Consider the following 218,644-nt stretch of genomic DNA (forward strand, 5'->3'; position numbering starts at 1 on the left):
CGCATTTAAAAGCGTATTTCTGATTTCCTAGAAATCTTCATGAGCTCATTTACAAAATCACTACACACAGCAATCACAAGAACAGGAGTAGGCCTTTCAGCCCCTGGAACCTGATCCACCCTTCAATTAGATAATAGCTAATCTGCACCTCAAATCCCGCCCCCCCCCACCGTCCCTCACTCTGTGTAGATGAGCTTTGCCCTGTCCCTGGCTCCTGCTTTGTCTAATCCTGGAGAGCTTGGCAGGGGCAGAGCGGACAACTCAGTATCTAACCCGTACTGCACCTGATCAGGGAGGTGGACGAGCTTGGTGCTGACTGTGCAAATGTGAAGAAGGGTTTTATTTCCGTGATGACATATTTCATGAATATGCACAACAATTTACATTAAAAACAAATTAATGATGCCCCTCCCCCCCAATGGTCCTGTTCATAAAGGCAACTGAGCAATACAGACTGGGAGGTCCTGGTGTCCATCCCCAGTTGGCACTCAGTTGGCGGATCTCAGCTGAAGCAGCTCCGATTGGCCTCCGCACCCCTCTGATAGGGAGGGGGGAGATCATTATCCATTGGCCTCTGCTGCAAAGTGCTTGCGTGGGGATGTGGGGTGAGGACAACATTGGGTTCAGCCATACTGCTATTGTATGATTGGATAACCCACCCACATTCCCCGCCTAAACCCGCGAGTGAAGAATGGCCACACGGGCGAGGTGTCGGAGGGCATTCGCTGCCCATGGAAACCGTGCCCCAGCAAGAGTCAGCACCTTCAGGAGAAGAGAAAAAATGGCAGAAAGATAAAGAGAATATTGATCAGCTCATATTTCCTAAGGCTTTATGACAGTGGTGGAGCAAATAAAGGGAGTCAATGGTGCTGGTCTATTGCTGAAATGTAGTCATGTTCTGACCTAACTATTCTAATGTGCATTCATTACTTTGATATAAGTGCAGTACTTCTCATGTAAATAAAAGATATATAAATACAAAGATAATGAATTGTACTAGTCTCATTAGACTCGATTTTAACTTGGGTGTGGGGGTGGGTCCAGTGACAAGCTCACATGGCGCACCGTCATAAGGCCCAGGCTATTGTAACTCTCGGGCCTCATCTGCATCCTGGAGCCGAGCCTCCCACTCAAACCCAGCCAGAATCACTACCGGGCTGGCGAGCAGGAGGCCGCCATTGGGGACCTAAGGCAACGGTCACCGACAGTCAGGTAAGTGGGTCGTGGGGGAGATGGTGGAGGGAAGTCGGGAGGCCAGGGGCAGGGGAGGGCCAGGGTTAAAATCGCGTCAGGGTCTGAATGACCTCACTAATCCCTGCCTTTTGAATGTTTACGAGGGCCTTGCCTGCCTGTGACGAGCGGTGTGCAGAAACAATCAGTGTGGAAGTGAGGCTGGTTGGTGAGGCCACTGCTGCCTGGTCAGTTTTAATGTTTCTGCCATTCTGATTTTCAATTTTTTTTTCCAGTTTTTTATCAAAAAAAATGGTAGAGACTTATGAGCGTACAAAACATGGCAACTTGTTGACACTGACCCATCACCTGTGATCCACCACCTCTGGCCAGTCACCTCCAACCCATCACCTCATTGACTGTGACTACAACGTTAAGACCCAACGCCATATGAATGTGGGCCTTGTTGCTGGAGCATGATGAGCGCTTGGGTCCTCGTTCAGCCCAATCTCCATCCATGACCTGTACTCCAACCATGTCTGTAGCTGCCTGAGAGAATGGAACTGACAGGAGACTCAGAATGAAGAAGTCTAAGGACATTTGGGACGAAGACAATCTGATGAAGTTAGTGCATTATTATTGGCAATTTTTCTGACTTTTATTCTGAATGTGAAGCAGGCGAGTGTGCAGCGTACCACAGCCCAGTGCATGGACAGTGTGCCTACCCACCAATGTTGCAACTAAGTCAGCACTAATGAGGAGAAGATTTCTCTTTCCTTTCCTCAGATACCATCCCCCTCCCTTTCCAAACTGCCATCATCACACCTCCATTCAAAAAAAACCCTCAACACCTCTGTCCATTTAAAATACTGCCTCATCTTCAACTTCCCTGTCCTTGAACGTGTTATCGCCCCTCAAATCCATGCCCATCTTTCCTGCAACTCTATGCTCGAATCTCTTCAGTTAGGTTTTCGCCCCTGCCACAGCGCTGAAACAGCCCGAATCAAAGTCACAAATGACATCCTCTGTGACAGTGGCCGTGGTGCACTATGTCTACTCGTTCTTTCTGCAACCTTTGACATGGCTATCCTCCTCCAATGCCTCTCCTCTGTTAACCAGCTTGGTGGGACTGCCCTCCCTTGGTTCCACTCTTACCTATCCAATCGTAGCCAGAGCATCTCCAACAATGGCTTGTCTTCCTGCCCCCACACTGTGATCTATGGAGTCCCTGCAAGGATGTATCCTTGGCCCCTGCCTCTTCCTCATCTACATATTGCTATCTTGGCAACACCCAGCTCTAACTCTTCACCACCTCTCTCGACCCTTCCACTGCCTCTGTGTTGTCAGACTGGTTGTCCAGACATCCAGTCTTGGATGAGCCCCAATTTCCTCAACATTGGGAAAACCGAAGCCACCATTTGCAGCCCTCACTAGACCCCAGTACTCTCACTACCAATTGTACCCCACTCCCCAGCCAATCTTGGGTTGAACCAAACTGCTCACAACCTCGACATCCTATTCGACCCCAAACTGTGCTTCCGACCCCATAACCTCTCCAGCACAAAGATTGCCTACTTCCATCTCTGTCACATCTCCCGCCTCCAACGCGCCTCAGCCCATCTGCTGATGAAAGCATCATCCATGCCTTTGTCACCCCCAGACTTGACTGTTGTACTTCTCTCCTGGCCAGCCTCTCACCCTCCATGTTCTGTAAACTTCAGCCCATCCGACAATCTGTTGTCTGTCTATCCTGCACCAAGTACCGTTCACCCAACACCCCTGACTTTGCTGACCTATATTGGCTCCTGGTCTCCCAATGCCTCAAATTTAAAATCCTCGTGTTTACATCCTTTCATGATCTCATCCCTCCCTCTTGTCCTCCACCAGCCCTACAATCCCCCGAACTCTCCGTTCCTTTGACTCCGGCCGCTTGTGGATCTCGCACTCCCTTCGCCCCGCCATCGGCAGCCGTGTCTTCAGCCATCTAGACCCCGTGCTCTGGAATTCCCTTCCTAAACCCCATCGCCTCTCCCCTTCCCTCGCCTCCTTTAAGGCCCTCCTTCAAAACCAAATCTTTGACCAAGCTTTTGTTCACCCCTCCTAAAATCTCTTTCTTTGGCTTGGTGTCCATTGTTGCCTGATTTGGAACATTTTTCTACATTGAAGGCGCTCTATAAATGCAAGTGGATATTGTTTTTAATTTTTTAAGTGGTGTTGCTGATGATCGCTGCAGCTCAGAATTACTGAACATTTCGGCCAATTGCTCTTGCGACGGACAGTTTGCATCTAAAAGTAATTACTTTTGCTGTGGAGTAGGGATGAAAATAATTATTAAACAGTAACCTATCAGGAGCTCTGTTTAACAATGGGCGATGTTGTCAAAGGCTTGGAAGTAGCCACTTTCAACAGACTGTGTGGTGCAAGCAAATATATACTCAACGAGTCAGCAGGGGAGGGGAGTGGAGAGATGTGCTACGGGATGGCCCCAGCTTAACTGTTCTAAGGGACATGTATCCCTGGCTCTCAGTCACCTCTTGTTGCCATGTTTTATATTTAATAATGTGCCTGACCTTCGCTGATGGCCAAGTGGATAAATGCAGTGCCTGGTGTGGTACTGAGCCTTACAGCCCAGGAAGATCTCAAGTTTGACCCCCAGTCTCAGTAGGGATGCTACTATCGGTTTCAATACCACCCTCCTCCACCCCCCTGGAAAACTGGATGTCAGGTAAGGATAGGATCAGGTTGCATAGAATTTGCAGAGAAGTTACAACATGAAACGAGCCGTTCGGCCCAACCAGTCCGTGTTTTTGTTTATTCTGCACGGGAGCAGTAGTCCTAATACCATATTCCTGCCCTGTATCCATGTCCCTGTATTCCCCCTTTCCTTGAACCACCTAGCTAACCTATTCTTAAATGTCGACATGGCCTGCTTCAGTCACTAACTCTGGTTGTGAATTCCACCGCCTCACAACCTCCGTCTAAAAACAGTTTCTCCTGCGTAAACTTGAGGTCATTCCAAAACTCTGCTGCCCGTGTCCTAACTCGCACCAAGTCCCGCTCACCCATCACCCCTGTGCTCGCGGACCTACATTGGCTCCCGGTTAAGCAACGTCTCGATTTTTGAAACAAAAACAGAAAATGTTGGAAATACTCAGCAGGTCAGGCAGCATCTGTAGAGAGAGAAACAGAGTTAACGTTTCCGGTCGATGACCCTTCTCTCTACAGATGCTGCCTGACCTGCTGAGTGCTTCCAGCATTTTCTGTTTTTATTTCAGATTTCCAGCATTCGCAGTATTTTGCTTTTGTCTCGATTTTTGAATTCTGGCCAAGAGTTACACCCAAATGTTAACCTCCTCCTTTCACTTTAAAGATTCTGACAAGTCTGCTGGGTATTTCCAGCATTTTCTCTTTTCGTTTCAAGGTTTCCAGTTTTATTCTACATCTTACGATCTGCTATATTTCCGTATCCAGCCACCAGGAGGATTTAAGACATGGGATGGAATAACTTCTGCAGTCGGGGTTGGGCGTGGACAGAATAGCGCCGGGCTTTAGGACCCTGCGGGAACGTCGAGCCCTCGACTACCGATCAATAGCAGATCGCGGAGAACCGACGTGGTGCCGCTGGCGGGAGGGGAGAGAGACACGCAGACAGAGGGTGAATATAGAACTCGGGAGAAATGGAAATGACTTCAACATGGGAGTAAGGTGAGTGAGAAATGGAGCTGAAGATGTATTGTGTACCAGTGGCGGAGGCGAGCAAAGTTTTCTCGAACTTAAAAAAAGTTCCCCCAACTTTTCAAACTCCTTCCAACTTGGATCAAGTCCAGCGCTGTTTGTCCGGCGCTGTGCCCGAGATTTCCGGGCGGGCTGGTTAATATTAACGGTGATTTCGAAGCGATTCTCGATTCCCCAGCAGCCCCCCACCCAAATAGTTTGTGTGTTTCAAGTCGGGTCAGTTTCACTTTGTCTAAGTTTGATTCTTTCCCATTTTCCTTTTTATTTATTTTCTTTTCAGCTTCAAAACAAAGTCTAGTAAGATAGGAAAGGGTTGCATCAGGTTTTACAATATCTGATCGGGATGTCTTAACTTTTTTCGCGGTTACTTTGCTGTTGCAACAGGGGATAGGCGGGTGGTGTCTGGACTAGCTGCTTCTGGGAGTGGTTCCGCCTCACCTGAGCCCACTGAGCTGTATCACTGGAAACCGCCTGCTCAACATCCACCCTGACCTTTTCACTGGTTCCCCCCAATGTGGAGATCAACATTGGAACTGCGACCCCTCCTTTTCCCTTTTCCCATCCTCTTCCCTCCATTGCCTGTATTGAAGGGAAGACTGGCTGCATCCTCTCCTACCCTTTACTCGCTCTCTTTTTTGCTGAGCTACCTGTGGAACTCTTTCCTTCCCTTCCTCCTACAACTCTCCAGGCATTTTAAAACCCAGCCTGGGTCTTTCGTTTACCTTTTTTTAATCTCTTTATTTGTCACCCTTCGGTGGCTTTGGCCTGAGCACTTCAATTAGCTTTTTTAAAGAGCCGGCACAGGAACAGTGGGCCGAATGGCCTCCTGTGCTGTAAGGTTCTATGAATAGAGGGAGAGGGGGGAGGAGGGGAATTAAGGCCCTGCTGCAATTGGTTCTGAGTGTGTCAAGTGTCTGTTTTATATCTGTTTAATAATTAGTGCTCCTGATGTTTTTGTTTTGGGAGTGTTGCTTATTTTTACACACACACACACACACACACACACACACACACACACACACACACACACACACACACACACACACACACTCTTGTTTGGACTGTACAGATAATTCTCATGGAAAGTACCAGTACTTTTGGAAGTAGGTATTTTCAGTGAGATTTCCCTTTCCAGTCTGAACAGTTGAACAATAGCTGTGACAGGAACTCACTCCCCACCCCACTCCTCTTAGTTCAGGTTACAGTCCTGCCATTGAAGGAGCTCCATTTAGCTGCGCTGCAAGCCTTCGAACAGTACAAGGGGGAGAAACCGACACCTTGTTAAAGTTTGGCTTGCTGGGCTGTGACCCTGCTGCTGAAATAAACACCGACTCCAAGCTTTTGTGTCTGCTGCGGTTTTAACTGATTATATCGGAGAACCCTACTTATCTCGCGTATAAGTTGTTATAAGTCTTGACAGTCCTAGTCCATCAATTCCTGAAGTCACTGCCTTATGTAGGCAGATATGGAGGAGGAAATGGCTGCACAATTACTCCTGCTGGCTCCCACTGTGAATCTCCACTTTTAAAAATTAATTCACAGGATGCGGGCGTCGCTGGCAAGGCCAGCATTTATTGCCCATCCCTAGTTGCCCTTGAGAAGGTGGTGGTGAGCCGCCGCCTTGAACCGCTGCAGTCTGTGTGGTGAAGGTACTCCCACAGTAGTGTTAGGGAGGGAGTTCTGGGATCTTCACCCAGCGATGATGAAGGAGCAGCCACTTCATGGATGCCCAGTTTTGAGCTGCCAGATCTGTTCTGAATCCATTCCATTTAGCACGGTGGTAGTGCCACCCAACACAATGGAGCGTGTCCTGGGTGTGTACGCCGGGACTTTGTCTCCACAAGGACTGTGCGGTGGACATTCCCACCAATACAGTTGTGGACAGATGCATTTGTTCCTGTTCTCCCAGAACAAGCTATTTCACCCGCACGTGTGGAGCATAAACACTGGCATGGATCATTTGTGCCAAATGGCCTGTGTCTGCGCTGTACATGCGATGTAACCTACTTTAGCAGCGGTGCGGCAACTGGCTGAAGGAATAAGGAACTTCAGTGTATTTAAGTTCTGGATTTGTGGGTTTAGACCCCATTCTTGAGACTGCACATAATCTAGGCTGAGACACCAGTGCAGTATTGAGGGGGGTGTTACAATGTGCTCTTCAGATGAGACATTAAACTGAGGCCCCAGCTGCCTGTTCCAGTGGATTTGAAAGATCCCTTGTTGCCTGAAGAGCAGGGAGTTCTCCGGGTGTCCTGGCCAAATGTTCCTCCCTCACCTGAAACCAACAAAATATAAATTCCAGTCCCCGCCGCTTGTATTGGGCACATTTGATGTTGATGCGTTTTTCCTGCTATATTGACGGTAAACCAGGTACTGTGGCAGGCAGCCGACCCAACAGCACGTGTACTTTTACCACCGCGTTTTTGCTCTTTGAACATATCAAACGCAAAACTGAATTTTAAAAACGGCTCTGTCAATCCGTGCAACTGCGCGGGACTGTAGTCAACCAAACGGGAAAACACCGCGGGAAAGGAAAGCGGGAGAAGAAGGAAAGCGAGCACTGAAGCAGCTGCCCGAAGACGAAGTGGATAAGGGATGAAAGTCCGAGGTTATTGAAGTAGGAAAATCTGTTAAAAGAAGGATTCTAGGACAGTGTCTGTCCGAAATAGGTAGTGTGTTTAATACATTATAAGTAACGCAAAGTGGCAAATGGTTACAACAATATGCATTTGTATAGCGCCTTTAATGCAGTGAAACGTCTCGAGGGGCTTCACAGGAGCGTCATCAAATAAAATTTGACACCGAGCCACATGAGATATTTGGGCAGGTGACCAAAAGCTTGGTCAAAGAGGTAGGTTTTAAAGAGCATCTTAAAGGAGGAGAGAGAGGTAGGGAGGGAATTCCAGAGCTTGGGGCCGAGGCAGTTGAAGGCACGGCCACCAATGGTGGAGCGATGAAAATCAGGGATGCACAAGAGGCCAGAATTAGAGGAATGCAGCGATCTCGGAGGGTTGTGGGGCTGGAGGAGGTTAGAGATAGGGAGGGGCGAGGCCATGGAGGGATTTGAAAACGAGGATGAGAATTTTAAAATTGAAGTTTTGCTGGACCGAGAGCCAATTGTCGGTCAGCGAGCACAGGGGTGATGGGTGAACGGGACTTGGTGCGAGTTAGAACACGGGCAGCAGAGTTTTGGACGAGCGCAAGTTTACTGCAGGTGCAAGGCGGGAGGCTGGCCAGGAGTGCGTTGGAATAGTCGAGTCTAGAGGTAACAAAGGCATGGATGAGGGTTTCGGCAGCCGATGAGCTGAGGCGGGGGCGGAGACGGGCGATGTTACGGAGGTGGAATTTGGCGGTCTTGGTGATGGAGAGGATATGAGGCCGGCAACTCGGGGTCAGCTAGGACACCAAGGTTGCGAGTGGTCTGGTTCAGCTTCAGACAGTGGCCAGGGAGAGGGATGGAGTCAGTGGCTGGGGAACGGAGTTTATGGCTGGGACCGAAGACGATGGCTTCGATCTTTCTAATATTTAGTTGGAGGAAATTTCCGCTCATACACTGCTTGTCCAACATCCAGTATATTGTAATAAGTCAGAGACAGTAGAGGGGTCAAGAAAATGGTGGTGTGGTGGAGCTCGGTTACATCGGTGTACAATGTGGGAACTGACGCGGTGTTTTCGGATGATGTCGCCGAGGGGCAACATGTAGATGAGAACTGGGAGCAGGCCAAGGATAGATCCTTGGGGGAACTCGAGGTAACAGAGTGGGATGAGAAGCCATTGCAGGTGATTCTCTGGCTACGACTGGATAGATAGGAATGGGACCAGGCGAGGGCCGTCCCGCCCAGCTGGACAACGGAGGAGAGGTGTTGGAGGAGGGCGGTGTGGTCAACCGTGTCAAAGGCCGCAGGCAAGTCAAGAAGGATGAGGAGGGATCGTCTACCACTGTCACGGTGACACAGAATGTAATTTGTGACTTTTTAATAAGGGCCAGTTCAGTGCTGTGGTAGAGGCAGAAACCTGATTGGAGGAGCTCAAACATGGAGTTGGGGAAAAGATTGCACAGAAACAGGCCATTTGGCCCAACTGGTATGCCGGCGTTTATGCTCCACTCGAGCCTCCTCCCGTCTCTGCTCGTCTAACTCTATCAGCATAACCCTCTATTCCCTTCTCCCTCATATACTTATCTAGCCTCCCCTTAAATGCATCTATTCTGTTTGCTTCAACCACTCCCTGTGGTAGCAAGTTTCACACTCTCGCCACTCTCCTAAGTAAGTACCTCTTTGGTTGTAAAACGCTTTGGGACGTCCAATGATCGTGAAAGGCGCTATATAAATGCAAATCTTTTAAAGAAGTTACATCTGAATTCCTTATTTGATTTCTTGGTGGCTATCTTCTGTTGATGGCCTCGAGTTTTGCTCTTCCCCACAAGTGGAAACACTGTCAGATGAGCACAGATTTGGGAGGCAACAACATTCAGCCATTTACCCGATTTATAGGTGACTGCCCGTGATAAGCATGGATGGTGTAAGTGGAGGCTGTAATTGGCATTCACTTCATTACTGTTTAGGAGATTCTGCTGTGCGCAGAATGACTGCAGCATTCACCTACTTAATCACTGCATTTCAAAGTGATTCACTGTCTGTGAAGCACTTGCAGTGTTTGAGATATGATGAGGCTCTATTTAAATGCTAATTTTTTTCTGAGTTCACCTAGATGTAAGGAAAGCCAGAGAGGGCTGTGCAGGAGTGATTGGGCACCTACTGTGTCTTTTATTTCCTTTGTTCAAAACTGAGGAGTTGACAGGACTTTGAGCCGATCTGAGACTTCGAGCAAAGTTTAAGATAGCTCGGAGCCAATTTTGAGTCAGCTGCTTGTTGATTACTTTTTATTGTCATTTCCCCCTTTCCCTCCCCCCCCCCCCCCCCCTCCTCTCCAGAAGGAATTGTTTCCATCGCTGGATAGGGATCCATCGGTCTCTCCATTACCTTACCCAGAGGACCGTTGCTCATTTGTGATCCTAGAGAGTGAGGCCGTCCAACTGTGGAGTGCATCGTGCCCTTGTCTGCAGCTGGCGTCCAAACCCATCCCCTTTCCAGCACAGGTCGCTGGGTTGCGATTAGGAGTGGGGCGCACTAGTTATTTCCCTGGCCCAGGGACCCGATCATTGCCCTGGCTGAGATCAGCACAGACTGTGAATTGCACCTGCTGCCTTCCTGTTCTGTAGAAGGGTTTCGACCCGAAACGTTGACTCTGTTTCTCTCTCCACGGATGTTGCCTGGCCTGCTGAGTTTTTCCAGCGTTTTCTGTTGTTATTTTGCCTTCCTGCACTGTCTGGCTCGGAGACTGAGATGTCACCTCTGAGCGAATTGGCAGGTTTTGTTTGGGGCGTGATGTGATGTCTTTTAAAATAGACATTGGGATTCTGCAGAATAAGGGCGTTAATCCAATGGTATATACGAGGTAGCACTGTCTTGGTCATGGGTGCCTCCTGCCCCATTATCTGTCTCTGCTCTTGTGTCCCTGTGAGCTGCCCTCGCCCTGGACACATAGCTATAACAACCACAACTTGCATCTATATAGTGCCTTTAACGTAGTAAAATGTCCCAAGGCGCTTCACAGGAATGTAATCAGCCAGAAAATTGATATCGAGCCAGAGAAGGAGCCATTGGGACAGGAAACCAAAAGCTTAGTCGATGAGGTAGGCTTGATGGAACGCACCTACAGCCCCTCTGCTGCCTCGTGTGGTGTGGAGTACCACTACAAGAGGCACTCTTCCCTATGGTGTCTGAGCTGCACACTAATGGTGCTGGCTGCGTGCAGGCTTTTCAGATCACCCATACCCAGGCCACTCGTGCAGATCGTGCATTACCGAACTCTCCTCTTTTTACCCCCTCCCCACTGGAACATTTAAGGCACGGTTGCCATTTTTCGACTTCCAAGTTCACCCCGTGGCAAAAATGAAGCAAATTCCAAGCGTGAGAATAAAGCTCCCCTTTATTTTACTTTTTAATCCTTGGGCAAGTTGTCTGCCTTAGCACGTCTGCTGAGAGTGAGGCACTTTCTTTTTCCCTCCCCTGGGTAGCCTATGTTCTAAAGTCAGTGAACATAGGAATTGGTGCTCTGCTCTCCGAGCACTGATATTTGATGCTTCTATAGTTCAGGTTGATATTTGATGCTTCTATAGTTGAGGTTAACATTGCTCAAACCAGCCATTTATCATTAACTTAATCTCCCCTGGTGGTGCAATATTTGACGTGTTTGCATAAAATGGCTGTGTATATTTTAAAGTAGGTTAACAACTGCGTTAATATAATGCACAAAGGAATTTTACACACAAACATGTTAACAAGTGTGCTGCCAGAGGCAACACATCCCCCTTCAGTGGGACTCCAGTGTTCCAGCTTAGCTTCCAGGCCAACCTCATCTATTCACACTCGGTATCTAGTCTCCTTATCTCCCTGTGCCCTGAGTGTACAGCACTGTGGAAACTCCTGTCCCTGGTAACCAGCCTGTGTCTCTGAGGTTTTGGTCAACATGGTGTGTCATTGTGCAAAATGATGCTCTTTGTGCCTAACTTCTCCGAGGGAACTCGTCCGATGTAAGGATACCTTGAATAAGTGTTTATCTACTCGCTTGCCTGTAAAATTATTCCTGTCTAGGGGAGAGTGACCCCCATGCTCTGGTTCACCCCCTCCTCCATTATATATTTTCAGTCATGTTCTGTGTAAGCAAGTGTTCACTTGGCTCAGTAGTAGTACTTTAGTTTGTGTCTCGAGGTTATAGGTCCAAGTCCCACTCCAGGGAGCTCATAAGTCAAGGCTGACAATTGGGAAGCGGTGCTGTCTTCCGGATGATGGGTTAAACCGAGGCCCTATCTGCCTATTCGGGTGGATGTAAAAAGTTCCCATGATGGTCTTCGAAGGAGAGCAGAGTTGTCCTGATGTCTACTCGTACCCATCTGATCGTAGCCAGATGGGTACAAGTACCCTCGTTATTACCTCTGTAGTCCTTCAAGGAGAGAGCCTTGGTCCCCTTGTCTTCCTCATCTACCTGCTTCCACATGTACACTGACAACACCCAGCTCTACATTTCTACCACCTCTTGCCTCCTCCCCCACTGCCTGTGTGTTGTCAGACTACATCCAGGCTTGGATCAGCCGTAGATTCCTCCAGCTAAACATCGAGAAGACAAAGTCATCATCATTGGCCCTTCCCACAACTCCATATCCATGCCACCAATTCCATCCTCCCCGGTCACTGTCCCAAGTTGAATCAAATTATTTTCGGCGTCCGACTCGACCCCGAGCTGAACTGCCGACTCCGTATTCTGTTCATCACAAAGACCGCCTACTTGTACCTCCATAACATCCTCTGCCTCTGCCTCAGCCCATCTGCTGCTGAAACCCTCCTCCATGCCTTTGTCACCTCCAGACTCGACTATTCCAACACTCTCCTTGTCGGCCTCCTGTCCGCCACCCTTCATAAAGATAAGCTCATCTAAAATTCTGCTGGCCGTATCCAAGCCTGCAAGTCCTACTCGCCCAACATCCTTGTTCTCATTGACCTACATTGTATCCCGGTTCCCCAATGCATCAAATTTAGAATCCTTATCCTTGTGTTTAAAACCCTTCAGGAACTTGCCACACTTTATCTCGGTAACCTCCTCCAGGCCTAATACTCTCCTGCTGTGCCCGAACTCTCCATTGCTCTGGCCTTTTGCACATTTCACCCTCCCTTTATCCCACCATTGGCAGCCGTGCCTTCAGCCGCCTAGGCACTGCTCCGGAATTCCCTCCCTAAGCCACTCTATCACCCCCTCCTTTAAGACCATCCTTAAATCCCACCTCTTTGACCAAGCTTTTGGTCACCCCATCTAACATCACTTCTTTGGCTTGGTGTCCATTTTTTGATTAAGTCTGCGATGTGTGTTGGGATGTTTTTCTGTCTGAAAGGCACTATATAAATGCAAGTTATTGTCCTGGGTAGCATTTAATCCCTCAACCATCGCCACTATAAGTAGATTAGCTGGTCCATTATCTTATTGCTGTTTGTGGGACCTTGCTGTGTGCAAATTAGCTGTTCTGTTTGCTTACAGAACAACAGTGCCTACACTTCATAAGAACATAAGAAGTAGGAGCAGGAGTAGGCCATACGGCCCCTCGGGCCTGCTCCGCCATTCAATAGGATCATGGCTGATCCGAATCTAGACTCGCGTCCACTTCCCTGCCCTCTCCCCGTAACCCCTAATTCCCTTGTCTGCTAGGAAACTGTCGATCTCTGTTTTAAATTTATTTAATGTTGCAGCTTCCACAGCTCTCTGGGGTAGCAAATTCCATAGATTTACTACCCTCTGAGTGAAGAAGTTTCTCCTCATCTCAGTTTTGAAAGGGCAGCCCCTTATTCTAAGATTATGCCCCCTAGTTCTAGTCTCACCCATCAGTGGAAACACCCTCCACCGGATCCACCTGATCAAGACCCCTCACAATCTTATATGTTTCGATAAGATCGCCTCTCATTCTTTTGAACTCCAATGAATAGAGGCTCAACCTTTCCTCATACATCAACCCCCTCATCTCTGGAATCAACCGAGTGAACCTTCTCTGAACCACCTCGAGAGCAAGTATATCTTTTCTTAAATATGGAAACCAAAACTGCATGCAGTATTCCAGGTGTGGCCTCCCCAATACCCTGTATAACTGAAGCAAGACTTCCCTGTTTTTATACTCCATCCCCCTTGCAATAAAAGCCAAGATTCCACTGGCCTTCCTGATCACCTGCTGCACCTGCATACTAACTTTTTGTGTTTCATGCACCAGGACCCCCAGATCCCTTTGTAATGTAGCACTTTGCAGTTTCTCTCCATTTAGATAATAACTTACTCTTTGATTTTTTCTGCCAAAGTGCATAACCTCACACTTTCCAATATTATAGTCCATCTGCCAAATCTCTGCCCACTCACTTAGCCTGTATGTCCTTTTGCTGTTTTTTTATGTCCTCCTCACTCACTGCTTTCCCTCCCATCTTTGTATCGTCGGCAAACTTGGATACGTTGCACTCGGTCCCTTCCTCCAAATCGTTAATATAGATTGTAAAGAGTTGGGGTCCTAGCACTGACCCCTGCGGAACACCACTAGTTACTGATTGCCATCCTGAGAATGAACCATTTATCCCAACTCTTTGTTTTCTGTTAGATAGCCAATCTTCCACCCATGCCAGTATATGACCCCCAATCCTGTGAGTTTTTATCTTGATCAGTAATCTTTTGTGTGGAACCTTGTCAAATGCCTTTTGGAAGTCCAGATACACTACATCCACTGGTTCCCCTTTATCCACCCTGTATGTTATGTCCTCAAAGAATTCGAGCAAATTTGTCAAACATGACTTCCCCTTCATAAAACCATGCTGCCTCTGTCCTAATTAAATTATGTTTATCCAAATGCTCTGTTACTGTTTCCTTAATAATGGGACTCCAACATTTTGCCAACCACAGATGTTAGGCTAACTGGTCTATAGTTTTCAGCTTTTTGTCTACTTCCCTTCTTAAATAAGGGTGTTACATTAGCAGTTTTCCATTCTGCCGGGACCTTTCCTGAGTCCAGGGAGTTTTGGAAAATAATCACCAATGCATCCACAATCCCTACCGCCACTTCTCTCAAGACCCTAGGATGTAGGCCATCAGGTCCGGGGGATTTATCCACCTTAAGTCCCATTATTTTACCGAGTACCATCTCCTTAGTGTTTTTAATCGTGTTTAGCTCCCTCCCCCCCCCCCCCCCCCCCCCATTGCCCCCTGTTTGTCCAGTGTTGGGGTATTTTTAGTGTCCTCTACTGTAAAGACTGATACAAAATATTTGTTCAGCGTCTTTGCCATCTCCATGTTCCCCACCACTAGTTTCCCGGTCTCATCACTTTAGCCACCCTTTTTCTTTTTATATAGCTGTAGAAACTCTTGCTATCTGTTTTTATATTTTTTGCTAGTTTACTTTCATAATCTATCTTCCCTTTCTTAATCAATCTTTTAGTTATTGTTTGCTGGCTTTTAAATGCTTCCCAATCTTCTATCCTCCCACTAGATTTGGCTACTTTATATGCCCTTGTTTTCAGTCGGATACTATCCTTTATTACTTTACTAAGCCACAGATGGCTCTCTTTTACATAAGAACATAAGTAGGAGCAGGAGTAGGCCATACGGCCCCTCGGGCCTGCTCCGTCGTTCAATAGGATCATGGCTGATCCGAATCTAGACTCACGTCCACTTCCCTGCCCTCTCCCCGTAACCCCTAATTCCCTTATCTGCTAGGAAACTGTCTATCTCCATTTAAAATTTATTTAATGTTGCAGCTTCCACAGCTCTCTGGGGTAGCAAATTCCATAGATTTACTACCCTCTGAGTGAAGAAGTTTCTCCTCATCTCAGTTTTGAAAGGGCAGCCCCTTATTCTTAGATTATGCCCCCTAGTTCTAGTCTCACCCATCAGTGGAAACATCTTTTACTCCCCTTTTCCTCAGTGGAATATATTTATCCTGAAAGATGTGAAATATCTCCTTGAATGTAGACCACTGCTCTTGTACCGTCTTACACTTTAATCTGTTTTCCCAGTCCACTTTAGTCAATTCTACTCTCATACCTTCATAGTCTCCTTTATTTAAGCTCAGTACGCTGGTTTGAGATCCAACTCTCTCACCCTCAAACTGAATTTGGAATTCAACCATATTATGGTCACTCATTCCAAGGGGATCCTTTACTAGGACATTTTTTATTAATCCTGTCTCATTACACAGGACCAGATCTAAGATTGCCTGCCCCCTGGTTGGTTCAGTTACATACTGCTCAAGGAACCCATCCCTAATACACTCTATGAACTCTTCCTCAAGGTTGCCATGCCCAATTTGATTAGTCCAGTCAATATGAAAGTTAAAATCCCCCATGATTATAGCTGTTCCCTTATTACAAGCCCCAACTATTTCCTGATTTATACTCTGACCAACAGAGTTGCAACTGTTCGGAGGCCTATAGACTACGCCCACTAGTGACTTTTTCCCTTTATTATTCCTTATCTCCACCCAAACTGTTTCACTATCCTGATCTTTTGATCACATATCATTTCTGACTATTGCAGTGATTCCATCCTTGACTAACATAGCAACCCCACCTCCCTTTCCTTCCTGTCTGTCCTTCCTAATTGTCAAATACCCTTGTATGTTTAGTTCCCAGTCATGATCATCTTGCAGCCATGTTTCCGTAATGGCCACCAGATCATACCCATGTGTAGTTATTTGTACCATCAACTCGTCTATTTTGTTACGAATGCTGCGTGCATTCAGATAAAGAACTTTCAAATATGTTTTCTGACAATTTATTCCTGCTTTTACCCCTTTTACTACTTTACCTTTTATCATTATACATTCTGTATAGTAATTCTTTGGCTGTGACATGCTTTGGAACATCCGGAGGTGGTGAAAGGTGCTAAACAAATGCATGTTCTTTCTTCAAAGTGGAGACCCAGTTATCATTAAGTGTAAATGTAAGGTCTGTGTGTCTGTCTTTACTGCAGCTGGCAGCCTTAATCTAATAGCAGGTTTGTGGATCCGCATTTTCATAAGCCTTATAATAGCATCTGTTCCTGAATGCGGGCCTGTTTATACTAAAGTGGAGCTACTGGAGTGGGAGTGAGACTTGTTGAGCACCAGTAAGGATGAAAGACGGTACACTTTTGAAGCCTGAGTTTTTGTTCTGGGGGCCAAGAAATGAGCTAAAGGTTAAGGTGCAATTCTTAATACTGTTTACACTAATAATTGAAGACTTTCGGTTTGGGAACAGAGCTAATTATTTATTACAGTAAGTAGATACACATCGAATGTAAATAACCAGGTGCTGCAATGATTCAGCTGGTTACAGCAGTGAGTAACTTTCTATCCAAGCCAGGACGGACCCAAGTTTAATTCCTGGTCTGTTCGAAGATAGCTGGTCTTCACTAGGGCAGGCGAAGGGGTGCTGCAGTCAGCCCCAGTGGTCCCAAAGCTGGAAAGTGAGTGTGTGCGCATGCGTGCGTTAGTTGTGGACCGGATGAAACCTGGCTTTGTGGTTCAACATTTCAGCTCGGACATGAAGAATGGCTGCTTGGCTGAGGGATTGCAGGGCTGCTGGAGTCCAAGGAGCTGTGCAGCAGATTGAATCATCACGAAAAGCAGCAAATGTCAATACTGAATTTAACCACATTCCGCCTGTCTCGGTTGCTTCACTTCCCTTGACTCAACAGATTGTTTATCGTGATACGATCTGCTGTACGTTTCCTTTTGGGTCAGTTTCCTCTCAATCCATCTCGCTTTAATCTATAACAACAGAAAATGCTGGAAAATTCTGGTATTTTGGATTTCCAGCACCTGCAGTATTTTGCTATCACTTTAATCTATGATTCTTCCCAATATTTTATTTCCTCCTTGAAGTTTACTTTACACTGTCTCCATGTTGTGCTGTTCAAAATCTTGCTCCCTTTCCCCCCCAGTGTTGCTGTTTTTGGTTCTTTTCCCTCGTGTTCTGGATCCTGCACTTCGGCTTTGACTCTCCATTTTCAGGAACTGTATTACTGTAGTATCCATCTCTCACGCTCTGTCGCTTGTCTGCTGCGTGTTTCTCTTTCTCTGTCTTAGCTAAAGCCTAACAGCTCAGACTCTGTCCCTTTTCCTGCCAACTTTATACTTTCAGTTTTCCTGAATATTGAATTCCTCTAGCTTGCTTCTGAGTATGGCGCGGTTCAAAACTCCTTGCAACATGGCTTCTCTCTGACTTTTCCCCAATGATCCCCCTACTCTTTAAAACATAAATGTCCTACTTCTTCCTTTGGTACTTTAGGAACCATGCTCGCACAGGATCCCAGCTCCTGCCTAAATTCGCCTTGAACCGCTGCAGTCCATGTGGTGAAGGTACTTTCACGATGCTGAAAGCTGTGGGAGGAGGGGGAAGAATTTGAATATTCAAAACCTACTGCAGACTTTGCAGAATCGCAATAGACAATTGCAGCATTGTATTCTCTAGTGACCGCACAGACTGGAATGTTTTACAACATAATTACCCAGTAAGCATTCCTGGCAGCAGCAGACAAAACTCCAGGGGTATCTCTGTGTAATTGTTACTTCCTCAAAGGTGCTTTAAGGTCTGCAGAGTGCAGAAGCAGAGGTGGGTTTCACTCCCATGGCACCCGATGACTTGAAGGAGGCAAATTCCACACCATTGGCAGTCAGGACGTGACTGTGGGTCCCAGGAACAGCCGTCAGAAAATGTGGGCTACCATCTTTGTTAAATGTCCCAGTGGCCGCAAAAGGGGCTGGCAGCTGTTGTGTCGGTACCTTTCTACCTAGACACAATTTAGGACTCGGAACTCAGAGATTCAAACATGAAGTGCTTTATTGGAAGGAAAGGAAGTTCTGGCAAGTTCCGAACAAAGAGAGCTAAACTTAACAGAGAACACCCAACCATTTATCTCCTGTGACAGCGCCACCACAGGTGGGAGGAGAACACACAATAGAACACAATACATAGCAGCAGGGGAGAGGGGTCTGGCGGTCACATTGACTCTGTTTTTCTCTCCACGGATGTTGCCTGGCCTGCTGAGTTTTTCCAGCGTTTTCTGTTGTTGTTTCGGATTTCCAGTATCCGCAGTATTTTGCTATCGTCGAGAGTGGTCTGGAGGTCACCGAATTTCCTCTGGAGTGCTGCTCTCCTGGTACCTCCTCGTTCAGTAGAAAAGCATCTTTAATCTCCCTGCAATCTGGTACTGTGTAACTTATGCAAGGGGAGTGGAGTTCGATTCTGGTCAGTTTTGGTTCTGCGCGATGATTAATAATGGGCCTGAATTTCTGGTCGGAGGCTTCCTGTGGGGACATGCCTCCGATTCGCAGATAAAATCTGCGCCTACCTTCTGCCTCTGGATCCACGGAGACTCACGCTCCCGGGCCTCTATGCGTAAACATGTGTAGAGGCCCACGTACCCCAGGGGCGCAGGCGGTTCGCAAGCGCTCCTGGGGTCACGTGGGCCGGCCCAACCAATGAAAGAAGGGGGGATCCCATTCAGACTCATGGAGATTTTGTACGGAATCCCCATTAGCATGAATGGGGATCACATAAACACATTTTACATGCCTAATACATTATTAAAAATTAAATATTTAAAATACAATTTAATTAAACATTTAAAACAAAAATTAAATTTTTTAAAACATGTTTTAAAGGGGCTAAAAATAATCATAACTAACTTAACAGGTGTTTTAATGTTTAAATAATTAAAAAATATATATTTTTATATTCATTTAAATTCTTGTGCTGGTAAAAGCAGGCCTTACACCTTATACCAGGTGTAAGAATTTCACGGGCATTTGCTGGGCAGTACTCGCCACCCGCAGATGCCCCTCTCCCGGGGATGGCTACGATCTGTCAAGAACAACTTGCGGGGCACTTACAGGCGCATACGCACCCGTAGACCCCGGAAAATACAGGCCATTGTATTCCTGTTGTTGAATTTCTTGCCTTAATGAGAACTGACACTTTTGTACTGCACTGCAGAGGAAGCACATGGTGTGAGTACAGGAAGCTTTCTGGTATCCGGCACTGACGGGACCGAGTTGTTGCCGTCCCATCAAAACTGCCGTAGAAACCAGCGCTAATGTTCAAACATATGGAGCTCTCTGAGCTCCGTGTGACGCAACAAACCCTGTGTAGCAACAGCTTCAAAACAGGCAGCTGCAAGCGTCTCTGTAGCTAAGCAACAGCTTCAGCTAGACCTTGCAGAGCCAAGACAGAAAAAAAAAGCAACGAAAAGAAAAAAAACTTATCTGAACCGACTCCTGAATTTTGCCGGTGGATAGAGCTTTCCGGACATTTGACCTCCAGATAAACTAAAGTTTCCTGTATATGGGAGATACTGTGCAATGACTGAGGCGGTGACCTGATGTGCCCTTCTAAAAGGCACACAGAAAGCCTGAGCAGTTTGTACTAGTCATAAAAACACTGCGCATTGTGTTCACTCCAGGTATAATCGTACATTGAGGTTGAGCCGCTGTGTTCTGTTCAGTTTTGGCTCAATTTATTCCATGTCTGTCGAGGCAGTTGGCCAGTGAGATCCCTGGCTGACATCCATGATGAGGGATTCAATGTTTATCTGTGATCACTGAACATTTCCTGGAATATAGATTGTGATTCCCCTATTTCTCTATCTCCCTCCCCCCCCCCCCCCCCCCAACCCTTCAATCTCTCAGTCTTGTCACTTGAAGCTGAGCTAGACCTGACTAGATCTCTGGTGCCTCGCTGTCTGGCCGTCTTTCAGATGTGACTCCAGGTAGTGTTGTAGGTTAGTTGACTGGAGGTCATTGTAACGGAGTCTGATTCTATCCTTGTCCTACTGTCTTCATACTTGCACTTCAGTACAGTTTAGTGGATCAGGACTGAGAACCATGGCTGACTTCTATCCACTGCCACCCCCCCCCCCCCCCCCCCCACAAAGCTCGAGAGCACTGAGCACCACCCTAACTGCTACCTCTTTAAGCACCCAATTATTCAGCACAGGCTGGAAACAACCTGGGTTTTCAGCCTGTACGGTATTGGATTAGTTGTTGTACTCACTTGGCCATAGGAGAGCTCATACTTTCCAACAGAGGATATTGTTCGGAAGCAGGAACCTTGGCTGATTCCCTTTTTTTTTAATGTTTTAAAACCGTGCTTTCCTCTTTTAAATGTTTGCCTATTTCATCCTGAAAAGTAAACCCACAAAAGCAGGAAAGGGATGCTGTGACGTACAGGATTTAGCAATTGAGAAGAGGCGGGGGCTTGGGTTTGCTGCAGGCCCCATCAACCATGTCACGGAAGATAAACACTGCTCCTAAAGTCTCTGGCCTTTAATCACACCATGTGATAGCTTGATGATAGTATGATGGCTTCATGCGTTTGAATGAAATCCCTCCATCCGATGATTAATGGAGAAGATGTTAATCCATTTATTTTAAATTGGTCAACACCATACTTAAATGCAGACCGAGGAATTGCTTTGTGTACTGATATCCCATTGTGTCATTTTAATGCCCAAGAGATTTTAAAATGCTTTTCAATTATTTCTACAAGATGAGCCACAGGTTTCGAGACCGCTTTTGCCCCCAGGCCATAAGACTCATGAACGAATAATTTATTATTATTTATTACTGTTTTATTTACTGTATTTCTATTAGTATTTTATCATTGCTATGCCATATTTATTCCAGTGTTGGGAGGGCTCATAAAAATCAACATTTCATTGTGCAGTACACACGTCTGCTGCATATATGACAAATTGAATTGAATAGTGAAAATATTGAATGTGGGAGGGCGAGGAAGAACGAGTTCATCTTTATCCTTCCGAGGTGGTAACTTGCAGCTTTGCTCCATGGTGGCAACACCCTCTCTATTTGGGGGGGGGGGGGGGGGGTCAGCCTCATTCCAGGTCTTGAACACATCACCTTCCGTACTGAAGGAGCGCTGTGTTGAGAGTCGCTGACCGTTAGTTAAGCTTGAAGCCCTTTCTGCCATTTCCAGTGGTTCCAGGTTGATGTTAAAAGATAGCGAGACACTATTCAAAGAAGTGTGGTCAGTTCTGTGTTCTGACCACCATTTCCCCCCTCGACCAAAATACAGGCCAACTGGTCATTGATCTCGGTTACTGCTTGTAGAGTCTTGGTGTACAAAATGGCTGCTTTATTTGCTCACACAACAGTGCGCAATGTCATTCTTCCCATACAAAAGCAAAATACTGCGGATGCTGGAAATCTGAAATAAAAACAGAAAATGCTGGAAATACTCAGCAGGTCAGGCATCACCTGTGGAGAGAGAAACAAACGTTTCAGGTTGATGACCCTTCGCCAGTTCTGACGAAAGGTCATCGACCTGAAACGTTAACTCTGTTTCTCTCTCCACAGATGCTGCCTGACCTGCTGAGTATTTCCAGCATTTTCTGTAATTCTTTCCATGTTCTGAGAGATGTAACACGGCGCTATGTAAATGCAAGTTTTCTCCTGATTTGAAAAAGAAAACTCCTGGTCCTCGTAGCACTTGTTCTGAGGTGCCAGGAAAGTATTTCGGGGAAGAGCTGCCCTCTGAGGCTACGCGTCTCCACCTCAGTGCCACTCTCCTGGCATTCCAGCGTCAATCGAAAGATTAACTATTGAGCAAAAATACGCGAGTAAAAGCAGAAGCAAAATACTGCGGGTGCTGGAAATCTGCAATAAAAACAGAAAATGCTGGAAATACTCAGCAGGTCAGGCAGCATCTGTGGAGAGAGAAAAACAGAGTTAGCGTTTCAGGTCGATGACCCTTCGTCAGTTCTGCCGCTCAGCAGTGAATGACTGGTCGCAACATCAGGATTTGTCGCAATCTCTGGCGAGAGGTCCACCTTTTCCGGCGTGCAAGTGATTTCCGTGTAATATAATGGGGGAATCCCATCTGCTGTGACCTGAAGTTCTGAAGCAGCCAATCACATTGCAGCATTCTCAGACAGGGAAGCAGGAAATGAGAACCTGCTTTTATCCTGACTTTTTAAAAATGTTAGAAAGCAAGTCAAAGATCTAAGGTGAACCAGAAATAAATATGAACACATTTTAAAAAAATTAATTTTTTTAAATGTCTTGAATTGTAAATTTTATCATTATGCAGAAATTTGATAAATTAAAAAAATTTCAGGCCCATAATGTTTGTTGAGCAGTCAATACGCTGTTAAAACCCCATTTACACCTAATCCAACAAGCCTAACTTTTTTTAATAGGGTATTTAACAGCGATTATTACCGCAGAAAAGCCCAAGTTTTCATCCGTTTCGCTGATTGGCAGCTATGGTGGGGGGCACAGCACGGCCAGTGTCGGAGCAGTGAATGGCTAATCGCAACATCAGGATTTCTGCATTTAGATGCGCATGCACTACATCCCAAAGTTCACAGAATCACAGAAACCCCACAGTGCAGATAGAGGCCATTTCGGCCCATCGAGCCTGTACCGACACATATCCCACCCGATCCCTGTAACCCCTACACCAACACATATCCCACCCTATCCCCGTAACCCCACGTATTTAATCCCCCTAACACTAAGGGTCAATTTATCATAGCCAATCAACCTAACCCGCACATCTTTGGACTGTGGGAGGAAACCGGAGCACCCGGAGGAAACCCATGCAAACACGGGGAGAATGTCTGTGTGGAGTTTGCACAGTCACCCGAGGCCGGATTTGAACCCGGGTCCCTGGCGCTGTGAGGCAACAGTGCTAACCACTATGCCACCGTGCTGCCCTAGTTGCAGTCAGTTTCAATGGGAGTAAAATGGCGAACGCTATCAGTTCATCGTTATTACCCACGGCACATTTCGGCCCTTTAACTTGTCTGTTCGCTCCACAGATCTAATAATTAGATCAGCCATCATCGAATTGAATAGTGGGACAGACTCGAGGGGCTGAATGGCCTCCTCCTGTTCATGCAAAGCAGCGAGGTGCCGGGCTCCATTCCTGGTGCGTGTTGTTAGCTGGTCTCGACCAAGGGGGCAATAGAGGTGCTGCAATAGGCCGTGGTGCCCCTGAGTTAGTGGAGAAGGGTGGGTGGGGGGCTCAGCCACTGTTCTCATTCTTGATTGCTATCCAGTGACCCCAGTGGGCGGGGTGTGTGTGTGTGTAGTTCTCTTTATTTCACCCCCCCCCACCCCCAATGCACCAATCCCACCTTCCCGTAAAGCTGCTCCCCTGTTTTTGGTGTCTACGATCGCACATAAAGAATTGCCACATGGACAAGGTATTGAGAGCTGCTGGGGGCCCATGGAACTGTATCCCAACAGGAGCCACCAGAGAGGAGAAAATTGAAAGGAACCAGCACACTGCAATCTATAATTCAGAACACACTGCCAAGGCATTTCAGCTACCTTCTGACACTCCTGAGTGTCCACTTGCTTCCCAATTGTGAGATACTTTTAAACTGGACACTAAATTTTTTGAATAGGGCACGCTGTGTATAAGCTTTCTTCCCTCATGCAAATACTTCATTGTGTACCAATCCTTTGCTATCGGGTTTCTACTTTGCATGTTTCGCAAATCTTCTAACATTTAAAAGAAAATAAACTACTTTCACGGAATACTGGCCACTGGCTCTCGATGGAAATAATTTGAGCCAACCACAAAAATCCAAACCATCTTTCTCATAGCCACCCAGTGATTTTTCTTTATTTTTAGCTGCAAACTTCCTGAATGCTGACCTTGGTTAAAACCATTGTCTTTGTCTTATTAACATCTGGACATGGCTCTCGTCATTATTTTTTTTTTAATGAGCTAATTAGGTTCTTGAAGTATTCTCAAATTGCGAAGGACTCGATGGTCTTTTAATGGAGGATGCACTCTGGCTGGTCTTGTAATGGAGGATGCACTCTGGCTGGTCTTGTAATGGAGGATGCACTCTGGTTGGTCTTGTAATGGAGGATGCACTCTGGTTGGTCTTGTAACAGAGGATGCACTCTGGCACATCCCTTTGTGTTTTTGCTCCACATCCCTTGCGTTTTTGCTCCTAGCTCTAGTGTACCTTTTTGGGAAATAATTGTGAGGGAGGCAGACATTTGGGGACCTTGTTTGATTCATTGACAGTGTGTGCAAGTCCTGTTGGAGGATGGAGATATTGTCCATTTTTATTTGGTATTGTAGCTAGCCTACAAGGTGCATTGCAGGTTACCGAGTCAATGAGCTAGCAAGAGAACGTGCAGTGCCTCATTGAAATGCGTGATGTGTGTACACGTGAGTGGCTAAGTGAGGTGGAAACTTTCCCCCTGTTTTGAGTTCGTTTTGACTCCCGTTCAGTCTCTAAATTAAGATTCATTGGTCCATCTTCCACTCAACGCATTCATTCATTCTCCCGACGTCCTGGACAAAATTTCTTCCTCAACCAATACCACCAAAAACGGGTTAACCGATCATTTATTTCAGTGCTGTTTTGTGGGAGTTTTCAGTGTACAAAATGTTTGTCTACTTAAGTCTCTGCACTTCAACATAATTCAGTGTACGTGAGGTGGTAGGAGATGCTATTGAAATGCAGCATATTTTTTATTTTATTTTCTCAGGAACTCAAAAACTATAAAATTCCTCACCTTTTTTTCCCCTGCTACAATATTCAAGCTTGTGAAGAATCTTGGCATCACCTAGTCACGCCTGCTGCTTAACTCAATTTATTTTTCTTTCTTTTTGAACCTTGGAGGTGTGCTGCACTTTGGCCCTGAATTCCTCGATTTGGGAAATAAAAAATGTCTCCGAGGCAAAGCTGTGCATTTTCACCCATCAATCTCAAACTGGCTTCTCCACTGGAGAGACCATCAGCCGCTGCAATCTAAGTAGAGGGCAGTGCAACTATAGGAGGAAAAGTGGAGGAGCTGCGCAGTTTTGAGGCCCCGAGGGGGAATGATTTATAGCAGGAGACAGTGTGACAAATCTGAGAATTTAAGACATTCTCAAAGGGAGGTTTTGCATAAGAACATAAGACGTAGGTGCAGGAGTAGATCATTTGGCCCCTCGAGCCTGCTCCGCCATTCAATGAGGTCGTGGCTGATCTGATCTTGGCCTCCACTCCACTTCCCTGCCCGCTCCCCATAACCCTGGACTCCTTTATCGTTCAAAAATCTGTCTATCGCTACCTTAAATATATTCAATGACCCAGCCTCCACAGCTCTCTGGGGAAGAGAATGCCAAAGATTCACGACCCTCGGAGAGAAGAAATTCCTCCTCCTTTCCGAATTAAAAGGGTGCCCCCTTATTCTGAAATTATGGCCCCTAGTTCTAGATTCCCCCACGAGGGGAAACATCCTCTCTGCATCTATCCTGTCAAGCCCCTTCAGAATCTTATATGTTTCAATAAGATCCCCTCTCATTCTTCTAAACTCCAATGAGTATAGGCCCAACCTGCTCAACCTTTCTTCACAAGACAACCCCTTCATCTCCGGAATCAACCTCGTGAACCTTCTCTGAACTTACCAAGAATATATTTGATAAGACCATTGTGAAGATTTCCTCAGGAGATTTGGATTTAAGACACTTTTGTGCAGATTAGACTCAAGTGAGTGGACATTGCCAAGGATGGCTGTATATATATTTCGAGTCAAGGCACACTGTGCAGGGCTCCACTAAGGTTAAAAAGATTAGAAGAGAAGGTAAATGAGGAAATAGTGGGCAGTAGTGAAAACCTGTAGGTCATGCAAGGAGAGAAGATTGAGGGCGCTGAGGAGTTCCACAGGTTTTGAGATCCTGGGAAAGAATGAGTTGATTGAGGAAACAGTGCAATGAGTCTAGACTTCAGCACCGCGAGGGATGATGGCTCCACGCTTGCACTTTTACTATATAATTGAACAAAATGTCCTTAAAGTTTGTGTGAGGAGCAGATAATCTGTACATCACGTGACTGGTGAAGGCCAACATTGTAAAATAATTAATCATAGAATCATAGAAATTTACAGCACAGAAGGTGGCCATTCGGCCCATCTTGTCTGTGCCGGCTGACAAAGAGCTATCCACCCTAATCCCACTTTCCAGCACTTGGTCCGTGGCCCTGTAGGTTACGGCACTTCAAGTGCAAAGCCAAGTACTTTTTAAATGTGATGAGGGTCTCTGCCTCTACCACCCTTTCAGGCAGTGAGTTCCAGACCCCCACCACCCTCTGGGTGAAAACATTTCTCCTCAAATCCCCTCTAAACCTTCGACCAATTACTTTAAATCTATGCCCCCTGGTTATTGACTCTTCTGCTAAGGGAAATAGGTCCTTCCTATCCACTCTATCTAGGCCCCTCATAATTTTATACACCTCAATTAGGTCTCCCCTCAGCCTCCTCTATTCCAAAGAAAACAACCCCAGCCTATCCAATCTTTCCTCATAGCTAAAATTCCCCAGCCCAGGCAACATCCTCGTAAATCTCCACTGCACCCTCTCTAGTGCAATCACATCCTTCCTGTAAGGTGGTGACCAGAACTGCACGCAGTACTCTAGCTGCGGCCTAACTAGTGTTTTATACAGTTCAAGCATAACCTCCCTGCTCTTATATTCTATGCCTCGGCTAATAAAGGCAAGTATCCCGTATGCCTTCTTAACCACCTTATCTACCTGTCCTGCTACCTTCAGGGATCTGTGGACATGCACTCCAAGATCCCTCTGATCTTCTGCACTTCTCGGTGTCCTACCATTTATAGTGTATTCCCTTGCCTTGTTAGCCCTCCCCAAATGTATTACCTCACACTTCTCCAGATTGAATTCCATTTGCTACTGTTCTGCCCACCTGACCAGTCCATTGATATCTTCCTGGAAGCTTTAATATCTCTTCAGCCCAACATTGGACCTCAACTCTCGCTGACTTGTTTTGGCTTCTCTCTCAAAGCTACTAACCATGTTTTACAATGGTCATGTCTGCAAATGCTTACTTTTTTGGCAAGAACACTTAGGCTGTTACTTGGCACAGATATTGCATAATGTTATGTAAATGTCAGGCGCACAATTTCAGAATAAAAGCGGAGATTATTTTAACGCTTAATCGACCACAAAGATGTTTCATCTGGTTCTTGGGCCAACAAAAGTTGGAATATACTCCAAAGAGGGAATCGGTAGGATCCTGCTTTGGCTATTGTTTGCCGAATCTTAGCCTTGGCACACTAGCAAGGACATTTTCACCTGGATCCCTGCTGTCTTGTGTAGAGTGTAGCTTCACCTGCAGATATTCAGAAGGGAGCTGGACAAGTTCCTGGCTGTGGCAGATTATGTACAAAAGGTAGGCGAGGTATTGAGTGATGTCTCATTGTCACTGTGATCCCTTGGAAACACGTTTTGATTATCTCCTGAGGGGTGGCCAGATGGCCAGATATTTCCAAGACACTTTTTTTTCTCTTCCCTGAATTGACCTAGGGGTTTTATTTTCCCTGTCCTATGTCTTGAGATGACGTGGCTGATGGTGTGGGGTGGGGCGCTGGCGGTCTTGATGCTCAGTTGCACCACGACAGTCTGGAACAGGCTCGATTGGCCAGCTGGCCTCTTCCTGTTCAGCTCCTGATGCTGTGGATGATTCCAAAATAAGAGTGCGACCAAATTTGAAAGGTTTTGGATCTTTTGGGTAACTGGGCGGTTGGAATTTATTGATGTAAAACAAGGACCGAGGGAGGGAATGCCTGTTAAGTGGGATAGTTGTTGAGAAAGTTGATAGACTTAGGTAGCAGTGGGGAAATTAAAAACCAGAGCATGTCTGGAAGGGGCAGAAGGTATGGAGTAAAAGGTAAAGTAATAAAAAGGGCAAAAGCAGGAACTAAGTGTCACAAAACATCTTTGAAAGTTCTCTATCTGAATGCACGTAGCATTCGTAACAAAATAGACGAGTTAATGGCACAAATAACTACATATGGGTATGATCTTGTGGCCATTACAGAAACATGGCTGCAGGGTGACAATGCCTGGGAATTAAACATACCAGGTTATTTAACGATCAGGAAGGACAGGCAGGAAGGAAGGGGAGGTGGGGTGGCTATGTTAATAAAGGAAGGAATCACTGTAATACAGAGAAATGATATTGGGTCAAAAGATCAGGATAATGAAACAGTTTGGGTGGAGGTAAGGAATAATAAGGGGAAAAAAACACTAGTGGGCGTAGTCTATAGGCCTCCGAACAGTTTCAACTCTGTTGGACGGAGTATCAATCAGGAAATAGTTGAGACTTATAATAAGGGAACATCTATAATTATGGGGGATTTTAACTACCATATTAATTGGACAAATCAAATTGGGCAGGGCTGCCTTGAGGATGAGTTCATTGAGTGTATTAGGGATGGGTTTCTTGAGCAGTATGTAACTGAACTGACCAGGGGGCAAGCAACCTTAGATCTGGTCCTGTGTAACGAGACAGGATTAATTAAAAATGTCCTAGTAAAGGATCCCCTTGGAATGAGTGACCATAACATGGTTGAATTCCATATTCAATTAGAGGGTGAGAAGGTTGGATCTCAAACAAGCATGCTAAGCTTGAACAAAGGAGACTATGAAGGTATGAGAGCGGAATTGAGTAGAGTGGATTGGGAAAATAGATTAAAGGGTAAGACGATACATGATCAGTGGTGTACATTTAAGGAGTTATTTTACAACTTCCAAAAAATATATATTCCACTGAGAAGAAAAGGGTGTCAAAGAAAAGACAGCCATCTGTGGCTAAGTAAAGAAATTAAGGATAGTATTCGACTAAAAACAAGGGCATATAAGGTAGCCAAATCTAGTGGGAGGATAGAGGATTGGGAAAACTTTAAAAGACAGCAAAAAATAACAAAAAGATTGATTAAGAAAGGGAAGATAGATTATGAAAGTAAATTAGCAAAAAATATAAAAACAGATAGTAAGAGTTTTTATAGTTATGTAAAAAGAAAAAGGGTGGCTAAAGTAAATGTTGGTCCCTTAGAGGATGAGACCGGGAAATTAATGGTGGGAAATATGGAGATGGCAAAAACACTGAATGAATATTTTATATCAGTCTTTACAGTAGAAGACACTAGCCCAGAAATTCCAGAACGGGGCTTGCAGCGCGTGCAAGCCCCGTATTTACACTTACCCCGCGCTACTGACGATCAGCTCCAGGGACGCCTGGACTTGGTGAATGAAAAAGAAGAATCCCGGGCAGCGTATGATGTCACGCCGCCCAGGAGTGCAGCCAGCGCGAAGCCAGGAGTGTGCAGTGTAAGTGAGACACGCCCCTTGAGGTCTCAGTTTCACTGGACACGCCCCCAATGTTTCTGTCAAGCTGCTAAGCATTTCTACATGCAAAGCAGCAGTTTAAATAGGTTTTTGGAAGTTTTTTGAAGATTTTGGTAACTTTTATAAACTTTTAAAAACGTTTACATTATTTTGAAGAATCTGAAGTAGTTTTAAAGAGAATTAAAGCAATTTAAAGACTTTTAAAAGCCCTAAAATAATTTTTTTAATTCCATTTATTTATTTAGCAATGTCGTCGTCATACGTGTCTTCACACTGTTCCCTTTGGGGAACTGTATGAAGTGGTGGAATGATTTATGGCCGTGATTAACGCTCATTCCGTGACCGTAACCATCTTTGAACCAGCCATTAGGGCGGTTAGTCCTATGGCGGGAGGGTTTTACGGGCTCCCACAAGCTATAGAAGGAGGGGGGGCCACCCACACCCACGGACGCAAATATCCCACTGGATGTCAACCCAGAATTTAGAGCCGGAGCTCCGACTCCACTTGCCGGGACTGTCTGGAGCGGGGTTCGAAACCCTACCCTGATCTGGCCCAGCGGCGGGGATCCTACCGCTATGACAAAGGCCCAATCCGATTAGCAACGTGAAATGGCAGCATAGGGCTCCAGTCACGGGGAGGGAAAAGGCGCAGGAAACGTATGGGTGTCACCTTTTGTGCGGAGTGGGCCTTTTGCGTAGCAGTAAGCATCCCCGCCGCTGGGCCAGAAGGAGTAGGGTTTTGAACCCCACTCCAGACAGTCCCGGCAAGTGGAGTCGGAGCTCCAACTTTAAATTCTGGGTGGACATCCAGCGGGATACTTGCGTCCGTGGGTGTTGGTGGCCCCCCCCCCCCCCCCCTCAGATGGGTTGTGGGAGCCTGTAAAACCCTCCCGCCATAGGACTAACCACCCTAATGGCTGGTTCAAAGATGGTTACGGTCACGGAATGAGCGTTAATCACGGCCATAAATCCTTCCACCACTTCATACAGTTCCCCAAAGGGAACAGTGTGAGGATACGTACGATGATGACCTCTTGCGCAATGCACCTCCTTGGACCCTCAGTCGCAGATGCGAGAGGGCAAGTCGTGCAATTGTTAAATTTTTCATTTTATTGACATGTAAAATGTTGGCCCAGTAATTCCCTTCCAACTGCGCGAGTACGGTCGGGGTACTTACGCATCTGGCCGGATGAAATGCCGGTTTTCAGCATGCACAGTGCTTTTGTGGAAAACCGGCATTTCCTGTCCTCTGAACGAAGGGGTTCAGAGGCAGAACGCGTGCGACTGCACAGGCAGCGCGTGCGCAGTATAATTCGCCGCTTTCATTACTGCTTTCAGTGAGGTCAAGTCCTTACAACTTACACATGAAAAAAGCATGGGTGCAGTTGCTCCAGAGGCTGCGGAGGAAGATATTTCTTATCGTGGAGCTTCTGAAAGTATGTATGTCTGTATATATTCCTTTGCGTGTTATGTATATATTCCTTTACTTATGTGTATGAATGTATTATTTAATTATGACTTTGAGAAAGTAACTTATTGGAAAATCATAATTAAAAACATACATTCATACACATTAGTAAAGGAATATAAAACATACATACATATACGTAAAGGAATATATGTGGACATACATACATAACTCATTCTCACATTCCATTCACACAGCCACAATTGCTCCTTCTACCTACCGTTCTGAAAACCCTTTTTTAAAAAAAAAAAAAAATTTAACTTTAAAACTTACTTAAAATTTCTTAAAATAACTTCCCTCCCTTTCCCAAACAAAAATATTGCATTTCAGAAGCTCCACGATAAAATGTTTCTTCCTCCGCAGCCAATGAACCACTTTACACTTGCTTTTTTCAAGTGTAACTTCTGAGGACTTACCCTCACGGATTTCATGAATGAAATCCACGAAGTTCACTGCGCAAGCGCTGCCTGTGCAGTCGCACGCGCTCGAGGTCTGGAAATGCCGGCGTTCCCCGCATGCGCTGTTCATGCTGAACGCCGGCATTTCCAACGGCCAGATGCGCGAGTACCCCGAGCGCACTCACGCCTTTGGCCGCGAATTTCTGGCCCACTAAGAATATCCCAACACTGGACAAACGGGGCTAAAGGGGGGGAGGAGCTAAACACGATCAAAATCACTCGGTAAAATAATGGGACTCAAGGCGGATAAATCACCTGGACCTGATGGCTTACATCCTAGGGTCTTGAGGGAAGTGGCGGTAGGGATTGTGGATGCATTGGTAGTAATTTTCCAAAACTCCCTGGACTCGGCAAAGGTCCCGGCAGACTGGAAAACTGCTAATGTAACACCCTTATTTAAAAAGGGCAGTAGACAGAAGGCTGGAAACTATAGACCAGTTAGCCTAACATCTGTGGTAAGTAAAATTTTGGAGTCCATTATTAAGGAGACAGTAACAGGACATTTGGATAATCACAATTTAATAGGACAAAGTCAGCATGGTTTTATGAAGGGGAAGTCATGTTTGACAAATTTGCTGGAGTTCTTTGAGGAAGTAACATATAGGGTGGATAAAGGGGAACCAGTGGACGTAGTGTATTTAGACTTCCAAAAGGCATTTGACAAGGTGCCACACAGAAGATTATTGCTTAAGATAAAAAATCACGGGATTGGGGGTAATATTCTGGCATGGATAGAGGATTGGCTACCTAACAGAAGGCAGAGAGTTGGAATAAATGGTTCATTCTCAGACTGGCAATCAGTAACTAGTGGTGTTCCGCAGGGGTCAGTGCTGGGTCCCCGACTCTTTACAATCTATATTAACGATTTGGAGGAGGGGACCGAGTGTAACATATCAAAGTTTGCAGATGATACTAAGATGGGAGGGAAAGTAGTGAGTGAGGAGGACATAAAAAACCTGCAAGGAGACATAGACAGGCTAAGTAAGTGGGCAGAGATTTGGCAGATGGAATACAATACTGGAAAGTGTGAGGTTATGCACTTTGGCAGGAAAAATCGTAGAGCAAGTTATTACCTTAATGGCAAGAAACTTGAAAGTACTGAAGTACAAAGGGATCTGGGGGTCCTGGTGCACGAAACTCAAAAGGTTAGTATGCAGGTGCAGCAAGTGATTAAGAAGGCCAATGGAATGTTGGCTTTCATTGCTAGGGGGATAGAATATAAAAATAGGGAGGTACTGCTTCAGTTGTACAAGGTATTGGTGAGACCGCACCTGGAATACTGCGTACAGTTTTGGTGTCCATACTTAAGAAAGGACATACTTGCTCTCGAGTCAGTACAAAGAAGGTTCACTCGGTTAATCCCAGGGATGAGGGGATGGATATATGAGGAGAGGTTGAGTAGATTGGGACTCTACTCATTGGAGTTCAGAAGAATGAGAGGCGATCTTATTGAAACATATAAGATTGTGAAGGGGTTGGATCGGGTGGATGCGGGGAAGATGTTCCCGATGGGTGAAACTAGAACTAGGGGGCATAGTCTTAGAATAAGGGGCTGCTCTTTCAAAACTGAGATGAGGAGGAACTACTTCACTCAGAGGGTGGTAGGTTTGTGGAATATGCTGCCCCAAAAAGCTGTAGAAGCTACATCATTACATAAATTTAAAACAGAAATCGACAGTTTCCTAGAAGTAAAGGGAATTAAGGGTTACGGGGAGCGGGCAGGAATTTGGACATGAGTCTAGGTTCGGATCGGTCATGGCCCTGTGGGTAGCGGAGCGGGCCCAGGGGCCGTGTAGCCTGATCCTGCTCCTATTTCGTGTGTCTAATTCTGTTAGATTCAGGAGATGGTTCTGTGATAGTGGATTGGCGGTTAGGATCAGATCAGCCATGATCTTATTGAATGGCGGAGCAGGCTCGAGGGGCCGATTGGCCTACTCCTGCTCCTATTTCTTATGTTCTTATCTACAGAGGCTGAGGATATTGTGGAATACATCGGTGAAACCCCAGCACGGCTTTTATTCAAAAAAAAGTATATTAAAAGGTAGAGAGATAGAGGTTGCATTATTGCTTGTGAGGCCCTGTTCATAGAGCCATCTACAGTTCTGATCATCTAATCATAGGAAGGATATTATTGGCTGAGAGAGGGAACAAAGATCAGCAATAACCATGATTTTGGGTTTCAGGAATTTTAAGTTACAAGAAAAAGTTAAGGAAGTTAGGCTTGTTTAGCTTGGGAGAAGAAGAAATCTTGAGGTGACCCAAGTGAAGTTTTCCAGATTATGAAAAGAATTGAAATATTAATTGAGGTTTAAGGACCTAAATGAGGGAGTGCACCAACGTTCCTGAACTGCCCTCCACCCCTCGGGCTCCTGCTGAAGGTAAATATGGTGACTGCAATTATTGGAATGCAATCTCGCCATTTAGCAATAGCAACAACTAAGTATCACGCCTATAATGTACACACAGGCGTGGGCAAAACTGAGGCTGAGCCTGAGCGAGTGGTGACCAAAGGAGCTGGGTGGTCAGGTTTCAAGGAAGGGACGGAAGTGGCGAAGCGGAAGGGTTTAGGGAAGGAATTCTAGAGAGGGGGGTTCAAGTGACTGAAGGCGTGGCCGTCAGCGATGGAGTGAAGGGAAGGGGAATGTTCAAGAAGCTGGAGTCAAAGGGAGAGAGTGGGGCAGTGTATTGTAGGGCCAGAGGTGGTTCGAGATTGGGGGTCATGGTGAGATTTGAAGACGAGGACAAGTATTTTAAATTTGAGGTATTGGGAGACTGAGGACAATGCAGATCAGTGAGGATGAGTGTGATAGGTGGGTCTTCTTGCTCAGGCCAGCATCGAAGCTTTGACCACGCTCGATCAGCTCCGATGGACGGGTCACATTGTCCACATGCCCGATACGAGGCTCCCAAAGCAAGCGCTCTACTTGGAGCTCCGGCACGGCAAGAGAGCCCCAGGTGGGCAGAGGAAACGCTTCAAGGACACCCTCAACGCCCCCTTGAAAAAGTGTAACATCCCCACTGACACCTAGGAATCCCTGGCCCAAGACCGCACAAAATGAAGGAGAAGCATCCGGGAAAGCGCCGAACACCTCGAGTCTCTTCGCCGGGAGCAAGCGGAAGCCGAGCACGCGTCAACCCAAGCACCCCACCCACCCGCCCCTTCAACCACCATCTGCCCCGCCTGTGACAGAGACTGTAGGTCCCGCATTGGACTCATCAGTCACCTGAGAACTCATTTTTAATGTGGAAGCAAGTCATCCTCGGTTCCAAGGGACTGCCTAAGAGAAGAAGATAGGTGGGTGTGACCTGGTGCAGGGTAGGATATGAGCAGCAGAATTTTTTTGGATGAACTGCAGTGTATGGAAGACTGGCAAGGAGCGTATTGGAACAATCGAGTCTCCAGGTGACCCAAGGCATAAATGATGGTTTCAGCAGTGACTGGGCTATGGTAGGAGCGAAGCTGGGTGATGTTATGAAGGTGGAAGTGGGCGGTCTGATAGGGGTTTGGAAACTCAGCATGGGGTTGAACAAGATGCTCAGTTTATGAATAGTCTGGTTCAGCCAGAGACAATGGCCTTCTAAATCCTTCATCTACATTCTTGTTTCCCAACCTGGAAGTGATTTGATCAGTGGTGAAACATGGACATTTATAAAAATAATTACTTTGGTTTTTTTTTCCAAGGCATGGTGCACCGAGCCGCAAAAGGCTTATGTCTAATAACCAGTTTGAGTTACGTATTAGTCTGACTTTGTGAAAAAGATTTGTGGGAGACTAAAAGCAGCTTTAGTGGGACTTTTATATCTGATTTTAGTGGGGTGTCAGTTTTAATGAGGTGTCGGTGCTGCGGGCTCCAGATGCACGGGGCTTGCCAGCCGCAGCAACCACTGAGTAAATTTACTGGATTCACTAAGGCAAGTTGCTGAAGAGGCCCAGTTAAAAATAGGCCTTCCAGGTTACTGGCCGCAGCAAATCCGGCAAGTGTACACAGTCGCTGCTGCTGGTTGAGTGAGACCCGTTCATCTTGATTCACTGGCCCTGACACCCGACTGAAGCCAATATAAAAGCTTCGTTCCTTTCCCCCCCCCCCCCCCCCCCCCACCTGCCCAAACCTCCCAATAGATGAATTGATGCCTGTGTGAGATGGCTGATGCCTGTCTGCCGTTTCTCTCTTGCCTTCTATGGACTGCTTTCATCATTCCTACAACTATATTCCTTCAGGCAGAGAGAGAGAGAGAGAGAGATCGTAATCAGTGGTTCTGGCTGTCTTGAAAGTCTTGAGGTACAAATGCTGCCAAACCAACGTTCTGAAATGCAGCAAGGGCGTTCCTGCGGAGCAGGACATGTTCCTCGGGTGCATGTCGTGATTGGCCTTCAGCTCTCTTGTTTTCGGCCGTCCTGCATTATTTGCCGGAGGTGCAGGCTGCTCACCCAGCTTGTCTCAGGCAAGCTCTTCAGCTGTTCTTTTCTTTTCAAGCATAGTTTGCTTAAGATTAAACGCAAGGGTTGTACTGCGCAATCTCGCTTTAGTGCCACGAAAGCCGTACAGGGAGGAGGAAGAGAAACCAAATTAGGCGAAGGATCTCTTGAAAACTTTTTGGAGGAGACCGAGAGCTACTGAGCGCAGTTTGCGATGGTTGAGATTCTAAACCAATTTTTTCTTCTCTTTTGGAACGTGTGTAAGCATGTGTAGATCATGATATTTCCTTTATAAGTGGTCCAGGAAGCCTGGTGTCTTTTATGATGTGTTTGCTGTTTAATCCCTGCCTGTCTGCTGACGGATGGGGAGAATTGTGTAAATGTTAATTAGGATTGCTGCTGATTTAATAACTACCTGGAACAGGAGTGCGTGTTTCGCCCCAAGCATCGTCACTACATCTGTGTTTCTAACTTGGGAGGTGCCTTCCTCCATTAAATGTTGGCGCCTGACCGGGTAGATGCAGGGAGGATGTTTCCTGTGGCTGGGGAGTCTAGAACCAGGGGTCACAGTCTCAGAATAAGGGGTCGGCCATTTAGGTCTGAGATGAGAAGAATTTCTTCTCGTGAGATGAGAAGAAATACGGGCAGCACGGTGGCATAGTGGTTAGCACTGTTGCCTCACAGCGCCAGGGACCCGGGTTCGAATCTGGCCTCGGGTGACTGTCTGTGTGGAGTTTGCACATTCTCCCCGTGTTTGCGTGGGTTTCCTCCGGGTGCTCCGGTTTCCTCCCACAGTCCAAAGATGTGCGGGTTAGGATGAATGGCTATGATAAATTGACCCTTAGTGTTAGGGGGATTAAATACGTGGGGTTACGGGGATAGGGTGGGATATGTGTTGGTGTAGGGGTTACGGGGATCGGGTGGGATATGTGTCGGTGCAGGCTCGATGGGCCGAAATGGCCTCTATCTGCACTGTGGGGTTTCTGTGTTTCTTCACTCAGAGGGTGGTGAATTTTTGGAATTCTCTACCCCAGAGGGCTGTGGAGGCTCAGTCGTTGAGTATATTCAAGACCGAGATCGATAGATTTTTTTTGAATATTAAGGGAATCAAGGGATATGGGGATAGTGCAGGAAAGTGGAGTTGAGGTAGAAGATCAGCCATGATTTTATTGAATGGTGGAGCAGGCTCGAGGGGCCGAATGGCCGACTCCTGCTACTATTTCTTATGTTCTCTCCAGCCCTTGGCCAGGTGGGCTTACTATGTCATCAAGTTGAATGGTCTCATGCTGAAGGACGCAGCTGAATATGAAAATTTAGAGCCCGAGGAAAGGCAGTTTGGCCCAACAAGTAGGCCTGTTTTTGATCATCCCTCACAAAACAGTCTTCTCACCATAATCCTCTCCTCTTTCCCTCCCTCCCTCTCTGGTGCCCTTGCTTCTCTTATCCCACTGACTGTTGGGCTGGTGATCCGTGAGTGTAGCAGCAGGAAACCATGAAACCGGTAAATGAGCTTGCATCCATCTTGGAAAGCAGTTTGAATTATTGAAAGCTTGTACTGGAAAGCAAGACACTTAAGACGGAAGCTGTGTCACAAACCAGCCCCGAAACAGATTAAGGGAATGCAATCTGTACTCTGTTTTGGTGGGGTGAGAGAGGGACACCATGAGCTTTTATTTCCTTCTGAAACAATATGGTGGGCGGGTGTAGAGCTCTGTGTACTGAGGACACAACTAGGCCTCGTAGCTTATGAGCCAAGGAAAATTGGAAGTAAATGTAACTTGGAGTAACCACTTTACACACTATAGGATAGCTGGTCACCTTCTCGGATGGATGTGGACCTGGCTGAACAGAAAAGAAATGGGCAGATATCCGATTGGAAGGTTGAGTTCTCACTAAGGCAGGAGGTAGAGGTGGGGAAAAGGATCCAGGTAGGTCCAAATATAAAATCTTTACACGGGTATTGCATAATGCAAAGTAAAACGCCTCAAGTCTTCCCCATCAAGCACTCCTGGTCATGTCTTCTCTTAGGCAGTCCCTCGGAACCGAGGATGACTCGGGTGACTGATGAGTCCAATGCGGGACCTACAGTCTCTGTCACAGGTGGTTGCAGTACGCTGTTCCGGTCTGTCGCTGTTGGGGTTGTCCATGAGGGTCCTGACGTTCCAGGTCCCGAACTTCATTTTAAAGGGTGGAAGATGCCTGGGCGTGAATTCTTTTAACGTGGGGTGGCCGTTGCACACCAGCTACCACACGGGCTTGACAGAGCAAGGTCTTGGTCCAATGGCAAGGGGATCCAAGACGATTGGAGACCAGGCTCTGCTACATCAGCCTAGCGCACACGCACACACGCATTTTGTAGGACATCTACAGCCATCAGAAAGAGTTTCATCCATCAGTCGCAGGTTATAGTGGTGAAAGGCTAATGTTCTCATCCAGTTCCCTCCACTAACACTCAAGTCATCAATGTGCAGCCTTGTGTTTACAATGAAGAAACTAATTGCAAACTGCAAAGTTGCTCGTCATAATCGCCTTGTGAAATGAATGAGGATGTTGAGAGGCTGATGCACCCGCGGGATAACGAGGACTTAAACTGGTGAGACCATCCTTTTTGAGGCTTCCTGAGTTGGGCATTCTGACTGAAGTGTCCATGCAATATCTGTCCCCATTCCTGCTTTATTTTCTATCCCTTGTACCGTTGTGGCTATTCGTGTGCTGAAGGCATCGTTATTTCTTTCAGCGCACCTCTGTTGTGAGAGGAAGCGGAGTGTTTTACTTGGGAATAATGCAGTGACAATTGTGAGGAAAGGAGGTGTGTGTGTAGGAGCGATACTAACTGCGCCAGCTAACAGAAACCAGTGTGCTGTGGAAAGCAATTATACACAACAGGGAAGGAGTAGAAAAGTGATCTTGTTCCTCTGGATCCCTTTGAATATTTCAAATGGGATCCTGAGGAATTTTCTTGTCCTCTTTGTGGATGACCTACTGGGCTAGGAAATGTTATTAAGCTAACAGTGTGAAGGAGCTCAAATCAGGTCAGTGGTCAGTACATCTGCCTTTTTGATATTGCAACACTTTCAGTAACTGCTCTTTTGGTGCTGGATCGCTCCTGTTTTGTACTGCAGCCTGGATCCGGCACAATGGGGAAAATGAGGTTTTCACAATTGATTGGAAATTGCAAATGTAACTTTGAAACAACTGAGCTGTTCCTGTCCAACGAGCACCTTTTTTGATTGGGATTGGATTGGGGGGGGGTTGGGGAAGGAGTTGTCCGTTGTACAGGCTAGGGGGAGGAGGAAGATGGTCCAGGTGTGGGGGGGTGGGGTTAGGAGTCCATATCGGCAATCAGTGCAAAAATCAGAGAGAGCTCATCCATCCTGCAGTCAGACAGTGGCGGACCCAAGACACCCAACATAAATTACTACCTACAAGACCAATTTAACATTGCTAGTGGCACTGTAGTTTGGAGATGGGGAACAACGGCAACTATCTCACCGTGCCCCCCCTCTCAGATCCTGGGGGGAGGGGAGGAAACCTAGAGGGGATGGTGTAGGGGCAATCTGAGAGGTTATGGTAGGAAATGCACTGGCTGCATTCAGACAGGAGTGGAACCATTCTGGGACCGACCCGTGGAGGAGAGGCGATGGAGGATGGCGTGATCAACTGTACCAAATGCTGCGGAGAATTTGAAGGTGACGAGGAGTGATAATGCACCGCGCTCTCAATCATAGAAGACGTCATTAAACATAGAAACATGGAAAGTTAAACCTGTGTGCTGGAATCAGCTGGACTATTAGCAGCAGGTGATCCTGTGGATCAAGTTTAAGTTTCCATGTTAACTGTGCTTTGAGGATCAGTTGTTCAACCGTTTATAACAGACAAGAACGCTTGTGCCCATTATGATTACCTCACCCTCTATATGAAATGAGACTAATCCACGTCTCTTGGTGATTGGTTCATCAGTGACCTCGACAAAGCTCTCCAAGCACGTGGGATTACAGATATCAAGCGATACTTGAGAAGTTCTTGCTGTTTTCAATAGAACTGAGAAGGTGAAGGGGTGACCTGATGGAGGCCTTCAGGTGTACTAAAGTAATGTAGAAAGTGATGGATTGTCTCCACTGGTTAGTGAGACAGTAACAAGTGGGCACAAAGGAAAGTTTGACAGTAATTCTTTAGTGGCTGGTTGGAATGTAGAAATCTCTGCCACAAACCATTGTTGAAGCAGAGTCTGCAAAGTCTTTTAAAAGGGAATTCCTGTAAAAGGGAGTGAGTGGGGGAATGGGATTTGACAAGGTCGCTCATTTGGAGAAATAATGAATAGACCGACTGGCCTGTTTCCAATGATTCTAACCGTTCATCAGCTCTGAATTCCCTCGTTAAACCTCTCCGCCTCTACCTCTCTCCTCCTCTTAACAGCCTCCTACCTCTTTGACCAAGCTTTTGTGGTCACCTGCCCTAATAGCATTCTCTCTGGCTTGGTGTCAATTTTGTCTGATTTACGCTCCTGTGAAGCGCCGGGGGACATTTGATTATGTTGCAGGCGCTATATAAATGCAAGTTGTTGTTTGCTCAGCTGGGGGAACGGTACCGAAGGAGTTGAAGAGAGATCTGAAGAGCATGAACCATGATTGGACGGGGGACACAAAGATCATAAAACTTTATTTTATGAACACTCTCTCTCCAAACTGCACTGAATAGTAGTAGAAAGGATATAAAAGACTTGACATCTATAAGTGCCCTACTGTGCATCATTTGTATCTTCATGTTTATCACATTAAGCTACATCGTCTCAATTTAACTCCCTGTCAATGCCGTGGTATAAAAGTACTCCTGGATCAAATGAAAAATAAATTAAAAGATTGTTGGGCTGATTAAAATACCTCTTGGATTTGCACTGCTCAATTAAGATAACAATTCCCAGGATTAGATAAGGCCAGTCCTTCTCTCCCCCCCCCCCCCCCCCCCCCCCCCTCCAAATAAGGTGTCAACCCAGGTGTATTGCAGCAAAGTCTTCAGTATTTGTGTTTGTCGGCTTTGCTCAGTTGGTCTGAGCCAGAGGTTTGTAGGTTCAAGCCCCTTTCCATCAACATGAGCACATAATCTAGGCTGCCACTCCCAACGCAGTGTAGAGGGAGTGCTGCACTGTCAGAGGTGCTGTCCTTCGCATGAGACATTAACCTGAAACCCCCCGGCTGTCTGTTCAAAGATCCCATGATGCTATTTGAAGAAAAGCGAGGAGTCCTGTGTCCTGGCCAGCATTCCTCCCTGCACAACACCACCAAAAGCCAATTAACTGGTCCTTCATTTATTGTTTGCGGGACCTTGCTGTGTGAAAATTGGATGCCGCGTTTGCCGACATAATGAGAGACTAAGCTTTGGAAAGTAATCCATTGGCTGTGAAGCTCTTTGGGACGTCCTGTGGAGGTGAAGGGCGCAATATAATTGCAACTTCTTTCTTTTCTAATGCAAATGTCTTTTCTTTCGCAGGTTCAAATTGTGAGGATTGAAGTAAATCTGTCGACGTATCTCGTTTCCAGTGAAGTGATTTTCCTTTCAGTTTGTTTGCGGCTTGAAATGGAGGAAGTGTGACCCTGGAAGGTCGCACCCTCACGTTGGATCCCGAGGTCTTCCTGTACATGAGTGTCCATGGCCTCTGAAAATTCCAGTGGCTCTCAGTATGCTCTCACTGCCTTGGGAGTTGGCATGCTCGCCCTGGGAATCATCATGATGGTCTGGAGCGTCGTGCCGGGATTTGGCAAGGGCAACATGACTCATGGTGGGAACAGTAGCTCGCCGGCTGTTGAAGAATCGAAGAACAAAGTGTCCCAGGTGTCCTACATACTGTGTGCTGGAGGAGTCGCCCTGCTGCTGCTGTCGATCTGTCTGAGCGTCCGTGAGAAGAAGAGACGCAGAACGCGGGCGGAGGCGGTGAATGTCCAGTGCGAGTCGACCATGTTACCAGCGGGGTCAGTTGTGCACTTTTTTTTACCTACCTAAAATGCCCTGTCCATCTTCCCCTGTTCTTCCGCCCCCTCCCTCCTCTTCTGAAGGTCCGAACGCTTGCTGGAGTCCTAATCTACATACACCCCTGGTACCATACCCAACAGGCTATTAATTATGTGAAACAAGACTGTGGCCTGGTTATTTTCCAACTGGGGGCCATAATTGCCTCACCCAGTTCTCCTCTGGTCCAACGTCCACGTACTCGCGGTGGCTGCTCAGTAGCAATCAGGAGCCAAGTGCCCTTTTCTCTACTATTTTTTCCACCCCTCCCCTCCTGTCTCAGTCCAGGGACATTCGGGCGGGTTGTAGTGCTCCAAGTAGAATCCGCTAACTCCGTACGCACCATTGGCAGAAACCTGGCATCTTCCGATCCGCGTGACTCGGGCATCTTTCGATCCGCGTGACTCGGTTATGCACTCTTTTTGCCGCCTGAGCTTTTCTAGGGGGGGGGGGGGGGCGGGGGGGTGGTGGTTTGGAGAAGTAGATCCTGAGACAGAAGGCCCGAGATGGAGTCCCAGAAATTGCCAAGAGAGAAGAAACCAGGAAAGCAAATGAGACCGGTTAAAAGTGTACCACGGTTGCAGCTAGTGCTGAGGGGGTGTGATGAAAAATGTCTAGTGAATCGTAGAAATTTACGGCATAGAAGGAGGCCATTCGGCCCATCATGTCTGTCCCGGCCGACAAAGCAATCCAGCCTACTCCCACTTTCCAGCTCTTGGTCCGTAGCTTTGTAGGTTATGGCACTTCAAGTACATTTTAAAAGTGAGGGTTTCTGCCTCTACCACCCTTTCAGGCAGTGAGTTCCAGACCCCCACCACCCTTTGGGTGGTAAAAAAATTCTCCTCGATGCCCCTCTAATCCTAGTGATGCCGACAACCATTTTGTTCCCCAAAGCCTGATGCCACTGCTGGCTTGTGAACCAGTGTTTTAGGAAATGTGTCAATTTTCATCTTTTCCTGCCTGATGTGCAGTTTAGTCACACACAACAGGAAGGTCCGAACTTTGATTCTTAGTCTGTGTAGAGGTTCGGTTCCCCTGGGCTGGGGAAGGCAGAAAGTCGAGCAGGGTTCTTGCTCCTGGTCACTACAACAACAACCACCACCACCTGTATTTATATAACGCCTTTTAATGTAGACAAACGTCCCAAGGCACTTCACGGGTGAGTAATCAATATCCAGTGACTTGCTGGAAACTACACATGTGGAATCTAGATGGATAAGATCAGGCTTGGCTATGCTATTTCTACCGTCTTTTTACTTCCTTCGCCGCACCTGAGCAAGGAGGGGCGAAAATTGGTACAAAGGTGGTAACTCTGTAGGCAAGAGCCTGTGTACGCTTGGCACGTTTGCACATGATGTGCCACTGACTCACTTCCTGTGAGAAGTTTCAGTTGAGATACTTTGAATCCATGTTCACTGGCTGTGTGGTCGGACTGCATGTTAAAGTACCCACAGAGCAACCGCTCCCAGGCTCAATCCCTAATCTGTACTCTGGTGACCGGACCTCAGCCAGGGTGGGTGCTCCCAGAGACCTCCACACTCTGGGTCTGGGAGGGTTCCTGCTCTTGATTGCCATCCAGTGACTCCTGCTGGAAGGTGTGTGGGTGTGTATCAGGATCCGGTTTGACCTTGATGTTCCCTGTGGTAGAATGGGCACCCGACGATCATTATCTAAGCTCACGTGAAGAACGGACCTTTTGGGCTACCGTTGTCTGTAGAATTGAGTCAGCACCTACTGAAGAAGGAATGGGGAAACCATTCAGGATAAAGATGCCCGTAATATGTGGGAAGGTTGATTTTTAGCCACCGTAAATAACAACATACTCGCACATCATTTTCTCCCCACCTCATTGTGTTGCTGGCTGGTGGCCCTGTTGTCCGTACCCACCCACTGCCCTCGCTATGCTGCCTCAGGTACTCGGTGGGTCGATGATGTGCAGGCACGCAGCAAATGGGAGTGCCTGTGTGAGTGAGACCTGGTGCAATAAACTCGTGCGTCAGTTGTGGCTGCACTTTGACCAGTAACTGGGGAAAGGGTTTACATCTGATCGACAACTTGAGCCCATATTCTGTAATGCACCAGGTTAGCTCTGATTACTGACTGCAATCTTCAGTTATCTCCGTTCGACTAGATTAGACTAGATTTAACTGGGCCCAGACGAGGGATTGAATCTGGGATTTCCTTGGTCTGTGACTCAGTTCCACACCAGCTGGTGTAATCGCCCACTGAGCCATTGATGGGGGCTGTTACAGTCCTCTTACACTGATTGATTTTTATCACCTCTTAATTAAATGTTTCACCAGATTTGACTCTCTTAATGTGCCGCCTCTCCAACAAACACTGGCTTCTTTTTGAAATTGATCTCAGACTCAGGAGAACCTGCTCGGGGGTCATTGGGAATCGTTGCTTCTGAGGTTCAATTCTCCATATTTGTAACCTGATTCTCTGCTTGTTGACTGGAACCCTCAACTTTATCTTTTTTAAAAACTTTTTCACATCCAGACCCCAGAGTATAATTAGTTACTCAAACAGCATGACATATTTCATGAAGCCTCTGTTTTTTTATTTTTTTTTCCCCTTTCTCCGTGCTCTCTTTTTCTTTGCTCTCTCTCTCTCGCTCTCTTTCTTTGCTCTCATTCATTCATGCTGTCAATCCTAGTGTGACGCTGACATTGAGATACCCAACTTGATGACTGGTAGGTTTTTTTTCCAACTGTGCTCAGCTTGGCGCTAGTGAATAACCTGGCACTGTTTGCAGATTATCTGTTGCACGGTTTCAGTCGAGTGACACTTGATGGGAATGACTGATGTCTGCTGGTGAAGTCTGTGCGTTACTGATTTTGCCTGTGCATTTTTTAATCTTTCTTGACATTTCTAAAATTTAAATTGGAAACTAAAATTCTATTTCTAAAACCATTTCACTCCTGATGGAATTCATTATTTATGTTTTGATTAACAATAAAACACGCTCGCGATCGGTTTTGCAAATGCTGTCAGCTGTATCAGTGAAAGAAAGACAGACTTGCATTTATATCGCGCCTTTCACGATCTCTGGACGTCTCAAAGTGCTTTACAGCCAATGAAGTACTTTTTGAAGTGCAGTCACTGTTGTAATGTGGGAAATGCGGCAGCCAATTTGCGCACAGCAAGCTCCCACAAACAGCAATGTGCTAATGATCGGATAATCTGTTTGTGATGTTGATTGAGGGATAAATATTGGCCAGGACACCGGGGAGAACTCCCCTGCTCTTCTTCCAGTAGTGCCATGGGACCTTTTACATCCACCTAAGAGAGCAGACGGGGCCTCGGTTTAACGTCTCATCTGAAAGACGGCGCCTCCGACAGTGGAGCACTCCCTCAGCACTGCACTGGAGGGTCAGCCTGGATTTATGTGCTCAAGTTTCTGGAACGGGACTCGCAACCTTCTGACTCACTGAGGCGAGGGTGCCACTCACTGAGCCACAGCTGGCAGCTCTTTTATATTCTGCTTAAAAGTTGGCTTGGCTCATTGGTAGCTCTCTTGCCTCTAAGCCTCCCACAGAGCACTTTTAATCTGGGCTGACACTGCAGTGCAGTACTGATGGATTGTTGCATTGTGGAAGGTGCTGACTTTGAGACATTAAGCCAAAGCCCCCTCTGTTCAGGTAGCTGTAAAAGATCCCGTGGGGGTACTGTTTGAAGAGCGGGAAGCTCTCCCGGTGTTCTGGTCTGCATTCCTTCCACAACCACTGAAAACAGATCAACTGTCAGTCATCTTATTACTGTTTGTGGGATCTTGCTGTGCACATCACCTACTGCATTTGCCCACATAAGTGATTGTCCTTCAAAAATAATTCCTGACTATGAAGCACTTTGATGTACCAAGGATGTGGAATGCACTCTCTAAATGCAACTTCTTTATCCGTTCATCTCTTTCCTATTTCCCCCTCACTTTCTCCCTCGATTCTGATTGGTGGTCTAGTGGCATCAGCTCCCAGACCAAGTCCTGTGCTGCTGGCAGCCAGATTAAATTTACCACATTAACTAAGGTCGGTGGCAAGGAAGACCTGGCTCTAACTCTCTCTCTCTGCCATTACGTGAGACCACACACTGTGGGAGCTGACTGGCACAGAAAACCGCTTTTATGCTGAGCCAATCTTTAGCCGGTATGGGTGCTGCAATTGGTCTCTGCCTCTCTGGGCTGTGGAAGGCATTAATCAACCAAAGTTCCCACTCTAGGGACCCCTGCTAGAATGTGCGGTGGCGATGGGCCCCCCCCCCCCCCCCCCCCCCAGTGGAATAGCCAGTCAATACGTGCAAGAGTAGGCACTGGAGGGGCAGTACCTTCGGGAGAGGAGAAAACTTAGAAGGGCTGAAATAACATTGTATTGGAGCGAGAGCTGCAGCTGTGTGGGTCCATTTAGAAGCTGGTGCCCATATACGGAAATGAGTTGTGTATCCACTGCACCAGGTGTGTCCAACCTTCTTGTCTTATGGGTTGCGCGGATGAAGCCTCGGGCGGGGGGAGGGGGGGCACGATGGGATGTATGAAGTTTAAAACCAATGTTCCCATTAATTTGCATATATCGCAAATTGCGGATACCAACAGATCTTGGGATCGTGGTTTCGGATTTACCCAACAGAATGTGACAGCAGCCCTTTCCAAATGCTCAGGACAAGCCAGCGAATAAGAAATATAAGCAAAGTAGGCCTGAGTTACCTGGGCTCATGTGCCTTGTGGCCTCCTGCTGTAGCTTGGACACACCTGTTCCAGATAACCACTTCACATTGAGAATATAGAATGCAAAAATAAGGTAACAACTCGCTCCGCATGGCCAAGGACCCTGCCAACCTAAAATGGAGGACCCTGTTAGCCTAAAATGGTGGTGCAATGTCGACATCGCTGAGTCACTTGCATATTGTGAGAGATGATCATGTTAATTCAAGAAACTGAAGGCAGCAGGAAGTAAAATGCTAATATGGCTGGCACCCACGATGTCACACCTTGCTGGTGGAACAATGTAGGGTGGAGTGCAAAGGGTATACTGACAAAAGGCGATCCGAAAACACATTACCATGCATTACCATAATGATTAGGTGATCGTGAAACCATTACCTGCATATTTTCTATATTATAAACCATTCAGTGAACTGTGACTTCTTTATTTCAAACTGCCAGGCCAGGACATCACTTTAAACTGTGTACATGCCTCGCTCGGGATTGGTGTAGAATGTACGATGTGTTAATGTCTTTTCAAAAGTAAAGTATAATAATGTGACCCACTGTATGAAAGATTGCTTGCTCTGGTGGAACCTGTCGAGACTCTGCTGGAGTCAGAACGGTGCTGTATCAGAGTAAGTCTCCCGGGACAACAGAATAAAACAACTGTTGAACTAAACCAGTATTCGACTCAGTGTTTGTACTGAACCAGATTGAGGACCAAAAAAATCCGTTTCAACATTTGGTGTCAGAAGTGGGATCTCAACGGACGATCACCGAGAATTCGCGAAATTAAGAGCCGAACTAGTTTTGGACGTGAGAGGAGGAAATGGGCCCCCGGAGTGAGTATGTTTAAATTTACCACTTCGGTTTTCCTCTGATCCGTAAGTCCGATAAAAGTTTTGCCACTCGCTAATTCTTGTGTGGTGTCCCGACGAGATCTGGGTCAATCTGGCGAATACTGTGTAAACTTAGGAAATAAGTATCCAAGTCGGGTAAAGCGCCGGCCTCGTATTTCACTTGGCCCGCTCAGGCTGCGATTGGACTAAAAAGTAGATAAGTGATTTTAAAGAAAGAGAAAAGGAATACTTGAAAGAAAGTAAAAAGAGAGAGTCGGGGACTCTAGAGCTATAGCAACTTGTACTCGGGGAGTGCAAGATAAGGGTCGTATAAGTAGAATAATTAGGCTAAGAATACCTGTACCAGGTGGTGACAGAGGCTAAGAATACCTGTACCAGGCGGTGACAGAGGCTAAATTTACGATTTGAATAATTAGGCTAAGAATACCTGTACCAGGCGGTGACAGAGGCTAAAATTACTATTTGACTATAGACGACTCACTGTGTTTTTGTTAAGTCTAAGTGTTGTACTGTGTTTTTGTTAAGTCTAAGTATTGTAAGTATTGTAGTGTTGCGTTTCATTTTGTGTGCCGGTATCCGTGAAATATATAAGACACGTGCAAAAAGTAACTCGAATCCTGAAAAAGAACCCTTAGTGTAAGAGAACCATGGGTAATTACCTAGATACCACAAGTGATGAGGGCAGTGCCTTACAAACCTTATGTGACAAATACCCGGACAAAGCCCAACAATTGAGACAACTCTCAGGGGGTTTAAATAAAAAGTTAGGCAGCGAACAATGGCCACTAGGGGGTCCCAAAAGCTTAGAAACGGTTAAACAAGCTCAAGAAGTGATTTGGAAAAAGAATATGGGAAGTAAGACTAAGAAACTAATTGGACTCTGGCGACAGTATTGCCAAGAAATTAAAGACAGTTCCCTATTAGCCAGCTGGCAAGAGAATGCTGTTAAGTTAGGAATAAAGTTAACCGAAGGAGGAAATCCTAAACCCATTGAAATACTTAAGAAAGAATGTGCACATGAGAAAAGGTCAAAATCTGAAATGGCGCCAGATAAAAAGGATAAAAATGAACTACGTAGTTCAATGGTTGGCCTTAGGTTGAAAGAGGGAGACGGAACAGATGAGGACTTAAACAATTGGACAATTAGAACTCCTACCACGCCACCTCCTCAGCCACCCCAATATAATAACATTTATCCCGACCAACCTCTTACAAATCAGACTGGCTTGATCCCTATTACATCCGTTACCAGTCCACCGACACCCTCCCTTACTGTCCCAAGTCACTCCCCAATCACGCCGATTTCTGATGTTTATATAGACCCTGTTGCTTGTCGAACCCGATCGAAAGATCCAACAAATCCCAAGAAAGACGTGAAACCGGGGAATACCCCTAGTCTGAATTGGCAGAAGAAGAAACGTAGACCCAGACAATTAGTACAACATAAACCAGCAAAAGCAGATGACACTGACTCATGTAGTGACCTTACTGATTCTGAAGACAACCTTTCACCCTTAAACAGTTCCGACTCAGAACCCGAAATTAGCCTTACTAAACCAAAATGAACGCCCAGAAATCTGCCGGTAAGAACAATGCCAAACCCGAATGCAGCGGCTGCCGCAGCCAACCCCACCATAGATGTATTTTTCCCTTGGAAACCTAATGAGATAATGGCTATCCTAACCGGTATGCCAGACAGGAAAAAGGCGCCGGCTAGGTTTGTGGACTTTCTTCGAACCACGATACAGGTGTACAATGCAGACTCCCGAGATCTATGGGCTTTGATTCAACAAGTTCTAACTCCTTCCGAACACACTAGATTTTTGGAACGCCTGACTCACCCTAATCATGCCGCTTTAGAGGCCGTCCACGCCCTCACAGCTGATAGGGAGCGACGCATGTTTGCAGCACTCAATGCTACACTCCAAAAACCTATCAATATATCTAATGTCCTAGATACTAAGCCAAAGAAAGATGAGGGACCTGAGGAATTTTTGGAAAGATTCTGTGAGGTTTATCAGGGACAGTCAGGGGACACCAATTACCAAGCAGGAGCCAATTCACCCCAATTCTGCGACATTCTGATGAACTGTCTCCCGGCTGCTGTGGCGACAGCCGTTAAAACCAATAATATGAACTGGGCAGAAAATACTCCAACTCAAATGGCTAGAGCCGTAAAGTATCATTGGAAAGAGAGTAAAGGTTAGGGGAACCAACCCCAGAAGACAGTAAAAACAGAATATGTCGTGAAGGAAGTCCCAATTCAACCACACACGATAGACAAGACAGGGTATCAGATGGAACCTCAATACTGTAACCCTGGAGGGGTAGACTCTCAGAATTATGGATATTACCCTCATCCAAACGGCTTCAATGCTACTGCATACGGCCAACCCTACGCCACTCCACAACAGAATTACGGAGGTGGAGGAAGGGGTAGAGGACAAGGACGGGGATACCAAGGTCAAAGACAAGGGCAGTGTTATAACTGTGGAAAGGATGGACATTGGGTCAGAGACTGCCCATCCTTAGCCTCTGGAGACCCACCTAGGAGAGGCAGGGGAGGATGGAGAAGAAACGGAGGAGGACCTAGAGGCAGGGGAGGATATACCAATTTCTCCCAGAATAATCCATTCCCACAGAATTGACTAGCTAATCTAGTGACCAGCAGTTCACAGTCGGCCCAAGAACCCTTATTAATGTTGCAAATCCAGGATCAATGGTACCCCTTTTTAGTAGACACTGGAGCCGCCATGTCCTCTGTCCAATCGGACCTTAAACTTCCCCGATCCAACAAGACCCAGGAATTATCAGGCTTCCAAGGTCAAAGGACCAAGTATGCTATGTCAGAACCAGTTCAGGTGACCTACAAAAATCAATCTGCAACCCACCAATTTGTAATCACTACCGGCTTGGACTGCAATTTAATGGCCAGAGACTTACTATGTGCATTCCAACTCAAACTTGATTGTGGTGATGAAGGAATAGCAATCGGACATTGGGCAAATAAAAGGCAATGTTATGTTTCGACTACACCTCAATGGTGGTCACTCGACCTCAATGCATCCTCCTATCATGTGACACTGGCATATGATCGAAGTGGAAAGGATAGGACCCTTGAGGAGTATTTTAAAAATCAGGAAGGTACGGAATGGACAATCTACCTCAAGGCTGTAGTAACTGGACCTGAGGGAAAAGCAGAGTTTGTGCAGGTCCCCTTACACTTGTGGAAGCAGCCTTCGACAGTGGCCCCTCATATCACGCGGGAAGTTAACCAGTCTTTCCACGCCAAAGATTTGGGGCCCATGGTAAAACGAGCGATCGATCAGGCAAACCCTGAATGCCACCAGCCGCAACAGTTACCCGGAGATCTGATGGTCCAATTTTACCAAAACCCTGAGCCTAGCCTGACAGTGGTGCACCGTCATGTAGGGAAAGATATACTGGAGTATGTGAATCCCCAGGTATGGGCCGAAGACCCAACGCATGTAGGTCTAACCGGCATACAACCCATTGAGATCCCAGTGAAGGAAAATGTGACCTTGCCAACGGTACGACAATACCCTTTGAAGCAGCAAGCTATTCCGAGTATAGATAGACTCATTAAGGGATTGTTGGAGCAGGGGATTTTGGTAACATGCCAATCCAGTTGTAATACACCCATCCTAGCTGTTCCGAAAACTGGTAAGCCTGACCAGTATCGCCTAGTGCAGGATTTACGAACAATAAATGCAATTGTTCAGCCACTTCATGCACTGGTACCTAATCCAGCACACATCTTGGCCTCGATACCTGCTGATGCTAAAGTTTTTGCGGTAGTCGACCTCCAGCATGCCTTTTTCTCCCTGCCACTGGCCGCTACTAGCCAATACCTTTTTGCCTTCACGTACAATGGCCAGCAGTATACGTGGACTCGATTACCCCAGGGCTTTGTGAATTCACCCACCCTGTTTTCGCGGTGCCTTCAACAGCAATTACAGACACTGACATTAAATCGTGGCTCTAATCTGATCCAGTATGTGGATGACCTTCTCATTGCCAGCCCTGATGAGCTAAGTAACAGAGAGGACACTATTCAGTTGTTGAACTATCTCTCAGAATTGGGATATGTGGTATCTCCAGCTAAAGTAGTAGTGGCTAAGAAGACAGTTAAATTTCTTGGAGTTATGTTATCAGCAGAGAACCGCAGTCTGGAAACCAGTAGAATACAGCCAATATGCGAGACACCAGCCCCTAAAACGGCCAAACAAGTCAGACAGTGGCTGGGAATGGTTAATTATTGTCGACAGTGGATACCTAATATTGCAGTATTAACCAAACATCTGACTCCCTACACGGCTAAAGAGGGAGAGTTTGAGCTGGAACTAGAGGCACAGCAGGCATTTGAGGAATTAAAACAGGATCTGGTCCAAGCACCAGCCCTGGGACGACCCCTGTATGATAGACCATTCCAGTTATACTGCACAGTAATAAACGATTGCTCAACAGCAGTCCTGACCCAGAAGCATGGAGATAAGCATCGACCGGTAGCTTATTATTCATCAAAAATGGATCCGGTAGCTTTAGGACATCCCTATTGCACCCAGATCCTTACAGCCGTCTACAACAGTCTACAGTCAGCCGCTAACATGACACTTCAGCAGGATATTACTGTGTATAGCTGTCACTCAGTCACTGCGTTACTGGGGCAATTGCAGACCCAACACCTGACTACCGCCAGGCAAAATAAGTATGAAATATACTTACTGAACAATCCTAGGCTTACATTTAAACACTGTAGCATTATCAACCCTGCCAGTTTCATTGCAAACCCGCCTTCCGAGAGTGATGAACCAAGCCATGATTGCTTACACCTCATTAAGGATGATACCTCAGTCCGACCTGATTTGTTTGACACTCCTATTACGGATCCCGGTATTACCATGTATACGGATGGCAGTTCTTCAATTGATGACATGGGAAAACGAATTTCTGGTTATGCAATTGTAAATCAGGAAGGTGTCACCTTAGAATCAGCAGCCTTTGAATCCCCTTTTTCTGCCCAGCAAGCCGAACTGTTTGCTCTCATACGAGCTTGTACTTTGGGAGAAGGATTACGAATCAATGTATATACAAACTCTAGATATGCCTTTAGAGTAGTTCACGACTTTGGAAAATTGTGGAAAAATAGAGGATTTCTAACCTCCTCGGGCAGTCCGATCTCACACCGTCAGTTAGTTTCAGACCTCCTGCAAGCCCTTTTACTCCCCAAACAGATAGCTGTGATTAAATGCTCTGCCCATACCACTGGCCAAAACCCAGTAGATATAGAGGCGGCCAAAATTGCTTCTAGGAGTCACCAAATGATTGTGCCCCGAATTATGAGGCAGACTAAAAATTCCAACAAGAATCAGTCTACCTCGGAAAAACTAATGCCAACCATCCAAGAGGTGATTAAGTTGCAGGAGGACGCTCCTAATAGTGATAAGCATTTGTGGGGAGAATTGGGATGTGTATATAACCCTTTATCAAAACTCTGGACTACTCCCGCGGAACAGACTTGCATGTCTGATGAGCTAGCTGTTTGGGTTATTGAATGTGTACACTTTGCAACTCATTGTGGTGCCAGGGCAGTGAGTGATGTGCTTCTAAGTACTTGGTGGCATCCAAGGCTTCAAGCAATAGCACAGAACATTAGCGATCGATGCCTGACTTGTCAACAACACAACCCTGGAAAGGGAGTGTCTTGCGAATGGGGAAAAACCCCTTTACCGGAGGGTCCCTTTGAGACCCTGCAAATGGACTACATTGAGTTGGAAAGATGTCAGTGTTACAAATACGTACTTGTCATTGTAGATGTATTTAGTAAATGGATCGAGGCATAACCAACCACAGACAATAAAGCCTCTACTGTTGTTAAGGTATTGCTGAGAGAGATCATACCTCGGTATGGTATTCCAACTCGGTTAAGTTCTGACAACGGTCCTCACTTCACTGCCAAAGTGAACAAGGAACTTTGTAGCCAGTTGAACATTCATCAGCAATTGCATTGTGCTTATCGACCACAGGCTGCAGGACTTGTCGAAAGAACCAATCAGACTCTGAAGAACAAACTTGCTAAACTGGTAGCCGAAACCGGCTTAACCTGGTTGAAATTGCTTCCTGTGGCTCTCTTTCAGATCCGCACCACACCCGCGGGTAAAGCACGACTTACCCCTGCTGAGATTATCTATGGTAAACCACTCAAGACTCCCTGGAACCAAAATGCTGCTACAACGGTGCATTTTCACCATATGACTGAAGAAATGACGACCTATGTCTTGGCTCTTACTAAGGTTTTACGTGGGCTGCATTCACAAGTCCGTGCTGCATATGGTGAACTTCCTGACTTATCTGGTTCTCTAAAAATTGAACCAGGTTCGTATGTGATGGTTAAGAACTGGACTCGTAAAAGTCTAGATCCAAGGTGGGAAGGTCCATATCAGGTCTTACTAACAACCCCGACTGCAGCTAAGGTCGAGGGAAGAAGCGCATGGGTGCACTTCCACCATTGTAAATTGATTGGAGAAACCAATCAAAAGGGGGGGAGATAATCAGTAGATTTCAGTACAGTATAGAGTAGATTTTACGAACAATCATTAATTTTATTTTAATTGATAAGAGACTACAGAACTCACGCTCGGCCTTGATAAAGGTGACTGCAGTTTTACGAGGTCTGGTGTTGTGTTTGGATTGTTTTGGCCTGCCAAAATCCTACTTTTATTATACTTATTATACGATTTCTAATTTTTAATTTTTAAAATTTTAGCTTTAAGTTTTTAACTTTGGATCTTGTGTAAGCAGTTTGTTTTCCAGATTAATAACTAATAAGTTGCATTGATTGATCATGGAGGATCAAGATGAGGACCTTATTACTGCTTCTGAGCGTTATCCTGCTCGTGGGCGGGGCGTTCAATCAACTGAAGAAATGCAAGAAAATCACACCTGGAAAAACCGTCCACCTGTGCCGAAGAGATATTCTCCAGTACAAAGACAAGAATCTTAAAGCTTTCGGATCCTGGAACGTGACTAAATGGGACTTCTGTAATGGACTATTAAAAAAGGAAATCAGCATCAGAGGAAATTGAACTACCAAGTATAGAGGGTGAAGCGAGTGAGATGTTAAAGGAGCAAGTCGAGAAAGAATTAATGGAGGAGGAGTATAATAGACTCAATAAAGTAGAGATGAACCAGTAGGATGAAGCCCAGAATCACAGGGTACCTTAGATGGTTATCATGGAATGATAAAAGGGGGGAATGAGAATATAGAATGCAAAAATAAGGTAACAACTCGCTCCGCATGGCCAAGGACCCTGCCAACCTAAAATGGAGGACCCTGTTAGCCTAAAATGGTGGTGCAATGTCGACATCGCTGAGTCACTTGCATATTGTGAGAGATGATCATGTTAATTCAAGAAACTGAAGGCAGCAGGAAGTAAAATGCTAATATGGCTGGCACCCACGATGTCACACCTTGCTGGTGGAACAATGTAGGGTGGAGTGCAAAGGGTATACTGACAAAAGGCGATCCGAAAACACATTACCATGCATTACCATAATGATTAGGTGATCGTGAAACCATTACCTGCATATTTTCTATATTATAAACCATTCAGTGAACTGTGACTTCTTTATTTCAAACTGCCAGGCCAGGACATCACTTTAAACTGTGTACATGCCTCGCTCGGGATTGGTGTAGAATGTACGATGTGTTAATGTCTTTTCAAAAGTAAAGTATAATAATGTGACCCACTGTATGAAAGATTGCTTGCTCTGGTGGAACCTGTCGAGACTCTGCTGGAGTCAGAACGGTGCTGTATCAGAGTAAGTCTCCCGGGACAACAGAATAAAACAACTGTTGAACTAAACCAGTATTCGACTCAGTGTTTGTACTGAACCAGATTGAGGACCAAAAAAATCCGTTTCAACAACATGATTATTTTCTCCTTTTTACAGAGACTTAGACAACAACACCACGCTGGCTGTGCCCAGCTACGACGAGGTCATGCAAGGACACGCCATCCAGCAGGTGGAAGAACCTGGTGTGGGTCAGGGGGAGCAAAACATGGTCTCCCTTCCATCCTACGAGTCGCTCGTCGAGGTTGACATGGCGCCGCCCTCGACCGTGGCCGCGAGCGCGGGAGTCGGCGGGCAGCCGAGGAACGAGGCGCCCTCTTCTCGCCCTGGCCGACGATTCAGCTCGAAAAAGATTCGCCGGATTCTATCGGACAAATCCCACCTCAAGAACTTCAGAATCCATCTAAACACCGCGAACAGTACCGTTGTTAACCTGGAGCCGCTCACCCCTCCCCCACAGTACGAGGACGGCGTGGAGAAAAGCTTCGCAAACCTAAAGCCATCCTGAGTTGGCACCAATGTCCAGGCAGCTGATCGAGTAACTCTCTAAATATCGACCGTGTCTCTTGAGAATCTGATGGACCTGATCTGTGCGCATGTTTTGCAAATGCGAACACTTTCTCTGTATGTCCCGGGTGCTGCAGCTTCAGGAATTACTTCTGCAGTTTAAGGTTCCTACAAGTTTGTCGTCCCATTTCTCTCCATGAAAGTACGTTACTTACACACTCCGCCAGTTTGATGCAGATCCCAAGAGTCTGGAATTAATGGGCCTACCGGATGGATGGATGAATTACTCCATTTTCCTTCTATCCCAACCCCCCCAGTTCAGTTCTTCCCTGTCCACTGCCTTCACAGACAGCAGCCCCCACCATTAGTGGAGCTTGGTGCAAGGCAAGTGGGGAGTTGCCCAGCCACATTTACTGGGAGGTGGTTTGTCACCAGTCGTCTCCGAGGGCAACCGTCTGCCAGCGGTGCAGCTTTGCCGAGCGTTGGCCTGCACAGACCCACCCCCTGCTTTTGCGTTTACAATAACCTGCCGACTTGAAGAGCGGCCGCTTGGCTGCAGCACTGGAGAGCCTCTGGCTCCTATAGAACTAGTACCCCAGGAAGAGTTGGTGCCTTCAGGAGAATGGGGGGAGAGGGCTGGAGGAGAGGGATCGTGCTAACTGCGCGCACTGGCTGTGCTGATTTCCAAGGCACTCCACTTGAATCAAGTGGTTTAAGGGTAAATCGCCTCCCGTACTGGTTTCAGATCCAATCAGAATCCAGTGAGAAGGGCGATTTCTATTTGAAAAATTCTACCTCTTTGTGAAATGAGTTGATCGATTTACATGTAAAGGAATGAGTTTGGTCCAAAGCTGGTTAGGCGGGTAACTTGTTAAAACAGTTTCAAAAAGGGATGGCTGCTCGGAATAAATAATCCACAAATAAAATCTTAAATGATGGCGGCAACAATCTCTGTCCCGTAAGCCTGGATTTAATGGGAGAGCATTCCAAACATGCAGCATTTTAACGGTAGCACGTTCCTAGCCTCTAGGAGCATCTATGCTTGGCGCTTGGGCGGTGGGAGTGCAATGACCAGGCACCAGCTGCCCTCACTCACTGTGCGGCATCAGTGCTTCAGGATTCTGCCAGCTGACCCACAGAGAAATGGCCGTATAATTCCACTGCCAGTGGGGAGATGGCACACAGATGTCGCACTTGCTTGGTCTGAAATTATTGAAGCACCAATTCTAAATGGGTCCCGTGAGCAATGAACTCTGGCCCCTTAACAATTCAGAGAAAACTGGACCAAAATTTACACTGAACGAGAACATTGGGAATAGTGACTGCCCCGTGGGGTGGATGGGAGTCTATTGGTGAGAAACTGAAGAATGTCTTGTCTCCTTCATTCTCCAATCAGCAACCTTCGACCAAAGCCAGATTGTCATAGAGACCTCGCTTTTTCCAACGCCTGCGATTTGTTGAGCAGTCACTAATTATGGAGAAAAATGGATGTTTTCTGAAGAGGACATTGCCCCTCTCCACCATAATTAAACCATGCTTGCAGTGTCGTGTGATATCCGAGCATTTAATAAAAATTCACGAGACTAACCGAGAATTGACATTCGGCGCTGGTGGAAAACTGGCGATAGCAGATTCCACCCGTCCCATTTTCCCAACCATTGCCAGTGGAGAGAGAAATGGGGCGGGGTGCAGTGTTCCCTACAGGCTGCACTGTGTTGTGCGCCGCCTGTTTATTTCAGTGCGCAGTCCCTTTAAGTTTCTGTGCTTGGGCGGTATTTCCAATGTAAAAGCTTGTGAGCGGCCTGCGCAGGACTTTGCAGATTACCGCACGGGCAGCTTAGAAGGGAGCATTGGCAGGGTGTATAACTGGCGGCCTGTGTGATACTGCCCATTTTCCACCACTGCTGAATGTAGAGTCTGCTGGGTCTCTCTCATATATATAAAAATGAAAATCTGTTGGTCTCGTGCACTGTGCTAACAGAAGAACGTCGCATGTTGACTGCGCCCCTCTTTTTAATGGCAGCTTTCTTCCCCTCTCCCAGCACTAATTTTTGGTGATCAGTCGGTAGCTCGCTTACCATGGCAAATGTGTCCAGTTTCATTGATTATTTTTTTTTTCTGACTATTTCTGGTCTCTGACTCCGCATTTTGCGGAGGCTTAAGATTGAACGGCAGTAACTACACTGCCGTTTTAGGATAATTCACGAGCAGTATTTGCATGAGTTGTCTTCTCTCCCTAGTCATTCCCATTCTGTTGAATTCCAAAGCACCCAACCACATCACTGCAGCACAGGACCAACATCGTTCATCACCTCTCGGGCACGTTGAGCTTGGGCTACATGTAATTATAGGGCTGGCTCAGAGTGGCTACCAAGCTTAACATATTAATATTGATGCACTTCAGGAAAATCCCATCTATGTCGACACTTGTGTGGTACTTTAATTCATCATCCTGGACTGCACCCGTCCTAATGTACTTCACCCTATAATGTTGGACTGCTCAGACTGGTCTCCGGGATACGGTTCAAGTTTGGAAGGACGGAATTCGGAATTGTATTCGATTTATTTTTCCATAATTGAAGTGTGAAATTTCACACCCCATTTTACTCGAACCTCGTCTATTCCAGTGGACCAGATTTCAACCTGTTCACTCCTATCGCAACACGTCAAGACCCACGGATGATCTAAAACTCTGATCCAATTGTCGGGAGTCCCTTGACTTTTGATTCTCTCAATTAAGTTGACTGGCAACCTTCGAGAATCCTTATTTGTAAATGTTATTTTAATTCACTTATTTGTACTGAATCATTGATTTAACTGGACTGCGGTGGAAATTTTTCAAATTTATTTATTTGTGTTTTTAATATCCTGTCTAATATGTCTCTCTGGGAACTGGTGGCCTATTTCAGGAATTGGCTGAGTTGGAAGTGGGATGGGAATCTTCTGGAGCGTTGGGCGATCGGTTTTGGGCTGAAGTATTCTGAGAGGAAGTGTGACTTGACCTTTGGGGCAGACTGGCTCTGACCTCTTGGTGTTCCGGACTCGAAAGGGGGCAGGTTCCTGCTCCAGGTGTAATCCACTGGTAAATGTCACTAGTGCAGCGCTTATCTGGCTGGGACTCTGCCGCTGCAGGTCTCTGCGGGATCACTGCAGGATTCCTGCTGCTACGAGGTGGGGGAAAGAAACTCGGTTTTACCTGGGTGGGCGAAGAAATGTTGTAAACTTAAGTGTTGATAAAGTTCGAGGCTGAAAATATTTCTCCTTTTTTCCCCCACCCCCTCCCCAGAATATTCTCCTCCACTCTGAATAAACTCTAAATGGGAGCAGTTTTTAACGTGCACTTTTCAATTGAGCGAAAGCTCACCAGTGTCTGCCTTGGCGAATGGAACACTGCCCCTCCTTGTCCCGTTCCCTTCCCCCAGCCAAACTCCACCCTGGACTCCCAAGTCAGGAGGAGTTACACGTGTTGTCTGCAACATAAATCTCCCTCACCTCTTTTCCAGAAGAGTGCTCCATCCTGCACCAGTGTGGTAATTTTTCCCCAACGGGAAACCTCTTTCCCCACTAGCAATCCGTGTGAAATTCCAACTTTGCCATCTGATGCGATGCGATGCGACCCGACCCATTGCAGGCGGTATGCATGGACTTTGTAAAGCCAGCCTCTGCTCGTTTGTTGCTGGTTTAATTTGAACTGGTTTGTGTTTTTTGTACCAAGCTCTGAACCGAGCGAGGGTGAGTTGAATGTGTGATTTTTTTTAAATGACTGGAGATGGAAGAAATGTTCAGTTTCTTTTAGTTCTCATTATTTATTCATTAATAAAAATGTATGGAAAATTCTGATGTGTAAGAGTTCTGTGATTGCGAACCTTGGCGTGGACTTGCCCATTGTACAGTGCCTTGCTGCGCTCTCTATCGGTTCTATGGGACTGTCTGTGTTTTTTGGTTGAGGAGGGGCTTGGCATTTATTGCTGAAGTTTAAATATTTTGAGAAGACTGGAAACTGAGACTGTACAACCAGGAGTCTGTCTCTGGGAGAACTGGGATTCAGGTGGCTGGGTTATTGTGTAAGGTACAATATTTCACTCTGGTGCATCATTTGAAAGTTTCTTTTTATTGTGAAAAGGGCTGCAGTTTTTGCTATTTACAATTCCAATTTGCTCAACTATTTCCAATCTACATTAATGACTTGGATGAAGGGACCGAGTGTAATGTAGCCAAGTTTGTGGACGATACAACAATGGGTGGGAAAGCAAGTTGTGCAGAGGACTCAAAGAAAGGGATATAGACAGGCTAAGTGATTGGGCAAACAATTGGTAGATGGAGTATAATGTGGGAAAGTGCAAGGTTATCCACTTTGGCAGGAAAAATAAAAAAGCAAATTATTATTTAAATGGAGAGAGATTACAAAATGCTACAGTTCAGAGGGACCTGGGGGTCCTTGTGCATGAAACACAAAAAGTTAGCATGCAGGTACAGCAAGTAATCCAAAAAGGCAAATGGAATGTTGGCCTTTATTTCAAGGGGGTTGGAGTATAAAAGCAGGGAAGTCCTGCTACAACTGTACAGGGTATTGGTGAGACCACACCTGGAGTACTGCGTACAGTTTTGGTCTCCTTATTTAAGGAAGGATATACTTGCATTGGAGGCAGTTCAGAGACGATTCACATGGTTGATTCCTGAGATGAGGGGGTTGACTTCTGAAGAACGGCTGAGCAAGTTGGGCCTATACTCACTGGAATTTAGAAGAATGAGAGGTGATCTTATTGAAACATATAAGATACTGAGGGGGCTCGACAAGGTAAATGCAGAGAGGATGTTTTCCCCTCGTGGGGAAATCTAGAACTCGGGGGCATAGTTTCAGAATAAAGGGTCGCCCTTTTAGAACTGAGGTAAAGAGGAATTTCTTCTCTCAGAGGGTCGTAAATCTGTGGAATTCTCTGCCCCAGAGAGCTGTGGAGGCTGGGTCATTAAATACATTTAAGGTGGAGATGGATTTTTACAAGCTAAGGGAGTGAAGGGATATGGGGAGCGGGCTTTGAGCCCAAGATCAGCCATGATCTTATTGAATGGCGGAGCAGGCTCGAGGGGCCAAGTGGCCTATTTTGTTCCTATTTCTTATGTTTTGTGCTGTGTGCATGCTCGCACTGAGAGCTCCTCAAACCTTCATTTAGGATCATTACAGCTAGCAGACAACAATGGCTTTCATCCTAGCTGTCTGGCCTGGATTTGAAGCGAGGTTCCAGAGGCAAAGGTGAGTGGCCTCCAGGGGAGGTGTCATTTCCTTACTTTATTGCTCTGAAATATTATCATGGCCCAGAAATTCGGGCCGGGGGCTTCCCGCGGGTGCAAGCCCCCGATCTGCACTTACCTTGCGCGCTGGCCGTTGAGCTGTAGGGCCCCGTGGAATTCCGATCCGGGGCCTGGTCCAGCTGCCGGCGCGCAGTGCTTGCGTATCCCAGGGGCGCAGTTAGTTCGATGCGTCCCCTGGGATCACGTGGGCCATGGGCAGCCAATCGGAGCAGGGAATGCTCCATTCATAAGTCTTGACAGGAAGTGCTGTCAAGACTTATAAATACTACGGCCCCAAAACAGCACTAAACCTTCAAATAAATTTTTTTTAAAAATAAAAAAATCACATTTTTTAAATAAACTATAAATTACATTAACTATTTTAAACAATAATTAAAATGTTTGAAAAAATAATTTTATATTCTAACGGGGCTAAAAATAAACTTACCTTGCTTTAAAGTATTTAAAAATAATAAACCTGTGGGGAAAAAATGTTTTAATTTTAATTAATTCACCACTTACCTTGTAAAAAGCAGGCCTTACGCCTGCTTTTTACATTTCTAAATTCTGCAGGCTTACCCTCCCGTGAAAACCTGTATATAAAAAAAAAACACGAAGTTTGATGCGCACGCGCAGCCTCCCCTGCGCAAGCGTTCGACCTCTGAACCTCTTCGTTCAGAGGAACGGAAGTGCCGGTTTCTCGTGCATGCAGGAAACTGGCACTTCCATCGGGCCCACGGGTGAGTACCCCGTGCGTACTCGCCCGTGGAGACCCGAATTTCTGGGCCATTATCTGAAGCAGAAACTTGGCTGCTGGGACATTGACATCTAATGGCAAACACTGGGTACTGCAAGGAATTGCCACTATTTTCCCCTTCAGGAAAGACTTGCATTTATATAGCGCCTTTCACGATCTCCGGACGTCCCAAAGCGCTTTACAGCCAATGAGTTACTTTTTGAAGTGTAGTCACTATTGTAATGTAAGAAATGCGGCAGCCAATTTGCGCACAGCAAGCTCCCACAAACAGCAATGTGATAATGACCAGAATTTTTTTTTTAGTGATTTTGGTTGAGGGAATAAATATTGGCCAGGACACCGGGGATAGCTCATCTCTTTTTTTGAAATAGTGCCATGGGATCTTTTATGTTCACCTGAGAGAGCAGACCGGGCCTCGGTTTAACGTCTCATCCGAAAGACGGCACCTCCGACAGTGCAGCACTCCCTCAGCACTGCACTGGAGTGTCAGCCTAGCTTTATGTGCTCAAGTAATTGTAAGGCTGTAAAAGCTGGAAATACACAGGAGGTCTGTCAGTGAGGAAAGAAGAGTTAAACTTTTTTAAGGCGTATCAGAGGCTAATATCCAAAATGTTAACCTGTCTTTTCTCTTTACAATTGTCAAACCTTTGTGTAGTATATTCTTGGTTAACAGAATTCCAGTGCTTACAGTTTCCTTACAGTAACCGTGTACTCGGTTGTCATATGCCACTCCCATGTCATCATTAAGGGGGTTAATCTGCCCATTGCTACTCTGCTCTGGGATCCTACGTGTGTGTGTGTGTATATATATATATAAAAAAATTGGCGGTGCATCCTGTCTATTTTTGCGAGCTTTATGATAAACTGCAAAGCAGAATTTGTACCACATTTAACGCACGATTTTTTTGAATAAATTTCTCTCCAATTTTCTCCCCTCATGAAGGTGCCGATTCCAGCTAGGGTCTGGTTCCACAGGTGGCAGCAGCTCTCTGAGGGCTTGCCCACAATTGATGTGTGAGGCCAGATGGTGAGCGTAGGCTAATCAACCATGTGGGCATCATAACCGAGCCCGATTCTGCACCCTCCAGAAGCACTCGTCTTTCAGCTGGACAAACATCAGGAGTGAGCACATTGGTTGATTTTCCTGCGTTCCTCTCGCACCCACCCCTCCCCAACCCAACTCCACCCCTCCCCTCGGTCCAGGCGCACCAGAGCCAAATTTAGATTCAATTAACTAAGCACAGATGAGGCATCAAACCAGCCAATTCCTGCTCTGTTTCACACCAAGTTCTGTGCTTCAATTGTCTGGATAGCCAACGTGCCTAAAGGTACTAGAAACATAGAAGATAGGAGCAGGAGTAGGCCATTCGGCCCCTCGAGCCTGTTCTGCCGTTTAGAGATCATGGCTGATCATCCAAATTCAGTACCCTGTCCCTGCCTTCTCCTCATATCCCTTGATCCCTTTAGCCTTCAGAAATATATCTAACTCCTTCTTTAATATATTTAATAAGTTGGCTTCAACTGCCTTTCTGTGGTAGAGAATTCCACAGGTTCACCACTCTCTCTGGGTGAAGAAATTCCTCCTCATCTCAGTCCTAAATGGCTTACCCCTTACCCCTTATCCTTAGACTGTGACCCCTGGTTCTGGACTCCCCCGCCATCGGAAACATCCTTCCTGCATCTAGTCTGTCTAGTCCTGTTAGAATTTTGTAAGTTTCAAAGAGATCCCCTCTCATCTAAACTCTAGCGAATATAAGCTTAATCGACCCAATCTCTCCTCATACGTCATTCCTGCCATCCCAGGTATCAGTCTGGTGAATCTTTGCTGCACTCCCTCCAGGGCAAGAACATCCTTCCTCAGATAAGGCGACCAAAACTGCACACAATACTCAATGTGTGGTCTCACCAAGGCCCTGTACAACTGCAGCAAGACATCTTCCTGTACTCGAATCCTCTCTATGAATACCAACATACCATTTGCCGCCTTAAGCGCCTGCTGCACCTGCATGCTTCCCTTCAGCGACTGGAGCACAAGGACACCCAGGTCTCATTGCACTTCCCCTTTTCCCAATCTATTGCCATTCTATTCACAAATTACATGAACAATAAGACCTGGTGCATTGACTCTGGTTGAGGTGGGGTTTTACGGTTGTTGAATGCCTCCTGGCCTCTCGCCCAAATGGCACTTCTTTCTTTGAGGCTGAACAGTGTGTGTTGGCAGGTAATTCTACCGTGGTGAGGGAGGGGCGGCATCATCAAGAGACCAGCCCAATTCTGCCCCCTCCCAAAGTCCGCATCCATGCCCTTTCCAGCGGGTGCTTCTGGGTGGCAATCGGGACCAGAAACCCTGGCTGACCCCCTCCTCTCTAGCCCAGGAGCACGGAGGTCAGGCCTTGGTGCACTGTCCTTGTCCATGCTGCCCTGCCCATTACAAATACAGCTCGATCACATCAACAACATTGAAACATTGGGAATGTGTTCAGCCTTACTAAATCCCTCTCATTGGATGAATAAATATACAACTTGTGTGCTTTGCTTTATTACTGGGCCCTTCAGCCTTAAGGAGATGACTGAGGGGCCCTTTTATAGAAGAGCCTATAGAGTGAATAGTGTCAGAAAAAGTAAATCTGGAAGACTACAATAGCAGTAGGATAAGGGGATTCTGATTCCAGTAGACAAAAGATAAATATAGGAGCGATGTCTGGAAGTTCTCCACACACAGAGCAATTGATGCTTGGAATGGATTCTTGGGTAAGGGACTGGAGGCGAAAAGCTCAATCATTTCAGAGTTGGGTTTTAATGGGGCCTCTGTAGGTTTTTCTGTGGATGAGCAAGGGTGGTCCGAATGTCGTCCACGTCCGTATTTATCATGACTTGACGTTTGGGAATCGTACAGCCAGCCATGACCTAACTCTTGTCAAATATGCTCTGTTAACCTGCCTAAGCACTAATCTGTGTGTGTGTGTGTGTGTGTGTGTGTGTGTGTGTGTGTGTGTGTGTGTGTAAAGGGTAGGGCTGTAACTTTCTGAATACTGATTAATCATTAATTGTCAGCAGTAACGTGACTTCTCCGCAATCCCTAAACACCGGGCAAGCAACACAAGGAAATGTGGAATGTCCATTTCATAGGGCCATCTTGCTGGAACTGAAATACCCTCAATGTATTTCTCTGGACTGGCCTGCTGGAACAGTCAAGTCCCAGCCATCCAGTTAGGCCGGAGGATTTAGTAACATTTTAAGTTTTTTTTTCCCTCAGTTCTGTTTGCTTGCTGGTAGAACATCTGAGTCAGAGAGCGGACTGAAACGCTGGGGTCTCACGAACATTAGTGAGTTGTGAGATTCAGCTGATGTACTGGTGCTCAGAGCGGCGTATAATTCAGATCCTGTCTGGACACATTTTTCCACGTAACTGCTGTTGCCTAGTCCCAACAGCCGAACTGGCAGGAGGATGGGATCGTAGCGTGAGTTCTCTTTGTTTGTTTGTTAAATGTGTTCAGAATCATCACTTTTTGTAACTAATACAACTAGGTGCGATTCTGTGAGCTGATGCCCCTGGAGAGTGGAGCTTGGGATGTTGCAGGCACGAGGCCCTGCGATTACTGGAGATACACTTACTCTCTGCAATCACTACAGGGAGGGCCGCATCATTGGAACCGCCACACAATTTCTTCCAGATAAATACTGGGAAGTCCGAAGCCATCGTCTTTGCCATTCAGGACTGAGATGAGAAGAAATTTCTTCACAGAGAGGGTGGCGAATCTTTGGAATTCTCTACCTCAAGAGGGCTGTGGAGGCTCAGTCATTGGGTATATTCAAAACAGAAGTCGATAAATTTCTGACTAGTAAGGGCATCAAGGGATAGGGCTGGTGAATGGAGTTGAGGCAGAAGATCAGCCATGATCTTATTGAATGGCGGAGCAGGCTCGAGGGGCCGAATGGCCGACTCCTGCTCCTATTTCTTATGTTCTTACCCCCCATCCCCCATCACAAACTCTACTCATGCCACCCCTTCCCCAACCACTGTCTAAGAGTGAAAAAGACTATTCGCAGCCTTGTCGTCTTCATCACAAAGACCATGTGCTTCCACCTCCATAACATCACCTGCCTTCACTCCTGCATCAGCTGCTGAAACTCTCCATACTTCTGTCACCTCCAGACGACTATTCCAACACTTTCCTGGGCGGCATTCCATCCTCCATCCTCCGTAAACCTCGGCTCGTCCAAAACTCTGCCGCCCCCATCAGCCCCGTCCTCAACTGACTCGCGTTGTCTCCCGGTTCACTCACGCCCCAAATTAAAAATTCTCATCGTCGTGTTTAAATCCCTTCCTGGCCTTGCCCCACCCTATCTCTAATCTCCAGCCCTGCAACAGTGACCGCCCCACTCCCCTGACTCTGGCCTCCTGTGCATCTCTTCCCTCCACATTGGCAGCAATGCCTTCAGCCACCTAGGCCTTTCCCTCCACCTTTTAAGACCTTCCTTAAAAACCACCTCTTCGACCAAGCTTTTAGGCACCCCTCCTCATCTCCCTTGGCTCGGTGTCCATTTTTTTCTCGATTACGCCTCTGTGAAGCGCTTACAGGAACCGTATAAGTGCAAGTTAAGGAAAAAGGGAGGAAAAATTGATTTCTATTTTCAGGAGAAAAAGTCTCATGATACCAGATAAACATTTTAGCACTTTCAGAAAGCCCATTCAAAAATTGGATGGCCGGGACCAAAACGGGACAGCAGGAGATCTGCACCAAAACTAAAACATGCTGAAGACCTTCATCCGACCCGCTGCTGCTGCTGTCGAGCTGAGCACAAGAGGGCAGCCGAGAGCAGATTGGAGGGACATTTTCTCCTTCCCTTCAGGGAGCATTCTCTGCCTCTGTAGGGTTGATTTTTTTAATGATCATCTCCCTTCTCCCGGGGGTGCTGACTCTTGATGGGGGTTGGGTGCCGCGGGTGACGGCTGACCTCTGGCACCTCACCCAACTGGCCATTCTTGTGTGAGCCGAGTGAGTTCCAGCGGGCTATTCAACTGCGGAGGGCATCGCAGCCAAGACCGCTCATGTCTTCAGGCACACTTTACAGCAGGAGCGACTGGAAGGTGATCAGGAGCTGTGACTTGGGACTATGCTGAGGTTAGCTTACTCGGCACTGACTGGAGCTCACAGCAGGGATCCTGAATCACAATTTATGTTTAAAAAAAAGTAATGGTGAAAATTGTGTTTAGAAGATGAGGGAAATCTTTGATGGTGAAAGGAGCTTTGTTTCCATTCTCAGGAGCTGGTGACTGCATCAAGCTGCCCCAGGACAGACGCAGCACTGGCAGTCGGTACGCAGTGCATCAAAGATTTCCCTCATCTTCTAAACACAATTTTCACTATTACTTTTTTTTTTACATGCTGTAACCCAGTCCTGAGTAAGTGTGGACATCTTTATTTCCCACATGACTTCTCTTTGGAGTTTGTCTGAGTGAAATTGATAACTTCATGACTAATTGAGTGGTTTTGTGCTGTGGACCTATCCGCACAGAGTGTATCAACTCTACTTCGTGTGAGGAATTACTGGGGTTTTGTGTAATTTATCTTTCGGCGGGAGGGGGTTCATCGGAACGGTAGCATAGTGGTTATGTTACTGGGCTAGTAATCCAGAGACCTGGACTAATGATCCAGAGACGTGAGTTCAAAACAGTTCTTTAAATAAATCTGGAATAAAAGCTAATATCAGTAATGGTGACAATGAAACTACCGGATTGTCATAAAAACCCATATGGTTCACTAATGTCCTTTAGGGAAGGAAATCTGCCGTCCTTACCTGGTCTGGCCTATGTGACTCCAGACCCACAGCAATGTGGTTGACTCTTAACTGCCCTCTGAAATGGCCTCGCAAGCCACTCAGTTGTACCAAACAAAGAAGTATACTAAGAATAAAACCGGATGGATCACCCGGCATCGACCTAGGCACTGGACATGCCAAAGGCACACCCAGCCCAGTCGACCCTGCAAAGTCCTCCTCCAATAACATTTGGGGACTTGTGCCAAAATTGGGAGAGCTGTCCCACAGACTAGTCAAGCAACAGCCTGACAGAATCATACCTTTCTGCCAAAGTCCCAGACTCTTCCATCACCGTCCCTGTCCCACCTGCAGCACTGACCCACCAGAGGTGGTGGCACAGTGGTATAGAGGAGGGAGGGAGTGGCCCTGGGAGTCCTCAACATTGACTCTGGACCCCATGAAGTCTCATGGTATCTGGTCAATCATGGACAAGGAAATCTCTTGCTGATTACCACCTCCCTCAGCTGATGAATCAGTACTCCTCTGTGTTGAACAGCACTTGGAAGAAGCACTGAGGGGAGCAAGGGCACAGAATGTACTCTGGGTGGGGGGCTTCAATGTCCATCACCAAGAGTGGCTCGGTAGCACCACTGACCGAGCTGGCCGAGTTCTGAAGGACATAGCTGCCAGTCTGGGCCTGCGACAGGTGGCGAGAGAACCAACACGAGGGAAAAACCTACTTGACCTCGTCCTCGCCAATCTACCTCACATGCATCTGTCCATGACAGTATTGATAGAAGTGACCACCACATAGTCCTTGTGGAGACGAAATCTCGTCTTCACAATGAGGACACCCTCCATTGTGTTGTGTGGCACCACCACTGTGCTAAATGGGATAGATTCAGAACAGATCTAGCAGCTCAAAACTGGGCATCCATGAGGCGCTGTGGGCCATCAGCAGCAGCAGAATTGTATTCCACCACAATCTGTAACCTCATGGCCTGGCATATCCCTCACTCTTCCATTACCATCAAGCCAGGGGACCAACCCTGGTTCAATGAGGAGTGTAGAAGAGCATGCCGGGAGCAGCACCAGGCGTACCTAAAACTGAGGTGCCAAATTAGTGAAGATACAACACAAGATTACATACAGTGGAAACAGTATGCTATAGACAGGGCTAAACGATCCAACAACCAACGGATCAGATCAAAGCTCTGCAGTTCTGCCACATCCAGTTGTGAATGGTGGTGGACCATTAAACAACTAACGGGAGGAGGAGCTTCCATGAATATCCCCATCCTCAATAATGGTGGAGCCCAGCACATGAGTGCAAAAGACAAGGCTGAAGAGTTTGCAAACATCTTCAGCCGCAAGGGCCGAGTGGATGATCCACCACAGCCTCCTCCTGAGGTCCCCACCATCACAGATGCCAGTCTTCAGCCAATTCGATTCACTCCACATGATATCAAGTAACAGCAGAGCTCACTGGATACAGCAAAGGCTATAGGCCCTGACAACATCCCGGCTGCAGTGCTGAAGACTTGTGCTCCAGAACTAGCTGCGCCTCTAGCCAAGCTGTTCCAGTACAGCTACAACACTGGCATCTATCCAACAATTTGGAAAACTGCCCAGGTATGTCCTGTCCACAAAAAGCAGGACACATCCAATCCGTCCAATTGCTGCCCCATCAGTCTACTCTCAATCATCAGCAAAGTAATGGAAAGTATCATCGACAGTGCTATAAAGCGGCACTTACGCACCAATAATCTGCTCAGTTTGGGTTCCACCAGGACCACTCAGCTCCAGACCTCATTACAGCCTTGGTTCAAACATGGGCAAAAGAGCTGAATTCCAGATGTGAGGTGAGAGTGACTGCCCTTGACATCAAGGCAGCATTTGACCGTGTGTGGCATCAAGGAGCCCTAGGAAAATTAAAGTCAATGGGAATCGGGGGGAAAACGCTCCACTGGCTGGAGTCATACCTAGCACAAAGGAAGATAGTTAGAGTCATAGAGTTATACAGCACAGAAAGAGGCCCTTCGGCCCATCGTGTCCGCGCTGGCCATCAAGCCCTATCTATTCTAATCCCATTTTCCAGCACTTGGTCCATAGCCTTGTATGCTATGGCGTTTCAAGTGCTCATCTAAATGCTTCTTGAAAGATTTGAGGGTTCCTGCCTCTACCACCCTTTCAGGCAGTGAGTTCCAGATTCCAACCACCCTCTGGGTGAAAAAGTTTTGCCTCAAATCCCCTCTAAACCTCCTGCCCCTTACCTTGAAACTGTGCCCCCTGGTTATTGACCCCTCTACTAAGGGGAAAAGTTCCTTTCTATCTACCCTATCTATGCCCCTCATAATTTAGTGCACCTCAATCAGGTCCCCCCTCAGCCTTCTCTGCTCTAAGGAAAACAACCCCAGCCTGTCCAGTCTCTCTTCATAGCTGAAGCACTCCAGCCCAGGTAACATCCTGGTGAATCTCCTGCTGTGGTTGTTGGAGACCAATCATCTCAGCCCCAGGACATGGCTGCAGGAGTTTCTCAGGGCAATGTCCTAGGCCCAACCATCTTCTGCTGCTTCATCAATGACCTTCCCTCCATCATAAGGTCAGAAGCGGGGATGTTCGCTGATGACTGCAGAGTGTTCAGCGCCATTCACAACTCCTCAGATAATGAAGCAGTCCATGCCCTCAAGCAGCAAGACATTCAGGCTTGGGCTGATAAGTGGCAGATAACATTCACGCCACACAAGTGCCAGGCAATGACGATCTCCAACAAGAGTGAGTCTAACCACCCCCCCTTTACATTCAAAAGCATTACCATTGCCAAATCCCCCACCATCAACATCCTGGGGGTCACCATTGACCAGAAACTTATCTGGACCAGCCACATAAATACTGTGGCAACAAGAGCAGGTCAGAGGCTGGGTATTCTTTAGCGAGTGACTCACCTCCTGACTCCCCAAAGCCCTTCAACCATCTACAAGGCACAAGTCAGGAGTGTGATGGAATATTCTCCACTTGCCTGGATGAGTGCAGCTCCAACGACACTCAAGAAGCTCGACACCATCCAGGACAAAGCAGCCCACTTGATTGGCACCCCATCCACCACCTTAAACATTCACTCCCTCCACCACTGGCGTACCATGGCTGCAGTGTGTACCATCTACAAGATGCACTGCAACAACTCGCCAAGGCTTCTTCGGCAGCACCTCCCAAACCCGCGACCTCTTCCACCTAGAAGGACAAGGGCAGCAGGCGCATGGGAACACCATCACCTCCAAGTTCCACTCCAAGTCACACACCATCCTGACTTGGAAATATATTGCCGTTCCTGGGTCAAAATCCTGGAACTCCCTCCCTAAGAGCACTGTGGGAGCACCTTCACCACACGGACTGCAGCGGTTCAAGAAGGCGGCTCACCACCACCTTCTCAAGGGCAATTAGGAATGGGCAATAAATGCTGATCTTGCCAGCGATGCCCACATCCCCTGAACGAATAAAAAAAGATATTAAATGATTAGGTAGAGTACATAGGGTGAAAGGCCTTTGTTTACTCTGGGCTTTCTTATGGCCATCTATCCCTTTCCCCCTTTTGCTCCACCTCTCTCCCTTCTATCTATCTAGTTCTCTCTCCATCTCTCTTCCTCTTCTCCCCTCTATCCAGTTCTCGCTCTAATTTTCTATCCATTTCTCTTCATCTCTTCATCATTCTTTTGCCCCTCCCCATTATCTATCTTATCTTGTACTTCCCTCCTCACCTACTCCCCAGCTAAATCCCTCCCTTTCCCCTTCCTATTCTCCCTTCCCCCTTCCTATTCTCCCTTCCACACCTCACCTCCACCACTTCCTCACTCTCTTCCTGCTCCCCTTACCCGCTCCTCCTCAGACCCACCATATTCTCCCTCCCACTCATTCTTCCCTCCTCACCTCATCCCTCCCCAGCCCACAATCCCTCTTTTTCCCCATCCTTCCCCCTCCCTCCTTCCCCCTCCCTCCCCATCCTTCCCCCTCTCCCCATCCTTCCCTCCCCTTCTCCATCCATCCCTCTCTCTCTCTTTCTCCACCCTCCCCCTCTCCACCATCCCCCCTCTTTCTCCCCCATCCTCTCTCCTCTCCCCACCCCCTCTCCTCTCCCCACCCCCTCTCTCTCCGCTCCCCACCCCCTCTCTCTCCTCTCCCCACCCCCTCTCTCTCCTCTCCCCACCCCCTCTCTCTCCGCTCCCCACCCCCTCTCTCTCCGCTCCCCACCCCCTCTCTCTCCTCTCCCCACCCCCTCTCTCTCCGCTCCCCACCCCCTCTCTCTCCTCTCCCCACCCCCTCTCTCTCCTCTCCCCACCCCCTCTCTCCACCCCTGCCCTCTATATTCCCTCCCTCTCCCTTGGATCTGTCTCTCTCCTCCTGTCACTCCTGCCTGGGGGCGGAGCTGTTGTTTCCATGGAGCCGGCTGTACGCGGCTTCAACACACGAGAGAGACGGACAGAGCCCTGGGGACGGGCCTACGGTAACTGAGACTCGGACAAAGGGTGCGATAGCCCGGGGAGCGGGTCCCGGGGCCCCTGAGTGAGGGAGGGGAGTGTGGGGTCGCGGCAGGCACGCTGATGCTATCTGAAAAGACTGAAATAATGAATCCCATTGCTGGGGGATGGAGGGCGACACACACAGCAGGAGTGTCCCAGCCTGTGCTGTGCTACACCAGGGCAGCAATAGGTGATCTCTGCCTGGTCTCGGCACCCTGGGCTGGGAAGGGGAGGGGGAGTGAATCAGCCAGGGTTCCTCTTCTGATTCTCCAGTGACTCCTGCAAGGACAGGATATAGGGCTCGTCTGTGACGCCTTCCACAGTTGGATATCCTGCTGAGCCTTGCTGACTGGGCTCTTACATGAAGAATAGGGCGAAGTACCAGGGGCTGAACCCCCCCCCCCCCAAGCACCTGGAGGGGAAAACACAAAGGAATTTGTTGCTATTTTAATTGTACAAAACAACTAGAATGTAAGCTGTACCAATCCTTTTTATTTGTTTATGGGATGTTGTTGTTTTTGGCAGAATCACATTTATTGCCCATTCCTAATTGCCCTGAGAAGATGGTGGTGGGCATTCTTGATCAATGGTTTTTAAACAATGAGGCCTATTCAATAGGGCATTAAGAGTCACGTTTATTTCTGGTGTCAGCCCACTAGTTGCCATATTTGCTATGGTGGTCCCATAACCACCACACTACCATACCCTGCCACCGGCTTTGGAATTGCAGCTCTCTTTAGCATTGTCAAAATTTCTGTCTGATTTATTCATAGATGGCAGGCAGTGGCACGAAGAGTTATTTAAAAAGCTCCAATGGGATCTACGTACTTAAAGCCAAGACAACATGCGTTGGACGACTCGAGGAGTCGGACCTGCGTTTGCAGGTGAGGTGCGTCGGGCACTGATTCACTCACTGTGTGAGGGCCCTGAGGGGGCGAGCAGCCGGGTGGAGTGACATTCAACACCTGGTGCCATTTTCAAAATCCAGAGAGTGAAGTGGAGGACGGAGCTGCCCCAGGTGACCTGTGTGATGTCTCCTGGGACAGGAGTGAAGAGGCTTCATGATGCGTGCCTTAAAATTGGCTAAACACACAGGAATTTTTAAGTTTCCCGCTATATGATCTTCCCACTATTTGGTGTAAAGCAGAACAGGGCTAGTAAAAATTGGGGGCAGTAGAGTTGTTTTTCAGAGATTTGGGGCTGAGAATAAGGCACTTGGGAGCTCATCATTCCATCTGATTCGATACATGGCTCAGTGGTAACTAATAGTGATCCATTCTGCAGCTATTTTCAGTCATCTCAATGAGCAAGGTTATGGATATGTTGTCTTTTGTACACAGAGAGTTGTGGCCACATTGACTCCGGCCCAGTCTCTTCCCCCAGCCCATTCCCACCACTTTGGCCTTGGCCCCATTAGAACTGGCTTTCTTCCCAACTCACAATCCCCCAAGGAAGAGATAAGAGAGAAAGCGGGGAGAGAAGAGGAGAAAGGCCGAGCCTGAGTGAACCAGCAAACAGAGCAGAGAGTGAAGGAAAGCCAAACAGAAAAAGAGTGAACCAGAAACAGGGAGCGTGAAGTAGAAAAGGAGAAAGCGAGAGGAAATGTGTAAACCAGAAACGGAGAGTGTGCAAACCAGGGAAGGAGAAAAAGAGCACACACAAACCAGAAAAGGACAGAGAAAGAATGAACCAGAAGAGGAGAGAGAGAGAACTGTAATGGCAGAGCCAAGTAAAAGAGAGAGAAGCAGAAGGAGATGAGAAGTGAAGGAGAAAAAGAAAACAGGTGAAAGGTGCAAATAGAAAGAGTTACAGAAGGAAAAGAGAGAAACTATTTTCAGACTTTCCATTAGCGGGTCGGAGGGGACTGAGAGTTTTTCTGGTGTAATGACTTGCAAATGTTTTGACAACTATTGCAGTAGATTGTATTTGCTTATTTTTATTACCCAAGATGACATGTTTCATGAGTGAGGTGCTCGGAAGTTTGCTTAAAAAATTATAAAAGTAAAATATATTTTTGCTCCAGAGTTTCAGCATTTTGCTCCAACAAAATGAAGTGTCTTCCCCCGCCCCCTGGTAAGGTCCCAAGTTTGATTCCCGGTCTGTACTGATTGAGCTATCACCAGCCAAGAGAGCGAGATGGGTTCTATAACTGATCTCGGTGCCCCTGGCTTGGGAAGGGGAAAGATCAGCCGGGGTTCCTTCTCCTCACCACTATCCAGTCACTCCTGCCAGAACGTGTGCGTATGTAGATACATGCTGAGGACAGGTCAGGCTGTGCTGTGAGGCTCCCCATGGTTGAATGTCCTGCTGACACTCAATAGCTAAAGTAGCACATGAAGAATGGGCACTTGGGTAATATAGCAAAGGGTCGTTGGCACCTCTAGCCGTACCCCAGGAGACGAGGGGAAGGTCTTGCTTTTAGACAAGTCTCAACTGTTTATGAATCCTCTTGCATGACCAATGTTGCAATGCTTGTCCGTTGGTGCCATCATTACTTTGTGGATTTCTTCAATCAGAAGGTTGTGTGTTCAAGCCCAACCCTGGGACTTGAGCACGTAATCTAGGCTGGCTCTCCAATGCTGCATTGTTGTAGATGTCCATCGGATGGTGCTATTTGAAGGAGCAGGGAGTTCTAGTGTCTTGGTCAATCCATACAACCCAAAACAAATTAACTGCTCATTCATTATGGGATGTTGCTGTGTGCAGAATGACTGCCCATTTTACGCTGCACTTCAGAGTAATTAATTGCATGCGAAATGCTTTGCGATATTTTGACATGACACTACATAAATGCACTTACATTTTATCATTGAATCTTTCTCTCTCAGACTGGAGGGATCGAAGATCATCACGCTCTGATCGAGTTGAGCGACTCCGAGAACTGTTTTGTTCTTCAGGACCTGAACTCCTCCAACGGAACTTTTGTTAATGACTGTCGTATCCAGAATGCAGCAGTGCGACTGGCACCAGGGGACGTGCTACGTTTTGGGTTTGGGAGTGACACTTACGAGCTGGTGGTGGAGACCGTTCCTTCGGTGAGTGCAATGCCCAGAAAGAAGCCACCGTGTTTATGGAATAGCAGCGTGAACATTCTCCCGAAGGGACTGACTCACGTTGGGGTGTCAGCCATGGCTCAGTGGGTAGCACTCTCGCCTCTCCGGTCGTGGGTTCAAGTCCCGCTTCAGAGACTTGAGCACAAGATCCAAGCCAACTCTCCCAGTGCAGTGCTGAGGGAGTGCTGCATTGTCTTTTGGCTGAGACGTCAGTCCGAGGCCCCGTCTGCTCTCTCAGGTGGACGTAAAAGATCCCATGGCACTGTTTCGAAGAACAGCAGGGGAGTTCGGCCCCGATATCCTGGCCAATATTTATCCCTCAATCAACATCACTAGAACAGATTATCTGGTCATTATCACATTGCTGTTTGTGGGAGCTTGCTGTGTGCAAAATAGCTACAGCATTTCCTACATTACAACAGTGACTGCACTTCTAAAAAAGCACTTCATTGGCTGTAAAGCGCTTTGGGACGTCCTGAGATCGTGAAAGGCGCTATATAAGTGCAAGTTTTTTCTTTCTTTTTGGTGTACTGTTCCTCTCCACTGTGGCCATTCTTCATGTGAGCCGAGACGGTAAGTGTCATCGGATACCTAACTGTGTACGGGGGGGGGGGGGCATCACAGCCACACCCGTATCTAACCACCGTTCACATGCACACTTTCCAGCCTGGGTCACCAGATAGTGATCAAGAGCGGCAACCCTGACTAATGACGCCGCCGCTCTGGTCTCGGCCAGTTGGAGCAGCTCACGGTGGCTGCCGCCTGGTTTTATACTCGGGGGTGTTTATTTCAAACTTTGGATTCTTGTTGTATGGTGAGCGAGCTGGACAGTCGCTTCTTCGTCGATAACCTGCTGACCAGTGAGGACTGGGGAGAATACACCTGAGGAGCAGAGATGCGACACGTTCTCCAAAAATAACTGAACAACATTATAAAGTAGCATATTGAAGAGCTTGTTTTATTTTCTGCTGTTCAATATTTCATATTTACATTATTAGTGAAGACGACTATCAGCCAAACATAGGAAGGCAGCCTGTCTCTGGGAGCATTTTCAGGACCCACCCAGTATAGAGTGTGGAGACCTGTACTGGACATTCTCAACCCTGGTACGGAGGGCCTTTCCTGTTTTCTTACTTAACCCATAAAACCCTCTAAGTGTGCTCATCTTAAGAATACCCGACAAGAGTACAAGAATGTAAATATTATTCATACCGACTTCAAATAAGAAAATAAATGAAATGGCAGCAAAAAAAAAATTTTCTTCATCTTCCTAACCAGGAATGTTGAGGCAACTGTAGTTCCCTAAATGCTGCCCAACTGAGAGATCAATCAGCTGACTCCGCACGGAGCCAGCTTCGAACCCTGAAACCTTCCTGGGACTCAGTACCACACAGGGTGGTGCTTTTATCCATCGAGCCATTGCGGCACCATGATTGTTGTTGGTAGTTTTCGGAGGCAAACTAATATTTACAGAAACATCTGCAGGAGCTGGGAGGGAACTAAAGGTTTGTAGCAAAAGTCTAAATGACCTTAATATTAAAAAAAAAATGTTTTAATGGCATAATCATTTATTCTCTTCTACTTTTACCCCATCTTCTTTCACCAGTCCCTCCTCTCTGGGCTACGCAGTTGCTAGGTGGGCAGCTCAGTTAGATTCCAGGCCATCACTGGTGCTGCTCTTGGGACAGTCACCAGGGGGCAGGTGAGATTAGGGATACCCAATCCAGTTTTTATACACACACCTCTCGCCCTGTGGAAGAGTCCAGGCACCGTCCAGCGGCTCCTCTCAGTCATGCCCTGGGATCGGCATGTAGCGGAATGTGTGATCCACCATTTTGTGACACCATTTCTGTCGTATATCCACACCTTACTAACAGTCGTAGTGTTCTACAGTAAAACTGCAACAATCTTTGGGAGCTTTTTTGAAGTCTGGAAAGGACGCCATCAAAATTAATAAAAGTAGAAGAGAAGGTAGATCAAGAAGTAGTCGTTAGATTGAGTAGAATGTGCCTAGACTCTCTAGAGTTTAGAAGAATGAGGGGTGGTCTCATTGAAACGTATAAGATTCTGAGAAGGCTTGACAGGGTAGATGCTGAGAGGTTGTTTCCCCTGGCTGGAGAGTTTAGAACTAGGGGTCATAATCTCAGGATAAGGGGTCACCTATTTAGGACTGAGATGAGGAGAAATTTCTTCACTCGGAGGGTTGTGAACCTTTGGAGTTCTCCACCTAGGAGGGCTGTGGCGGCTCAGTAATTGAGTATATTCAAGACAGAGATCGATAGATTTTTGGACCTCCAAGGGATATGGGGATCAAACGGGAAGGTGGAGTTAAGGTCAAAGATCAGCCATCTTATTGAATGGTGGAGCAGGCTCGAGGGGCCACATGTCCTACTCCTCCTATTTCTTATGTTTTTATCTTATGTTCTTATGATACCAACCTGAGCTTTTAAAAACAGACCAGGAAGATCTCGGTTTCAATGCCTGGCCTGTTCTGTTAGCTTCTCTCAGCCGAGGCAGTGGTAGGTTTGTTACAGTTGGCCTCAGCACCTTTTGAGCTGGGGAGCTGAAAGTTGCCCTGGGTACCTGCTCCTAGGAGCCGGTGACTGCTGTTAAAATGCTGCGATGCCCCCCGTGTTTGAATAGCCTGCCGACATTCATCGGCAAGGGTTCGCGCATGGAGAATGTTGAGTTGGGTGAGATACCAGAGGGCTGCTGGTACCTGGGAAACCGTATCCCATCAAGGGTGTGCACCTTCAGGAGGAGAGTGGAAATGACCACAAAAGCCATACAAATGAGACAGTGGACGTACAATATCATTACAGACGAGGAAAGCTATTTGACCCATCATAGAATCATGGAGGGTTACAGCACAGAAGTAAGCCATTCGGCCCATTGTGCCTGTGCCGGCCCTTTGTTAGAGCAATCCGAGATGAATCCCACTCTCCTGTATCTTCCTTTGCTTCAAATTTTTAATGCATTTTTTCAATAAAACATGCAATGCTCCCTGCCTCAACCACTGCCCGTGGCAAAGTATTCCATTCTCCCATCACCCTCTGCATAAAGAAATTTATTCAATCTATTCTCCTCTCTCTCTCTCTCTTTGAGACAGTTTTAAATTGATGACCCCCTTGTCACTGAGTCCCCAGCCAGAGGAAATAGTCTTTCCCTATTCACTCTATAGCCCTTCATATCCTTTAAAAACCTCGTTTAAATCTTCTCAGACTCCTCGGCTCCAGTAGAAAGTCCCAGTATATTAAGTCTCTCCTCATAACTGCAGTTTCCCATCCCTAACATTAGGTCCTGCTATACACAAAACTGTGGTCTAAACAATGTTTTGTACAATTTTATTACTGCTTCTTTACTCTTGCACTCGATGACCCTATTTATAAAACCCCAAATACCATAGGCCTTTGTATGTTTTTATCTACCTGCACTTGCATTTTCAGGGATTTATGTATTTTGAACCCCGAAGTGTTTCTGTTCCTCCACACCCTTCAACGATCTTGTATATCCCGGTAAGATCTCCTCTCTGACACCTCCTTCCAAAGTATGAAAGGCCCGAAGGTTAGCCAAGTCTTTCCTGATGACGTATGAGGTGCAAAGTCTTGTGGCTCTTCTCTGCCCTGCCTCCAATATATGAATGAATGTCTCCTTTGTGACTCCGTAACCACAGTGGCACACCTTGCTTCAGGTGTGCTCTGACCAGGGCACTCTACTCTGATTTATCCCCGACTGTTTTGCTTACACAGTTCAATATTTTAATGGCTTTGTTGATTGCTGCTTGACACTGGTTGGATACGTCGAGGCAAGTGTTTAAAGGCTGATGAAAAATGCCACCACTCCTTGTTATTCTGATAAAAGGTTTGCAAGTCCAAACGAATGTTTTCTTTCCCCCCCTCCCCCTTCAGGTGTTTTGTCCTCCAGTGAGTCAGCGGTCGCTGTGGCCTGGGCACCTTCAGCTCATCGAGGACCCCAAGCCATGCACGTCCCCCGCCGCAGCCTCCCAGCTTCCCTCACTCTCCGCTCAGAGCTCCGCCAGCGCAGCCAATGGATGGATTCAAGGAGGCAGCACGGCAGTCCCCCACCCGCCCCTGAGGAAGCGGGCGGCAAGCGCAGGCAGCAGGCGGGTGACAGGCAGCTACTCCGCTGACATCAGCAGCAGTCCCCCCACCGTGAGACGAGGTACAAGTACTAATTAAAAATGGGCACGGCAACCGATGCAATCACGTCATGTCGCCATCTACTGGGCTCAGAGGTTACAGGGGTGCGGCCCACTTTTGATCTTGGTATCTATAGATGCTAAAAATATTCAAAACCTGTGCAGAAACTGCATCACCAGGGCTCACGAGGCAGCAGATGCTGTAGTTGCTGCAGGGCGAGTGTTTTTTTAGGAAGGCAGTTCGTCAGCTGTGACACCGAGTCTCTGGGCTGACCCCTCGTCCCCACCTCACACACTCTCCAAAAGGCCAACAGGACACCGTTTAATCTGGAGACTGCGTTAATGGATCATCTTCTGTTCGTGTCATTGGCCTGAACGGACTGTTCTCAGAAAGTGCCATGCCAAAAATGAGAGTTTTGAACCTCGGGGGCAAAATTTGGTTACTTTGCGCCTCCTGGGGGCCGCTAATGGGACGCAAAGCAACTAGCGTCCGGGCGCGGCGACACTTGCGACGCTAACGCCTCTCGCGAAATTCAGCGTAAGGTTAGTGGCAGCGGTGGCCGGTAGCGCCCCGCGGTACCGAGCCTCCGGCGATGACGTCAGCGCCCCGCTCGCGCCCCGTCCGCAAACTTGGGTCGCGCCCCCTGATGTACCGCCGGACTCTATGTCCGTCAGGGTCGGGGGGGTGTACGTGCGGCCAAGGTGGTGATATTTAATGGGGAGGTGCCAGGCGACCATTTTTTTTGCTGGCTGCCTGCCAGCACCTGCCCCCTCTGCCCCCCTCCCGCAGGGTGCCGGCCGCGATTGGGCAGCCCGGCTCTCCTCTTGCCGGCACCTCGCTCCCTGGTGGCCCAGCAGGGACCCGGTTCACGCTGCGCAAGGCCCCTCCCCTTTAATAAGGGGAGGAAGGCCTGCAGTACCATGGCGCTGCGGCACACAGCCCGGCGATATTGGGCTGGAGCCCCCCAAGAGGGAGGGGGAGCGCTTCCAATAGCGCCCCACCTCCTGCTTGGGGTGCTACCAGCCAATTTTGGCTGCGGGGTCGCTAACTTTTAGTTACTAAAAGTAGCGCCCCAGCAAAGTTAGCGCCCCAAAGGAGGCGCGACCCAATTTCCCCCCCCCCCCCCCCAAGCAACTGCATGCGTGCGGGCTTCCGAGTGTGCGGTTATTTCTCTGTTTTTGCTGGAGCCGTGGAATCTGCCTGATAAAGGGATATGGGGATAGTGCGGAAAGGCAGAGTTGAGGTAGAAGATCAGCCTTGATCTTATTGAATGGCGGAGCAGGCTCGAAGGGCCGAACAGCCTACTCCTGCTCCTATTTCTTCTGATCGTTTGTTCTAAAAGGGGGCAGATTCAACAGCATATCGCAGAACTGCCTTTTCACACAGCAGTGTCCTCTGAGCGTGTGTCACAGTGGGTTAGCAGGGATTGGGCTCTGGGCGGTTAGCTGCAGCTGTTCTGTATAAGGAATGTTAGCTAACTTTAAGCAAAAATAAAATAGATGTGAATATAAGGCGGCATTTAATGGGCTGGGATATTCTGCCTGTGTCCCGGTCTTTGCTCCTCCCTCAGCCAGTCAAAGACAAATCAACTGCTCACTCATCTCGCTGCCGTTTGTGGGATCTTACTGTGGGCAAAACGACTGCTGGGTTTGTCTACATAACAGTCACTGCACTTAATTAAAAGAATTCTGTAAAACACTTTGAGAGGTTTCAACAAATGTGATGAGGCGCTATGAAAAGGCAAGTACAGTAAACTCTTTCTTACCTGGCACCTATGGGACCAGGATGGTGCCGGTTGATGAAACATTCTGGATAACAGAGAGGTTTACCTACCAAGGCAATTTTTAACACAAACAAAAATTTTAAAAATCAAGAAATTTACTGTGTAATTGGGTACTCACCTACAGAATGTTCCGTTAAATGTATGGTAGAAGATGCTGGTTATTAAAGTATTCCGGATGATAAAGTGCCATTTAAACAAGAGTTTACTGTATATTCTAAAATGTAGCCCTAAATATATGTAAAATATATAAGTACCCTCATCAAAACCCTCAGAAACATAGCTATTACAGCACAGAGACATTCAGCCCATCATGCTGGTGCTAGCTCTTCAACTGGAACTACCCAGTGCTTCACAGACAATGAACTACTTTGAACTGCAGTCACTGTTGTTCTGTCGTGGAACAGAACATCCATTCTGCAAACAGCAGTATCTCCCCACAAGCTGCAATGAGATGACTGACCATCTGTTTTGGTGATGGTTGATTTGAAGGAGGAATGTTGGTTAGGAAAGGGGAACTCCCTGTTCTTCTTTAACATTCACCTGAGCAAGCACAGGGCTTTAATCGAACATCTCACCCACAGGACAGCACCTCTGAACAAGCAGCACTCCCCCCAGTACTGCACTAGAGTGTCAGCCTTGATTATGTGCTCAAGTCCTGAAGCAGTGCTTGTAACCAGATAAATGTATTGCATCCTCCCCATTAAACTGAAACCCTCCACTCTGACACTGGAATTCTCCACGTCCCTTGCTCTCTGCACTCCTTAAACAGTGACCCCCCCCTCCACATTCCCTCTGATCCTGTAATACTGGATCCCCTTATCTCTCACTCCAGCGTTGACAGTCACTATGCTCCTGCCGTTACAACTCTTTCTCCTCCACCTGGCCATCTCCCTCCCTGCTTTCATAAACCTTCTCAAAGCCCTCCTCCTCGACCCTGCCCTAGGTTTCCTATCATAGCCTCTCCATTCTCCTCCCTTTCTCCCATGCTCAATGCCCACCATATCCCTTACCTCCCTTATTGCGAAGCGATGTGAGATGTCATTAGAAACATGCTGTTGTTGATGGTGGTGATGTCGATGATGTTTTTACTCTCTCGTTACCAGGGGCCTGGACTAACACCCCGGGTCGATCTGTGGGGAATGGGGTCCCTATATCCTCCTCTCAGACCCTGGAACTGCTCTTGCAGGAGAAGGTGAGTCGTGTCTGCCATTCCTGCCCAAACACTAACACTATCAGTCCAATCTGTCCATCATAATAACAAAGTTAATGAGTCATTGGTTAACGTTCTTCCTCCTTACTGGTTAAGTGTTTAAGTTTCTGTGTTTTTCTCCATTCCAATTGGTTTATTTTCTACATTTGTTACTTTGGGACGCCCTGAGGTTCTGAAAGGCTCTACATACATCAAAGACTTTCTTTTCTTCTTTCCTTCTCTTTTTCTCTCTCTTTCTCTCTCTCTCCTACCTACCTACCTACCTACCTCAAGACAGGCCAAGGTTAAACCTTTAATTTAATTGTTCGAGTTGACCCCATAGTGTCAGGGCATTCGAATGTGGTAATAGTTTGTGTATGTGCACCTTATCAATTGCAGGACCAGCGAATCCTGAAAATGGGGGATGAGATCAGCTGCCTGTGCGTCTTTGAAAGCGAGTCCAAGCGCAAAGACGCCATCATTGCCAACCTGCGCGATGAAATTGCTGCCTTGAAACACCAGTTAGCCCAGATGGATCCCACCCAGAACGACCTCGAAATCACGCAGCAATTACTGACACTAGGGTGCGACATCGATGCCAAAAAGGAGCAAATCAAGACGCTGAAAGATCAGGTACGCCATTGGCGCTGTTTACCATGAATTGCATTGCTGCGCAGTGCGTTTACAGTAAATTGAATCCGAACAGGTGAAATCCGCGCTTGCTGCAACGGGAACAAAACTGCCCGTCACTGGTGATTTTGGGCAGCAGGTGTCTGCATTACCCAGAGGTCTGTTTTGACACCATATTTAACTTGTCCAACTGCAGATTTTGAATTCCTGTAGTGACCTTCTGACATGAATCAGTCATTCATGAAAGAAAGACTTATGAAATAATACTGAGCAACCTGCGGGTGGCGCTGTCCAGGGAGCGTATAAATACTCGGGCACGGGCCCAGCTTGCACAGGACATTCTTAACAGGAACTAGTGAAGGACACAACTAGACCTCCATGTTGTAAAACAGTTGATTAAAGCTTTGTTTAACGCTTAGACCAAGTGCCTAGTAGTTTTCTTACGTCACCTTCGTTCTCTTTTTGGGGATCAGAAGCAGCACCTGGAACAAAATTCAAAGCAAGTAATAAAATTAAATGCTCATATTGAGGTTGACAAAATCTGCTCGTTCTTCACTGTCCCTGATCTAGCAGTTAGATTGTTAATTCACATCTGCAGCCTCCAAAGCTGCCGTATGTGTCCTTGGCCGAATTCTATATACACGTGCGCACACTTTTTAAACAGCGGTCATTGGCTGGCGATCAGGCACAGCTACCCTGGCTGAATTACCTCGCCCTAGCCCAGCGATGCTGAGGCCAATTGTATGAGCTGCTGCCCAGCCGGAGACCAGCACAGACCAGCGATCGCATCTGGTACCGCCCGGTCTGTAGGACTCCGTCGTGTGCTGAGTTCAAATCCTGCAGTGTGAGGGTGGGCGCCGACAAAGGAAAACTAATAATCACGTTCTCTCTTTGCCTCTTTTGTTAAAGATTACCCAGCTTCAGAAGGGCTCCAGTGAGGTCATGCGGCATTCTCTGACAGAGAGAGATCTGGAGATCACTAAACTGAAGAACGAAACTGAAAAGCTGAAGAAAGACCATAATATTATCACAGGTAGGAGAGCAACTTTGCCCACCAGCCAGGAAACGTACTGAATAAGTGACAGGCGGTAATACACCGGGTCAGTGACGGGCGGTAATACAGCGGGTCAGTGACAGGCGGTAATACACCGGGTCAGTGACGGGCGGTAATACAGCGGGTCAGTGACAGGCGGTAATACAGCGGGTCAGTGACGGGCGGTAATACAGTGGGTCAGTGACGGGCGGTAATACAGCGGGTCAGTGACGGGCGGTAATACAGCAGGTCAGTGACGGGCGGTAATACACCGGGTCAGTGACGGGCAGTAATAAAGCGGGTCAGTGACAGGTAATAAGTTGCGGCCCTGATTTTAACCCTGGGCCAGTTTGCAGCGGGGGAATTTTTGTGTCTGTTCAAAAACTCATCTGCTGCTCCAGAATTTTAACTCCCGGCCTCTTTTAAATGCTGCCGACCGATTTCCCACCCTTTTCCGGTTGCGTGTTTAGCGGGAACCGGCGGAAAAACACAGGGCCCGAAGGCCGTCCCCCGACAAAGGGTAAGTGGTGGGATTGGCTGCTGGGCCATCTGGCGGGCTTCCCCGTGATCGAGGGGGGTGGGGGGCAGGCGAGACCGTGGGGTGGGGGCAGGCGAGACCGTGGGGTGGGGGTGGGGGGGGGGGCAGGCGAGACCGTGGGGTGTGGGGAGGGGAGACCGTGGGGCAGGGGATCCACTTCACCGCTGGGTTCTCCTGGGCGAGGAAACTCGCTGCCGCTTCGCCCTCGCGTTGTGGAGTAATAATTGCAGTCGGGTCCCGATGGTGTCATCAGGACCTGATATAAACATGTTAAAAAGGCCCCCGCTGGCCTTGGGCAGGCGTCCTTGCCACCTACTGAGGAGAGCAGGTGAAAATCAGAGCCTGTCGGCTCCTGGCAGCTTGGGGCGGGTAAGCTACTTGGGCGATTTTAACTGCCCACCTGCCCGGTGTCTGCAGAGCGGGTAGGGTTAAAGCCACCCCCGGATCAAAGACAGGTAAGTAATAGACCAAGTCAGTGTGACGGACAGATCAGCGACAGGCGGCTACTTCACCAGGCCCGTGACAAACTGGCGGCGCGCTGCATTAGTCGTGGGCGCAGCAGGGCGGGTGGAAAAAGTCCCGTTCCAACTTGTCCTGACGATTTTGTGCTCTTCCTGGTCAGGGCTGGTGACCAGCTTGCAGCGGCAGGTAGCTGCCAAGGAGCACCAACTGCTGCGGGCAAACGCGGAGGGAGAGAAACTGAGGAAAGAGATCCGAGAAAAGGGCGATCAGCTGGCAGCCATGTCGGCCAAGGTAAGCACTGGGGGAGGAAGGAAAGGGGAAAAGCATGATCAAAATGGAACATAGGAACAGGAGTTGGCCATTTAGCCCCTCGAGCCTGTTCTGCCATTCAATGAGATCGTGACTGATCTGCGACCTAACTCCATATACCCGCCCTTGCCCCATATCCTTTAATACCTTTTGGTTAACAAAAATCTATCAATCTCAGATTTAAAATCAACAATTGACACAGCATCAAGGGATATGGCGATAGGGCCGGTGAATGGAGTTGAGGCAGAAGATCAGCCATGATCTCATTGAATGGCGGAGCGGGCTCGAGGGGCTGAATGGCCGACTCCTGCTCCTATTTCTTATGTTCTTATCAACCGCCATTTGCAGAAGAGAGTTCCAAACTTCTTCCACCCTTTGCGTGTAGAAGTGTTTCCTAATTTCACTCCTGAAAGGCCTGGCTCTAATTTTTAGTCTATGCCTAGAAAATGGGTAAAAAGGTAAAAGTGGGGTTGGGGTCGAAGGTCAGCCATGATCTTCTTGAATGGCGGAGCAGGCTCGAGGGGCCGCAGGGCCTACTCCCGCTCCTGTTTCGTATGTTATGTTCTTGGGTAAAGCAAACCAGGAGCACTGAGGCCAATTCTAGCTCCTCAATTGCTTTCCCCCACTGCGATCAGCTAACTGAGCACAGCCCTGAGATTGAATCCTGGCCTATCTTGTCCCGCATGGCTCAGCCACTCGCTGGATAAATGAGCTGAAGCACCGTCTGGCGCTGGCCTGAACATTTGGAGCTGTCTTCTCTGGAGAATGTGGGCCTGGCCTGTCTTGAGCGAATCCCTTTCAGCTCTTTTGTGTTGAGTTTCTAAATAAAATTCCTTTCTGGTTCAGTTTTCTAGAATGAGAGAAAGCAAGAATCACCAGGAGGAGCTGGTGACCAAAGAGAAGGAGCTGGTGACCCACAGGCATGTGAGTGAAGCTAGGAAGGTGCATCATCATCTGGGAGGGGCATCGTCACCGCATTAGAGTTTTTTGGGCTATTTGGTCCTCCCCTCCTCTGATTTTCTGCCCTCCTGTCTTGAAGATGCTGACCGTCTTTGCATGCCAAAATCTTCTCTCTGCCATTTTAACACGAGCCATCGCCCAAGAACCGTGTCAATTGTAATTTGTGGTTCTAATCTCTATTATACCAGGAGGAGGGAAGCTGAAGGAGCTGGTTGACCCGTGGTGCTCCTAACGGCCCGTTCAAATGCAAGGTTGTAGAAGAGCTGAGAACCGGTCAGCTGCCTGTATTCTGCATCAGGCATGGGTGCCCGGTACAAATCAGACTTGGGTTTCAGGGAAACCGGATTCTCTTCGCAGGGTAGTGCATATGGAACAGGCTCCCACCAGTAGCAGCTGATGTTTAGGAGGTTAGCACTTTGACAAGGAGCTGAATAAATCGCTGGTTGGGAAAGGGATCGTAGGTTGTAGGTCAGGTACGGACTGAGGGGGTAAGCCAGGGGGATTGTGGTGGGGAAAATGTTGGCGGTGGGTGGGTGAGGAGATAGCAGGCCAGGGTTGAACGGTGGAGATGTGAAAATGGATGAATGTTCTGGCGCTTTCTGGAACGTTCCCTCAGGAGGCTAAATGGGTGGGGTAGAGTCTACGATAAGGGAGATTGTACACGGTCTATGGGAGGAGTGGTTTAGCCAAAAGGCCTTTTTTCAACCTCTGCTTTCTGATATTCTATGGAATTAAAAAAGGCGGGAGAATATAACTGGTAAACAATTAAAGCCGTTTTTGTGTTTGTGTCAGAATGTGAAACAACTGGAGAGCCAAGTGAAGGAGCTGGTGTCGCAGATCAAGCAGCTCCGCTGTCAAGAGGAGGACATGAAAGCCAATGTATCTGAGGAGAGGCGGGTAGGCACCAAGGACTCAATTTATCCCATACCTTTCTCAAAGATGCTGGCTCGTGCTGGGGTACAGTTCCATCGGCGTTGGTTGCCCTCCAATACCTCCCACCCAAATGCCCATCTCTTCACGTGTGAGCTAAACAGCGAGTGTCATCGGGATATTCGACTGTGGAGGTCCTGGTTGCCAATCCTGATTCCACCCTCGCCCAAGGTCCACTCACGCTCATCTGTACTTTTCAGGGGGAGTTACTGGACAGCAGTCTGGAGCAGGAATCCTGACTGATTTCCCCCTGCCCCCCCCCCCCCCCCCCTGTTTAGGCCAGGAGTGCTGAGGCCAATTGTAAAACCCCAAATGGCTAGTTTGTCTGGTATCGGTTAACTCAGCATGGCCCAGAGGTCGAACCTGGGCAAGTTACTCATAGAACGTAAAGTGATTGGAGGAACTTGAAGCTCTGAACCGTGAAGAAATGCAGGGATGCAGCACAGTGTGACTTACCCACGAGTGAGCCATCATCATAGATGGTAAAATACGTCACAGATGCACCTGTTGCAGAAGCAGGGCTGAATATGTTGAGTTTCCAATGACCTGAACTTTAGGTTTCAAGTGGGGAATAAACTGATTTAACTCAAAGTTGAAATTGGATCAAGGGGAAGGGCTCGTGTAATGAGCTGGGAAGACCCTCGAAGGTCAGCCCCTTGTATCAATAATCTCGGCCTCCTATTATTGATTCCTGGCCATTATTACTAATAAAACACGAGTACCCTTATTCTTTTTTTAAAAATTGAAACCATTAAAACTTCCTTGAAATTGTTTGCAAAATAAATAACAAATAGCAAAAATTGGCCTAATGTCCCTGTGCACCATAAGGATATAACAGCAACAACAACAACAACTTGTAATTATATAGCACCTTTAATGTAGTAAAACGTCCCAAGGTGCTGCACAGGAGTATTTTAAGACAAAAAATTTGACACCGATCCACATAAGGATAAATTAGGGCAGGTGACCAAAAGCTTGGTCAAAGAGGTAGGTTTTAAGGAGCCTCTTAAAGGAAGAAAGAGAGGTAGTGAGGAGGACAGGTTTAGGCAGGGAATTCCAGAGCTTAGGGCCTAGTCAACAGAAGGCACGGCCACCAAAGGTTGAACGATTATAATCAGGGATGCTCAAGAGGGCAGAATTAGAGGAGTGCAGATAGCCCAGGGGGTTGTGGGGCTGGAGGAGATTACAGAGATAGAAAGGGGCGAGGCCATGGAGGGATTTGAAAACAAGGATGAGAATTTTGAAATCGAGGCGCTGCTAAACTGGGAGTCAATGTAGGTCAGTGAGCACCGGGGTGATGGGCGAACGGGACTTGGTGCGAGTTAGGACACGGGCAGCTGAATTTTGGATGACCTCAAGTTTACGTAGGGTGGAATGTGGGAGGCCAGCCAGGAGTGTGTTGGAATAGTCAAGTCTAGAGGTAACAAAGGCATGGATGAGGGTTTCAGCAGCGGATGAGCTGAGGCAAGGGTGGAGACGGGCGATGTTACGGAGGTGGAAATAGACGGACTTAGTTATGCCACTGATATGTGGTCAGAAGCTCATTTCAGGGTCAAATATGACACCAAAGTTGCGAACAGTCTGGTTCAGCCTCAGACAAATGTTCGGGAGAGGGATGGAGTCAGTGGCTAGGGAACGGAGTTTGTGGCAGGGACCGAAAACAATGGCTTCGGTCTTCCCAATATTTAACTGGAGAAAGTTTTTGCTCATCCAGAACTATATGTCAGACAAGCAGTCTGACAATTTAGAGACCGTGGAGGGATCGAGAGAAGAGGTAGTGAGGTAGAGCTGGGTGTCGTCAGCATGGCATGAAAAGTGAAGAACATTAAAAGCCTAACAAACCGTATCCCTCTAGTACCTCAACTCTCCGATTAGACCTCATCCCTCGGATATTCTAACTCTCTCGTCAAAGCTCATCTCTCTAGTACTCCAACTCTCCTATTGAAGCTTATCCCTCTGCTACTGTATCTCTCCCATTGAAGATCATTCCTCTAGCATTCCAAGTGTCCCAGCCTAGTATCCAAGTACACAAGTTCTGCTCTAAATGTCATTTTTACTAATTTAAATATAGTTGTCAGCTTGGTTCTGTTGTTTTTAAGTCAAAAGCTGATGGTTTCCAACCAGGACTTGAGCAATTAATCTAGGCCGACACTTCCAGTTCAGTACTGCGGGAGTGCTGCATTGCCGGAAGTGCCATCTTTTGGATGCGATGTTAAACTAAGATCCTAGCTACCTATTCTGGTGCTTCAGGTGGATATTAATGATCTCATGGCAGTGTTTGAAGAAGAGCAGGAAGGTCTCCCGGTGTCCTGGCCATCATTCCTCCAGAAACAGAATAACTGGGCATTCATCTCATTGCTGTTTGTGCAACCTTGTCCATGAAATGGCTGCTTATATGTGAAGTGGTTTGAGACATTTCTGATAAGGCGCTGCGTAAATGCAACTCTTTCTTTACATCTTCCGTTCCTTCTCCTGCTTTCTTGGCTTATTTTGAGCTAGTTTACTGAAATGGGGTTATTTTTGTTTCAGGCCCAGGAGCAGCTCCAGGACGAGCTGGAGAGGACCAGGCTACTGCTGCAGGAGATGGGCCGAAGGGAGCGGCTGGTGAGGGTGGACCTGGAGCAGGCCCAGGCCAAGGTAAGAGAACGAGCTGCCGTGTTTACGCTGAGGTTTACAAGCTCAGATTCACACCTGAAACCTGTGGGACTGGGGCCGACTGCTGGGGAAGGCCGGAGTGGGAGCGGCTTCAAGACCCACACTGCAGGATCGGCCAGTGTCATCCAGGGCCGACGGGAGCTGAGCGCAGCCAACATGCCAGCTTGGCTCAGTTGGTGGTTCTGGGTCAGAAGGAGCGCTGTGTCCCGAGCACGAGCTGAATGATCAGCCCAGTCGATTTACCTTACTGTCATTTTTTACTCAATACTCTTCTGGCCGGCCTTCCACCCTCCATAAACTTGAGTTCATCCAAAACTCTCCTGCCCGTGTCCTAACTCGCACCAAGTCCTGTTCACCCATCACCCCTGTGCCCGCTGATCTATTGGCTCCCGGTCCGGCAACACTTCGATTTTAAAATTCTCATCCTTGTGTTCAAATCCCTCCATGGCCTCGCTCCTCCTCATCTCTGTAACCGCCTCCAGCCCTTAAACCAACAACAACAGCTTGCATTTATATAGTGCCTTTGACGTAGTAAAACGTCCCAACAACCCCCTGAGATATCTCTGCTCCTCTAACTCTGGCCTCTTGTGCATCCCTGATTTTCATTGCTCCACCATTGGCGGCTGTGCTTTCAGCTGTCTAGACCCTAAGCCCTTGAATTCCCTCCCTAAACCTCTCCGCCCCTCTACACCTCACAACTAACCTCTTGCTCGCCCGTTCTAATAGTTCTTTATGTGGCTTGGCGTCACATTCTGTCTGATAACATCCCTGTGAAGTGCTTTGGGACTTTTTACTATGTAGGCACTATATAAATGCAAGCTGTTATCACTTTTATACACATCAGGACTTGAGCACATAGTCAAGGCTGCAGTGCAGTGCTGAGGTGGCGTTGCATTGTTGGAGGCGGCATCTTCAAATGAGACATTAACCAAGGTGTTGTCTACGTGGCCCCCATAGGTTCCATGTAAGGGCCACCTGTTTTCTTATCGGCAGATATGCATCTGCTCACAAACAAGACTCATGGCGGTCTAATTGGACCTCGGCTGATAAGACACAGTAATTGACGTGGGGCGGGGCATGTTGAGTTGCCTGTCACCCTTTGAACGAGGTTACATGTCATTGACCAGTAAACTTTGGGTCACATCTAGTCATGCCCTATCAGTCATCATTGGGAAAGAAAGAGTTTGCATTTATATAACGCCTTATTACATCTGTCAGGGTGTCCCGAAGTATTTTGCATCCAATGAATTATTTTTCTCTGTTGTTAAATGGGTCAATGTGGCAGCCAGTTTGCACATCCCACAGTGAGCACAATTCTGAATATTTAAGTGGTGATGGTTGAAGGAACAATGTTGGTCAGGACATCAGAACAACTCCCTGATCCTCTTCAAATATTGCCATGTATCTTTAATGTCCACGTGAATCAGCATTACAGGAGATGGGGGCCTCAGTTTGGTGTTTCATCTGAAGGCTGGCACCTCCAACAATGCAGCACTCCCTCAGTACTTCACTGGAGTGTCAGCTTGGATTATGTGCTCAAGTCCTGGAGTGGGGCTTGAACTCCGCCATCTTCTAACTCAAGGCCACAGTGCAACCAACTGAGCTAAACTGACAGTTGCAAGTAGAGCTTTCAGCACTGTAGCAGTCTGTAATTTAACCTGGTGAGGAATGTGCTTGTATCAGGTTGAGATCTGCTTGGCAATTCAGCTGTAATAATGAACTTAACTACATCTCCCCACGTCATCCTAAAACGTCCTGTTGTACTTACGCAGTTGGAGCGATTCCGAAGTCGAATCACGCAGACCACATACTCTGCTCCCGGAGTCCGACCTCCTAAAGAGGCAGTTTCAGATCAGCAGGTGGGTCCCTGTTATAGTAACAATGAGTTCAGTTGCTTAGTGCTGTACAAGGGCCAGAGGAAAGATCAAATCACAGTGAGCATGGCGACCCCAGTCCAATAATCTGAGTTACACGTATCTGGCCAACTCATCAGTGATCACTTAACACCCCGTTCACACTGAGAAACCACTTCCACTTCTGGTTCAGTTGATTGCGTTGAATTTCCCTGAGTGGCAGATTCAGCAACACCAGGCCAGCTACCCACGTGCAGTGACTGCAGTTATAAACACACACAGCTGCAATGTGTCCAAATCACGCTGCTGGCCTGTATTGCACTAAGCCTGCCCGAAGCCAGAGTGAAATGGTGACCCCCCCGATAGCAAGTCTCGCCACCAGCAGCCGTTAGCCTTTGCCTGCAGTGGCACTTTGTGTTTTACACCACTTCATTATTACTGCACCTCTGAGGGTTCAGCTGGTTAAGGGAGTGAGTAGCTGAACCGTACAGGCTTGGAAGCTCCCAGGTTTGATTCCTGCTTTGTGCTGGGGTGCCGGTAGGGGTGCTGTGATTGACCTCTGGTTAGGAATGGAGAAATCAGCAAGGGTTCCGGCTCCTTGGCTCAGTGGATAGCACACTCGCCTCTGAGTCAGAAGGTTGTGGGTTCGAGTCCCACTCCAGAGACTTGAGCACATAATCTAGGCTGACACTCCCAGTGCAGTGCTGAGGGAGTGCTGCACTGACGGAGGTGCTGCCTTTCAGATGAGACGTTAAACCGAGGCCCCCTCTGCTCTCTCAGGTGGATGTAAAAGATCCCATGGCACTATTGGAAGAAGAGCAGGGGAGTTCTCCCTGGAATTCTGGCCAATATTTATCCCTCAACCAACATCTCTAAAACAGATTATCTGGTCATTATCTCATTGCTCTTTGTGGGAGCTTGCTGTGCGCAAATTGGCTGCCGCGTCTCCTACATTACAACAGTGACGACACTTCAAAAAGTACTTTATTGGCTGTAAAGTGCTTTGGGATGTCCTGAAGTCGTGAAAGGTGCTATAGAAATGCAAGTCTTTCTTCGTGATCATTACCCACTGACTCCTTCTGGAAATTCTGGACATTGTCAGACTTTGCTGTGCTGCTGCCCATGGGTGAAAAGATCGTCAACACTGACTGTCCAGGTTCGTGCATGACGAGTGGCCACTTAGCTGAGGTGCTGCTCTATCCAGAGTCGATGCCTTCAGGCATGAAAATTGAAATTAAAAAAGCAAAAAAAAATGAATTCAAAACTCACAAAGAAATTGAAGTGAAAACACTTTACGGAGCAATAACTTTTCCACAAGCTGAATAATTCCCGGGGCTACTTGTCTGAAGCAGTTAAAGGAATGAGGCAGAGTAGCTCATTGACTGACCTGCTGGTGCATGTTGCCGTCACACATGTTTAATCTTTGTTTTCTTCCAGTAAATGTCTGATTAATGATTAAATTGTATTTTTGAATTAAATAACTTAAAGACTTGCACACTTTGGCAATATACTGGAGTCAAAATAGGTTCAGTGGAAACTTGATCTTGCAGTGAGCCTACATAATAGTCATTGCACTTCAACGTAACTCATTGTATGTGTAGCATTTTGAAATAAGAACATAAGAATTAGGAGCAGGAGTCGGCCATATGGCTCCTCGAGCCTGCTCCGCTATTCAGTAAGATCATGGCTGATCTTTGACCTCAACTCCACTTTCCTGCTCGATCCCCATATCCCTTGATTTTCTAGAGTCCAAAAATCTATCTATCTCGGCCTTGAATATACTCAACGACTCAGCATCCACAGCCCTTTGGGGTAGAGAATGCCAAAGATTCACAACCCTCTCAGTGAAGAAATTCCTCCTCATCTCAGTCCTAAATGGCCGACCCCTTTTCTTGAGACTATGCCCCCTAGTTCTAGACTCTCCAGCCAGGGGAAACCTACTCTCTATATTTACCCTGTCAATCCCCCTCAGAATCTTGTATGCTTCAATGAGATCACCTCTCATTCTTCTAAACTCCAGAGAGTATAGGCTCAATCTCTCCTCATAGGACAGCCCTCTCATCCCAGGAATCAATCTAGTTTCTGAGAAAAATGATGAGGCTGTCTATAAATACAAGTCTTTATTTCCTCTTGCTGTTGGTAGCAGTAATTGCGCCAGTAATTTCCTAAACGTCAGTTCCCATTTGCAGGTGTAGCAGTTTTGGCGTCATTATGAATCTTACGATCCATGAAGAAAGACTCATGAAATAACACTGGACGGCCAGCTGGTGGCGCCGTCCAAGGAGTATAAATACTCGGGCATGGGCCCAGCTTGCCCAGGGACATTTTGTAAACAGGAACTAGTGAAGTACAACTAGACCTCCATGTTCTGAAACAAGTTGATTAAAGCCTTGCTTTATACTCAAACCAAGTGTGTAGTGAGTTTTATTACATCAGGCGTGTTATGGTGTCTTTGCTTCCTTTTGTTCCCGTCTCCTCTCCATTCCTTTCTGCTGTTGCCCCCCACCGGTTCCTTGCTTTGTGCTGCTACCATTTTGGGTTATGAGATGGGATGTTTAAACCTGCCCCAAAGTTAGCATGGCACTCGTCAAAAAAACTGCAACAGAACCGGCGCAGGTGAGGCAGATAGAGAAGAGTTGGGACTGGTCACAAAATATCAGACGCAGGAAAAATAGCAAGAATGGAAATATAGGAAGAAAATATGCACCAGCTTTAGAAAATAAATGGTATCTTTTGCTGAGGAGCTTCTGCACAAGGCCTCCGTGTGCAGTATTCCATTATGTGGTGGCCGAGATGGAGGGTCTAATACTTTATTGCTGAAAGAGCTTGAATGGAGAGGACGGTCAAACCCGTTACTTACAATAAGTTTAGCAGGTGGGTCAAAGGGTCTCCTCCTGTTTGCGAGAGTTGCTGGGGTGCGTTGGCCGCGACAGAACTCCTCCAGTGCATTACCAGCCCACACAGGAGATCGAGGCTGTCGGTTCTGATGAAGGGCCCCACACCAAACGTTGACATGTCTTTTCTGGTACCTAGATGTCGATGGACCTGCTCTGCATTTCCAGCACTTTTATTTCAGATTTCCAGCATTTTGGTTTTACCTTTTGCTTTTGATGTTAATTTGAAAGTGAGAGAACTCCCTTTGATCCTACTCCAATTTAAAAAATAAAAATCTTTCACCACATGCATTCCCTGTTGAAGAATACTGGCTGGAGTCCTACTCCCTGTTCTTGCGAACGGAGCCTAGACTGGCCCTAGGAGGGAGCATTAGAGTGGCTCGGGGGGGTGGAGGAGGGGGTTAGCTCCCTCCAGTATCCCTCACTGTTTCAGTGGAAGCCTCTGCTCCGTTCCTTTATTGCTGGGCTGAGATTGGAAACTGAACAACTGATCGGGTTGTGGGCACAGACCCTTACCGATCATTTGGTGACGCTGTACATTCCCACCGCCATATCCTGTGCGCCACATATTAAATTTCACTCGAGAAAAAACTCCAGGGCGCTGTTTTCCCCTCGTTTTTCTTCTGTCCCCTCCTGAAAGTGCTGATTCCTTCCAGCGTGCAGTTCCACAGGCACCAGCCGCCCTGGCTAACTCACCAACTGTCCACGTGAGATATATAACAGCAGTATATTTAACCATGGGAGGCATCACACCCAAGCCAGATCCTGATGTGTTCACACACTCACACTCACTCACTCTCACTCTCTCTCACACTCTCTCACACTCTCTCACACTCTCTCACACACTCGCACTCTCTCGCTCACACACACACACACACACACACTCTCACACACACACACTCTCTCCGTCTCTCTCACACACACTCATACTCTCTCACTCACTCGCACTCCTCACTCGCACTCCTCATTCGCACTCCTCACTCGCACTCCTCACTCGCACTCCTCACTCGCGCACTCGCACTCGCACTCTCGCGCACACACACACACTCCATCTCTCTCTCACACACTCATACTCACACACTCTCTCTCACACTCATACACATACACTCTCTCTCGCTCTCTCACACACACTCGCACACTCTTTCACACACACACTCTCTCTCTCTCTCTCTCTCACACACACATACTGGGCTGGATTTTCTGAATAGAGATGTGCTGGAGGCGGGACTGCTGCTTGCCAGGTCTCGGTCCCACCTCCATCATTTTCTGGCCAACCAGCGGGATTTTCCTTGATTGACCCAGTGGGCTCAGCAGGCCAATTAGGGGGAAGTCACTGACAGAGCACGTCAACGTCTGACGTGCCATCTGTAAAGATTTCTTGAAAGAGTAAATGTCAGCGTTTGACAGCTCTGTGAAGCTGTCAAATACTGACATTCTGTGTAGTTTGATGAGCCCTTGTGTTCAGGATTCATCAAACCTTTCTACTTTGTAGAAATCAGATGACTGTTGGTTCAGAGGATCCAACAGCCAGTCTGTGAAATCTACAATGAAGATGTCGGGACTCCAGATCCAGAGCGCTGAAGGCTGTAGGCAGAAACAACGGTAAGTGAACATTTTCTAACACTTTACACTCACCTCACATACTTACCAGTCCACACTTGCACCCATCACTCACCGTTACATTGCACTTTCAGACCCCTCCGACCCCCGCAGACCACCTCCTCGACTCCTCCACCCCGGCGGGGTTCTCCGAGGTTGGGAAGCCTGCACTTGAAAAGGTAAAATGGGACTAATCCTTTTTAAAAGGATTTAATCCCTTTCCCGCCTCGAGGAGACTGGACCCGGGTCAGGAAGGCTTCCCGCCTCCTAGCAAAAGGGCACGGAGACGGGATGGGGACGGGTTTGCCAGCTGCCCCCACTTTCTGTAACTTTACCGGCAGTCCTGCCTCCATAGGGCTGGCAAAATCCATATCTCTCTCTCTCTCTCTCTCTCTCTCTCTCTCTCTCTCACACACACATTTCCAGCAGTGGGTCACTGGATAGTAAACCCCTGGATTTCTCCCACCTTCCCTAACCCAGGGGTGCTGAGGCCAGTTGTAGCAGCCATACACCTGTCCTGGCTGAGGCCAGTTAACTCAGTGCAGACCAGGGCTGGGACCTTCTGGTCTTTATAGCTCAGGAGCACAATCAGCAGTGCAACTACACACTGAGCCAGGGAGGCATGAGCACTTTGACTTTTGAATGAATGTATAAAGCCCAAGTCTTTCGCCACCCTGTACTATAGCTCCCTGACTGACAGTACCGATCAGCTCTCAATCAATCTCGTTCTCTGTGTTGCTTGTCGGCAGGTGATTGAGCAGATGAAGCAGATTATTGACGAGCGGGCGGAGTTCAAGGAGAAACTGCAGGAGGAGCTGGATTTTAAAGTCTTGGAGCAGGAGGAGCGGTGCACCAACGCGGAGGGACTGAGGAGAGCGCTGGAAGAGAGCGTGGTAAGGGGTCACAAAGCACCTGTGTCTGCCGCACGGTCATCCTGCAGGAAGCTGTTGACCGCCCAAAGGGGCTGCTTGATTAGGAACCTCGGGGTTGCAATTCAGGAACTCCTGACCTGAATGAGCTGGGCCTTCTCAGCTCAAGGAATCTTTGTACAGATTGCACAGCTTTAGTCCTGAGAGACCCTTGCAACATTTGAGGGTGTTGATTCCGTGCTAGGGGTCACTCTGAGGTCTCACCTTGAGTCCATTCTTCATGTGTGAGCCCATTCAAGTCAAAAGTCAAGATCCAACGTCCATACATAGGAACAGGAGGAGGCCATTCAGCCCCTCGGGCCTGTTCCGCCATTCAATTTGATCATGGCTGATCTGTATCTCAACTCCATCCACCTGCCTTGGCTCTATACCCCTTAATACCCTCACCCAACAAAAATCTATCAATCTCAGTTTTGACATTTTCAATTGACCTCCAGCCTCAACAGCTTTTTGGGGGGAGAGTGTTCCAGATTTCCACTACCCTTTGTATGAAGTGCTTCCTGTCGTCATCCCCGGGCATCCTAGCTCTAATTTTAAGGTTATGCCCCATTGTTCTGACTCACCCACGAGAGGAAATAGTTGCTCGCTATCGGCCCTATTCATACACTGGAGAGTGAGCAGGAGCGAGGACCCTGGCCTGTTTTCCATCCCCTCAACCAGTTTTAGCTCCTCTACTGCTGGCCCTACTGAGATCAGACCCGGGGTTGAACCCAAGGATATAGTTGTTCAGTATGGGAATAGCAAAATGTACAAAGAAAGTGGGAACAGGAACCCAAGGATCTGCTGGTCTGCGTGGCTCAGTGCTGCACTGAACCCACAAGACAGCAGTTAATAATGTTTCCCCTGGGCCTCCCACTTGCACCATCTCCAGCTGGTAGGCTGATTGGGCAGCCTACACCCAGACATCACTAAAGCTGATCCATAATTGACTGCTGGAAAATAGGCGTCATTTGCAACCGGGGTGTTTACTCTCGCTGTGCGTTTCTCTTCTCGCTGTGACAGCACAGTCCAGATCGTTAACAACCCAACTGGGAGTGGAAAATCATCACAGCTTTCCACTGAGGTGCTGTCAAACACTGACAATCACTTTACAAAGGTGAGCCCTTACACCCAGGCTCTCCAATGACTCTCTCCTTAGGATAAAACAGATGGCAGCTGCAGGTGAGGGTACAGAAGCGATCTTTCACTTCTCCCAATCAGGTGAGGCCACACAAACACTTCAAAGTTTGTCACCTACAGAAAAATCTAAACACATTAAAAATGACTTTCCTAACATTTCCTTGCCTCTGATACTCACCAGTGTCCCATTGCAACCTTCACACCACTCCTGCAGCTGTCATCTATACACAAACATTACAACAGACCCACAGCATGCCTCACTTACCCTGGCGGGGTTCCCCGATGTCGGGAAGCCCGCAGAAGTCTCAAAATGGGGAAAAAGCCTGTTAACTGCCTGTTAACTACCTGTTAACAGGCAGTTAAGTGGCTATAATCCTCTTCCCGCTGCTAGGAGTCGGGTCCCTGCGCAATTCGGAGACCCGACTCCCGGGAAGGTTGTTTGGAGGTGGGTTCTTTTTGATTTTCCCAGCAGTCCCGCCTCCTCAGGGCTGGTAAAATCCAGCCCAAAGTGTTTCCCTACCCCAGGGCATCTATCTAAAGACAGCAGGACATTTGAATATCAGTCCCTGTTATTCACACACTCGGATGGATTTTGGCTTTGTATGATAGTGTTGCCCTTTGTTTCCATTCAAGTTAATGGAAATAAAAATGGGGAGTGATGCACAATGGGCTGCCGACTCACTATCGCCCGTTTTACACTATCTTACAAAGTCGAATTCTACCCCATTGTTCCTGTTTTTTTTTAAAGGAAGAAAGACCTTTCACGACCACCGGACGTCCCAAAGCGCTTTACAGCCAATTAAGTATATTTTGAAGTGTAGTCACTGTTGTAATGTGGGAAACGCGGCAGCCAATTTGCGCACAGCAAGCTCCCACAAACAGCAATGTGATAATGACCAGATTATCTGTTTTTTTTTTAGTAATGTTGATTGAGGGATAAATATTGGCCAGAACACCGGGGATAACTCCCCTGCACTTCTTCGAAATAGTGCTGTGGGATCTTTTACGTCCACCTGAGAGAGCAAATGAGGCCTCGGTTTAACGTCTCATCTGAAAGATGGCACCTCCGACAGTGCAGCACTCCCTCAGTACTGCACTGGAGTGTCAGCATAGATTTTTGTGCTCAAGTCTCTGGAGTGGGACTTGAACCCACAACCTTCTGACTGAGCCACAGCTAACACTCTAAAGTAAGAACAGGAGGAGGCCATTTAGCCCCTCGAACCTGTTCCGCCATTCAGTGAGATCATGGCTGATCTGCAGCCTAACTCCATATACCCGCCTTTGCCCTATATCCCTTAATACCTTTGGTGAACAAAAAGCCATCACTCTCAGATTTAAAATTAACAATTGACCCAGCATTAATTGGCGCTGGCAGAAGAGAGTTCCAAACTTCTACCACCCTTTGTGTGTAGAAGTGTTTCCTAATTTCACTCCTGAAAGGTCTGGCTCTAATTTTTAGACTCTGCCCCCTAGTCCTAGACTCCCCAACCAGCGGAAATAGATTCTCCCAGTCTAACCTATCGGTTCCTCTTAATATGTTGAAAACACCGATCAGATCACCCCTTAACCTTCTAACTTTGAGGGGGTACAACCCTAATTTGTGTAATCTCTCCTCGTAACTTAACCCTTGAAGTCCGGGTATCATTCTGGTAAACCTGCGCTGCACTCCCTCCAAGACCAATATATCCTTCCTAAAGTGTGGTGCCCAGAACTGCTCCCAGTGCTCCAGGTGTGGCCTAACCAGGGTTTTGTATAGTACAGCATAACTTCTACCCCCTTGTATTCTAGTCCTCGAGATATAAAGGCCAGCATTCCATTAGCCTTTTTGATTATTTTCTGTACCTGTTCATGACATTTTAATGATTTATGCACCTGGACCCCCAAGTCTCTTTGGGCCTCCACTGTTTTTAGCCTTTCACCTTTTAGAAAGTACCCTGTTCTATCCTTTTTAGGTCCAAAGTGGATGACCTCACAGTTGCCTACATTGAAATCCATTTGCCACAATTTTGCCCATTCACTTAATCTTAGTATCTCTTTGTAATTTTATGCTTCCCTAAACCTCTCCACTTCTACCTCTCTTTCCCCCTTGAAGAGGCTCCTTAAAACCTACCTTTTTGCCCTAATTTCTCCTTATGTGGCTCGGTGTCAATTTTTTGTCTTAGAATACTCCTGTGAAGTGCCTTGGGATGTTTTACTACGTTAAAGGCGCTATATAAATACAAGTTGTTGTTGTTTCATCTATACTGCCTACAATGACACCTATCTTTCCTCAAGCAATAGCCTCATTTCCACGTGGGCTTGAAGACAAGGGTTAGGTTCAGCGATTGTGACAACTCAGCCCGTGAGATTGATAGGTTCAGAGACTGTGAGCGGCTGCTGCTCGACGAAGCATGCTCATTATTTTTTGACGTGCATGGTGTTTTTGTTTGTCCTGTTAACAACGTGTCAGCACTGTGCCGGTGAACAGCCTGAATCAGGCCGTCAGTCACGGACGTTCGCTTCTACTTGCCCCGCACGTTTACGCCTGAGCTGTTTCTACAGGCCACAGAGGTTGGAGTGGTGTTGGCAGGAGTGACTGCAATATCTTACACAGGCTGTGATTGTATTTATCACCAGGCTCATCTGCAGACTGGCTTCGGGAGCTGTGCGAAGAAAGAGCTGGAGACGCTCCAAGAACTCTCCGTTGACCAGACTCTTCTGTGGGTGCAGAAAGCTGCCGCTGGCATTTTAAGTAGCGCGTTGTCCTGGCAACAGCTGTCGGAGCAGAGCCTATTGGATGCTGGGATAGATGCATCGAGCTGTGAAGGAGGTGACGATGTCATTCACTAACACTGTAGGGTGGACTGGGTGGCTCAGGGCATCAGACACTGGCACTGGGACCTGAGTTCAGCCCCAGCCCCGTCGGGCACGGGTCCCTCCGCACCAAAACCGCCCCTCATTCAGAACTAAATTGGCAGCCTCACTCGGAGTAGGCTGGTGCGGGAAATGGAGAAGTGTCACGCTGGAGGAGCCCTTCTCTGAGGGTAGTGCTTAGGCATATTGATGGGGCAGTGTAGAGGGAGCTTTACTCTGCATCCAACCCGCGCCGTAGCTGTCCTGGGGCAGAGGGTGGAGATAAAAGTTAAAAATGAATCGGTGTTTCGAACGGGGACGGTGCGTTGACCATGTCAGCCTCTCTCTCTTTGTTTCTGTGCAGGAATCGGTGGATATGTTCAGCGGCTGCAGGAGAAACTTCACATGGCAGAGGAGCAGATAAAGACATTGCAGGTGCAACGCGGAGATTGTGTAAGAATAGGCAAAACCCTCGGTCAGCAACTGGCAACACACCCATATTCACAACCAGGAACCAATACACCCACCCACACATCAACCAGGAACCAATACACTCACCCACACATCAACCAGGAACCAATACACCCACCCACACATCAACCAGGAACCAATACACTCACCCACACATCAACCAGGAACCAATACACCCACCCACACATCAACCAGGACCCAATACACCCACCCACACAGCAACCAGGACCCAATACACCCACCCACGCGGCAACCAGGACCCAATACACCCACCCACGCGGCAACCAGGACCCAACACACCCACCCACACATCAACCAGGACCCAATACACCCACCCACCCACACATCAACCAGGACCCAATACACCCACCCACGCATCAACCAGGAACCAATACACCCACCCACACAGCAACCAGGACCCAATACACCCACCCACGCGGCAACCAGGACCCAATACACCCACCCACACATCAACCAGGACCCAATACACCCACCCACGCATCAACCAGGAACCAATACACCCACCCACACATCAACCAGGACCCAATACACCCACCCACACAGCAACCAGGAACCAATACACCCACCCACACATCAACCAGGACCCAATACACCCACCCACGCATCAACCAGGAACCAATACACCCACCCACGCATCAACCAGGAACCAATACACCCACCCACACATCAACCAGGAACCAATACACCCACCCACACAGCAACCAGGAACCAATACACCCACCCACACATCAACCAGGAACCAATACACCCACCCACGCATCAACCAGGAACCAATACACCCACCCACGCATCAACCAGGAACCAATACACCCACCCATGCATCAACCAGGACCCAATACACCCACCCACGCATCAACCAGGACCCAATACACCCACCCACGCATCAACCAGGACCCAATACACTCACTGATACATGTCCTCACCTGATGGCTACACTTCACATTTTCTAGCAAGAGTCACTGCACAGTGATCAGGAGCTGGAATCGTGATTTTATCTTTCTTTCTCGCCCTCGGCTGCACTAGGGCCAATGGTCATGCTCTGATTGCTGCCCCCAGCTGACTCAGCACAGACCGGGACTGGAATCTGAGACCTTTCCTGCCTCTGCTCCACACTGGATGGTGCGCTTGCTCACTGAGCCATCAGGGGAATTTAATATTTGTAACATCACTGAGTGGCCTGAGCTAGCACCTGTGCATTGTTCTTGGATCCTTGGTCCTCGGGATGAACTGCGGGCTGGAAGAAAAATCCCTGACTCGGGTTGCCAGCTCTGGTCGGGCCTATTCCTGGCAGCTTCATCACATGACCTCACGCCTCCAACCGCCCCACCCGGTCAAACAGCCTTTTCTCCCCCATCTCCAACATTTTTATAACCAATAAATGAAAGTGTTCACAGAAAATTAAAAAAAAACATAATTCTTTTTAATGTCCCAAGGATTTTTTTTCTCCCAGGTTGCTCACAGGGATGCCGTGGAGATTAATCTTTAATTCCTGGAGACTCCAGCTCAACCTGGAGAGTGGCAACCAATGTTCCCTCTGAGCCGTACTTTGTTCTGTCCCTTTAAATATCTGGGCATGCGCGGTATTTGCAGAGTAAAAACCAGTGAGCGGCCTGCGCGGGACCTTTCAGATTACGGCACGTGCGCGCACCTCAGCGGGGAGCATTGTTGCCAACCCTACCCCCGACCCGTGCTCTGCATGACCTAATGGATTAACGTATCCCCACAGGAACAAATGGATCGGACACGGAACTCCTGGGATTGCGAGAGACAGGAGCAGCTGACCGAGCTGAGGGCGGAGTGTGAGCGACAGATGGTGGAGGAGATTAGACGATCGCAGGCAGAGGCTCGGGAGCAGCACGACCTGGTAAGGAGTCACCAGCCTGAATTTTATTCCCAGTGCTGGAATAGGTCTGCATGGTTCCAAGACAATATTCTGCTTGTCCCTGTGCTGTCCCATTTTAAACTTGACATCTTCACTCAGAGGGTGGTGGATGTTCAGTCATTGAGTATATTCAAGACAGAGATCAATAGATTTTTGAGCACGAAGGGAATCAAGGGATATGGGGATAGGGTGGGAAAGTGGAGATAGAAACATATAGCAACATAGAAGATAGGAGCAGGAGTAGGCCATTCGGCCCCTCGAGCCTGTTCCGCCATTTAATGAGATCATGGCTGATCATCCAAATTCAGTACCCTGTCCCTGCTTTCTCCCCATATCCCTTGATCCCTTTAGCCTTAAGAAATACGTATTCGCTGCTCACGATGCGGTCTCCTCTACATTGGGGAGACCAAACGCAGATTGGGTGACCGCTTTGCGGAACACCACTGTTCAGTCCGTAAGGGTGACCCCGAGCTTCCGGTCGCCTGTCATTTTAATTCACCGCTCCATTCCCACTCGGACCTCACCGTCCTTGGCCTCTTGTATTGTTCCACGGAAGCTCGACGTAAACTCGAGGAACAGCACCTCCTTCCGATTAGGCACTCTGCAGCCTTCCGGACTCAATATCGAGTTCAACAATTTCAGATCATAACCTCGGCCCCTATTACATTTTTACTTGTAATTTTTCCACTCCTTCCCCCCCCCCCCTCCTTTTGTTTCGCTCTCACGCCTGGCAGCTATCCCTTGCCCTGCCAGTACACTTTACACCTAATCTCAGCCTATTACCATCTCGTCTAGCTTCTAACACCTTTCATTGTCTCTTTTTTACTTCTTTTGTTTCTTTTATTCTTTTGTCCGATTGCAGCCCTGCCTCCGATCCATCTTTTCTTTCCAGTTTTGAAGAAGGGTTCGACCCGAAACGTCAACTCAAATTTCTGTCCACGGATGTTGCCTGACCTGCTGAGTTTTTCCAGCATTTTCTGTTGTTATTTTGGATTTCCAACATCCGCAGTATTTTGCTATCGTACCTAACTCCTTCTTGAATATATTTAATGAATTCGCCTCCACCGCCTTCTGTGGTAGAGAATTCCACAGGTTCACCACTCTCTGGGTGAAGAAATTCCTCCTCATCTCTGTCCTAAATGGCTTACCCCTTATCCTTAGGCTGTGACCCCTGGTTCTGGACTCCCCGCCATCGGGAACATCCTTCCTGCATCTAGTCTGTGCAGTCCTGTCAGAATTTTATAAGTTTCAATGAGATTCCCTCTCATTCTTCTAAACTATAGCGAGTATAAGCCTAATTGACCCAATCTCTCTTCATACATCATTCCTGCCATCCCAGGTATCAGTCTGATGAATCTTCGCTGCACTCCCTCCATGGCAAGAACATCCTTCCTCAGATAAGGCAACCAAAACTGCACACAATACTCAAGGTGTGGTCTGACCAAGGCCCTGTACAACTGCAGCAAGACATCCTTGCTCCTGTACGCGAATGCTCTCACTATGAAGGCCAACATACCATTTGCCTTCTTAACCGCCTGCTGCACCTGCATGCTTACCTTCAGCGACTGGTGCACAAGGACACCCAGGTCTCGTTACACTTCCCCTTTTCCCAATCTATTGCCGTTCAGATAATAATCTGTCTTCCTGTTTTTGCCACCAAAGTGGATAACCTCGCATTTAGCCACATTATGAGGTAGAAGATCAGCCATGATCTTATTGAATGGCGGAGCAGGCTCGAGGGGCCGAATGGCCGACTCCTGCTCCTATTTCTTATGTTCTTATTAAACCAATTACTGTGGGTTTTTTCCTCCAGATTTAGGCAACATTTATTGACCTGGTTGCTTGCTAGGTCATGCCAGGACATTAAGGGTCAACCACAGTGTGGTCTGGCGTCACCTGTAGGCCACGCCGGGTAGAGGTGGCAGCTTCCCTCCCCTGAAAGGCGTCCGTGAACTGGTCGGATTTTCACGCCAATCTGGCAACTTTCATGGTTATTTTATTGACCTTGATTGCACAAGTCGCCGTGGTGGGGTTTGAACTCGGGACCTCTGGGGTGCCACACTGACACCCTAACTGACTCGAAGGCATTGATTGCTGCCGGGGTTCCCGCTGGCAATTTTTCCATGGATGAGCAACAACGGGCTATTCGACTGTGACGGCATCGCAGCAAAGCCTGATCCGGGGCCTCGGCCAACCCTCCCCCGAATCGATTTTTGGACGTATGTGCCGTAAGTGGGCTGTGCTCAGGAGCGGGTACCCCGGCTGATGACCGCTGTGGTTTACAGAACATGCAGTATTGGTAATGCCAGCCGGAGAAACTAAAGCCGAATTGAAAAACGCACAACAGATCATTCCGACACCAGCGGGATTCACAGCTGCCTCCGCGTCAAGAGCACGTGGGAAGCCGGCTGTGAGAGGGAGGGGCCCAAGCAGGCTGGGAGCCCAGGGATACCAGGCTGCTGCTGCGGGCTAGAATGGCTGTTCAGGCCAGAACGCGCCTTCGGGTGAAGCTTCTTTAAGTGAGAGGGGGTGTGAATGTGTGCAGAGGTATTAGTGTGCAAGGGTGAGACTCATGGACTGTGCTGTGTCCCACAGCAGCTGGCTGAGGCAGTGGCTTTGGAGAAGAAGGAGAGGGGAACGGAAACAGCTGAGGAGGAGAAGAGGAGGCGTGAGGAGACTGAGCTCCGTCTCAAAGAGCTGAGTGAGGTCGGTGTCCACAGCACACAGAGCCGGTGGCATTGATTGACAGCAGTACATGGGTGGGGGGGGGGGGGTCTGGGAAATGTGGCTGAGGCCGATTGATACTGCACGGGGAGCTGGGGGCCTGATTGGCAGCAGTGCATTGGGGTAGGAGCTGCAGCTGGAACCTGGCTAGCAACAATGCATGGGCGCTGAGGCTGCAGTCTGGCAGCAGTGCATGGGGTGGGGTTCTGTGATCTGTGGCAGCAGTGCATGGAGTGGGGATCTGTGGCAGCAGTGCATGGGGTGGGGTTATGTGATTTGTGGCAGCAGTGCATGGGCTGGGGATCTGTGGCAGCAGCGCATAGGGTGGAGTTCTGTGGCAGCAGTGCATGGGGTGGAGTTCTGTGGCAGCAGTGCATGGGGTGGGGATCTGTGGCAGCAGTGCATGGAGTGGGGATCTGTGGCAGCAGTGCATGGGGTGGGTTTCTGTGGCAGCAGTGCATGGGGCGGAGTTCTGTGGTAGCAGTGCATGGGGTGGGGTTCTGTGGCAGCAGTGCATGGGGTGGAGTTATGTGATCTGTGGCAGCAGTGCATGGGGTGGGGATCTGTGGCAGCAGTGCATGGGGTGGAGTTATGTGATCTGTGGCAGCAGTGCATGGGGTGGGTTTCTGTGGCAGCAGTGCATGGGGTGGAGTTATGTGATCTGTGGCAGCAGTGCATGGGGTGGGGATGTGGCAGCAGTGCATGGGGTGGGGATCTGTGGCAGCAGTGCATGGGGTGGAGTTATGTGATCTGTGGCAGCAGTGCATGGGGTGGGTTTCTGTGGCAGCAGTGCATGGGGTGGGTTTCTGTGGCAGCAGTGCATGGGGTGGAGTTCTGTGGCGGCAGTGCATGGGGTGGGGTTCTGTGGTGGCAGTGCATGGGGTGGGGTTCTGTGGTGTGTTGCAGCAGTGCATGGAGAATGGGGCTAGGGCGTGATTCTTGGAGACTTTCTGAGAGCAGCCTGTGGGATCTCACCCTCCCAAGCTCAACACTGTGAGCTGACAGAGTCTCTGATTGAGATCGGTGATGCCACTTCTCCTGTGTGTCCTTGTTCACAGAGTGCAAAGGTGAAATGTCAGGAGGCGGAGGCTTTGAAACTGCAGCTGAACAGCACGTGCCAAACGCTCGAGAACGCGAGGAAGGTCGAGGTAAGCGATCGTCTCACACACGTGGTGCTTTCAGCTGAGGTATTTAAAATAATAAACAGGATAGAAACGCTAAATCCAAAATGCTACTTGAAACATAGAAACATAGAAGATAGGAGCAGGAGTAGGCCATTCGGCCCCTCGAGCCTGTTCTGCCATTCAATGAGATCCTGGCTGATCATCCAAACTCAGTACCCTGTCCCTGCTTTCTCCCCATATCCCTTGATCCCTTTAGCCTTAAGAAATATATCTAACTCCTTCTTGAATATATTTAATGAATTGGCCTCAACTGCCTTCTGTGGTAGAGGATTCCATAGGTTCACCACTCTCTGGGTGAAGAAATTCCTCCTCATCTCTGTCCTAAATGGCTTACCCCTTATCCTTAGACTGTGACCCCTGGTTCTGGACTCCCCCACCATCGGGAACATCCTTCCTGCATCTAGTCTGTCTGGTCCTGTTAGAATTGTATAAGTTTCAATGAGATCCCCTCTCATTCTTCCAAACTCTAGCGAGTATAAGCCTAATCGACCCAATCTCTCTTCATATGTCATTCCTGCCATCCCAGGTATCAGTCTGGTGAATCTTCGCTGCACTCTCTCCATGGCAAGAACATCCTTCCTCAGATAAGGCGACCAAAACTGCACACAATACTCAAGGTGTGGTCTCACCAAGGCCCTGTACAACTGCAGCAAGACATCCTTGCTCCTGTACTCGAACCCTCTCGCTATGAAGGCCAACATACTATTTGCCTTCTTAACCGCCTGCTGCACCTGCATGCTTACCTTCAGCGACTGGTGCACAAGGACACCCAGGTCTCATTGCACTTCCCCTTCTCCCAATCTATTGCCGTTCAGATAATAATTGGCCGCCTTGCTTTTGCCACCAAAGTGGATAACCTCGCATTTATCCACATTATACTGCATCTGCCATGCATCTGCCCAATCACCCAACCTGTCCAAATCATCCTGGAGTTTCTCGGCATCCTCCTCACAGCACACACGCCCACCCAGCTTTGTGTCGTCTGCAAACTTGGAGATATTACATCTAGTTCCCTCGTCTAGATCATTAATATATATTGTGAATAGCTAGGGTCCTAGCACCGATCCCTGCGGTACCCCACTATTCACTGCCTGCCATTCAGAAAAAGACCCGTTTATTCCAACTCTTTGCTTCCTGTCTGCCAACCAGTTCTCTATCCAAGTCAGTACCTTACCCCCAATCCCATGTGCCTTAACTTTACACGCTAATCTCTTATGCGGGACCTTATCGAAAGCCTTCTGAAAGTCCAAATACACCACATCCACTGGTTCTCCCTTATCTATTCTACCAGTTACATCCTCAAAAAATTCCAGTAGATTAGTCTGCCAAGAAGCAAACCACAAGCATAAGACGGGGGTTGTGGGGGGGATCACAGGGTCAAACCAACAGAAGGGAGATTTAGGACTGGCGTCGGGAAGCCTTTCTTCAAACAAAGAGGGATCCACATGTGGATGGGCTTCCGGGGTAGGGTAGCGGAGGCTGGAGCCCTGGAACCATTGAAGAAACAGTTAGGTACTGTAATGGGGAGCACGGGCAAGTCTCCCTGGAGCCGACTGGCCTTCCTCCACCGTATCGGTTTTGTGAGGGCTGTGTCCCTTCATTTAACAAATTCCCATTTGAAGTGCTGGACGGTTTGGCATTCCCAATCCTCGGATGGACGATTTGTGAATCTTGCAGCTCCTCCCGGCCCCCATACAGCAGCTTCTGACTCTTAGGATTGATACAGAGAAAGGGGACACACGCCCAAAGCTGCTGAATACTGAGTGGAAGCCCACAAGCTGAGGGATAAACCCCCACTCATCAGGGCTGCAGGGTCCACTAGGAACAGAATTTACCTGAAAATTCTCCCAGTGCACTGACCCTTCTCTTTTATTGCAGTCTGTTGTGCGAGTATTGTCGCTCTCTCTCCTTCCTCCAGTTATTTGGAATATCTCTTTGCTGTGACTTTTCTCTCTTTTTCCCTAGGTGGGACTGCGAGAGGAGCAGGCAGCCCAGAAGAAGCGTCAGAAAGCAGAGATCGAGGGCTTCCAGGATCGAATGGAACTCGAGAGGCGCGCTCACCTGGATGAGCTGGCGGGATTCAAGGAGCAGATCCGGCAGCACTCTCGGACAATCGTGGCACTGGAGGAGAGGCTGCTCACGGTTACTAAACAGCAGCGGGTGGCAGAGGAGGAACGAGGGGTCCTATCAGGCAAACTGAGGGGTAATTATACATTAAAGACAGGATCCTGTGGGACAAACTGAGGATAATTGTACATTATAGACAGGATCCTGTGGGACAAACTGAGGATAATTGTACATTATAGACAGGATCCTGTGGGACAAACTGAGGATAATTGTACATTATAGACAGGATCTTGTGGGACAAATGAGGGGTGACGTAAGAAAACTACTAGGCACTTGGTCTAAGCGTTAAACAAAGCTTTAATCAATTGTTTTACAACATGGAGGTCTAGTTGTGTCCTTCGCTAGTTCCTGTTAATGTCCTGCGCAAGCTGGGCCCGTGCCCGAGTATTTATACTCTCCCTGGACAGCGCCACCCGTAGGCCGCTCAGTATTATTTCTTAAGTCTTTCTTTCATAAATGACTAATTCATGTCAAGGGGTAATTGTTGTACATTATAGACAGGATCCTGTGGGACAAACTGAGGGTAATTAGACACTTCCTACCCCCCACCCCGCAGCCATGTAATCTCCTGGGAGAGGCAAAAAAACCCTCACAAAAGCCCAGGGCCAATAAGGAAAAAAATACTCTGGAAAATTCCTCTCCAACCCCTCTTTCCCCCCCCCCCCCCCTCCCACCCCACCAAGGTGATCAAAGCCAGTCCAGGAGATCACATTACAGGTAGACTATCCTTTATCCGAAAACCTCGGGACCAGCCGTGTTTCGGTTTTCGGAAAATTTAGGATTTCAGAAGGTATTTTATAAGACTGGGAAATTTGTCGGGGGTGGGGGTCGGCGGGGGGTCGGCAGGGGTCGGGGTCGGTGGGGGGGTCGGGGGTGGGGGTCGGCGTCAGCCGGGGGGTCGGGGGTGGGGGTCGGCGTCGGGGTTGGCGGGGGGGGGTCGGCGGGGGGTCGGGGGCGGGGGTCGACGTCGGCCGGGGGTGGGGGTCAGCGGGGGTCGGGGGCGGGGGTCGGCGTCGGCGGGGGTGTCGGCGGGGGGCGGCGTCGTGCGCACGACTTACGCTGAATGAAAAAACTTTCGGTTTTTAGAGGTTTTCGGTTTTCGGAAGTTCGGATAAAGGATAGTCTACTTGTACCCCTGTCTATGTTAATCGTTAATCCACTTACCTTCTCTACATTGCCATCTATGACACAAACAAGAACCGGTCCGGCTCCCTCTTGAAAACCCGCAGAGAGTCAGCAGCCACCGCACAAGCCGGCAATCGCTGCTACTTTCTATTGAATAAATCTTGTGCTTCTCGACCACGCACAGACTACTGCCCCTCGGCCGGAGTGCTGTGGCGTGGAGCAGCAGCGATGTGGAGCTGGTTGGTGGGGTGGGGGGGAGATGGCACGGGAATCCTGCCACTACCAACGGATGATACTTTCTGTTTTCCTTTTTTGCAGACGCTAGGAAGGAGCTGGAAGAGTGGGAAAGGAATCTCACTGTAAGGCAGCCTGTTCAGGCTCCGCCACCAGTGATGGCGCCAATCGCACCTGACACACACGTCCATGAACAGACCTGCGCCCTACTCCAGTGAGTGCCTTACTGACTCCAATTGAATGAGATAGGCTTTTTCATGAGAGTACGGTTCATGCCCCCTCACTAAATGGTGATTACATACCTCTTTCCTACATTGTGCCGCATTTAGGGGTTTACTGTAGTTCTGCCTTTTACCCCATTGTACTGGCAACAAATTGGCAAAAATAATTTATCTTGGATGGGTCACAGATATTTTAAATAATAAAATAAAGTAGTTACAAGTTACAACAGACTCTTAATTTTTGTCCCATTGGATCTACAAATATTGATAATCAGTCACTTCTCGACAAATATTGATAATCAGTCACTTCTCGACAAATATTGATAATCAGTCACTTCTCGACAACTTTTGATAATCAGTCGTTTGTTGACAAATATTGATAATCAGTCACTTCTCGACAAATATTGGTAATCAGTCACTTCTCGACAAGCGCTAACTGGTGGCCGCTGCTGTTGGGATGAGGCGGTTCCGCTTTGCTGCGGGACAGTGCTGACACTCTGCCACTGGAGGGCACTGTTGCAGTTTGCAAATCGCTCACAGCACGAAATAAGCAGCTGCAGCAATGATGGGAGAGTCCAGGAGAAATGTGGGGAGTGGAGAGGAGAACATAACAAATATAGGAGCAGGAGTTGGCCATTTGGCCCCTCGAGCCTGCACCGCCATTCAATAAGATCATGGCTGATCTTCTACCTCAACTCCACTTTCCTGCCCGATCCCCATATCCCTTGATTCCCCGAATATTCAAAAATCTATCGATCTCTGTCTTGAATATACTCAACGACTGAGCCTCCACAGCCCTCTGGGGTAGAAAATTCCAAAGATTCACCACCCTCTGAGTGAAGAAATTTCTCCTCATCTCAGTCCTAAATGGCCGACCCCTTATTCTGAGACTGTGACCCCTGGTTCTAGACTCTCCAGCCAGGGGAAACATCCTCCCTGCATCTACCCTGTCAAGCCTCTTAAGAGTTTTATATGTTTCAATGAGTCTACTCAATCTCTCCTCATAGGACAATCCCGCCATCCCAGGACAATGCGGGGACGGAGAGAGAGAAGGAGGGATGTAGGGGTGGGAGGGAAGAGCCATAAAAAGTGGCAAAAATCTTCCCAATCTTTCTGTAAACTGAGGATATAATCTACTCATAAAATGGAAATGGAACAGAAGGCACTGGAAACCGTTAGCAGGTCAGTCAGTGTCTGAACGAGAAAAGACAGGTTATCACTGCAGGTGAGGCTCTTCATCAAACTGGCAGGGTTAGGCTGAACAAATCTTTTTATAGGACAAACCAGGACATGCCCAAGGGAAGAAAAATACATGAGGACAGTGTCAGATAGAAACATGTTGACTGGGCAGTGTAGAGAGAGCTTTATTCTGTATCTGTGCATGACCTGACAGTGATTGATGGATCAGTCTTTCAGATGAGATGTTAAACCGAGGCCCCGTCTGCTCTCTCAGGTGGATATAATGGATCCCATGGCACTATTTTGAAGAAGAGCAGGGGAGCTATCCCCGGTGTCCTGGCCAATATTTATCCCTCAATCAACATCACCAGAATAGATGATCTGGTCATTATCACATTGCTGATTGTGGGAGCTTGCTGTGCGCAAATTGGCTGCCGCGTTTCCCACATTACAACAGTGACAACACTTCAAAAGTACTTCATTGGCTGTAAAGTGATTTGGGACGTCCTGAGGTCGTGAAAGGTGCTATAAAAATGCAAGTCTTTCTTTCTTGACGGGATAGTGTAAAGGGAGCGTTGCTTTGCATCTAAGCTGTGCTATGCCTGACCGGGATGGCCTGTTGCTAACACCGGGTCCCTGATATGGAAAGCGTTCCGTTTCCGAGATTAACGTCCCGCGCCCTGGTGAGAACATAAAAACTGCTGTTGTTGTATTGCTGTTACGGCAGACCTCGTTGTAGCCGATGGCTGCAGGAAGCTGAGTCATGTTGTTAATCGCGGGTCGTGAGCGGTATATTTGAAGCCCTCCTGAGCAGCGAAGGGTAAACAATTTGCTAATTGGCCGCTATTTGCTTGACGGTGCTGAGAATGTGTCATTGTAAGTGTGTAAAGTGTTTGTTTTTAACAATAGCACTGTATAATTCAGCACAGAAACCGCGGTGAACTGGTTTGATTAATTCCTGCGGATATACATGAGCCCAGAACAAAGGGAGGAAGCACAGATGACAACTTGTTCCTTCAGGCATCTCCCAGAGTTTATTTGTGGGGGAGAGGGGAGGGCACTGTAAGGCCCTGCGTGGACTCCACTTCTCTGTCCAGTGTCGCCGTTGTAACTAGGCTTGGCACCAAGCCGTGTGGGCACTCGCTGGAGTTCTGGATGTATACCCATCGCTGGGCTTCTGTAGCTAAGCTGCGACTTAGGAGTCTCTTCGGGAGTAGAGGAGCCGTTTCCTCATTTTATCTGCTAACAGTTGGAATGGGCACCAGGGGTATTCTGTACTTGTCACGTTTCCAGCAAAACCTCTCTGGATGATTCCCACTGGAACAAAAAAATAAAAGTCTGCAGAGACTGGGTCCTGTATGAGGTGTTCAGGATTATCGGTTCCCAATGAATATTTTTTTTGGCTCAAGTTCTCTCCAGACTGGGCGATGGTGTTTGTCCCTTTGTCAGTGCCTGGGTTGCGTGTCAGCCGTGGCTTCTGCCTCTCGCCTCTGAGTCAGAAGGTTGTGGGTTCAAGTCCCACTCCAGAACCAAAATCCAGGCGGACACTCCAGTGCAGTACCGAGGGACCGCTGCACTGTCCGAGGTGCCGTCTTTCAGATGAGACGTTAAACCAATACAGATACATAAATTGTTAAAAGCAGCAACACCGGTTAATAAGGCTGTAAAGATGTAAACAAAGTACTGGAGTTCATTTCTGGAGGAATTGAATACAAAGGCAGAGAGGTCATGTTAAATTTATACTGAACCTTGGTTAGACCACATTTGGAGCGCTGTGCGCAGTCGTGGTCACCAGACCACAAAAAGGATACTGAAGCACTGGAGAACGTGCAGAGAAAAGATTTACATGGATGTTACCAGAATTGAGAGGATGCAACAATCTGGAAGGATTGAGCAGGCTGGGCCTCTTTTCCCTGGAAAAGAGAAGACGGGACCTTTAAAATGATGAAGGGATTTAATCGGGTGGATGTGGAGAAACTGCTTCCACTTGTGGGTGAGTCCAGAACAAGGGGAATAAATCTAAGCCACAGAAAGATCACATGAAGACTTTATGAGAGAGTGGTGAGAAAGTGGAACTCGCTGCCATGTGCAGTGGTTGAAGCAGAAAGCATTGATGCATTTAAGGGGAGGCTTGATGCATACCTGAGGGAGAGGGGAACAGAGGGATATGGGGTAGGGTGGGAAGAGGTAATTAGAGTGAGAGGAGGCTCGAGTGGAGCATAAACACCAGCATTGACCAGTTGGGCCGAATGGCCTGTTTCTGTGCTGTAAAGTTCTGTTTATTCTGTGGGCTGGGGAGATGAGGAGGGTCTTTTTGTGGTCACGTTGTCTCCAAGATGACACGCCTGGTTGAACCGTTTTCCACAGTACTCCAGAGCCAGTCTGCTTCATTAATGGGACCTGCAGGGATGGACCTGTCGCCAGGGGCTGGGATTCTTCCCACTTGGCTCCGGATAACCCTGGAAGCCAATCCTCCAATGGACAAGCAGTTGGAAGCTTACCAGTACTCTACATTAGTAAGATATGCAATTCAACCAGGTTCAGCTCAGCAATATCCCTGCGTACACATGCCAAACTGTGCCCGATCCTACCTGTCAAGTTTCCCTCTTTTGGAATGTCAATCTTCATCTTGGTTTAAAAGTGCAAGACATTCTAACGCACATCAGGCCTCAGAGTATGCACAGCTTTGGGTGTTTAAATGAGTTGACAAACTGTATCATAAGTGTCGCTGGTGACATTTCTACAGTGCTTGCAGCTTTGAATAATCTGTCTCTCTTATCCTGTTTATATCTCCAATGTTCTAGCGAGAAAACTGGATTAAGAGTCTCCTCATCATAATTCTTCAATGTTAGCCCCTGTGAACTCAAACCTAGCATTCAGGCTGTAGGACTGTTCCCTGTAAACTAGCAACGTTTGATAGGATCCAAAAGGTGTTGCAGATGGTATAGATCTTCGCAAGGCGTTGGGAAGTCTCCATACACATAGGCTGAGCCCTGGGTCCGCGCAGGCGAGCTGAGCCCTGGGTCCGCGCGGGCGAGCTGAGCCCTGGGTCTGTACAGGCGAGCGGAGCCCTGGGTCTGTACAGGTGAGCGGAGCCCTGGGTCCGCGCGGGCGAGCTGAGCCCTGGGTCTGTACAGGCGAGCGGAGCCCTGGGTCTGTACAGGTGAGCGGAGCCCTGGGTCCGCGCGGGCGAGCTGAGCCCTGGGTCCGCGCGGGCGAGCTGAGCCCTGGGTCCGCGCAGGCGAGCTGAGCCCTGGGTCCGCGCGGGCGAGCTGAGCCCTGGGTCCGCGCGGGCGAGCTGAGCCCTGGGTCCGCGCGGGCGAGCTGAGCCCTGGGTCCGCGCGGGCGAGCTGAGCCCTGGGTCCGCGCGGGCGAGCTGAGCCCTGGGTCCGCGCGGGCGAGCTGAGCCCTGGGTCTGTACAGGCGAGCTGAGCCCTGGGTCCGCGCGGGCGAGCTGAGCCCTGGGTCCGCGCGGGCGAGCTGAGCCTTGGGTCCGCGCGGGCGAGCAGAGCCCTGGGTCCGCGCGGGCGAGCTGAGCCCTGGGCCTGTACAGGCGAGCTGAGCCCTGGGTCCGCGCGGGCGAGCTGAGCCCTGGGTCCGCGCGGGCGAGCTGAGCCCTGGGTCCGCGCGGGTGAGCTGAGCCCTGGGTCCGCGCGGGCGAGCTGAGCCCTGGGTCCGCGCGGGCGAGCTGAGCCCTGGGTCCGCGCGGGCGAGCTGAGCCCTGGGTCTATACAGGTGAGCGGAGCCCTGGGTCCGCGCGGGCGAGCCGAGCCCTGGGTCTGTACAGGTGAGCGGAGCCCTGGGTCCGCGCGGGCGAGCCGAGCCCTGGGTCCGCGCGGGCGAGCCGAGCCCTGGGTCTGTACAGGTGAGCCGAGCCCTGGGTCCGCGCGGGTGAGCCGAGCCCTGGGTCCGCGCGGGCGAGCCGAGCCCTGGGTCCGCGCGGGCGAGCCGAGCCCTGGGTCCGCGCGGGCGAGCCGAGCCCTGGGTCCGCGCGGGCGAGCCGAGCCCTGGGCCTGTACAGCCTGCGGTATCTAATGCCACTGGTGGTAGCCATTTATCAGCAGCACAATGGGGAAAGGAAATCACCTCTTCAGGTGGTACTACCTGCTGCGAAAGGTGCTGGTGCTGCCCAAGAGTTTAGGGCGGTCAGCAGCACTGATCCAATAGAACCACAGCATTTGGAAGATTCTTTTCAAAGTACAGCCCTACATGAATAATGGCTCAGTATCTTTGTTATTTGAATTCTGCTCGGTTTCTATCTGCTGTCTGGATCATATCTTTCCATTTAGGTTTTAATCTATGTTTTCAACTCTTGTGCCCCACAGGAAGGAGTTAGCAGCGACTCGGATGCAAGTCCTGGCACAGCAAGATGTTATCCTGGGATTGAGAAGGGATCTGGCTGGGGCAAATGCCAGGATGTCAGACCTGGCCGGTAGGTTACCTTGGCTGAGAATGGCTTCCACTGGCTGGTTGTATATTGGTTGATGAAAGGGTGTTTGATGTTGCTTCTCACTGGCTAACACTGTCCAACAGACTCTTGGAACAGGAGCAGGCCTTTCAGCCCCTCAGGCCTGGTGCTGGAGCACCTGCAGGCTGATACAGCCTCACTGGCAGGGTTCTCAATCAGGATCAAACCAATGCAGATAACATTTGTACCACTCAAGTACCAGGCAATGACCGTCTCCAATAAGAGAGAGTCTAACCACCTCCCCTTGACATTCAACGGCATTACCATCGCCGAATCCCCCACCATCAACATCCTTGGGGTCACCATTGACCAGAAACTTAACTGGACCAGCCACATAAATGCCATGGCTACTAGAGCAAGTCAGAGGCTGGGTATTCTGTGGCGAGTGTCTCACCTCCTGACTCCCAAAGCCTTTCCACCATCTGCAAGGCACAAGTCAGGAGTGTGATGGAATACTTTCCACTTGCCTGGATGAGCGCAGCTCCAACAACACTCAAGATGCTCGACACCATCCAGGACAAAGCAGCCCGCTATATTGGCACCCCATCCACCACCTTAAACATTCACTCCCTCCACCACCGGCGTACCGTGGCTGCAGTGTGTACCATCTACAAGATGCACTGCAGCAACTCGCCAAGGCTTCTTCGACAGCACCTCCCAAACCCACGACCTCTACCACCTAGAAGGACAAGGGCAGCAGACACATGGGAACACCACCACCTCCAAGTTCCCCTCCAAACCACACACAATCCTGACTTGGAAATATATTGCCATTCCATTATCGTTGCTGAGTTTAAATCCTGGAACTCCCTCCCTAAGAGCACTGTGGGAGCACCTTCACCACACGGACTGTTGATGGTGTTTCCATGTACGTGCTGCCCTTGTCACACACCATCCTGACTTGGACATATATCGTGGTTCCTTCATCGGCACTGTGTCGTGGATTCTGGAACTCCCTCCCTAACAGCACCACCGTGGGATCACCTTCACCACATGGACTACAGCGGTCCAAGAAGGCGGCTCACCACCACCTTCTCAAGGGCAACTAGGGATGGGCAATAAATGTCGACCTTGCCAGCGATGCCTATACCGGAGAATGAATTTTTAAAAATCTCAGAGCAAGAATTGAGAAAAACCTCTCGCTCCTCGTGCATTGTCTCCTCGTGCTTTCTCTTTTCTCTTTCCCTCTTTTCGAATGGCCTACTCCTGCTCCGATCTTCTATGTTTTTCCCGTACACTCTCTCTGTTCTCTTTGTTCTCTCTCATTCCAGCTGCTGACAGACCTGCCTATTTCCAGAAATTTTTTGTTTCTATTTCAGGATTTGCAGTCTTTTATAATCTAAATCTTACTTTGACTATAAATAAATGTGTTTAAAAAGGTTAAAAGCTTTTATTAACAAATTCCAGTTACTCCCCCTCCTCAGTGGAGGGCTCTACAATTGATTTAATGTGCGGGTTTATTTCTAGGCCTTTGCTCTGTTTAAATTCACATTAACCACGGGTATTGTGTGACATGGTTTACATCTTCAGAAGGTGCAGAGCAAACATCTGAGACGTCCATTAATACTGCGGCACAAATCAATCTGATCGCGGAGTGTGAGTCACTGTAAACATAGCTAGCAGGCAGGTAAACACAGGATCCAACACTTACAATGTTGTATATAAACTGGGTATCAGATTGCAGGGACTATTTATGTACATGAGTTTCTTTTCTGCTCTTTTTTTTTTCTCCCTGGTCTCCGCCGCACCGCCCCCCCCCCCCCGCCCCCCACCAGCTAAAGGGAACTCGCTCCAGCTTGAGTGGGGTTCCCGGCAGTCAATTTGCGCACAGCAAGCTCCCACAAAGAGCAGTGTAATAATGACCAGATAATCTGTTTTAGTGATGTTGGTTGAGGGATTGGCCAGAACACCGGGGAGAACTCCCCTGCTCTTTGAAATAAGGCCTCGGTTTAACGTCTCATCCAAATGACGGCACCTCCGACAGTGCAGCACTCCCTCAGCACCGCACTGGGGGTGTCAGCCTAAAGTCTCTGGAGTGGGACTTGAACCCACAACCTTCTGACCCAGAGGCGACATATTGTAACAATCTAACGTCTCGAAAGCTGTTTACATTATTTTTTTCCCCCCAAATTTGTAAATTTGATTCAGTAAGATCAGGTTGTTCAATAACTGTTCTGTTTTGTACACAGGAGAGATGAGTGAGAAACAGAAAGTGGAGCTCGAGCAGAACCGTGCGCAGGTTCGGAGTCAGGCGCAGGAGCTAAACACTCTGCGGCAACAGCTGGCCAAGATGTCACAGCTGGTGGACATGAAGAGCGAAGAATTCCGAAGCAGAAACGCCGAATTGAGGTATGCGAGCAACTGAATAACCATATGAGGAATTGGACGGTGTGTTCTCCTTTGTTGCTTGTGACATCTGCTCCACATGGTAAAAGACCGCATGCCCTCGAGTGAGTGGGTTTGACCAGCCCTGTGCCTGGCCGTCAGGCAGAGCAGTCCATCTGGGAGGTGGCAAGGGACTGAAAATCATGCACGCTCTGTATGGCTTAGTTAGCCAATGCACTGCCTAGTGTGGTACTGAGCCACTGGGGCCAGGGTGGTCCCAGGTTCCAGCTCTGATTGGTCATAGGATCAGACTGGCTCCTACAGCCGTGGGCGAGGTGCTAGAGGGACGGCCAGCAAGCACACAGCTGTACCTCAGCAAGGGTCAGTGCAGTTATGGTGGCTTTAACCCAGCTAGCTCACCAGTGCAGGAATTGAACCTGGGTCTCTCTGGTGCATTGTACACTAGGCAGTGTCTTTAGCCAACTAGGCCACCGGGGAGCTTGCATGGTGCCTTTAATGGTGATGAGTTGACTAGGGTTTCTCAGCCTGCATTGAGGGTGTGACTGGGAGGATTCAGCTGCTCTTTTGGCTGGGCTGAGTGTGTGGAGAGCTGGAGATTGAGCTGTTAGTAACATAGCGTGGGAACGATGCAAACTGTGGGGAAAAGCTGGGGAGAGTTACGTGGCATCTCATCTGGCAACTATAAGAAAGGTACAAGACTAAACTTAAAATTCTTCACCCTAACCTTTCTTTGAGAGGGAACATTAAATAACTCTAGATATAATCACTTAAAGTATGGCTGTAACACTTTGTTACAGATACAAAACACTTTTATTCAAGGGTACAAAAAAGAAAGCCAGTTTTTTGACATTGGGAAAGAAACAACGATTTGTAAGCAGCTATACAGACATAGAATCATAGAATGGTTACAGCACAGAAGGAGGCCATTCGGCCCGTCGACCCCGTGCCAGCTCTCTGCAAGAGCACTTCAGCTCGTCCCACTCCCCCCGCCCTTTCCCCGTACCCCTGCAATTTTTTTTCCTTCAGATACTTATCAAAGCCACAATTGAGTCTGCCTCCAGCACCCTCTCAGGCAGTGCATTCCAGATCCTAACCACTCGCTGCATAAAAAAAAGTTTTTCCTCATGTCGCCTTTGGTTCTTCTGCCAATCACCTTAAATCTGTGTCCTCTGGTTTTCGACCCTTCTGCCAATGGGAACAGTTTCCCTCTATCTACTCTGTCTAGACCCCTCATGATTTTGAACTCCTCCATCAAATCTCCTCTCCACCTTCTCTGCTCTAAGGAGAACAACCCCAGCTTCTCCAGTCTATCCATGTAACTGAAGTCCCTCATCCCTGGAATCATTCTCGTAAATCTTTTCTGCACCCTCTCTAAAGCCTTCACATCCTTCTTAAAGTGAGGTGCCCAGAATTGGACACAATACTCCTGTTGAGGCCGAACCAGTGTTTTATAAAAGGTTCATCATAACTTCCTTGCTTTTGTACTCTATGCCTCTATTTATGAAGCCCAGGATCCCGTATGCCTTTTTAACTGCTTTCTCAACCTGCCCTGCCACCTTCAGCAATTTGTGCACATATACCCCCAGGTCTCTCTGTTCCTGCACCCCCTTTCTCATTGACTTCAGAATATGATTATGTAACCCAACTAGACATTGTGGCCTCAAGGACACAGCTCTGCTTAGCCGCAGAATAATACATTGTGCGTTACATGGTATAACGCTCCTGTCTTTACTAACCAGTTTATCATCCGAATTACCATGAGCACCGCCACAGGTGATCTGCTAGTCCTTTACATCATTTCAGAATTTCACTGATAAGCCTACGATTGACAGGGTCTGTTTCATATTCCTCGAGGTTTAGTCAGTGGGCAGGGAAGTTCTAGTAATTGTTTGTTTTTAATTTAATGATTTAATGTAATTCTGTGACCTTGAAGTTATTGTGTTGCATTGTCCCCCAAAATCCATTGGAGAGTGAATGTTACACTATCTCCCATCGTCCATTGGAGAGTGAATGTTACACTATCTCCCATCGTCCATTGGAGAGTGAATGTTACACTATCTCCCATCGTCCATTGGAGAGTGAATGTTACACTATCTCCCATCGTCCATTGGAGAGTGAATGTTACACTATCTCCCATCGTCCATTGGAGAGTGAATGTTACACTATCTCCCATCGTCCATTAGAGAGTGAATCACAGAAATCACAGAAACCCCACAGTGCAGATAGAGGCCATTTCGGCCCATCGAGCCTGCACCGACACATATTCCACCCGATCCCCGTAACCCCTACACCAACACATATCCCACCCTATCCTTGTAACCCCACGTATTTAATCCCCCTAACACTAAGGGTCAATTTATCATAGCCAATCAACCTAACCTGCACATCTTTGGACTGTGGGAGGAAACCGGAGCACCCGGAGAAAACCCACGCAAACACGGGGAGAATGTGCAAACTCCACACAGACAGTCACCCGAGGCCGGATTCGAACCCGGGTCTCTGGCGCTGTGAGGCAACAGTGCTAACCATTATGCCACCGTGCTGCCCCACGGGCAGTTACACTATCTCCCATCGTCCATTAGAGAGTGAATGTTACACTATCTCCCATCGTCCATTGGAGAGTGAATGTTACACTATCTCCCATTGTCCATTAGAGAGTGAATGTTACACTATCTCCCATCGTCCATTGGAGAGTGAATGTTACACTATCTCCCATCGTCCATTGGAGAGTGAATGTTACACTATCTCCCATCGTCCATTGGAGAGTGAATGTTACACTATCTCCCATTGTCCATTGGAGAGTGAATGTTACACTATCTCCCATCGTCCATTAGAGAGTGAATGTTACACTATCTCCCATCGTCCATTAGAGAGTGAATGTTACACTATCTCCCATCGTCCATTGGAGAGTGAATGTTACACTATCTCCCATCGTCCATTGGAGAGTGAATGTTACACTATCTCCCATCGTCCATTGGAGAGTGAATGTTACACTATCTCCCATCGTCCATTGGAGAGTGAATGTTACACTATCTCCCATCGTCCATTGGAGAGTGAATGTTACACTATCTCCCATCGTCCATTAGAGAGTGAATGTTACACTATCTCCCATCGTCCATTAGAGAGTGAATGTTACACTATCTCCCATTGTCCATTGGAGAGTGAATGTTACACTATCTCCCATCGTCCATTAGAGAGTGAATGTTACACTATCTCCCATCGTCCATTGGAGAGTGAATGTTACACTATCTCCCATCGTCCATTAGAGAGTGAATGTTACACTATCTCCCATCGTCCATTGGAGAGTGAATGTTACACTATCTCCCATCGTCCATTGGAGAGTGAATGTTACACTATCTCCCATCGTCCATTGGAGAGTGAATGTTACACTATCTCCCATCGTCCATTGGAGAGTGAATGTTACACTATCTCCCATCGTCCATTAGAGAGTGAATGTTACACTATCTCCCATCGTCCATTGGAGAGTGAATGTTACACTATCTCCCATCGTCCATTGGAGAGTGAATGTTACACTATCTCCCATCATCCATTGGAGAGTGAATGTTACACTATCTCCCATCGTCCATTAGAGAGTGAATGTTACACTATCTCCCATCGTCCATTGGAGAGTGAATGTTACACTATCTCCCATCGTCCATTGGAGAGTGAATGTTACACTATCTCCCATCGTCCATTGGAGAGTGAATGTTACACTATCTCCCATCGTCCATTGGAGAGTGAATGTTACACTATCTCCCATCATTCATTCTGAAGCTTACTCACATTGTTGCCCAATATTCCTTTCAGGAGCTCTTTATTTCAGCAGAGAGCTTAGAACTTCTGTGGGATTGGATACCGGAGTGAGTAAGATATATGCAGCCTCCATGTACAAACATATGGAAATGATGGTTAGGAATAGATCCACTGGTCTATCTAGCTTGTCCTATATAGTTGCGGTGCCCAGTGCATCACAATACAGACACTCGCCACCCCACCCGGAGCCACGTGTCAGTAGTTTTCAGTTACCCGATCTCCTGTTCCATTTCCTTATTTCTGAGTATGTCACAATCACTTGCAGGGCCTGTAAGGAGAAGCTGGAGCAGCAGAAAGCGGCAAGGAAGGAGAAGGCGATGCAGTGCGAGAAACTACAGCAAGAGCTCAATGAACGAGATAGCCAGCAACACCAGCTCTCTGCGCACACTGAGGTATTGTTGGGTTCACTCTCTATGCTAGTTGAGAATCCACTCACCTTCTCAATGTTACTCCAAACCAGTCATTATCAACAGGGTTCCCCCATAGATCGATGGGTAAAAGCATTGCCCAGTGTGGACTGAATCATACACATCTGGAAGGTCCCATGTCTGTCCCTGAGTTAGCTGACCCAAACTGGGAGGGGCAGTTGGGGTGCAGTGTTGCGGGTCCCTGAGTTAGGTAGGAATTATTAGCTGGGATTCCTGCTCCCGATCACTATCTGGTGACTCCCTGCTGGAAAGTGGGAAGCTCAGTAAGGATAAGATCAGGTTCAGCTGTGATGCCTCTTATGGTTGATTAGCCTGCCAAAACTTACTATCTAAGCACATGCGTGAGGCCATTTGGGTGAGGTGTAGAGGGCTGCCAGTGCCTGTGAAAACCATACCCGACAAGGGGTCCGCACCTTAAGCAGAGGAGGGGAGAGAAGGACAGAAATAAACAAGAAGGTTGTGGGGTAAAGCTCCACTCCAGGAATGGAGTACGTGGAACACTACACTGAGCGAGTGCTGCACTGTCCTTCCGATGAGACAATAAACCGAGGTCCTGTCGGCCTCTTCAGATGGGTGTTAAAGATCCCATGGCAGTATTCTGGGTAACCAGGGATGGGCATTAAAAGACACACCCTTGCCAGCACCTTTAACCTCGCCTTTAACCACTTGTCAATCACGTCTGTTCGTTTGGAGAAATCCCAAGGGTGTTGGGTGGTGTGGATAGAGTCGCTGGCTTTAGATAACTGAGACTCATCTACGCGTGAAAGACTTTCATTTATATAGCACCTTTCACAACCTCCGGACGTCCCAAAGCACTTTACAGCCAATGAAGTACTTTTTGGAGTGTAGTCACTGTTATAATGTAGGAAACGCAGCAGCCAGTTTGTGCACAGCAAGCTCCCACAAACAGCACAGCAATGTGATAATGACCAGATCATCTGTCTTTTTTTTGTGATGTTGATTGAGGGATAAATATTGTCCAGGACACTGGGGCTAACTCCCTTGCTCTTCTTTGAAATAGTGCCATGGGATCTTTTATGTCCACCTCGGTTTAAAGTCTCATCTGAAAGACGGCATCTCCGACAGTGCAGCACTCCCTCAGCACTGCACTGCAATGTCAGCATAGGTTTTTGTGCTCAAGTCTCTGGAGTGGGACTTGAACCCACAACCTTCTGACTCAGAGGCGAGGGTGCTACCAACTGAGCCACAGCTGACACGGATTGGGTGGCATTAACACCGTGAATACCCCATCCCTTATAGACTCAAATCACCTCACGCAGCATGATTCACATAATGATCGAGCGTGCAAAATCAGTGGACAGATATATAAGAAAAGGGGGGATCAGCATCACAGACCAGATGCCACTGGACAGGGAATCTTGACTGTCCGCGACCCTCCAAGCTGAGAACGAGGCTGCTGTTCTTCATCTTTTCTGTGTATCTTGTGAAAACTCTCTGATCGATCCTGACTGTGAGATCTGGGTTAGCTTGAGGAAAAGGTTGTGTCTTTTTGTGGGGAGTTTTTCTCTCATCCAATGAATGGATGTTGGCGCTGGGAGTGAAATGCGGTTTACTTTTTTGGCATCCAGTGTCAGCACCGAGCAGCACCCCCAGCTGGAACACTGGTCAGGTGCAGAGTAAAGCTCCCAAAGAAGCTCCTCGCCTCCCAACCTCGGCAGAATGTCACGATAGCACCAGTGTGGCATTTTCCACGCCAGCTGTTGCTTTGTGAGTGGGATTGTCACGTTTGGGGCCAGTTTTGTGCTACAGATTGATGTAAAAAGACTACTGAGCGCTTGGTTCGAGTATAAAACAAGGCTTTAATCAACTGTTTCAAAACCATGAGATTTCTAGTTACATCACTAGTTCCTGGTTACAGAAACATCCCGAGCAAGCTGGGCCCACGCCCGAGCATTTATACTCCTTGGACGGCGCCACCAGCTGGCCGCCCAGTGTTACTTCATGAGTCATGATAAGATTCATGGCACATCCCAAACCCGCGAAGAAGTGGACCAAACTCCCTCCAGACAGCACCCCTTACAGCCGGCATCACAAGAGGATTTAATCGCATCAGTCTGGGCTGGATCTGAAATCCGGTCCCAGAGATAAAGGGGAGGTCATTTTAACCTAACCCGTCAGGCTGGAAACCCGCGGGATCAGGTGGGACGTTAGATTTACACCCCACCCAATATTACTCTTCACTGACTTCAAATAGAGAGTTAAAATCAGGTGGCTTGTCAGGCCAACGTTTCACCCGATCCCGTCCGCTCCCTCAATGGGCAGGTTTGGTTAAAATTACCTCCCAAATAGGTCAGTTTCTAACCCGCGACATCACCCAGTCCCACCCACCCCTGATTTGAGTTGTAATTGCCTTTCGCAAGTTAATTGCAGCGTGAATTTTGTAGCAGCAGTTTCTCGTGACCCTACGTACAGAGCGAAGACCTAGTGGGGTTAAAGGACTGTCGGTATTTTCACAGGCAGGAAAGATTTCTGCATCTGTCTGCAGAACGGTCAAATCCTCTGAGCAGAATACCAATAGTTTGGAGATTCCCATCTTGCCCAGCACTTGAAATTCTAGCCAGGTATGCGGTTTGCTCCACTGAGGAACATCAGAGCCGCTCTGCCCAGCCACTCTGAGACGCAGTGCACAAACGCGCGATTCAGCGGCCGAATGGACTGTGAAAGTTGCTGCAGCCGTACGTGGTTTGCAGCTGTTGTTTCTTTTCATTAAATTGTGAAATATTGCAATAAACAGAAGGCTCCAAAACTCCTGGGAACTATAAATGGAAAATGCTCGAAACACACAGTCGGTTGGAGACCCTTTGCTGGAATCTGATGGCGGGCCTCCCTTTCCCAGTCGTTGGTCTGTCATTTCTCTTTCAGACGCTGTTCATTTCTAGAACTTTCTGTTTTGATGCATTTTTCTTTTCTTGTCCAAGGACGCAGGGCACCCCCTGGAACAGTCCTGCTGAGATCAGACAGAGACTTTAACCTGCACAGAGTAGAGTTACTATCCTTCCAGGATCCCCCTGGAGTCTCCAGGAATGAAAGGTTAATCTCCAGGACACTGCCGCGAGCAACCCAGGAGAAAAATTGTAGGGGGCCATTAAAAAAAATGGTGGTGTTATTAAAATTTTCTTTGAACACTTTCGTTTACTAATCATAAAAATATTGGATATGAGGAAAAAAGGCTGTTTGATTGACAGTCGAGACTCACCCAATGGGGTAATTAATGAAGAGTCTGTTCATTTTCCAATTGGCTGTGGGAAGGCGGGGTGTCGCGATGATGGACATGTTGGGCAGCCAATGGCGGGAGTGTGGGGGGCGGTTGGCGGCAGGAGGTCATGTGATGACGCCTCCAGGAATACGTCCAATCAGAGTTGGCGACCCTGGCACAGAGGAAGAAGAAATAAGTGGAAGTGCTGGAACACGACGGGTCTGTGGGCATCTGGAAAGAGAAAAGTCCAGTTAACATTTCGAATAGAGACTTGGTAGAGAATTATCCCTCCAATGAAGGGTCTCTGTCCAAAAGGCTAGCCCCTCTCTTCGCTTTTCAGATGCTGAAAGACAGACGTACCTGTGTGTTCCCAGCAGTGTCTGTCTTTATTTCCTGTTGCCTCTTGTGATTTAAGGATCTCATTAAAATTTAATTTGGCTGGGAAATCACTAGTGGTGGGGGGGGTGGAAATATCCCTGGAACCCTTGTGATAATTTAGAAACATACACTTTGTTTGAATACTTTTCATTTTAATCAGTCTGACTCACATTTCTACTTCAAAATGAAACTGCAGGATCTGAGTGCCTGCTCCCACGCTGCCTCCCCCGGTCCACAGGCTGCCCAGGTTTAAAGTGTAAATATTTAAAGAGTGGTTCTTTTCTACAGCAGGCAGATTGCTGACAACGCGCTCTGTTTCTATCGCACCTTTCACGACATCAGGACGTCCCAAAGCGCTTTACAGCCTATGAAGTACTTTTTGAAGTGTAGTCGCTGTTGTAATGTAGGAAACGCGGCAGCCAATTTGCGCACAGCAAGCTCCCACAAACAGCAATGAGGACCAGATAAGCTGTTTTTAGTTGTGTTGACTGAGGGATCAACATTGGCCAGGACACCGGGGAGAACTCCCCTGCTTTTCTTCGAAATTGTGCCGTGGGATTTTTTACGCCCACCTGAGAAAGCAGACGGGGCCTCGGTTTAACGTTTCTCCTGAAAGACGGCAGCTCCGACAGTGCAGCACGCCCTCAGCACTGCACACAGTGTCAGCTTGGATTTTGTGCTCAAGTCTCTGGAGTGGGACTTGAACCTTCTGGTCAGGAGAGAGTCTCTACCACTGAGCCACAGCTGACACCTATGCTGTTCTCTTCACTCTAAGCAGAAATAATATCGTTTGCGCATCTAGATTTCCCTTTTACCATAAAAATGTAATCGTTCCCCTCCTTCATGCAGAGCTACACTTGGTTTCGCTGCAGCTCAGCACATTGATTGAGGATTTTTTCCCCATTAGCTGTCCTTTGGTTTATCCTGAAGCTGGAGGTTCCTTGTGGCTGAGAGGAGAGAGAATGAGAGAGATTGAGAGAGTGCAGAGTCTGTTGTGGATCGGGGCACTTCGTGGCTGAGACTGTCTAAGAATTTATGGGATCCTGGAGCTGCCGGACAGAAACAGCCTTTTGCACTGAGGTTGTTTGGGAGACTCCGGGCATGGTTCACCTCCTTCACATCACTGAGATACCCGATATTTGTAGCACCAGCGGTGGTCGAATTTAAACATGTGCTGGTCATTGTTTTAGATCTTTATTTTTGATTATTTTTCTGTCTACACTGCCTCCCTCCCCACCCCCGCCCCACCACTAACCCCAAAGGATGCTGACGAACTCCGGTACGGTCCCCGAGTCTGGGGGACGGTCCTCGGGACTGGGGCGCGGTCCCCCGGGACTGGGGCGCGGCCCCTCGGGACTGGGGTGCGGCCCCTGAGACGCAGTCAGGGCTCTGCTATCCTAGCCTTTTTTTTGTTTCTTTTTATGTGATGTGGTGGAGTAGAGAGACTCAAATCCAACCAATTTTCCCTCCATCGCCTTATCTGCACAGGGAGTGGTGGCTTGGCCATGGGAGCAGTCTATTGCTTTGGGCACGAGAGGACGTATTTGGAGAGTGCCTGAAACATAACAATCAATAGTAGCGATTTGAGCTTGCCTCAGATCGGGAAAGGAATTCTACTTTAGTCAACTGGCCTGTAATTCTTATACATTATATTGATTACACTCTTAATGGTTCGAATCTCTGTCTTTTGATCTCTGGCTGTTTCTCACAGGTCAGGCACGCTGTCCTAAAATGACAGCTGAATGGTTCCTCTCAGAACCTTCCTAATAAAAATTGATTCTTGGGAGCAAATAATTAAGGAAAAGGCTTTTACACTTTGGGTTTTGGCCAGGGGATTCACTTCAGAGCATCCAGACATTCGAAAACCATGTGATGGCAAGTGCAGAGAATTAGTTTCGTTGAGCATTTGCCCAAAAATAAGTTGCCATCCCAGCACTCTTCCTTCATTTGCCTTCAACTAAACTTCATTGTGAGATGGCTTTGTCCAGTGTCTCTAATCATGTTATGGATTGGGAAGTTGGCAGGCTGGATAGAGGGAAAGCTGATTCACTGGCCACCCCGTGGGCCAACACCAAGAGTCACATGCAGGACTTGAAGCCAGCCTCTCACCTTCAGTAGACACTATCCTCTGAATTTATATTGCAGTGTGAATATTCCTTTCGGGCATTATTTCTTAAGATGGATCCTTGACCAGGGCTTCAAAATTGTGGAATTCCTTACCTCATCCACTCTTTTTCCTTCCTTTGGAATCTATAAGGCTTTTAAAATCAAAACTGTGCATCACCTAATCTTCTCGGTTTACCTCCCCTTCTTTGGTTCTCTTTTCAAACCTAGGCCTAGACATTGGTCCCCACAACGCCCGTTTATCGGGCGGTACTCGGACTACTAAGGCCCCAATATGGCGGGAAGGAAGTGCACGCAAATTTCCGTCTGGAAATGTGCCGCCCGCCATATTGGGCAAGGACAAACAAGAGGCGTCCATTACCCATGCCTGAAGCAGGCGATGGGCCTTTTGTGTATGCAAATAAGCAGCTAACGCCGGTTTGAGGTTCCCTCTTCACGATTGGCTTGCCCTGAGACAAATCCGTGCCAGCGCGGGCTGCACGCGGGGAAACGAGCCCCAGGGATGGCCTGCACTAAACAAGGCAAGTAACTTTCCTGAATGCAAGCACTCCTGCTCCTCCCGACCCCATATTTCACCCCCATTCCCGATCGCCACCGCTCAACCCCCGATCCACCTCCTCACCGTTCTTCCCCAACCCCCCATCACAGCAGCGGCCCGATATTGCCCAACTCATCGCCAGTGGGCTCCGATGTCGCATTGGCTCCATTATAATGAGGCCCGAGGCCCAATATCTGGGGCGCCTCGAGCCTCGCCGTTCTGGTGCAGGGAATGCACCCGCGTGCTCAAAAATGGCGCGCCCCAATTTCTGGGCCCTGTTGTCCTTCCTTGGCCCTTTGTCTAGGTTTCCCAATCAAACAACTGCACCAGTGACTTTTATGTTCAGTGATGGGACCTATCCTTCCATTTATGGGGGTAAAACAACAGTCAAAAGAATGGGGAAGATCAACTGAAATTGGGTAATCTAACTTCCACCATCAATGCAGTACTCCCTGACACGTGGGCTTTGACCTATGAACTCCAGCACCTGAGCCAATCCCACAAGCTCCGCGCTCCCCAAAGTTCATCCCTCACTTATGGTGAGCACACAAATTCCATTCCCCCTTTTAAAAAAATATTTATTTTTCTATGGAGCAATGACCGAGCTCATGTGAAAGCTGATCTGAGATTTGTCTGACTTAAACAGGAGCAGTGGGACGTGTTAATTTTGAAATGAGGCTGTGTGACCTTTTCACAACTAATCTTTAATGCAGTACATTGATGCAACGCACGTTAACGAGGTGTGTAGCATTTATAACCACATGAAATATTATCCACTGCTGCAATATTTTCATATTGGCCGGCACATTACCGGGTTTGTCTAAGGTGTTCACTCCTCTCGGGTGTGGGTGCCATTTGCCCTGTTTGTTCAGCGTTTACACTAATGCAAAGCGCATTGCAGTGCAGATATACTTCATGAACAAAGAGCTGTTTACAAGTCTTCCACCCTCACTGTAATTGGCTCCATTTGTCTAAAAATCAATCATGAATTCATATGTAAGCTGCTGCTGAATCCTCCTGACAGATTGCGTAATGCTACAAGTCCAAATCTATTAATCTTCTGCTTAAAAATTCACCTTATGAAATTTCTCTTACTAGTCAGTGCACTGTCTAGTCCAAAGCCGAGCCATACAGACCCGGGAGATGCCAGGTTTGATCCTCAGTCTGTGCCGAGTTACCCAACCTCAGCTGGGCCAGCATTAAGGGTGCAACAATTGACCTCACTGTCCCCGGACTAAGGAGGGGAGCAACCCCTCGGGGTTCTTTCATCGGATCACCATCTTGGAGAATCCAGCTGGAAAGTGTCAGTGCATGGATATCAGGCTTGTGTGTGAGGCAGTCTGATGTAAAAAGACTACTGAGCACTTGGTTTGAGTATAAAACAAGGCTTTAATCAACTGTTTCTAGTTACAATCACTAGTTCCTGGCCCATGCCTGAATATTTATACTCCTTGGACGGTGCCACCAGCTGGCCGCCCAGTGTTACTTCATGAGTCATGATAAGATTCATGACACAGTCCATGGAGAAATAACCTGACGACACTCATCATTGAAGCTCGTACGTTAATGATGACCACTTGGGATGCTCCTGTGAAGTCTTATCCCAGCAGGAGCAGGCACCGACGGAGAAAGCGGCAAAACATATTGGAGGAAAAAAAGTGATTTATTTTTTCAAATTCAACTTGTAACCATCAAGCTGTGTTCTTGATGGGTTGAGAGTCCCGACATGAAGAGGAACTGGCGGATGATGAGTCAACTTAGAAAGCAGACCATTTACAACAACATCTATCCAGGGAGCCTGATAACTGTGGCAAGAGAAGTCTCGACCGCAGACTGACAGTCAGATACAGAAGCACAAGAATGGAAAACCACGTTGGCACTTCAGATCGCTTGTGTTTTTTTAATTCATTCTCTGGATGTGGGCGTTGTTGGCAAGGCTGGCATTTATTGCCCATCCCTAGTTTCCCTGAGAAGGTGGTAATACAACCGAGTGGCTTGCTAGACCACTTCAGAGGGCAGTTAAGAGTCAACCACGTTGGTGTGGGACTGCAATCACACATAGGCCAGACTGAGTAAGGACGGCAGATTTCCTTCCCTAATGGACATTAGTGAACCAGTTGGGTTGTTACGACAATCCGGCAGCTTCATGGTCACTTTTACTAAGACCAGATTTTTATTCCAGATTTTTTTGAACTGAATTCAAATTCTCAAACTGCCGGGGTGGGATTTGAACTCAACGATCCCTGGATTATTAGTCCACCAACATGTATGTTTGCCGGGAGCTCTGAGTATATTGTGCCAGAGCTGTTGAATGGCCAGAATGTGACACCTGGACCAGCTGGGCTGTAGAGCTGAGCTGGATCTTGTTCTGAAGCCCCAAACCTATCTCCCAGAGACTAAAGCTAATCTCTGCATTAATATTAATTATATGCAGGGCACAGTTTTGAATTCCGTCGAGTAATAGTGGGTGACTTTTGCCAGCTCTGTGACGGCCTGTATGTGTTCTACCATTGCTAAATATAAACCTGACACGGAAAACTCCGACAGCAGGACAACATCCCTGCTTTCCGTTAAACGGGCGATTACAATCTCCTGGCGCTGAGTCATTGCAAGCTTGCTTAATGGCGCCTCTGACCACATGTGTGTAGAGATCTATGGGAGACACCTTACACATGGATGTAATTTGACAAGAAATGACTCATCCAGAAATAATGGTTTCGTATGAATTCTAGAAAATTCTAAAGCAACAGAGACCTCAACATCGGAACAGGAGTAGGTGATTCAGCTCCTCGACCTATTCAATTAGATCATGGCTGATCTGTATCTTAACTCCATTTACCCGCCTTGGTTCCATATCTCCAAAAATCCATCAATCTCAGTTTTGAAATTTTCAATTGACCTCCCCAGGCTCAACAGCTTTTTGGGGGAGAGAGTTCCAGATTTCCACTATCCTTTGTGTGAAGAAGTGCTTCCTGACATCACCCCTGAACGGCCTGGCTCTAATTTTACCATTATGCCCCCTTGTTCTGGGGGCATAACCGTAAAATCTCAGAACACTGAAATGGGAACGTTTGTACCAAAGCAATAAGGTCCCAGGTTCCGTCCCAGGTTGGTGCTGAGCTAGCTTGTTCCAGCCAGTAGGGGAGCTCTAGCTTCAGTGCCCCCAGATAATGGAGGGGAAACCAGCCAGAGTTCCTGCTCCCGGTCGCTATCCAGTAACTCCTGCTGGGAAACGCGCATGTGCGGATGACGGGCGAGGACAGGCTTAGGCTCAGCTGTGCTGCCTCTTACTGCTCCGTAGGCCGTGACGCCAACTGTCTAGGTACTCGCTCAAAGGACGAATACTTGGATGAAGTGCTTGAGGGCGATTGGTGGCTGTTCAACGGGACTGTAGCAGGGAGGTAGTGTCTTCAGCAGAGGAGGGGATTAAACTGGGATGGGGGAGGGAAGGTTTTTTTTTTCTCTTTTTGTGAATTTTGTGCTCATCGGGATTGGCGACGTGAGTGCTAGGACACTTCACATTTTGGTTACCCAAACCCTCCCAGGTCAGGTTCAGTGCAGAGTAACACTCTCTCTACACTGCCCATCAAGGGTTCCCAGGTCAGGTACAGCACAACTTAGATGCGGAGTGTCGGTCCATTTACTCTGACCCAATTACGTGCCTCAGCCCCAAACAAAAGACTGCCCATACTGCACCAGTGTGACATTTTTCCATTGCCCCTGTTGCAGCCCTGTGGTCTAAGTGAGATTGCCAACTGAGGGCAGTTTTGTGCTGTGGGCCCTAATGTCCACTATAAACTGCATTTTATAGTTTCATGTAGGACATGGAAGAGCAGCAGTAGAGAAAGGAACAGGCACTTTAATTACGATCCAGGAATAAATAACCGAGCATATGACGGCTACGGAGACTAATCTCAGCATATTTCTCCCCTCGGGCAGATCATGATGGGCGAGTCAATTTCTAAAAAGACGTAATAAAGACCTCAGCAAGAGTGAGTGTGGTTTGGTTGGATGATTTCCTGCTGTTGCATTAATGATAGTGTCTAGACTGATATGAGCGAGCAGGACTGCATTTTAACAGCTTCTGCATAAGGAACTGTGAAACGCATGTTGGAAGGCAGATTTCTTGCTTGCAGTCACGGTGATGTCCTCTCCCATGGTTGAGCAGTAGCACAATGGCAGAGGGTTGGACAGAGCCCCTTTGTAAGGCTCAAGCAAAATACTGTGGATGCTGGAAATCTGAAATAAAACCAGTAAATGCTGGAAATACTCAGCAGCTCGGGCAGCATCTGTGCAGAGAGAAACGGAGTTAACGTTTCAGGTCGATGATCAGTAAATCACTCTCAGTAAATACATTTAACGCATAGAAACTACGGCTCGCTCCCAGGAACCACTCTTAGCTGCTGGCAACTACACTTAATTCCTGGTATTGACAATTTATTTCCTGAGTATATTGAAGCCCTATTGTTCTTATGCCTGTAGCAACCAGTTTATCTGGGTGCAACAAATACCAGTAATAACCTTTTGAGCTGTACCACTTGTTAACTCGCACCAAGAAAATGTTGCTCAGATCCACTAAAATGCCCGCCTACATCACAACCAAAACAGACCAAGAAAGAAGTTGCATTTAGAAAGTGTCTTTCACAATGTCCCAAAGCGTTTCACAGGCAATTTAGGTTAACTGGTCACTCATCTCATTGAAGTTTGTGGGATCTTACTACATGCAAAATTCCTGCTGCATTTGCCTACATAATAATAGTCACTGTGTTTTGAAGCAGTTCATGGTGTGTGAAGCACCTTGACATGTTTCTGAGTCACGATAAAGTTCTGCCTCTCCGGTCCTGCCTCTCTTGGTCTGCCTCATTAGACCTGCCTCTTTAGTGCTGGCTCATATTTCTGCCTCTCCAGTTCTGCATCACGGGATCTGCCTCTTTAGTCCTCCCTGATAGAATCAGAACTGAGCAAATTGGAAAATCTATTTGGAATTAACAGGTGAGCATTTTGAGAGTTTACACCAGCTGCATTGATGTGGGTGAAAGCATTGCTTTTACTAAGCTATACAATTTTTTAAAATTCTCATCCTTGTTTTCAAATCCCTCCATGGCTTCGCCTCCTCCAGCCCTACAAGCCTCCGCGATCTCTGCGCTCCTCCAATTCTGGCCACTTGCGCATCCCCTGTTTTTAATCGCTCCGCCATTGGCGGCCGTTCCTTCAGCCGCCTGGGCCCTAAGCTCTGGAATTCCCTCCTTAAACCTCTCCTCTTTGACCAGGCCTGTCCTCATATCTCCTTATGTGGCTCGGTGTCAGACTTTGGTCTGTCTACGCTCCTGTGAAGCGCCGTGGGACGTTTTACTACGTTAAAGGCGCTATATAAATGCAAGTTGTTGTTGTTGGGGCCACCTGCATGACTCTGCAGCAGCAACTGGGGAGAAGGGAAGAACATTGGGAAGAGGGTAGGGTGAGGTGGGTGGAGAACTAATGTTGCTTGTTTGATGCACTGAGCTGCTGGAGTTTATTTCATTCTTGAATCTCCCTTCTGTGCTGGTGGCAGGTATTCCATCACTGAAATGAAAGTGCCAGTCTCATGATATGTGACAGCACACAAGAGGGGGAAAAAATAAATCCTGCAGTGCCGGGAGAATTAATCGCCTTCAGCAAACGTAGCTGGGTAACTACTCAACGGTGTCAGGCGGCGGACGTGCAATTTCCGCCTTAATCTAAGTTCTCTGTCAAGGCCTGAGAGAACCGCGGGGTGTCCTTTCCATTCTGTGGCTAAATCCTCCCGCGCACCCAGAGGGTCAGAGCCATTCCGCAGATAAGCGGCAGGGACAATCTGGCTCTGGCTCTACACGATTAATGGAGAGACAGAGAGGCGTCCTTCAGTGCCTTGGGGCTGGTGCTGTCCTCACTGATAAATTGAACCAATTCACCAGCTTTGGGGAGGGCAGGGCGGGCTGGGATCCTTAATTGTGTAGAAATGCAGCCCTACTCTAAAACACCAGAGATTATCAGACAGGGAAAAGGCTCTTTCCTCCTGTATTAGATTATAGCCTCGTGGCTCTTTGTAAATCTGGCTGATTGCTTGGTTTGAGATTCATGCTGCATTGCCCTGCCGGATCTTTAGCGATGTGCCTCACTCCTTGCGTTAACCCTGCCTTGGTCTGTTTGTAAACTGTTTCCCGACCCTGTTAATTGTGATACCTCCCCCTTCCCTTTCAATTTGTAATCCAGTGTGTAAAGGATTTGGTGAATTAAGGCTCACAAAGGCCCCGGAGAGCGGCTGCCTGAGCAGCTGATGGTCCCCAGAGTGTGCGGGACGTGCTGAGAGTGTCTTATTGCCTCGGAGACTGCGGTAAACGCTGTGTAAAAACACAGCGTTAGTTATATCACCGGGAATAGCCACTCACCCTCAATGGTGCTTTACAATCAGCAGCTTCCGATCATCGGAAATCACTGCGTCGCTCGTGTGGCGTGAGACCTTCTGATGGACTGTATTTGTAAATTAATTTTTTGAAGTATGTTTTTCTGCCATCCGTTCTCCTCAAAGGCGGTGGCACCTCCTGGAGTGCGGTGCGAAACTGGCCGCCCTCCAGTAACTCGCCCAGGTGCCGGTTACTTGTGTACCGACCGAGCTGGGAGCCCCGTCCACTGACCCACACTCCCATCAGAGCAACGCGCTCCGCCGGGAGCGTGGGATCGGCGAACTTACTGCTAGTGAGTGTTGGCCAGCTATTCGACCCGCGAAGCCTCACCTCATGCCCACATGTCTACATCTGATGGAGACCCACAGCACAGAGACAGGCCATTCGGCCCAACTGGTCTATGCCGGCGTTTATGCTCCGCACCAGCCATTTCCATCGGGATTACAGTCAAGAGGAGGAACCCTGGCTCATTTCGCCCACTCCCCAACCACTCTCCCCACTACTTCCTCTCACCCCCCACTCTCTCCCACCTCCCGACTCCCCCCCCAACCCCACTACTCCCCTCCCCCTTCCCCCACTCCCTCCCACCCCTCCCCCCACCACTCCCCCTTCCCCCACTCCCTCCTACCTCCCCCCACCCCCACTACTCTCCCCACTCCCTCCCACCCCCACTACTCTCCCCGCTACTTCCTCCCACCCCCCACTCTCTCCCACCTCCCGACACCCCCAACCCCACTACTCCCCCCTCCCCCGACCCCCACTACTCCCCCCTCCCCCGACCCCCACTACTCCCCCCTCCCCCGACCCCCACTACTCCCCCCTCTCCCCCGACCCCCACTAATCCCACCCCCTCCCCCACTACTCCCCCCTCCCCCGACCCCCACTACTCCCCCCTCCCCCGACCCCCACTACTCCCCCCCCTCCCCTGACCCCCACTAATCCCCCCCTCCCCCGACCCCCACTAATCCCCCGACCCCCACTACTCCCCCCTCTCCCCCCACTAATCCCACCCCCTCCCCCGACCCCCACTACTCCCCCCCTTCCCCCACTCCCTCCCACCCCTCCACCCCACCACTCCCCCCTCCCCCACTCCCTCCTACCTCCCTCCCACCCCCACTACTCTCCCCACTCCCTCCCACCCCCACTACTCTCCCCACCCCCACTACTCTCCCCACCCCCACTACTCTCCCCACTCCCTCCCACCCCCACTACTCTCCCCACACTCCCTACTTCAGCAGCGCTGAGCACCCCTAGAGGCAGCATAACTGAGATCAGCTCAGCGAGCACAGACCAGGGATGGAACCCGAGACATTTTGGTGCGTTTAGCTCAGTTGCAGTCTGCCTGCAACACCTGAGCCATCACAGTACCTGTCGGACTAATGTGGGCATTATTCTGTTTTGAACGTTTCGCTCAAGGCACTGGTATGGTTGATGATCCTGTTTGTTTAATGTCTGTGAATCAAATGTTCATGGTATCAGTGTGATGAGCTCACTGCCCTTACACCTCGGCCCAAATAGCTGGGGGATGAAAGTCATGCAAAAGAAGGTGGCCCATGCCAAGGACTGTACCCGACCTAATTAATTACATAGCATTTACAGCACAGAAACAGGCCATTTGGCCCAATGGGTCTATGCCAGTGTTTATGCTGCACCCTCTATAAACGACATTCTCTTCCCCCCCTCCCCAGCCCTCCCATTATGTCCTGTGGAATTTTTGATCATTTCAATCTATCCCTATTATTTCCAATTTCAATTAGATATTTATGGTGAATGTTGGAGGCTCCAGTATAGTAACTATTTATTGAGGAGTTAATCAACAAATTGATGGGAGTCAGTTCCTCATTCACTGCCCTGGGTGAGTGTAATAGAGCCACCTGGTGGACTAATGATGTATATAATAATAAAGCCATGTGCAGTACAGTTCTTACCGGAAGCCATGTTGTGCTGTTGTGTATATATATGCTGTGTCCCAAGATATCACAGAATTGGCGATAAGGATGCGATTGCGGATTCCCTGGCTGAAATTTTTGTTGGAGGATAATCCTGCCAACCAACGGAGGGACTGTTAGAGGTTCTTCGTTTTGCAGAAAAACTTAAAAATCCGTGGTAAATTTCGAGCATGCGTGGCTGAACTGTCAACATTGCCAGAGTCCAGATGGCCGTGCCTATGGGAATAATAGGGCGCTTGGGTGAGTTCCATCGCGACTGAGAGACTTTTGGAACGTATGTGGAGCGGCTAGAAATGTTTTTCACCATGAATAGTATTGTCAAAGTCCCCGATGATGTAAACCGTAACCGGGCAGTTTTAGAAATGAAACGGGCTATTTGTTTGACTGAAGCAGGCCCCAAGGTGTATGAAACCCTGAAAAATTTGCTTGTTCCCAAGCCAAAGGACACGCCACTGAAGGAGATCCTAACCAAGTTAGAACAGCACTACAGTCCTGAGCCCCTGGAAATTGCTGAAAGTTATCACTTTGGAGTACGTGATCAATTAAATGACCAGGGTATCAGTGAGTACATTGTAGCTGTAAAAAAGCTATCCATTCACTGTCATTTCGGACACTTTCAGGACCGAGCTTTGCGTGACCGCTTTGTGGGTTGAAAAATGAACGTATCAGACGTAAATTGTTGACAACCCCTAACTTGACTTTTGACTTAGCTTGTCAGACAGCTATGTCGATAAATATGGCCAATCAATAATCCCGAGAGTTCCGTGCCATTTCCAGTTGTCAGACAATCGAGGTGATTTGGCTGCAGGCTAAAAGTAAAATGCAGTTGGGCCCCAAGGCCTCAGCAACTGGTCAAGGTAACAGTGCATTGAAGTCATGCTGTCGGTGCCTGGGACAACACATCGCTCAAAGCTGTCCATGTGTGAAGGCAGAGTTTCTATTGCAAGAAAACTGGGCATCTTGCGAAGGCGTGCCAACAGAAGTGTAAACCGACCAGCAATGCTAGAAGTAGAAATCGCCAGACACTACATACTGTTGAAGAGAAGCAGCAAGATGAGGAGTTTCTGGAGATTCACGTCAGCAGGAGCACGAAGGTATCTAACAGCGATTCGCAAGGTATCGTCATCCAAGTTGTGATAAATCCATGTAGTGAAACAAGAACTCGAAGAGGCCAGATATTAGAATTAGTCCAGGTACTTTATTAAACTGCGTAGCAAACATACAGGCCTGCATCCTGGCATTCCACCTTTGCTGACCTTGACAGGAAGCAACCCCCTCACCTTAACTAGTGGCAGCACTAGCTATAGCACCACCTGGTGGATAACCTTAATCATAACATCCCAGATTACTATATTCCTCCCCCCTTAAGATTTCAGTATGAATTTCTTAACAACCAACCATTCCTAAGGGTCACATAAGAAGTCTCCATTCACTATGTTCCATACTTGACAAATCTAACAGGTCAGTATCAATCTCTCTGGTGGCTTGCGAGACCTTTGTGAACATCTAACAGTAAAGTCCCTGCTTGTTTGTGGTGAAGCCACCAGCTGCTCCTGAGCAGTGCTCAGAGTATCTGACTCTGCAACGATGGTTTCCTCTTGACGAATAGGTTCCTGTGGAATTGTCTCTGTCCATGGTGGTGGCACCACAGATGCACTTGGATAACTGGGGGCAAACCTGTCCTCAGCCATTGCATCTGGAACCTTCATTTCAATTTCCCCTTGTCTGGGAAGTATCTGATCTACATGTCTGCGTACTACCCTACCATCTCCCAACATGACCTTGTATGATACTGGACCTGTCATTGAGTCTATGAAGCCAGGAATCCACTTTGGTCCATAACTGAAATTCCTGGTAAGGACCGCATCTCCTTCTCCAAAACTTCGGCTCTTTGTTCTTTTGTCATGGTTCTCTTTTTGTTTGTTTTGTCTGTTTTCCATTTTCCTTTTTAGGTCTGGGTGGACAAGGTCAAGAGTGGAGCGTAGTCTATGACCTAATAACATCTCAGCAGGAGAGAGTCCTGTGGTGGATTGAGGTGTTATTCTGTAGCTGAACAGAACCCGTGGCACTTTGGCTGCTAAACTCCCTTCTACACTTTTTTTCATCATCTCTTTAAATGTTTGTACGGCTCTCTCCGCAAGTCCATTTGAGGACGGATGATATGGAGCCGAGGTCACCTGCACTATGCCATTTTTTCTCATGAACGCTTTTGTCTCTGTACTCACAAAACAAGTGGCATTGTCGCTTACCACGATCTCTGGTAGCCCTTGATTACTGAAGCTCCGACGCAGGCAGTCTATAGTAGTAGTGGAGGAAGCAGAATTAACAGGATAAACATCCATCCATTTGAAATGTGCATCAATGATTATGAGGAACATCTTCCCCATGAATGGACCCGCATAATCTAAGTGCAATCTTCTCCATGGTTTATCCGACCACTCCTAGGGGTGGAGAGGAGCCGCTGCTGGTGCCTTCCTGTGTGCCTGACAAGTGCTGCATGTCTTGACTAGATTTTCTATCTCCTCATCTAGCTTTGGCCACCACAAGTAACTCCTAGCCAAGGCTTTCATACGCAAGACCCCAGGATGACACTGATGTAGTTGCTCTAGGATAGACTGTTGTGCTGGCTGTGGAATAATCACTCGTGCTCCCCACAACACGCAACCATCCTGCACACTCAGCTCTGCTTTCCTGACACTGTAGGGTGTGAAGTCAGCCCCTTCTGGATGCTGTGGCCATCCCCTCACCATATATTCTCGAACTCTAGACAGTACTGGATCTTTACCTGTCCATGTTCTTACTTGCTCTGCAGTCACAAGTGCCGTGTCAGTGTCCTCCAACATCAAAACTCTGTCCTCTGGAGCTGCACGGATAGGTGTGCCTGGCAGTGGAAGACGGCTCAAGGCATCTGTGTTCCCATGGTAGTTGCCCGCCTTGTAGACAATGACATACTCATATGCCCTCAATGTCACGGCCCACCTCTGGATCCGGGGTGACACCATCTGTGGAACTGTTTTCATTTCATTGAAAAGAGAGATAAGAGGTTTATGATCGGTGCATATGGTGAACTTCCTGCCATATATGTACTTGTGGAACCTCTGTAACCCCTCTTTGTCTAACTGGGAATAGTTTTTTTCCGCTGGTGTTAGAGTTCGGGACATAAACCCTATTGGTCTTTCAGTTCCATCTTCCATGCAGTGTGAAAGAACTGCCCCCACCCCATAAGGTGAAGCGTCACAAGAGAGAATGATGTCTTTCTCTGCATTGTAGTGAACCAGCACATCCGACGACAGCATCAGTTTCTTGGACTGTTCAAATGAAACCCCCTGCTCCTCTCCCCACTGCCACTGTGTCTCCTTGTGCAGTAGTTTGTGAAGAGGTGCTAACACAGTTGACAAGTTTGGTAAAAACCTGTTATAATAGTTCAGCAATCCCAGGTAAGCTTTTAACTCAGCCACATTGGTAGGAGCAGGGGCGTCCTGCAGTGCTTGTACCTTCTCCTTGAGTGGATGGAGCCCGGTGACGTCCACGCTGTGTCCCAGGAACACTGCCTCATTCCCCAGGAAAGTGCACTTACTCCTCTTGAGCCAGAACCCTGCCCTCTCCAATCTCTGTAGTACCTCTCTGAGTGCTCAGATGCTCCTGGTCGGTTCTTCCCGTCACCAGAATGTCATCCAGATAGATGGAAACATGTGGAATCCCTTGCAGTACGCCTTCGATTGTCCTCTGGAAGATAGCTGGACTAGATGAGACACCAAACGGTAAGCGGTTATATGTAAACAAGCCCTTGTGTGTATTTATGGTGACATACTTCTTTGATTCGTCATCCAGTGTAATCTGCAAGTGACAAGTTGCGTGATTATCGACTAGAGAAATCGAAGGTAGAGCTGCGAGGCTACTCGGGAGAGCAAATCCCTGTAGCAGGAAGTGTCACCATACCAGTGAAATACAAGGATCAATGTCAGAGCTTGCCTCTTATAGTAGTGGCAGGAGACAAGCCTGCCTTGATAGGTAGAAATTGGTTGGGATCACTGAAGCTGGATTGGAATGAGATTTTTCATGTGGAAGCAAAATTTGCATCAAAAGATAATGTCATCAAGCAGTATCCGAAGCTGTTCAGCGAAACGGGCAGTCCGATCCAAAACTTCAAGATGAGTGTCAGAGTGCAGAAGGACACAAGACCAGTTTACTGCAAGCCACGTCCCGTACCATATGCACTCGAGGAGAACGTTGAGCAAGAACTCAAAAGACTAGCAACTGAGAACTTTATCTCTAAGGTAGATCTGAGTAATTGGGCTACACCCATTGTTGTCGTACCTAAGTCTGTTTGGTCGTAAGTTTACCATAAGCCCCTGACAGCAATCCTGATTACTCCTCATACCACTACTGGTAGAAAACCAGCAGAGTTGTTTCTCAAACGACAGCCACGAACCAGGTTCTCGTTGTTAAAGCCAAACTTGGCACAGTCCATAGAAGAGAAACAATCAAGGCAGAAAGAGAGTCATGATAAAGGTAGAGTTAGAGAGGGAAGTGTGATGTTGAACCAGAAGGTTAGAGTGAAGAACAATCAGCATAAATGGTTAAAGTGATTACCAGGAAGAGTAGTGAAGATATGTGGCCCTCGCACATATTTGGTCAAGATGTTTGATCATGGAAAGGTTAGGTTTGTTCACATTGATCATATCTTACCTACAGATGTGGAAGGAGCTGAAAGCTGGGATGAGTCAATTTATTCTGATGAGTCAGATAGTCTTGTTACAAGTATAATCCTACATTAGACATACCAGAAACAAGTCCAAGACAAAGTCAGAATTTAAGTCTGAGCCCGAGTCAGGCAGACCAACAGTCTGAAAGTGTAGAGAGTCCAAATGTAGATCAAGGTCAGCCCTTGGAGAAAAATTCTCCGCAAGCTCAGCCTAGAATGAGTCAAAGTCCTACAACAAGATCTGAAAGTTCTGTTCAAGAAAGAAGGTATCCTCTTCGAGACAGAAAACCAGTGGTTAAGTTTAATCTGTAAATATGGACAATAAGTTCATATCTTTAGTTTGTGTTACAGAATATGGAAACACAAAATGGGTTCCATTTGAGAAATGTATACCAAGAGTTGTGTATACCATGCAAGTCACGTATGATTATTTGCTATGATTAACTTCTTCAATAAGGAGGGAGAAGTGTAATAGAACCACCTGGTGGACTACTGATCTACATAATAATAAAGCCATGTGCAGTACAGTTCTTACCAGAAGCCATGTTGTGCTGTTGTCTATATATATATATATATATATATATATGCTGTGTCCCAAGATATCACAGCAGGGAAGTTTTTTTTAAAAACTCTGGTCACACACATTAAGCTCTGGGAAAGAATTCCTCTTTTTTCAGTATTTGCAGTGAAGTTATAAACTCACATTTATGTTTTCACTACAAATAGCAGAGAGAGGAAATCATCTCCCTCGTTCTTTATTTACAGGTAAATCGTTGACTTAACTCCACCTAATTGATTCCACTTAGTATTTTCAGCACCTCATTCAGAAAGGTTTGTGTAGGTAGAGTGGTGATGGGTGTAATTAATCTTTACTGGCCTCGGTAGGTGTGTTTTTGTGACTTTCCACAAGCAAGTTTGTAGCTGCCAGTCACAACAGGTCTAATGGCACAACTGGCGGAACAGATTTTACATTTTCCCTGGTGAGTCACACTCTGCCAGCACCTTTATAGTCAAGGGAGGGCTGAGTGCATCAGTTTGTTCCTCAGTAACACATACAGTGAGGCGAGGGAGAGAGTTGTGCCAATCAAAACATTAGTTTTATGATGCTTTCCCAAGAAAGATGCAAATCCCTGTCCCTGCAATTCATTTTCAGCAATTTGAGTTTCCATTATCTACACCGCAATCACATGTCAGTACGATTATCCGACCAACTTTTTGCAAGAATCACCCTGAAAAGTAAAACAAATAAATTGCGACGGGTTAGTAAGAATGTTGTCAAGTGGTACGTTTTCAAGTCTCTTTCTTTTCCTTTCTGTTTCGAGCAGTATTTCGACATCAGTAACTCTCACAATTCAGTGCACAAACTAAAGTGTTGTTCTTTCTGTTCAAATATATAATTGCAGGATAAGGTGAACTCTGAACTCGTGATGCTCGTGGCACAGTGCAAAGGTCACCGACACGAGGAGATTATTCAGCGACAGCGCGAAGCACTGGCTGAGTTACGAACCAGGATAAAGGCGCTGGAACAGACTCGCTCTCCCAGTCAGGGTTTGACAGTTTTTATTAAAGCTTCTTTGCCACCCACTGGTGTTCGTCAGAAATATCAGCCAGCAGTGCAGTAACTGCCACCTGCAACACCCCTGCAGCTACTGCCCCCACCACCCACATCGTGGTTTGGCCATTCCCTATACTCCCAGGTCCCCTCATATCACACACTGTCCTCCAAGGCAGGACAGCCTGTTCCCAGACCACCCTTCCCGCCTGGGCAGGACAGCCTGTTCCCAGACCACCCTTCCCTCCTGGGCAGGCCGGCCTGTTCCCAGAAGGGTTTTGACCTGAAACGTCAACTCAAATTTCTCTCCACGGATGTTGCCTGACCTGCTGAGTTTTTCCAGCATTTTCTGTTGTTATTTCTGTTCCCAGATCATCCTTCCATCCTGGGCAGGCCAGCCTGTTCCCAGACCAGCCTTCCCTCGTTGTCAGGCCAGCCTGTTCCTAGACCACCCTTCCCTCTTGGGCAGGCCAGCCTGTTCCCAGATCACCCATCCCTCCTGGGCAGGACAGCCTGTTCCCAGATCACCCATCCCTCCTGGGCAGGACAGCCTGTTCCCAGATCATCCTTCCATCCTGGGCAGGACAGCCTGTTCCCAGATCATCCTTCCCTCCTGGTCCCAGGGTACCCCATCCTCCAGGACCATCAGAGCCAGCCCCCCCCCCCCCCCCCAAAAAAAGTTTGGGACACGTGAATCTGCTTGTAATTTTCTTTCGCTCCCTGCCTGAATTCAGCAGCACCCAATAAAAGATAGAAAGACTTGCATTTATATAGCAGCTTTCACCAGCTCAGCACGTCCCAAAACGCTTTACAGCCAATGAAGTACTTATTGAAGTGTAGTCACTGTTGTAATGGTGGCGTGGCTAAGATCAGGACACACAGTGTGTCAAACACAAGCGCAAATCCACATCTCATCACAGCATGCCACCAATGTCAATGCCCTCGACCCTGCACCACCCGGCCACTTTCCTCCCCTTTTTGAGGGCCAACAATATCTCGACAGTGAAAACTTGAAATATAAAAAGAAACACAATTTTGAGTCACTCACAGATGATCCTCGTGCGGCAGTAAAAAAATTTTTTTTAAAGCTGTTTTCAGCTGGACAGGTGTTGGGTGAGAGGTGGAAAGCTTAGCCCACGCTCGAGGGGCTGAATGGCCTACTCCTGTTCCTATGTCTCTTTCAGCCTTGAGATTTCCTAGGTTTCTAAAGTAAAGCTCCCTCTGCTGTGCCCCAAAGATGAGACTCCGCTTCAACCTCGGCACCCATGGAAACCTAGGAGGAGCCAGCACCGTCAGGGGAGATGGGGGGGAAATTAGGGCGACGGATGAATTGAGTTAATGATGGCAAGGTAACAGAACCCATGAGGAAAGAGAATGAGTTTCCAATCTTGGTTGTTCCATTGGACAGAATCCAAATGGTGAGGCTACATCAGAAGGAGAGAGGGATATCAACAGGGAAGACATTAGGGGCACTGTCCAGGACATCCTAACCATCTTCTCCGAATGGCACAGCTTGTGACCTGGAACTTGCATGTAGGGAGCTGCGGACATGGATCTATATTCTAGTGCTGAGCAGCACAGTGCAATTGCTCAACGTCGCCCTTGTAATCCAAGCCTACCATCTCTCCCACATTCAGCATCAGGCCTATTGGCCATCTCCCATATATATAAGATGCCCTATCACTTCGCTATCCCTGCAGAGAAAAAGACCCATTAGCCCTTCAGTTTTAATAGAGGGCTTTCACTATTGCATTGAATACTGGGATGGTCCTGCCGCCATTGCTTTGTCTTGCTTTCTAGGGAAAAGAGAGAAAAGATATTAATGAATATGGCAGGTGATTTGTTATCACTCCGATGTGCTCAGAAACTAACATTTTTTATTGCCTGTGGGGCTTTTTATGTAAGATTGTGGTACTCAAGTCCCATGTGAAAACTGTAGAAATTGATAGGACTTTACACTGTGAGAAATCACTTGCCTGTTAATGGTGCTGGGTTGTCCTCTATAGCCAGCAGGTCACTTTTCACCACATTTATGTTTTCAGTTTGCCGCCTGGAATGTGTGCAATGGTGGCAGCTCCAGGTACTATTGAAGGACGTAATGCATTTAGACACCTGTGGGTCCATGTTATTGGGGACAGTGTAGAGGGAGCTTTACTCTGTATCTAACCGGTGCTGTACCTGCCCTGGGAGTGTTTGATGGGACAGTATAGAGGGAGCTTTACTCTGTATCTAATCCGTGCTGTACCTGCCCTGGGAGTGTTTGATGGGGACAGTGTAGAGGGAGCTTTGCTCTGTATCTAACCGGTGCTGTACCTGCCCTGGGAGTGTTTGATGGGGACAGTGTAGAGGGAGCTTTACTCTGTATCTAACCGGTGCTGTACCTGCCCTGGGAGTGTTTGATGGGACAGTATAGAGGGAGCTTTACTCTGTATCTAACCTGTGATGTGCTCATACTGCGCTAATCATTTTGGAAGCAAGAGGAAACAATGTGCTTCACTCGATTTCCCTCCAGACACACCTTTGGAAGCACAGGCAGAGGTTTTTAATAGGATGCTTTCACCACTTTCCGTAGCCTGCAACTCTTTACCAATCCTTTCAAACAAGTTCTGATACCTGGCTCTGTGTGGTTTCTCTGAGCCTGTCGATGATTTACCCAGGCCTCCTGGGCCTGTCGGTGCTGCCCTTGTGTTACTAAACAGGCCACCAGTTAGCAGAGTCCACACCACCCGCTGAACAGCACAGCCACATCAATTCAATCAGCGTGAACCTAAAACCGCTTACTGCTGTTTCTGTTGGAAGTAAACTCCTGGGCTGACGGCTGCACTGCTCCCTCTTTCTCTGGCCCCTCTGCTAGGCTGATAGTAGCTCTTCTCCCTCCTGGGGTGGGGGTGTGCTTCACCCAAAGACCCTTTATCGTGACCATCTATTTTTTTCTCCTCCTCTTCTCAAGCCGTTGACCCCTTGCTGGACTGCAGTTCCACAAACTCTGGCTGCCCTCTGGTAGCTCGCTCACATGGCCCTTAGTCTTATGTGAGCCTAGACCACGACTGTCAGCTGGCTGTTTGACTTTGGGAGACTTCACTGCTGAGCCCAGTCTTCCACTGTACACCAATAGCAAGAGTGGAATCCCTGTCTGGTTTCTTCCCCCCAACCCCCCCCCCCCCCCCCAAAGTTCGGTACTGCTGAAACTAAGTGCTGCTTCAGGGACTTGAACACAAAGCTAGGCTGACACTCCAGTGCAGTGCTGAGGGAGTGCTGCACTGTCGGAGGTGCCGTCTTTCAGATGAGACGTTAAACCAAGGCCCCGTCTGCTCTCTCAGGTGGACGTAAAAGATCCCATGGCACTATTTCGAAGAAGAGCAGGGGAGTTGTCCCCGGTGTCCTGGTCAATATTTATCCCTCAATCAACATAACAAAAAAGCAGATTATCTGGTCATCATCACATTGCTGTTTGTGGGAGCTTACTGTGCACAAATTGGCTGTCGCGTTTCCAACATTACAACAGTGACTCCACTTCAGAAATACTTCATTGGCTGTAAAGCGCTTTGCGACGTCCGGTGGTCGTGAAAGGCGCTATGGAAATGCAAGTCTTTCTTTCCTTGCTAGCTGACGGTCACCTCAGCTGAGGCCAGTTGACTCGGCACGGATCACGGACCAAACCTGGGAGCCTCCCAGCCTGCACGGCTCAGTTAGTCACCGGATAGATCTGTGGCGTCGTCAGGGGAAGGCTCTATTTGTTTTTAGCAGATGGTGTCAAAAGCCTTGAAGTAATTCCCCAGCCATGTGACTCGTTTGGAAAATTCTCGGTTTTAAAACCCTGAGGTCCATAAGTTCAAAACATGAAAAGCTGTTTCTCTCTCCACAGATGCTGCCTGACCTGTTGAGTATTTCCAGCATTTTCTGTTTTTATTTAACATTTAAGCTACATTTGGTCTCTCTCGGTCTATCTTTCTGTATGTGTCTCTCTCTTTCTCTGCTGTTTTATCCTCTCCCTATATATCTGTGTGTTGCTCGGTGTCTATCGCTCCCGATCGTGCTTTCTCTATTTTTCCTCTCTCTCTTTCTCTCTTGCTCTCCCCTTGTGTGCCCTCTCACTCTGTCTTTCACTCTTGCGCTCGCTCTCTCTCTCTCTCTCTCTCTCTACCTGCCCTCTTTTTGTAGTGTGACCACTTTAAAGGACAGTTATAGTTTTGCATTCCAACAACAGATATGTCTAACTTCCCTTGCTCTGGCTGGGGGCACTCGAGTCGAAAGGATCAGAAATGTAATCCATTTTTCGCAGAAGTGCCTGATGGTGCTCTGCGAGGGGAGGTGCAAGGGCTTGTTTGAATTCCTAACCTATAAGATTAATTTAATTCCGTGGGGTGGTTGGGAGAGGGGTAGAGAGAAAAAAAATCTGTGAAAGCTTTGTTGTTCTTTTAAACCTTTGGCCTTGGCAGGGACCAGCCAGGAGCAGGCCTTACAGAACGTGACCATTCTGAAGAGGGAGCTGGCGGACTTGCAGACCCAGCGAACGCTTGGCGAAAATGAATCCCTCGGCAGCTCTTTGCGGAGTAATGATGAAGCTCAAATGGTAATGCTTGCAAATGTTTGCAGTTTTACGGCGTTGGGTGATTGCCACGGAGCTCCCCTGCGTCCCAGGCTCTTCATTTCAAAAGACCTCATTAGCGTCACATCATAAGTACAGTCATTTACTTAAGTAATAGATTTTTCTGACAGAGATGCTAAGTCATTGCAAAGGGAGCTTGCAAAATAACAGAAGGGAATTTAAACCAGAAGTGAGAGCTCAGGAGAATTCTGGCGCTGTAAAAAGAAACAGAAAATGCTTCAAATAATATTCACCAGGACTTGTTCTACATCTGAAACATTAACCAGTCTTTTCTCATACTAATGGACCTGTTGTGCATTTCCAGCATTTTCCCTTTTTTATTTCAGATTTCCAGTATATACTTTTTTTTATATTTTTGTCACTAAACATTCAGATGAAACCTGAAATGACAGGAATATTATTTTTCTGGTCCCAGGTGCTCCCCGTGCCCTTCCTCTGCTACCAGTGGAGGTCTCGGTGCGATTTCACAGGAAATGGGCGTTCCCCCAAGCCCCCCGCAGTGCGTCACCCAAGTGGCCATTGCTCATGTGCGCCCTGGCAGTGAGTGTTGACAGGCTCTTCGGCCATGGAGGGCAGCACAGTTGAGCCACATCTAACCCTCATCCCGATGTCCGTTTCCAACCGGGTCACGGCTAGCACTCGGGAGCGGGAGTCCTGGCTAATTTTTTAAAAATTATTTGTTCCTGGGATGTGGGCGTCGCTGGCAAGGCCGGCATTTATTGCCCATCCCTAATTGCCCTTGAGAAGGTGGTGGTGAGCCGCCTTCTTGAACCACAAAGGCAGTTAAGAGTCAACCACATTGCTGTGGGTCTGGAGTCGCCTGCAGGCCAGGCTGGGTAAGGACGGCAGATTTCCTTCCCTAAAGGACATTAGAGAACCAGGTGGGTTTTTATGACAATCCGGTAGTTACATGGTCACTGACGTAAGAAAACTACTAGGCACTTGGTCTAAGCGTTAAACAAAGCCTTAATCAACTGTTTTACAACATGGAGGTCTAGTTGTGTCCTTCACTAGTTCCTGTTAAGAATGTCCTGCGCAAGCTGGGACCGTGCCCAAGTATTTATACTCTCCCTGGACAGCGCCACCCGCAGGCCGCTCAGTATTATTTCATAAGTCTGTCTTTCATGAATGACTGATTCAGGTCAGTCATTATTACTGATGCTAGCTTTTTAAAATTCCAGATTTATTTAATTAACTGAATTTAATCTCCCCAGCTGCCATGGTGGGATTTGAACTCCTGTCAGATCATTAGTCCAGGTCTCTGGATTACTAGTCCAGTAACATAACCACTATGCTACCGTACCCCGGTTTCCACTTCGCTAGGCCAAGGGCACTGCGGCCAATTGTAGTGTTCCCAACCGCTCCCTGGCTGAGAGCACAGACTGGCGATCAAGCCCGAGACACACTGCTGCGGGTGGCTGCGTCCACCAGCAATGCCTTTGCTCGCTAAGTGTTTCAGTGAGAGAGGAGGAGCACTTACTGCGCTCTCCAGCTATTGTCAGCGGACAACACCGCGCAGGAGAACAGGAGGAGCTCTGTGTTTGTTCAATGGGCTCAAACGTTGCGGAGGTCAATTTAACGTAATGTGAACTTTTAAAGCAGGAACCTATTCCAATTCATACAGTCTGTAATGTACAGTTCACAAAATACAGCCACCCCGGAGCAACACTCTGCTCAGTGTATTCAGCACTCTGTGTAATGCATTGTTCTATACATATAGCTTCCTGTGTAAGCACACTTCAGTATAACATGCATTATGTTCCCCTACAGCTCTCCCTGTGTAACACACTGTTCAGTACACACAGCTCTCCCTGTGTAACACACTGTTCAGTACACACAGCTCTCTCTCTGTGTAACACACTGTTCAGTACACACAGCTCTCTCCCTGTGTAACACGCTGTTCAGTACACACAGCTCACTCCCTGTGTAACACACTGTTCAGTACACACAGCTCTCTCTCTGTGTAACACACTGTTCAGTACACACAGCTCTCTCCCTGTGTAACACTGTTCAGTACACACAGCTCCCTGTGTAACACACTGTTCAGTACACACAGCTCTCTCCCCGTGTAACACACTGTTCAGTACACACAGCTCTCCCTGTGTAACACACTGTTCAGTAGACACAGCTCTCTCGCTGTGTAACACACTGTTCAGTACACACAGCTCTCTCCCTGTGTAACACACTGTTCAGTACACACAGCTCTCTCCCTGTGTAACACACTGTTCAGTACACACAGCTCTCTCTCTGTAACACACTGTCCAGTACACACAGCTCTCTCCCTGTGTAACACACTGTGCAGTACACACAGCTCTCCCTGTGTAACACACTGTTCAGTACACACAGCTCCCTGTGTAACACACTGTTCAGTACACACAGCTCTCCCTGTGTAACACACTGTTCAGTACACACAGCTCTCCCTGTGTAACACACTGTTCAGTACACACAGCTCTCCCTGTGTAACACACTGTTCAGTACACACAGCTCTCTCCCTGTGTAACACACTGTTCAGTACACACAGCTCTCCCTGTGTAACACACTGTTCAGTACACACAGCTCTCCCTGTGTAATACACTGTTCAGTACACACAGCTCTCTGTTATTTTTAATTTGTTTTTATGGGATGTGGGCGTCGCTGGCAAGGCCAGCATTTATTGCCCATCCCTAATTGCGCTTGAGAGGTGGTGGTGCGCTGCCTTCTTGAACCGCTGGAGTCCGTGTGGTGAAGGTACTCCCATAGCACTGTTAGGGAGGGAGTTCCAGGATTTTGACCCAGCGACGATGAAGGATCGGCGATATACTTCTAAGTCAGGATGATGTGTGACTTGGCGGGGAGCTTGGAGGTGGCGGTGTTCCCATGCGTCTGCTGCCCTTGTCCTTCTAGGTGGAAGAGGTTGCGGGTTTGGGAGGTGCTGCCGAAGAAGCCTTGGCGAGTTGCTGCAGTGCATCTTGTAGATGGTACACACTGCAGCCACGGTACGCCGGTTGTGGAGGGAGTGACTGTTTAAGGTGGTGGATGGGGTGCCAATTAAACGGGTTGCTTTGTCCTGGATGGTGTCGAGCTTCTTGAGTGTTGTTGGAGCTGCACTCATCCAGGCAAGTGGAGAGTATTCCATCACACTCCTGACTTGTGCCTTGTAGATGGTAGAAAGGCTATGGGGAGTCAGGAGATGAGACACTCGCCACAGAATACCTAGCCTCTGACCTGATCTTGTTGCCACAGTATTTATGTGGCTGGTCCAGTTAAGTTTCTGGTCAATGGTGACCCCCAGGATGTTGATGGTGGGGGATTCGGTGATGGTAATGCCATTGAATGTCAAGGGACGGTTTAGACTCTCGCTTGTTGGAGATAGTCATTGCCTGGCACTTCTGTGGTGCGAATGTTACCTGCCACTTATCAGCCCAAGCCTGAACGTCGTCCAGGTCTTGTTGCATGCGGGCATGGACTGCTTCATTATCTGAGGAGTGGATGGTCATCAGCGAACATCCCCATTTCTGACCTTATGTTGGAGGCAAGGTCATTGATGAAGTAGCTGAAGATGGTTGGGCCTAGGGCACTGCCCTGAGGAACTCCTACCACAATATCCTGGGGCTGTGATCATTGACCTTCAATTACCACAACCATCTTCCGTTGTGCTAGGTATGACTCCAGCCAGTGGAGCGTTTTCCCCCCGATTCCCATTGACTTCAGTTTTACTAGGGCTCTTTCATACCATACTCGGTCAAATGCTGCCTTGATGTCAAGGGCAGTCATTCTCACCTCACCTCTGGAATTCAGCTCCTTTGTCCATGTTTGGACCAAGGCTGTAATGAGGTCGGGAGCTGAGTGGACTTGGCGGAACCCAAACTGAGCATCAGTGAGCAGGTTATTGGTGAGTAAATGCCGCTTGATAGCACTGTCGATGACACCTTCCATCACTTTGCTGATGATTGAGAGTAGACTGATGGGGCGGTAATTGGCCGGGTTGGATTTGTCCTGCTTTTTGTGGACAGGACATACCTGGGCAGCTTTCCACATTGTCAGGTCGGATAGATGCCAGTGTTGTAGCTGTACTGGAACAGCTTGGCTAGAGGCGCGGCTAGTTCTGGAGCACAAGTCTTCAGCACGATAGCCGGGATGTTGTCGGGGCCCATAGCCTTTGCTGTATCCAGTGCGCTCAGCCGTTTCTTGATATCACGTGGCGTGAATCGAATTGGCTCAAGACTGGCTTCTGTGATGGTGGAGACCTCAGGAGGAGGCCGATATGGATCATCCACTCAGCACTTCTGGCTGAAGATGGTTGCAAACACTTCAGCCTTGACGTTTGCACTCGCGTGCTGGGCTCCACCATCATTGAGGATGGGGATATTCATGGAGCCTCCTCCCGTTAGTTGTTTAATGGTCCACCACCATTCACGACTGGATGTGGCAGGACTGCAGAGCTTTGATCTGATCCGTTGATTGTGGGATCGCTTAGCCCTGTCTATAGCATGCTGCTCCTGCTTTTTAGCATGCTTGTAGTCCTGTGTTGCAGCTTCCCCAGGTTGGCAACTCATTTTTAGGTACGCCTGGTGCTGCTCCTGGCATGCTCCTCTACACTCCTTATTGAACCAGGGTTGGTCCCCTGGCTTGATGGTAATGGTAGAGTGAGGGATATGCCAGGCCATGAGGTTACAGATTTTGGTGGAATACAATTCTGCTGCTGCTGATGGTCCACAGCGCCTCATGGATGCCCAGTTTTGAGCTGCTAGATTTGTTCTGAATCTATCCCATTTAGCACGGTGGTAGTGCCACACAACATGATGGAGGGTGTCCTCAGTGTGAAGACGGGACTTCGTCTCCACAATGACTCTGCGGTGGTCACTGCTACCAATACTGTCATGGACAGATACACCTGCGACAGGTAGATTGGTGAGGACGAGGTCAAGTAGATTTTTCCCTCGTGTTGGTTCTCTCACCACCTGTCGCAGGCCCAGACTGGCAGTTATGTCCTTCAGGACTCGGCTAGCTCGGTCAGTAGTGGTGCTACCGAGCCACCCTTGGTGATGGACATTGAAGTCCCCCACCCAGAGTACATTCTGTGCCCTTGCTACTCTCAGTGCTTCTTCCAAGTGGTGTTCAACATGGTGGAGCACTGATTCATCAGCTGAGGGAGGGCGGTAGGTGGTAATCAGCAGGAGGTTTCCTTGCCCATGCTTGACCTGAAGCCATGAGATTTCATGGGGTTCAGAGTCAATGTTGAGGACTCCCAGGGCCACTCCTTCCCGACTGTATACCACTGTGTCACCACCCCTGGTGGGTCTGTCCTGCCGGTGGGACAGGACACACCCGGGGATGGTGATGGAGGAGTCTGGGACATTGGCTGAAAGGTTTGATTTTGTGAGTATGACTATGTCAGGCTGTTGCTTGACTAGTCTGTGGGACGGCTCTCCCAATTATGGCACAAGTCCCCAGATGTTGGTGAGGAGGACTTTGCAGGGTTGACTGGGCTGGGTGTGCCATTGCCGGTGCCGAGGTCGATGCCAGGTGGTCCGTCCGGTTTATTATTTTGTTACAACTGAGTGGCTCGCTAGGCCATTTCAGAGGGCAATTAAGAGTCAACCACATTGCTGTGGGTCTGGAGTCACATATAGGCCAGACCAGGTAAGGACAGCAGATTTCCTTCCCTAAAGGACAGTCGTGAACCAGATGGGTTTTTACGACAATCCGATAGTTTCATGGTTACCATTACTGATACTAGTAATTATTCCAGATTTTATTTAATTAACTGAATTTAAATTCCTCAGCTGCCATAGTGGGATTTTAACTCACATCTCTGGACCATTAGTCCAGGAATCTGGATTAATAGCCCAGTGACATTACCACTACGCTACCATTCTCTGCATAACAACTGTTCAGTACACACAGCTCTCTCCCTGTGTAACACACTGTTCAGTACACATAGCTCTCCCTGTGTAACACACTGTTGAGGACACACAGCTCCCTGTGTAACACACTGTTCAGTACACACAGCTCTCTGTGTAACACACTGTTCAGTACACACAGCTCTCTCCCTGTGTAACACACTGTTCAGTACACACAGCTTTCTGTGTAACACACTGTTCAGTACACACAGCTCTCCCTGTGTAACACACTGTTCAGTACACACAGCTCTCTGTGTAACACACTGTTCAGTACACACAGCTCTCTCCCTGTGTAACACACTGTTCAGTACACACAGCTCTCTCCCTGTGTAACACACTGTTCAGTACACACAGCTCTCCCTGTGTAACACACTGTTCAGTACACACAGCTCTCTCCCTGTGTAACACACTGTTGAGGACACACAGCTCCCTGTGTAACACACTGTTCAGTACACACAGCTCTCTGTGTAACACACTGTTCAGTACACACAGCTCTCTCCCTGTGTAACACACTGTTCAGTACACACAGCTCTCTCTGTGTAACACACTGTTCAGTACACACAGCTCTCCCTGTGTAACACACTGTTCAGTACACACAGCTCTCCCTGTTTAACACACTGTTCAGTACACACAGCTCCCTGTGTAACACACTGTTCAGTACACACAGCTTTCTGTGTAACACACTGTTCAGTACACACAGCTCTCCCTGTGTAACACACTGTTCAGTACACACAGCTCTCTGTGTAACACACTGTTCAGTACACACAGCTCTCCCTGTGTAACACACTGTTCAGTACACACTGCTCTCTCCCTGTGTAACACACTGTTCAGTACACACAGCTCTCTCCCTGTGTAACACACTGTTCAGTACACACAGCTCTCTCCCTGTGTAACACACTGTTCAGTACACACAGCGCTCCCTGTGTAACACACTGTTCAGTACACACAGCTCCCTGTGTAACACACTGTTCAGTACACACAGCTCCCTGTGTAACACACTGTTCAGTACACACAGCTCTCTCTCTGTGTAACACACTGTTCAGTACACACAGCTCTCTCCCTGTGTAACACACTGTTCAGTACACACAGCTCTCCCTGTGTAACACACTGTTCAGTACACACAGCTCTCTCCCTGTGTAACACACTGTTCAGTACACACAACTCCCTGTGTAACACACTGTTCAGTACACACAGCTCCCCCTGTGTAACACACTGTTCAGTACACACAGCTCTCTCCCTGTGTAACACACTGTTCAGTACACACAGCTCTCCCTGTGTAACACACTGTTCAGTACACACAGCTCTCTCCCTGTGTAACACACTGTTCAGTACACACAGCTCCCTGTGTAACACACTGTTCAGTACACACAGCTCCCCCTGTGTAACACACTGTTCAGTACATACAGCTCCGTGTAACACACTGTTCAGTACACACAGCTCTCTGTGTAACACACTGTTCAGTACACACAGCTCTCTCTCTGTGTAACACACTGTTCAGTACACACAGCTCTCTCAGTGTAACACACTGTTCAGTACACACAGCTCTCTCCCTGTGTAACACACTGTTCAGTACACACAGCTCTCTCCCTGTGTAACACACTGTTCAGTACACACAGCTCTCTCACTGTGTAACACACTGTTCAGTACGCACATCTCTCCCTGTGTAACACACTGTTCAGTACACACAGCTCTCCCTGTGTAACACACTGTTCAGTACACAGCTCTCTCTGTGTAACACACTGTTCAGTACACACAGCTCTCTCCCTGTGTAACACACTGTTCAGTACACACTGTTCAGTACACACAGCTCTCTCCCTGTGTAACACACTGTTCAGTACACACAGCTCTCTGTGTAACACACTGTTCAGTACACACTGCTCTCTCCCTGTGTAACACACTGTTCAGTACACACAGCTCTCCCTGTGTAACACACTGTTCCGTACACACAGCTCTCCCTGTGTAACACACTGTTCAGTACACACAGCTCTCTCCCTGTGTAACACACTGTCCAGTACACACAGCTCTCTCCCTGTGTAACACACTGTTCAGTACACACAGCTCTCTCCCTGTGTAACACACTGTTCGGTACACACAGCTCTCCCTGTGTAACACACTGTTCAGTACACACAGCTCTCTCCCTGTGTAACACACTGTCCAGTACACACAGCTGTCTCCCTGTGTAACACGCTGTTCAGTACACACAGCGCTCTCTCTGTGTAACACACTGTTCAGTACACACAGTTCTCCCTGTGTAACACACTGTTCAGTACACACAGCTCTCTCCCCGTGTAACACACTGTTCAGTACACACAGCTCTCCCTGTGTAACACACTGTTCAGTACACACAGTTCTCTGTGTAACATGCTGTTCAGTACATAGAGGTTCCACAACCAACATGATGAAACATCGATTCAATGACCATTCACCTTACCAGTATCTCTTGATGGTGCCTTGTGCAAAATGCCTGCCAAGTATTCTACACAACAACAATCTCTGTACTTGAAAGTAATTGAAAAGTAGGGAAGTTATGCTAAACCAATATCGAACCTTGGTTAGACCACACTTAAGAGTACTCTGTACAGTTCTGGTCTCCATATTATAAAAAGGATAAAGAGGCACTGGAGAGTGTGCAGAGCAGATTTACAAGGATAATACCAGAAATGCGAGGGTATACCTATCAGGAAAGGATGAACAGGCTGGGTTTCAGAAGGCTGAGTGGGTGACCTAATAGAGGTCTTTAAAATTCTGAAAGGTTTTGATAGAGTGGATACAGAGAGAATGTTTCCACTTGTGGGGAAGAGCAAAACTAAAGGCCATCAATATAAGATAGTCACCAAGAAATCCAATAGGCAATTCAGAAGAAACTTCTTTACCCAGAGAGTGGTGAGAATGTGGAACTCGCTACCACAGGGAGTGGGTGAAGTGAATAGTATAGATGCATTTAAGGGGAGGCTAGACAAGCATATGAGGGAGAAGGGAATAGAGGGTTATGCTGATAGATTTAGATGAGGAAAGACGGGAGGAGGCTCGAGTGGAGCATAAATGCCGGCATGGACTGGTTGGGCCAAATGGCCGGTTTCTGTGCCGTATATCCAATGTAAACCATTGTATGTGAAGCACTTTGAGACACTTCTAAGAGGCACGATATAAATAAAAGTCTTTCTTTCTAAATAGAGCTCACAGCTTTGATTGCTCTTACCCAGCCTCCCTCAAACCCATTACAACTGGCAACTTTCCCATTCTAAGTTTTCTCATTGCATCTTCTTGTACGTTACTGCTGCTGGATTTTCCTTATCGCTGCCATTTTGGCGGCTAGTTTTTTGCCGTGTTGCTGATCACTGCATGACCACAGGGGGGCAGGATTTACAAGGTGATGCCAGGGCAGCTGACAGGGAATCGAGAGCTTTGATGACATTATACATTCAGTCGCACAGATAGATAATACACTCAGCTTCACAGTGATGTACATTAGAATTTTATATTTAGGAAGCTATTAGATTACATGCAATTAAAAACCCAGCAAAAATACAAATTTGGCTTTCCGTCTGGCGGAAGTCATCTGTACCGAATGGTAAATGGGATTAAAAGATTAAGGGTATTACAGGAAATGTCAAAATTAATAAATTTACAGGCACTTAATTTTACACTAATAGGGTCAATTCCTAGTTAATTAGCTATCTACTTAATACTCTGGTGTATTTTTGTCCAGAATGTAAATCGCACTATCCTGGAGCATTTTATGTTGCTGTTTTCATCTCTTCACGCTCTTCCCTTGGAGAACGGTGTGAAGATTCGCAGGCTGATTAACAATCTGACAGGCCGCGACATGAATGCTCCTTCCATGGCCGTAACCCATCTTTATACCAGCCGATCTGATTAGTCCGATACGGCAGAAGGGTTTTATTGGCTCCCACAACCCACATGGTGCCACTGGACGTGTATCCCACTGGATGTTAATCCAGAATTCCAGAGCTCTAGGCTTCACTCACCGGACTGTGTGGAGTGGGGCTCGAACCCGGCACCAAGCGGACGTGTTGCCACTAAGCCAAAGGCTCAGTTGGAGGCTGACAGTTTCCCCGTGGGTAAACACCCCAGAAGGCCCCAGGCTGAATCCCCAGTCTGTGCTGAGTGAGCCGACCTTAGCCAGCAGTATTGGGGGCCACTACAATTGGCCTTATTTCCCTGAGCCAGGCTTCTTACTGCTGATTGCTATCCAGGGACCCCGCCTGCAAAAAGAAAAAAGAAAGACTTGCATTTATATAGCGCCTTTCACCACCACCGGACATCCCAAAGTGCTTTACAGCCAATGAAGTACTTTTGAAGTGTAGTCACTGTTGTAATGTAGGAAATGTGGCAGCCAATTTGTGCACAGCAAGCTCCCACAAACAGCAATGTGATAATGACCAGATAATCTGTCATTAGTAATGTTAATTGAGGGATAAACATTGGGCAGGACACCGGGGGTAACTTCCCTACTCTTCTTCGAAATAGAGCCATGGAATCTTTTACATCCACCTGAGAGAGCAGACGGGGCCTTGATTTTAAGGTCTCATCCGAAAGACGGCACCTCTGACAGTGCTGCACTTCTTCAGTACTGCACTGGCGTGTCACCCTAGATATTTTTGTGCTCAAGTCTCTGGAGTGGGACTTGAACCCACAACCTTCTGACTCAGAGGTGAGAGTGCCACCCACTGAGCCACAGCTGACACGCAAAGTGTAAGAACACAATTAGACTTGACCACATGGTAGAATAGAAAGACTGCCGTTAATAGAGCACCTTATCATTGTCTCCGAGTCACCTCGCAGTTCATTTACAATGGCTGTTGTATAGGTTGTCGGGATCTGGAACACTCTACTTGAAAAGGTGGTGGAAGCTGATTCCATAAATAATTTTATAAGGGAGTTGGACAGACACTATAGGATGAGGAACTCACAGGGTTACGGACAAAAAGCGGGGGGGGGTGGGATGAGCCAGCACAGGCACGACGGGCCGAATGGCCGCCTTCTGTGCTGTAAGTTTCGATGATTCTATTCTACGAACGCAACAGCCATTTTGCAAACAGTGCAAAATCCCACAAACAGCAGTGAGCAGCTCATCTGGTGCTGATTGAGGGCGAAATATTGGCTCATCAAATAGTGGCATGGATTCTTCAACATCCTGAATTACCGGAGCAGGTCGCTGGCACCACAGTTTAACGCCTCATCTGACAGGCAGCACTTCCAACAGCGCAGCACTTTCTCAGAACTGCACTGAAGTGTCAAGCCTGGGCATATGCCCGGCTTTCTAGGACTGGGCCTTGACCCCACAACCTTCTAACTCCGAGACAGAACTGCTGCCCACTGAGGTAAACTGGCATTCACAGTCCAAGCTCGCACATGAGTTAGAACGTTGTAACTCGGATCAGGTGCCAGGGAGCTGCCAGTGCTTGAAGAGCTTTATGCCTTCAGCAGTGGAGGAGAGAAAATTGGAGGGAGGGGGGAAAAGAAGGCCTAGTCCGCACGCTTAGTTACCCCAGCGTGAGCTGCCAGTGCCTCTGTGGATCCCAGCGTGAGCTGCCAGTGCCTCTGTGGATCCCAGTGCGAGCTGCCAGTGCCTCTGTGGATCCCAGTGCGAGCTGCCAGTGCCTCTGTGGACCCCAGTGCGAGCTGCCAGTGCCTCTGTGGACCCCAGTGCGAGCTGCCAGTGCCTCTGTGGACCCCAGTGCGAACTGCCAGTGCCTCTGTGGACCCCAGTGCGAGCTGCCAGTGCCTCTGTGGGTCAGCGCACTGGAGATGATGCTCTTCAGAGGTGTGAAGTGTCTGACGTAATAAGACTCACTACGCACTTGGTTCGAGTATAAAGCAAGGCTTTAATCAACTTGTTTCAAAACATGGAGGTCTAGTTATCTTTCACTAGTTCCTTTTTACACAATGTCCTGGGCAAGCTGGGCCCACGCCCGAGTATTTATACTCCTTGGACGGCGCCACCAGCTGGCAGTCCAGTGTTATTTCATGAGTCTTCATGGATCATAAGATTCATAACAGTGTCTGTTCACAAAATTGACGTAAGTTGTTCAATCAAAACACTGCATTTTCCCCCCACATTATTTTATGCTTAATAGCTCGTTAAATGACTTGCTCTTTGCTGTTTCCTGCAGTCAGCTCTTTAATAATTCATGCTGCGGAATTATGTGATGGCTCTTTTGTTTGATTCTTCCAGAACAGAAATTAAAATGATTTTATTTTCAATTAGTTCTGCCCCATTGATCCTCCCATCGTGTCCTGCACACGATGACTCATTGGTGCCTGGGGAAGCAGAGCCCAGCAGTCATTCCGTGGTGCCTCGTCTAAAGGACCAGTCTCCGCGCGTGAGCCGCCACAGTGCGCGTCCGCAGACTGTTCGAGCATGGGAGGCATCACAGCCAGGCTCCACGCTGTCCTCACCCGCCGTTCATAGGCAGGTCCAGTAAGGCTCACTGGGTGACGATCAGGGGAACCTTCCTAACCCAGGGTTACTGACGCGCATTGTAGACCCCTCACCACCACAGCTGAGATCAGTTGACACAGCGCAGACCAGATATTGAATCGGGGAGCCCGGGACTTTCTGTTCTGTGTGGCTCAGTAACACGCGGGCCACTGTGCTTAACATTTGAACGAGCGGGAGTTCTCCGATTGTTGAACATTTGATGAAAGCCTGACAAGTGCTGATGCAAATTTTGGGTGTAAGACAATTGTTGGCTGCATGACTGCCAACAGAAACTGGTCAGATTGCAGAACTTGTGTTCAAGCTGATTAAAATAAAGCAATGCTTATTCACAGTGTACTCCATTTGTGATACAACTGGCCAATTTGTGACTCCTTACTAGTCGAGAGTTTGGGTTGAACTCTTTTGTTTCTGAGTACAGAAGAATCCAATCCATTGAGAGAGAGTGTAGCAGTATAGCCAGTGTATTGTGTGTGAGTGCATTACGTGAGGGGGTAGATTGTACAGCTCCGCGGTCCTGGCAAAGAGCTATAGCGCCATTCACGACCTCAGGACGTCCCAAAGCGCTTTAAAACCAATGAAGTACTTTTGAAGTGTAGTCATTGTTGTAATGTAGGAAAACGCGTCAGCCAATTTGTGCACAGCAAGCTCCCACAAACAGTGATGTGATAATAACCGGTTAATCTCTTTTGAGGTATTGGTTGATGGATATATATTGGCCAGGGCACCGGGGGGGAACTCCCCTGCTCTTCTTCAAAATAGCGCCATGGGATCTTTTACATCCACCCGAAAAGGCAGATGGGGCCTGTAGTTTAACGCCTCATCCGAAAGATGGCACCTCTGACAGTGCAGCACTCCCTCAGTACTGCATTGAAGTGTCAGCCTAGATTAATGTGCTCAAGCCCCTGGAGTGGGACTTGAACCCACAACTTTCTCACTGAGAGGCGAGAAGTGCTACCAACTGAGCCACGACTGATCGAGCACAGAGCACAATCCATCCAGCCTGAAAATTATGCAGAGTGCACTGACTCCCGTGCCTGAATCCTGATGCCTGCTCCTGTTGCCCGAAGCTCTGTGTTAGTTTATAAAATCTACCAACAGTGTGAGTTTAAAAAAAAAAAGAAAACCCTCCAGTTTAAAAACAATGAAACAGGAATCGGCCATTTTGTCCATCGAGCCTCCTCGGCTATTTTGTTAGTCAAGGCAGATCTAACTTTTTTAATCCCATTCCTCAATTTTTTTTCTCCATATCCCTTAGTACCTGTGGAGGTGGGGGGGGGGGCAATTTTAAACCTCATGATCCTCTGGGCCCCGTAAGGAAAGCTTTGGCCTCTCAAGCCATGATCCCCCTCCAACCATCACTCCCTGCCCCCCCCCCCCCCCCACCAATCGCGGGACCCCCGCGGAAAGGCCTGGCAGCCGATTCCGAAACTTACCTGCTTCGGAGTCCACGCAATCTTTGCCGTTTACTGATGACTTCCTGCCCGGAACAGGAGAGCAGTCGGCTGGCGGGATTTAAATGAGGTCTGGGAGTTAAAACACCTCGGGTTGTGTCAGCTGTCACTGGGACCCATGGCTTAGGCGCTGTGTCACTTGGGTCTTCGGAATGCGTTCCAATGACTTTAGGATGACTTTCCTGCAAATCTTTGACCGAGGTGCCCAGATCCTGACCCTCTCGCTAATCCGTTCACCAATGCCAATCTGTGCTCAGGGTACTGGGTCTGTATTCATTTGTTTTTGTGGTCCGACAACACCTCAGTTTTAAAATCCTCATCCTTGTTTTCAAATCCCTCAGTGGCCTCGCCCCTCCCTATCTCTCTAACCTCCTCCAGCCCTACAAGCCTTCGAGATTTCTGCGCTCTTCCAATTCGGGTCTCTTGCACATCCCCGATTTTAATCACTACATCATTGGTGGCCGTGCCTTCAGCTGCCTAGGCCCGAAACTCTGAAATACCCTCTGACGTAATAAAGACTCACTACGCACTTGGCTGTACATAAAGCAAGGCTTTAATCGACTTGTAACAAAACATGGAGGTCTAGTTAGTAGCCACTAGCTTCCTGTTTCCAGACTGTCTCTAGCCAAGCTGGGCCCACGCCCGAGTATTTATACTCCTCGGGCGGCGCCCTCAGCTGGCCGTTCAGTAGTACTTCTTTGTAGAAGTTTCGATTTATGACACCCTCCTTAAACCTCTCTGCATCTCCTCCTTTAAGATGCTCCTTAAAACCTACCTCTTTGACCAAGCTTTTAGTCATCTGTCTTGATGTCTCCTATTTATTGATATCACTCATGTTAGGTGCCTTGGGGCATTTTGCTACGTTAAATGCACTATATAAATGTAAGTTGTTGTTGTGAATGTCCCTCAACATATTTTTATTCCATTTTTTCTCCACCCCCCCCCCTTGAAGGGGGCCCCCCTCTCTGACTCTGGCTGAGGGACAGTTCCACAGATGGCCACAGCCCCCCAATACCTGGCCCAAGTGGCCATTTTCTTCTCAAGCCTAGGCAGTGAGTGAGCGTCAGCGGGCTGTTCCACCATGGAGGCATTGGATGTCTCTGCAATTCTTCAAACTGTCTTCACAGACAGTCACTAATAAATCCAATGAGGAATTCAGGAGCAACATCTTCACCCATACAGTGGTGAGAATGTGGAACTCACTGCCACAGGGAGTGGTTGAGGTGAATAGCATAGATGCTGATCGGGTGAGATGAAGTTGGGTGGGAGGAGGCGCGTGTGGAGCATAAACACCGGCATGGACCAGTTGGGTAGAGTGGCCTGTTTCTGTGCTGTAAGTTCTGTGTAATTCTATGTAAAATGCTCCGTTGTGTTAGCCTCCTTCCTCTCTCTATTGTAGAAGCGAAGAAGTGACTCTGTCGCCATTTCCGAAGCTTCCATCAATAGGTCAGCGCGATTGGAAATGTCCGAGGCCCTGGATCTCAGCGAGAGGACGGTACGTAGACACCAGCGGCAGAAAGAAAGTTTTAACATTTACTTTTCAGAGTATGCCAGTGGCCATGACAATTATCCCTGCAATTAATAAATGTGGCTCTTCAGAGCCAGTGCCCAGCAAGTAACAAGAACTGGAACAGCGCCGAAATTTGTGAAACAATTCTATGAAAAACTATCATCAGTGAATATCACTGCTGCACTGTCGGAGGTGCCGTCTTTCGGATGAGATGTTAAACCGAGGCCCCGTCTGCTCTCTCAGATGGACGTAAAAGATCCCATGGCACTATTTCGAAGAAGAGCAGGGGAGTTATCCCCGGTGTCCTGGACAATATTTATCCCTCAACCAACATAACAAAAACAGATTATCTGGTCATTATCACGTTGCTGTTTGTGGGAGCTTGCTGTGCGCAAATTGGCTGCCGCGTTTCCCACATTACATCAGTGACTCCACTTCAAAAGTACTTCATTGGCTGTAAAGCACTTTGAGACGTCCGGTGGTCGTGAAAGGCGCTATATAAATGCAAGTCTTTTCTTTCTATCCAATGTTCCTATTTTTTATACTTTCTTACAAGGGATAAGAAAAATGCCATTAAAATTATTTTTAAACTTCAAATAATTTCCCTCTGGAATGAGAAAAGGCCTTTCATTAAGCCCAGCTCCTTCTGCAGCCTATAATATACAATCTGCCCCATCATAGACTCTCCCCAGATGCTTAATTATCTGAGGAAAAGTTTCCTGTGATTTCTTCGTGGCCCACAAAGATAATCAAACAAAACTCCAAAATGTCTATCCAATTCTCGCGCCGTCACTCTTCAACCCTGGCCAGGTGTTTCCCATTGAAGGCATTACCTTGATTCCAGTCTCACATGAATTATTGATCGATTCCTAGGAGTATTTGGTCATATTTAACTATATTTAGCCACATATCCTTCAGATTGGGTATGGCTCTATACTTGCCTATGTAGTGAGGCACCTTACTCTTATGATGGTCAGTAGGAACATAGGAACAGCAGTCGGCCATTCAGCCCCTCGAGCCTGCTCCACCATTCTATTAGATCATGGCTGATCTGCATCTCAACTCCATCTACTCACCTTTGATCCATATCCCTTGATGCTCTTACCTAACAAAAATCTCTCGCCCTCAGTCTTGAAAATTTCAATTAACCCAGCATCAACAGCCTTTTGGGGGAGAGATCTCAAGATTTCCATTACCCTTTGTGTGAAAAGGTGCTTCCTGATTTTACTCCTGAACGGCCTGGCTCTAATTTTAAGATTGTGCCCCCTCGTTCTGGATTTCCCCCACCAGAGGAAATTGTGGTGTATGTACCTTTAAGAGGAACTATGTTTTTTTTGAAGCCCCTGGATACTGTAGTACCGGTAGTGACCACTCGGGTATATAAGCCTGTATAGCGTCTTGTATAGTTTAGTTCACCTCCAAACTTTGTTCAGTAAACACTTGTTGAATCAACTCCTGCTTCCGGGTCTTCATTAACATACGGATACAACAGTGGCGACGAGTTAGAAACGAACTTACCTGCAATTCGGCAGCACCTCAAGGAGATCGATTCCTAAACTGGTTTCACCAGCTAAACGGGCTGGTGGCAAGTAGTGCACTGATCCTTCCTGGGCGACGGGCTGGGGCTCGATCGGGTAGCTCTGCAGCGGGGCCGGGCAGCGAGTCGTAAGGCAGAAGCAAACAGAGACAGAGGGTGGAGCACTCAGGACACGGCCGGCGCTGCAAAGCAGGTCGGCGTTTGGACCAAGCAAAGGGAGGGGAAAGTCCCAGAGAGTCCGACAGGAACGATTCTCCAAGTGACGGAGAAACTGTTTAAAAATATATATGTGAATAAAAACCGCGGAGAACAGCGTCGGCAGCGGTGGGAAAGCGCGGGAGGCGCCATCTTGACTCGACAGGGAAGAAGGGAAAGTGCGGGAGGCGCCATTTTTGATTTTCAGGATGCCTAAGACTGGCAATATTACTGCTTTCGATAGTGATATAGAGGATTGGACCACATATGTGGAAAGAGTGGAGGTATATTGCAAGGCGAATGAAGTAGCGGATGATAAAAAGGCATCGGTACTTCTAAATCTGATGGGCGCAAGGACATACGGGCTGTTACGAAACTTGATCACTCCAGCCAAACCGATGGACAAGAATTTTAAGGAGATTGTTGATACCCTGCAGGAGCACTTAAACCCAACACCACTGCTGATAGCGGAACGATTCAAATTCTTCAGGAGGAATCAGCACAAGAATGAAAGTAACGCTGATTACCTCACCGAATTACGAAAGCTGTCTAAGCACTGCCAATTCGGGGCAGGACTGGCAGATTCTCTACGAGACAAATTCGTCTGTGGTCTCCTAAGCAAAGGAACACAGAAAAGACTACTTTCTGAGAAAGATTTGACACTGGACAAGGCTTTCAGTGTGGCTGTATCATACGAAGCAGCAGCAAGAGGAGCTGCAGAGATACAGCAAAAGCCACAGGACTTCGGCACCCATGAAATGACACGGGGTTTCGAGAGATGTTATCGCTGCGGCAGATCCACCCATGACCAGAGGGACTGCTGGTTCAAGGACAAAGCATGCAGGCAATGCGGAAAGATGGGACACATTGCACGTGTATGCCGATCTGGAAAAAAATCCGCTGACAGTAAAAAGGTCAATAAGGAAAAGTACAGGAAGGTACAAATGATGACGGACAGTAGCTCCGAAGACCAGAAGAGCGATAGTGACTCCGAAAACAAGCGACTAAGCTGTCTCAAATTACATAATGTAATTGCCAAAGAAGATTACCAGACCATTTGGGTTACCCTCACAACAGCGGGGACCCAGTTAAAATGGAGCTAGATACAGGATCAGCTCTGACCGTCATAAGTCGACGGGATTACGAGCGGCTATTTCCGCATATACCTTTGAAAGACACATCCATTATCTTGAAGACATATACGGGGCAGAAAGTATACCCCAGAGGGAAAATAAGGGTGCCTGTTGTATACAACGGCAAGGAAATACAGAAGTTGTATTTATACGTTCTGCAAGATGGTGGTCCACCGTTGTTGGGACGTGAATGGATCAGAAAGATACGTTTGGACTGGCACTCCATTCAGGCACTGACGGTGACCAGTAAGAAAAAAAATGATGATGACGTCATCCCTGGACGATTAAAAGAAATCTTGGCTAACACCAAAGAAGTGTTTCAACAGGAACTAGGAACCCTGAAAGGCGCCACCGCCTCAATAAAAGTGGAAGGTGCGGCAATTCCCAAGTTTTTTAAGGCAAGGCCGGTGCCATACGCAATTCGTCCAGCAGTCGAGGCAGAGCTGGAGAATTTGGAAAAAGCAGGCGTGTTATCCAAGGTAGATTGGAGCGAGTGGGCAACACCCATCGTCCCGGTCATGAAGAAAACGTTGAATAATGATAAATCTGAAGAACAGAGAAAAATTCGCATCTGTGGGGACTTCAAGGTGACTGTAAACCCAGTTCTTCATACGGTACAGTATCCTCTTCCGAGGATAGAAGATATTTTCGCCTCACTATCCGGAGGGAAACGTTTCACCAAAATTGACTTGGCACAGGCATATCTACAGATGGAGGTTGAGGAGACCTCTAAAAAATATCTCACGATAAACACACACAAAGGCCTGTACCAGTACAATCGGCTAGTTTTCGGAGTAGCATCAGCTCCAGCTATCTGGCAAAGAGCTATGGAGCAAGTACTGCAAGGGATTCCAGGGACTCAATGCTACCTAGACGACATCCTTGTAACAGGAGAAAATGACAATGAGCACCTTGCCAATTTGGAGCAGGTGCTCACGAGGCTGAGAGAACGGGGCCTACGAGCAAATCGCCCCAAGTGCGAATTTTTCCAGAAACAAATATCATATTGTGGCCATGTCATTAACGAAGAAGGGTTGCATAAATCACCTGAAAAAATTGAAGCGGTCGTAAAAGCCCCAGCGCCTGAAAATGTCTCACAATTAAGGTCGTTCCTGGGATTAATAAATTACTATCATAAATTTTTACCGAACTTGTCAACGGTTCTGCACCCTCTTAACGCACTGCTACAAACGGGAGTAATTTGCAAATGGAGCGAAGACTGTAAACATGCCTTCCATAAATGCAAAGGCTTGATCACGTCCAAGGAAGTGTTGGCTCATTACAACCCATCACTGCCAATCAGGCTGGCGTGCGATGCATTCCCTTACAGCGTGGGAGCGGTATTATCGCATAAATTCCCTGATGGCTCGGAGCGGCCGATAGCTTTTGCGTCACGCTCATTGAACTCAGCTGAGCGTAACTATGCCCAGATCGACAGGGAGGCACTCAGCCTGGTGTGGGGGTGAAGAAATTCAACCATTACCTACACGGACAAAAATTTACCTTGTTGACTGACCATCAACCCCTTGTCTCCATATTCAACCCCAAAAAGGGCGTTCCCATTATGACAGCGCAAAGGCTACAGAGGTGGTCCCTTTTCCTAGGGGCACACCAATATGACATAGAATACAAAGGAACAAAACAGCATGGGAATGCTGACGGTTTATCACGCCTACCGTTGCCAACGGTAGACGAGGCACCTACAGTGGACCCAGTGGAGATGTTCCACTCGACCATAGTTGAATGTCTACCAGTGACAAATTCTACCATTGAAAAGGAAACGAGAAATGACCCGACTCTCTCACGAGTCTACGATTTAACGGTGAAGGGATGGCCAGCACATGGCGAACCACTGTTGCCAGCATTCTCGCAAAGAAGAGAACAGCTGTCAGTGTGCCGAGGAACCTTGATGTGTGGATCCAGAGTGGTGATTCCACCCAAACTCCAGGATAAAGTGCGAAAGGAGCTTCACGAGGGGCATCTGGGTGGAGTGAAAATGAAGAACTTAGCCAGAGCGTTTGTGTGGTGGCCAGGTATCGATGGAGACATCGAAGAAATGACCAAGAGCTGTCTAGGATGCCAGAAGGTCCAAAATGCCCCACCACAAGCCCCTCTACATCCATGGGAGTGGCCCTCATCTCCATGGCAAAGGGTACATATCGACTTTGCTGGTCCATTTATGGACTCAATGTTCTTAATCGCGGTTGATGCACACTCCAAGTGGCCGGAGGTAATAAAGATGTCCTCCACCACCGCGGAAAAAACCATCACAGTATTAAGGACCATATTCGCCAGGAATGGGCTGCCTGAACAGATCTGTTCTGATAATGGACCGCAATTTGTATCCGAAGAATTCAGGAAGTTCTTAAAAAACAATGGGGTTAAACACTACACGTCCGCCCCATACCATCCCGCCACCAATGGATTAGCTGAAAGGTTTGTCCAGACCTTCAAGAAGGCCATAAAGGCCATGGGTAATGAAGACATAAATCTACAACATAAGGTAGATAACTTCTTGTTTGCATACAGGAATGCAACACATGTGGTTACAAACCAAACCCCCGCTATGATGTTTTTCAATAGAAGACTAAGATGCCGGCTGGATTTGATCAAGCCAAACATCAGAAGGGATGTAGAGAACCGTCAATTTCAAGGCATGAAGGAAAGGCCAACTAGAACCTTCCAGATAGGTCAACAAGTTTTGGCCCGGGACTACCGTACCGAGAAATGGCAGCCTGGAACTATTTGCACACGACTAGGACCACTGATGTATACCGTGGACATTGGGGAAAGCATAATAAGGCGCCATGCTGACCAGATCATAGAGTCATCCGAAAAGGGACAACCTACACCACAACTCTATACGCCTAATGATGAAGCAGAGATACCCATAGTATCTACCCCCGATCCGGTGATACTGGAACCAGATGAACCCGACACTGGCATTCAAGCCAAATCGACCTTGCCAAAAGAACCTACTACACCACCGAAACCTACTACACCACCGAGGCGTTATCCGGACCGAGTCAGGAAGCCTCCAGAGAGACTGAATTTGTAATTAATTAACTTCAGCAAATGTGCAGATTATTGTTCTTGTAAAATGTTAATTAATGATTACTTAAAATATTATGTACTATTTATCTAAAAGGGGAGGAATTGTGGTGTATGTACCTTTAAGAGGAACTATGTTTTTTTGAAGCCCCTGGGTACTGTAGTACCGGTAGTGACCACTCGGGTATATAAGACTGTATAGCGTCTTGTATAGTTTAGTTCACCTCCAGACTTTGTTCAGTAAACACTTGTTGAATCAACTCCTGCTTCCGGGTCTTCATTAACATACGGATACAACAGAAATAGTTTCCCTGTATCTACCCTATCGAATCCCTTCCTCCCTTTCAACACCTCAAATTAGATCACCGCTCAACCTTCAAAACACGTGGGAATACAAGCCAAGTCTATGCAACCTGTCCTCATAATTGAACCCTTTAAGCTCTGGTATCATTGTGGTTAATCTGTGTTGTACCTCCTCCAAGGCCAATATATCCCACCTGAGGTTTGGTGCCCAAAACTGAACACACTACTCCCGATGGGGTCTGACCCAGGCTCTATACAATGGAAGCATCACTTCCTCCCCTTTGTACTCCAGCCCCTTGAGACCAAGGCCAACACTCAATTAACCTTTTTGATGACTTCTTGAACCTGGGCACTAGCATTTAGTGATTTGTGTACCTGGACACCCAAACCTCCAGATAACACCATTTCTCACCTTTCCTCTTCCCCACCGTGCAGTATCTGGACTTGGTAAAGGCTCTTTCCAGCCTGCTCAACGTGAAGGAGCTGTCGGGGTCGCTCTCATTGAAGCATGTTCCACAGGACGAGAGGGAGAAGCTCGGGAAAGCGCGGCAAAGGAACGCGGAGCTGCTGAACAGCCGCGTCACTCAGCTGAAGAGTCAGCTGGAGAGGAAAGACGAACTGCTGGGCGGATATGAGAAAGACCTGGAACAGCTCAGGTAGGTGGAAGAGTCCGAGAGAATGCTTTCTTCTCTGCACTGCTTCCAACGTTTGAATGTCTCCCCTGTGGCTTGGCAACCAGAACTGGACACATTGCTAAAGGTGCGATCTGACCAGAGCACTGTACAGTTTCACCACTACCTCCTCGCACTTATATTCAACTATTTGGGCTGTGTAATTCCACGTTCTGTTGTCTTTGTTGATGGCTGTGCTGCATTGGCATGTTTAGTGTCAAGTCTCCTAGGATCCCTAGGTCCCTTTCAGCTTCGACTTTCATGAAGTATGTGTATTGCTTATTTTTCCTTCCTACGTGCAGTACCTTGCACTTGTTGACGTTCTTTCATCTGCCATTGACCTGCCCACATACTTACTTTGTCCATATCGCTCTATAATTACATTGCGTTGAGTTTCAGAGTCTCGGTCATTTATGTAAATGTCGAAACAGCAGTGGTCACAACACCAAGTCCTGGGGCACCCCATTCAGTGCTTCCCCCACTGCACCCCCAACATAACTCACCCAGCAAGTACTCGTTGTTTTCTACCCTCAACCAGTTTCTTCTTCATTCCCAGGGTTTACCCTGAACCTCCACAGCTTTCACTTTAACCCCTTTCATATGGGGCTTTGTCACTATGCCTATTGGAACTCTATTGAGGTCAGTGTCGGGAGCGGGTGGGGTGAGGGTTAAATTGTTAAAAATGGGAAACCCGATTCCCAACCCGCTGCGAACACGACTTCTTCCGGCTTAACCGCGGCAGGTTTGGGGCCGGGGGGGTTACCCGCTCTCGCGAGGTGGGTCGGTAATTGTCAAATTTAAATGCGGCTCCCTGCCTCAGATTTTGTCAGCGATTTGGATTTAACGTCTCCAGCGTGGGTTTTCCCGGAGCTGGGGAAACCCGGCAGCTAAAGGGAGGTGGGAGCTGCCGGATCCAGCAGTTTAGCGCTTTTCCAGCACTGCTTGTGGGCCAGAAGGAGCAGGAGTGCTTCCCCTGCGGCCCCTTGAGCAAACCTGCCGCGATCACTAGACAACCCCCAGTCTCTCGGACCCCGCCCCCCCAATCGTTAAATTCGGCACCTTCGCATTCCTGCCGTTTCCGGATTTCCCGGCCGCTAACAGGCGCACCCCCCCACCCCCGCCTGCTCCCTCCCTGCCTACCGGTAAATATCGAGGCCTACATCTAGAACTTTACTCACATTATGGCCCAAATTTTCTAACAGACAGAAGTCAGCCATTTTGTAGTTTCTCTTCTGATAATCAGCAGATCAGGATGTGTAAGCGTCTGGGACTGGCTGGTGCACTGGGTTAGACACTGTCACTGGGACCTGAGCTCAAGGTCCAGACTGGTGGGTTGAAAGTCTCCTTTGTTAGCTGGCTGTACGGGTTCTCTTTCAACTGTAGTTTGGTGCCATTCTGACTTCAGCTCCTTGCTCCTGCAATTGTAGTACTTGCATAACTTCCCATGGATAGTTAATGCACTAATAATAAGCCTCCCCAGAGCCAACTTGACCGGGTGCCATTGAATTTTAATCTTTTAGGAAAGGCGGAGCTATGCTGTGGTAACTTGCCAAGAATTCTGCCGACTGTCTCTCCTCATGCCCTACACTCTGAGTCACCTTGCTGTGAGCAATTCTTGTGTCGCTTGCCAGTGTGAGAGAACAGGGTAGATTTTCCTCTTTGTTGCCCCTGGGGAAAGCTGAATTTCCAGGCACAGTGAAGAGGAAATGGGGACAGATACACGTTGGCCTCAGGTCCCGCCCCCCCCACCCCATCAACGTGGGCCCGGGGTTTCTGGTGGTGCTGAAAATGGGCAGCACTGGGTGTTCCTGCACCTGGATTAGGCCTAGGCCCAGTGTTGACATGCAGGAGGTGGGACTGGGTGTTCCTGCATCCCCCCCCACCCCCACCTCACTTTCCCCTGAGTACACCCATGGGGCACCCAAACAGAGGGCTCTCCAAAAAAGCTGGTGGTCCTGCTGCCACCAGAACCTGCCGTAGTTTAGAGGATCTGAGGGGAGGCCCCTTGGGCATCCCAAAGATGGAGCCTTTGCTGAAAATAAGTCCTCTTTGTTTTCCAGTATGATCTTTGGGCATCGGGGTCTTCTGGCTACTGCCCTCCAGCATGGAAAATAGGAACAGGAGCAGGCCATTCAGCTCCTCGAGCCTGTTTCACCATTCAGTTAGATCATGGCTGAACTGTATGTTTACTCCACCTACCTGCCTCTGTTCCATAAACCTTAATTGGCCTTTGAGTGTCCTTGGGCTAGGAAAGGGGAAACTAAGGCTCCTGCCCCTGATCACCATCCTGTGTGTGGGGATGTCTGATGAGAGCAGTGAGACGAGGCCATTCCAACCATTAGTCCTGCTCTATCCAGAGTCTGTGTCTGATTATTCTATCATGGACTTCCCTCCCTCCACCTGTTGATCCTCTACTTTAAGAAATACTACGTTCCATCCCCTGGAAAAATAATTATTAAGTTGTGCTGTAAATATTCCTACCAGTCTCAATCTCCAAATTCAACAAGTTTTGCATCCAACTCCTTTCAGAGGTTTCAGTTTATCTCGGTTCAACTGCCTTCCTTCTGAGAAAAAGTTTTGATTAATCTCTAACCTGGATCAGGCTCTGCTGTGGCACCCACCATGGTCACATTGCCTGCTGATACTCAGGCCTTGATTTTTAAAAAATCATTTCAAGGGATGTGGGTGTTGCTGGCAAGGCCAGCATTTATTGCCCATCTCTATTTGCCCTTGAGAAGGTGGTGGACGGCCGCCATTTCAGAGGGCAGTTAAGAGTCAACCACATTGCTGTGGGTCTGGAGTCACATATAGGCCAGACCGGGTAAGGACGGCATGTTTCCTTCCCTAAAGGACATTAGTGAACCAGATGGGTTTTTATGACAATCTGGTAGTTTCATGGTCACTATTACTGATGCTAGCTTTTTATTCCAGATTTATTTAATTAACTGAATTTAAATTCCCCAGCTGCCGTGTTGGGATATGAACTCATGTTTACACAGATAATTAGTCCAGGCCTCTGGATTACTAGTTCAGTAACATTACCACTATGCTTCCTAATGCCTAATTTTCTGGTCCCTTTGCTGCCCGCACGTTCTGGCAGGGCAGGACTTCCATCTGCCTCAGAGAAAGTGCCCCGACCAGTGCCGAATGCCCACCCTCAGCGTCCTTTACATTTCGGAGACGGGCTCCTCGGCCTCCACCAGGGATTCATGCTGAAATAGGGGAGGAAAATTGCAGGAGGCCTTGTGCCAGCGGGAGGCTTGCCATAATCTCTCTGCTGTCTACAAGAGTGGCAATGTTTTAAAAATTAATTTTGCTGATTCCTGTTTCACCTGTTGAAGACGGAACTCTCTGAGCCCTTAGACCGGCCCTGGTTGAGAGAAAAAAAACCTCAACTTCTCTGGCGACCTCCGAACTCTGCATACTTGGGCCTAAACTATGTCCGCCCACATATGGGCAGGTGCTGTCTGCACAGCCACCGGGGAGATGAGGGAGGAGGCAAGCAGAGGGACAGAACCTCCCCCCCCCCCCCCCCCACCACTCCCAACCCCCGCCCCAGCGCCATTCCACCCTTGCCCACCACAGGACAACTGAAAAGTCAGCACGAGAGGGGCCAGAAAATCTCGGCCTTGCTGTCTAGGCTCACACATTCAGAATGAGGGTTGCTGGTAACCGTGGAACCCGCACCCCAGCAAGGAGTCAAGAGAAGAGTATATGATTTTCTAAGAAGTAGACTGCTTGGCCCAGGGATCAGGACCTGGTTCTAAATATCTAGGAGTCTGAGTCTTAGGAAGGAAATGAGGGAACAGGGAATTTTAATGCTACTAATGATCAAAGAAAGTGGCTCTGTTCACAGCAGTATGGAAATGATTCTCGCTGTCACCAGTGACAAGTAATGTCTGTGCTTTGATGCCGTGTTTTGATTTACTATCGGGGCGGATGGATGACTTTCACTTTATTCTGTGATTATAGCCATCATCTTCATACTTGAAAAACAACATGTTTTCGTGTCTGTGGCTGCAGCAGTGACACTTAATCTGCCTGCCTTGGGATGTGGAGCACAGAGTGTAACATACTCTCGAGGGGTTTTGATTGAACAGTTAAGCACAAGTGCGGTGTCTTCAGAATAGGACAGCGTGTGATGGCCTTCAACTGTCTTGGAAAACTTTTAGCTCCCCGAAGACTGAGGGGTTGAAATTGGACGTGGCACAAAACAGGCAGAATCGGATTTACCGACCGTTGTACAACACGCTAAATATTCAGTTCTATACAAGTCAATGGGACTGAATATCGGGCGGCGGGTGTTGACAGGCAACCGATGCAATGCCGCCTGTTCTGTGTCTCTGCCCGTGGCCAGTTTCACCCGCTGAGGGGGCTAACTGCACTGTCCCGTGTGGTACTGAGCCCCACAGACTAGAATGGTCTCGGCCAGTCGCCCATTCGGGCTGAGTTAGGTCATCCCAGCATGGAGTAGTAATAGGCCCACAATATATGTCCTCGGTGTCCCTGGGTAAAATCGGCCAGTGTCCCTGCTCCTGATCAGCACCCACTTCCCCCGGGAAAGCGGGTGTCGGGTGACGACAGGACTAGGCTCACCTGATGGCTCCCTGCAGTCAGATGGGCCGCTGACACTCATTGTCTTGGTTCACGCATGAAGAAAGGCTACTTTGGTGAGGTAGTTGTGGACCCTGTGGCTCAGTGGGCAGCACACACGCCTCGAGAGTCAGAAGGTTGTGGGTTCAAATCCCACTCCAGAGACAAAACTCTATGCTGACACTGCAGTGCAGCACTGAGGGAGTGTTGTAGTGTTGGAGGTGCCGTCTTTTGGATGAGACATACATTGTTTAAGGAAAAAAAATTCCAAGCAAGGTGTTGAAAACAAACAATCTGTGTGTTCGGGCGATGGTTTAAGTTCCTCAAGCTTCAGTCTTGTGGTTTAGGACACCACCTGAACCCCTTGACTACCTCAGTGCCTTGTGACATACTCCTGGCCCTCTGTCCTTTACATAAAGAAAGCAGTTTCCATTTGTTTACCATTTTGAGCTGTCCTAAAATCTCCTTCTTTGGTTCGGTGCCGAATAATGTCTGAGCACACTTGGGACATTTTTCTGCTGAACAGCGAGTCTATAAATGCAAGTTGTTGCTGTTGTCCTGTGACATTCTACCATTGATTTTACCACAGGCAACTTTTTACTACGGCCACCAATCATGGCCTTTCCCAGAGTTCCCGGCACTGAGCCTGGCCTGCACGTTCCTCCTCGTTTTGTAGAAATCAAGCCTCATTGCATCGTCTCCTAATTTAATTAGTTCCTTTGAAACTGTGGAACTCCCTCCCTCTGTCATACTTCCCTTCTTGCTGCGGCCTGCGGGTTTTTAAAACCCAAGCCTGGTGTCACCTCACTCTACTTCCTAATTTACTTCACACTCTTCGCTCCCTTTCTCAACCTTGGTGACTTCCTATATTGGGGTGGGGATGGGGGGGTGGGGGGGTCTTAATCCTTCCCCTGTGTTTCCCAATTTTTAAAAAAAGGCAAGCTTCCCCACAGAGCGGCAGTGGCTGCTTTGAACGGTGAAAGCTTCAGAACCCTTTAATTTCTCTCCTGTCGGCAGACGGTCGCAGGTCACTCTACACAAACAACAGGCCGATGTGGAGAGCTTACAAGAGCAGTTGCAGAGACAGATCGAGGAGAACAGCCTGATTCGAGAGTCCATGGAGCGCACGCAGTCACGCTTTGACCAGGAGAAGAGACTGAACAAAGCCATCAAGCAGCGCAAGGTAAGAATCATAGAATAGTACAGCACAGAAGGAGGCCATTCGGCCCATCGAGTCTGCGCCAGCTCTTTCAAAGAGCAATCCAGTTAGTCCCTGTAGGGTTCTCAAAATTCCCACATTCCTCGAAATTATGGATCAAGGGAACCTGTTTGGACAAATTATTAAAAACAGGGTACCCAAAATGGCTTCTGTAACCTCGTAACCAAAACCGACAGGATTTTTAAAGCAGGGCTCTGCAGACAGGCAGGCCCGGAGACAAAACTTAAAATGCAGGAATCTGTGAAAAAGCACTCTCTGGAGCCAGCCAGACAAAGTAAACACAGAATACGCATTCATTCGACTTGAAATAGATCAAGCTAGAATGGGCCTAGAATCAAGGCCATTAGGTTTCTACATAAAATGGCCGTGTCCGTGGAGCAATTTCCGCACGGCACAATCGGTCCATTGCCTGCTTTTGAGAAAGAGATTTCCCTCTGTGTTAAAACCACAGCAGGTCGGTCAGCGTCTGAAAGAGAAAATGCATGTTAGCATTTCAGGCTAGACCCTACATCAGAACTCAGATTTCTCTCCTCTCCAGTTCTCACCATCCTGCTCTACAAATTGGCTTCCTCTTTGAGCCCAATCTTCAACTTCGCCGGCTCTTAGAATGAAATGAGCACCGGCTATGGCCCTAGATGGTGACCCCCACATCCCGAGAGCATGGAGAAACGTTTTTCCAATTTTCTCCCCCACCTCTCCCGAAGGTGCCGACTCTTCCTGGGGTACCAATTCCGCAGGTGCTGCCTTCTCTCCTACATTACAACAACGACTGCACTTCAAAAGTACTTCATTGGCTGTAAAGCGCTTTGGGACGTCCTGAGGGCGTGAAAGGCGCTATACAAATGCAAGTCTTTTAACCCCCCTAAGTGGCTGCTCAGTACGTGTGAGCCTGGACTGTCAGTTTTGGTGGACTATTCAATCTTGGGAGGCATAACAGCCAAGTTTAATCCTGTCCTCAGCTGCCCCCCCTTCACAGCAATCAGGACCGTCAATGTCCCCTCCCTAGCCAGGGACGCCAAGACCAATTGAAGCTCCCTCGCTGACACCTTTGCCGATATCAGCTAACTCGACACAGACCAAGGATCAGACCTGGAACTTCTGCTCCAGCCAGCACTGCAGCGGCCGGTGTCACCGCTGACAATCGCAGAAACTGAGTCTGAAGAAGTCATCTACTCAAAGGCCCTCAGGTGTCCCAGTTTTGCGGTCAGATTTATGGCGCTGTGGCAGCACCTTCAGCCGCCGCCCCCCCGCCAATCACTCCCACGATCAAACAAGAGATCCCGAGGTCTGTTTGCGAGAGCAGATCATTTCCTCTGCCTCTGCCAAGAGCTGATCTTTTATTTAGCAAAAACAAAAATTTAATTAGACAAACAATTCTTGTCTCGGGAGGCCCACCGCAAAACCCTCCCATTAAAGTAACTGCAGCCGAATTGAAAGCCTCATTGACCCTGGAGACTGAAGGCCTGTTGACTTTAGCTGAATATATGTACTCTGAGTTTAGTAATAAACCTGGGAGACTCTCAAATCAATAGTTAAGGAAACAAAGCGGCTGTTTGAATTAAATGCTGCCCATGCAATGATTCACGGCTCTTCAGACAGCTGAGAATGTCCGATTCATTAGAAGCACGCCAAGGATTCACCACAATTGGACAGGGCCGATAATGGAGCCCGTGTGCTGTTCCACCTGCATACTAACAAGTTGACCTCGCTGGATAAATCCCAGTCTCTCACGGTGTACCTGGAGTGCCAGGGCAGCATTGTTGGACACCAGTAGCCTGCAGAGTCCACTGTGGGCAGGATCTCCCCGTTCGAGAGCGCCCTATGGCCCCACCCCCTCTGACATGGTTGCCTTCATTAGGGGCGGATAGCGGCTCCGCCCCTTACAAGGCTGAGCGGGATTTCCCAACTAAGCTCGGAACCTGGCCTAATCCACTTCCCAGCCTTGTCCAAAGCCACTCCGCTGGAGTCCCGGCAGCATGGCCGAAGGAATTTGGTCCCAGTACCTATAACAACAACAACTTGCATTTATATAGTGCTTTTAACGCAGTAAAATGTCCCAAGGCGCTTCACAGGAACGTTATCAAACAAAATTTGACACCGAGCCACATAAGGAGGTATTAGGACAGGTGACCAAAAGCTCGGTGTCAAATTTTGTTTGATTCCTCTCCTGTGATGCGCCTTGTGACGCTTTACTATGTTACAGGCGCTATATAAATGCAAATTATTGTTATTCTTGTTGTAAAGTGTTGACCCCTGCATCCTGACTACTTGAATGTTTAATAGATTTTGTTACATTATTTGTTAAGCCAGTTCTGGGGCATTTGCAGATCCCTTTCCCTTTACCCGTAGCACTTGGCACACGTTAATCTGCCTCCTGTCCTCTAATCAAAGCCTGCCTGGTTAGGGGATGTTAACTGAACAGGCAGTCATCGCCGTTCCTTCTCCTTTTTGTCCTATCCAGCAGGGCTGTCCCAGCATTCACCCAGCAAGTGAAAGGGACGGTTAAGTGAGAACTATTTAATAGAACGACAACTTGCATTTATATAGCGCCTTTAGCGTAGTAAAAGCCACTTCACAGGAGCGTTACCTGACAAAATTTGACACCAAGCCACATAAGGAGATATTAGGACAGGTGACCAAAAGCTTGGTCAAAGAGGCAGGTTTTAAGGAGCATTTTAAAGGAGGCGAGAGAGGTAGACAGATTTAGGAAGGGAATTCCAGAGCTTGGAACCATTAAAATCGGGGATGCGCAAGAAGCCAGAATTGGAGGAGCGCAGAGATCTCGGAGGGTTGCAGGGCTGGTGGAGGTTACAGATATAGGGAGGGGAGAGGTCATGAAAGGATTTGAAAGCAAGGATGAGAATTTTTAAATCGAGGCGTTGCCGGACCGGAAGCCAATGGTGGTAAGTGAGCGCAAGGATGATGGGTGAACGGGACTTGGTGCGAGTTTGGATACGGGCAGCACGGTTTTGGATGAGCTCAGGTTTATAAAGGGGAAAAGTTAATGTATCGTCTGAACAGAGTTCTGGCATCACTATCAGTTCTGAAGAAGGGCTCACATCTTATTGAAACATATAAGATACCGAGGGGGCTCGACAGGGTAGATGCAGAGAGGATGTTTCCCCTCGTGGGGAAATCTAGAACTCGGGGGCATAGTTTCAGAATAAAGGGTTGCCTTTTTAGAACTGAGATGAGGAGGAATTTCTTCTCTCAGAGGGTCGTAAATCTGTGGAATTCTCTGCCCCAGAGAGCCGTGGAGGCTGGGTCATTAAATACATTTAAGGTGGAGATAGACAGATTTTTGCAAGATAAGGGAGTGAAGGGTTATGGGGAGCGGGCGGGGAAGTGGCTTTGAGCCCAAGATCAGCCATGATCTTATTGAATGGCGGAGCAGGCTCGAGGGGCCAAGTGGCCTATTCCTGCTCCTATTTCTTATGTTCATCCAAAATGTCTATACATCTTCTCAGATGCTGACTGATCTGCTTTTATTTCAGATTTCCAACATCTCGGGTTTCTTTTTACTTGAAAGCCCTCTGTCAGCTGGCTGTAAGGGGCCAATGTTAAATGAGTTGGGCAGTCTCAGCCTATTCCTAGCAGCATAAGCCCACAGCAGAAGGCTACCCCTCATTTGGCATTAAATTGTAAATATTGTCTGAGGTTTCCATGTGGGTGGGGTGTTATTGTATATTTAACCTATTTTTCATGGGATCTTTTCTGAGATTTTTGAGAATGAAAAAAAAAATTGTACTTCCCGCACTGGTCCAGGTGGTCAGAGGGAGCGGACTGTTCTGATTTCCGGGGGTCTATCTTGCTCTGTGCTGTTTTTTTAGTGCGCTGGTTAACAAGTTTGCGTTAAGTTCCTGCCTGAATTATTTTAGCAAAATTATTGACCCATGGATTTAAAATGAGTTAAACATCATGCTAACAATAGCACACAATTTAGCACAGGTGCACGAACTGGTACGCTAGGAAATAAAAAAAAAAAACCAAATCAACTTTATTGTCATTGTTAGTGCACAAGTGCAGTACAACGAAATGTAGGCTTGCGGCTCCCGAGAGTGTACATTTAGATTAAGACATTTAAACATTCAACATACATTTGGCTTGTAATACATTAACATCAACATAACCATAATAAAGTGCATCGGCAGATGTGCAGGCTTTAGAGTTTATTTGTGGAGTTCAGTAGGATGACAGCCCTGGGAAAGAAGCTGTTCCTAAATCTGGTCGTACGGGTGCGAATGCATCTGTAGCGTCTCCCAGATGGCAGGAGGGCGAACAGACTGTGGCTGGGGTGGGTAGGGTCTTTGATGATGGACCGTGACCTCTGGAAACAGTGTTTCTGGTATATGTGCTCTATGGTCGGTAGCCGGGTGCCGGTAATGCGTTGGGCAGTTTTGACTACCCGCTGCAGGGCTTTCCGGTCATAGTAGCTACAGCTGCCATACCATACTGTGATACAGTTCGTCAGGATGCTCTCTATTGTGCAGCGGTAAAAGTTAGAGAGGATCGGGGTGACAGGTTACATCCCTTCAGCCTCCTTAGGAAATATAGGCGCTGCTGGGCCGCCTTCAGCAGAGAGGAGGTATTGAGGGACCAGGAGAGGTCTTCCATGATGTGGACTCCGAGGAACTTAAAGCTGTCCACCCTTTCCACCACAGCCCCATTGATGTGGATGGGGGTGTGACTTCCGCCTTTAGACTTCCTGAAGTCCACAATGATTTCTTTGGTTTTCTTGATGTTAAGGGCCAGGTTGTTATCGGCGCACCACTTCACGAGATGCTGGACCTCCTCCCTGTAGGCTGATTCATCGTTGTTGGTGATCTGGCCTACTACCGTGGTATCATCCGCAAACTTGATGATGGTGTTGGAACCATGAACAGCCACACAGTCGTGGGTGAAGAGGGATTAGAGGAGGGGGCTCAGCACACATCCTTGTGGGGCCCCCGTGTTCAGGGTCGGGGGGGGGGAGGTGTGGTTACCTAATTTGACAGACTGGAGTCTGTTTGTTAGGAAGTCCAGGGTCCAGTTGCAGAGGGAAGTGTTCAGGCCAAGAGTTTGGAGTTTGGTGGCCAGCTTGTTGGGGACGATAGTGTTGAATGCTGAGCTGTAGTCTATGAACAGCATTCTGATGTAGGTCTCTTTACCATCTAAGTGATTCAGTGCCGAGTGTAGAGCAGTTGTGATTGCATCCTCCGTTGATCTGTTTGCACGATAGGCAAACTGGTGTTGGTCAAGAGAGGCGGGAACACTGGCTTTGATGTGAGCCAGGACCAGTCTCTCGAAACACTTCATTATGATGGGTGTGAGTGCGACAGGTCGATAGTCGTTCAGGCACGTCACAGCCGTTTGTTTTGGCACAGGAATAATACCTAAGAAGTTTTTTTAACAAACAAGTTCCGTATGAGGGACTAGGGAGAGTTCTTGTAACTGCCTGAATAGCGAGGGTGCTTCACCGCTTTCCAGATGTATGCAATCTCATTGAAACATGCAAAATTCTTACAGGGCTTGACAGGGTAGATGCAGGGAGGATGTTTCCCCCTGGCTGGGGAGTCTAGAACCAGGGGTCACAGTCTCAGAATAAGGGGTCAGCCATTTAGGACTGAGATGAGGAGGAATTTCTTCACTCAGAGGGTGGTGAATCTTTGGAATTCTCTACCCCAGAGGGCTGTGGAGGTTCAGTCGCTGAGTATATTCAAGACAGATCGATAGATTTTTGGGTTTTAAGGGAATCAAAGGGATATGGGGACAGTGCAGGAAAGTGGAGATGAGGTAGAAGATCAGCCATGATCTTACTGAATGGCAGAGAAGGCTCGAGGGGCCGAATGGCCGACTCCTGCTCCTATTTCTTATGTTCTTATGTAGAAGCAGTGTGAAACGACTGAGCCTAATTTCAACCCCTCGTACATAATGTTACACAGTCAGCCTTATTCAGAAGTTGCCTGCTTGCCCCAGTGGCTCTCTGAGGAGAGACAGCACCCAGTTAACCACAGAGACCAGGAAGGCCTCAGGTTCCACCCCAGGTCGGTGCTGTTACCCCATCTCAGACAGGGTATTAGTAGAGGCTACAATTCATACAATCACAGAATAGTATAGCACAGAAGGAGGCCATTCGGCCCATCGAATCTGTACCAGCTCTTTCGAAGAGCAATATACAGGAAACTCTTTGGTATCCGGCACTGACGGGACCGAGATGGTGCCGGTTGATAAAAAATTTCGGATAATGGAGAGGTATATCTACCGAGGCTATTTTTAACAAACAAAAATAAAAAAATCAAGAAATGTGCAGTATACAGTAATTGGGTACTCACCTACAGAATGTTGTGTTAAATGGATGGTGGAAGATGTTTGATTAAGTACAGTAATGCCAGTTGAGGGTAATCCATAACTCTTTAATTACTTAACAGTAAAACAAAACTTATGAACGACTGTATACTGTAGTTTTCGGAGTGAGAATTGTGCCGGTTATTAGAGAGCTCCGGATTAGTTGCTCTTTCCCCATATCCCTGCAATTTTTTCTCCTTCAAGTATTTATCCAATTCACTTTTGAAGGCTACTATTGAATCTGTATCCACCACCCTATCAGGCAGCGCATTCCAAATCCTAACCACTCGTTGCGTAAAAAAGTTTTTCCTCATGTCGCCTCTGGTTCTTTTGCCAATCACCTTAAATCTGTGCCTTCTAGTTATCAACTCTTCAGCCATTGGAAACAGTTTCTCTGTATTTACTCTATCTAAACCTTCATGAATTTAAACACCTCTATCAAATCTGCTCTAAGGAAATCAACCCCAGCTGCTCCAGTCTATCCATGTAACTGTAATCCCTCATCCCTGGAACCATTCTAGTAAATCTCTTCTGTATCCTCGCCAAAGCCTTTGCGTCGTTCCTAAAGTGTGATGCCCAGAATTGGAGACAATACTCCAGCTGGGGCTGAACTAGTGTTTATATAGGTTTAGCATAACTTCCTGGCTTTTGTGCTCGATGCCTCTATTTATAAAGCTCAGGATCCCATAATATTGGTCTCCATAATACTGGCGCTAGGTAGATGGAAACAAATTGGGTGGCCATTGTGGTGAGGATCAAATGAGGCTCCTACCGTAGAATTGCCTGCTGACTCACTGCCCAGGCTCACACAGGACGAATGACCATTTGGGTGAGGGACATGAAGGTGCCCAGCTCCCACACAACTGTACCCCGGACAAGTTACAGCACCTTCAGGAGAGAAAGTGGTCATGAATTTAGATCAGATTTCCTTCGGCAGCTTGGGATGTGAGCTTGTTTTATTCACTTGTTTTAGGGATAAGAGAAACTCGATAAGCATAAATAAACAAGAGCTGCAACAGCAAGGCTCACGTACCAGAGAGTCAAGGTGTTCTTGCCAATCACGTCACTGCCACAGGAAGCAGTAGGTTGCTGTGTTTCATTCACATTCAGGTACTGCTTCACTCTACTGCACAGAAAGTTTGACTTGTGGATCCAATTATTCGTGCACGAATGTGGAGACACTTTTGTTAAAGTAGTTATTACCAAACCCCTTGTTAGCACACTTCATCCCCTTGTTTGGTTTTGCAGCATTAAAAATCATGGTTAAGAAATGTGGCTACAATAGAAGAGATTCTAATTTGTCATTAGCAGGCCTGTCGTACTGTCACTCATTAGAAACTGGCCAGCTCGTGCTCCACTCCCGTACCACGTATTTGGGAACCTGTGAGTTATTTGGTGTTGGAGTCCTGCTATACTTTGAAGGCGCTGACTCACACTGGGGCGTGGCTTCAAGGCAGCTCGCCCAAATAGACATTCTGCACACAAAGCGGTGAGTGCTATTCAACCATACAGGGCATCGCAGCCGAGCGTCTCTCCCAGCCCCCGTCACCCCCCCCCCCCCCCCCAAGACACACACGGTCACACGGTCACTTTCCAGCAGGGTCTCTGGATGGTGATCAGGAGCTCGATCCGTGGACTATTTTGTCCCTCCTTAACCCTGATCGGTTGTGCTACAGGAAACTTTCCGTTATCCGGCACGGACGGGACCGACGTGGTGCCAGTTCATCAACAATTCCGGATAACCAAACGCTGTAGTAAAAGATATGGAGCTCAGAGCTCCGTATAAAGCAACAAACCCTGTTGCTTCAGCTTCAGAACAATCGGCACAAGTTGCAAGCGTCTCTGTAGCTTAGCAACAGCTGCAGCTACACCCTTGCACAGCAACAAATGGAGTAAAAAAGTAATAAAAGTTACCTGAACCTACTCCTGAATTTTGCCGGTTAACCGACATTTCCGGTTATTTAGGGGCCGGTTAATCGAAAGTTTCCTGTACCTGAACCAGCTGCATCAGCTAGCTCGGCACAGACTGGATATGGAAGCTGGCAACTTGCTGGTCTGTTTGGCTCAGTACCACACAGGATAGTGTGGGAGCTGGAGCTGGAATCTCGTTGTACAACGCACCCTGTTGTTTGCTCCTAGCTGACCTCTGTAACAGCAGGCAATGACCTCGGGAGTTCATTTATCTCTCAAATGTACTGAAGTTACAAAGAAATTTCAGAATATCGTATCTCCGTGGAATTTAGTTCACAGGCGCATAGCGTGAACCCCCTTCCCTCAATAATTCAGCCATTAAATGCAGCACACGGATTGGTACTAAACCATATAGAGCAGAAAAGTGCCAGGTTTGATCCCCGGTCCCTAATGAGTTAACAGATTCTAGTCGGGTCGACAGGAGAGGCTAGAATTAGCCCCCATGGTGCAAGGCTACGGAGATGAAGAAAAGTCAGCCAGGGTTCCTTCTGATCACTATCCATTGACTCTCGTTAGAAAGTGTCTGTGTGTCGATACAGAGTGAGGACAGAATTAGAGTGAGTTCTGATCAACAACAACTTGTATTGATAGAGGTGTCAATTTTTTTGTCTTTTAATACTCCTGTGAAGCACCTTGGGACGTTGTACTACGTTAAAGGCGCTATATAAATACCAAGGTGTTGTTGTTGTAGCGTCTTTAACAAGGCGATTCACAGGAGTGTTAGAAAACAAAATTTGACCCCGAGTCACATGAGATATCAGAGCAGATCACCAAAAGCTTGGTCAAAGAGGTAGGTTTTAAGGAGCGTCTTAAAGGAGGAAAGAGAATTAGAGAGGCGGAGAGGTTTAGGGAGGGAATTCCAGAGTTTGGGGCCTCGGCAGCTGAAGATACAGCCGCCAGTGGTGGAGCGATTGAAATCAGGGATGTTCAAGAGGCCAGAATTGGCAGTGCGCAGATATCTCGGAGGGTTGTGGGGCTGGAGGAGATTACAGAGATAGGGAGGGGCGAGGCCATGGAGGATTTGAAAACAAGGATGAGAATTTTTAAATCGAGGCGTTGCTGTACTGGGAGCCACTGTAGGTCAGCGAGCACAGGGGTGATGGGTGAACGGGACTTGGTGCGAGTTACGACATGGGCAGCAGGGTTTTGGATGACCTCAAGTTTACGTAGGGTAGAATGTGGGAGGCCGGCCAGGAGTGCGTTGGAATAGTCGAGTCTAGAGGTAACAAAGGCATGGATGAGGGTTTCAGCAGCAGATGAGCTGAGGCAGGGGCGGAGTTGGGCGATGTTCCAGAGGTGGAAATAGGCGGTCTCAGTGATGTGTGGTCGGAAGCTCATTTCGGGGTCACATATGAGGCTAAGGTTGCGAACAGCCTGGTTCAGCCTCAGACAGTTGCCAGGGAGAGGGATGGAGTCGGTGGCTAGGGAACGGAGTTTGTGGCGGGGACCGAAGACAATGGTTTTGGTCTTCCCAATATTTAGTTGGAGGAAATTTCTGCTCATCCAGAACTGGAAGTAGGACAAGCAGATTGACAATTTAGAGACAGTGGAGGGGTCGAGAGAGGTGGTGGTGAGGTAGAGCTGGGTGTCGTCAGCGTACATGTGGAAATTGATGCTGTGGTTTCGGATGATGTCGCCGAGGAGCAGCATGAAGATGAGAAATAGGAGAGGGCCAACGGTAGATACTCAGAATACACCAGAGGTAACGGTGCGGGAGCGGGAAGAGAAGTCATTGCAGGTGATTCTCTGGCTACGATTAGATAGATAGGAATAGAACCAGGTGGGTGCAGTCCCACCCAGCTGGATGACGATGGAGAGGCGTCGGAGGAGGATGGTGTGGTCAACCGCGTCAAAGGCTGCAGACAGGTCGGGAAGGACAAGGAGGGATAGTTTACCATGGTCACAAGTCACATAGGATGTCATTTGTGACTTTGATAAGAACCGTTTCAGTGCTGTGGCAGGGGCGGAAACCTGATTGGAGGGATTCAAACATGGAGTTCCAGGAAAGATGGGCACGGATTTGGGAGGCGACAACACGTTCAAGGATCCCGCAAATAATGCACACTAAACAAGCACACACACACACAAACTGGACTAGAGTTTCCGCTAGGCTGCGCTGGTGGTTTTTCCAGCAGAATTCTCCCACAATCTGCCAAACCAGCACAAAAGATTGCGGAATTTCAAGCACAAATTATGTCCATCGCAAATCGAGTTTCCGTGATCTTTTGCGCCAGTTTAAAAAACATTGGCCCAGAAATTCAGGTCGGAGGCTTCCCGCGGGTGCAAGCCCCCGACCTGCACTTACCTAGCGCGCCAGCTGTTGAGCTGTGGGCCCGCGTGGGATTCCAATCCTGGGCCTGCTCCAACTGCCGGCGCGCAGTGCTTGCGTATCCCAGGGGCGCAGTTAGTTCGAAGTGTCCCCTGGGATCACGTGGGCCATGGGGAGCCAATGGTAACAGGGAATCTGTATTCATAGATTTGACAGGATGAATACAATTCAGCCCCAAAACATCACTAAAACTTCAAATAAATTTTTTTTTAAATCACATTTTAAAAATAACTATAAATTACATAAAATAACTTTTAAACAATAATTTACATTTTTGAAAAAATTAATTACAGTTTCTAACGGGGCTAAAAATAAACTTACCTTTCTTTAAAGTATTTAAAAATAATAAACCTGTGGAAAAAAATGTGTTAATTTAACTTAATTCACCACTTACCTTGTTAAAAGCAGGCCTTGCGACTGCTTTTTACAAGCGTAGCTCCTGGAGACTTACCCTCCTGGAGAAACCTGCAAAAAAACCGGAAGTTCCAGGCGTACGCGCTGCCTCTCCGGCGCACGTGTTTGACCTGTGAACCCCTTCCTTTAAGGGAACGGAAGTTCCGGTTTCCCGCGCATGCGCAGTGCATGCACGAAACCAGTACTTTCGTTGGGCCTATGCGTGAGCACCCAGCGCGTACTCACCCGTGGGGACCCGAAGTTCTGGCCCATTGTGCTAGAAGCTGGCCTCACCCCCAGATCAAATTACTCACCACGGTGAGTTTCCGCTCATTGTGCCTGTTTGCGGGCCTTCGAGGAGTCTGTAAGAGCAAGGACACTAATAGGCATGATTTAAAAGCTTCTGAATACTAAAAAATATAAAAGTTAATAAGAAACTGCCTCCTGACCAATGAAACTAGTAAATGGTTCTGTAAAGTTTTTTAAAGTAATTTTCAGTTATTTAAAATTGGGTTACTCACAGGTATTTGACGAGACATTCTGATTAAAAATGCTTATTTTTTGTGATAAACCCATTTTTAGCTGTATTAATCAGACTGCATCAAGGTTAATACTCTTAAATATATCAAAGAATGTTGTTTAGTGCAAAATAAATACAAATAAACAACAACGTTCTAAAACGCTGCCCAATTGCGCTGGTTCGTGGAAGATTTTACGTCCGGCGATATGCAAATGAGTTTGAGCGGAAACTTGGAACAAAAATTTTCAAAACGAGTGCAAGTTTGAATGCAATTTGCACCCGGATCGCCGATTGCGCCCAAAGCAGAAACTCTACCTCACTGACTTTATTTCTTCCGTTTGATGCAGACTTTCCACTTGGAACAGTTGGAGAGAAGAGCTACAAAGTCCCCGTCTCACAGCTGTGTGAAGGAAGACATTCATGGCAAGGTAAGGGCATTGGGCCGAGGCAGTCAGACCGCAGTCACGTCTGTGCTTGTTACTGAGGGGGTCATTTTAATCTAACCCACCCAGTGAAAGGTAAAATCGGGCGGGCTGTAAAACAGGACGACGATCTGATCGCTCAGTTTCCCGCCGGGCGGGTTAGGTTGGAATTATCCCTTGAAAGTCAAGTGTAAAGATCGGTAACCGGTAAATGGGGTGCACTTATGGGTAAAAGAGCCAGGCTCTGCATTATATTTGATGTTCTTAGTGTAAAGATTAGCCCCTCCCTATCTCTGTAACCTCCTCCAGCCCAACAACCCTTCGAGATGTGTGCACTCCTCCAATTCTTGCGCATCCCCGATTTTAATCGCTCCACCATTGGTGGTCCTTCCCTAAACCGCTCTACCTCTCTCCCCTTCTTTAAAACGCTCCTGTAAAGCACCTTGGGATGTTTTACTACGTTATAGGCGCTATATAAATACAAATCATTGTTGTTGTGGTAAAGTGTTGACCCCTGCACTCTGACTGCTTGAATGTTTAATAAATTTTGTGACATATTAAGCCAGTTCTAGGGGCATTTGCAGATCCCTTTCCCTTTACCCGTAGCACTTGGCACACGTTAATCTGCCTCCTGTCTTCTAATCAAAGCCTGCCTGGTTGTGGGATGTTAACTGAACAGGCAGTCATCGCCGTTCCTTCTCCTTTTTGTCCTATCCAGCAGGGCTCTCCCAGCATTCACCCAGCAAGTGAAAGGGACGGTTAAGTGAGAACAACAACAACTTGCATTTATATAGCGCCTTTAACGTAGTAAATAGTCACAGGAGCGCTACCAGACAAACATGACACAAAGCCACATAAGGAGATATTAGGACAGGTGACCAAAAGCTTGGTCATACAGGTAGGTTTTAAGGAGTATCTTAAAGGAGGAGTGAGAAGTGGAGAGGTTTAGGGAGGGACTTCCAGAGCTAAGGGCCTAGACAGCTGTTGGGCCTATAGTCTTTTTTTCCTTTTCCCTATTGGGAGATGTTTGGCCTCCCCTTGGCAGGTGGCCACTGTGACGGGATTGGAATCAGGAGCTCACTGTGTTTGGGAAGCACAGACTCAGACCCACGTCCCATCACTCCCTGCTGCGGCGTTCCCGAGAGTGCCCATAAGCAAGCACTCAACAAAGAGTGAGCAACTGGATTAAACACTCGTTAACAGGCGAGTGGGTGATGTAGAGGGTTAGATACTAGTTTCTCACCTCTGGGACCTGGCTTCAAATCCAGCTCGGACTGATGGGTTGAAAGTGGCTGTTTTTTGGCTGGAAAGGGTCCTTTATGAAATGAGTTTGGACCGTCTCAATCACGTTTCTAGTGGGTATAGGACCGTAGGACAAAATGTCCTTAATTCAACACGATTACTGGTAGTCTTACTCAGACAAGTAACAGGATGTGGGCAATGAAAAAATGTCTTCTGGGTTTGAGGGCAACACTTGGCTGGGTACGGTGCATGTGCAGCAGGCCCAAATGGCCATTCTCCATGTGTGTGCAGCCTAGACAGTGAGCGACAGAAGGCTGTTTGACTGTGGAGGTTATCGTGACCGAGCCTGATCCCATCCTTTTTCTTTTATTCGTTTTTATGGGATGTGGGTGTCACTGGCAAGGCCAGCATTTATTGCCCATCCCTAATTGCCCTTGAGAAGGTGGTGGTGAGCCGTCTTCTTGAACCGCTGCAGTCCGTGTGGTGAAGGTGTTCCCACAGTGCTGTTAGGGAGGGAGTTCCAGGATTTTGACCCAGCGGCGATGAAGGAACGGCTATATACTTCCAAGTCAGGATGGTGTGTGACTTGGAGGTGGTGGTGTTCCCATGCGTCTGCTGCCCTTGTCCTTCTAGGTGGAAGAGGTCGCGGGTTTGGGAGGTACTGCCGAAGAAGCCTTGGCGAGTTGATGCAGTGCATCTTGTAGATGGTACACACTGCAGCCACAGTACGCCGGAGGTGGAGGGAGTGGATGTTTAAGGTGGTAGATGGAGTGCCAATCAAGCAGGCTGCTTTGTCCTGGATGGTGTTGAGCTTCTTGAGTACCCAGTGAGTGGGCAGTACCACTCCATGCAGACACATACGCATTGACGCCTGTATGCACTTTCCAAGCAGGACTCCCTAGAATGTGATCCAGAGGAGGAGCTGATTTTTTTCCCCCTCCATAGACAAAGAGCTCAGAGGCCAGTTGTAGTTCCCAGCTGTTGCCCTGGCTAAGGTCAGCTAAGTACCGCACCACATGATGTATCTATCCATCTGGCAACCAGGGTGCTGAATTCTGTCCTCCTTCGTGCTTTGTTTGTGTTCTGCCTCTAGGCCGAGGCTCGGAAGAAGGCGATGCAGGAGAAGCTGAAGAAGAAGGATTATGAGATCGAAATCCTGAAGAGAGAGCTGAGAAAGCAGGACCAGGAGCTGTGTGACACCACCACACAGCTTGTCAACCTCCAGAACGCCGTGGTACGCAGACACCTTGCACCAGACTTACAGAAAACCCAATGCAGGTTTTAATGCTCACGTGTAATCTGTGTCACCAAAATGAAACTTTTCACGAGGTTTTAAGTTCTTTTTTAAAACTTTTCCCGGGATCTGGGTTGAAAGGATTGAAGCCTGCTCTCCCTGCTGGTTGTTGGGGAGTCCTGTGTAAAATGTGGGGGGCGGGTAGCCTTTATCCAGTAACTGAGGTCAAAACTGAGGTACATTTTTGGGAGCAGTGTAGAGGGAGTTTTACTTTCCATCTAACTGTGCTGTGCCTATCCTGGAAGCGCTTGATGCCGACACTGGGTGCCTGAGGTGGAAGGTCCCATTCCCCTCGCCTTGATCAGCATATTATTCATGTCAAAAACAATGGGCTGGATTTTCATTCAGGAGTCGGGTTGGAGGCGGGACTACAACTTTCGGGTTGTAGTCCCGCCTCCATCAAGATGCAGCCAATCCACACGATTTTAACTTGATTGACCTTGTTGAGTCCACCCAGCGGGCTCAGTAGGCCAATTAAGGGCCACCCGGCAACAGGTGACGTCACAGACTGAAATTTCATCTGTCAAGAGGTTTTGACAGATGAAATATCAGTGTTTCACAGCTGTTTGAAGCTGTCAAACACTGACAGTCTTACTTCTAACATGAGTCCTTCTACACAGACTCAGTTAGAATTCTCTCCTGCACAGAAAGCTGCAGGCTGTCACTTTTGACAGTTCGCAGCCATTCTGCTTTCTGTTCTAGTGAGATGAGGGACTCCCGAACCTAAAGGAAGGAAGGCTGGAAAGGTAAGAAAAGGTAATTTACACTTTAATCACTTTAGACACACCAAACACACTTACCTTTGCACTCATGCACACATCACTCACCTGAACACCGACATCTCGACCCCTCAAAGCCCTTCAACCCGACAACCCGACAGCCCGACTCTTCCAACTTGGTGTGGTTTGGAGCCATCGGGAATCCCACAGTTCGAGCTTAAAAATAGGGATTAGGCTAAAAACTGCCTGTTAACAGGCAGTTAATTGGCACTAGTCCCTTCCCACCTCGGGTAGGCGGGTCCCAATGCAGGGTGGGTACCCGCCTCCTTTGAGACTGGCATGGAGGCGGTTTGGGGGTGGGATGGGGTCGGGACCCCCGATTTCGGGATTTTACCCCCCCCGCACACCTCCAACCTCGTCTCCACGGCACAATGAAAATCGAGCCCAATATGTTTAGCACTCATAACATCACAGGGGTAATAACTTGAAGGAGTTACTGCGCCCAATATTGTGAACTACAGTCAGTAACACAAGGCATTGGCTGAGAGGAATTAATGAGCCCAGTACTGTCAAGGAGCTGAATAAATAAGTACACTTGAAATGATGGGATAATTTGAGAACTTTGATCGTATTTCAACTGATGTTAATCCAGCTCCCTCACACTATCAGGCTCAGTACCAGCATCCTGTGTTACTGACCCTTATCCCTATTGATGTTAGTCTAGCTCTCTCATGCTGTGACTTCCTCAAGCTGGTTCTCTTGATGGTGTCATCAGCACTCAATGTTAAATGGCTAACATTAAAAAGAATCAACTAAAACCACAAAAATCAAATGAACATTAAAGTTAATCTTAATTACTTGCTGACAATTTGATTTTTGATGTGAAGCCTGAGGCCGGGCTCAGCCTTTGGGACCAAACCTTCAGGATCATTTACGGTGGTCGGATGATGTCAGCCATGCTGTGACAGTTAGATATTAAGAGGAATATCAACGTTTGGGAACAGTGTTAACACTCCCCCAACACCAATCCCCAGAGCATTCCGCATGTAGGCATGGAGCCAGAAAAAAACACGGCAATAGCCAAAAGCAGGAAGCTAAAGATCCCACTGCCATCCAGTAGGAGAAATGACCTTTGACCGTCCATTGATGGGATGTGGGCGTCGCTGGCTGGCTAGGCCTGCATTTAGTGCCCATCCCTAATTGCCCTTGAGAAGATGGTGGTGAGCCGCCTTCTTGAACCGCTGCAGTCCATATGGTGTAGGTACACCCACAATGCTGTTAGGAAGGGAGTTCCAGGATTTTGGCCCAGCGACAGTGAAGGAACGGCGATACAGGTCCAAGTCAGGATGGTGTGTGGCTTGGAGGGGAACTTGTAGGTGGTGATGTTCCCATGCGTCTGCTGCCCTTGTCCTTCTAAGTGGTAGAGGTCGTGGGTTTGGAAGGTGCTGTTGAAGGAGCTTTGGCGAGTTGCTGCAGTGCATCTTGTAGATGGTACGCAGTGCATCTTGTAGATGGTACACACTGCAGCCACAGTGCGCTGGTGGTGGAGGGAGTGAATGTTGAAGGTGGTGGATGGAGTGCCAATCAAGCGGGCTGCTTTATCCTGAATGGTGTCGAGCTTCTTGAGTGTTGTTGGAGCTGCACTCATCCAGGCAAGTGGAGAGTATTCCATCACACTCCTGACTTGTGCCTTGTAGATGGTGGAAATGCTTTGGGGAGTCAGGAGGTGAGACACTCACCGCAGAATTCCCAGCCTCTGGCCTGCTCTTGTAGCCACAGTATTTATATGGCTGGTCCAGTTCAGTTTCTGATCAATGGTAACCCCCAGGATGTTGATAGTGGGGGATTCAGCGATGGTAATGCCATTGAATGTCAAGGGGAGATGGTTAGAGTCTCGCTTGTTGGAGATAGTCATTGCCTGGCACTTGTGTGGTGCGAATGTTACTTGCCATTTGTCAGCCCAAGTCTGAATGTTGTCCAGGTCTTGCTGCATATGGACACGGACTGCGTCAGTATCTGACGAGTCTCGAATGGTGCCATCAAATAAACAAACAAAATAAAACCCAACCCCTTGCACCTAACAAGTTATTTTCCAGTAAATTTTAATGAACTTCTCCCAATGCTTGAGGGGCGTCCCATTGGTGTCTTTGGAGGGAGAGGGGAAACTAGGATGAGGATGGGGAGTGTTGAGCCCCAGCCTCACAAACTGGTTCTGAACTGCACCTCCGGTTGGCCTTAAACTAGAGAGTTTTTCCCCCCTCTGCTAATGGTGCTGCCTCTCACTGGGCTTCAGGTTCTACAGGCACCAATCGCCCTCTGGTACCTCACCCACATGGCCATCCCGCCTACATGTGTGATTCTAGCCATGGAGGGGGAATGTCGGGGTCACTGGATAGAGCAGGAACCCTGGCTGGGTGCTTTTTCCCTTCTTGGTCCAGAGACACTGAGCTCAGAGCTTGGAGATATGAGCTAGTGAAAATTAAATTGGGCAACAGAATGCACGCCTTAACACAAAGGATGGCAAATGTCTGTAATAACGTGCCAGGCAGAGTCATGGAGACACAGGCAAAATGCAGTTGGATACTAAGCCGAGAGAGTTCGAATCTTAGAGCAATGAGCTTCAATTGGCTCAATATCCTCTCCTCGCCTGTGATTGCTTCGACATTCCGGGGTTCACTACAGAGTAAGAGCATTGTTCTGGAACTTTCTGTATCTCGTAAAGTGTTGCAGTCTGACAGGAAACAGCGAGATTAGATCAAAAAGCAGAAGCAACATAGGCTACAAACTGAGTGGGATGAGTGGAGCTGGGTCACTGAGCTCGATAGAAAAGTTGCATTCTTCCACACAGAAATCACTCCCTGTGGAATGAGGGAGGTGATGGGCTACACTGGCAACACTCCTAATGAATCAGGTCTCTGTCACAGATACTTGCCTCGGTTAGTTACTTGCCACAGTTAGTTACTTGTTGCAATTACCGGCAGGGTTTGTAACTTGCCACGGACGTGCCATTGGGGGGATATTCAGAGGGAGATATGAAAATGACAGACAGGAAAAGACCTATTGGTTCCCCACAGCCTGTCCCCGCACAGTTGTGATACCTTGTGTATCACAATACAGACACTCCCCCGCCCCCCACCCCGCACACCCGGAACCATGTAATCTGGGAGAGGCAAAGCGACAGATAAAAAAGCCAGGCCAATTAGCAGAGGAAGAAAATGGAAAATTCCTCTCTGACCCCCTTAGGCGATCGGAACTATCCTAGAAGATCACATTGACCCTGATTTACGTGACAAGATACCTACCTCTTGTACTAGGTGATCTCTGCCCCAGCCAGGAACAGGCCCAGCTCTTGCTTGAAGGAATCCAGAGAATCAGCGTCCACCACACGGGCCGCTAACCTGTTCCAGAGGTCCACTATTCTCAGAGAAAAGAACCGCCCAACATCCAACCTAGTTCAGCCCGGATAAATTTGAAAAAGTGACCCCTGGTCCTCCCTAAACTATTTAGTTGAGGTAATTGGTCGACACACACACAAACTAGTCTCTTCATTATTTTATAAACCTCGATCAAATCACTCTTAAGTCTGTGCTTCTCAAGTATAGAGATCCAGTTCGTTGAGCCTATCTGGGTGACTGAGGCGTTTTAAGCTGGGAATCGATCTTGTGGCCCTCCTTTGTACTCTTTCCAAAGCCTCAATATCCCCTGCCATGTGAGGAGACCAAAACTGGGCACGGTATTCTAACTGAGGGCTAGTCAAGGTCTGTTACAAGGGCAAAATGGTATGCTTTATTTTGTACTGAATTGTCCTGTGAATACACCCTCGAACCCTGTTCGCTTTAGCTATAGCTTCACAGAATTGGTCATGTACCTTTAGAGATTGAAGCACTAGAACACCTAGATCTCTATCTTTCACCACTGGCTTTAAGTCTTTCCTTGTAGGGTGTGTGTATGTTTAGCATTTGACCTGCCCACGTGCATGACCCTACACTTTTCTATTGTTAAACACAGGCCCGTTTCCCCAGCCTGTCTAGATTTGCTTGTCACGCATATTCTACAGTCCTAACTCTCGCACATATTGTCCGCAAAGTTGCGGATCATTCCCCCAAAACCTACACCTAGATCATCAATTTAAATAGCAAAGGTCCTAACGGACACCACTGGTAAGCAGATCCAAACCCATTGACAACCACTTTCTGCCTAAGGGCACTCAGTCAATTATTAATCCACTGCAGCAGAAAATAGTTGGTAATGGCACCATCCGTTGTGATGCTAAAGTCGTAGCGACCAAAAGGGATCCAGGTTCATTCCAGGCCTGTGCTGAGTTACCTGATCCCAGATGGGGCAGCAGTGGGAGTTCTACAATTGACTTCAGCTGTCTATGGCTAGGGAGGGAAAATCATCCCAGGTTCCCACTCCTGCTTGCTATCCCTGCTGGACATCAGGGGAGAATAGTCCTTGGCCTCTTGCATTGTTCCACGGAAGCTCAGCGTAAACTCGAGGAACAGCACCTCATCTTCCGATTAGGCACTTTGCAGCCTTCCGGACTCAATATCGAGTTCAACAATTTCAGATCATAACCTCGGCCCCTATTACATTTTTACTTATATTTTTTTCCCACCCCTTTGTTTTGGGTTTTCCCTCCCCCCCCCCCCTTCCTTTTTTTCCCTCTCTCCCACATGGCAGCTGTCTCTCATCCTGCCAGTACACTTCACACCTAATCTCAGCCGTCTTTTGTCTCCACTGTCCTATTACCATCTCGTCTGGTTTTGAATACCTCTTAATGTCTCTTTACTTCTTCTGTTCTATCGCAGCCCTGCCTTCGATCTATTTCATTTCCTTTCCAGTTTTGAAAAAGGGTTTCGACCCGAAACGTCGACTCTAATTTCTCTCCACGGATGTTGCCTGGCCTGCTGAGTTTTTCCAGCATTTTCTGTTGTTATTTGAGAATAGAATTGGGTTTTACCCCCACGGTCAAATAGCCCACCAACACCCACTGTCTAGGCTCAAATAATGGCCGCTTGGGTGAACTGCTGAAGGACTGCTGCACTCCCAAACTGTACCCCAGCAAGAGTCAGCACCTTCAGGAGAGGACATCATTTCAATTATATTAAAAAAGCACACGTTATATTGGACCAGGTGCGAGTTCACCTGTAGCTCACACTGTGTTTTTCAAGGGTCTGTGGTGTGTATCTTGTACCCGTAACCATTCACAATGAGAGTCTATTCCAGCTGATTGTGTGATCCTGCCTCTGTCAATATTTTGTAACACGGAGCCTTATCCAATGGTTTTCTTTCCCAGGAGATGAAGCCGAGGCAGCTCCCAGAGGACTGAGGGTTGGATCAATCCAGGATCTGCTGAAGCCTCCACACAACGCTCGCAGTGCACCCTGGGCTAGTTCATTGCTGGGGAACCCGTTTCTAGTTTTAGAAAGCCCCATATCTCTGGCGGTTCTTCAATTTGACATGTCATACGTTCATATTGAGTCTTGTCGAATTCCTCTTAAAAAGAAAGACTTGCATTTATGTAGCGCCTTTCACGACCTCAGGATGTCCCAACGCGCTTTACAGCCAATGAGGTACTTGTTGAAGTGCAGTCACTGTTGTAATGTAAAGCACTCTTATAGACAGTCTACCCTTAATTGAATGTTGCTTAATTCAAATGATTGGATATTTCAATTTTTTTATTAAATGACTGAATTCTCAGCAGTAGACAGTATTCCCGGCCTCAATGTTCCACTAAAGTATAAAAGAGCCGGGATCCAAGTCTTTGGCGTCAGATAACTGACTTTTTCACACTTTTTGGAATTCTTTACCCCAGAGAGCTGTGGAAGCTGAGTCATTGAATATATTCAAGGCTGAGAGACAGCTTTTTGAGCAAAAGGGGAGTGGAGGGTTATGGGGAGTGGGCAGGAAAGTGGAGTTGAGGCCAAAATCGGATCAGCCATAATCTCATTAAATGGCGGAGCAGGCTCGAGGGGCCGAATGGCCTGCTCCTGCTCCTATTTCTTTTGTTCCTATCTCCCGTTGGAAGTGCTGGAAACACGGGTCTGTTCTTCTTCTTAGGCAGTCCCTCGGAACCGAGGGTGACTTGCTTCCACATTAAAAATGAGTTCTCAGGTGACTGATGAGCCCAATGCGGGACCTACAGTCTCTGTCACAGGTGGGGCAGACGGTGGTTGAAGGGGTGGGTGGGTGGGGTGCTTGGGTTGACGTGCGCTCCTTGCTCTGCCTGCGCTTGGCTTCCGCTTGCTCCCGGCGAAGAGACTCGAGGTGTTCGGCGCCTTCCCGGATGCTTCTTCTCCACTTTGTGCGGTCTTGGGCCAGGGATTCCCAGGTGTCGGTGGGGATGTTACACTTTTTCAAGGAGGCTTTGAGGGTGTCCTTGAAGCGTTTCCTCTGCCCACCTGGGGCTCTCTTGCCGTGCCGGAGCTCCGAGTAGAGCGCTTGTTTTGGGAGTCTCGTATCGGGCATGCGGATGATGTGACCCGTCCATCGGAGCTGATCGAGCGTGGTCAAAGCTTCGATGCTGGGGATGTTGGCCTGAGCAAGAACACGGACGTTGGTGCGCCTATCCTGCCAATGGATTTGCAGGATGTTGCGGAGGCAGCGTTGGTGGTACCTCTCCAGTGCCTTGAGGTGCCTGCTGTACATGGTCCATGTCTCTGAGGCATACAGCAGGGCAGGTATCACTGCTGCTCTGTAGATCATGAGCTTAGTGCCGGGTTTGAGGTCCTGGTCTTCAAACACTCTCTTCCTCAGGTGACCGAAGGCTGCACTGGCACACTGAAGGCGGTGTTGGACTTCGTCGTCGACCTCTGCCCTTGTTGACAGTAGGCTCCCGAGGTATGGAAAGTGGTCCACGTTGTCCAAGGTCTTGTCGTGGATTTTGATACCCATTGACTCCCCAGCAGGAGACCCGCAGCACGCTGGTAAATGGGAAAAGGGGAGAATGGGACTCCAAAGGCCAGCAATGCCTCTCTCCCCTGGCCCCAGCATCAATATAAAAGTGCCTGTATTTATGTTGCCAGATGCATTGCATGTTGCAGCCCTGTTTTGTTTTGTCAATCAGTAATTCAGTAAGTACAAACACGCTGTGTGTTCCTCCAGAGAGGCGCAGGTTTAAAATGGGAATTAATTGCCTGTGACCTGGGTACAACTGGGTGAGGGGGTGGGCCATTGGGGGAGAGTTAGCACATTCAGCTTTCCAAGCTGATTTATCAAGTTCCGGCCTCCAGGCAAGCAACATCCAGCTTGCATCGAGTGACATTTCAAATCGGAGGCGGAAGGTTTCGAATGCATCATTAGAGCGAGTCTCGATTAGATGAAGCAAACTTTTGTTTTTCGACCGCAGAGAGCTGATTAGAATCAGGGATCTGGACTGACGATGCTCACAGCACACACAACGCTACCAAATCATGTTGGCAGTCAGCGACCGAACGCGTTACTGAGGCCAAGTATTTTTTATTCGGCGGCCTGCGGAGAAAGTGATGCTGGAATGTCGCTTTGCAGGGCCTGCTGTTTGATGACAGTGTTGCTGTTCTTGGTGCTGTGTTGGAGCAGCAGCACATATCGGGAGGGCCTTTGGATTTCTCAGCTTCCCTGCTTCCCCCTAATTCCTGACCTCGGTCATATTGCTGTGCAAGTGCGGAAGGCAGGCAGGCCGCACAGGTGCCAGACTACCTCAGGAGCAGATTCTGAAGTGTAGCCACTGTTGTTATGTAGGAAAGTGCAACAGCCAACTTGAGAGGGGATCTCACTGAAGCATACAAAATTACAGGAAACTTTGTGCTATCCGGCACCCATGGGACTGAGCTGCTGCCGTTGCCTGAAAACTGCCGTACTCTCCAGAGTTAATGTTGAGAGATACGGAGATTCTTATCTCCATATTTGACAACAGACACTGTTGCTTAGCAACAGCTTCTAAACACTCGGGTGTGGCCCTAAAGCTCTGTAGCTGAAGCTGTTGCTATAGCTACAGACCTTGCACAGCTTGACTGTTCAAACAAAGCAAAAAAAACAAACAAAAAGAATAAAAAACGGCTGCTGATTTTTGCCGGTGGCTCCAGACTGCCGGATAGCTCACCTCCAGATAGCACAAAGTTTCCTGTATTACAGGGCTTGAGAGGGTGGATGCTGGGAGAATGTTTCCCTTGGCTGGGGAATCCAGAACCAGGGGCCACAGCCTCAGGATAAAGGGTAGGCCATTCAGGACTGAGATGAGAAGAAATTTCTTCACACAGAGGGTGGTGAATCTTTGGAATTCCCTACCCCAGAGGGCTGTGGAGGCTCAGTCATTGGGTATATTCAAAACAGAAGTCGATAGATTTCTGACTAGTAAGGGCATCAAGGGATATGGCGATAGGGCCGGTGAATGGAGTTGAGGCAGAAGATCAGCCATGATCTCATTGAATGGTGGAGCAGGATCGAAGGGCCGAATGGCCTACTCCTGCTCCTATTTCTTATATGTTCTTATATACAGGAAACTTTTTAAAAATCTGGCACAGAGGGGACCGACATGGTGCAGGTTCATCAAAAATTCCGGATAATCGAAAGCTATAGTAAAAGATACGGAGCTGAGAGCGCCGTATAAAGCAACAAACCCAGCTTCAGAACAATGGCCACAAGTTGCAAGCATCTCTGTAGCTTAGCAACAGTTGCAGCCACACCCTTGCACACCAACAAATGGAGGAAGGCAAGTAATAAAAGTTACCTGAACCTACTCCTGAATTTTGCTGGTTAACCGAGATTTCCGGTTATTTAGGTGCCGGTAAATCGAAAGTTTCCTGTAACAGGGTCCCACAAACTGCAATGAGAGGAATGACCAGAGGCCGAGGATTAAGTTACCTGACTTGCCTACAAGTGGGACACAGTGTGCGAGATGGGAAGAAAACTTAAACAACTTCAGAGCACCGCTGATGTTATGAGGGGAATTACTGAACTCAGTGCTGAAATGCCTCTGGGTTACTGACTGCATTTTTGCGGTTTTTAATTCTGCTTCATCACACTGTCACGTTGAGTAACTCCTTACAGCTGATACCACAATAAATTCAGGATTATTCATTGCTTTAAACAAATCCCTGACTATCCAGCTATATATTAATAACCTTACATCTCGCGCACCTCCGTTACAACTTTTTTTCATTACACATTCTTATGTCCACCTTAATAATAGAAACTGCCTTTGTAAATGTCACACTGCAGTTAAACCCGGCCCCAGTGGAGATGCTGTAGGCCACCACTTGTGGGAGTGTGCGAAAGAGAGTTGATTATAGGTCTGTTGTGGCTATTATGTTTTACAGCTTAAAAAGTATGATGGGGAGAGGAAAAGGCTGTGGTCGGAGAGTGAGATTAGGGTCGGAGAGAGAAGGCGTGTGCGAGAGGGAGAGTGCCTTTCTTCAGGTTAATGTTAATTCACTTTCAAAAGACATACCGATTGAATTTTGAAGCCAACTAAATGGAAGAGAGTGTCAGAAGCCTTGATTTTTACAGGGGAAGATGGGCAGGGTGCGGGGGAGCCCGGTAGCGGGTGACACACGCACTCACAGAGGTCGGGGACGTGGAGGCCCCGCTGATCTTAACAGCAGGACCTCATTTAAATAAAACTTCCCGGAGCCCCGCCCGACGCCCGGACAGATCCATTACCTGGCCGGGAGCGGGAATTTGGCCACAGTAGGCCACAGCCGGAGACCCCTGGGACGATCCCCAGCAGTCAGTGGGAGGAGGGGTTCCAAGACAATCGCGGTTCACGATTGGGGGGGTGGGGGGTGTGGCTGAGGATTCCCTCGCGATCGCGAGGAGGCTGGGCTGGGGAGGCCCAAGGACTCCTCGAGGGGTCTGGGGGTGGAGCACTCCTGGCATTGCTCCTCCTGGCCCACAATGGGTTCTAAGAGAAGGACATTTTCAAAACTTACTGAGGCCTCTTCTGGCCAGTCGGCTCCTCCTGCCACGGTACTCAGTGCGGGACTCCCCTGGCTTGACGTTAATATTACAATGCAGCGCAGTGACGTCATCGGGTTGTGACTGTTGCATCTTAATTAGGCCATTAATATTATGGCGGCTGGGAACCCGGTGGGTTGGAGGCGGGATTTCGATTTTCAAGATTTTAATCCCTCGCCCGCCCCTATCCTGCCTGTCCAGGGAGGGAGGGGTTAAAATCGAGGCCAGAGTGTCCTTCCTCATTTGACTTTAAAAAAAAAAGCAGAAGTAAGATTAACTTTGTAAGCAAAGAAAGCCTCTTTGAGGGAACCAGATGCAAAAGGAGGTAGAAGAGGGAGGGAGAAGGGAAACCGGTCAAAGGTGAGGGGGAAGTGGATGGAGAGCTGAGGTGAAAGACAGCGGAATAAGGGGGAGGGGAGGGTACAAGGGTTGAGCTGGTTGTTTAAAGGGAATAAGCAAAGTATAATAAAAAAGATAGCAAATCCTGCTGGAAGTAGAACAGCAATAAAAAATATCTAATTGACTTCAGAATGCAGCTAGGAGAAATTGCCTTCGAATTGCCCTCAGGACATGACTATTTAAAGCAATAAGACTTTATGGCCTTAAGGGGACAGGCCACTTTGCAGACAGCTCCCCTTTAATAATAGAATTATATATTGTAAATGACACGGTGTAACACAGTATAACACTCGCGCCCTTTTAAAACAGCAAATCCCCAGACTTGGCATGAGCGACGCCACGGGGGATCTGCTAGTATTTTCTTTCAACAATGTAAATAGAATAAAATGTCAGGCATAACTCTCTGGAAATGTTTAACTTTTAGAAGGGGGTAAATGTCTGAAATACATGGCTGGCCTGTCGGCACCTATAATAGAAAGGCAGGTTAGTGTTTCACAAACCTCAATCTTTGATTATATTTTTCAGGGGAAGGAACTGCTCCTTAAAGTACGAGATCAACAGGTGGGGAGAAAGATCAAATAATATTGGCTCTGATTATAATCGCTCCACCATTGGCGGCCGTGCTTTCAGCTGCCTGGGCCCTAAGCTCTGGAATTCCCTCCCTAAACCTCTCCGCCTCTCTCCCCTCCTTTAAGACGCTCTTTGACCAAGCTTTTGGTCACCTGTCCCAATATCTCCTTATGTGGCTCGGTGTCAAATTTCTGTTGATAATCGCTCCCGTGAAGCGTCTTGGGACGTTTTACTACGTTAAAGGCGCTATATAAATGCAAGTTGTTGTTGGATGGAGTGGGCTTGATGGGTTGACAGTCCCTTTCTTGCTCCATTTATTTGATGTTCTTACTGTTTCCTCTCCATCACAAAAACTACCTACTTCCACCTCTGTAACATCACCCGTCTCTGCCCTACCTCTGTAACATCACCCGTCTCTGCCCTACCTCTGTAACACCACCCGTCTCTGCCCTACCTCAGCCCATCTTCTGCTGAAACCCTCATACCATTTTATTACCTCTAGACTCGACTGTTCCAAAGCTCTCCTGGCCGGCCTTCCATCCTCCATAAGCTTTAGCTCATCCAAAACTCTGCTGCCTGTATCCTATCCCGCACCAAGTCCTACTCACCCCTCACCCCTGTCTTTACTGACCTATTTTGGTTCCCAGTCCACCAATGCCTCAAATCCCTTCCTGGACTTGCCCCACCTTACCTTTGTAACCTTCTTCAACCCCACAACCCTCCGAGAACCCTGCGTTTCTCCTACTCTGGCCTCTTGTGTATCCCCCCTACTCCATTAACCACACCATTGCCAGATGTGCCTTCAGCTGCCCAGGCCCTACACTCTGGAATTTCTTCCCTAAACATCTCCGCCTCCCTCTCTTCCTTGAAGACCCTCCTTAAAACCCACCTCTTTGACCAAGCTTTTAGTCACCCCTCCTCACATCTGTTCCTTTGGCTCAGTGTTGATTTTTGCCTGATTACGCTTCTGTGAAGCACTGGGGGGACATTTTTCTACACGGAAGATGCTAAATAAATGCAAGTTATTGTTTCAGGTAGAGACCATTTTTCAGAACCAATGAAGGGACTACACTCAAAATGTTAATGTGTCTTTTCTCTTTCCAGTCGCTGACAGGCTTGCTGTGCACTTTGTTTTTATTTCGGATTTTCAGTATTGTTTTCTTTTTATCTCTACCCCTTGGACCAGGAACCCAGTTGGCAGAAATATTCACTACTCTGAAGGTTGCTCACTCCCATTTCTCTTCCGTTACTTTTCCTGCTGACTTGCTTTCAAAGAGCTGAACTGTTACAGAAAGTAAAAGGGAATGATTAAAAAAAAACACACAAACTTCCCCAAGGCCCTCAGATGCCCACAGCTCCTCTGTACATTCAGAAAAGCTGCAAAGACGAGACGGAGCCAATCTCCCTATACATTCCTACAAAAGCAAAATACTGCGGATGCTGGAAATCTGAAATAAAAACAGAAAATGCTGGAAATACTCAGCAGGTCAGGCAGCATCTGTGGAGAGAGAACCAGAGTTAACGTTTCAGGTCGATGACCCTTCGTCAGACGAACGGTCATCGACCTGAAACGTTAACTCTGTTTCTCTCTCCACAGATGCTGCCTGACCTGCTGAGTATTTCCAGCATTTTCTGTTTTTATTCCCTATACATTCCCTCACATCTAGTCCCATCTCTGTGCTGCAGCCTCCCTTTTCGAGGCTCTTTGGCCTGCTATGTCCTTTCTCAAGACCTTTGCCACTGTGCCACATAAAACACCACCTACCCTCACAGCAAAGAAGGAAAGAAAGAACTTGCATTTATATAGCGCCTTTCACGACCTCAGAATGTCCCAAAGTACTTTACAGCCAATGAAGTACTTTTGAAGTGGAGTCACTGTTGTAATGTAGGAAACACGGCAGCCAATTTGCGCACAGCAAGGTCCCACAAACAGCAGTGTGATAATGACCAAATAATCTGTCTTTAGACGTTGGGTGAGGGATAAATATTGGCCAGGACACAGGGAGAACGCCCCTGTTCCTCTTTGAAATAGTGCCGGGGAACAATTACGTCCACTTGAGAGGGCGGACGTCACCTCGGTTTAACTTCTCATCCAAAAGACGGCACCTCCAACAGTGCAGCACTCCCTCAGCACTGCACTGGGAGTGTCAACGACAACATTGCTGACACTGAAAATCTGTCACAGCTATTTTGCGAAACACTAATCCTAAACTTCCCAGATAGATCAAATGTGTTGCTGAGCCATACGGACTGGGAAAGCTCATGGGGGAGGCAGTGCTGATTGTCAAGGCATGACCTAATTCCACCAGCTTGCTGTAATCATACCATTAAATAACCATCAGATATTACTAATAAGCACCTCATTACAGACAGACTGAGTTATTGAATCAGCTAATTATTCCCAGCTACCACACAATACAATACAATACAATACAAATCGCTTTATTGGCATGATAAGGTACATCTTATGTTGCCAAAGCATCAAAATACATTTATGGTTGAACACATAAACGCGGTTCCATTCATACAGTGTATAAACAGGTATATCCCTGAGTTTATAAATATATTTTCGCCTTGTTTATATATACTCTTGTCTTAGTTTACTGGTTGTCCCTCTGTTCATGGCAAGCTGTAACATAGTGTGCCGCCAGTGTTACACAGCTTCTCTCCTCCCCCAGTAGGAATGGGAGTTTTTGGTTGTCAGTCAGATTTCTGAATTCAGGGCATATTTGTGAGAATTTTTGATAGAAATTCTCTCTGATGCCCTGATATTTTCCACAGGCTGTGAGGAAGTGCATCTCTGTCTCAACTACTCCCTCACTGCAGTGAGAGCATATCCTGTCTTCTCTTGGCAGCCTGGTCTGCCTGTGTCTGCCTTTTTCGATCGCTAGGCTATGTTCGCTAAGTCTGTACCTTGTCAAGGTTCTTCTCAGTTTGTTATCCTTTACCATGGTCAGGTAATCAGCTATGTTGTATTGTCTGTTTAGGGCCAAGTAGCAATTGAGTTTGCTTTGGGTTTTTGTTGTTTCTGCCCAATATGACAGATATTTTTCCTTTTGCTTAGCGACGATTGTGTTGGGTCGAATTCTTTGTGTTACCCTGTCACTGTCCTGGGGCTGGTTATTGTTAGTATTGTTATTAGTTACTTTATTGAGTCCCAGGACTAGTTGACTGAGGGTATTCTTCTTTATGGTCAGCTCTTGGCATTTCAGGGCGTCGTAGTGATAGCATTGGGGGTTGCTCATTTGTAGGTGATTCCAAAATTTGGTGGCTCTTTTTTGGATAGTGATTATTAATGGGTATTGGCCTAGTTCCGCCCTGCATGCGTTGTTTACTGTTTTCCTTTGAGTCCGGAGGATACTTTTACAGAATTCCGCATGTAGGATCTCAATTGGGTGTTTGTCCCATTTTGCAAAATCTTGTTGTGTTAGTGGTCCCCAGACCTCACTGCCATAGAGTGCAATTGGTTCAATTACTGATTTGAAAATTTTGAGCCAAATGCTAATTGGGATTTCTATTTGGATTGATTTTTTGATGGCATAGAAAGCCCTTCTTGCTTTCTCTTTTAGTTCATTCACAGCCAGTTTGAAGTTTCCCGTAGAACTGATTTTTAAGCCCAAGTATGTGTAGTGAGTGGTTTGTTCAATTTTGGTTGTTCCTACTGTGAAATTTATTGTGGACACACTGCAGGTCTATGCACCCTCCTTTCTTGTGTTAAATTGATTTTGTACTGATTATTTTTTTTAATGATGTAAACTAAATTTTGACACTGCTTTTCTAGGAAGGTTTCTGGGGTGCTTTGCGGTCTCTCTTAAGCTAGCCTGGAGTGACGGCCTTTTTCACACTCCTATATCGATGTACAGGAAGCCTCCTACCGTGACTGTTGAGTAGCTCTATTACAATTTGCTAAGCATTTTAACAAGCATAAGAGCAGGCTCCAGGCTTTTCCATTTTACCCACCTCCCCTCCTGGCTCCATGGGGTGGGGGTGCGATCCCACAAGCATCAGGAGCCCTCCTGTACCTTTTGCCCAGTGACCGTTCTTAGTGTGTGAACCAAGACAATGATTGTCAAGCAGGCTATCCTACCACAGAGTGCATCACAGCCAAGCTTCTGATGGCCACACACATCCAGCAGGGTTCACTGGAACAAAATCCTTGGATTTTTTAAAATTTCTTTCCCAAGTCCAAGGTGACTCCGACCAATTATACAATGCTGAGATATGCACTGGGTTATAGGTAGCAGCGAGATGTCCTTTTAGCTGCTGTACTCTGAGACCTGCACTCAGAATTTCCACAGGGTTCTCCAGATCTGCTGCTAAAACTTTGATGGAAACCCCCCCCAAAGAAACGGCTATTTCTGCTGTTTCCTGGGATTTCTGATTGGGGGAACCCCCTGGAAATTCCCCCTCATGCGTTTTTACATCAGTTCTGCACCAGAACTAAAGGTTTGGGTCACGGGAGACTCCGGTTGGGCTTAAATAGTTTTTTAAATTCCTATTGTTGCGGCTGCCGCGGAACACGAATGGAGGCCGAACCGATCTGAGGAACACATGGCTTTTATTACATTCTCTTGAGAGATGGCTGCCCCAGCTCCTCTCTCTGCTAAACCCGAAAACTGAATGAGGGCGACACCCGCGCTTTTGAGTACACTCTGAGGGCGACGCCCGCTCCTTTGTCATGCCTTAAAGGCAGCATGCTTCTTAAAGGCAAGGTGCCCGATTTATTGTCCACGGACGGAAAAGTGGATTGCGCCCGTTTAGGTGGCGATCCGCCACACAGCTCCCCCCAGAATCCGCTTAGGAGGTGTGGACGAGACGGTGCGGCCGTCTGATGGGCCAGCCGGAGCGGCTCTTGTAGGACGCCGGTGGACGTGGAACGGCCGGGCGTGGAGCAGCCAGGTGTACTGGCTTGAGGGCAGGTCGGCCGCGTGGCGGTGGACGAGCTACTGGGACCTGCTCACCGGGCTCCGAGTGTGCTGGCTTGAGTCGGTCAACCGACACTTTTTCAGTCCTGTCGCCCACTTGTAGGTCGAAAAATTTGTCCCCAGCCTGTAGCACTTTGTAGGGCCCGTTGTACGGGGGTTGAAGGGGTCCGCGGTGGGCATCGTGCCGGATGAAAACGAACCATGCCTGGTGCAGGCTTAGCGGGGCGTGTGAGGTGGATTCGCCATGCCGGGCAATGGGCACCGGGGTGAACTGTAGCGCCGGTGAGGCGAAGTCGTGGCGTTGCTGGTCGGCTGACCAGGGTGTCGTGGCGGTGGGCAGGAACTCGCCGGGTACGCGCAGCGGCTGGCCATACACGAGCTCTGCTGCCGATGTGTGGAGGTCTTCTTTAACCGCGGAGCGCAGGCCGAGGAGGACCCACGGGAGTCGGTCGGTCCAGGCGCCGTCCTGGAGGCTGGCTCGAAGAGATGCCTTCAAGGATCTGTGGAACCGCTCACACAGTCCGTTGGCTTGGGGGTGGTACACTGTGGTGTGGTGAATGGTCACCCCGAGATTGCGTGCGATGGCGGTCCAGAGTTCAGAGGTAAATTGCGGACCTCTGTCCGACGTCATGTCGGAGGGGACGCCGAACCGTGCGACCCAGGTGCTGACGAAGTCTCTGGCGATGTCGGCGGTGGTGGTAGAGGTCAGTGGAATTGCCTCGGGCCAGCGCGTGGTGCGGTCGACGATCGTCAGCAAGTGCGTGTGGCCTTGCGACGGTGGCAGGGGCCCGACGATGTCCACGTGGATGTGGTCGAATCTACGTGAAGGGACGGTGAACTCCTCGAGGGGTGCTTTCGTGTGTTGCTGCACCTTGGCCCGTTGGCAGGCTAGGCAGGAGTTGGCCCAAGTACGCACATCCTTGCGAAGGCCGCGCCAGACAAAGCGATTGGCTACCAATTTGATGGATGCGCGGGCGCCGGGGTGGGAGAGGTTGTGGAGAATCTCGAATACCCGGCGGCGCCAGGACGACGGGCCGAGGTTGAGATAGGGATATGTCGCACTTGACCATGACTGCGGTCGGGCCGCAGGCGACGTCGGCCAGGCGTAGCCCTGGTAGGTTGGTAGGTGCGGAGAGCAGATCAGGGTCCGTGAGCTGGTCTGCTGCGAGTTGAGCGTAGTCGACTGCCAGGTGTGCGGCGTGGATGGCGGGGCGGGAGAGGCAGTCGGCTACCACGTTGTCTCGGCCGGAGACGTGTTGGATGTCCGTGGTGAACTCGGACACTGCCGCGAGCTGGCGCTGCTGCCTGGCGGACCAGGGGTCGGTTGTCTTTGCCATTGCGAATGTCGGGTTTGTGGTCGACAAACGCAGTGAAGGGGTGGCCCTCCAGCAAAAACCGAAAATGGCGGACCGCCAGGTACAGCGCGAGGAGCTCGCGGTCGAAGGTGCTGTACTTGACCTCCGGGGGGCGTATTTGGCGGCTGAAGAAGGCAAGTGGTTGCCAGGCGCCGTCAACCCACTGCTCGTACACAGCGCCGACCGCGTGGTTGGAGGCGTCCGTGGTGAGCGCTACTCTGGCATTGGGCCGTGGGTGCGCGAGCAGGGTGGTGTTGGCGAGCGCGGTCTTGGTGGAGTTGAAGGCGGCTGATACGTCTGCCGTCCATTCGACCGCCATCTTGCCGCTCCTGCCCCGGAGGGCTTCATACAGGGGCCTCATGAGGGACGCTGCTTTGGGGATGAAGCGGTTGTAGAAATTCACCATCCCGAGGAACTCCTGGAGTCCTTTGATGGTGGTGGGGCGGGGAAATTGCTGGACGGCCTGCACCTTGGTGGGCAGGGGAATGGCCCCAGCATGGGCGATGTGGTGGCCGAGGAAGTCGATCTTGTCCAGGCCGAACTGGCACTTGGCTGGGCTGAGGATGAGCCCGTGGTCGCTGAGGCGCCCGAACAGGATGCGAAGGTGTTCGAGGTGTTCCTGCTTGGAGGAACTGGCTACCAGGATGTCGTCCAGGTAGACGAACAGGAACTTCAGGTCCCGAAGGACCGAGTCCATGAGCCGTTGGAATGCCTGGGCCGCATTTTTGAGGCCGAAGGGCATCCGCAGAAACTCGAAAAGCCCGAAGGGGGTGATTACGGCCGTCTTGGGGACGTCCGCGGGGTGGACGGGGACTTGGTGGTAGCCGCGCACCAGGTCGACTTTGGAAAAGACTGAGCGGCCGGCCAGTCTAGCCGAGAAGTCCTGAATGTGCGGCACGGGGTACCGATCAGGGGTGGTGGCATCGTTGAGGTGGCGGTAATCCCCGCAGGGGCGCCAACCCCCACCTCGTTTGGGGGCGATGTGGAGTGGGGAGGCCCAGGGACTGTTGGAGCGGCGGATGATGCCGAGCTGTTCCATAGTGGCAAACTCGGTCCGCGCGATCTCCATTTTGGCCGGGTCCAGCCTGTGGGCGTGGGCGTACACTGGGGGGCCTGTGGTGGGGATGAAGTGTTCCACCCCGTGTTTGGCGACCTCCGTGGAGAAGGTCGGGTTGGTGAGGGCCGGGAATTCGGCCAGGAGTGCCGAGTAGTCATCCGTGGCCCGGGCGTGGCACTGTGACGCCATGTCGGCGGGTTGACGGGGGGCCATGGCGCCCAGGATGGGGGACATGGTGTTCATGTCCACGAGGCGGTGTCGAGGGATGTCTACCAGTAGGCCGTGGGCGCACAGGAAGTCTGCGCCGATGAGAGGGGAGAGTACCTTGGCAGTGATGAACTCCCATCGGTAGCGGCGACCAGCGAGGTCGAGGGTGACTGTGCGGGTGCCGTACGTCCGGATGTCCGAGCCGTTAGCGGCAGCCAGCGCCTGTCCTCGTTCGCCCTTTTGGATGTCGAGGGCGGAGGCCGGGATGATGCTGTGCTGAGCTCCAGTGTCGCACAGGAACCGGCGGCTGGTTTTGTCATCCGTGACGTACAGCAGGGAGCCCGCGTGGCCCACGGCCATCGCGGGGGCTGGTACGGGGGCGGACTTGAAGGAGAAGGGAGGTGTGCACCGTTGTGCCCTGGCGCCGAACCGTGCGTGGTAGTAACAGTAGCCTGGGTTTGTGGGGCGCGTGGGCCCCGTGGCTGGGCCTTGTGGCCGCGTGGTGGCCGGTGAGGGGCGCGCCCAGGCTGTGGCTGCCAGGTCTGGAGCGACGTCGCGGCTGGAGTGAGCAGACAGCAGCTTGTCGGCCTCGTCGGCCAGGGCTTCTAGGTCCGTGAGGCCGGACGCCACGATCGCTGGGCGGATGCTGGGAGGTAGCTGGCGGATGAACAGCGTGCAGAAGAGGGACCCGGGTGGGCTCTCGTCGGTGAGTGAGAGCATGTGGGAGAGGAGGTCTGACGGTGAGGCATCACCGAGGCCTGGAAGGTCGAGGAGGCGGCAGTTTCGCTGGTATGTCGAGGTCGTAAATTTTTTAAGGAGCGCGGCCTTAAGGTGTGCATACTTGCCCTCCTCTGGTGAGTTCTGCAGCGCTATCCAGACCTTCGTGACTGTGGAGCTACCGAGTGATGCGACGAGGTAGTCATACTTCGTCCCATCTGTGGTGATGTGTGGCAGCCGGAATCGGGACTCAGCTTGGAGGAACCAGGCTTCGGGCTGGTTTTCCCAAAACTCCGGCAGTTTCACGGAAACTGCGTTCGTGTCCGCCATTGCAGTGCTCGGAATACATTCTGAGCGCCGGGGTCACCAATGTTGCGGCTGCCGCGGAACACGAATGGAGGCCGAACCGATCTGAGGAACACATGGCTTTTATTACATTCTCTTGAGAGATGGCTGCCCCAGCTCCTCTCTCTGCTAAACCCGAAAACTGAATGAGGGCGACACCCGCGCTTTTGAGTACACTCTGAGGGCGACGCCCGCTCCTTTGTCATGCCTTAAAGGCAGCATGCTTCTTAAAGGCAAGGTGCCCGATTTATTGTCCACGGACGGAAAAGTGGATTGCGCCCGTTTAGGTGGCGATCCGCCACACTATTGTAATTTATTTTTCCCCTTCTTGGCTCTCTTTGTGCTGCCCGTTAAATCTGACAACACTTTTGCATTGGTGTTGCTGATCCTGGTTACGAGGAGCATGCTCTCCTGATTCCACCCTCAGCTATCCGCCATTTTGTGCAATATCACCATGGTAACACACGATTGCACCTTTGAGACCGAGGTCCAATCTGCCCAGGCCTGACAAACCTGGAAAAGAATTTGGTCTTTACCTTTTCTCAGGGGGAGATAGGAGGTCGGAGTGCAGCTTGAGTGCCAATGTCTGCTTTGCTGGTCATGTAAATCTGTCAAAAAGCTCAATAAGTCGATAGCGACACATCATAAAACAGAGCAGTAAATGCAAATTGTCCAGTTTCGATTTTAGAAATTTATGGATCCTGCACACAAAATCTGGGTTGTCTTGCCCAAAACCTTTAAATGAACCCTTATCTTCCTGTAACCTCCCCTCCACCTGCACTTTTACCATGTGGAGATAGTGATGCCAGTATCTTTTTACAGGATGTACTTTTAAACTGAACCATTGTTGATTAAGCTGACTTTTCAAATATTTTCTGAGATTTTTAATTAAATAAAGCTGTCGCTTGTTGATTTGCGTGCTGAAGTCTCTCGCAGTCAGGCAGCAAAAGCACTACAGCATGGGTTAGGTGTTCAATATAAACTCCACCTGCATTGATACAGCGTAAGTTAGATGCAGCGTAAAGCTCCCTCTACACTACCCCTGTGACAAAAATTACTGAGATGTACCATAGTTTCAGCTTCTGTAATTCTGTCAAGACCGATAAGAAGTTGTAAACCGGCTTTGAAAATGTCCAAGTTTATTTTGAAATAACAGTTGCAATCAGTCACTTGTCTGAGGGGGGGGGCCAAGCCATTCAACTCAAATATAAACATCTCTTGGATTGGTTTGAATATATATTTGGAGTTCGACAGACAGTTCTTTAAAGCATTTCTCAGCCTGGCTGGATCTGATTGGGGAGTCCTTCTAGAGCCGCTGGAGAGAGCTAGGCCAAAGATCTTCCATGGACAGTGAGGAAAAAAGGAACTACCACAAAGGAATATTATGTCCATTATAGTTTAATGTTCCACTCGATACTCAAGGATACGTTTTGGTTAAAGCCCAAGTCATAGTCTAGTGAAGTGTTATTCTGCCACCTTCCAAAGTCAAGGAAGAACGCATGAGGTACGTGATGAAACCACGAAGACGAAGCATAATGAAGAGAGTTGTCTGTTTGGTCCCTGGGCATGCTACAAAGTGACTTCGATATTTGGGCAAGTGAAAGCTGTGGGATTTGGGAGAGAGGCCTACTTGTGGGAGTGGTCTGAGACACTGAACCAAATATCCAGGATAAAAAAGGATATCAAAATCATAACAGGCTCATCAAGTACTCCCAGGACAGTTACAGCAAGGGTAAATAAAGTTTGCTTGACACTGCCCCAAACAGTGGGGGTAAATTTCAGTGGGTGTTCTGCCTCTCATTCAGCATAACTTTGGCTGAGGAGCCGTGGAAACGCTGGAAAATCAGCGTAAACCGTTATAGCGGTCGACACCATGGAAATTCACTTTAACCTCCGCCTCGGAGAATTGACACCACAGTGCTTTCCACTTTTTGGACTCTTGTCACACCCAGAATTTGGTATATCTGTAAATAGCCGCGTCACTGAGGCCACACGTCTGGTACAAAGCGATTTTGACAATGTTTGAATTCAACAGGGCACCGGTTTAAAAATATTCTGGAATTTGTTTTATTGAGTATATTAAACTCTCTGGTTCTGTAAAACTGTTCTGTGTTTTTGAATTGTCCCCTGAAGGTTATTGTTGTGTCACTGCACAGAACCAACGAGTTCCTGGACTGCAGGCTGAACTCAGCTTCTCAGGAAGTGATACAATTTTCTCTCAGTATTTTTTTTTTAATGTGCGCCACAAGAATCCAGAGTAAAGCTCGCCTGGCGGACCTTATATGGGCAACAAGCTGGCTGAGCAAGAGGGAGGAGGATCCATCGGTCTTTTACCATCAGCTCTGAGTCATCAGGCAGGCAAGGAAAGGCAGACTCGGAGTTTGTTTCAGCAATTACCGAGGGAAAATACCTACAGCATCAACAAACTTTAAAAAAGTACAGAGTGAGACACTGCTTCAGTCACTCTGTATACTGGACTTCTCGTTATCACACCGTGGTTAGATCACACTTAGGTTAAGGATGGGAACAGAATCATAGTTATACGGCACAGGCAGCCTTCTCTGCTCTAAGGAAAACAACCCCAGTCTCTCTGATGTGCCTCAATAAGTTCCGAGACTCGATGTTAGCGAAACAAAACAAGGCTTTTATTAAATTAGAAAGTAACACGTAAAAGAGAGAGATGTCTTCCTTCTGGAGGCTGAGGCCAGACTGAGCCAGCTTACAAAAGGGGCCAGGTATGGGCGGAGCCCTACACACAGCACATTCCAATACATAATACAATGAGGACTGGGGGGAAGGGAAATGACACTGAAACCGACCACAGTCACAGGCAGTGATGAATGGAATATATTTCATCACACTCTCTTCATAGCTGAAGCACTCCAGCCCAGGTAACATCCTGGTGAATCTCCTCTGCACCCTCTCCAATGCAATCACATTCTTCCTATAGTGTGGTGACCAGAACTGCACACACTATTCCAGCTGTGGCCTAACTAGAGTTTTGTACAGCTCCATCATAACCTCCCTGCTCTTATATTCTATGCCTCGGCTAATGAAGGCAAGTATCCCATCTGCCTTTTTAACCACCTTATCTACCTGTCCTGCTGCCTTCAGGGATCTATGTACATGCACATGCAATCGATGCTTGCTTAAAGGCACCGGAGCGGGTGCAAAAAGTATTTACAAGAATTATACCAGAACTGAGAGGATATAACTATCAGGAAAGGCAGAACAGACTGGGGCTCTTTTCTCTAGAAAAAGAGAAGACTGAGGGGTGACCTGATAGAAGATTTTAAAATGATGAAGGAGTTTGCGAGGGTAGACATAGAGGAGATGTTTCCACTTGTGGGGTGGGGGGCGGTGGGCGAGTCCAAATCCAGGGGTCAGAAATATAAGATAATCACTAATAAATACAATAAGGAATTCAGGAGAAACTTCTTTACCCACAGAGTGTGAGAATGTGGAACTCGCTACCACATGGCGTTTTAAAAAATTCGTTCATGGGATGTGGGCGTCGCTGGCAAGGCCAGCTTTTATTGCCCATCCCTAATTGCCCACGAGAAGGGGGTGGTGAGCCACCTTCTTGAACCGCTGCAGTCCGTGTGGTGAAGGTACTCCCACAGTGCTGTAAGGAAGGGAGTTCCAGGATTTTCACCCAGCGACGATGAAGGAACAGCAATATACTTCTAAGTCAGGGTGGCGTGTGACTTGGAGGGGTGTATTTGGCTTTCCAGAAGGCATTCAATAAGGTGCCACATAAAAGGTTACTGCATAAGATAAGAGCTCATGGAGTTGGGGGTAATATATTAGTATGGATAGAGAATTGGCTAACTAACAGAAAGGAGAGAGTCGGGATAAATGGGTAATTTTCCGGTTGGCAAACAGTAACTAGTGGGGTGCCACGGGGATTGGTGCTGGGGCCTCAACTATTTACAATCTACATTAATGACTTGGATGAAGGGACTGAATGTAATGTAGCCAAGTTTGCAGATGATACAAAGATGGGTGGAAAAGTTATAGAGTCATAGATTTATACAGCACAGAAAGAGGTCCTTTGGCCCATCGTGTCCATGCCGGCCATCAAGCCCTATCCTAATCCCATTTTCCAGCACTTGGTCCGTAGCCTTGTATGCTATGGCGTTTCAAGTGCTCATCTAAATGCTTCTTGAATGTTGTGAGGGTTCCTGCCTCTACCACCCTTTCAGGCAGTGAGTTCCAGATTCCAACCACCCTCTGGGTGAAAAAGTTTTTCCTCAAATCCCCTCTAAACCTCCTGCCCCTTACCTTGAAACTATGCCCCCTGGTTATTGACCCCTCTACTAAGGGGAAAAGTTCCTTTCTATCTACCCTATCTATGCCCCTCATAATTTTGTACACCTCAATCAGGTCCCCCCTCAGCCTTCTCTGCTCTAAGGAAAACAACCCCAGCCTGTCCAGTCTCTCTTCATAGCTGAAGCGCTCCAGCCCAGGTAACATCCTGGTGAATCTCCTCTGCACCCTCTACAACACATCCTTCCTATAGTGTGGCGACCAGAACTGCACACAGTATTCCAGCTGTGGCCTAACTAGCGTTTTGTACAGCTCCATCATAACCTCCCTGCTCTTATATTCTATGCCTTGGCTAATGAAGGCCACTTTGTCAAAAGCCTTACTGAAGTCCATGTAGACTACATCAACTGCACTACCCTCATCCACACACCCCTCGAAAAATGCAATCAAATTGGTTAGACATGATCTCCCCTTGACAAAGCCATGCTGACTATCCTTGACTAATCCTTGCCTCTCCAAGTGGAGACTAATTCTGTCCCTCAGGATTTTTTCCAATAATTTCCCTACCACTGATGTTAGGCTCACTGGCCTGTAATTCCCTGGTTTATCCCTACTACCCTTCTTGAATATTGGTACTACGTTAGCTGTCCTCTGGCACCTCCCCTGTGGCCAGAGAGGTTCTGAAAATTTGTGTCAGAGCCCCTGCAATCTCCTCCCTTGCCTCACACAGCAGCCTGGGATACATCTCGTCTGGGCCTGGGGATTTATCCACTTTTAAGCTCACTAAAACCGCTAGTACCCCCTCCCTCTCAATACTAATTTGTTCAAGTATATCACAATCCCCCTGCCTAATTACTATGCCTACATCGTTCTTCTCCATAGTGAACACAGATGCAAAATATTCATTTAAAACCTCACCCACATCTTTCGGCTCTACACACAGATTGTCACTTTGGTACCTAATGGGCCCTACTCTTTCCCTGGTTATCCTCTTGCCCTTAATATACTTATAAAAAACCTTGGGATTTTCCTTTATTTTGCCCGCCAGTGTTTTTTCATGCCCCCTCTTCGCTCTCATTTCTTTTTTAAGTACTCCCCTGCACTTTCTATACTCCTCTAGGGCTTCCACTGTTTTTAGTCCTTTGTATCTGCCAAAAGCCTCCCTTTTTTTCCTAATCCATTCTTGTATATCCCTTGACATCCAGGGTTCCCTGGGCTTGTTGGTCCCACCCTTGACCTTTACGGGAACATGTTGGCATTGTACTCTCTCTATTTCCTTTTTGAAAGACTCCCACTGCTCTGATGTGGATTTTCCTACAAGTAGCTTATCCCAATCCACTTTGGCCAGATCCTGTCTTATCATATTAAAATCGGCCTTCCTCCAATTTAGAACCTTTATTTCCGGTCCATCTTTGTCCTTTTCCATGAATACCTTAAATCTCACCGAATTATGGTTACTGTCACCAAAATGCTCTCCTACTGACACTTCTACCACTTGCCCGGCTACATTCCCTAGAATTAGGTCCAGTACCGCCCCCTCTCTTGTAGGACTTTCTACATGCTGGCTCAAAAAGCTCTCCTGGATGCACTTTAAGAATTCCTCACCCTCTAAGCCTTTCACACTCTGACTATCCCAGTTAATATTGGGGAAGTTGAAATCCCCTACTATTATTACACAATTATTTCTACACTTCTCTGAGATTTGCCTACATACCTGTTCCTCTATCTCCCCCTGACTGTTTGGGGGCCTATAGTACACTCCCAGCAAGTTGTGCAGAGGACTCAAAAGAATCTGCAAAGGGATATAAACAGGCTAAGTGACTGGGCAAACATTTGGCAGATGGAGTACAATGTGGGAAAGTGCGAGGTTATCCATTTTGGCAGGAAAAATGAAAAAGCAAAGTATTATTTAAATGGAGAGAGATTACAAAATGCTACAGTTTAGAGGGACCCTGGGGGTCCTTGTGCATGAAACACAAAAAGTTAGCATGCAGGTACAGCAAGTAATCAAAAAGGCAAATGAAATGTTGGCTGCTTTGGCCTGGATGCTGTCGAGCTTCTTGAGTGTTGTTGGAGCTGCACTCATCCAGGCAAGTGGAGAGTATTCCATCACACTCCTGACTTGAGCCTTGTAGATGGTGGAAAGGCTTTGGGGAGTCAGGAGGTGAGGCACTCACTGCAGAATACCTAGCCTTTGACCTGCTCTTGTTGCCACAGTATTTATGTGGCTGGTCCAGTTAAGTTTCTGGCCAATGGTGACCCCCAGGATGTTGATTGAGTGGTTGAGGTGAATAGCATAGATGCATTTAAGGGGAATCTAGATAAGTACATGAGGGAGAAAGGAATAGAAGGATATGTGATTGGGTGAGATGAAGTAAATAGAGTGGGAGGAGGATTGTGTGGAGCATAAACACTGGCGTAGGCCCGTTGGGCTGAATGGCCTGTTTTTGTGCTGTGAATTCTAAGTAACACTGTTCAAGATGTGTGCGGGCTCTGAAAGAAAAATTGTACAAAGTGCCTTCAAAATGACGGGATAATTTTAATCTAACTTCGGTTTATGCCCTCCCGATGTTACTCTTTATTGAAGTCAATGCAGAGTAAAGTCAGGCGTGGTGTGAAATGGGTGTCTGACCCGATCCTGTCAATATCCCGCTGGGTCGGTTAGGTTAAAATGACTCCCACAGTCTCCGTGACCAGCACAGAAACCTGGGCACCTTGTGACATTGCTTCCTCTCTTTTCATTC

At 48.1% G+C, this 218,644-nt stretch overlaps 2 protein-coding genes across 2 annotated transcripts; both read left to right on the forward strand.

Annotated features, from left to right (window-relative positions):
- The first annotated feature begins 4,346 nt into the window (after positions 1-4,346).
- On the forward strand, positions 4,347-59,763 carry tmem51a (transmembrane protein 51a). Its single transcript, XM_085966936.1, has 3 exons — positions 4,347-4,875; positions 41,471-41,949; positions 55,520-59,763. Exons 2-3 carry the CDS (start codon positions 41,630-41,632, stop codon positions 55,926-55,928), a joined length of 729 nt encoding a protein of 242 aa, XP_085823062.1. The 5' UTR covers positions 4,347-4,875; positions 41,471-41,629; the 3' UTR covers positions 55,929-59,763.
- A 12,353-nt stretch (positions 59,764-72,116) lies between these two features.
- Positions 72,117-197,829, forward strand: fhad1 (forkhead-associated (FHA) phosphopeptide binding domain 1). Its single transcript, XM_085966937.1, has 30 exons — positions 72,117-72,234; positions 73,024-73,134; positions 75,079-75,285; positions 79,212-79,485; positions 82,350-82,438; positions 82,835-83,068; positions 83,975-84,098; positions 85,259-85,389; positions 86,254-86,331; positions 87,160-87,264; positions 89,827-89,934; positions 97,048-97,191; positions 100,963-101,155; positions 101,543-101,631; positions 103,397-103,534; positions 106,148-106,258; positions 107,335-107,424; positions 109,426-109,663; positions 111,031-111,160; positions 116,672-116,778; positions 119,004-119,163; positions 123,239-123,365; positions 144,138-144,282; positions 148,726-148,859; positions 164,094-164,189; positions 170,859-171,079; positions 176,705-176,870; positions 188,791-188,871; positions 191,201-191,341; positions 197,420-197,829. Exons 2-30 carry the CDS (start codon positions 73,024-73,026, stop codon positions 197,450-197,452), a joined length of 4,005 nt encoding a protein of 1,334 aa, XP_085823063.1. The 5' UTR covers positions 72,117-72,234; the 3' UTR covers positions 197,453-197,829.
- The last annotated feature ends 20,815 nt before the right edge of the window (positions 197,830-218,644 follow it).

This window comes from Somniosus microcephalus, chromosome 25 (assembly GCF_052327205.1).
Source record: "Somniosus microcephalus isolate GS21.2 chromosome 25, FLI_Smic_1.0, whole genome shotgun sequence".
Lineage (NCBI taxonomy): Eukaryota > Metazoa > Chordata > Chondrichthyes > Squaliformes > Somniosidae > Somniosus > Somniosus microcephalus.

Coding starts and splice junctions, on each gene's coding strand:
- tmem51a (XM_085966936.1), top strand. CDS start 41,630: ATGGCCTCTGAAAATTCCAGTGGCTCTCAGTATGCTCTCACTGCCTTG. Junction 41,950..55,519: donor TCGACCATGTTACCAGCGGG/GTCAGTTGTGCA, acceptor TCCTTTTTACAG/AGACTTAGACAACAACACCA.
- fhad1 (XM_085966937.1), top strand. CDS start 73,024: ATGGCAGGCAGTGGCACGAAGAGTTATTTAAAAAGCTCCAATGGGATC. Junction 89,935..97,047: donor TGGAGCAGGCCCAGGCCAAG/GTAAGAGAACGA, acceptor GCTTGTCGGCAG/GTGATTGAGCAGATGAAGCA. Junction 171,080..176,704: donor AAAGACCTGGAACAGCTCAG/GTAGGTGGAAGA, acceptor TCCTGTCGGCAG/ACGGTCGCAGGTCACTCTAC.